The sequence below is a fragment of the Oncorhynchus mykiss genome, chromosome 9, assembly GCF_013265735.2.
Source record: "Oncorhynchus mykiss isolate Arlee chromosome 9, USDA_OmykA_1.1, whole genome shotgun sequence".
Taxonomy (NCBI): domain Eukaryota; kingdom Metazoa; phylum Chordata; class Actinopteri; order Salmoniformes; family Salmonidae; genus Oncorhynchus; species Oncorhynchus mykiss.
The window spans coordinates 1,382,016-1,667,273 of NC_048573.1; the positions used below are offsets into that span (position 1 = coordinate 1,382,016).

At 42.2% G+C, this 285,258-nt stretch overlaps 4 protein-coding genes and 1 long non-coding RNA gene across 12 annotated transcripts in view; 3 read left to right on the forward strand and 2 right to left on the reverse strand.

Moving 5' to 3' along the window:
* Positions 1-21,885: 21,885 nt before the first annotated feature.
* On the reverse strand, positions 21,886-100,847 carry LOC118966147 (Fc receptor-like protein 5). Its single transcript, XM_036989222.1, has 5 exons — positions 100,814-100,847; positions 29,483-29,527; positions 25,159-25,419; positions 24,767-25,009; positions 21,886-21,896 (listed from the first exon to the last, which is right to left on the reverse strand). Exons 1-5 carry the CDS (start codon positions 100,845-100,847, stop codon positions 21,886-21,888), a joined length of 594 nt encoding a protein of 197 aa, XP_036845117.1.
* Positions 100,848-103,064: 2,217 nt separating this feature from the next.
* LOC110535268 (low affinity immunoglobulin gamma Fc region receptor III-like) lies at positions 103,065-231,343 on the forward strand. The gene is made up of 8 exons (XM_036989223.1): positions 103,065-103,110; positions 111,366-111,515; positions 114,887-114,931; positions 121,377-121,637; positions 223,590-223,832; positions 226,086-226,226; positions 229,353-229,394; positions 230,732-231,343. Exons 1-8 carry the CDS (start codon positions 103,065-103,067, stop codon positions 230,752-230,754), a joined length of 951 nt encoding a protein of 316 aa, XP_036845118.1. The 3' UTR covers positions 230,755-231,343.
* LOC118965957 lies at positions 135,714-141,002 on the forward strand. Its single transcript, XR_005053081.1, has 3 exons — positions 135,714-135,844; positions 135,949-136,005; positions 140,982-141,002. It is a non-coding gene; the product is annotated as an uncharacterized LOC118965957 (long non-coding RNA).
* Positions 231,344-233,028: 1,685 nt separating the features above from the next.
* LOC110535266 (butyrophilin subfamily 1 member A1) lies at positions 233,029-242,956 on the forward strand. Of its 3 annotated transcripts, XM_021620163.2 has the most exons (7): positions 233,029-233,222; positions 237,190-237,537; positions 237,981-238,025; positions 240,207-240,485; positions 240,672-240,812; positions 241,021-241,050; positions 241,186-242,956. In XM_021620163.2, exons 1-7 carry the CDS (start codon positions 233,150-233,152, stop codon positions 241,221-241,223), a joined length of 954 nt encoding a protein of 317 aa, XP_021475838.2. In that variant the 5' UTR covers positions 233,029-233,149; the 3' UTR covers positions 241,224-242,956. The 3 variants fall into 3 exon arrangements, with proteins under 3 accessions (XP_021475838.2, XP_036842923.1, XP_021475839.2); XM_036987028.1 differs by lacking the exon at positions 241,021-241,050; XM_021620164.2 differs by lacking the exon at positions 237,981-238,025.
* A 17,162-nt stretch (positions 242,957-260,118) lies between these two features.
* LOC110515190 (butyrophilin subfamily 3 member A2) overlaps positions 260,119-285,258 on the reverse strand; it is a 95,405-nt gene continuing 70,265 nt past the window's right edge. For 2 of the 6 annotated variants that reach the window (XM_036987019.1, XM_036987020.1), the window contains 10 exons: positions 283,608-283,628; positions 281,791-281,811; positions 280,861-280,881; positions 280,012-280,032; positions 277,575-277,595; positions 274,603-274,623; positions 265,725-265,745; positions 265,563-265,583; positions 260,422-260,496; positions 260,121-260,315 (listed from right to left, as the gene is read on the reverse strand). In XM_036987019.1, the coding sequence (XP_036842914.1) occupies positions 260,242-260,315; positions 260,422-260,496; positions 265,563-265,583; positions 265,725-265,745; positions 274,603-274,623; positions 277,575-277,595; positions 280,012-280,032; positions 280,861-280,881; positions 281,791-281,811; positions 283,608-283,628 (317 nt within the window). In that variant the 3' untranslated portion in view covers positions 260,121-260,241. Of the gene's footprint in view, positions 260,316-260,421; positions 260,497-265,562; positions 265,584-265,724; positions 265,746-274,602; positions 274,624-277,574; positions 277,596-280,011; positions 280,033-280,860; positions 280,882-281,790; positions 281,812-283,607; positions 283,629-284,433; positions 284,455-285,258 lie in introns of all 6 variants that reach the window. The other 4 variants (XM_036987016.1, XM_036987017.1, XM_036987018.1 and 1 more) reach the window with 4 other exon arrangements.

Sequence of the window (285,258 nt, forward strand, 5' to 3'; positions counted from 1 at the left end):
TGTGCAGGCAGCGATCGGTTGAAGAGCATCCATTTAGTTTTACTTGTATTTAAGAGCAATTTTATTTTTTTATTTTTATTTCACCTTTATTTAACCAGGTAGGCTAGTTGAGAACAAGTTCTCATTTGCAACTGCGACCTGGCCAAGATAAGGCATAGCAGTGTGAACAGACAACACAGAGTTACACATGGAGTAAACAATTAACAAGTCAATAACACAGTAGAAAAAAGGGGAGTCTATATATACATTGTGTGCAAAAGGCATGAGAAGGTAGGCAAATAATTACAATTATGCAGATTAACACTGGAGTGATAAATGATCAGATGGTTATGTAAAGGTAGAGATATTGGTGTGCAAAAGAGCAGAAAAATAAACAAAAACAGTATGGGGATGAGGTAGGTGAAAATGGGTGGGCTATTTACCAATAGACTATGTACAGCTGCAGCGATCGGTTAGCTGCTCAGATAGCAGATGTTTGAAGTTGGTGAGGGAGATAAAAGTCTCCAACTTCAGCGATTTTTGCAATTCGTTCCAATCACAGGCAGCAGAGAACTGGAACGAAAGGCGGCCAAATGAGGTGTTGGCTTTAGGGATGATCAGTGAGATACACCTGCTGGAGCGCGTGCTACGGATGGGTGTTGCCATCGTAACCAGTGAACTGAGATAAGGCGGAGCTTTACCTAGCATGGACTTGTAGATGACCTGGAGCCAGTGGGTCTGGCGACGAATATGTAGCGAGGGCCAGCCGACTAGAGCATACAAGTCGCAGTGGTGGGTGGTATAAGGTGCTTTAGTGACAAAACGGATGGCACTGTGATAAACTGCATCCAGTTTGCTGAGTAGAGTGTTGGAAGCAATTTTGTAGATGACATCGCCGAAGTTGAGGATCGGTAGGATAGTCAGTTTTACTAGGGTAAGTTTGGCGGCGTGAGTGAAGGAGGCTTTGTTGCGGAATAGAAAGCCGACTCTTGACTTGATTTTCGATTGGAGATGTTTGATATGGGTCTGGAAGGAGAGTTTAGAGTCTAGCCAGACACCTAGGTACTTATAGATGTCCACATATTCAAGGTCGGAACCATCCAGGGTGGTGATGCTGGTCAGGCGTGCGAGTGCAGGCAGCGAACGGTTGAAAAGCATGCATTTGGTTTTACTAGCGTTTAAGAGCAGTTGGAGGCCACGGAAGGAGTGCTGTATGGCATTGAAGCTCGTTTGGAGGTTAGATAGCACAGTGTCCAAGGACGGGCCGGAAGTATATAGAATGGTGTCGTCTGCATAGAGGTGAATCAGGGAATCGCCCGCAGCATGAGAAACATCATTGATATATACAGAGAAAAGAGTCGGCCCGAGAATTGAACCCTGTGGCACCCCCATAGAGACTGCCAGAGGACCGGACAGCATGCCCTCCGATTTGACACACTGAACTCTGTCTGCAAAGTAATTGGTGAACCAGGCAAGGCAGTCATCCGAAAAACCGAGGCTACTGAGTCTGCCAATAAGAATACGGTGATTGACAGAGTCGAAAGCCTTGGCAAGGTCTATGAAGACGGCTGCACAGTACTGTCTTTTATCGATGGCGGTTATGATATCGTTTAGTACCTTGAGCGTGGCTGAGGTACACCCGTGACTGGCTCGGAAACCAGATTGCACAGCGGAGAAGGTACGGTGGGATTCAAGATGGTCAGTGATCTGTTTGTTGACTTGGCTTTCGAAGACCTTAGATAGGCAGGGCAGGATGGATATTGGTCTGTAACAGTTTGGGTCCAGGGTGTCGCCCCCTTTGAAGAGGGGGATGACTGCGGCAGCTTTCCAATCCTTGGGGATCTCAGACGATATGAAAGAGAGGTTGAACAGGCTGGTAATAGGGGTTGCGACAATGGCGGCGGATAGTTTCAGGAATAGAGGGTCCAGATTGTCAAGCCCAGCTGATTTGTACGGGTCCAGGTTTTGCAGCTCTTTCAGAACATCTGCTATCTGGATTTGAGTAAAGGAGAACCTGGAGAGGCTTGGGCGAGTAGCTGCGGGGGGGGGGGGGGGGGGGGGGAGCTGTTGGACGAGGTTGGAGTAGCCAGGCGGAAGGCATGGCCAGCCGTTGAGAAATGCTTGTTGAAGTTTTCGATAATCATGGATTTATCGGTGGTGACCGTGTTACCTAGCCTCAGTGCAGTGGGCAGCTGGGAGGAGGTGCTCTTGTTCTCCATGGACTTCAGTGTCCCAGAACTTTTTGGAGTTGGAGCTACAGGATGCAAACTTCTGCCTGAAGAAGTTGGCTTTAGCTTTCCTGACTGACTGTGTGTATTGGTTCCTGACTTCCCTGAACAGTTGCATATCGCGGGGACTGTTCGATGTTAGTGCAGTCCGCCACAGGATGTTTTTGTGCTGGTCGAGGGCAGTCAGGTCTGGAGTGAACCAGGGGCTATATCTGTTCTTAGTTCTGCATTTTTTGAACGGAGCATGCTTATCTAAAATGGTGAGGAAGTTACTTTTAAAGAAAGACCAGGCATCCTCAACTGACGGGATGAGGTCAATGTCCTTCCAGGATACCCGGGCCAGGTCGATTAGAAAGGCCTGCTCACAGAAGTGTTTTAGGGAGCGTTTGACAGTGATGAGGGGTGGTCGTTTGACTGCGGCTCCGTAGCGGATACAGGCAATGAGGCAGTGATCGCTGAGATCCTGGTTGAAGACAGCGGAGGTGTATTTGGAGGGCCAGTTGGTCAGGATGATGTCTATGAGGGTGCCCTTGTTTACAGAGTTAGGGTTGTACCTGGTGGGTTCCTTGATGATTTGAGTGAGATTGAGGGCATCTAGCTTAGATTGTAGGACTGCCGGGGTGTTAAGCATATCCCAGTTTAGGTCACCTAACAGAACAAACTCTGAAGCTAGATGGGGGGCGATCAATTCACAAATGGTGTCCAGGGCACAGCTGGGAGCTGAGGGGGGTCGGTAGCAGGCGGCAACAGTGAGAGACTTATTTCTGGAGAGAGTAATTTTCAAAATTAGTAGTTTGAACTGTTTGGGTATGGACCTGGAAAGTATGACATTACTTTGCAGGCTATCTCTGCAGTAGACTGCAACTCCTCCCCCTTTGGCAGTTCTATCTTGACGGAAGATGTTATAGTTGGGTATGGAAATCTCAGAATTTTTGGTGGCCTTCCTGAGCCAGGATTCAGACACGGCAAGGACATCAGGGTTAGCAGAGTGTGCTAGAGCAGTGAGTAAGACAAACTTAGGGAGGAGGCTTCTGATGTTGACATGCATGAAACCAAGGCTTTTTCGATCACAGAAGTCAACAAATGAGGGTGCCTGGGGACATGCAGGGCCTGGGTTTACCTCCACATCACCCGCGGAACAGAGAAGGAGTAGTATGAGGGTGCGGCTGAAGGCTATCAAAACTGGTCGCCTAGGGCGTTGGGGACAGAGAATAAGAGGAGCAGGTTTCTGGGCATGGTAGAATATATTCAGGGCATAATGCGCAAACAGGGGTATGGTGGGGTGCGGGTACAGTGGAGGTAAGCCCAGGCACTGGGTGATGATGAGAGAGGTTGTATCTCTGGACATGCTGGTTGTAATGGGTGAGGTCACCGCATGTGTGGGGGGTGGGACAAAGGAGGTAACAGGGGTATAAAGAGTGGAACTAGGGGCTCCATTGTAAACTAAAACAATGATAACTAACCTGCACAACAGTATACAAGGCATATTGACATTTGAGAGAGACATACAGCGAGGCATACAGTAATCACAGGTGTTGAATTGGGAGAGCTAGCTAAAACAGTAGGTGAGACAACAGCTAATCAGCTAGCACAACAACAGCAGGTAGAATGGCGATTGATTAGGCAGAGAGGGTCGGATTAACTACACACAGAGCCTAAGTGCGGCTGGGGCCGACAGATAAAACATAAACAAGCAGAATGGATTACCGTGATTAATGGACAGTCCAGCATGCATCAGCTATGTAGCCAAGTGATCAGTGTCCAAGGGGCAGTGGTGGATGGGGCAGGGAAGCTGGACTGGCGAGTGTTATCCAGGTTAGAAAACTAACAATGACCAAATAGCTTGTAGCCAGTTAGCTGGTTAGCTTCTGGAGGTTCTTGAGTGTGTTCTAAAAATGTAAAGATAATAGCGGTTCCGTATCACATTGGGTGAGGCAGGTTACCGGAAGGTATAAACAAATAAAAAATCGAAAAGGGATAGAAAGTAAATATGGGTTCAGTGAGTGTTTGGGACGCGGCGATTCAGACGGTTAGCAGGCCTGTGCTAACAAGCTAACAATTGGAGGCCACGGAAGGAGTTGTATGGCATTGAAGCTTGCCTGGAGGGTTGTTAACACAGTGTCCAAAAAAAGGGCCAGAAGTATACAGAATGGTGTCGTCTGCGTAGAGGTGGATCAGAGACTCACCAGCAGCAAGAGTGACATCATTGATGTATACAGAGAAGAGAGTGGGTCCAAGAATTGAACCCTGTGGCACCCCCATAGAGACTGCCAGAGGTGCGGACAACAGACCCTCCGATTCTACTTTTAAAAATCCACCTCTAAAAACAAGTCTCTCACCGTTGCCATAGACATCAAGTAAGCCAGTCATTTGATTATTGACAAGTTTTTCCAACACTTTTGATGAACAGGGTAAAGGAAATAGGCCTATAACAGTTAGGATCAGCTTGATGTCCCTCTTCAAATAAAGGTGGTTCCAAACTTCTTCCATTTAAGAATGATGGAGGCCACTGTGTTCTTGTGGACCTTCAATGCTGCAGACATTTTTTGGTACCTCTATTTGTAATCCTGTCTCAGAGCTCTACGGCTCGGTGTTTGATCTGACATGCATTGTCAACTGTGGGACCTTGTATACACAGGTGTGTGCCTTTCCAAATCATGTCCAATCAATTGAATTTACCACAGGTGTACTCCAATCAAGTAGTAGAAACTTCAAGGATGATCAATGGAAACAGGATGCACCTGAACAATTTCCAGTCTCGTAGCAAAGGGTCTGAAGACTTACAGTTGAAGTTGGACGTTTACATACACTTAGGCTGGAGTCATTAAAACCTCTTACTTCTACCCCCTCCTTTTTCGAACATTCTGTTAAAAATCGCGCAACTTTTCAGCGTCCTGCTACTCATGCCAGGAATATAGTATATGCATATGATTAGTATGTGTGGATAGAAAACTCTGAAGTTTCTAAAACTGGTTAAATCACGGCTGTGACTATAACAGATCGTGTGTTTCATTGAAAAACGCAAGAAAAACTGCTCTCTGAAAGCTAAAAATAATTTCCATAAGTCACAAACACGAGTTGTTAAAAGAGGACAAAATGTAATATCGACCTGCATGCAATTCATACAAATTCCACACGATGTCGCCATTGTCGTCATTTTCAATTGAATTAATTGTTGGAAAATCCATCTATCTGGCATCCGTTTCTTCCAGTCTTCACCCGGATGTTGTTAATGTAGACATTGGCAGCCATTGATTTGCAAACGAGGAGCTATTGAATATAGATCGCCCTGTAATCATTTTGATAGATTATAAACGTTTACTAATACCTAAAGTTGGATTACAAAAGGATTTCGAAGTGTTTTGTGAAAGTTTATCGTCAACTTTTTTAATTTTAAAAAATTACGCAGCGTTTAAAAACAATGTTTTTTTCTGAATGACACAGCTTCCATACAAAGCTATTTTGGGTATATATGGACCGATTTAAACGAAAAAAAGACCCAATAGTGATGTTTATGGGGCATATAGGAGTGCCAAGAAAGAAGCTTGTCAAAGGTAATGAATGTTTTATATTTTATTTCTGCGTTTTGTGCTGCGTCGGATAAGCAGAGTCTTTGTTTACGTCGCATTCAGGCATTTTCAGGTGGTGCATGCTATCAGATAATACCTTCTCATGCTTTCGCCGAAAAGCATTTTAAAAATCTGACTTGCTGGCTAGGTTCACAACGAGTGTAGCTTTAATTCAATACCCTGCTTGTGAATTTTGATCAAGGTTTGAGTTGTAACGAGTACATTTAGCATTTAGCGTAGCGCATTTGCATTTCCAGGTGTCTACTTGAGACATCTGCGTCTCAAGTATAGTCAAGAAGTTAAAACTCGTTTTTCAACCACTCCAAATTTCTTGTTAACAAACCATATTTTTGGTTAGTCGGGTATGACATCTACTTTGTGCATGACACAAGTAATTTTTCCAACAATTGTTTACAGAAAGAGTATTTCACTGTATCACAATTCTAGTGGGTCAGGAGTTTACATACACTAAGTTGACTGTGCCTTTAAACAGCTTGGAAAATTCCAGAAAATTATCTCACCATATTTAATCCATTTTAGAATAAGTAACGTAACAAAAATGTGGAAAAAGTGAAGGGAATGAATGTACTGTATACTCAAGTATGTACGGGAACCTGGAATGGAGCATATAGAAGATACATAAAGGGAAGTGAGTGAAATTAAAAACATAGTGGTTGTGATGTCATTCAGAACAGATTAATTAAACCTGTTGTGACTCGGGGGCGGTATTTTCATCTTTGGAAAAAAAAAGCGTTCCCGTTTCAAATGGGATATTTTGTCAGGACAAGATGCTAGAATATGCATATAATTGACAGCTTAGGATAGAAAACTCTAAAAATATTGTCTGTGAGTATAACAGAACTGATGTTGCAGGCGAAAGCCTGAGAAATCCAATCCGGAAGTGCCTTCTGTTTTGAAAGCGCTATGTTCCAATGAGTCCCTATACAGCAGTGAATGGGCTATCAACCAGAGTACTCTTTCTCCGTATTCCCCAAGGTGTCTACAGCATTGTGTAGTTTTATGCATTTATGTTGAAGAATACCCGTAGGCGGCTACATTGCGCAAGTGGTCACCTGATGCTTCCAGAGAGATTCTCCTGTAAAATACAGAGGTAGCCATTACTCCAATCGGTCCTACTGAAAAACGAATTGTCCCGGTGGATATACTATCGAATAGATATTTGAAAACCACCTTGAGGATTGATTCTAAACAACGTTTGCCATCTTTCTGTCGATATTATGGAGCTAATTTGGAATATTTTTTGCCGTTTTCGTGACTGCAATTTCCGGGCGATTTCTCAGCCAAACGTGAAGGACAAACGGCGCTATTTCGCCTACAAAAATAATATTTTTGTAAAAAAGGAACATTTGCTATCTAACTGGGAGTCTCGTGAGTGAAAACATCAGAAGCTCATCGAAGGTAAAATATTTCATTTGATTGCTTTTCTGATTTCCGTGACCAAGTTACCTGCTGCTAGCTGGACAAAATGCCATGCTAGGCTATCGATAAACGTACACAAATGCTTGTCTAGCTTTGGCTGTAAAGCATATTTTGAAAATCTGAAATGACAGGGTGATTAACAAAAGGCTAAGCTGTGTTCCAATATATTTCACTTGTGATTTTCGTGAATAGGAATATTTATGTCCGTTGCGTTATGCTAATTAGTGTCAGGCGATGATTACGCTCCCGCATGCGGGATGAGGAGTCCTTAGAGGTTTTAATAACAAGCTACATGATTGAGGAAAATAATGGATTTAATTCTATATGCTACAAAGACAAAAGCAATATCTTACCAGGATGATTCATAGAAAAATAATGGTTTTGCACAAAACACAATAAAACAAAAGGCCTACATTAGTTATGTTTAAACAAAATAACATAATGAGACCAAAATGGGAAAATATAGTAAATTATTGTAATAATTGAATTCTCCTCTCCTGTATGTTTTCTATCTCTGTAACATGTGACGGTATAACATTATACTGAACCTGTAACAATAATGCCTGAACCACAACACATATCAATGTATCTGTATAGACATGAAAAGTGAAGGCATTTACAATGTATCAACCATAATGCTATGCAGTATATGACCAGTATATGACTGATGTTGAAGGACAGCTGCTGAATGAATAATACAACACACATGATATTAAAACACATTCCAATCAGAATAATACATGTATCAGTTAACAGATCACATTTGATCAAATGCCACTATTGTTCCAGCAGGTGGAGCTACAATGTAACAACATACAGCATTGTGACTCACAGTTCTATATTAGAATTCCATGAGTTCCATTCTGATGGTTGTTATGGTGATCAGGTGATCTCAGCCTCTCTTTTCTTCAACACGATCACCTGTTCAACACAGAAGTAGTTCATCAGTGTGGCCATGTATTTCCTTATCCAATACAGAACCACTTAAACATTGAACATAATTTACTAGTCAATAATGTGCTACTTAGAATCCTATCAAATTACTTCCAATAGGGCTCCTGCTTATGTCCAGTTCTCCCTTATCAATACCAGGGCTATTTACTAATTATGTCCAGCTCTCCCAGGTTAGCCTAGTGGTTAGAGCGTTGGACTAGTAACCGAAAGGTTGCAAGTTTAATTCCCCGAGCTGACAATGTACAAATTTGTCATTCTGCCCCTGAACAAGGAAGTTAACCCACTGTTCCTAGACCGTCATTGGAAACAGGAATTTGTTCTTAACTGACTTCCCTCGTTAAATAAAGGTTAAATAAAAAATACAAAAAATAATTACTCCTTATTCCTTAGCTCTCCTAAATCAATACCAGGGCTATTGACTGCTTATCAATACCAGGGCAATTGACTGCTTATCAATACCAGGGCAATTGACTGCTTATCAATACCAGGGCAATTGACTGCTTATCAATACCAGGGCAATTGACTGCTTATCAATACCAGGGCAATTGACTGCTTATCAATACCAGGGCAATTGACTGCTTATCAATACCAGGGCAATTGACTGCTTATCAATACCAGGGCAATTGACTGCTTATCAATACCAGGGCAATTGACTGCTTATCAATACCAGGGCTATTTCCTCCTTATCAATAACAGGGCTATTTACTCATTATCAATACCAGGGCTATTTCCTCCTCACCAATACCTGGGCTATTTACTCCTTATGTCCAGCTCTCCCATATCAATACCTGGGCTATTTACTCCTTATGTCCAGCTCTCCCATATCAATACCAGGGCTATTTACTCCTCATCAATACCAGGGCTATTTACTCCTCATCAATACCAGGGCTATTTACTCCTCATCAATACCAGGGCTATTTACTCCTCATCAATACCAGGGCTATTTACTCCTCATCAATACCAGGGCTATTTACTCCTCATCAATACCAGGGCTATTTACTCCTCATCAATACCAGGGCTATTAACTACTTAATTCCAGCTCTCCCATATCAATACCAGGGATATTTACTCCTCATCAATACCAGGGCTAATTACTACTGATCAATACCTGGGCTATTTACTCCTGATCAATACATGGGCTGTTAACTACTTAATTCCAGCTCTCCCATATCAATACCAGGGCTATTTACTCATTATCAATACCAGGGCTATTTACTCAGATATCCAGCTCTCCAATATCAATACCTGGGCTACTTTCTTCTTATCAGTACATGGGCTATTTGCTTCTCATCAATACCTGGGCTATTTACTCCTCATCAATACCAGGGATTTATACTCCTTTTCAATACCAGGGCTATTTACTAATTATCAATACCAGGTCTATTTACTCGTTATGAATACCAGGGCTTTTTACCCGTTATCAATACCAGGGCTATTTACTCGTCATGTAAAGCACTCCCATTTCTTAACCAGGGCCATTTACTCCTTATGTCCAGCTCTCCCATATCAATACCAGGGCTATTAACTCCTGATGTCCAGCTCTCCCTTTTCAATACCAGGGCTATTTTTTCGTTATCAATACCATGTGTATTTACTCATTATCGATACAATGTCTATTTACTCGCTAGCAAAAACAGGGCTTTTTATTCGTTATCAATACCAGGGCTTTTTTACTCCACATCAATACCTGGGCTATTTACTCCACATCAATACCAGGGCTATTTACTCCACATCAATACCAGGGCTATTTACTCTCTATCAATGCCTGGGCTATTTACTCTCTATCAATGCCTGGGCTATTTACACTCTCTCAATGCCTGGGCTATTTACTCTCTCAATGCCTGGGCTATTTACTCTCTATCAATCCCCAGGATATTTATTCCTGATCAATACCCAGGATATTTACTCTTCATCAATACGCAGGATATTTACTCTTTTCAATACCCAGACTATTTACTCCTAAATGCATTTATTCATATCAGTGACATATTGTGGTAGTTGACTCTAATCCATCCTACTTTCTACTTCTACTAAGAGGTAACATAATATAGTACACACTGTGTTCAGAATACCATATTGTGGTAGTTGACTCTAATCCCTCCTACTTTCTTCTTCTACTAAGAGGTAATATAATATAGTACACACTGGACAGAATACCATATTGTGCCCCTGCAGCTGTTGTGTTGTAAGGTAGAAACTCACCTTAGTCTTGGTCTTGGTGGGTCTTCCTGGGTACCCTGGTTTCACCTAAACAGACAGTTATCAACACTTAAAACATGGTTTAATCAGAGCCACAGTTATCAACACTTAAAACATGGTTCAATCAGAGCCACAGTTATCAACACTTTAACTTCTCTAGGGTAGGGGGCAGCATTCGGAATTTGATGAAAAGCATGCCCAAATTAAACTGCCTGCTTCTTGGGCCCAGAATATATGATATGCATATAACTGGTATATTTGGATAGAACCCACTCTAACGTTTCCAAAACTGTTAAAATAGTGTCTGTGAGTATAACAGAACTGATTTGGCAGGCGAAAACCTGAGAAAAATCCATTCAGGAAGTAGTTTGTTTTGTTTTGTAGTTCTCTTCAATGCCATTACAGTATCCAGTGATTTAGGACTCAAATTGCAGTTCCTATGCCTTCCACTAGATGTCAACAGTCTTTAGAAATTGTTTCAGGCTTGTATTCTGAAAAATGAGGAAGTAAGAGCAGTCAATGAGTGGACCCTAAAGTGTCACAGAGCTTTTTCATGCGCGACCGAGAGTGCCTTTCTTGTTTACCTTTTATATTGATGACATTATTGTCCGGTTGAAATATTATCCATTATTTAGGCTAAAAACAACCTGAGGATTGAATATAAACATTGTTTGACATGTTTCTATGAAATGTATGGATATTTTTGATTTTTTTGTCTTCCTGTTTTGACTGCGTTTGAGCCTGTGGATTACTGAAGAAAGGTTTTTGGAAATAAAGAGACTTTATCGAACAAAATGAACATTTATTGAGTAAATTAATGTCTGCTGAGTGCAACCATATGAAGATCATCAAAGGTAAGGGATGATTTATCTCTATTTCTGACTTGTGTAACTCTTCTACTTGGCTGGTTACTGTTTGTAATGATTTGTCTGCTGGGCTATGTTCTAAAATAATCGTAAGGGATGCTTTTGCCATAAAGCATTTTTTAAATCTGACACCGTGGTTGGATTCACAAGAAGTTAATCTTTAAACCTATGTAAAATATGTTTTGTTTTCTGAATTTTTGTAATGAGTATTTCTGTATTTGAATTTGGCGCCCAGCAGCTTCACTGGCTGTTGAAGAGGTGGGACGCTAACGTCTCACGTACCCTAGAGAGGTTAGATATTAAACTATATAGATTTTAATCCACAGATATTAAACTATCTTGATAATAAACTATATAGATATTAAACGCGCTTTCAAACCTCAGTAGATTTTTTTTTACCCGAGAGGTTAAACATAGTTCAATCAGAACAGTTAACACTTTAAAACCTCTTAAGGATCTGATTTTTTCCCTTCAATTTTCAGACGCAGCAGAGGTTCAAACTCTAGAACCCAGTTACTATATTTGAATATAAAAATTGATTTTATGAAACAAAACTATGCTACATTTTATCTGAGACCCTCAGGATGACAAATCAGAGCCAGATTACTGAATGTAAGTACATTATTTACTGGATAATTGATAGGTACAGTAGTTAACTTGTGCAAATGTTTAAATCATTATAATACCACTACTAATAATAATAGTTATAGCACTGTTCCTTATCAGTCCAGTATGTACCTGGTTAAATAAAGGTGAAATAACATTTTTAAAAAGTTCCCTGGTGACAATTTAGCTTTTGCAACGAGACCATTAAATACATTTTAGACAATGGTAGAAGAGGGTGTAGTTCTGTTAGGTTTATCGCTAACCTTATCACAGGGACTTTGAAGCACTACAGCTGCATGCTGATCTTGGAATAAACAGAAGATAGCAAAGATGCCATCTTTGACGACGCCACATAAATGGAATAGGTACTAGCTAGCTTGATAGTCAATGTTTGCTTTAGTTTGCGCGCTAGCTCTGCAAATTCAGCTAGTGTGTGAACCCTGCCAACATAAAAAAAAAAAAACATTGATATGGCGCGACTGGATTAACCTCACGTCAGTTACGTGCATTGAGTGCCTTTCGGCACTTTAGATACGAACCCTCTACCTTTCCAGCTAAAGAACTGGCAGTGGATCAAACCATTGTGAGGCAAAGGGCGGGGGGGGGGGGGGGGGTTCGCAATCTATTGAAACTTAAAAACGAGCTATTAAGTTTAGTCTATAATCAGCACAAGTGCTTTCATTGCGTATTAAATCAAATCAAATGTTATTTGTCACATACACATGGTTAGCAGATGTTATTGGTCACATACACATGGTTAGCAGATGTTATTGGTCACATACACATGGTTAGCAGATGTTAATGCGAGTGTAGCGAAGTGCTTGTGCTTCTAGTTCCGACAATGCAGTAATAACCAACAAGTAATCTAACTAACAATTCCAAAACTACTGTCTTATACACAGTGTAAGGGGATAAAGAATATGTACATAAGGACATATGAATGAGTGATGGTACAGAGCAGCATAGGCAAGATACAGTAGATGGTATCGAGTACAGTATATACATATGAGATGAGTATGTAAACAAAGTGGCATAGTTAAAGTGGCTAGTGATACATGTATTACATAAGGATGCAGTCGATGATATAGAGTACAGTACAGTGCCTTGAGAAAGTATTCGGCCCCCTTGAACTTTGTGACCTTTTGCCACATTTCAGGCTTCAAACATAAAGATATACAACTGTATTTTTTTGTGAACAATCAACAACAAGTGGGACACAATCATGAAGTGGAACGACATTTATTGGATATTTCAAACTTTTTTAACAAATCAAAAACTGAAAAATTGGGCGTGCAAAATTATTCAGCCCCTTTACTTTCAGTGCAGCAAACTCTCTCCAGAAGTTCAGTGAGGATCTCTGAATGATCCAATGTTGACCTAAATGACTAATGATGATAAATACAATCCACCTGTGTGTAATCAAGTCTCCGTATAAATGCACCTGCACTGTGATAGTCTCAGAGGTCCGTTAAAACCGCAGAGAGCATCATGAAGAACAAGGAACACACCAGGCAGGTTTAAAGCCGGATTTGGATACAAAAAGATTTCCCAAGCTTTAAACATCCCAAGGAGCACTGTGCAAGCGATAATATTGAAATGGAAGGAGTATCAGACCACTGCAAATCTACCAAGACCTGGCCGTCCCTCTAAACTTTCAGCTCACACAAGGAGAAGACTGATCAGAGATGCAGCCAAGAGGCCCATGATCACTCTGGATGAACTGCAGAGATCTACAGCTGAGGTGGGAGACTCTGCCCATAGGACAACAATCAGTCGTATATTGCACAAATCTGGCCTTTATGGAAGAGTGGCAAGAAGAAAGCCATTTCTTAAAGATATCCATAAAAAGTGTTGTTTAAAGTTTGCCACAAGCCACCTGGGAGACACACCAAACATGTGGAAGAAGGTGCTCTGGTCAGATGAAACCAAAATTGAACTTTTTGGCAACAATGCAAAATGTTATGTTTGGCGTAAAAGCAACACAGCTGAACACACCATCCCCACTGTCAAACATGGTGGTGGCAGCATCATGGTTTGGGCCTGCTTTTCTTCAGCAGGGACAGGGAAGATGGTTAAAATTGATGGGAAGATGGATGGAGCCAAATACAGGACCATTCTGGAAGAAAACCTGATGGAGTCTGCAAAAGACCTGAGACTGGGACGGAGATTTGTCTTCCAACAAGACAATGATCCAAAACATAAAGCAAAATCTACAATGGAATGGTTCAAAAATCAACATTTCCAGGTGTTAGAATGGCCAAGTCAAAGTCCAGACCTGAATCCAATCGAGAATCTGTGGAAAGAACTGAAAACTGCTGTTCACAAATGCTCTCCATCCAACCTCACTGAGCTCGAGCTGTTTTGCAAGGAGGAATGGGAAAAAATGTCAGTCTCTCGATGTGCAAAACTGATAGACATGCCCCAAGCGACTTACAGCTGTAATCGCAGCAAAAGGTGGCGCTACAAAGTATTAACTTAAGGGGGCTGAATAATTTTGCACGCCCAATTTTTCAGTTTTTGTTTTGTTAAACAAGTTTGAAATATCCAATAAATGTCGTTCCACTTCATGATTGTGTCCCACTTGTTGTTGATTATTCACAAAAAAATACAGTTTTATATCTTTATGTTTGAAGCCTGAAATGTGGCAAAAGGTCGCAAAGTTCAAGGGGGCCGAATACTTTCGCAAGGCACTGTATATACATACGTATGCATATGACATGAATAATGTAGGGTAAGTAACATTATATAAGGTAGCATTGTTTAAAGTGGCTAGTGATATATTTACATAATTTCCCATCAATTCCCATTATTAAAGTGGCTGGAGTTGAGTCAGTGTCAGTGTCAGTGTGTTGGCAGCAGCCACTCAATGTTAGTGGTGGCTGTTTAACAGTCTGATGGCCTTGAGATAGAAGCTGTTTAACAGTCTCTCGGTCCCAGCTTTGATGCACCTGTACTGACCTCGCCTTCTGGATGATAGCGGGGTGAACAGGCAGTGGCTCGGGTGGTTGATGTCCTTGATGATCTTTATGGCCTCCCTGTGACATCGGGTGGTGTAGGTGTCCTGGAGGGCAGGTAGTTTGCCCCCGGTGATGCGTTGTGCAGACCTCACTACCCTCTGGAGAGCCTTATGGTTGAGGGCGGAGCAGTTGCCGTACCAGGCGGTGATACAGCCCGCCAGGATGCGCTCGATTGTGCATCTGTAGAAGTTTGTGAGTGCTTTTGGTGACAAGCCAAATTTCTTCAGCCTCCTGAGGTTTAAGAGGCGCTGCTGCGCCTTCCTCACGATGCTGTCTGTGTGAGTGGACCAATTCAGTCTGTCTGTGATGTGTATGCCGAGGAACTTAAAACTTGCTACCCTCTCCACTACTGTTCCATCAATGTGGATAGGGGGGTGTTCCCTCTGCTGTTTCCTGAAGTCCACAATCATCTCCTTAGTTAATGTTGACGTTGAGTGTGAGGTTATTTTCCTGACACCACACTCCGAGGGCCCTCACCTCCTTCCTGTAGGCCGTCTCGTCGTTGTTGGTAATCAAGCCTACCACTGTTGTGTTGTCCGCAAACTTGATGATTGAGTTGGAGGCGTGCGTGGCCACGCAGTCGTGGGTGAACAGGGAGTACAGGAGAGGGCTCAGAACGCACCCTTGTGGGGCTCCAGTGTTGAGGATCAGCGGGGAGGAGATGTTGCCTACCCTCACCACCTGGGGGCAGCCCGTCAGGAAGTCTAGTACCCAGTTGCACAGGGCGGGGTCGAGACCCAGGGTCTCGAGCTTGATGACGAGCTTGGAGGGTACTATGGTGTTGAATGCCGAGCTGTAGTCGATGAACAGCATTCTCACATAGGTATTCCTCTTGTCCAGATGGGTTAGGGCAGTGTGCAGTGTGGTTGAGATTGCATCGTCTGTGGACCTATTTGGGCGGTAAGCAAATTGGAGTGGGTCTAGGGTGTCAGGTAGGGTGGAGGTGATATGGTCCTTGACTAGTCTCTCAAAGCACTTCATGATGACGGAAGTGAGTGCTACGGGGCGGCAGTCGTTTAGCTCAGTTACCTTAGCTTTCTTGGGAACAGGAACAATGGTGGCCCTCTTGAAGCATGTGGGAACAGCAGACTGGTATAGGGATTGATTGAATATGTCCGTAAACACACCGGCCAGCTGGTCTGCGCATGCTCTGAGGGTGCGACTGGGGATGCCGTCTGGGCCTGCAGCCTTGCGAGGGTTAACACGTTTAAATGTCTTACTCACCTCGGCTGCAGTGAAGGAGAGACCGCATGTTTTCGTTGCAGGCCGTGTCAGTGGCACTGTATTGTCCTCAAAGCGGGCAAAAAAGTTATTTAGTCTGCCTGGGAGCAGGACATCCTGGTCTGTGACTGGGCTGGATTTCTTCCTGTAGTCCGTGATTGACTGTAGACCCTGCCACATGCCTCTTGTGTCTGAGCCGTTGAATTGAGATTCTACTTTGTCTCTGTACTGACGCTTAGCTTGTTTGATAGCCTTGCGGAGGGAATAGCTGCACTATTTGTATTCGGTCATGTTACCAGACACCTTGCCCTGATTAAAAGCAGTGGTTCGCGCTTTCAGTTTCACGCGAATGCTGCCATCAATCCACGGTTTCTGGTTAGGGAATGTTTTAATCGTTACTATGGGAACGACATCTTCAACGCACGTTCTAATGAACTCGCACACCGAATCAGCGTATTCGTCAATATTGTTATCTGACGCAATACGAAACATATCCCAGTCCACGTGATGGAAGCAGTCTTGGAGTGTGGAGTCAGCTTGGTCGGACCAGCGTTGGACAGACCTCAGCGTGGGAGCCTCTTGTTTTAGTTTCTGTCTGTAGGCAGGGATCAACAAAATGGAGTCGTGGTCAGCTTTTCCGAAAGGGGGGCGGGGCAGGGCCTTATATGCGTCGCGGAAGTTAGAGTAACAATGGTCCAAGGTCTTTCCACCCCTGGTTGCGCAATCGATATGCTGATAAAATTTAGGGAGTCTTGTTTTCAGATTAGCCTTGTTAAAATCCCCAGCTACAATGAATGCAGCCTCCGGATGAATGGTTTCCAGTTTGCAAAGAGTTAAATAAAGTTCGTTCAGAGCCATCGATGTGTCTGCTTGGGGGGGATATATACGGCTGTGATTATAATCGAAGAGAATTCTCTTGGTAGATAATGCGGTCTACATTCGATTGTGAGGAATTCTAAATCAGGTGAACAGAAGGATTTGAGTTCCTGTATGTTTCTTTCATCACACCATGTCTCGTTAGACATAAGGCATACGCCCCCGCCCCTCTTCTTACCAGAAAGATGTTTGTTTCTGTTGGCGCGATGCGTGGAGAAACCCGTTGGCTGCACCGCCTCGGATAGCGTCTCTCCAGTGAGCCACGTTTCCGTGAAGCAAAGAACGTTACAGTCTCTAATGTCCCTCTGGAATGCTACCCTTGCTCGGATTTCATCAACCTTGTTGTCAAGAGACTGGACATTGGCAAGAAGAATGCTAGGGAGTGGTGCACGGTGTGCCCATCTCTGGAGTCTGACCAGAAGACCGCCTCGTTTCCCTCTTTTTCAGAGTCGTTTTTTTGGGTCGCTGCATGGGATCCACTCCGTTGTCCTGTTTGTAAGGCAGAACACAGGATCCGCGTCGCAAAAAACATATTCTTGGTCGTACTGATGGTGAGTTGATGCTGATCTTATATTCAGTAGTTCTTCTCGACTGTATGTAATGAAACCTAAGATGACCTGGGGTACTAATGTAAGAAATAACACGTAAAAAAACAAAAAACTGCATAGTTTCCTAGGAACGCGAAGCGAGGCGGCCATCTCTGTCGGCGCCGGAAGTACTGAAAAGGATTCATATTACTGAAATTACATAGTTATGTTTACAGTGATATTGGGGGGCGACAAATCATATTTTTCCCAGGATGGGGGGTCCGTGTCCCCCCCGTCCCCTCTGGGATTTCCGCCCATGCTTACAACGTCATGCTAATCACATTAGCGCACGTTAGCTCAACCATCCCGGTGGAGGGACACAGATCCCGTAGAGGTTTTAAAACATGGTCCTTGTGATATAATTCTGATTTACAACAGGTATTCTGTTGGAATGAGGTGATCCTGTATAAACTCAGGTTCTCACCTTGAGTCCTGCTCCTGCAGCCTTTCACCAGCAGTATGATGGTCACCAGCAGGTAGGGAGACCCCACCAGTAGACTACACAGCAGCCTGGGTAGAGACATGGACAACACTGGGACTGCTGGAGATGGAATGGGAGTTGGACCTGCATCTGGAGAAAGAATGAGAACTGTATTATGAGCACATTTATGGGTAGGGAGACCCCACCACTAGATAGGGAGACCCCACCACTAGATAGGGAGACCCCACCACTAGATAGGGAGACCCCACCAAATGTGCAGTATATACTGGAGACTGAACAGATGTGTCATGGGTCCTCAGATCCTCAAAAGGTTCTACAGCTGCACCATCGAGAGCATCCTGACTGGTTGCATCATTGCCGTGTATGACAACTGCTCGTCCTCCGACCGCAAGGCACTACAGAGGGTAGTGCGTACGGCCCAGTACATTGCTGGGACCAAGCTTCCTGCCATCCAGGACCTCTGTACCAGGCGGTGTCTGAGGATGGCCCTAAATATTGTCAGACTCCAGCCACCCCTGTTCATAGACTGTTCTCTCTGCTACCGCACGGCAAGCAGTACCGGAGCGCCAAGTCTAGGTCCAAGAGGCTTCTAAACAGCTTCTACCCCCCAAGCCGTAAGATTCCTGAACATCTAATCAAATGGTGACCCAGACTATTTGCACCCCCCCCTCCACACACCACACTGTCTGTGTCATCTATGCACAGTCTCTTTAATAACTACCTACATGTACATATTTCCTCAACTAACCGGTGCCCATTGACTCTGTACCGGCACCCCCCTGTATATATTGTTATTTTTTACTTCTTCTCCTTAATTACTTGTTACTTTTATCTCTTTCTTATTCGTATTTTGTTGAAACTTCCCTGTTGGATAGGGACTCGTATGTACGCATTTCAAGTTCTACACCTGCTGTATTCGGCGCAAAAATCAGTAACCATCTAAGTAATAAGGAGGAGGAGGTGTTGTATATGGCAAATATACCACGGCTAAGGGCTTTTCTTGTGGTTTGTCAAATTCCCAGGGGGTGTGGTATATGGCCAATATACCACGGCTAAGGGCTTTTCTTATGGTTTGTCATATTCTCACCTGTCACTGTCATCCAGCTCTCTGGTGATTCTCCTTCAGAGTTGGTACACTTGTAGAGTCCTTCATCTGACTTGGATACTGCAGGGATGGTCATCTCTCCTGTAGTCTCAGCCCTGATGAGGGATCCATCTTTGTAGAAAACAGCTGTGAGGTCAGAGGGAGTTCCCTGATATCTGCAGCGCAGAGTCACGGAATCTCCCTCAGTCACAGGAAGGGCAGGGCTCTCCAGGATCACAGCGCCAACTGTATATAATATATAAACATCATATATAAAACAGGTCGCTCCAGGATCACAGCTCCAGCTGTATAAACAGTGGTGGAAAAAAGTATTTAGTCAGCCAACAATTGTGCAAGTTCTCCCACTTAAAAAGATGAGGCCTGTAATTTCCATCATAGGTACAATTCAACTATGACAGACAAAATGAGAAAAAATCCAGAAAAATCCAAAAATATGATTTTTAATGAATTTATGCAAGGTAGAGCTTTTAACCAGGGCAAGGTGACCGGAAACATGACCGAATACAAACAGTGTAGCTATTCCCTCCGCAAGGCAATCAAACAAGCTAAGCGTCAGTATAGAGACAAAGTAGAGTTAATTCAACGGCTCAGACACAAGAGGTATGTGGCAGGGTCTACAGTCAATCACGGATTACCAAAAGAAAACCAGCCCTGTCGCGGACCAGGTTGTCTTGCTCCCAGACAGACTAAATAACTTTTTTGCCTGCTTTGAGGACAATACTGTGCCACTGACACGACCCAATACCAAAACCTGCGGACTCTCCTTCACTGCAGCTGACGTAAGTAAAACATTTAAACCCTCACAAGGCTGCAGGCCCAGACGGCATCCCCAGCCGCTCCCTCAGAGCATGGACAGACCAGCTGGCTGGTGTGTTTACGGACATATTCAATCAATTCTTATCCCAGTCAGCAGCGCCTCTTCAACCTCAGGAGGCTGAAGAAATTTGGCTTGTCACCAAAAGCACACAAACTTCTACAGATGCACAATCGAGAGCATCCTGTCGGGCTGTATCACCGCCTGGTACGTCAACTGCTCTGCCCACAACCGTAAGGCTCTCCAGAGGGTAGTGAGGTCTGCACAACGCATCACCGAGGGCAAACTACCTGCCCTCCAGGACACCTACACCACCCGATGTCACAGGAAGGCCATAAAGATCATCAAGGACAACAACCACCCGAGCCACTGCCTGTTCACCCCGCTATCGTCCAGAAGGCGAGGTCAGTACAGGTGCATCAAAGCTGGGACCGAGAGACTGAAAAACAGCTTCTATCTCAAGGCCATCAGACTGTTAAACAGCCACCACTAACATTGAGTGGCTGCTGCCAACACACTGACTCAACAATAATGGAAGTTGATGGAAATTGATGTAAAAATGTGTCACTTGTCACTTGCCACTTTAAACAAAGCTACTTAATATAATGTTTACATATCCTACATTATTAATCTCATATGTATATACTGTACTCTATATCATCTACTGCATCTTTATGTAATAAATGTATCACTAGCCACTTTAAATGCCACTTTGTTTACATACTCATCTCATTGTTAACATGAAATTTGTGGAGTGGTTGAAAATTAGTTTTAATGACTCCAACCTAAGTGTATGTAAACTTCCCACTTCAACTGTATACTTTTTTTTCCCTTCACATTTTCACACCAAATAAAAATGTAATTCAGAATTAACATTTATATAAAAAAGTATAATTATTTATATATATACATATATATATATATATATATATAAATAATTTGATTTTTTCCACATTTTCAAATGTCAAACATTTATATTTTCCAACGATTACACTTCTTTTTCTCGCCCTTGTTTTACTGCCAAAAATAAAATGAAACCATTTTGACATTGTGTTGTTCAGCGAAACAACACAATGTCAAATAATTTACATCCAATCACATTAACCAATACTCTCTCGTCGGAATTCCACTAACGGTCCATATGTAGCCAAACATAGCTGCTGCTCATTCTGTTTGCTCGAAAATTGATAAATGGTTAAAAAAAGTAAGGCCCGCGTCCATAGAGACACATACCAGCTCTACTGGTAGTACTGCTACTAGTACTGCTACTACCAGCAGGACTACACCTGCACCTGTCCACGACACAAGTTGTTATGCTTCCACGAGCACATCCAATGCTAGCACAGTAATGCATCATGTTGTTAGCCCAGTTAGCATGGACACTGATAGTTGTGAATCTGACACAACCAAAGAGCTACTGCCCCCTTACCCGCGAAAGCACCGAACAGACAGGGAAGTTGGACCATCGAAGAGGCTCAAACATGATGAGAACTACATTGATTTGGGGTTCACTGATATTGGGAGTAGTGCCTTTCCTCAGCCACAGTGTTTTATATGTGCTAAAGTGCTATCTCACAACTCAATGAAACCTTCACTCTTGTGAAGACATTTAGAAACAAAACATGCCAATTTGAAAAATAAGCCACAGGATGTTACTATACTATTGTAGAGGAGTGGCTAGGACAGGCTAGCCCCATACTAATTGTGGAGGCGTGGCTAGGACAGACAAGCCCCATACTATTGTGGAGGAGTGGCTAGGACAGACAAGCCCCATACTATTGTGGAGGAGTGGCTAGGACAAGCAGGCCCCATACTATTGTGGAGGAGTGGCTAGGACAGACAAGCCCCATACTATTGTGGAGGAGTGGCTAGGACAGACAAGCCCCATACTATTGTGGAGGAGTGGCTAGGACAAGCAGGCCCCATACTATTGTGGAGGAGTGGCTAGGACAAGCAGGCCCCATACTATTGTGGAGGAGTGGCTAGGACAAGGCTGGGAAAAGGACAAAAAAAACTATGTAGACCTTCATCAAAAACTGTTTCATGACGTATCAGTGACACGGCAGGAGATGTTTTGAAACAATTACTGCGCATACAAGCCAGTGAATTCTATGCATTGCAGCTGGATCAGTCAACAGACGTGGCGAGCCTGGCACAGCTCCTGGTATATGTGCGTTACGTTTATGGGGGGGGGGGGGGGGGGGGGGGGGGTCAATTAAGGACGACATACTCTTTCTGCAAACCACTGGAAACCAGGACAACAGGAGAGGATATTTTTTACTCGACATCATTGTGACATCAAATGGACTTTTGTGGTCAAGATGTGTTGGTATCTGTACTGATGGCGCAAAAGCCATGACAGGGAGACATAGTGGCGTGGTAACGCGCGTGCAAGCAGTTGCTCCTGATGCCACTTGGGTACACTGCAGCATCTATCCTCTTGCTGCCAAGGGAATGCCTGAACTTGAAAGACTATGGACACTAGTGAAAATGATTAACTTTGTTAAAGCAAGGCCCCTGAACTCTTGTGTATGTTCTGCATTATGCAATGATATTGTCACGGATAGCTAGGAGTGGTGGGTGTGGAGTGAGGCGCAGAGAGAAATGCTTCCAATGCATACGTTTACTATGCCAACAAACAGTTAAAAAGACGAATAAACGTATGTCCTCAAACCAGGGAAAAATAACCGACAGCAAAATACATATCAGCAAAACAATTTCACCACTGACAGTGAGAACAAGCCCGCCCAAAAGCAGGCGGGCCCTGGATGTTTAAATAATTAACAACAAATAAGCAACAGGTGAAAACAATCAAGAAAAAAAAAAGTTTGTGAACCACATCCCCAGAGCACACAAAAAACTATACACACCTCGGCCTAAACATCAATGCCACAGGTAAGTTCCACAAAGCAGTTAACAATCTGAGAGACAATGCCATCAAAAGGAACATCAAATTTGACCTGTTAATTATCAAAATCCAGAAGAGCCATTCAATTCTACAACCACCTAAAAGGAAGCAATTCCCAAACCTTCCATAACAAAGCCACCAGAGAGAAATTAATCTGGAGAAGAGTCCCCTAAGCAATCTGGTCCTGGGGCTCTGTTCACAAAGAGACCCACAGGACAGCAAAACAATTAGACCCAAACAAATTATGAGCAAACAAAAAGATAATCACTTGATACATTGGAAAGAATTAAAAAACAGAGCAAACCAAAACGCTATTTGGCCCTAAACAGAGAGTACACAGTGGCAGAATACCTGACCACAGTGACTGACCCAAACTTAAGGAAAACTTTGACTGATGTCTTGATGTACAGACTGAGTGAGCATAGCCTTGTTATTAGGAAAGGCCGCCGTTGGCAGACCTGGCTCTCAAGAGAAGACAGGCTATGTGCACACTGCCCACAAAAATGAGGTGGAAACTGAGCTGCATTTCCTAACCTCCTGCCCAATGTATGACCATATTAGAGCGACACATTTCCCTCAGATTACACAGATCCACAAATAATTTTGAAAACAAACCCGATCTTGATAAACTCCCATATCTACTGGGTGAAATACCAGTGTTTAATCACAGCAGCAAGATTTGTGACCCGTTGCCACAAGAAAAGGCAATCAGTGAACAACAAACACTATTGTAAATACAACAGAGGGAGCGAGAGAATCTTTTAGCATAAACATTTTTGTTTTGTCACACCCGTGGTAGATGGTCTGATATACCACTGCTTCCAGCCAAGCAGCATTCAGGGCTGGAACCACCCAGTTTATAATGCAGGTTATAGTACAGCTTAATAACCTCTTGAGTGTAGGGGGCAGTATTTTGATGTTTGGATGAAAAACATACCCAAATTAAACTGCCTATTGCTCAGGCCCGAATCTAGAATATGCATATAATTGTCAGATTAGGATAGAAAACACTCAAGTTTCCAAAACTGTCAAAATATTGTCTGTGAGTATAACAGAACTGATATTGCAGGCAAAAACCTGAGGAAAATCCAACCCGGAAATGTTGTTTTTCCTGAAAGCTCTGTTCCATAGCCTGCCTTCGCTCCATTTAAAGGGATATCAACCATATTCCTTTTCCTATGGCTTCCCCATGGTGTGAGCAGTCTTTAGACATAGTTTCAGGCTTTTATTTTGAAAAAGAAAGATCACATCGCGGCATTGTATGGCTGGGTGTCAGCAGTGTTTTTCATGCGCAACAGCTTGGAGCAGACATTTCTCTCTCTCTCTCCCTCCTATTGAAGAAGCTAGTCCCGGTTGATATATTATTGATTATATATTGTAAAAACAACCTGAGGATTGATTATAAAAAACGTTTGACTTGTTTCTACGAACATTATGGATACTATTTGGAATTTGTCTGCGATGTCGTGACCACTCGAGCCTGTGGATTTCTGAACATAACGCGCCAACCAAATGGAGGTATTTTGGATATAAAATAATCTTTATGGAACAAAAGGAACATTTGTGTAATTGGGAGTCTCATGAGTGCAAACATCCGAAGATCAAAGGTAAGCGATTCATTTTATTGCTTTTCTGACGTTCGTGAAATTTTTTTTTTTTTTAAACTTGGTTGCTAGCTGAATGTAATATTTTCTCTACTGAGAGAGATGTCCTTACATAAACGCTTGGTATACTTTCACCGAAAAGCTTTATTGACATCTGCCAAGTGGATTAACAACAAGCTAAGCTGTGTTTTGCTATATTGCACTTGTGATTTCATGAACATTTTATATTTTTAGTAATTTAATTTGGTGCTCTGCAATTCAGTGGATGTTGACGAAAATGATCCCGGGTGCATCCATTAAGTGTAAAGAAGGACCAAATAATCTGCATGTGAAGGTTTGTCATATTCTCACCTGTCACAGTCATCCAGCTTTCTGGTGATTCTCCTTTCGAGCTGGAACACTTGTAGAGTCCTTCATCTGACTTGGATACTGCAGGGATGGTCATCTCTCCTGAAGACTCAGCTCTGATGAGGGATCCATCTTTGTAGAAAACAGCTGTGAGGTCAGAGGGAGTTCTCTTATATCTGCAGCGCAGAGTCACAGAATCTCCCTCAGTCACAGGAAGGGCAGGGCTCTCCAGGATCACAGCTCCAGCTGTATATAATATATAAACATCATATATAAACAGGGCTCTCCAGGATCACAGCTCCAGCTGTATATAATATATAAACATCATATATAAACAGGTCTCTCCTGGATCACAGCTCCATCTGTATATAATATATATATGTTTGTGGACATACCATGTACTGTGATGTTGACAGCATTGCTGTGTTCTCCAGACCCAGACTCACACCAGTACACTCCACTGGATGATGGTATTAGTGACACGATGCATGAAGGCCCTTGTTGTTTTCCCCAGTCAGTATTACACTCTGAAACATTCCCCCTCTCTGCGTTCCTCACCACTCTCCATCCAGTAGAGTTCCCCTGAACCTCACAGCCCAGAGAGACAGACTCAAATTCAAAGAACTGAGATCTGTCAGGACTGACACTCAGAGAGGCTGGAAGAAAGATATATTAGAAAAAGAGATAAAGAGAACGTCACAAAGATAAGCTCCTGAATCTTTCAGCTTTACTAAAAAAAAAGATAGATAAACATTTTGTTTTTACAAGGACATACAAGATACTACCCTCCGCAAAATAATATTCTGTAAGGCCCGACGCCAGACAGGAGAAGCAGGTACGGGGAATCAGACATTTATTAGGGAACAGACAAGGAACCAAGACAGGAACAGGTAACACGGACATGAGACAATTAATCCCAAAGCAGGGAACAGACAGATATAGGGAAGGTAATCACTCAAGTAATTGAGTCCACGTGAGTCCAATGATCGCTGTGTGACGGGGGGGAAGGCAGGTGTGTGGACTGATGATGGCTTGAGTGCTTAATGCTGGGGATCCTGGCTCCCTCGAGCGCCAGGGGGAAGAAGCGCAGGAGACAGTACCCCCCCCCCCAGGGGCACCAGAAACCCCAGTATTATGCACTCACCCAAGGAGTCTACCTCCCAAGGAGACTACCTCCCAAGGAGTCTACCTCCAAGGAGACTACCTCCCAAGGAGTCTACCTCCCAAGGATTGTGACTACCAATGATGTTTACTAACCTCTAAGGATCTGCCCTTTTAAAAATTCTCTCTTTGCCTAAAATGACCCACTAGGTTTTCTTCCGTCGAGAAAATGCAGCGGTTATTTCGATTCATCATAATAACGAACAAAACGTGAAAAAAAACCAAACCAGCCTTGTGCAAACAGAGACAGGAACAATCACTGACAAAACACTCCAAGAATATGGCTGCCTAAATATGGTTCCCAATCAGAGACATCGATAAACACCTGCCTCTGATTGAGAACCACTCCAGGCAACCATAGACTTTTCTAGACTACCCCGCTAACCACAATCCCATAACCTACAAAAAAAAACCCTAGACAAAACACACCACATAAATAACCCATGTCACACCCTGGCCTGACCAAAATAATAAAGAAAACACAAAATACTAAGACCAGGGTGTGACACGAATAATGTTGTTTAACAAATGTAGAACCTTGAAAAAGTTGGTGCTGTTTTATCAGATTAATAGTCAATACTTATTTCATTCTACTTTTATTACTAGACACTGTTCCACATAATTGAAACAGATTATAATCTGACAATACATTAACTTCATGCTCAAATTCCCTGGTGTTACAAAACCAAGCAACAATAATCAGAGAATGTTTCTCGTACCGCTACTTCAAATGTCCCACTACCTTCCTGCTTTCAACCACAGCAAAATTTTTGTAGGCACTCTACTCAGCATTTAACTTTGTATTGAAACCTCAGCTTTTCAAATTACAAAAATATTGTATCATTAGAGTGCTATAAAAAGAAACTAAAAATATATTAATAATATATTACCATATACCATATACCATATAGGATATATATCATGCCCGCCCGCCCGCCCGTCCAACATCACTACTCTGGACAGTTCTGACTTAGAATATGTGGACAACAACAAATACCTAGGTGTCTGGTTAGACTGTAAACTCTCCTTCCAGACTCACATCAAACATCTCCAATCCAAAGTTAAATCTAGAATTGGCTTCCTATTTCGCAACAAAGCATCCTTCACTCATGTTGCCAAACATACCCTCGTAAAACTGACCATCCTGCCAATCCTCGACCTCGGCGATGTCATTTACAAAATGCAGTGCAATCCGTTTTGCCACCAAAAGCCCCATATACTACCCACCACTGCGACCTGTACGCTCTCGTTGGCTGGCCCTCGCTTCATACTCGTCGCCAAACCCACTGGCTCCAGGTCATCTACAAGACCCTGCTAGGTAAAGTCCCCCTTATCTCAACTCGCTGGTCACCATAGCAGCACCCATCTGAAGCACGCACTCCAGCAGGTATATCTCTGGTCACCCCCAATACTTCCTTTGGCCGCCTCTCCTTCCAGTTCTCTGCTGCCAATGACTGGAACGAACTACAAAAATCTCTGAAACTGGAAACACTTATCTCCCTCACTAGCTTTAAGCACAAACTGTCAGAGCATCTCACAGATTAATGCACCTGAACATAGCCCATCAATAATTTAGCCCAAACAACTACCTCTTCCCCTACTGTATTTATGTTATTTATTTTGCTCCTTTGCACCCCATTATTTTTATTTCTACTTTGCACATTCTTCCACTGCAAATCTACCATTCCAGTGTTTTACTTGCTATATTGTATTTACTTCGCCACCATGGCCTTTTTTTTTGCCTTTACCTCCCTTATCTCACCTCATTTGCTCACATTGAATATAGACCTATTTTTCTACTGTATGTTTGTTTTACTCCATGTGTAACTCTGTGTTGTTGTATGTGTCAAACTGTGGTGCTTTATCTTGGGCAGGTCGCAATTGTAAATGAGAACTTGTTCTCAACTTGCCTACCTGGTTAAATAAAGGTGAAAGAAAAATAAAATAGAATGAATAGGGTAAAATAATGGATGAATACAGTGATATAACTGCTGAATACAGTAATATAACTGATGATGCCACTGGGTGAAAATAGAGCAGTAGTGATGAATGCAGTAATATAACTAATGGATACAGTAATATAACTGATAAATACAGTAATATAACTGATACCACTGAGTGAAAATAGAGCAGAAGTGATGAATACAGTAATATAACTGATGAACACAGTAATATAATTGATGTATACAGTATTATAACTGCTGAATGAAGTAATACAACTGATGATACCACTGGGTGAAAATAGAACAGTAGTGATGAATACAGTAATATAACTGATGAATACAGTAATATAACTGATGAATACAGTAATATAACTAATGAATACAGTAATATAACTGACGAATACAGTAATATAACTGATTAATACAGTATTATAACTGCTACCACTGGGTGAAAATATAGCAGTAGTGAGGAATACAGTAATATAACTGATGAATACAGTAATATAACTGATGAATACAGTAATATAACTAATGAATACAGTAATATAACTGACGAATACAGTAATATAACTGATTAATACAGTATTATAACTGCTACCACTGGGTGAAAATATAGCAGTAGTGAGGAATACAGTAATATAACTGATGAATACAATAATATAACTTATGAATACAGTAACATAACTGATACCACTGGGTGAAAATAGAGCAGAAGTGATGAATACAGTAATATAACTGATGAATACAATAATATAACTTATGAATACAGTAACATAACTGATACCACTGGGTGAAAATAGAGCAGAAGTGATGAATACAGTAATATAACTGATGAATACAGTAATATAACTGATACCACTGGGTGAAAATAGAGCAGTAGTGATGAATACAGTAATATAACTGATGAATACAGTAATATAATTGATGAATACAGTATTATAACTGCTGAATACAGTAATATAACTGATGATACCACTGGGTGAAAATAGAACAGTAGTGATGAATACAGTAATATAACTGATGAATACAGTAATATAATTGATGAATACAGTATTATAACTGCTGAATACAGTAATATAACTGATGATACCACTGGGTGAAAATAGAACAGTAGTGATGAATACAGTAACATAACTGATGAATACAGTAATAGAACTGATGATACCACTGGGTGGTAACAGATAAATGGAGCTAAACCACAAGCCACGGAAACACACAACACAGACACATACAGTAATATAACTGATGATACCACTGGGTGAAAATAGAACAGTAGTGATGAATACAGTAATATAACTGATGATACCACTGGGTGGTAACAGATAAATGGAGCTAAACCAGAAGCCACGGAAACACACAACACATAAAGTAATATAACTGATGATACCACTGGGTGGTAACAGATAAATGGAGCTAAACCAGAAGCCACGGAAACACACAACACATATTTATATTTACATTTGACGTTTTAGTCATCCAGAGCGACTTACAATGTATTATCACAGTCATATTAAGTACATTTTCCTCAATGTTGTAGCTATAAATAATTAATTTAGAAACAAAGAGAAATGTTAATATTATAGAACAGGTGAGGAATATAGAGAAATGTACTCACCTCCACCTTGTCCGAGGCTACAGTATACCAGAGTACTCAACAGCACTGAAACACACAGAGAGAACTATCACTACATCTCAATCCACAGCATCTGTCTTTTGTCGGCCTTCTGCATTTGCGGTGGAAAGTGTGTTTTGATCTACGGAAAGGGGAGACTACAACCCCACAAGTCTCAGACACTCATCTGAAGTCAGTACAGCTGATGTGCCAACTTCTGTCCGAACCGTTTGGGCTACAAACTAACATGACCCCACTATGGAAAGGGGAGACTCTCAGCTACAAACTAATATGACCCCACTATGGAAAGAGGAGACTCTCAGCTACAAACTAACATGACCCCACTATGGAAAGGGGAGACTCTCAGCTACAAACTAACATGACCCCACTATGGAAAGAGGAGACTCTCAGCTACAAACTAACATGACCCCACTATGGAAAGAGGAGACTCTCAGCTACAAACTAACATGACCCCACTATGGAAAGAGGAGACTCTCAGCTACAAACTAACATGACCCCACTATGGAAAGAGGAGACTCTCAGCTACAAACTAATATGACCCTGCTATGGAAAGAGGAGACTCTCAGCTACAAACTAACATGACCCCACTATGGAAAGAGGAGACTCTCAGCTACAAACTAATATGACCCTGCTATGGAGAGGGGAGACTCAGAAACACGATGGTGCTCTCTACGAACCCCACAAGTGTGATGGCACTTGGCTGAAGTTAACCCACACAAATGAATGGAAGTATGGAGGTAGTTTTGTGCCAACAAAAATAAGGGGTTGAATATGTGTCCAAAAAACAAAAAATATATATTTCCTGAGCTTTCTTATATCTCCTAAATATAGGACACTCTCCAAAACCTTATTCCTATTTTATCAATTATTTTTTAAGATGAAAATATAAGAAAATATAAAAGACAAAATGAAAAAATGAAATAGCTTAATCTAAAACAATTAGATATATGATACACTGGTTAACTACACTATATATTACACTGATTAACTACACTATATATTACACTGGTTAACTACACTATATATTACACTGATTAACTACACTATATATTACACTGGTTAACTACACTATATATTACACTGGTTAACTACACTATATATTACACTGGTTAACTACACTATATATTACACTGGTTAACTACACTATATATTACACTGGTTAACTACATTATATATTACACTGATTAACTACACTATATATTACACTGATTAACTACACTATATATTACACTGGTTAACTACACTATATATTACACTGGTTAACTACACTATATATTACACTGGTTAACTACACTATATATTACACTGGTTAACTACACTATATATTACACTGGTTAACTACACTATATATTACACTGGTTAACTACATTATATATTACACTGATTAACTACACTATATATTACACTGATTAACTACACTATATATTACACTGGTTAACTACACTATATATTACACTGGTTAACTACACTATATATTACACTGGTTAACTACACTATATATTACACTATATATTACACTGATTAACTACACTATATATTACACTGATTAACTACACTATATATTACACTGGTTAACTACACTATATATCACACTATATATTACACTGATTAACTACACTATATATTACACTATATATTACACTGTTTAACTACATTATATATTACACTGATTAACTACACTATATATTACACTGATTAACTACACTATATATTACACTGGTTAACTACACTATATATTACACTGATTAATTACACTATATATTACACTGATTAACTACACTATATATTACACTGATTAACTACACTATATATTACACTGATTAACTACACTATATATTACACTGATTAACTACACTATATATTACACTGGTTAACTACACTATATATTACACTGATTAACTACACTATATATTACACTGTTTAACTACACTATATATTACACTGATTAACTACACTATATATTACACTATATATTACACTGATTAACTACACTATATATTACACTATATTTTACACTGATTAACTACACTATATATTCAAAAGTGCAGTGGGGCAAAAAAAGAATTTAGTCAGCCACCAATTGTGCAAGTTCTCCCACTTAAAAAGATGAGAGAGGCCTGTAATTTTCATCTTAGGTAGTACACTTCAACTATGACAGACAAAAAAAATCCAGAATCAATAACACAAGTTTATCTCAATACTTTGTTATATACCCTTTGTTGGCAATGACAGAGGTCATACGTTTTCTATAAGTCTTCACAAGGTTTTCACACACTGTTGCTGGTATTTTGGCCCATTCCTCCATGCAGATCTCCTCTAGAGCAGTGATGTTTTGGGGCTGTTGCTGGGCAACACGGACTTTCAACTCCCTCCAAAGATTTTCTATGGGGTTGAGATCTGGAGACTGGCTAGGCCACTCCAGGACCTTGAGATGCTTCCTACGGAGCCACACCTTAGTTGCCCGGGCTGTGTGTTTCGGGTCGTTGTCATGCAAAATTACAGACCTCTACATGCTTTGTAAGAAGGAAAACCTATCAAATTGGCAGTGTATCAAATACTTGTTCTCCCCACTGTATATATTAAACCATATAGATATTAAACCATATAGATATTAAACCATATAGATATTAATCCATTCTGTCAAGGTCGTTGTAAGGAGGAGACCAATGCGCAGCAGACAAATGAACAAACTAACAAAAACAACAAAACGAACTGTGACGCTATATAAACGAGTGCTGACAGGCAACTACACATAGACAAGAACCCACAAATACCCTATGGAAAAATGGCTACCTAAATATGGTCCCCAATCAGAGACAACGATAAACAGCTGCCTCTGATTGGGAACAAATCCAGGCCATCAAAGACATACAATTACCTAGACTAACAAAAACCCCTAGACAATACAAAAACTAACATACCCAACCTCGTCACACCTAACCAAAATATCGATACATTTGAAACTGTATCGATATTAAATGATATAGATATGAATGTGTATATATATATGTATATATATATATACACATAAAACCATATTGATATTTAACCATATAGATATTAAACTATACAGATATTAAACTATATAGATATTAAACTATACAGATATTAAACTATATAGATATTAAACTATACAGATATTAAACTATATAGATATTAAACCATATAGATATTAAACTATACAGATATTAAACTATATAGATATTAAACTATATAGATATTAAACCATATAGATATTAAACCATATAGATATTAAACTATACAGATATTAAACTATATAGATATTAAACCATATAGATATTAAACCATATAGATATTAAACTATATAGATATTAAACTATACAGATATTAAACCATATAGATATTAAACTATATAGATATTAAACTATATAGATATTAAACCATATAGATATTAAACTATATAGATATTAAACTATACAGATATTAAACCATATAGATATTAAACTATACAGATATTAAACTATATAGATATTAAACCATATAGATATTAAACTATACAGATATTAAACCATATAGATATTAAACTATACAGATGTTAAACATTATAGATATTACACCATACAGATATAAAAATTATATCTAGACATTGAACCATATATATAATAAACCATTTAGATAATATTAAACTCACAGAGTAGAGGACAGGTGCGTTCCATCTCAGCGTGTCGATCACTAACTCTCTAAACTCTAGTGACTTGTAGCCTGTCTATCCCCTCACCCACCTCTCCTCTACACCCATCTATACTTCCTCTGTGCTGAGAAGGACTGAGGTGTGAAACATGCGTGTGACAGAAGCAGGGGGGCTGGAGAGAAGAGATGCAGAAATAGAGAGAAAGGGAGGTTCAGAGATATATATATATATAGAGAGAGCGAGAGAGATCTCTGTATAATCATTAACAGCAGACTCGTAGATCTCCTCAGTGAAAACAATGTTCTGAGCAACTGTCAAATTGGCTTCTTAACAAATTACTATATAACAGACCACATTTTCACCCTGCACACGCTAATTGACAAACAAACAATCCAAAACAAAGGCAAAGCCTTCTCATGCTTGTTGGTTTCAAAAAAGCTTTTGACTCAATTTAGAAATGTAGAGAAAGTGGTGTAGAGCGCATATACAACATTGTAAATGTACAGAAACAACAAGTGTGCGGTTAAAATTGGCAGTAAACACACACATTTCTTTCCACAGGGCCGTGGGGTGAGACGGGGATGCAGCTTAAGCTGTACTTAAGCCCAACCCTCTATCAGCACCCGGCCTCACCAAACTAGAATCTGAAGTCAAATGTCTACTGTTTGTTGATGATCTGGTGCTGCTGTCCCTAACCAAGGAGGGCCTACAGCAGCACCTAGATCTTCTGCACAGATTCTGTCAGACCTGGGCCCTGAGAGTAAATCTCAGCAAGACAAAAATAATGCTGTTCCAAAATACAAATTAAATCTAGACACCGTTGCCCTAGAGCACACAAAAAAAACGATACATACCTCGGCCTAAACATCAACGCCACAGGTAACTTCCGCAAAGCTGTGACCTAGCTGAAAGACAAGGCAAGAAGGGCCTTCTATGGCATCAAAAGAAACATACAATTCTACATACCAATTAGAATCTTGCTAAAAGTATTTGAATCAGTTATAGAACCCATTACCCTCTACGGTTGTGCTCACCAACCAATAATTCACTAAATGGGACAAACACCAAATTAAGACTGCATGGATAATTCTGCAAAAATATCCTCTGTGTACAACATAAAACACCAAATAATGCATGCAGAGCAGAATTAGGCCGACACCCTAATTTCATTAAAGATGTATAAAGACAACCACGCTGCATTTTGGTCCGCCTCTCTTTCACCAGAAGAAAACCGTTACAAACCTCCTGCCCAATGTATGACCATATTAGAGATACATATTTCCCTGACATTACACAGACCCACCAATACTTTGAAAACAACTGTTGATAAACTCCCATATCTACTGGGTGAAATTTCACAGTGTGTTATCACAGCATAATGATTTGTGATCTGTTGCCACAAGAAAAGGGCAATCAGTGAAGAACAAACACCATTGTAAATACAACCCATGTTAATGTTTATTTCTCTTCCCTTTTTCACTTATCTATTTACACATCGTTCCAACACTGTACAGTGGAAGTCAGAAGTTTACAGACACTCAAGTTGGAGTCATTAAAACTAGTTTACATACACTTAGGTTGGAGTCATTAAACCACAACCACTCCACAAATTTCTTGTTAACAAACTATAGTTTTGGCAAGTCGGTTAAGACATCTACTTTGAGCATGACACAAGTAATGTTTCCAACAATAGTTTACAGACAGATTGTTTAACTTATAATTCACTGTATCACAATTCCAGTGGGTCAGAAGTTAACATACACTAAGTTGACTGTGCCTTTAAACAGCTTGGAAAATTCTCTAAAATGATGTCATGGCTTTAGAAGCTTCTGATAGGCTAATTGACATAATTTGAGTCAACTGGAGGTGTACCTGTGGATATATTTCAAGGCCTACCTTCGAACTCAGTGCCTCTTTGCTTGACATCAGGGGAAAATCAAAAGAAGTCTGGTTCATCTTAGGGAGCAATTTCCAAACACCTGAAGGTACCACGTTCATCTGTACAAACAATAGTATGCAGGTATAAACACCAATGGACAACGCAGCCGTCATACCACTCAGGAAGGAGACGAGGTCTGTCTTCTAGACATGAACATACTTTGGTGTGAAAAGTGCAAATCAATTCCAGGACAACAGCAAAGGACCTTGTGAAGATGCTTGAGGAAACAGGTACAAAAGTATCTATATCCACAGTAAAACGAGTCCCATATCGACATTACCTGAAATGCCTCTCAGCAAGGAAGAAGCCACTGCTCCAAAACCTCCATAAAAAAAAGTCAGACTACGGTTTGCAACTGCACATGTGGACGAAGATTGTACTTTTTGGAGAAATGACCCACTAGGAATGTGATGAAAGAAATAAAAGCTGAAATAAATCATTGTCTCTACTATTATTCTGACATTTCACATTCTTAAACTAAAGTGGTGATCCTAACTGACCTAAGACAGGGAATTTTTACTAGGATTAAATGTCAGGAATTGTGAAAAACTGAGTTTAAATGTATTTGGCTCAGGTGTATGTAAACTGTCCTACTTCAACTGTATCTTCTAAATGCTCCATTCCAGGTTCCCCCTACAGCCCCCAGGCCTTGAGTATCTACTAAATGCTCCATTCCAGGTTCCCCCTACAGCCCCCAGGGCCTTGAGTATCTACTAAATCCTCCATTCCAGGTTCCCCCTACAGCCCCCAGGGCCTTGAGTATCTTCTAAATGCTCCATTCCAGGTTTCCCCTACAGCCCCCAGGGCCTTGAGTATCTTCTAAATGCTCCATTCCAGGTTTTCCCTACAGCCCCCAGGGCCTTGAGTATCTTGTATATGCTCCATTCAAGAGGCTGGCCAATGACTTAGTTAAACTTTAAAGGGAATACAATTCTCTCGCCATGACAGACAATGACAGATTTCATGGGAGAGAGAGAACTTTTCAACAGAGATCTCTGACGACACACTGAGCATAAATATATACTGATTGCAATCATTCCCGAATGAGTGAGCGTTCATGTGCAAAGGATTAGCATTTCAATCAATATAATTATCAACTGTGTAGTGACTCTTGTAATTCCCGCCCTTCTCAGTCCACACCCACTTCCCTTTGTCCACCAAGCTGTCATATCGGCTTAGACCACTAGGGAACCTCCCCTATCATTTCCTTGTAACCATATGTACTGTGTTGTTTGTTTATGTATTTCTGTGATTATTTAGTTAGTAAATAAATGATTAAGACAATTGATGTATGGATGATTCATAATGAAGGCTGGCTTCTTGCAGATAACCAACAATGTACGACGTTAGGAATGAGACTAACGTGAGGTAAAGAATAATTCATTAATTAGAAGAAAATCTGAAGATTTTCCTTGGTGCCCCGACTTCCTAGTTAATTACTATTAATTACATTTACATGTTTAGTTTAATCACGTAATAATAAGTACAGAGAATTGATTTGATAAACTACCAGTCTTCAATTACATGATGCCAAAGACACAACACATCTTTCTTTTAAAGAGTGTGCCAGTCATTGTAAACATGCCGGTGTCCTGTTACCCTGGTCTATTGTATTGTAATAACCTGTCTGTCCTGTTACCCTGGTCTATTGTATTGTAATAACCTGTCTGTCCTGTTACCCTGGTCTATTGTAATGTGTTAACCTGTCTGTCCTGTTACCCTGGTCTATTGTATTATGATAACCTGTCTGTCCTGTTACCCTGGTCTATTGTATTGTAATAACCTGTCTGTCCTGTTACCCTGGTCTATTGTATTGTAATAACCTGTCTGTCCTGTTACCCTGGTCTATTGTATTGTAATAACCTGTCTGTCCTGTTACCCTGGTCTATTGTATTGTAATAACCTGTCTGTCCTGTTACCCTGGTCTATTGTATTGTAATAACCTGTCTGTCCTGTTACCCTGGTCTATTGTATTATGATAACCTGTCTGTCCTGTTACCCTGGTCTATTGTATTGTAATAACCTGTCTGTCCTGTTACCCTGGTCTATTGTATTGTAATAACCTGTCTGTCCTGTTACCCTGGTCTATTGTATTGTAATAACCTGTCTGTCCTGTTACCCTGGTCTATTGTATTGTAATAACCTGTCTGTCCTGTTACCCTGGTCTATTGTATTGTAATAACCTGTCTGTCCTGTTACCCTGGTCTATTGTATTGTAATAACCTGTCTGTCCTGTTACCCTGGTCTATTGTATTGTAATAACCTGTCTGTCCTGTTACCCTGGTCTATTGTATTGTAATAACCTGTCTGTCCTGTTACCCTGGTCTATTGTATTGTAATAACCTGTCTGTCCTGTTACCCTGGTCTATTGTATTGTAATAACCTGTCTGTCCTGTTACCCTGGTCTATTGTATTGTAATAACCTGTCTGTCCTGTTACCCTGGTCTATTGTATTGTAATAACCTGTCTGTCCTGTTACCCTGGTCTATTGTATTGTAATAACCTGTCTGTCCTGTTACCCTGGTCTATTGTATTGTAATAACCTGTCTGTCCTGTTACCCTGGTCTATTGTATTGTAATAACCTGTCTGTCCTGTTACCCTGGTCTATTGTATTGTAATAACCTGTCTGTCCTGTTACCCTGGTCTATTGTATTGTAATAACCTGTCTGTCCTGTTACCCTGGTCTATTGTATTGTAATAACCTGTCTGTCCTGTTACCCTGGTCTATTGTAATGTGTTAACCTGCCTGTCCTGTTACCCTGGTCTATTGTATTGTAATAACCTGTCTGTCCTGTTACCCTGGTCTATTGTATTGTAATAACCTGTCTGTCCTGTTACCCTGGTCTATTGTATTGTAATAACCTGTCTGTCCTGTTACCCTGGTCTATTGTATTGTAATAACCTGTCTGTCCTGTTACCCTGGTCTATTGTATTGTAATAACCTGTCTGTCCTGTTACCCTGGTCTATTGTATTGTAATAACCTGTCTGTCCTGTTACCCTGGTCTATTGTATTGTAATAACCTGTCTGTCCTGTTACCCTGGCCTATTGTATTGTAATAACCTGTCTGTCCTGTTACCCTGGTCTATTGTATTGTAATAACCTGTCTGTCCTGTTACCCTGGTCTATTGTATTGTAATAACCTGTCTGTCCTGTTACCCTGGTCTATTGTATTATGATAACCTGTCTGTCCTGTTACCCTGGTCTATTGTATTGTAATAACCTGTCTGTCCTGTTACCCTGGTCTATTGTATTGTAATAACCTGTCTGTCCTGTTACCCTGGTCTATTGTATTGTAATAACCTGTCTGTCCTGTTACCCTGGTCTATTGTATTGTAATAACCTGTCTGTCCTGTTACCCTGGTCTATTGTATTATGATAACCTGCCTGTCCTGTTACCCTGGTCTATTGTATTGTGATAACCTGCCTGTCCTGTTACCCTGGTCTATTGTATTGTAATAACCTGTCTGTCCTGTTACCCTGGTCTATTGTATTGTAATAACCTGTCTGTCCTGTTACCCTGGTCTATTGTTTGTAATAACCTGTCTGTCCTGTTACCCTGGTCTATTGTATTGTAATAACCTGTCTGTCCTGTTACCCTGGTCTATTGTATTGTAATAACCTGTCTGTCCTGTTACCCTGGTCTATTGTATTGTAATAACCTGTCTGTCCTGTTACCCTGGTCTATTGTATTGTAATAACCTGTCTGTCCTGTTACCCTGGTCTATTGTATTGTAATAACCTGTCTGTCCTGTTACCCTGGTCTATTGTATTGTAATAACCTGTCTGTCCTGTTACCCTGGTCTATTGTATTGTAATAACCTGTCTGTCCTGTTACCCTGGCCTATTGTATTGTAATAACCTGTCTGTCCTGTTACCCTGGTCTATTGTATTGTAATAACCTGTCTGTCCTGTTACCCTGGTCTATTGTATTGTAATAACCTGTCTGTCCTGTTACCCTGGTCTATTGTATTGTAATAACCTGTCTGTCCTGTTACCCTGGTCTATTGTATTGTAATAACCTGTCTGTCCTGTTACCCTGGTCTATTGTATTGTAATAACCTGTCTGTCCTGTTACCCTGGTCTATTGTATTGTAATAACCTGTCTGTCCTGTTACCCTGGTCTATTGTATTGTAATAACCTGTCTGTCCTGTTACCCTGGTCTATTGTATTGTAATAACCTGTCTGTCCTGTTACCCTGGTCTATTGTATTGTAATAACCTGTCTGTCCTGTTACCCTGGTCTATTGTATTGTAATAACCTGTCTGTCCTGTTACCCTGGTCTATTGTATTGTAATAACCTGTCTGTCCTGTTACCCTGGTCTATTGTATTATGATAACCTGTCTGTCCTGTTACCCTGGCCTATTGTATTGTAATAACCTGTCTGTCCTGTTACCCTGGCCTATTGTATTATGATAACCTGCCTGTCCTGTTACCCTGGCCTATTGTATTGTAATAACCTGTCTGTCCTGTTACCCTGGTCTATTGTATTGTAATAACCTGTCTGTCCTGTTACCCTGGTCTATTGTATTGTAATAACCTGTCTGTCCTGTTACCCTGGCCTATTGTATTATGATAACCTGCCTGTCCTGTTACCCTGGCCTATTGTATTGTAATAACCTGTCTGTCCTGTTACCCTGGCCTATTGTATTATGATAACCTGTCTGTCCTGTTACCCTGGCCTATTGTATTATGATAACCTGCCTGTCCTGTTACCCTGGTCTATTGTATTGTAATAACCTGTCTGTCCTGTTACCCTGGCCTATTGTATTATGATAACCTGCCTGTCCTGTTACCCTGGTCTATTGTATTGTAATAACCTGTCTGTCCTGTTACCCTGGTCTATTGTATTGTAATAACCTGTCTGTCCTGTTACCCTGGTCTATTGTATTGTAATAACCTGTCTGTCCTGTTACCCTGGTCTATTGTATTGTAATAACCTGTCTGTCCTGTTACCCTGGTCTATTGTATTGTAATAACCTGTCTGTCCTGTTACCCTGGTCTATTGTATTGTAATAACCTGTCTGTCCTGTTACCCTGGTCTATTGTATTGTAATAACCTGTCTGTCCTGTTACCCTGGTCTATTGTATTGTAATAACCTGTCTGTCCTGTTACCCTGGTCTATTGTATTGTAATAACCTGTCTGTCCTGTTACCCTGGTCTATTGTATTGTAATAACCTGTCTGTCCTGTTACCCTGGTCTATTGTATTGTAATAACCTGTCTGTCCTGTTACCCTGGTCTATTGTATTGTAATAACCTGTCTGTCCTGTTACCCTGGTCTATTGTATTGTAATAACCTGTCTGTCCTGTTACCCTGGTCTATTGTATTATGATAACCTGCCTGTCCTGTTACCCTGGTCTATTGTATTGTAATAACCTGTCTGTCCTGTTACCCTGGTCTATTGTATTGTAATAACCTGTCTGTCCTGTTACCCTGGTCTATTGTAATGTGTTAACCTGCCTGTCCTGTTACCCTGGTCTATTGTATTGTAATAACCTGTCTGTCCTGTTACCCTGGTCTATTGTATTGTAATAACCTGTCTGTCCTGTTACCCTGGTCTATTGTATTGTAATAACCTGTCTGTCCTGTTACCCTGGTCTATTGTATTGTAATAACCTGTCTGTCCTGTTACCCTGGTCTATTGTATTGTAATAACCTGTCTGTCCTGTTACCCTGGTCTATTGTATTGTAATAACCTGTCTGTCCTGTTACCCTGGTCTATTGTATTGTAATAACCTGTCTGTCCTGTTACCCTGGTCTATTGTATTGTAATAACCTGTCTGTCCTGTTACCCTGGTCTATTGTATTGTAATAACCTGTCTGTCCTGTTACCCTGGTCTATTGTATTGTAATAACCTGTCTGTCCTGTTACCCTGGTCTATTGTATTGTAATAACCTGTCTGTCCTGTTACCCTGGTCTATTGTATTGTAATAACCTGTCTGTCCTGTTACCCTGGTCTATTGTATTGTAATAACCTGTCTGTCCTGTTACCCTGGTCTATTGTATTGTAATAACCTGTCTGTCCTGTTACCCTGGTCTATTGTATTGTAATAACCTGTCTGTCCTGTTACCCTGGTCTATTGTATTATGATAAAAAGTGTTAAAATTTTTCTATTTTAGATTCTTCAAAGTAGCCACCCTTTGCCTTGATGACAGCCTTGCACACACTTGGCATTCTCTCAACCAGCTTCATGAGGTAGTCACCTGGAATTCATTTCAATTAACAGGTGTGGCTTGTTAAACGTTAATTTGTGGAATTTCCTTCCTTAATGCGTTTGAGCCAATCAGTTGTATTCTGACAAGGTAGGGGTGGTGTACAGAAGATAACCCTATTTGGTTAAAGACCATGTTCATATTATGGTAAGAACAGCTCAAATATGCAAAGAGAAACGACAGTCCATCATTACTTTATGTGGGACACCTGTCGACAACATCCTGGGAAATTGGACGGCGCGCAATTCAAATAAATAATCATAATATTAAATATTTATGAACATACAAGTATCTTATCGGTTAAAAGCTTACATTTTTGTTAATCTGCATCTGCATCTGCATAAATCTGTCCGATTTACATTTTTAAAATGTATTTTATTTATTTCACCTTTATTTAACCAGGTAAGCTAGTTGAGAACAAGTTCTCATTTACAAATGTGAGCTGGCCAAGATAAAGCAGAGCAGTTCGACACATACAACAACACAGAGTTACACATGGAGTAAAACAAACACAGTCAATATTACAGTAGAAAAATAGTCTATATACAATGTGAGCAAGTGAGGTGAGATAAGGGAGGTAAAGGCAAAAAAAGGCCATGGTGGTGAAGTAAATACAATATAGCAAGTAAAACACCGGAATGGTTGATTTGCAGTGGAAGAATGTGCAAAGTAGAGATAGAAATAATGGGGTGCAAAGGAGCAAAATAAATAAATACAGCAGGGAAAGAGGTAGTTGTTTGGGCTAAATTATAGATGGGCTATGTACAGGTGCAGTAATCTGCTTTGACAGCTGGTGCTTAAAGCTAGTGAGGGAGATAAGTGTTTCCAGTTTCAAAGATGTTTGTAGTTCGTTCCAGTCATTGGCAGCAGAGAACTGGAAGGAGAGGCGGCCAAAGGAAGAATTGGGGGTGACCAGAGAGATATACCTGCTGGAACGCGTGCTACAGGTGGGTCCTGCTATGGTGACCAGCGAGCTGAGAAAAGGGGGGACTATACCTAGCAAGGTCTTGTAGATGACCTGGAGCCAGTGGGTTTGGCGACGAGTATGAAGCGAGGGCCAGCCAACGAGAGCGTACAGGTCGCAGTGGTGGGTAGTATATGGGGCTTTGGTGACAAAACGGATTGCACTGTGATAGACTGCATCCAATTTATTGAGTAGGGTACTGGAGGCTATTTTGTAAATGACATCGCCGAAGTCGAGGATTCGTAGGATGGTCAGTTTTACAAGGGTATGTTTGGCAGCATGAGTGAAGGAAGCTTTGTTGCGAAATAGGAAGCCAATTATAGATTTAACTTTACAATACATTTATGTTTTGTTCGATAATATGCATATTTATATCCACAAATCTCGGTTTACATTGACGCCATATTCAGAAATGCCTCCAAAATATCCAGAGGAATTACATAGAGCTTCGCCAGATAACAGAAATACTCATCATAAACTTTTACGAAAGTTACATGTTCTACATATAATTAAAGACACACTGGTTCTTAATGCAACCGCTGTGTCAGATTTTTTAAAAACGTTACGAAAAAAGCCTACCATGCAATAATCTGAGACGGCACTCAGACGTAAATATATTTCTCCGCCATGTTGGAGTCAACAGAAACACGAAATTATATCATAAATATTCCCTTACCTTTGATGATCTTTCATCAGAATGCAGTGCAAGGAGTCCTGGTTCCACATTAAATCGTTGTTTTGTTCCATAATGTCCAATTAGCTGAGCATACTTTTTCATCTGCAGCCAAATGGAACGATGGTGACATCCACAGACAAAGGCGCAAAGGGGAAATTGCATTCTGTCGGGACAGTGACTATTTGCCCTCTCATTCGGTCAACGTTCACACCAAAAGCTCCATTCCACTTTCTACTGAATGAGGACATCTAGTGGAAGGCGTAGGAAGTGCTAACAGATCCATATCTTATTTGGAAGTGAAGAGGCGATGACTTAAAATTAAACCCACATTCAGAATTTCACTTCCTGTTTGGAAGATTGTCTGCCCTATGAGTTCTGTTATACTCACAGATGTCATTCAAACAGTTTTAGAAACTTCAGAGTGTTTTCTATCCAATAGTAATAATAATATGCATATATTAGTAATCTAGGACAGAGTAGGATGCAGTTCACTATGGGCACGCAATTCATCCAAAGTGAAAATACTGCCCCCTATCCTCAATAGGTTTTAAGAGAGTGTCCAAAGAAGGGCCAGAAGTATACAGAATGGTGTCGTCTGCGTAGAGGTGGATCAGAGAGCAGCACCAGCAGCAAGAGCGACATCATTGATGTATACAGAGAAGAGAGTCGGTCCAAGAATTGAACCCTGTGGAACCCTGTGGCACCCACATAGAGACTGCCAGAGGCCCGGACAACAGACCCTCCGATTTGACACACTGAACCCTATCAGAGAAGTAGTTGGTGAACCAGGCGAGGCAATCATTTGAGAAACCAAGGCTGTCGAGTCTGCCGATGAGGATATGGTGATTGACAGAGTCGAAAGCCTTGGCCAGGTCAATGAATACGGCTGCACAGTATTGTTTCTTATCGATGGTGGTTAATTAATTGGTATAGGGGGCAGCATTTTTACTTTTGGATAAATAGCGTGCCCAACTTCAACTTCCTGCTACTCATGCCAGGAATATAAGATATGCATAGTATTAGTAGATGTGGATAGAAAACACTCTGAAGTTTCTAAAACTGTTTGAATCATGTCTGTGAGTATAACAGAACTTATGTAGCAAAACTAACGGACGAGTTCAGAAGAGTTCAGAATTTTTCTTCTTCTTCTTTTTTTGTTAATTCTAAATGTCTGTTTGATCCAGAAAAAAACGCAACGTCACTACAAAATATTTCAAAAGTTGCCTATAAAAAAATGTAAATATAAAGTTACCAATAAACTTTGCCAAAATATTTCAAACTACTTTTGTAATACTACTTTTGTAATACAACTTTAGGTATTTTTAAACGTTAAGATATCGTTTAGTACCTTGAGCGTGGCTGAGGTTCCCCCATGACCAGCTCTGAAACCAGATTGCATAGCGGAGAAGGTATGGTGGGATTCGAAATGGTCTGTTATCTTTTTGTTGACTTGGCTTTCGAAGACCTTAGAAAGGCAGTGTAGGATAGATATAGGTCTGTAGCAGTTTGGGTCAAGAGTGACCACCCCTTGAAGAGGGGGGTGACCGCAGCTGCTTTCCAATCTTTGGGAATCTCAGACGACACAAAAGAGAGGTTGAGCTAGTAATAAGGGTTGCAACAATTTCGGCAGATCATTTTAGAAAGAAAGGGTCCAGATTGTCTAGCCTGGCTGATTTGTAGGTGCCAGATTTTGCAGCTCTTTCAGAACATCAGCTGACTGGACTTGGGAGAAGGAGAAATGGGGAAGGCATGGGCGAGTTGCTGTGGGGGGTGTAGTGCTGTTGACCGGGGTAGGGGTAGCCAGGTGGAAAGCTTGGCCAGCCGTAGAGAAATACTTATTGAAATGTTCAATTATGGTGGATTTATCAGTGGTGACAGTGTTTCCTATCGTCAGTGCAGTGGGCATCTGGAAGGAGGTGTTCTTATTCTCCATGGAATTTACAGTGTCCCAGAACTTTTTTGAGTTTGTGTTGCAGGAAGAAAATTTCTGCTTGAAAAAGCTAGCCTTGGCTTTTCTAACTGCCTGTGTATATTGGTTTCTAGCTTCCCTGAAAAGTTGCATATCACGGGGGCTGTTCGATGCTAATGCAGAAAGCCATAGGATGTTTTTGTATTGGTTAAGGGCAGTCAGGTCTGGAGAGAACCAAGGGCTATATCTGTTCCTGGTTATACATTTCTTGAATGGGACATGCTTATTTAAGATGGTGAGGAAAAAAATAAAAATAACCAGGCATCCTCTACTGACTGATGATATAACGCTCATCATTGGGAGAGAGAGAGGAGGACCAAGGTGCAGCGTGGTAAGTATTCATTTTCTCTTTTAATGAACAAAAACAACAAAACACGAGAACAAAATGAAAACAGTCCTGAACGGTGAAATACAAACACAGAACAGAAAATAAACACCCACAAAACACAGGTGGAAAAAAGGCTACCTAAGTATGATTCTCAATCAGAGACAACTAACGACACCTGCCTCTGATTGAGAACCATACCAGGCCAAAACACAACATAGAGAAAAACGAACATAGACAACCCAACTCACGCCCTGACTAAAACAAAGACATAACAAAAAGAACTAAGGTCAGAACGTGACGAGATCAATATCCTTCGAGGATACCCCGGCCAGGTCGATTAGAAAGGCCTGCTCACTAACCAGTTATGCATTAGGGGGCGCTATTAAAATTTTGGGATGAAAAACGTTTCCGTTTTAAACAAGATATTTTGTCACGAAAAGATGTTCGACTATGCACATAATTGATTGCAAAAATCGCTGAAGTTGGAGACTTTTATCTCCCTCACCAACTTCGAACATCTACTATCTGAGCAGCTAACCGATCGCTGCAGCTGTACATAGTCTATCGGTAAATAGCCCATCCATGTTTACCTACCTCATCCCATACTGTTTTTATTTATTTACTTTTCTGCTCTTTTGCACACCAATATCTCTACCTGTACATAACCATCTGATCATTTATCACCTCCACATGCCTTTTGCACACAATGTATATAGACTCCCCTTTTTTTTCTACTGTGTTATTGACTTGTTAATTGTTTACTCCATGTGTAACTCTGTGTTGTCTGTTCACATTGCTATGCTTTCTCTTGGCCAGGTCGCAGTTGCAAATGAGAACTTATTCTCAACTAGCCTACCTGGTTAAATAAAGGTGAAAAAAAATTGCAAAAAAATAAACAAATTGACAGCTTTGGATAGAAAACACTCTTAATACAACATTTTGAACAGAAATGCCATGGTTCATTGGATCAGTCTACACTGCTGCCATCTGGTGGCCAAAATATAAATTGTGCCTGGGCTGGAATGATACATTATGGCCTTTCTCTTGCATTTCAAAGATGATGGTACAAATAAAAACGTGTTTTGTCCCCATCATCCTATCTGAATGTTTGTTTTATCTTGTTCATTTTAAATATGACGAAAAACATGTTTTTTTTGTTTGTATTATCTTTTACCAGATATAATGTGTTATATTCTCCAACATTAATTTCACATTTTCACAAACTTCAAAGTGTTTCCTTTCAAATGGTAAGAAGAATATGCATATCCTTGCTTCAGGTCCTGAGCTACAGGCAGTTAGATTTGATGAAAATGCAAAAAAGGGGCGGATCCTTTCAACACAAAATATAATCATAGAATCACTGTTATTCATTCTAACAAATAGTTTCTTTTTTTCATTTTTCTCAAATGATCTGAATAGTAGCTGGAAACAGTACCGTTAATACCTTAATTCATATTTGACTATTTTTCCAAGTTGACTACACACAATTACAATTTTGTAATTATGGCAACACCTAGAAAGACTTCAGTCTTCCAGTTATCCATATGATTGAAGACACATACAGAGATTGTGACATACTATAGTGAGGGTGAAACCACACAATTTAAGAGTTTAGAAAGTTGAGCACATACATCTGAAATTGCATTTTGTCCTATCTAATGAAATTAATTAATTAGGCCTAATTATTGTTCCACATGGGTAATTACTAAAAATTTATGTCAAGTTATCATTTTGCCCCAATGATCATGAAAGAAAGTGGAACTATAGCAGCTGGCTAATCAGGAAACACTTGAACGACTTCAAACACTGGCCATCTTCCTGATTGTTGTATTGAATGATGCTTGATGTTTGTCTCTCGTTAGCAGCTGGCTAATCAGGAAACATGATCTGATCTGCAGGCCTGCAGAGGTGTTGTCTACACTGCAGGGAACACCCTCACCTACCTTGACCGGGAGTGCTCTGAGTGTTCCCTCACCTGCTCCAAGCATTCTCATATCACCTGTTCTGAATGTTCTATTGTACCTTCAATGAGTGTTCTCATATACCTGCTCTGAGTGTTCTCATATCACATATGCATGTATAAATGATTAAGATATTTTAATTATAATGCACATATATGATTAAGATATTTTAAATAAAATACAGCCGTAGACAGGAGTCAAAGATCAACATACAACTTATGTCTCTCAAAGTTCTGCCCCGAACAAAAGAAAGACAGGATCTTATAGGATGTTATGTACCCAAGATTACACCTTATAATGTGAAGGTTTCTGAGAACCTGTCTCAGCGGTATGCAAATCTGCCCTTGTTTCAGAGAAAAACAGATGCTGTCTCTTTGTGTCTCGCTGTCACCCTCAGTCCCTTTTCTCACCTTTTCTCACAGACGCAGGGCTGCCAGTTTTGGCCGAGAGCTAGACACAGAGAGGCCTGAATATTCCGCTATACAGTGAGCATAAGTACAATGGCACGTAAGCAAATTAATAACAACATGATCAATGGTAGGGGTCTTTAGAAGACCCCAAAATCAACTTTAACCCTACACCTTCTTTGAATGTCCCTCACCTGCTCTGGGTGTTCTCATACCACCTTCTCTGAGTGTTCTCATATCACCTTCTCTGAGTGTTCTCATATCACCTTCTCTGAGTGTTCTCATATCACCTTCTCTGAGTGTTCTCATATCACCTTCTCTGAGTGTTCTCATATCACCTTCTTTGAGTGTCCCTCACCTGCTCTGGGTGTTCTCATATCACCTCTGAGTGTTCTCATATCACCTGCTCTTAGTGTTCTCAAATCACCTTCTCTGAGTGTTCTCATATCACCTTCTCTGAGTGTTCTCATATTACCTGCTCTTAGTGTTCTCAAATCACCTTCTCTGAGTGTTCTCATATCACCTTATCTTAGTTGTGAGTGGACCAAGTAATTGGGCGTCACTCTAAAGCGGGAAGGTTGAATAAACGAGTCAGGAGTAGGTTTTCTTGATTGAACACAGTTCTCTATTGAGGGCATTGGGTCAACACAAACACTCCAACATAATGAATGAAAATCTCCCAAGGAAAAACATACATCTTCTCCAGATGAAACAGGAACACAATAGGATTATCTTTAAACTACAACAAAAGTCACGGGATTGTCACCGTCTTAGTGGTTCTTCCTGGATAGCTCCTCTGTCTCGGTGGCCATCTTCCAGAGATAGTTCCCCCCCCCCCTCTCTGCTGGTTCCATACTCTCTCTTATAGGGGAAGGAGAATATGTCATTAGTACCGTCAGCTGTGCTTATTTGCCTCTGGTTACCTTGTCTCCCATGTCTTGTTGGGCTACTATCCGTGAGCCCAGCCTGCCCTCTGGTGGTCCATCCACATAGTGTTCTCATATCACCTGCTCTGAGTGTTCCCTCACCTGCTCCGAGTGTCCCTCACCTGCTCTGAGTGATCCCTAACCTGCCCCGAGTGGGAGTGTTCACAATTTTCTAACACCTTTACGTACCCCACTCAACAACAATTGACACGGCTTTTTCAGCCGTATGCAACCCGGTTCAATCCTCTAGGGACCAAAGCGAAGAGAAAGAGGAAGCATGAGATCTGGAGTCACACTTTTTTTGTTATTGCCTCAAGTCCTCTAGAGCTGCCCACCTCAGCGGAGAGGGCTCTCTTGGGCAGTGTTTGCCTGTGGAAGAAACGGGTCACTTTCGAGGACGGTGGACCTGTGATTTTTCAGGACACCCTTGAGTCCTATTTCCTTTCCCTAGCTCATAACGGAGGATTCAAAATCCCCTGGCCAGTGTCCAGAGCCCAGTCTCTGGCCCTTCTGCCTCTGCCTCCAACCAGGTTCACTGTAAGGTACATTACAGAGGATTGTGGCATTAACCAGGCCATTGCCTACATAAGGCCCATCCGGGCTGACCTTCCGGTTGTGATGACAGCCGTTTCCGAGGAGGTAAGGATAATTTCAATTCAAACTAAATAGACCTTAAATAACTGGGAACAACAGAAATAGTGCACATAGAACAGATTTACAGAATGACAGATCTATAACACATAGAACAGATTTACAGCTTCATAGACTTTCTTTCAATGAGAATGACAGATCTATAACACATAGAACAGATTTACAGCTTCATAGACTTTCTTTCAATGAGAATGACAGATCTATAACACATAGAACAGATTTACATCTTCATAGACTTTCTTTCAATGAGAATGACAGATCCTGCACATGATTTGTTGGCCTTTTGCATTTTGGAAGGCCATCATTGTAAATAAGAATTTGTTCTTAACTGACTTGCCTAGTTAAATCAAAGTTAAATAAAACAAAAATAGCTGTTTCTTTTCTTGCAATGACATTTTCAGGACAGGCTCCTTGAGAAATGCCAAACTTGTGGCCAAATGGTTCCTCTTCACACCCTCAAGGAACACCTGTCACTCTGTGGAAGGTACAGTGCGTTTGGAAAGTATTCAGACCCCTTGACTTTTTCATTTTTTTTTACTTTACAGCCTTATTCTAAAATGTATTAAATTACTTTTTTTTTTCCCTCATCAATCTACACACAACCCCATAATGACGAAGCAAAAACAGGTTTTTAGACATTTTGCATATTTATTTAAAAAAATCTAAACAGAAAAACCTTATGTATTCAGTATCCTTTGCTATGAGACTCTAAATTGAGCTCAGGTGCATCCTGTTTCCATTGATAATCCTTGAGATGTTTCTACAACTTGACTGGAGTCCACCTGTGGTAAATTCTATTGATTGGACATGATTTGGAAAGGCACACACCTGTCTATATAAGGTACCATAGTTGACAGTGCATGTCTGAGCAAAAAACAAATTGTCTGGATTGACTGACCTTCAATGGTGGACTGTCGTTTCTCTTTGCATATTTGAGCTGTTCTTGCCATAATATGGACATGGTCTTTTACCAAATAGGGCTATCTTCTGTATACCACCCCTACCTTGTCACAGCACAACTGATTGATTCCAGGTGACTACCTCATGAAGCTGGTTGAGAGAACGCCAAGAGTGTGCAAAGCTGTCATCAAGGTAAAGGGTGGCTACTTTGAAGAATCTCAAATATAAAATATATTTTGATTGGTTTATACATTTTTTTGACACATATTCAATGTGTTATTTCATAGTTTTGATGTCTTCACTATTATTCTACAATGTAGAAAATATTATATATAAAGATAAACCCTTGAATGAGTAGGTATGTCCAAATATATGTGTGGGTGTCGGTTTGAGAACAGTCCATGTATGAAAGAGTAACTGCTGAAATAAAACACATTTTATGAAACCCTTGACTGACTGAATCCCTAAGAGAATCCCTAAAAGTCCAAATAGTATGAGAAAATTTAGACCGATGTATTGCTTTGTGAGGTTCAACCAACCTTTTGTTGGTGTCTCCATATTCTCAGGAAGGGGGACATTGATGAGGCCTGACAAGATACTAACTCTACATCACAGTCATCGTTTGATACCCTACTCAACAGCCTCAATTCATCAGGGCATGAACTCGACAAGGTGTCGAAAGTGACACAGTTGTGTCAAGTTGGCTGGATGTCCGTTGGGTGGTGGACCATTCTTGATACACATGGGAAACTGTTGAGCGTGGAAAAACCCAGCGGAGTTGCAGTTCTTGACACAAACCAGTGCGTCTGGCACCTACTACCATACCCCGTTCAAAGGCACTTACATATTTTGTCTTGCCCATTCACCCTCTAAAAAGCGCATGTGACAAATACGATTTCATTTGATTTGCTATCAGTCACCTCACTCCTACTCTTGGGGAGGGCTGGAAGGAGGGCTGGATGGAGGGCTGGAAGGAGGGCTAGAAGGAGGGCTGGATGGAGGGCTGGAAGGAGGGATGGGAGGAGGGCTGGGAGGACAACTGGAAGGAGGGCTGGGAGGAGGGCTGGAGGGACAACTGGAAGGAGGGCTGAAAAATGCTGTTCTCCGTATTAATATAAAATAAAGGTTGGAGCAAAATATATAGCTCAGTATTGTATAATACATTTTATAGAGTAGATGATCACAAATATAATATACTGTCTAACCTCTGGGTTCAATCTATCAATATAATGTACTGACTAACCTCTGGGGTCAATTCATCAATATAATGTACTGACTAACCTCTGGGTTCATTGGACTCTATGTAAACTGGAAGCCACATATCTTGAGGCTTCATTTATTGTAAATGGGGATTTTAACGAGGCTAATCTGAAAACAAGGCTCCCTAAATTTCATCAGCATATCGAATGCGAGACTCCTTCTCTGTTCCGCGGGTGATGTGGAGGTAAACCCAGGCCCTGCATGTCCCCAGGCACCCTCATTTGTTGACTTCTGTGATCGAAAAAGCCTTGGTTTCATGCATGTCAACATCAGAAGCCTCCTCCCTAAGTTTGTCTTACTCACTGCTCTAGCACACTCTGCTAACCCTGATGTCCTTGCCGTGTCTGAATCCTGGCTCAGGAAGGCCACCAAAAATTCTGAGATTTCCATACCCAACTATAACATCTTCCGTCAAGATAGAACTGCCAAAGGGGGAGGAGTTGCAGAGATAGCCTGCAAAGTAATGTCATACTTTCCAGGTCCATACCCAAACAGTTCGAACTACTAATTTTGAAAATTACTCTCTCCAGAAATAAGTCTCTCACTGTTGCCGCCTGCTACCGACCCCCCTCAGCTCCCAGCTGTGCCCTGGACACCATTTGTGAATTGATCGCCCCCCATCTAGCTTCAGAGTTTGTTCTGTTAGGTGACCTAAACTGGGATATGCTTAACACCCCGGCAGTCCTACAATCTAAGCTAGATGCCCTCAATCTCACTCAAATCATCAAGGAACCCACCAGGTACAACCCTAACTCTGTAAACAAGGGCACCCTCATAGACGTCATCCTGACCAACTGGCCCTCCAAATACACCTCCGCTGTCTTCAACCAGGATCTCAGCGATCACTGCCTCATTGCCTGTATCCGCTACGGAGCCGCAGTCAAACGACCACCCCTCATCACTGTCAAACGCTCCCTAAAACACTTCTGTGAGCAGGCCTTTCTAATCGACCTGGCACGGGTATCCTGGAAGGACATTGACCTCATCCCGTCAGTTGAGGATGCCTGGTCTTTCTTTAAAAGTAACTTCCTCACCATTTTAGATAAGCATGCTCCGTTCAAAAAATGCAGAACTAAGAACAGATATAGCCCCTGGTTCACTCCAGACCTGACTGCCCTCGACCAGCACAAAAACATCCTGTGGCGGACTGCACTAACATCGAACAGTCCCCGCGATATGCAACTGTTCAGGGAAGTCAGGAACCAATACACACAGTCAGTCAGGAAAGCTAAAGCCAACTTCTTCAGGCAGAAGTTTGCATCCTGTAGCTCCAACTCCAAAAAGTTCTGGGACACTGTGAAGTCCATGGAGAACAAGAGCACCTCCTCCCAGCTGCCCACTGCACTGAGGCTAGGTAACACGGTCACCACCGAAAAATCCATGATTTTCGAAAACTTCAACAAGCATTTCTCAACGGCTGGCCATGCCTTCCGCCTGGCTACTCCAACCTCGGCCAACAGCCACCCCCCCCCCCCGCAGCTACTCGCCCAAGCCTCTCCAGGTTCTCCTTTACCCAAATCCAGATAGCAGATGTTCTGAAAGAGCTGCAAAACCTGGACCCATACAAATCAGCTGGGCTTGACAATCTGGACCCTCTATTCCTGAAACTAACCGCCGCCATTGTCGCAACCCCTATTACCAGCCTGTTCAACCTCTCTTTCATATCGTCTGAGATCCCCAAGGATTGGAAAGCTGCCGCAGTCATCCCCCTCTTCAAAGGGGGCGACACCCTGGGCCCAAACTGCTACAGACCTATATCCATCCTGCCCTGCCTATCTAAGGTCTTCGAAAGCCAAGTCAACAAACAGGTCACTGACCATCTCGAATCCCACCGTACCTTCTCCGCTGTGCAATCTGGTTTCTGAGCCGGTCACGGGTGTACCTCAGCCACGCTCAAGGTACTAAACGATATCATAACCGCCATCGATAAAAGACAGTACTGTGCAGCCGTCTTCATAGACCTTGCCAAGGCTTTCGACTCTGTCAATCACCGTATTCTTATCGGCAGACTCAGTAGCCTCGGTTTCTCGGATGACTGCCTTGCCTGGTTCACCAATTACTTTGCAGACAGAGTTCAGTGTGTCAAATCGGAGGGCATGCTGTCCGGTCCTCTGGCAGTCTCTATGGGGGTGCCACAGGGTTCAATTCTCGGGCCGACTCTTTTCTCTGTATATATCAATGATGTTTCTCATGCTGCGGGCGATTCCCTGATCCACCTCTATGCAGACGACACCATTCTATATACTTCCGGCCCGTCCTTGGACACTGTGCTATCTAACCTCCAAACGAGCTTCAATGCCATACAGCACTCCTTCCGTGGCCTCCAACTGCTCTTAAACGCTAGTAAAACCAAATGCATGCTTTTCAACCGTTCGCTGCCTGCACCCGCACGCCTGACCAGCATCACCACCCTGGATGGTTCCGACCTTGAATATGTGGACATCTATAAGTACCTAGGTGTCTGGCTAGACTCTAAACTCTCCTTCCAGACCCATATCAGACATCTCCAATCGAAAATCAAGTCAAGAGTCGGCTTTCTATTCCGCAACAAAGCCTCCTTCACTCACGCCGCCAAACTTACCCTAGTAAAACTGACTATCCTACCGATCCTCGACTTCGGCGATGTCATCTACAAAATTGCTTCCAACACTCTACTCAGCAAACTGGATGCAGTTTATCACAGTGCCATCCGTTTTGTCACTAAAGCACCTTATACCACCCACCACTGCGACTTGTATGCTCTAGTCGGCTGGCCCTCGCTACATATTCGTCGCCAGACCCACTGGCTCCAGGTCATCTACAAGTCCATGCTAGGTAAAGCTCCGCCTTATCTCAGTTCACTGGTTACGATGGCAACACCCATCCGTAGCACGCGCTCCAGCAGGTGTATCTCACTGATCATCCCTAAAGCCAACACCTAATTTGGCCGCCTTTCGTTCCAGTTCTCTGCTGCCTGTGACTGGAACGAATTGCAAAAATCGCTGAAGTTGGAGACTTTTATCTCCCTCTCCAACTTCAAACATCTGCTATCTGAGCAGCTAACCGATCGCTGCAGCTGTACATAGTCTATTGGTAAATAGCCCACCCATTTTCACCTACCTCATCCCCATACTGTTTTTATTTATTTATTTTTCTGCTCTTTTGCACACCAATATCTCTACCTGTACATAACCATCTGATAATTTATCACTCCAGTGTTAATCTGCATAATTGTAATTATTCGCCTACCTTCTCTCTTTTTTCTACTGTGTTATTGACTTGTTAATTGTTTACTCCATGTGTAACTCTGTGTTGTCTGTTCACACTGCTATGCCTTATCTTGGCCAGGTCGCAGTTGCAAATGAGAACTTGTTCTCAACTAGCCTACCTTGTTAAATAAAGGTGAAATAAAAAAAATAAAAAAATAAAACTCTGAATCGTTGATACTCTAACTTCCGGGACGCATACAAAGCCCTCCCTCCTTTCGGCAAATCTGACTGCGACTCAATTTTGTTGCTCCCAGCCTATAGACAGAAACTAAAACAGGAAACGCCCGTGCTCAGGTCTGTTCAACGCTGGTACGACCAATCTGATTCCACGCTTCAAGATTGCTTCGATCACGTGGACTGGGATATGTTCCGGATAGACTCAGACAACAACATTGATGTATACGCTGATTCGGTGAGCGAGTTTATTGGCAAGTGCATCAGTGATGTGGTACCCACGGTAAATATTAAAACCTTCCCCAACCAGAAACCGTGGATTGATGGCAGCATTCTCGCAAAACTGAAAGCGCGAACCATTGCTTTAATCATGGAAAGGTGACCGGAAACATGACCGAATACAAACAGTGTAGTTATTCCCTCCGCAAGGCAATCAAGTCAGTATAGAGACAAAATAGAGTCGTAATTCAACGGTTCAGAAACGAGACATATGTGGCAGGGTCAACAGTCAATCACGGACTACAAAAAGAAAACCAGCCCCATCGCGGACACCGATGTCTTGCTCCCAGACTAACTAAACAACTTCTTTGCTTGCTTTGAGGACAGTACAGCGCCACTGACACGGCCAGCTACATAAACCTGCGGGCTCTCCTTCACCACAGCCAACGTGAGTAAAACATTTAAGCGTGTTAACCCTCGCAAGGCTGCCGGCCCAGACGGCATCCCTAGCTGCGTCCTCAGAGCATGATGGGTCTCGACCCTGCCCTGTGCAACTGGGTCCTGGACTTTCTGACGGGCTGCCCCCAGGTGGTGAGGATAGGAAACAACATTTCCACCTCGCTGATCCTCAACACTGGGGCCCCATAAGGGTGCGTTCTCAGCCCTCTCCTTTACTCCCTGTTCACCCATGACTGCGTGGCCATGCAAGGCTCCAACTCAATCATCAAGTTTGCAGACGACACTACGGTGGTAGGCTTGATTGCCAACAACAACGAGACGGCCTACAGGGAGGAGGTGAGGGTCCTCGGAGTGTGGTGTCACAAAAATAACCTCACACTCAACGTCAACAAAACAAAGGAGATGATCGTGGACTTCAGGAAACAGGAAACAGCAGAGGGAGCAACATCCTATCCACATCGACTGTGCAGTAGTGGAGAAGGTGGAAAGTTTTCAGTTCCTCGGCGTACACATCACGGACAAACTGAAATGGTCCACCCACACAGACAGCGTGGTGAAGAAGGTGCAACAGCACCCATTTTCATATTTTCATATTTTTCTTAACGTGGGCTTGTTAGTAAGCATTTCTCTGCAAACGTCTGCATCTGTTGTATTCGGCGCATGTGACAAATAACATTTGATTTGACTGTGGACCAAAAGGCTCTTCAACAGCTTCTACCCCCATAAGACTCCTGATCAATTTTATAAATTGGCCACCCCCGGACTTTGTTTTTTGCACTGCTGCTACTTGCTGTTTATTATATATTTATTATAGTAGTAGTCATAGTCACTTTATTCCTACCTACATGTACAAATTACCTGGTCTAAACTGTATCCCCACATATTGACTTGGTACCGGCACCCCCTGTATTTAGCCTCGTTATTGTTATGTAATTTTATTGTGTTACTTTATGTTTAGTTTATTTAGTGAATATTTTCTTAACTCTATTTCTTGAACTACATTGTTGGTTAAGGGCTTGTCAGTAAGCATTTCACGGTAAGGGAAAGTGTATTCGCCGCATGTGACAAATACAATTTCATTTTATTTGATAGCATGGCGTCAGAATTGGAGGGTAATCTGATCCTAGATCTGTGGTTAGGGACAACTTCTATTTAAAAGATCATTCATGTCTGCAGTCAGGGAATGTAATACATGTATCACAGTGTACAGTATTACGCCATTACAACACATGGAGCACTGCCATCTAGTGGACAGATCAGGATACAACACATGGAGCACTGCCATCTAGTGGACAGATCAGGATACAACACATGGAACACTGTCATCTAGTGGACAAATCAGGATACAACACATGGACCACTGCCATCTAGTGGACAAATCAGGATACAACACATGGAAAACTGCCATCTAGTGGGCAAATCAGTATACAACACATGGAACACTGCCATCTAGTGGACAAATCAGGATACAACGTATAGAACCTCCAGGTCTTGGAAGCTTTATTTGGCAAGTTGGCACCCATAAATTAAGGGAGAGTAATCAGGGTGATGATGAGGTCTGAGGGCTAAATAAAAGGGAGAGTAATCAGGGTGATGATGAGGTCCGAGAGCTAAATAAAGATGAGGTCTGAGGGCTAAATAAAAGGAGAGTAATCAGGGTGAAGATGAGGTCTGAGGTCTGAGGGCTAAATAAAGGTAAGGTCTGAGGGCTAAATAAAGGTAAGGTCTGAGGGCTAAATAAAGATGATGTCTGAGGGCTAAATAAAGATGATGTCTGAAGGCTAAATAAAGGGAGACTTATCAGGGTGATGATGAGATCTGAGGGCTAAATAAAGGGAGAGTAATCAGGGTGAGGATGAGGTCTGAGGGCTAAATCAAGATGAGGTCTGAGTGCTAAATAAAGATGAGGTCTGAGGGCTAAATAAAGGGAGAGTAATCAGGGTGATGATGAGGTCTGAGGGCTAAATAAAGATGAGATCTGAGGGCTAAATAAAGATGATGTCTGAGGGCTAAATAAAGATGATGTCTGAGGGCTAAATAAAGGGAGAGTTATCAGGGTGATGATGAGGTCTGAGGGCTAAATAAAGGGAGAGTAATCAGGGTGAGGATGAGGTCTGAGGGCTAAATCAAGATGAGGTCTGAGTGCTAAATAAAGATGAGGTCTGAGGGCTAAATAAAGGGAGAGTAATCAGGGTGATGATGAGGTCTGAGGGCTAAATGAAGATGAGGTCTGAGGGCTAAAAAAAGGGAGAGTAATCAGGGTGATGATGAGGTCTGAGGGCTAAATAAAGGGAGAATAATCAGGGTGAAGATGAGGTCTGAGGGCTAAATAAAGGTGAGATCTGAGGGCTAAATAAAGATGAGGTCTGAGGGCTAAATAAAGGTGAGGTCTGAGGGCAAATAAAGATGAGGTCTGAGGGCTAAATAAAGGGAGAGTAATCAGGGTGATGATGAGGTCTGAGGGCTAAATTAAGATGAGGTCTGAGGGCTAAATAAAGGGAGAATAATCAGGGTGAAGATGAGGTCTGAGGGCTAAATAAAGATGAGATCTGAGGGCTAAATAAAGATGAGGTCTGAGGGCTAAATAAAGGTGAGGTCTGAGGGCAAATAAAGATGAGGTCTGAGGGCTAAATAAAGGGAGAGTAATCAGGGTGATGATGAGGTCTGAGGGCTAAATTAAGATGAGGTCCGAGGGCTAAATAAAGATGAGGTCTGAGGGCTAAATAAAGATGAGGTCTGAGGGCTAAATAAGGATGAGGTCTGAGGGCTAATTAAATATGATGTCTGAGGGCTAAAATAAAGATGAGGTCTGAGGGCTAAATAAAGATGAGGTCTGAGGGCTAAATAAAGGGAGAGGTCATCAGGAGCCCTTTGGTTAGTAGCCCGGCAACATCAAGTGCAGGAGAGAGGGAGTATGCGTGACATCATAATGTAGTTTAGTCACCTGATTTTTCAATTTGCAGAAGTTTTCCAATCAGTTGTGCTGCCAGACTTATTTGCCATTCCTTTTATTATCGAGATAAAACGATTGGGGAATATTCATATTAATTGCTATTAGTTAGTTCTGGGTTAAGGTTAAAAAAGACGATTCAATTAACCAATCTACACTGGACAAAAATATAGACACAACAGACTGCCTCGCTGCCTGATAGTCAGCAGCAGCAGGTCACAGTGAAATATATACTGAACAACAATATAAAGGCAACATGTAAACTGTTGGTCCCATGTTTCATGAGCTGAAATAAAATATCCCAGAAATGTTCCATATGCAGAAAAAGCTTATTTCTCTAATTTTGTTGTTGCAAAAATGTGTTTCCATCCCTGTTAGTGAGCATTTCTCCTTTGCCAAGATAACGCATCCACCTGACAGGTGTGACATACCAAGAATCTGACTAAACAGCATGATCATTACACAGGTGCACCTTGTGCCGGGACAATAAAAGGCCACTCTAAAATGGGAAGTTTTGTCACACAACACAATGCCACAGATGTCTCAATTTTTAAGGGTACGTACAGTTGACATGCGGACTGCAGGAATGTCCACCTGAGCTGTTGCCAGAGAATTGAATTGTCATTTCTCTACCATAAACCACCTCCAACATAATTTTTGAGAATTTGGCAGTACGTCTAACTGGCCTCATAACCCGCAGACCACAGCCCAGGGCCTCCACATCCGGCTTCTTCACCTGTGGGATCATCTGAGACCAGCCACCCGGACAGCTGATGAAACTCTGGGTTCGCACAACCGAATAACATGATGCTCTGGTAGCTGACATTTAAACAGAATAATTATAATTTCTGCACAAACTGTCTGTAACCGTCTCAGGGAAGCTCATCCACTCGTTGTCCTCACCAGGGTCTCTGACCTGACTTCAGTTCGGCATTGTAACCGACTTCAATGGGCAAATGCGTAAATTGAATTCCATTTTGGAATTTGATGCTTATCCCAGAGAACAGATGAGATGATTGAAAGTCTGGGAGATGCATGGTTTATTATTACACTTGTCCAAAGGCTATTGGCAAGTTCCTCTGACCCCTGTAGCTTGTGAGAAGACTGCATTCTGTTCCAATATGTGCGACAGCCCTTTGGACTTCATGGAGCCACCGCCATGTTTCAAAGGCTGATGGACAGCATTCTGCGCCCACACCTATGCTGCAACATACCTGGATGATTTGATAATCCACAGCTACACTTGGGAGGAGCATCTAATCCGATTAACAACGGGTAATTGAGGGTCTTTGGGCAAGCAGGACTTACCCAAGGAAATGGACGATGGGGGTAAGTGAAGCAGACTGGGCTATTCCATAGGGCGAGGGTTGATCAAACCACAAGAGAAGAAGGTCGCTGCGATCCAGAATTGGCCTTGACCAGTAAATAAGAAAAAAGGTATGTTTTCCTCCTCTTCGTCTGAAGAGGAGGTGTAGCAAGGATCGGACCAACGTGCAGGTAAGTGTCCATAATGTATTTAATGAAGACAAAATGAACACTAGAACAAAAACAATAAATGATGCTGTGAATTACAAAACCAAAACAGTACCGTGTGATGAAAAGCACAGACACGGAAACAACCACCCACAAACCCCAACACCAAACAGGCTACCTAAATATGGTTCCCAATCAGAGACAATGACTAACACCTGCCTCTGATTGAGAACCATATCAGGCCATGCATAGAAACGGACAAACTAGACAGACAACATAGACATAGAATGCCCACCCAGCTCACGTCGTGACCAACACTAAAAACAAGGAAAACACAAAAGAACTATGGTCAGAACGTGACAGTATGTGCTTTTCTGGGAATAACCGGTTATTACAGACATTTCATCCAGGAATATGCCATCATTTCAGGTGTGACCTGAACTGTCATGTATGTCTGTGTGTGTCTGTGCTGCTGTGTCTGTGTTTGTGTCTGTTTGTTTGTTTCTCTGTCTGTGTTTGTCTGTTTCCCATGTGGCTCAGTTGGTAGAGAATGGCCCTTGCAATGTAGGGTTGTGGGTTTGATTCCCACGGGGGACCAGTACAGGAAAAAGTTCAATAATGTATCAACTCACTACTGTAAGTTGCTCTGGACAAGAGTTAAATGACCAAAAATATATGTGAAATGTGTGACAGAGGAACAGAGGTGTTTAACAATGGGTGATGTTGTTCACATACAGCTACAACCTCAAACAGACCCACATTTACTGATCTGATAAGTATCTATATATATGTGTGTGGGGGGGCAGCCTCTATTTTTACTAATGCTTTCAGTTGTACGCCTACTTTCCTGAAACGGGTCACATATGTGTGTGACAAAGGGACATCGTTCACATAAAGTCTTTACTAATGCTCTCAGCTGTAAGGACATTGCATTTGGCGACGTTGGGTATTTTGAGCATCATGTTATACTGTTTAAATGTCAGGCACCAGAGCATCATGTTATACTGTTTAAATGTCAGCCACCAGACCAGAGCATCATGTTATTCTGTTTATATGTCAGCCACCAGACCAGAGCATCATGTTATACTGTTTAAATGTCAGCCACCAGACCAGAGCATCATGCTATACTGTTTAAATGTCAGGCACCAGAGCATCATGTTATACTGTTTAAATGTCAGCCACCAGACCAGAGCATCATGCTATACTGTTTAAATGTCAGGCACCAGAGCATCATGTTATACTGTTTAAATGTCAGACACCAGACCAGAGCATCATGTTATTCTGTTAAAATGTCAACCATCAGAGCATCATGTTATACTGTTTAAATGTCAGCCACCAGACCAGAGCATTATGTTATACTGTTTAAAACCTGTTAGGGATGCATCCCTGTACAGGGATCAACATCAGCGGAAATCAGCGGAAATTTCAGAGTGACAACTAATAGTACTCGATACAACTCAAACTTTCATTAAATCACACATGCAGGGTACTGAATTAAAAATTAAAGCTACACTCGTTGTGAATCATCAACATGTCAGATTTTTAAAATGCTTTTCGGCGAAAGCATGAGAAGCTATTATCTGATAACAATTCTACAACAACTACCTTATACACACAAGTGAAAAGGGATGAAGAATATGTCCATAAAGATACATGAATGAGTGATGGTACAGAACTGCATAGATGCAGTAGATGGTATAGAGCACAGTATATACATATGAGATGAGTAATGTAGTGTATGTAAACATTATATTAAGTGGCATTGTTTAAAGTGGCTAGTGATACATTTTTTACATCAATTACCAATATTAAAGTGGCTGGAGATGAGTCAGTATGTTGGCAGCTGCCACTCAATGTCAGTGGTGGCTGTTTAACAGTCTGATGGCCTTGAGATATAAGCTGTTTTCCAGTCTCTCAGTCCCTGCTTTGATGTACCTGTGCTGACCTCGCCTTCTGAAAGATAGCGGGGTGAACAGGCAGTGGCTCGGGTGGTTGTTGTCCTTGATGATCTTTATGGCCTTCCTGTGTCATCGGGGGGTGAAGGTGTCCTGGCGGGCAGGTAGTTTGCCCCCGGTGATGCGTTGTGCAGACCTCACTACCCTCTGGAGAGCCTTACGGTTGTGGTCGGAGCAGTTTCCGTACCAGGCGGTGATAAAGCCCGACAGGATGCTCTCGATTGTGCATCTATAGAAGTTTGTGAGTGCTTTTGGTGACAAGACAATTTTCTTCAGCCTCCTGAGGTTGAAGAGGCGCTGCTGCCTCTCCACTACTGTCCCGTCGATGTGGATAAGGGGGTGCTCCCTCTGCTGTTTCCTGAAGTCCACGATCATCTCCTTTGTTTTGTTGACATTGAGTGTGAGGTTACTTTCCTGACACCACACTCTGAGGGCCCTCACCTCCTCCCTGTAGGCTGTCTCGTTGTTGTTGGTAATCAAGCCTAACACTGTAGTGTCGTCCGCAAACGTGATGATTGAGTTGGAGACGTGCATGGCCATGCAGTCATGGGTGAACAGGGAGTACAGGAGAGGGCTCAGAACGCACCCTTGTTGGGCCCCAGTGTTGAGGATCAGCGAGGTGGAGATGTTGTTACCTACCCTGACCACCTGAGGGCGGCCCGTCAGGAAGTCCAGTACCCAGTTGCACAGGGCGGGGTCGAGGACCAGGGTCTCGAGCTTGAAGACAAGTTTGGAGGGTACTATGGTGTTAAATGCTGAGCTGTAGTCGATGAATAAAATACAATTTGATTTGATTTGATTTGAACAGCATACTCACATAGGTATTCCTCTTGTCCAGATGGGTTAGGGCAGTGTGCAGTGTGGTTGTGATTGCGTCGTCTGTGGACCTATTGGGGCGGTAAACAAATTGGAGTGTGTCTTGGGTGTCAGGTAGGGTGGCGGTGATATGGTCCTTGACTAGTCTCTCAAAGCACTTCATGATGACGGAAGTGAGTGCTACGGGGCGGTAGTCGTTTAGCTCAGTTACCTAAGCTTTCTTGGGAACAGGAACAATGGTGGCCCTCTTGAAGCATGTGGGAACAGAAGACTGGGATAAGGATTGACTGAATATGTCCGTAAACACACCAGCCAGCTGGTCTGCGCATGCTCTGAGAACGCAAATGGGGATGCCATCTGGGCCTGTAGCCTTGCGAGGGTTATACTCACGTCGGCTGCAATGAAGGAGAGTCTGCAGGTTTTGGTAACGGGCCGTGTCAGTGGCACTGTATTGTCCTCAAAGTGAGCAAATAAGTTATTTAGTTATTTAGGAGCAAGACATCCTGGTCCGCGACGGGGCTGGTTTTCTTTTTGTAATCCATGATTGACTGTAGACCCTGCCACATACCTCTTGTGTCTGAGCCGTTGAATTGCGACTCTACTTTGTCTCTATACTGGCGCTTAGCTTGTTTGATTGCCTTGCAGAGGGAATAGCTACACTGTTTTGTATTCGGTCATGTTTCCAGTCACCTTGTCCTGGTTAAAAGCAATGGTTCACGCTTTCAGTTTTGCGCGAATGCTGCCATCAAACCACGGTTTCTGTTGTGGGAATGTTTTAATAGTAGTTGTGGGTACGACATCGCCGAATGCTGCCATCAAACCACGGTTTCTGTTGTGGGAATGTTTTAATAGTAGTTGTGGGTACGACATCGCCGAATGCTGCCATCAATCCACGGTTTCTGGTTTGGGAATGTTTTAATCGTTGCTATGGGAACGACATATTCAATACACGTTCGAATGAACTCGCTCACCGAATCAGCGTATTCGTCAAAGTTGTTGTTGGACGCAATGCGGAACATATCCAAATCCATGTGATGGAAGCAGTCTGGAAGTGTGGAATCAGATTGGTCGGACCAGCGTTGAACAGACCTGAGCGCGGGAGCTTCCTGTTTTAATCTCTGTCTATAGGCTGGGAGCATCAAGATGGAGTCGTGGTCAGCTTTTCCGAAAGGAGGGCGGGGGAGGGCCTTATATGCGTCGTGGAAGTTAGAATAACAATGATCCATTGTTTTACCAGCCCTGGTAGCACAATCGATATTCTAATATAATTTAAGGAGTCTTGTTTTCTGATTAGCATTGTTAAATTCCCCAGCTACAATGAATACAGCCTCAGGATATGTGGTTTCCAGTTTACATAGAGTCTAACAAAGTTTGTTCAGGGCCATCGATGTGTCTGCTTGGGGGGGAAGTATATACGTCTGTGATTATAATCAAAGACAATTCTCTTGGTAGATAATGCGGTCGACACTTGATTGTAAGGAATTCTAAGTCAGGTGAACAGAAGGACTTGAGTTCCTGTATGTAATGAGACCTAAGATGACCTGGGGCACCAATGTAAGAAATAACACGTAGAAAAACAAAATACTGCATAAAGTGAGGTGGCCGGAAACACTCTTGACCTCTGAAGTTGATTTTACTGAACCTTCCTCTTGTGATGATTTTTAAGGTTTTTTTTGGATCAGCTTAATATTGTGGGAAAATTGTTGCTTCCATCAACATAATTGTCTGCATCATTTCCAATCCCCCATATTTTTTTATTTTGATAAATATATATATCCAAATACATACACATATAGTGTATTACTGCATACCTGTATGATACATATACTTATTTTTTTAGAATAGGCCTTTATTATTCCCCACCCTTCCACCAGTTGGAGTAAACTAATAAACAATAACACTTAGGCTTCTACCTTCAGTTTATACAACTTATACACATTTTACAGACACAATCTATTTTAAGTGTTAAGTAAGGAACTTGTCTATCGGCCCTGTATTAAAGAACATAAATGGTTAATAATGGACTCTTTTGATCTAAATTGCTTTGGTTTTATAGGTGACTATTGAACTGTATACATACTTTTTTTTAGAATAGACCTTTATTATTATCCTACCACCCTTCCACCAACTATAGTTTGTTAATGACACACCCTGACCATAGTTTGCTTTGTATGTTTCTATGTTTTGGTTGGTCAGGGTGTGATCTGAGTGGGCATTCTATGTTGGATGTCTTGTTTGTCTATTTCTATGTCTGTCCTGATATGGTTCTCAATCAGAGGCAGGTGTTAGTCATTGTCTCTGATTGGGAACCATATTTAGGTAGCCTGGGTTTCACTGTGTGTTTGTGGGTGATTGTCCTTATGTCCTTGTTCCTGTCTCTGTGTTTTGCACCAGATAGGGCTGTTTTTTGGTTTTCCACGTTTATTGTTTTTGTAGTGTTCGTGTTTATCTTTTGTTATTAAATATGAATCAAAGAAACCACGCTGCATTTTGGTCCGCTTCTCCTTCACCTAAAGAACTGTTACAAGTAAATCTAAATGATATGATCTATGATCTAAATTGCTTTGGTTTTATAGGTGACTATTGAACTGCATAGCCTCTAAAGGCACATTTAAAAGTGTCCTATACACTAAGGGGATCTGCTGTACTAATGTTATGTTTGAATAAGTCAGTTATAAATTCTTCTGTCCTATTTTCTAAACAATGTATCATCTAGTAGGCTTTGATTAAACCTCCAATATCAGTTGAAGTTGAAGTCGGAAGTTTACACTTAGGTTGGCGTCATTAAAACTCGTTAACCACTCCAAAATGTTCTTGTTAACAAACTATAGTTTTGCCAAGTCGGTTAGAACATCTACTTTGTGCATGACACAAGTCATTTTTCCAACAATTGTTTACAGACAGATTATTTCACTTATAATTCACAATCACAATTCCAGTGGGTCAGAAGTTTACATACAATAAATTGATTGTGCCTAAACCTGTTGTGACTAAGGGGAAGTATTTTCATTTTTGGAAAAATAACGTTCCCAAAGTTAACGGGATATTTTGACAGGACAAGATGCTAGAATATGCATATAATTGACAGCTTAGGATAGAAAACACTCTAAAGTTTCCAAAACTATAAAAATATTGTCTGTGAGTAAAACAGAACTGATATTGCAGGCGAAAGCCTGAGAAAAATCCAATCCGGAAGTGACTCATCTTTTGAAAGCTCTGCATTCCGATGCGTCCCTTTTGAGCAGTGAATGGGCTATCAACTAGATTCCTTTTTCTATGGGTTCCCTAATGTGTCTAGTGTCACAATACATAGTTTCAGGCTTTTATTTTGAAAAATGAGCAGGAACGACAACATTGCGTCAGTGGTCAGCTGAAGTCTCTGCGTAAAGGACAAATGCGGCCATTGTTTCCTACTAAGAAGCCACCAGTCCCGGGTGATATATTATCGAATAGATATTTGAAAAACACCTTGAGGATTGATTATAAACAACGTTTGCCATGTTTCTGTTATGTAGCTAATTTGGAATATTTTTTGGTGTTGTCGTGACCGGTCGATTTCTCAGCCAAACGTGAAGAACAGACGGACCTATTTCGCCTACAAAAATAATATTTTGGGAAAAAAGGAACATTGGCTATCTACCTGGGAGTCTCGTGAGTGAAAACATCCGAAGCTCATCAAAGGTAAACGTTTTAATTTGATTGCTTTTCTGATTTTCGTGACCAAGTCACCTGCTGCTAGATGGACATAATGCTATGCTAGGCTATCGATAAACTTACACAAAAGCTTGTCTTGCTTTGGCTGTAAAGCATATTTTGAAAATCTGAGATGACAGGTTGATTAACAAAAGGCTAAGCTGTGTCTCAATATATTTCACTTGTGATTTTCATGAATAGGAATATTTTCTTGTAATATTTATTTCCGTTGCGTTATGCTAATTAGTGTCAGTCGATGATTACGCTCCCGGACCCGGGATGGGGTGTCACTAGAGGTTTTAACCTCTCTGGGATATGTGGGATGGTAGCATCCCACCTGGCCAACATCCAGTGAAAATGCAGAGTGCAAAATTCAAATAAATTACTATAAAAATGTAACTTTCATGAAATCACACATTCAAATTAAATCTACACTTGTTGTGAATCCAGCCAACGTGTCAGTTTTCAAAAATGCTTTACGGCGAAAGCTAACAATGCTATTATCTGAGGATAGCAACCCAGCAAACAATCACAGACCATCATATTTCAACCCTCCGGGTGCGACACAAAACGCAGAAATAAAGATATAATTCATGCCTTACCTTTGACGAGCTTCTTCTGTTGGCGTCCCATAAACATCACAAATGGTCCTTTTGTTCGATTAATTCCGTCGATATATATCCATATATATCCAAAAGGTAAATTTATTTGGTGCGTTTGATCCAGAAAAACACAGGTTCCAACTTGCACAACATGACTACAAAATATCTCAAAGGTTACCTGTAAGCTTTGTCCAAACATTTCAAACTACTTTTATAATACAACTTTAGGTATTTTTTAATGTAAATAATTGATCAAATTGAAGACGTGATGATCTGTGTTCAATTCCGGAGGAAAACAATGTGTAGCATGCTTTCTGGTCACGCGCCTCTAACAAACAGTACACTTCACTGCAGCCTCATTTTGAAAATGGCTACTTCTTCAACCTCAACCAATTTCTAAAGACTGTTGACATCCAGTGGAAGCGATAGGAACTGCAGGAAGGTCCCTTAGAAATCTGGATTCCCAATGAAAAGCTCATTGAAAAAAGAGTGACCTCAACAACAACAAAAATCTGAATGGTTTGTCCTCTGCCAAATAAGTTCTGTTATAGTCACAGACATGATTCAAACAGAGTGTTTTCCATCCAATACTAATATACTTATATTATGTATTTATGTATTTGCATGTGGGACTGAGTAGGAGGCAGTTTACTCTGGGCACGCTTTTCATCCAAATGTGAAAATGCTGCCCCCTATCCTAGAGAAGTTAAACAGCTTGGAATATTCCAGAAAACTATGTCATGGCTTTAGAAGCTTCTGATAGGCTAATTGACATCATTTGAGTCAATTGAAGGTGTACCTGTGGATGTATTTCAAGGTCTGACTTGATACTCAGTGCCTCTTTGCTTGACATCATGGGAAAATCAAAAGAAATCAGCCAAGATCTCAGATAAAAAAGTTGCAGACCTCCACAAGTCTAGTTCATCCTTGGGAGCAATTTACAAACGCCTGAAGGTACCACGTTCATCTGTACAAATAATAGTACTTATGTACTTAAGTATAAACACCATGGGACCACGCGGCCGTCATACCGCTCAGGAAGGAGACGCGTTCTGTCTCCTAGAGATGAATGTACTTTGTTGTAAAAAGTGCAAATTAATCCCAGAACAACAGCAAATAGACCTTGAGAAGATACTGGAAGAAACGGATACAAAAGTTTCTATATCCACAGTAAAACGAGTCCTATATCGCCACAACCTGAAAGGCTGCTCAGCAAGGAAGAAGCCACTGCTCCAAAACCGCCATAAAAAAGTCAGACTATGGGTTGCAACTGCACATGGGGACAAAGATCGTACTTTTTGTCCTCTGGTCTGATGAAACAAAAATAGAACTGTTTGGCTATAATGACCATTGTTATGTTTGGAGGAAAAGGAGGAGGCTTGCAAACCGAAGAACACCATCCCGACCGTGAAGCACAGGGTTGGCAGCATCATGTTGTGGGGGTGCTTTACCGCAGGAGGGACTGGTGCACTTCACAAAATAGATGGCATCATGAGGTAGGAAAATTATGTGGATGTATTGAAGCAACATCTCAAGACATCAGTCAGGAAGTTAAAGCTTGGTCGCAAAATGGGTCTTCAAAATGGACAATAACCCCAAGCATACTTCCAAAGTTGTGGCAAATGGCTTAAGGACAACAAAGTCAAGGTATTGGAGTGGCCATCACAAAGCCCTGACCTCAATCCTGTTAAACCATATAGATAATAAACTATATAGATATTGGGTAGTTCCAAGGGGTTAAGACAACAAAGTCAAGGTATTGGAGAGGCCATCACAAAGCCCTGACCTCAATTCCTATAGAACATTTGTGGGCCAAAACTGAAAAAGCGTGTGCGAGCAAGGAGGCCTACAAACCTGACTCAGTTACACCAGCTCTGTCAGGAGGAATTTATTGTGGGAAGCTTGTGGAAGGCTACCTGAAACATTTGACCCAAGTTCAATAATTTAAAGGCAATGCTACCAAATACTTATTGAGTGTATGTAAACAGCTGACCCACTGGGAATATGATGAAAAAATAAAAGCTGAAATAAATAATTCTCTCTACTATTATTTTGACATTTTATTTTGACATTCTTAAAATAAAGTGGCTATCCTAACTGACCTAAGACGGATAATTTTTACTATGATTAAATGTCAGGAATTGTGAAACTGAGTTTGAATGTGTTTGGCTAATGTGTAAGTACCACCAGAGGGCAGGCTGGGCTCACGGATAGTAGCCCAACAAGGCATGTGAGACAAGCTAACCAGAGGCAATTAAGCACAGCTGATGGTACTAATGAGCTATTCTCTTTCCCCTATAAGAGAGAGGAGGGAACCAGCAGGGAAGATAACCTATCGCTGTAGAATGGCTACCAGGGGAGGGGAGTAATCCAAGAAGATCCATTAAGATTAACTATCTCTATAGAATGGCTACCAGGGGAGGGGAGTTATCCAAGAAGATCCATTAAGATAAACTATCTCTGTAGAATGTCTACCAGGGGAGAGGAGTAATCCAAGAAGATCCATTAAGATAACCTATCTCTGTAGAATGGCTACCAGGGGAGGGGAGTAATCCAAGAAGATCCATTAAGATAAACTATCTCTGTAGAATGGCTACCAGGGGAGGGGAGTAATCCAAGAAGATCCATTAAGATAAACTATCTCTGTAGAATGGCTACCAGGGGAGAGGAGTAATCCAAGAAGATCCATTAAGATAACCTATCTCTGTAGAATGGCTACCAGGGGAGGGGAGTAATCCAAGAAGATCCATTAAGATAAACTATCTCTGTAGAATGGCTACCAGGGGAGGGGAGTTATCCAAGAAGATCCATTAAGATAAACTATCTCTGTAGAATGGCTACCAGGGGAGGGGAGTTATCCAAGAAGATCCATTAAGATAAACTATCTCTGTAGAATGGCTACCAGGGGAGGGGAGTAATCCAAGAAGATCCATTAAGATAACCTATCTCTGTAGAATGGCTACCAGGGGAGGGGAGTTATCCAAGAAGATCCATTAAGATAAACTATCTCTGTAGAATGGCTACCAAGGGAGGGGAGTAATCCAAGAAGATCCATTAAGATAAACTATCTCTGTAGAATGGCTACCAGGGGAGGGGAGTAATCCAAGAAGATCCATTAAGATAAACTATCTCTGTAGAATGGCTACCAGGGGAGGGGAGTAATCCAAGAAGATCCATTAAGATAACCTATCTCTGTAGAATGGCTACCAGGGGAGGGGAGTAATCCAAGAAGATCCATTAAGATAAACTATCTCTGTAGAATGGCTACCAGGGGAGGGGAGTAATCCAAGAAGATCCATTAAGATAACCTATCTCTGTAGAATGGCTACCAGGGGAGGGGAGTAATCCAAGAAGATCCATTAAGATAACCTATCTCTGTAGAATGGCTACCAGGGGAGGGGAGTTATCCAAGAAGATCCATTTTATTGCTATATTTTTACAATCCATAACCGGGCTAGAATTGGTTCATTATTTTTCTCGTCTATAAGAACTTTGTCATTTTTTAATAAATAGCCATGGAGTAGTCTTTGTGTCTCTGAACAACTGGTTATCAATTTATAGTTTATCGACGATGAGAGCTACTCGTTTCCCTTTTAATCTATTGTCCTTAAATTGGATACAGAACTTTACGCCGTACTGCAATTTCCTTCGGGAACTGGTCATTCATGCCATTTTTAGTCGACGGGGCAATCTGTTTTCAATACAGGAAGTAAACAAACCATGCACCTCTTCACGTATTGCGCAACTCTCAACAGTGATACGTAGTTCCTAGATGTGCTTCTTCTTCGTTGCATAAATGAATAACCTCAACCAAATTCCAAAGACTGGTGACATAGAGTGGAAGCGGTAGGAACTGAAATCAGGTTCCTAAGAAATATCCCTAGGCAATGACAACTCAGGGAACAGACAGAGGCCAAAGAAAAAAAATCTGAACAGTTGGTCCTCTGGGTTTTGCCTGCTACGTAGGTTCTGTTATACTCACAGACATGATTCAAACAGTTTTAGAAACGTCAGTGTTTTCTATCCACATCTACTAAGAATATGCACATCTTATATTCCTGGCATGAGTAGCAGGAAGTTGAAATTGGGCACGCTATTTATCCAAAAGTTAAAGAATATGAACACTTACCACGCACATTGGTCCTCCTCTTCTTCCACCCACGACGAGCGTTACAGTCTGTTGAAGAGTCACATTTTTGTTTTGAAATCGGTTCCCCTATCTTACTCTCCGTCATGTTTGGGTGTTGCTTGTTTTCATAATATTTGTAGATACATTTCTCTAGTCTTATGATTTGTTTTGTGTTATTATCCAGATTGAAGGTTATTACCAGATTGTGTAGTGCTAATATTTAGTCTAATTTACTGATATTGAATATTACGTTTGTTTCTTGGTGCTCTACATAACTACATTCTTTCCGACATTACCTGTCGCAGTCCCGCCCTCCACATGAATGTTTCTTATAAAAATAAGAAGTGATGCAGTCAGTCTGATTACAGTGAAGAGCAAGACGTGCCGCTCTGTTCTGGGCCAGCGGAAGCTTAACTAGGTCTTTCCTTGCAGCACTGGACCATATGACTGGACAATAATCAAGATAAGATAACACTAGAGCCTGCAGGACTTATTTTGTGGAGTGTTGCAACCGAGGACAGATGATTTTTACACTCTATGCGTTTCAGAAGTCCACAGTCCTGTTCTGTGAGCTTGTGTGGCCTACCACATTGCGTCTGAGCCATTATTGCTTCTAGAAGCTTCCACTTCACAATAACAGCACTTACAGTTGACCAAGGCAACCTAGGGGCGGCAGCGAAGCCTAGTGGTTAGAGTGTTGGACTAGTAACCGAAAGGTTGCAAGTTCAAATCCCCGAGCTGACAAGGTACAAATCTGTCGTTCTGCCCCTGAACAGGCAGTTAACCCACTGTTCCTAGGCCGTCATTGAAAATAAGAATTTGTTCTTAACTGACTTGCCTAGTAAAATAAAGGTAAAAAAAAAAGAAAAAAAAAAAGGCAGCTTTAGCAGGGCACAAATGTGACAAACTGACTTCCTGGAAAGGTAGCATCCTAAGATGGTGCCAAGTTGAAAGTCACTGAGCTCTTCAGTACCTGCCTGTCAGCAACGGATGTGGCTGAAATAGACAAATTCACTAATTTGAAGGGGTGTCCACATACTTTTGGCCATGTAGTGTATATGCGGATGATACGATTGCTAATCTCCTACTCTGAAACACGGGATAGAATCACTGTTGGTATGGTTACCAACAGTCGGACGGGGTGTTAGGGTTCGTTCCTTTCGTCCTTGTCAAGTATTGGCTCATTGGTGAAATTAACATTATGACAATATCTTTAATTAAATCATTCAAAAACCTTTGTCAACTTCTGTCTGTAATTTCATTAATAATCCGGAACATAGCACACATGTTTCCGAGTAAATTCTGCATCAAAGGAAAAGTCCACATTGCTTTTATCATGCTTGTTGTCTGTGATGTCACTGCATACTTCATTACCTGCTACTCATCAGACCAAGCCCATGCATTCACAGCTACACTAACTTGCAAGAGATACAATAGTTCCAGTGTATTCTTAGGCCTCAGCAGTAAATGTCCCCTCCCCCAAGTTGATTTATTGTGAAACGTCTGACTCGTCTCTTATCTCTGACACTCCCCTGCAGAGTTCTGTCTCAGAGTTCTGTCTCAGAGTTCTGTCTCAGAGTTCTGTCTCAGAGTTCTGTCTCAGAGTTCTGTCTCAGAGTTCTGTCTCAGAGTTCTGTCTCAGAGTTCTGTCTCAGTCACACATTTCTAAGAGGGGTCTTTTATAAAAGGCAGAGAGAGAATTGTGGAATAATTCTAAACCTCTATAATGGATATATATATATATTGTTAATCTGTAGCCTATGACCTTATACATGTAAGGATGGGGGGGGGGGGGTCTTATAACCCCTCCCCTTCTATTAATACTACATAAGCATAATCAATCATTCTAATATATCAAACATTTTGGTACAACCCTTATCCTGACCCCTAGTTGAACCTGACAGGGGCCACAGTGTCTCCCGACCCCTCCTGTCTCAGCTTCCAGTATTTATGCTGCAGTAGTTTATGTGTCGGGGGGCTAGGGTCAGTCTGTTATATATGGAGTATTTCCGATGTCCTGTGTGAATTTAAGTATGCTCTCTCTAATTCTCTCGTTTTCTCTTTCTCTCGCTCTTTCTTTCTCTCTCTCTCTCTCTCGGAGGACCGGAGCCCTAGGACCATGCCTCAGAACTACCTGGACTGATGACTCCTTGCTGTCCCCAGTCCACCTGGCCGTGCTGCTGCTCCAGTTTCAACTGTTCTGCCTGCGGCTATGGAACCCTGACCTGTTCACCGGATGTGCTACCTGTCCCAGACCTGCTGTTTTCAACTCTCTAGAGACAGCAGGAGCGGTAGAGATACTCTTAATGATCGGCTATGAAAAGCCAACTGACATTTACTCCTAAGGTGCTGACCTGTTGCACCCATGACAATCACTGTGATTATTATTATTTGACCCTGCTGGTCATCTATGAACATTTGAACATCTTGGCCATGTTCTGTTATAATCTCTACCCGGCACAGCCAGAAGAGTACTGAACGCCCCTCATAGCCTGGTGTCTCTCTAGGTTTCTTCCTAGGTTCTGGCCTTTCTAGTGGGTTGTTCCTAGCCACTGTGCTTCTACACCTGCATTGCTTGCTGTTTGGGGTTTTAGGCTGGGTTTCTGTACAGCACTTTGTGACAGCTGATGTAAGAAGGGCTACATAAATACATTTGATTGATTGGTTACAGCAGCTAGATAATCCTTAGAATCTGGAAGGGTCACTCCTACTCTGAAACAGTGGATAGAATCACTGTTGGTATGGTTACAGCAGCCAGATAATCATTAGAATCTGGAAGGACCTCTCCTACTCTGAAACAATGGATAGAATCACTGTTGGTATGGTTACAGCAGCTAGAGTCATCCTTAGAATCTGGAAGGACTACTCCTATTCTCTAACAATGGATAGAATCACTGTTGGTATGGTTACAGCAGCTGTAGTAATCCTTAGAATCTGGAAGGGCCACTCCTACTCTGAAATAGTGGATAGAATCACTGTTGGTATGGTTACAGCAGCTAGATAATCCTTAGAATCTGTAAGGGTCACTCCTACTCTGAAACAGTGGATAGGACCACTGTTGGTATCATTACAGCAGCTAGATAATCCTTAGAATCTGGAAGGACCACTCCTACTCTGAAACAGTGGATAGAATCACTGTTGGTATGGTTACAGCAGCCAGATAATCATTAGAATCTGGAAGGACCACTCCTACTCTGAAACAGTGGATAGAATCACTGTTGGTATGGTTACAGCAGCCAGATAATCATTAGAATCTGGAAGGACCACTCCTACTCTGAAACAGTGGAAATAATCACTGTTTGAGGTAGCATCTTATGAACAAATGCTTGCTGGGATCACTGGTAGAAATAACAATTCTAGAAGCTGAACTCTTTGTATTTGTCATGTTGTTTCTAAGACTGGGAGGTGATGACTGTAGCTTGTGATCCCATTTAGTTCTGTATTGAAGCGTGTGAACCCATTTAGTTCTGTTCTCTAGCTTGTGATCCCATTTAGTTCTGTACTCTAGCTTGTGATCCCATTTAGTTCTGTACTCTAGCTTGTGATCCCATTTCGTTTTGTACTGCAGCTTGTGATCCCATTTAGTTCTGTACTCTAGCTTGTGATCCCATTTCGTTTTGTACTGTAGCTTGTGATCCCATTTAGTTCTGTATTGCAGCTTGTGATCCCATTTAGTTCCGTACTCCAGCTTGTGATCACATTTAGTTCTTTATTGTAGGTTGTGAACCCATTTAGTTCTGTATTGCAGCTTGTGATCCCATTTAGTTCTGTATTGCAGCTTGTGATCCCATTTAGCTCTGTATTGAAGCTTGTGATCCCATTTAGTTCTGTATTGTAGCTTGTGATACCATTTAGTTCTGTATTGTAGGTTGTGAACCCATTTAGTTCTGTATTGCAGCTTGTGATCCCATTTAGTTCTGTATTGCAGCTTGTGATCCCATTTGGTTCTGTATTGTAGCTTGTGAGCCCATTTAGTTCTGTATTGCAGCTTGTGATCCCATTTAGTTCTGTATTGCAGCTTGTGATCCCATTTAGCTCTGTATTGCAGCTTGTGATCACATTTAGTTCTGTATTGCAGCTTGTGATCCCATTTAGTTCTGTATTGCAGCTTGTGATACCATTTAGTTCTGTATTGCAGCTTGTGATCCCATTTAGTTCTGTATTGTAGCTTGTGATCCCATTTAGTTCTGTATTGCAGCTTGTGATCCCATTTAGTTCTGTATTGCAGCTTGTGATCCCATTTAGTTCTGTATTGCAGCTTGTGATCCCATTTAGTTCTGTATTGTAGCTTGTGATACCATTTAGTTCTGTATTGTAGCTTGTGATACCATTTAGTTCTGTATTGCAGCTTGTGATCCCATTTAGTTCTGTATTGTAGGTTGTGAACCCATTTAGTTCTGTATTGTAGCTTGTGATCCCATTTAGTTCTGTATTGTAGGTTGTGAACCCATTTAGTTCTGTATTGTAGCTTGTGATCCCATTTAGTTCTGTATTGTAGCTTGTGATCCCATTTAGTTCTGTATTGCAGCTTGTGATCCCATTTAGTTCTGTATTGCAGCTTGTGATCCCATTTAGTTCTGTATTGCAGCTTGTGATCCCATTTAGTTCTGTATTGCAGCTTGTGATCCCATTTAGTTCTGTATTGCAGCTTGTGATCACATTTAGTTCTGTATTGCAGCTTGTGATACCATTTAGTTCTGTATTGCAGCTTGTGATACCATTTAGTTCTGTATTGCAGCTTGTGATCCCATTTAGTTCTGTATTGTGGCTTGTGATCCCATTTAGTTCTGTATTGCGGCTTGTGATCCCATTTAGTTCTGTATTGTAGCTTGTGATCCCATTTAGTTCTGTATTGCAGCTTGTGATCCAATTTAGTTCTGTATTGTAGCTTGTGATCCCATTTAGTTCTGTATTGCAGCTTGTGATCCCATTTAGTTCTGTATTGTAGCTTGTGATACCATTTAGTTCTGTATTGTAGCTTGTGATCCCATTTAGTTCTGTATTGTAGGTTGTGAACCCATTTAGTTCTGTATTGTAGCTTGTGATCCCATTTAGTTCTGTATTGTAGCTTGTGATCCCATTTAGTTCTGTATTGCAGCTTGTGATCCCATTTAGTTCTGTATTGCAGCTTGTGATTCCATTTAGTTCTGCATTGTAGCTTGTAATACCATTTTGTTCTGTTTTGTAGCTTGTGATCCCATTTAGTTCTGTATTGTAGGTTGTGAACCCATTTAGTTCTGTATTGTAACTTGTGATCCCATTTAGTTCTGTATTGTAGCTTGTGATCCCATTTAGTTCTGTATTGCAGCTTGTGATCCCATTTAGTTCTGTATTGTAGCTTGTGATCCCATTTAGTTCTGTATTGCAGCTTGTGATCCCATTTAGTTCTGTATTGCAGCTTGTGATCCCATTTAGTTCTGTATTGCAGCTTGTGATCCCATTTAGTTCTGTATTGCAGCTTGTGATCCCATTTAGTTCTGTATTGCAGCTTGTGATCCCATTTAGCTATGTATTGCAGCTTGTGATCACATTTAGTTCTGTATTGCAGCTTGTGATCCCATTTAGTTCTGTATTGCAGCTTGTGATACCATTTAGTTCTGTATTGCAGCTTGTGATCCCATTTAGTTCTGTATTGTAGCTTGTGATCCCATTTAGTTCTGTATTGCAGCTTGTGATCCCATTTAGTTCTGTATTGCAGCTTGTGATCCCATTTAGTTCTGTATTGCAGCTTGTGATCCCATTTAGTTCTGTATTGTAGCTTGTGATACCATTTAGTTCTGTATTGTAGCTTGTGATACCATTTAGTTCTGTATTGTAGCTTGTGATCCCATTTAGTTCTTTATTGTAGGTTGTGAACCCATTTAGTTCTGTATTGTAACTTGTGATCCCATTTAGTTCTGTAATGTAGCTTGTGATCCCATTTAGTTCTGTATTGCAGCTTGTGATCCCATTTAGTTCTGTATTGTAGCTTGTGATCCCATTTAGTTCTGTATTGCAGCTTGTGATCCCATTTAGTTCTGTATTGCATCTTGTGATCCCATTTAGTTCTGTATTGCGCTTGTGATAACATTTAGTTCTGTATTGCAGCTTGTGAACCCATTTAGTTCTGTACTGCAGATTGTGATCCCATTTAGTTCTGTATTGTAGCTTGTGATCCCATTTAGTTCTGTATTGTAGCTTGTGATCCCATTTAGTTCTGTATTGTAGCTTGTGATCCCATTTAGTTCTGTATTGCAGCTTGTGATCCCATTTAGTTCTGTATTGCAGCTTGTGATCCCATTTAGTTCTGTATTGCAGCTTGTGATCCCATTTAGTTCTGTATTGCAGCTTGTGATCCCATTTAGTTCTGTATTGCAGCTTGTGATCACATTTAGTTCTGTATTGCAGCTTGTGATCCCATTTAGTTCTGTATTGCAGCTTGTGATACCATTTAGTTCTGTATTGCAGCTTGTGATCCCATTTAGTTCTGTATTGTGGCTTGTGATCCCATTTAGTTCTGTATTGCAGCTTGTGATCCCATTTAGTTCTGTATTGCAGCTTGTGATCCCATTTAGTTCTGTATTGCAGCTTGTGATTCCATTTAGTTCTGCATTGTAGCTTGTAATACCATTTAGTTCTGTATTGTAGCTTTTGATCCCATTTAGTTCTGTATTGTAGGTTGTGAACCCATTTAGTTCTGTATTGTAACTTGTGATCCCATTTAGTTCTGTATTGTAGCTTGTGATCCCATTTAGTTCTGTATTGCAGCTTGTGATCCCATTTAGTTCTGTATTGCAGCTTGTGATCCCATTTAGTTCTGTATTGCAGCTTGTGATTCCATTTAGTTCTGCATTGTAGCTTGTAATACCATTTAGTTCTGTATTGTAGCTTTTGATCCCATTTAGTTCTGTATTGTAGGTTGTGAACCCATTTAGTTCTGTATTGTAACTTGTGATCCCATTTAGTTCTGTATTGTAGCTTGTGATCCCATTTAGTTCTGTATTGCAGCTTGTGATCCCATTTAGTTCTGTATTGTAGCTTGTGATCCCATTTAGTTCTGTACTGTAGCTTGTGATCCCATTTAGTTCTGTATCGTAGCTTGTGATCCCATTTAGTTCTTTATTGCAGCTTGTGATCCCATTTAGTTCTGTATTGCAGCTTGTGATCCCATTTAGTTCTGTACTCCAGCTTGTGTTCACATTTAGTTCTGTATTGTAGGTTGTGAACCCATTTAGTTCTGTATTGCAGCTTGTGATCCCATTTAGTTCTGTATTGTAGCTTGTGATCCCATTTAGCTCTGTATTGAAGCTTGTGATCCCATTAAGTTCTGTATTGTAGCTTGTGATCCCATTTAGTTCTGTATTGTAGGTTGTGAACCCATTTAGTTCTGTATTGCAACTTGTGATCCCATTTAGTTCTGTATTGCAGCTTGTGATCCCATTTAGTTCGGTATTGCAGCTTGTGATCCCATTTAGTTCTGTATTGCAGCTTGTGATCCCATTTAGTTCTGTATTGTAGCTTGTGATCCCATATAGTTCTGTATTGTAGCTTGTGATCCCATTTAGTTCTGTATTGTAGTTTGTGATCCCATTTAGTTCTGTATTGTAGCTTGTGATCCCATTTAGTTCTGTATTGCAGCTTGTGATCCCATTTAGTTCTGTATTGCAGCTTGTGATCCCATTTAGTTCTGTATTGCGCTTGTGATTCCATTTAGTTCTGTATTGCAGCTTGTGAACCCATTTAGTTCTGTATTGCAGCTTGTGATACCATTTAGTTCTGTATTGTAGCTTGTGATCCCATTTAGTTCTGTATTGTAGCTTGTGATCCCATTTAGTTCTGTATTGTAGCTTGTGATCCCATTTAGTTCTGTATTGCAGCTTGTGATCCCATTTAGTTCTGTATTGCAGCTTGTGATCCCATTTAGTTCTGTATTGCGCTTGTGATTCGATTTAGTTCTGTATTGCAGCTTGTGAACCCATTTAGTTCTGTATTGCAGCTTGTGATACCATTTAGTTCTGTATTGTAGCTTGTGATCCCATTTAGTTCTGTATTGTAGCTTGTGATCCCATTTAGTTCTGTATTGTAGTTTGTGATCCCATTTAGTTCTGTAATGTAGCTTGTGATCCCATTTAGTTCTGTATTGTAGCTTGTGATCCCATTTAGTTCTGTATTGTAGCTTGTGATACCATTTAGTTTTGTATTACAGCTTGTGATCCCATTTAGTTCTGTATTGCAGCTTGTGATCCCATTTAGTTATGTACTCCAGCTTGTGATCACATTTAGTTCTGTATTGTAGGTTGTGAACCCATTTAGTTCTGTATTGCAGCTTGTGATCCCATTTAGTTCTGTATTGCAGCTTGTGATCCCATTTAGCTCTGTATTGAAGCTTGTGATCCCATTAAGTTCTGTATTGTAGCTTGTGATCCCATTTAGTTCTGTATTGTAGGTTGTGAACCCATTTAGTTCTGTATTGCAGCTTGTGATTCCATTTAGTTCTGTATTGCAGCTTGTGAACCCATTTAGTTCTGTATTGCAGCTTGTGATACCATTTAGTTCTGTATTGTAGCTTGTGATCCCATTTAGTTCTGTATTGTAGCTTGTGATCCCATTTAGTTCTGTATTGTAGTTTGTGATCCCATTTAGTTCTGTAATGTAGCTTGTGATCCCATTTAGTTCTGTATTGTAGCTTGTGATCCCATTTAGTTCTGTATTGTAGCTTGTGATACCATTTAGTTTTGTATTACAGCTTGTGATCCCATTTAGTTCTGTATTGAAGCTTGTGATCCCATTAAGTTCTGTATTGTAGCTTGTGATCCCATTTAGTTCTGTATTGTAGGTTGTGAACCCATTTAGTTCTGTATTGCAGCTTGTGATTCCATTTAGTTCTGTATTGCAGCTTGTGAACCCATTTAGTTCTGTATTGCAGCTTGTGATACCATTTAGTTCTGTATTGTAGCTTGTGATCCCATTTAGTTCTGTATTGTAGCTTGTGATCCCATTTAGTTCTGTATTGTAGTTTGTGATCCCATTTAGTTCTGTAATGTAGCTTGTGATCCCATTTAGTTCTGTATTGTAGCTTGTGATCCCATTTAGTTCTGTATTGTAGCTTGTGATACCATTTAGTTTTGTATTACAGCTTGTGATCCCATTTAGTTCTGTATTGCAGCTTGTGATCCCATTTAGTTATGTACTCCAGCTTGTGATCACATTTAGTTCTGTATTGTAGGTTGTGAACCCATTTAGTTCTGTATTGCAGCTTGTGATCCCATTTAGTTCTGTATTGCAGCTTGTGATCCCATTTAGCTCTGTATTGAAGCTTGTGATCCCATTAAGTTCTGTATTGTAGCTTGTGATCCCATTTAGTTCTGTTTTGTAGGTTGTGAACCCATTTAGTTCTGTATTGCAGCTTGTGATCCCATTTAGTTCTGTATTGCAGCTTGTGATCCCATTTAGTTCTGTATTGCAGCTTGTGATCCCATTTAGTTCTGTATTGCAGCTTGTGATCCATTTAGTTCTGTATTGCGCTTGTGATACCATTTAGTTCTGTATTGCAGCTTGTGAACCCATTTAGCTCTGTATTGCAGCTTGTGATCCCATTTAGTTCTGTATTGTAGCTTGTGAACCCATTTAGTTCTGTATTGTAGCTTGTGATCCCATTTAGTTCTGTATTGTAGCTTGTGATCCCATTTAGTTCTGTATTGTAGCTTGTGATCCCATTTAGTTCTGTATTGTAGCTTGTGATCCCATTTAGTTCTGTATTGTAGTTTGTGATCCCATTTAGTTCTGTATTGTAGCTTGTGATCCCATTTAGTTCTGTATTGCAGCTTGTGATCCCATTTAGTTCTGTATTGCAGCTTGTGATCCCATTTAGTTCTGTATTGCGCTTGTGATTCCATTTAGTTCTGTATTGCAGCTTGTGAACCCATTTAGTTCTGTATTGCAGCTTGTGATACCATTTAGTTCTGTATTGTAGCTTGTGATCCCATTTAGTTCTGTATTGTAGCTTGTGATCCCATTTAGTTCTGTATTGTAGTTTGTGATCCCATTTAGTTCTGTATTGTAGCTTGTGATCCCATTTAGTTCTGTATTGTAGCTTGTGATCCCATTTAGTTCTGTATTGTAGCTTGTGATACCATTTAGTTTTGTATTACAACTTGTGATCCCATTTAGTTCTGTATTGCAGCTTGTGATCCCATTTAGTTCTGTACTCCAGCTTGTGATCACATTTAGTTCTGTATTGTAGGTTGTGATCCCATTTAGTTCTGTATTGTAGCTTGTGATCCCATTTAGTTCTGTATTGTAGGTTGTGAACCCATTTAGTTCTGTATTGTAGGTTGTGATCCCATTTAGTTCTGTATTGTAGCTTGTGATCCCATTTAGTTCTGTATTGCAGCTTGTGATCCCATTTAGTTCTGTATTGTAGCTTGTGATCCCATTTAGTTCTGTATTGCAGCTTGTGATCCCATTTAGTTCTGTATTGCAGCTTGTGATCCCATTTAGTTCTGTATTGCGCTTGTGATACCATTTAGTTCTGTATTGCAGCTTGTGAACCCATTTAGTTCTGTATTGCAGCTTGTGATCCCATTTAGTTCAGTATTGTAGCTTGTGATACCATTTAGTTCTGTTATGTAGCTTGTGATCCCATTTAGTTCTGTACTGTAGCTTGTGATCCCATTTAGTTCTGTATTGTAGCTTGTGGTCCCATTTAGTTCTGTATTGCAGCAAGTGATCCCATTTAGTTCTGTATTGCAGCTTGTGATCCCATTTAGTTCTGTACTCCAGCTTGTGATCACATTTAGTTCTGTATTGTAGGTTGTGAACCCATTTAGTTCTGTATTGCAGCTTGTGATCCCATTTAGTTCTGTATTGCAGCTTGTGATCCCATTTAGCTCTGTATTGAAGCTTGTGATCCCATCAAGTTCTGTATTGTAGCTTGTGATCCCATTTAGTTCTGTATTGTAGGTTGTGAACCCATTTAGTTCTGTATTGCAGCTTGTGATCCCATTTAGTTCTGTATTGCAGCTTGTGATACCATTTAGTTCTGTATTGCAGCTTGTGATCCCATTTAGTTCTGTATTGCAGCTTGTGAACCCATTTAGTTCTGTATTGTAGCTTGTGATCCCATTTAGTTCTATATTGTAGCTTGTGATCCCATTTAGTTCTGTATTGTAGTTTGTGATCCCATTTAGTTCTGTATTGCAGCTTGTGATCCCATTTAGTTCTGTATTGTAGCTTGTGATCCCATTTAGTTCTGTATTGTAGCTTGTGATCCCATTTAGTTCTGTATTGTAGCTTGTGATACCATTTAGTTTTGTATTACAGCTTGTGATCCCATTTAGTTCTGTATTGCAGCTTGTGATCCCATTTAGTTCTGTACTCCAGCTTTTGATCACATTTAGTTCTGTATTGTAGGTTGTGATCCCATTTAGTTCTGTATTGTAGCTTATGATCCCATTTAGTTCTGTATTGTAGGTTGTGAACCCATTTAGTTCTGTATTGTAGGTTGTGATCCCATTTAGTTCTTTATTGTAGCTTGTGATCCCATTTAGTTCTGTATTGTAGCTTGTGATCCCATTTAGTTCTGTACTGTAGCTTGTGATCCCATTTAGTTCTGTATTGTAGCTTGTGATCCCATTTAGTTCTGTATTGCAGCTTTTGATCCCATTTAGTTCTGTATTGCAGCTTGTGATCCCATTTAGTTCTGTACTCCAGCCTATGATCACATTTAGTTCTGTATTGTAGGTTGTGAACCCATTTAGTTCTGTATTGCAGCTTGTGATCCCATTTAGTTCTGTATTGCAGCTTGTGATCCCATTTAGTTCTGCATTGCGCTTGTGATACCATTTAGTTCTGTATTGCAGCTTGTGAACCCATTTAGTTCTGTATTGCAGCTTGTGATCCCATTTAGTTCTGTATTGTAGCTTGTGATACCATTTAGTTCTGTATTGTAGCTTGTGATCCCATTTAGTTCTGTATTGTAGCTTGTGATCCCATTTAGTTCTGTATTGTAGCTTGTGATCCCATTTAGTTCTGTATTGTAGCTTGTGATCCCATTTAGTTCTGTATTGTAGTTTGTGATCCCATTTAGTTCTGTATTGTAGCTTGTGATCCCATTTAGTTCTGTATTGCAGCTTGTGATCCCATTTAGTTCTGTATTGCAGCTTGTGATCCCATTTAGTTCTGTATTGCGCTTGTGATACCATTTAGTTCTGTATTGCAGCTTGTGAACCCATTTAGTTCTGTATTGCAGCTTGTGATCCCATTTAGTTCTGTATTGTAGCTTGTGATACCATTTAGTTCTGTATTGTAGCTTGTGATCCCATTTAGTTCTGTATTGTAGCTTGTGATCCCATTTAGTTCTGTATTGTAGCTTGTGATCCCATTTAGTTCTGTATTGTAGCTTGTGATCCCATTTAGTTCTGTATTGTAGCTTGTGATACCATTTAGTTTTGTATTACAACTTGTGATCCCATTTAGTTCTGTATTGCAGCTTGTGATCCCATTCAGTTCTGTACTCCAGCTTGTGATCACATTTAGTTCTGTATTGTAGGTTGTGATCCCATTTAGTTCTGTATTGTAGCTTGTGATCCCATTTAGTTCTGTATTGTAGGTTGTGAACCCATTTAGTTCTGTATTGTAGGTTGTGATCCCATTTAGTTCTGTATTGTAGCTTGTGATCCCATTTAGTTCTGTATTGCAGCTTGTGATCCCATTTAGTTCTGTATTGTAGCTTGTGATCCCATTTAGTTCTGTATTGCAGCTTGTGATCCCATTTAGTTCTGTATTGCAGCTTGTGATCCCATTTAGTTCTGTATTGCGCTTGTGATACCATTTAGTTCTGTATTGCAGCTTGTGAACCCATTTAGTTCTGTATTGCAGCTTGTGATCCCATTTAGTTCAGTATTGTAGCTTGTGATACCATTTAGTTCTGTTTTGTAGCTTGTGATCCCATTTAGTTCTGTATTGTAGCTTGTGATCCCATTTAGTTCTATATTGTAGCTTGTGATCCCATTTAGTTCTGTATTGTAGTTTGTGATCCCATTTAGTTCTGTATTGTAGCTTGTTATCCCATTTAGTTCTGTATTGTAGCTTGTGATCCCATTTAGTTCTGTATTGTAGCTTGTGATCCCATTTAGTTCTGTATTGTAGCTTGTGATACCATTTAGTTTTGTATTACAGCTTGTGATCCCATTTAGTTCTGTATTGCAGCTTGTGATCCCATTTAGTTCTGTACTCCAGCTTTTGATCACATTTAGTTCTGTATTGTAGGTTGTGATCCCATTTAGTTCTGTATTGTAGCTTATGATCCCATTTAGTTCTGTATTGTAGGTTGTGAACCCATTTAGTTCTGTATTGTAGGTTGTGATCCCATTTAGTTCTTTATTGTAGCTTGTGATCCCATTTAGTTCTGTATTGTAGCTTGTGATCCCATTTAGTTCTGTACTGTAGCTTGTGATCCCATTTAGTTCTGTATTGTAGCTTGTGATCCCATTTAGTTCTGTATTGCAGCTTTTGATCCCATTTAGTTCTGTATTGCAGCTTGTGATCCCATTTAGTTCTGTACTCCAGCCTATGATCACATTTAGTTCTGTATTGTAGGTTGTGAACCCATTTAGTTCTGTATTGCAGCTTGTGATCCCATTTAGTTCTGTATTGCAGCTTGTGATCCCATTTAGTTCTGCATTGCGCTTGTGATACCATTTAGTTCTGTATTGCAGCTTGTGAACCCATTTAGTTCTGTATTGCAGCTTGTGATCCCATTTAGTTCTGTATTGTAGCTTGTGATACCATTTAGTTCTGTATTGTAGCTTGTGATCCCATTTAGTTCTGTATTGTAGCTTGTGATCCCATTTAGTTCTGTATTGTAGCTTGTGATCCCATTTAGTTCTGTATTGTAGCTTGTGATCCCATTTAGTTCTGTATTGTAGTTTGTGATCCCATTTAGTTCTGTATTGTAGCTTGTGATCCCATTTAGTTCTGTATTGCAGCTTGTGATCCCATTTAGTTCTGTATTGCAGCTTGTGATCCCATTTAGTTCTGTATTGCGCTTGTGATACCATTTAGTTCTGTATTGCAGCTTGTGAACCCATTTAGTTCTGTATTGCAGCTTGTGATCCCATTTAGTTCTGTATTGTAGCTTGTGATACCATTTAGTTCTGTATTGTAGCTTGTGATCCCATTTAGTTCTGTATTGTAGCTTGTGATCCCATTTAGTTCTGTATTGTAGCTTGTGATCCCATTTAGTTCTGTATTGTAGCTTGTGATCCCATTTAGTTCTGTATTGTAGTTTGTGATCCCATTTAGTTCTGTATTGTAGCTTGTGATCCCATTTAGTTCTGTATTGTAGCTTGTGATCCCATTTAGTTCTGTATTGTAGCTTGTGATACCATTTAGTTCTGTATTGCAGCTTGTGATCCCATTTAGTTCTGTATTGCAGCTTGTGATCCCATTTAGTTCTGTACTCCAGCTTGTGATCACATGTAGTTCTGTATTGTAGGTTGTGATCCCATTTAGTTCTGTATTGTAGCTTGTGATCCCATTTAGTTCTGTATTGCAGCTTGTGATCCCATTTAGTTCTGTATTGTAGCTTGTGATCCCATTTAGTTCTGTATTGCAGCTTGTGATCCCATTTAGTTCTGTATTGTAGGTTGTGAACCCATTTAGTTCTGTATTGTAGCTTGTGATCCCATTTAGTTCTGTATTGTAGCTTGTGATCCCATTTGGTTGTGTATTGTAGGTTGTGAACCCATTTAGTTCTTTATTGTAGCTTGTAATCCCAGTTAGTTCTGTATTGCAGCTTGTGATCCCATTTAGTTCTGTATTGTAGCTTGTGATACCATTTAGTTCTGTATTGTAGCTTGTGATCCCATTTGGTTGTGTATTGTAGGTTGTGAACCCATTTAGTTCTTTATTGTAGCTTGTGATCCCAGTTAGTTCTGTATTGTAGCTTGTGATCCCATTTAGTTCTGTATTGCAGCTTGTGATCCCATTTAGTTCTGTATTGCAGCTTGTGATCCCATTTAGTTCTGTATTGTAGCTTGTGATCCCAGTTAGTTCTGTATTGTAGCTTGTGATCCCATTTAGTTCTGTATTGCAGCTTGTGATCCCATTTAGTTCTGTATTGCAGCTTGTGATCCCATTTAGTTCTGTATTGCAGCTTGTGATCCCATTTAGTTCTGTATTGCAGCTTGTGATCCCATTTAGTTCTGTATTGCAGCTTGTGATCCCATTTAGTTCTGTATTGCGCTTGTGATACCATTTAGTTCTGTATTGCAGCTTGTGATCCCATTTAGTTCTGTATTGCGCTTGTGATACCATTTAGTTCTGTATTGCAGCTTGTGATCCCATTTAGTTCTGTATTGCAGCTTGTGAACCCATTTAGTTCTGTATTGCAGCTTGTGATCCCATTTAGTTCTGTATTGTAGCTTGTGATCCCATTTAGTTCTATATTGTAGCTTGTGATCCCATTTAGTTCTGTATTGTAGTTTGTGATCCCATTTAGTTCTGTATTGTAGCTTGTGATCCCATTTAGTTCTGTATTGTAGCTTGTGATCCCATTTAGTTCTGTATTGTAGCTTGTGATCCCATTTAGTTCTGTATTGCAGCTTGTGATCCCATTTAGTTCTGTATTGCAGCTTGTGATCCCATTTAGTTCTGTATTGCGCTTGTGATACCATTTAGTTCTGTATTGCAGCTTGTGATCCCATTTAGTTCTGTATTGCAGCTTGTGAACCCATTTAGTTCTGTATTGCAGCTTGTGATCCCATTTAGTTCTGTATTGTAGCTTGTGATCCCATTTAGTTCTATATTGTAGCTTGTGATCCCATTTAGTTCTGTATTGTAGCTTGTGATCCCATTTAGTTCTGTATTGTAGCTTGTGATCCCATTTAGTTCTGTATTGTAGTTTGTGATCCCATTTAGTTCTGTATTGTAGCTTGTGATCCCATTTAGTTCTGTATTGTAGCTTGTGATCCCATTTAGTTCTGTATTGTAGCTTGTGATACCATTTAGTTCTGTATTGCAGCTTGTGATCCCATTTAGTTCTGTATTGCAGCTTGTGATCCCATTTAGTTCTGTACTCCAGCTTGTGATCACATGTAGTTCTGTATTGTAGGTTGTGATCCCATTTAGTTCTGTATTGTAGCTTGTGATCCCATTTAGTTCTGTATTGCAGCTTGTGATCCCATTTAGTTCTGTATTGTAGCTTGTGATCCCATTTAGTTCTGTATTGCAGCTTGTGATCCCATTTAGTTCTGTATTGTAGGTTGTGAACCCATTTAGTTCTGTATTGTAGCTTGTGATCCCATTTAGTTCTGTATTGTAGCTTGTGATCCCATTTGGTTGTGTATTGTAGGTTGTGAACCCATTTAGTTCTTTATTGTAGCTTGCATTCCCAGTTAGTTCTGTATTGCAGCTTGTGATCCCATTTAGTTCTGTATTGTAGCTTGTGATACCATTTAGTTCTGTATTGTAGCTTGTGATCCCATTTGGTTGTGTATTGTAGGTTGTGAACCCATTTAGTTCTTTATTGTAGCTTGTGATCCCAGTTAGTTCTGTATTGTAGCTTGTGATCCCATTTAGTTCTGTATTGCAGCTTGTGATCCCATTTAGTTCTGTATTGTAGCTTGTGATCCCATTTAGTTCTGTATTGTAGCTTGTGATCCCAGTTAGTTCTGTATTGTAGCTTGTGATCCCATTTAGTTCTGTATTGCAGCTTGTGATCCCATTTAGTTCTGTATTGCAGCTTGTGATCCCATTTAGTTCTGTATTGCAGCTTGTGATCCCATTTAGTTCTGTATTGCGCTTGTGATACCATTTAGTTCTGTATTGCAGCTTGTGATCCCATTTAGTTCTGTATTGCAGCTTGTGAACCCATTTAGTTCTGTATTGCAGCTTGTGATCCCATTTAGTTCTGTATTGTAGCTTGTGATCCCATTTAGTTCTATATTGTAGCTTGTGATCCCATTTAGTTCTGTATTGTAGTTTGTGATCCCATTTAGTTCTGTATTGTAGCTTGTGATCCCATTTAGTTCTGTATTGTAGCTTGTGATCCCATTTAGTTCTGTATTGTAGCTTGTGATCCCATTTAGTTCTGTATTGCAGCTTGTGATCCCATTTAGTTCTGTATTGCAGCTTGTGATCCTATTTAGTTCTGTATTGCGCTTGTGATACCATTTAGTTCTGTATTGCAGCTTGTGATCCCATTTAGTTCTGTATTGCAGCTTGTGAACCCATTTAGTTCTGTATTGCAGCTTGTGATCCCATTTAGTTCTGTATTGTAGCTTGTGATCCCATTTAGTTCTATATTGTAGCTTGTGGTCCCATTTAGTTCTGTATTGTAGTTTGTGATCCCATTTAGTTCTGTATTGTAGCTTGTGATCCCATTTAGTTCTGTATTGTAGCTTGTGATCCCATTTAGTTCTGTATTGCAGCTTGTGAACCCATTTAGTTCTGTATTGCAGCTTGTGATCCCATTTAGTTCTATATTGTAGCTTGTGATCCCATTTAGTTCTGTATTGTAGTTTGTGATCCCATTTAGTTCTGTATTGTAGCTTGTGATCCCATTTAGTTCTGTATTGTAGCTTGTGATCCCATTTAGTTCTGTATTGTAGCTTGTGATCCCATTTAGTTCTGTATTGTAGCTTGTGATCCCATTTAGTTCTGTATTGTAGCTTGTGATCCCATTTAGTTCTGTATTGTAGCTTGTGATCCCATTTAGTTCTGTATTGTAGCTTGTGATCCCATTTAGTTCTGTATTGTAGCTTGTGATCCCATTTAGTTCTGTATTGTAGCTTGTGATCCCGTTTAGTTCTGTATTGTAGCTTGTGATCCCGTTTAGTTCTGTATTGTAGCTTGTGATCCCATTTAGTTCTGTATTGTAGCTTGTGATCCCATTTAGTTCTGTATTGCAGCTTGTGATCCCATTTAGTTCTGTATTGTAGCTTGTGATCCCATTTAGTTCTGTATTGCAGCTTGTGATCCCATTTAGTTCTGTATTGTAGCTTGTGATCCCATTTAGTTCTGTATTGCAGCTTGTGAACCCATTTAGTTCTGTATTGTAGCTTGTGATCCCATTTAGTTCTGTATTGCAGCTTGTGGTCCCATTTAGTTCTGTATTGTAGTTTGTGATCCCATTTAGTTCTGTATTGTAGCTTGTGATCCCATTTAGTTCTGTATTGTAGCTTGTGATCCCATTTAGTTCTGTATTGTAGCTTGTGATCCCATTTAGTTCTGTATTGCAGCTTGTGATCCCATTTAGTTCTGTATTGCAGCTTGTGATCCCATTTAGTTCTGTATTGCGCTTGTGATACCATTTAGTTCTGTATTGCAGCTTGTGATCCCATTTAGTTCTGTATTGCAGCTTGTGAACCCATTTAGTTCTGTATTGCAGCTTGTGATCCCATTTAGTTCTGTATTGTAGCTTGTGATCCCATTTAGTTCTATATTGTAGCTTGTGATCCCATTTAGTTCTGTTTTGTTGTTTGTGATCCCATTTAGTTCTGTATTGTAGCTTGTGATCCCATTTAGTTCTGTATTGTAGCTTGTGATCCCATTTAGTTCTGTATTGTAGCTTGTGATCCCATTTAGTTCTGTATTGTAGCTTGTGATCCCATTTAGTTCTGTATTGTAGCTTGTGATCCCATTTAGTTCTGTATTGTAGCTTGTGATCCCATTTAGTTCTGTATTGTAGCTTGTGATCCCATTTAGTTCTGTATTGTAGCTTGTGATCCCATTTAGTTCTGTATTGTAGCTTGTGATCCCATTTAGTTCTGTATTGTAGCTTGTGATCCCATTTAGTTCTGTATTGTAGCTTGTGATCCCATTTAGTTCTGTATTGCAGCTTGTGATCCCATTTAGTTCTGTATTGCAGCTTGTGATCCCATTTAGTTCTGTATTGCGCTTGTGATACCATTTAGTTCTGTATTGCAGCTTGTGATCCCATTTAGTTCTGTATTGCAGCTTGTGAACCCATTTAGTTCTGTATTGCAGCTTGTGATCCCATTTAGTTCTGTATTGTAGCTTGTGATCCCATTTAGTTCTATATTGTAGCTTGTGATCCCATTTAGTTCTGTTTTGTTGTTTGTGATCCCATTTAGTTCTGTATTGTAGCTTGTGATCCCATTTAGTTCTGTATTGTAGCTTGTGATCCCATTTAGTTCTGTATTGTAGCTTGTGATCCCATTTAGTTCTGTATTGTAGCTTGTGATCCCATTTAGTTCTGTATTGTAGCTTGTGATCCCATTTAGTTCTGTATTGTAGCTTGTGATCCCATTTAGTTCTGTATTGTAGCTTGTGATCCCATTTAGTTCTGTATTGTAGCTTGTGATCCCATTTAGTTCTGTATTGTAGCTTGTGATCCCATTTAGTTCTGTATTGTAGCTTGTGATCCCATTTAGTTCTGTATTGTAGCTTGTGATCCCATTTAGTTCTGTATTGTAGCTTGTGATCCCATTTAGTTCTGTATTGTAGCTTGTGATCCCATTTAGTTCTGTATTGTAGCTTGTGATCCCATTTAGTTCTGTATTGTAGCTTGTGAACCCATTTAGTTCTGTATTGTAGCTTGTGATCCCATTTAGTTCTGTATTGTAGCTTGTGATCCCATTTAGTTCTGTATTGTAGCTTGTGAACCCATTTAGTTCTGTATTGTAGCTTGTGATCCCATTTAGTTCTGTATTGTAGCTTGTGATCCCATTTAGTTCTGTATTGTAGCTTGTGATCCCATTTAGTTCTGTATTGTAGCTTGTGATCCCATTTAGTTCTGTATTGTAGCTTGTGATCCCATTTAGTTCTGTATTGTAGCTTGTGATCCCATTTAGTTCTATATTGTAGCTTGTGATCCCATTTAGTTCTGTATTGTAGCTTGTGATCCCATTTAGTTCTGTATTGTAGCTTGTGATCCCATTTAGTTCTGTATTGTAGCTTGTGATCCCATTTAGTTCTGTATTGTAGCTTGTGATCCCATTTAGTTCTGTATTGCAGCTTGTGATCCCATTTAGTTCTGTATTGCAGCTTGTGATCCCATTTAGTTCTGTATTGTAGCTTGTGATCCCATTTAGTTCTGTATTGCAGCTTGTGATCCCATTTAGTTCTGCATTGCAGCTTGTGATCCCATTTAGTTCTGTATTGCAGCTTGTGATCCCATTTAGTTCTGTATTGTAGCTTGTGATCCCATTTAGTTCTGTATTGTAGCTTGTGATCCCATTTAGTTCTGTATTGTAGCTTGTGATCCCATTTAGTTCTGTATTGTAGCTTGTGATCCCATTTAGTTCTGTATTGTAGCTTGTGATCCCATTTAGTTCTGTATTGTAGCTTGTGATCCCATTTAGTTCTGTATTGCAGCTTGTGATCCCATTTAGTTCTGTATTGTAGCTTGTGATCCCATTTAGTTCTATATTGTAGCTTGTGATCCCATTTAGTTCTGTATTGTAGTTTGTGATCCCATTTAGTTCTGTATTGTAGCTTGTGATCCCATTTAGTTCTGTATTGTAGCTTGTGATCCCATTTAGTTCTGTATTGTAGCTTGTGATCCCATTTAGTTCTGTATTGCAGCTTGTGATCCCATTTAGTTCTGTATTGCAGCTTGTGATCCTATTTAGTTCTGTATTGCGCTTGTGATACCATTTAGTTCTGTATTGCAGCTTGTGATCCCATTTAGTTCTGTATTGCAGCTTGTGAACCCATTTAGTTCTGTATTGCAGATTGTGATCCCATTTAGTTCTGTATTGTAGCTTGTGATCCCATTTAGTTCTATATTGTAGCTTGTGATCCCATTTAGTTCTGTATTGTAGTTTGTGATCCCATTTAGTTCTGTATTGTAGCTTGTGATCCCATTTAGTTCTGTATTGCAGCTTGTGATCCCATTTAGTTCTGTATTGTAGCTTGTGATCCCATTTAGTTCTGTATTGCAGCTTGTGATCCCATTTAGTTCTGTATTGTAGCTTGTGATCCCATTTAGTTCTGTATTGCAGCTTGTGAACCCATTTAGTTCTGTATTGTAGCTTGTGATCCCATTTAGTTCTGTATTGCAGCTTGTGATCCCATTTAGTTCTGTATTGTAGTTTGTGATCCCATTTAGTTCTGTATTGTAGCTTGTGATCCCATTTAGTTCTGTATTGTAGCTTGTGATCCCATTTAGTTCTGTATTGTAGCTTGTGATCCCATTTAGTTCTGTATTGCAGCTTGTGATCCCATTTAGTTCTGTATTGCAGCTTGTGATCCCATTTAGTTCTGTATTGCGCTTGTGATACCATTTAGTTCTGTATTGCAGCTTGTGATCCCATTTAGTTCTGTATTGCAGCTTGTGAACCCATTTAGTTCTGTATTGCAGCTTGTGATCCCATTTAGTTCTGTATTGTAGCTTGTGATCCCATTTAGTTCTATATTGTAGCTTGTGATCCCATTTAGTTCTGTTTTGTTGTTTGTGATCCCATTTAGTTCTGTATTGTAGCTTGTGATCCCATTTAGTTCTGTATTGTAGCTTGTGATCCCATTTAGTTCTGTATTGCAGCTTGTGAACCCATTTAGTTCTGTATTGCAGCTTGTGATCCCATTTAGTTCTGTATTGCAGCTTGTGATCCCATTTAGTTCTGTATTGTAGCTTGTGATCCCATTTAGTTCTGTATTGCAGCTTGTGATCCCATTTAGTTCTGTATTGTAGCTTGTGATCCCATTTAGTTCTGTATTGCAGCTTGTGAACCCATTTAGTTCTGTATTGTAGCTTGTGATCCCATTTAGTTCTGTATTGCAGCTTGTGATCCCATTTAGTTCTGTATTGTAGTTTGTGATCCCATTTAGTTCTGTATTGTAGCTTGTGATCCCATTTAGTTCTGTATTGTAGCTTGTGATCCCATTTAGTTCTGTATTGTAGCTTGTGATCCCATTTAGTTCTGTATTGCAGCTTGTGATCCCATTTAGTTCTGTATTGCAGCTTGTGATCCCATTTAGTTCTGTATTGCGCTTGTGATACCATTTAGTTCTGTATTGCAGCTTGTGATCCCATTTAGTTCTGTATTGCAGCTTGTGAACCCATTTAGTTCTGTATTGCAGCTTGTGATCCCATTTAGTTCTGTATTGTAGCTTGTGATCCCATTTAGTTCTATATTGTAGCTTGTGATCCCATTTAGTTCTGTATTGTAGCTTGTGATCCCATTTAGTTCTGTATTGTAGCTTGTGATCCCATTTAGTTCTGTATTGTAGCTTGTGATCCCATTTAGTTCTGTATTGTAGCTTGTGATCCCATTTAGTTCTGTATTGTAGCTTGTGATCCCATTTAGTTCTGTATTGTAGCTTGTGATCCCATTTAGTTCTGTATTGTAGCTTGTGATCCCATTTAGTTCTGTATTGTAGCTTGTGATACCATTTAGTTCTGTATTGTAGCTTGTGATCCCATTTAGTTCTGTATTGTAGCTTGTGATCCCATTTAGTTCTGTATTGTAGCTTGTGATCCCATTTAGTTCTGTATTGTAGCTTGTGATCCCATTTAGTTCTGTATTGTAGCTTGTGATCCCATTTAGTTCTGTATTGTAGCTTGTGATCCCATTTAGTTCTGTATTGTATCTTGTGATCCCATTTAGTTCTGTATTGTAGCTTGTGATCCCATTTAGTTCTGTATTGTAGCTTGTGATCCCATTTAGTTCTGTATTGTAGCTTGTGATCCCATTTAGTTCTGTATTGTAGCTTGTGATCCCATTTAGTTCTGTATTGTAGCTTGTGATCCCATTTAGTTCTGTATTGTAGCTTGTGATCCCATTTAGTTCTGTATTGCAGCTTGTGATCCCATTTAGTTCTGTATTGCAGCTTGTGATCCCATTTAGTTCTGTATTGCAGCTTGTGATCCCATTTAGTTCTGTATTGTAGCTTGTGATCCCATTTAGTTCTGTATTGTAGCTTGTGATCCCATTTAGTTCTGTATTGCAGCTTGTGATCCCATTTAGTTCTGTATTGCAGCTTGTGATCCCATTTAGTTCTGTATTGTAGCTTGTGATCCCATTTAGTTCTGTATTGCAGCTTGTGATCCCATTTAGTTCTGCATTGCAGCTTGTGATCCCATTTAGTTCTGTATTGTAGCTTGTGATCCCATTTAGTTCTGTATTGTAGCTTGTGATCCCATTTAGTTCTGTATTGTAGCTTGTGATCCCATTTAGTTCTGTATTGTAGCTTGTGATCCCATTTAGTTCTGTATTGTAGCTTGTGATCCCATTTAGTTCTGTATTGCAGCTTGTGATCCCATTTAGTTCTGTATTGCAGCTTGTGATCCCATTTAGTTCTGTATTGTAGCTTGTGATCCCATTTAGTTCTGTATTGCAGCTTGTGATCCCATTTAGTTCTGTATTGTAGCTTGTGATCCCATTTAGTTCTGTATTGTAGCTTGTGATCCCATTTAGTTCTGTATTGTAGCTTGTGATCCCATTTAGTTCTGTATTGTAGCTTGTGATCCCATTTAGTTCTGTATTGTAGCTTGTGATCCCATTTAGTTCTGTATTGTAGCTTGTGATCCCATTTAGTTCTGTATTGCAGCTTGTGATCCCATTTAGTTCTGTATTGCAGCTTGTGATCCCATTTAGTTCTGTATTGCGCTTGTGATACCATTTAGTTCTGTATTGCAGCTTTTGATCCCATTTAGTTCTGTATTGCAGCTTGTGAACCCATTTAGTTCTGTATTGCAGCTTGTGATCCCATTTAGTTCTGTATTGTAGCTTGTGATCCCATTTAGTTCTGTATTGTAGCTTGTGATCCCATTTAGTTCTGTATTGTAGCTTGTGATCCCATTTAGTTCTGTATTGTAGCTTGTGATCCCATTTAGTTCTGTATTGTAGCTTGTGATCCCATTTAGTTCTGTATTGTAGCTTGTGATCCCATTTAGTTCTGTATTGTAGCTTGTGATCCCATTTAGTTCTGTATTGTAGCTTGTGATCCCATTTAGTTCTGTATTGTAGCTTGTGATCCCATTTAGTTCTGTATTGTAGCTTGTGATCCCATTTAGTTCTGTATTGTAGCTTGTGATCCCATTTAGTTCTGTATTGTAGCTTGTGATCCCATTTAGTTCTGTATTGTAGCTTGTGATCCCATTTAGTTCTGTATTGTAGCTTGTGATCCCATTTAGTTCTGTATTGTAGCTTGTGATCCCATTTAGTTCTGTATTGTAGCTTGTGATCCCATTTAGTTCTGTATTGTAGCTTGTGATCCCATTTAGTTCTGTATTGTAGCTTGTGATCCCATTTAGTTCTGTATTGTAGCTTGTGATCCCATTTAGTTCTGTATTGTAGCTTGTGATCCCATTTAGTTCTGTATTGTAGCTTGTGATCCCATTTAGTTCTGTATTGTAGCTTGTGATCCCATTTAGTTCTGTATTGCAGCTTGTGATCCCATTTAGTTCTGTATTGCAGCTTGTGATCCCATTTAGTTCTGTATTGCAGCTTGTGATCCCATTTAGTTCTGTATTGTAGCTTGTGATCCCATTTAGTTCTGTATTGTAGCTTGTGATCCCATTTAGTTCTGTATTGCAGCTTGTGATCCCATTTAGTTCTGTATTGCAGCTTGTGATCCCATTTAGTTCTGTATTGTAGCTTGTGATCCCATTTAGTTCTGCATTGCAGCTTGTGATCCCATTTAGTTCTGCATTGCAGCTTGTGATCCCATTTAGTTCTGTATTGCAGCTTGTGATCCCATTTAGTTCTGTATTGTAGCTTGTGATCCCATTTAGTTCTGTATTGTAGCTTGTGATCCCATTTAGTTCTGTATTGTAGCTTGTGATCCCATTTAGTTCTGTATTGCAGCTTGTGATCCCATTTAGTTCTGTATTGCAGCTTGTGATCCCATTTAGTTCTGTATTGCAGCTTGTGATCCCATTTAGTTCTGTATTGTAGCTTGTGATCCCATTTAGTTCTGTATTGTAGCTTGTGATCCCATTTAGTTCTGTATTGCAGCTTGTGATCCCATTTAGTTCTGTATTGTAGCTTGTGATCCCATTTAGTTCTGTATTGTAGCTTGTGATCCCATTTAGTTCTGTATTGTAGCTTGTGATCCCATTTAGTTCTGTATTGTAGCTTGTGATCCCATTTAGTTCTGTATTGTAGCTTGTGATCCCATTTAGTTCTGTATTGCAGCTTGTGATCCCATTTAGTTCTGTATTGTAGCTTGTGATCCCATTTAGTTCTGTATTGTAGCTTGTGATCCCATTTAGTTCTGTATTGTAGCTTGTGATCCCATTTAGTTCTGTATTGTAGCTTGTGATCCCATTTAGTTCTGTATTGTAGCTTGTGATCCCATTTAGTTCTATATTGTAGCTTGTGATCCCATTTAGTTCTGTATTGTAGCTTGTGATCCCATTTAGTTCTGTATTGTAGCTTGTGATCCCATTTAGTTCTGTATTGTAGCTTGTGATCCCATTTAGTTCTGTATTGTAGCTTGTGATCCCATTTAGTTCTGTATTGTAGCTTGTGATCCCATTTAGTTCTGTATTGTAGCTTGTGATCCCATTTAGTTCTGTATTGTAGCTTGTGAACCCATTTAGTTCTGTATTGTAGCTTGTGATCCCATTTAGTTCTGTATTGTAGCTTGTGATCCCATTTAGTTCTGTATTGTAGCTTGTGAACCCATTTAGTTCTGTATTGTAGCTTGTGATCCCATTTAGTTCTGTATTGCAGCTTGTGATCCCATTTAGTTCTGTATTGTAGCTTGTGATCCCATTTAGTTCTGTATTGTAGCTTGTGATCCCATTTAGTTCTGTATTGTAGCTTGTGATCCCATTTAGTTCTGTATTGTAGCTTGTGATCCCATTTAGTTCTGTATTGTAGCTTGTGATCCCATTTAGTTCTGTATTGTAGCTTGTGATCCCATTTAGTTCTGTATTGTAGCTTGTGATCCCATTTAGTTCTGTATTGTAGCTTGTGATCCCATTTAGTTCTGTATTGTAGCTTGTGAACCCATTTAGTTCTGTATTGTAGCTTGTGATCCCATTTAGTTCTGTATTGTAGCTTGTGATCCCATTTAGTTCTGTATTGCAGCTTGTGATCCCATTTAGTTCTGTATTGTAGCTTGTGATCCCATTTAGTTCTGTATTGTAGCTTGTGATCCCATTTAGTTCTGTATTGTAGCTTGTGATCCCATTTAGTTCTGTATTGTAGCTTGTGATCCCATTTAGTTCTGTATTGTAGCTTGTGATCCCATTTAGTTCTATATTGTAGCTTGTGATCCCATTTAGTTCTGTATTGTAGCTTGTGATCCCATTTAGTTCTGTATTGTAGCTTGTGATCCCATTTAGTTCTGTATTGTAGCTTGTGATCCCATTTAGTTCTGTATTGTAGCTTGTGATCCCATTTAGTTCTGTATTGTAGCTTGTGATCCCATTTAGTTCTGTATTGTAGCTTGTGATCCCATTTAGTTCTGTATTGTAGCTTGTGATCCCATTTAGTTCTGTATTGTAGCTTGTGATCCCATTTAGTTCTGTATTGTAGCTTGTGATCCCATTTAGTTCTGTATTGTAGCTTGTGATCCCATTTAGTTCTGTATTGTAGCTTGTGATCCCATTTAGTTCTGTATTGTAGCTTGTGATCCCATTTAGTTCTGTATTGTAGCTTGTGATCCCATTTAGTTCTGTATTGTAGCTTGTGATCCCATTTAGTTCTGTATTGTAGCTTGTGATCCCATTTAGTTCTGTATTGTAGCTTGTGATCCCATTTAGTTCTGTATTGCAGCTTGTGATCCCATTTAGTTCTGTATTGCAGCTTGTGATCCCATTTAGTTCTGTATTGCAGCTTGTGATCCCATTTAGTTCTGTATTGTAGCTTGTGATCCCATTTAGTTCTGTATTGTAGCTTGTGATCCCATTTAGTTCTGTATTGCAGCTTGTGATCCCATTTAGTTCTGTATTGCAGCTTGTGATCCCATTTAGTTCTGTATTGTAGCTTGTGATCCCATTTAGTTCTGCATTGCAGCTTGTGATCCCATTTAGTTCTGCATTGCAGCTTGTGATCCCATTTAGTTCTGTATTGCAGCTTGTGATCCCATTTAGTTCTGTATTGTAGCTTGTGATCCCATTTAGTTCTGTATTGTAGCTTGTGATCCCATTTAGTTCTGTATTGTAGCTTGTGATCCCATTTAGTTCTGTATTGCAGCTTGTGATCCCATTTAGTTCTGTATTGCAGCTTGTGATCCCATTTAGTTCTGTATTGCAGCTTGTGATCCCATTTAGTTCTGTATTGTAGCTTGTGATCCCATTTAGTTCTGTATTGTAGCTTGTGATCCCATTTAGTTCTGTATTGCAGCTTGTGATCCCATTTAGTTCTGTATTGTAGCTTGTGATCCCATTTAGTTCTGTATTGTAGCTTGTGATCCCATTTAGTTCTGTATTGTAGCTTGTGATCCCATTTAGTTCTGTATTGTAGCTTGTGATCCCATTTAGTTCTGTATTGTAGCTTGTGATCCCATTTAGTTCTGTATTGCAGCTTGTGATCCCATTTAGTTCTGTATTGTAGCTTGTGATCCCATTTAGTTCTGTATTGTAGCTTGTGATCCCATTTAGTTCTGTATTGTAGCTTGTGATCCCATTTAGTTCTGTATTGTAGCTTGTGATCCCATTTAGTTCTGTATTGTAGCTTGTGATCCCATTTAGTTCTATATTGTAGCTTGTGATCCCATTTAGTTCTGTATTGTAGCTTGTGATCCCATTTAGTTCTGTATTGTAGCTTGTGATCCCATTTAGTTCTGTATTGTAGCTTGTGATCCCATTTAGTTCTGTATTGTAGCTTGTGATCCCATTTAGTTCTGTATTGTAGCTTGTGATCCCATTTAGTTCTGTATTGTAGCTTGTGATCCCATTTAGTTCTGTATTGTAGCTTGTGAACCCATTTAGTTCTGTATTGTAGCTTGTGATCCCATTTAGTTCTGTATTGTAGCTTGTGATCCCATTTAGTTCTGTATTGTAGCTTGTGAACCCATTTAGTTCTGTATTGTAGCTTGTGATCCCATTTAGTTCTGTATTGCAGCTTGTGATCCCATTTAGTTCTGTATTGTAGCTTGTGATCCCATTTAGTTCTGTATTGTAGCTTGTGATCCCATTTAGTTCTGTATTGTAGCTTGTGATCCCATTTAGTTCTGTATTGTAGCTTGTGATCCCATTTAGTTCTGTATTGTAGCTTGTGATCCCATTTAGTTCTGTATTGTAGCTTGTGATCCCATTTAGTTCTGTATTGTAGCTTGTGATCCCATTTAGTTCTGTATTGTAGCTTGTGATCCCATTTAGTTCTGTATTGTAGCTTGTGAACCCATTTAGTTCTGTATTGTAGCTTGTGATCCCATTTAGTTCTGTATTGTAGCTTGTGATCCCATTTAGTTCTGTATTGCAGCTTGTGATCCCATTTAGTTCTGTATTGTAGCTTGTGATCCCATTTAGTTCTGTATTGTAGCTTGTGATCCCATTTAGTTCTGTATTGTAGCTTGTGATCCCATTTAGTTCTGTATTGTAGCTTGTGATCCCATTTAGTTCTGTATTGTAGCTTGTGATCCCATTTAGTTCTATATTGTAGCTTGTGATCCCATTTAGTTCTGTATTGTAGCTTGTGATCCCATTTAGTTCTGTATTGTAGCTTGTGATCCCATTTAGTTCTGTATTGTAGCTTGTGATCCCATTTAGTTCTGTATTGTAGCTTGTGATCCCATTTAGTTCTGTATTGTAGCTTGTGATCCCATTTAGTTCTGTATTGTAGCTTGTGATCCCATTTAGTTCTGTATTGTAGCTTGTGATCCCATTTAGTTCTGTATTGTAGCTTGTGATCCCATTTAGTTCTGTATTGGAGGACACTTCTGGATGTCATGCTTAATGTTTTTATGCTCTACATATTAAACTATATAGATATTAACTATGTAGATATTAAACCATACATATATTAAACTATATAGATATTAAACCATACATATATTAAACTATATAGATATTAAACCATACAGATATTAAACCATATAGATATTAAACCATATAGATATTAACTATGTAGATATTAAACCATACATATATTAAACTATATAGATATTAAACCATACATATATTAAACTATATAGATATTAAATCATACAGATATTAAACTATACAGATATTAAACTATATAGATATTAACTATGTAGATATTAAACCATATAGATATTAACTATGTAGATATTAAACCATACATATATTAAACTATATAGATATTAAACCATACATATATTAAACTATATAGATATTAAACCATACAGATATTAAACCATATAGATATTAAACCATATAGATATTAACTATGTAGATATTAAACCATACATATATTAAACTATATAGATATTAAACCATACATATATTAAACTATATAGATATTAAACCATACAGATATTAAACCATATAGATATTAAACCATATAGATATTAACTATGTAGATATTAAACCATACATATATTAAACTATATAGATATTAAACCATACATATATTAAACTATATAGATATTAAACCATACAGATATTAAACCATATAGATATTAAACCATATAGATATTAACTATGTAGATATTAAACCATACATATATTAAACTATATAGATATTAAACCATACAGATATTAAACCATATAGATATTAAACCATATAGATATTAACTATGTAGATATTAAACCATACATATATTAAACTAAATTGATATTAAACCATACAGATATTAAACCATATAGATATTAAACCATATAGATATTAAACCATATTTAACCATGCACACACACACAGCAAGAGAAAGAGTACTTACAGAGCTGCCAGCAGAGTGGTGTCAGTTCTCTCATGTTTTGATGCTGAGTGAGACTCTGTGATCTACAGTTAAAGACTTATAGACCTCCTTCCTACTGGTGACGTGATGAAACGGAGGAAGAGGCTATACTTCCTCTACCACTGTATAGTTCTATAGGTCTGAGAGTATTGACTAGCTGATGAAACAGAGAGAGTAGATTATCTTTTCTATACTTCCTCTACCACTGTATAGTTCTATAGATCTGAGAGTATTGACTAGCTGATGAAACAGAGGAAGAGAGAATATATTATCATTTTATCTTGTCAATACTTGTCTATACCTCTACCACTGTATATTTTCTTCAAAGCCACCCCTCCCACCCCTGACCCTAGAGAGTAGAGGCTAGGGAGTAGGGGCTAGGGATTAGAGGCTAGGGAGTAGGGGCTAGGGATTAGAGGCTAGGGAGTAGGGGCTAGGGATTAGAGGCTAGGGAGTAGGGGCTAGGGATTAGAGGCTAGGGAGTAGGGGCTAGGGATTAGAGGCTAGGGAGTAGGGGCTAGAGAGTAGAGGCTAGGGAGTAGGGGTTAGTGAGTAGAGGCTAAGGAGTAGGGGCTAGGGAGTAGAGGCTAGATTCTAGGGATTCAGGGACTAGAGAGTAGGGTCTGGGGAGTAGGGGCTAGAGAGTAGGGGCTAGGGAGTAGGGTCTGGGGAGTAGGGGCTAGAGAGTAGCGGCTAGGGAGTAGGGTCTGGGTAGTAGGGTCTGGGGAGTAGGGGCTAGAGAGTAGGGGCTAGGGAGTAGGGTCTGGGGAGTAGGGGCTAGAGAGTAGGGGCCAGTGAGTAGGGTCTGGTCAGTAGGGGCTAGAGAGTAGGGGCTAGGGAGTAGGGAGTAGGGGCAAGGGAATAGGGGCTAGGGAGTAGGGGCTAGGGAGTAGGGAGTAGGAAATAAGGGTGGACCATGGTGCTTTTTTTCATCAGACCCAAATCTTCTAAATGGCTCCTTCTTCTGTTCAGCTTAGGCGGCTTTGCCTAGTTGACATCTTACTCGTCAGCATCCTGATCTGTAGCTGTAATACCATAGAGAACCAGAGAGGAACCAACACAATGTTGTTCACTACACTACCTTGTTCCTGTCCTCGGTAGCTGTAATACCACAGAGAACCACAGGGGTGTTGAAATCTCACCTGACATTAGCCAAATATATTTAAGCTCAGTTTTTCACAATTCCTGACATTTATTCCAAGTAAAAATTCCCTGTCAGTTAGGATCAACACTTTATTTTAACTTTGGAATTATGCTTGGGGTCATTGTCCATTTGGAAGACCCATTTGCAACCAAGCTTTAACTTCCTGACTGATGTCTTGAGATGTTGCTTCCATATATCCGCATCATTTTCATACTTCATGATGTCATCTATTTTCTGAAGTGTTCCAGACCCTCCTGCAGCAAGCACTCCCACAATATGCTGCTGACACCCCCGTGTTTCACAGTTGGGATGTTGTTCTTCGGCTTTCAAGCCTCACCCTTTTTCCTCCAAACATAATGATGGTCATTATGGCCAAATAGTTCAATTTTTGTTTCATCAGACCAGAGGACATTTCTCCAAAAAGTACGATCTTTGTCCCATGTGCAGTTTCAAACCGTAGTCTGGCTTTTTATAGCGGTTTTGGAGCAGTGGCTTCTTCCTTGCTTAGAGGCCTTTCAGGTTATGCCGATATAGGGCTTGTTTTACTGTGGATATAGATACTTTTGTACCTGTTTTCTCCAGCATCTTCACAAGGTCTTTTGCTGTTGTTCTGGGATTTGATTGCACTTTTCGCACCAAAGTACGTTCATCTCTAGGAGACAGAATGCGTCTCCTTCCTGAGCGGTATGATGGCTGGGTGGTCCCATGGTGTTTATGTAACAGATGTGAAATGGCTAGCTAGTTAGACAACAAATTTCCTTTTGTTCCATAAAAATATATTTTATTTCCAAAAACCTCTGTTAGTTTGGTGCGTAGGAATCCACCGGAAAGAGCGGTCACGACAACGCAGACAAAAATTCCAAGGCTTTTGTGGAGCGATGGGTAACGATGCTTCGAGGGTGACTGTTGACGTGTGCAGAGCATCCCTGGTTCGCGCCCAGGTCGGGGCGAGGGGACGGACGTAAAGTCTATCCTGTTACATTTATACTTGTATACTATTGTTTGTACAGATGAACTTGGTACCTTCAGGCATTTGGAAATTGCTCCCAAGGATGGACCAGACTTGTGTGAGGTTCCCCAGAGGTCACAATGTCCTTTGTAGAGCTTTTCTGTCCTGGAGTGTTCGATAGTATAGGTACTTCAAGTTCATGGTGGTGAGAGGGATTTCATCCCTCTCGTCTTTGTTCAAATGTCCTACAATGTTGTTCACTACACTACTTTGTTCCTGTCATCTGTAGCTGTAATACCACGGAGAACCAGAGAGGCACCAATGCAATGTGGTTGCTACACTAACCTGTTCATGTCCTCTGTAGCTGTAATACCACAGTAAACCACAGGGGGTGTTGATATCTCCCCTGACATTATTAGACTACCCCTTGATGTGGCTGTAATACCACAGTAAACCACAAGGGGTGTTGATATCTCCCCTGACATTATTAGACTACCACTTGATGTAGCTGTAATACCACAGTAAACCACAGGGGGTGTTGATATCTCCCCTGACATTATTAGACTACCCCTTGATGTAGCTATAATAACACAGTAAACCACAGGAGGGTGTTGATATCTCCCCTGACATTATTTCTTCGCATATCTTTTAAAACATTTTGCTGAACCTCAACATCTAAATACTCTCCTGCAACCCGCCTCACCCAATGTAGCGTGGATCTGCTTTTTTTTCTAAAGTATTTATATTTACTTCGGATCTGGAACCCCTCAACTGAAGCTAGCCAGCTAACTACCAGCTATCAGTCAGCAAACCATTGCTAGCAGTCATCAGCTAACCGGTCATCAGCTAACCTTTAGCTCGGGAAGCTCTCGCCAGGAAAGCTATCGTCAGTTCGAACAACGCGACTCTAACCAGAGCATAACGGACCTATTATTTTTATCCCCGGATTCCCACCGCAAACGGAAAATTTTTAGCTGGATCTTCACAACTAGCTAACTAGCTAACCGCAACCCCGGATGATTACTCCTGGCTAGCGTTTCCATCCACTTAGCTTGAAGCTAGCCCGGCCAGAGCTCCTGTGCTACCGCCGAAGCATACTCCTGGGCTACAATATCCGGACCCACGACCGGTCTATCGATGTCACCGCATGAAGAGGCATAAGCAGACTCACCCCATCGCGACGTCCCCAAAAGGCTAACTTTATAGCCCTTGCTATCTGCTTGCTTGCTAATTCGGCCTGCTAACTGCTAGCTTGTTTAGCCCCGGTCCGATAACTGCTAGCTTGTTTTGCCCCGGCCTACTACCTGCTAGCTTGTTAGCACAGGCCTGCTAACTGTCTGAATCGCCGCGTCCCAAACACTCACTGGACCCATATTTACTTTCAATCTCTTTTCAATTTTTAATTTGTTTACACCTTCCGGTAACCTACCTCACCCAATGTGATACGGAATCGCTATTATTTTAAATTTTTAGAACACATTCAAGAACCTCCAGAAGCTAACCAGCTAACTAGTTACAAGCTATTTAGTCATTGTTAGCCACTGCTAGCGGCTTTTACCTTCTGCACAGCCAGACTGTTTTTTTAACCTGGATAATACTCGCCAGTCTAGCTTCCCTGCCCCATCCACCGCTGCCCCTGGACACTGATCACTTGGCTACATAGCTGATGCATGCTGGACTGTCCATTAATCACGGTACTCCATTCTGCTTGTTTATGTTTTATCAGTCGGCCCCAGCCGCAATCAGGCTCTGTGTGTAGTTAATCCGACCCTCCCTGCCTAGTCAACGCCATTTTACCTGCTGTTGTTGTGCTAGCTGATTAGCTGTTGTCTCACCTACTGTTTTAGCTAGCTCTCCCAATTCAACACCTGTGATTACTGTATGTATCGCTGTATGTCTCTCTCAAATGTCAATATGCCTTGTATACTGTTGTTCAGGTTAGTTATCATTGTTTTAGTTTACAATGGAGCACCTAGTTCCACTCTTCATACCCCTGATACCTCCTTTGTCCCACCTCCCACACATGCGGTGACCTCACCCATTACAACCAGCATGTCCAGAGATACAACCTCTCTCATCATCACCCAGTGCCTGGGCTTACCTCCGCTGTACCCGCACCCCACCATACCCCTGTCTGCGCATTATGCCCTGAATATATTCTACCATGCCCAGAAATCTGCTCCTTTTATTCTCTGTCCCCAACGCTCTAGGTGACCAGTTTTGATAGCCTTTAGCCGCACCCTCATACTACTCCTCCTCTGTTCCGGTGATTGTTGGAGGAAATTATAGTTGAAATGATTAATTATGTATGCATTTAGCTTAGAACCATTTATTTTAATACTATTATGTTATGGTATGAAATGTATGGGTTCTTGGTTAAGCTGTTACTGAAAATGTAAGTAAAACAAATTAATTGTCTGTACCTTGGGTTTAAGGGAGATGGCATATCTCTTTAGACAGTTTGTTTTATGAGGGGAGTAGAATACAGACCTGAAGACACTGCGCTATTGTGTGGATCGGAGAGAGTGTGAGAAACTGATTTTTCATTTTCAGTTTATAACCTGTGGTAAAATGTGTATGTAACCAGTACTCTCTTGAATTAAACGCTATTACCTGACTTTTAAGACTGGTCTCGATCTATTTCATGCATAATTAATGAATTTACAACTCATTAATGAAATAGAGAGAGTGCGAATTTGGTTTTGGCTACAAAACATATAGGAATTTAGAATTCCTCTAACAGTGATGTGAGTGAGATACAACCTCTCTCATCATCACCCAGTGCCTGGGCTTACCTCCACTGTACCCGCACCCCACCATACCCCTGTTTGCGCATTATGCCCTGAATATATTCTACCATGCCCAGAAACCTGCTCCTCTTATTCTCTGTCCCCAACGCCCTAGGCGACCAGTTTTGATAGCCTTCAGCCGCACCCTCATACTACTCCTTCTCTGTTCCGCGGGTGATGTGGAGGTAAACCCAGGCCCTGCATGTCCCCAGGCACCCTCATTTGTTGACTTCTGTGATCGAAAAAGCCTTGGTTTCATGCATGTCAACATCAGAAGCCTCCTCCCTAAGTTTGTCTTACTCACTGCTCTAGCACACTCTGCTAACCCTGATGTCCTTGCCGTGTCTGAATCCTGGCTCAGGAAGGCCACCAAAAATTCTGAGATTTCCATACCCAACTATAACATCTTCCGTCAAGATAGAACTGCCAAAGGGGGAGGAGTTGCAGTCTACTGCAGAGATAGCCTGCAAAGTAATGTCATACTTTCCAGGTCCATACCCAAACAGTTCGAACTAATAATTTTGAAAATTACTCTCTCCAGAAATAAGTCTCTCACTGTTGCCGCCTGCTACCGACCCCCCTCAGCTCCCAGCTGTGCCCTGGACACCATTTGTGAATTGATCGCCCCCCATCTAGCTTCAGAGTTTGTTCTGTTAGGTGACCTAAACTGGGATATGCTTAACACCCCGGCAGTCCTACAATCTAAGCTAGATGCCCTCAATCTCACTCAAATCATCAAGGAACCCACCAGGTACAACCCTAACTCTGTAAACAAGGGCACCCTCATAGACGTCATCCTGACCAACTGGCCCTCCAAATACACCTCCGCTGTCTTCAACCAGGATCTCAGCGATCACTGCCTCATTGCCTGTATCCGCTACGGAGCCGCAGTCAAACGACCACCCCTCATCACTGTCAAACGCTCCCTAAAACACTTCTGTGAGCAGGCCTTTCTAATCGACCTGGCCCGGGTATCCTGGAAGGACATTGACCTCATCCCGTCAGTTGAGGATGCCTGGTCTTTCTTTAAAAGTAACTTCCTCACCATTTTAGATAAGCATGCTCCGTTCAAAAAATGCAGAACTAAGAACAGATATAGCCCCTGGTTCACTCCAGACCTGACTGCCCTCGACCAGCACAAAAACATCCTGTGGCGGACTGCAATAACATCGAATAGTCCCCGCGATATGCAACTGTTCAGGGAAGTCAGGAACCAATACACACAGTCAGTCAGGAAAGCTAAAGCCAACTTCTTCAGGCAGAAGTTTGCATCCTGTAGCTCCAACTCCAAAAAGTTCTGGGACACTGTGAAGTCCATGGAGAACAAGAGCACCTCCTCCCAGCTGCCCACTGCACTGAGGCTAGGTAACACGGTCACCACCAATAAATCCATGATTATCGAAAACTTCAACAAGCATTTCTCAACGGCTGGCCATGCCTTCCGCCTGGCTACTCCAACCTCGGCCAACAGCCCCCCCCCCCCCCCCGCAGCTACTCGCCCAAGCCTCTCCAGGTTCTCCTTTACCCAAATCCAGATAGCAGATGTTCTGAAAGAGCTGCAAAACCTGGACCCGTACAAATCAGCTGGGCTTGACAATCTGGACCCTCTATTCCTGAAACTATCCGCCGCCATTGTCGCAACCCCTATTACCAGCCTGTTCAACCTCTCTTTCATATCGTCTGAGATCCCCAAGGATTGGAAAGCTGCCGCAGTCATCACCCTCTTCAAAGGGGGCGACACCCTGGACCCAAACTGCTACAGACCTATATCCATCCTGCCCTGCCTATCTAAGGTCTTCGAAAGCCAAGTCAACGAACAGGTCACTGACCATCTCGAATCCCACCGTACCTTCTCCACTGTGCAATCTGGTTTCCGAGCCGGTCACGGGTGTACCTCAGCCACGCTCAAGGTACTAAACGATATCATAACCGCCATCGATAAAAGACAGTACTGTGCAGCCGTCTTCATAGACCTTGCCAAGGCTTTCGACTCTGTCAATCACCGTATTCTTATCGGCAGACTCAGTAGCCTCGGTTTCTCGGATGACTGCCTTGCCTGGTTCACCAATTACTTTGCAGACAGAGTTCAGTGTGTCAAATCGGAGGGCATGCTGTCCGGTCCTCTGGCAGTCTCTATGGGGGTGCCACAGGGTTCAATTCTCGGGCCGACTCTTTTCTCTGTATATATCAATGATGTTTCTCATGCTGCGGGCGATTCCCTGATCCACCTCTACGCAGACGACACCATTCTATATACTTCCGGCCCGTCCTTGAACACTGTGCTATCTAACCTCCAAACGAGCTTCAATGAAATACAGCACTCCTTCCGTGGCCTCCAACTGCTCTTAAACGCTAGTAAAACCAAATGCATGCTTTTCAACCGTTCGCTGCCTGCACCCGCACGCCTGACCAGCATCACCACCCTGGATGGTTCCGACCTTGAATATGTGGACATCTATAAGTACCTAGGTGTCTGGCTAGACTCTAAACTCTCCTTCCAGACCCATATCAAACATCTCCAATCGAAAATCAAATCAAGAGTCGGCTTTCTATTCCGCAACAAAGCCTCCTTCACTCACGCCGCCAAACTTACCCTAGTAAAACTGACTATCCTACCGATCCTCGAATCTTCGGCGAGGAATAGCTACAAAATAGCTACAAAATAGCTTCCAACACTCTACTCAGCAAACTGGATGCAGTTTATCACAGTGCCATCCGTTTTGTCACTAACGCACCTTATACCATCCACCACTGCGACCTGTATGCTCTAGTCGGCTGGCCTTCGCTACATATTCGTCGCCAGACCCACTGGCTCCAGGTCATCTACAAGTCCATGCTAGGTGAAGCTCCGCCTTATCTCAGTTCACTGGTCACGATGGCAACACTCACCCGTAGCACGCGCTCCAGCAGGTGTATCTCACTGATCATCCCTAAAGCCAACACCTCATTTGGCCGCCTTTCGTTCCAGTTCTCTGCTGCATGTGACTGGAACGAATTGCAAAAATCGCTGAAGTTGGAGACTTTTATCTCCCTCACCAATTTCAAACATCTGCTATCTGAGCAGCTAACCGGTCGCTTCCTTTTTTGGTTGTAGAATTGAACATCTTTTTTGGATTTTGATAATTAGCGGTTGTCGACCTAATTCTGCACTGCATGCATTAATTTGTGTTTTATGTTGTACACAGAGGATATTCTTGCAGAATTCTCCGTGCACAGTCTCAATTTGGTGCATGTTCCATTTAATCAATTCTTGGTTGGTGAACGGACTCCAAACCGTAGAGGGCAATGTGTTCTATAACTGATTAAAATATATTTTTTTGCCAGATCCTAATTGGTATGTTGAATTCTATGTTCCTTTTGATGGCATAGAAGGCCCTTCTTGCCTTGTCTCTCAGATCCTGTGGCTTTAAGGGTATGTACAGTTTTGTTGTGTGCTCTAGGGTAACAGTGTCTAGATGGAATTTGGAATTTGGAACACCATTTTTTTGTCTTACTAAGATTTACTCTCAGGGCCCAGGTCTGACAGAATCTTTGCAGAAGATCTATGTGCTGCTGTAGAACCTCCTTGGTTGGTGGCAGAAGCACCAGATCATCAGCAAACAGTACACATTTGACTTCAGATCCTAGTAAGGTGAGGCCGGATGCTGCAGACTGTTGTAGTGCCTTCGCCAATTCATTGCTATATATGTTGAAGAGAGTGGGGCTCAAGCTGCATCCCTGTGTCACGCCCTGGTCGAAATATATTATGTTTGTCTTCATTTATTTGGTCAGGCCAGGGTGTGGCATGGGTTTTGTATGTGGTGTGTTTTGTCTTGGGGTTTTTGTTAGGTATTGGGTTTGTATTATAGTAGGGGTATCTAGCATAGTCTATGGTTGTCTGGAATGGTTCTCAATCAGAGGCAGGTGTTTATCGTTGTCTCTGATTGGGAACCATATTTAGGCAGCCATATTCTTTGAGTGTTTCGTGGGTGATTGTTCCTGTCTTTGTGTTTGCACCAGATAGGGCTGTTTTCAGTTCTCACGTTTATTGTTTTCGTTAGTTTATTCATGTATAGTTTTTCTTCATTAAACAAACATGAATCATCATCACGCCACATTTTGGTCCGCCTCTCCTTCAACTAAAGAGAACCGTTACAGAATCACCCACCACAACAGGACCAAGCGGCTTGTCAACAGGCAGGAGCAGCAGGAGAAGCAACAGCAGCAGCAGGAGATACAAAAAGAGGAGTACTGGACATGGGAGGATGAATTGGATGGTAAAGGACCCTGGGCACAGCCTGGAGAATATCGCCGCACTAAAGAAGAACTGGAGGCGGCGAAAGCAGAGTGGCGCTGGTATGAGGAGGCAGCACGGCGACGCGGATGGAGGCCCGAGAGTCAGCCCCAAAAATTTATTGGGGGGGGGGCTCACAGGGAGTATGGCTACGCCAGGTAGGAGACCTGTGCAAACTCCCTGTGCTTACCGGGGGGCTAGAGAGACCGGACAGGCACCGTGTTATGCTGAAGTGCGCACGGTGTCCCCAGTGCGGGTGCATAGCCCGGTGCGGTATATTCCAGCACCGCGTATCGGCCGGGCTAGATTGAGCGTCGAGCCAAATGCCATGAAGCCGGCTCTACGCATCTGGTCCCCAGTGCGTCTCCTTGGGCCGGCTTACATGGCACCAGCCTTGCGCACGGTGTCCCCGGATCGCCTGCATAGCCCAGTGCGGGCTATTCCACCTCGCCGCACTGGCAGAGCGACCGGGAGTATTCAACCAGGTAAGGTTGGGCAGGCTCAGTGCTCAAGAGCTCCAGTGCGCCTGCACGGTCCGGTCTACCCGGTACCACCTCCACGCACCAGCCCTCCGGTGGCAGCTCCCCGCACCAGGCTTCCTGTGCGTGTCCTCGGCCCAGTACCACCAGTGCCAGCACCACGCATCAGGCCTACAGTGCGCCTCGCATCTCCAGCGCTGCCAGAGCCTTTCTCCTCTCCTGCGCTGCCGGAGTCTCCCGCCTGTTTAGCGCAGCCAGAGCCTTCCTCCTCTCCTTCGCTGCCGGAGCCTTCCTCCTCTCCTTCGCTGCCAGAGTCTCCCGCCTGTTCAGCGCAGCCAGAGCTGCCAGCCTGCATGGAGCAGCCTGAGCTGTCAGTCTGCATGGAGCAGCCAGAGCTGTTAGTCTGCATGGAGCAGCCTGAGATGTCAGTCTGCATGGAGCAGCCAGAGCTGTCAGTCTGCATGGAGCAGCCAGAGCTGTCAGTCTGCATGGAGCAGCCAGAGCTGTCAGTCTGCATGGAGCAGCCAGAGCTGTCAGTCTGCAAGGAGCTGTCAGTTTGCAAGGAGCCGCCAGAGCTGCCAGTCTGCAAGAAGCCGCCAGAGCTGTCAGTCTACATGGAGCAGCCAGAGCCGCCAGTCTGCCAGGATCCGCCAGTCAGCCAGACTCTTCCAGATCTGCCAGTCAGCCAGACTCTTCCAGATCTGCCAGTCAGCCAGACTCTTCCAGATCTGCCAGTCAGCCAGACTCTTCCAGATCCGCCAGTCAACCAGACTCTTCCAGATCCGCCAGTCAGCCTGGATCTGCCAGAACCGCCAGCCAGCCAGGATCTGCCGGATCCAACTACCTGCCTGAGCTTCCCCTCAGTGCTGAGCTTCCCCTCAGTGCTGAGCTTCCTCTCAGTGCTGGGCATCCTCTCAGTGCTGGGCATCCTCTCAGTGCTGGGCATCCTCTCAGTGCTGGGCATCCTCTCAGTGCTGAGCTTCCCTTCTGTGCTGAGCTTCCCTTCTGTGCTGAGCTTCCCTTCAGTGCTGAGCTTCCCCTCAGTGCCGAGTTTCCGCTCAGTGCCGAGCTGCCCCTCAGTGCCGAGCTGCCCCTCAGTCCCGAGCTGCCCCTCAGTCCCGAGCTGCCCCTCAGTCCCGAGCTGCCCCTCAGTCCAGTGGGGTTCTGGGTGAGGACTACTAGGCCATGGTCGGCGGCGAGGGTGGACTATCCAGGGACGCGAGGAGGAGGGACTAAGACATTGATAGAGTGGGGTCCACGTCCCGCGCCGGAGCCGCCACCATGGACAGACGCCCACCCGGACCCTCCCTATTGTTTTGATGTGCGCCCGGGAGTCCGCACCTTAGGGGGGGGGGGGGGTTCTGTCACGCCCTGGTTGAAATATATTATGTTGTCTTCATTTATTTGGTCAGGCCAGGGTGTGGCATGGGTTTTGTATGTGGTGTGTTTTGTCTTGGGGTTTTTGTTAGGTATTGGGTTTGTATTATAGTAGGGGTATCTAGCATAGTCTATGGCTGTCTGGAATGGTTCTCAATCAGAGGCAGGTGTTTATCGTTGTCTCTGATTGGGAACCATATTTAGGCAGCCATATTCTTTGAGTGTTTCGTGGGTGATTGTTCCTGTCTTTGTGTTTGCACCAGATAGGGCTGTTTTGAGTTCTCACGTTTATTGTTTTCGTTAGTTTATTCATGTATAGTTTTTCTTCATTAAACAAACATGAATCATCATCACGCCACATTTTGGTCCGCCTCTCCTTCAACTAAAGAGAACCGTTACACCCTGTCTCACCCCACGACCCTGTGGAAATAAATGTGTGTTTACTGCCAATTTTAACCGCACACCTGTTGTTTGTGTACATTAATTTTATAATGTTGTATGTATTTTCCCCAACACTACTTTCCATCAATTTGTGTAGCAGGCCCTCATGCCAAATTGAGTCAAACACTTTTTTTTTGCATGTGCAGGGTGAATACTTGATCTGTCGTATGATAATTTGGTAAATATCCAATTTGACATTTGCTCAGTATATTGTTTTCTGAGGAAATGTACAAGTCTGTTGTTAACGATATTACAGAGCCCTCTGTCTCTCCATCTCTCTCTCTGTCTCTCTCTCTATCTATCTCTCTCTGAACCTCCATGTCTCTCTCTCTGTCTCTCTCGCTCTACCTCTCTCTGAACCTCCCTGTCTTTCTCTCTCTGTCTCACTTCTCTGTGTCTCTCTTCTTTCTAGACCCTTTCTGTCACACATCTTTCACACCTCATTCTCAGCACAGAGGAAGTATAGATGGGTAGTGGAGAGGTGGGGTGGGGGATTGACAGGCTACAAGTCACGAGAGTTTAGAGAGAGTTACTGATCGACACGTTGAGATGGAATGCACCTGTCTTCTACTCTGTGAGTTTAATAATATCTATATGCTTTAATATATGTATGGTTTAATATCTATATAGTTTAATATCTATATAGTTTCATATCTGTATAGTTTAATATCTGTACAGTTTAATATCTATATAGTTTAATATCTATATAGTTTAATATCTATATGGTTTAATATCTATGTAGTTCAATATCTATATAGTTTAATATCTTTCTCATTTAATATCTATATAGTTCAATATCTTTCTAGTTTAATATCTATATAGTTTAATATCTATATAGTTTAATATCTATATAGTTTAATATCTATATAGTTTAATATCTGTATAGTTTAATAAAAATATGATTTAATATCTATATAGTTTACTGTCTATATAGTTTAATATCTATATAGTTTACTGTCTATATAGTTTAATATCTATATAGTTTACTGTCTATGTAGTTTAATATCTATATAGTTTAATATCTATATAGTTTAATATCTATATAGTTTACTGTCTATATAGTTTAATATCTATATAGTTTACTGTCTATATAGTTTAATATCTATATAGTTTAATATCTGTATGGTTTAATATAAATATGGTTTAATATCGGTATAGTTTAATATCTAAATAGTTTAATGTCTGTATAGTTTAATATTTGTATGGTTTGCATGGTTTAATATATGTTTGGCTTAATATCTTTATGGTTTAATATCTTTATGGTTTAATATCTTTATGGTTTAATATCTTTATGGTTTAATATCTGTACGGCTCAATATACAGTTGAAGTCGGAAGTTTACATTCACCTTAGCCAAATACATTTCAACTCAGTTTTTCACTATTCCAGTCATTTTATCGTAGTAAAAATCTCCAGTCTTAGGTCAGTTAGGATCCCCACTTTAATATAAGATTGTGAAATTTCGGAATAATAGTAGAGTGAATGATTTATTTCAGCTTTAGAAATTCAACTGAAAATTCTGAAATTAATATCTGTGGTACAGCCCAGTGTGTACATCATGTACCATAGTGATAGTTCTCTCTGTGTGTTTCAGTGTGTACATCATGTACCATAGTGATAGTTCTCTCTGTGTGTTTCAGTGTTTACATCATGTACCATAGTGATAGTTCTCTCAGTGTGTTTCAGTGTTTACATCATGTACCATAGTGATAGTTCTCTCTGTGTGTTTCAGTGTGTACATCATGTACCATAGTGATAGTTCTCTCTGTGTGTTTCAGTGTTTACATCATGTACCATAGTGATAGTTCTCTATGTGTGTTTCAGTGTTTACATCATGTACCATAGTGATAGTTCTCTCTGTGTGTTTCAGTGTTTACATCATGAACCATAGTGATAGTTCTCTCTGTGTGTTTCAGTGTTTCCATCATGAACCATAGTGATAGTTCTCTCTGTGTGTTTCAGTGTTTCCATCATGTACCATAGTGATAGTTCTCTCTGTGTGTTTCAGTGTTTACATCATGAACCATAGTGATAGTTCTCTCTGTGTGTTTCAGTGTTTCCATCATGTACCATAGTGATAGTTCTCTCTGTGTGTTTCAGTGTTTACATCATGTACCATAGTGATAGTTCTCTCTGTGTGTTTCAGTGTTTCCATCATGTACCATAGTGATAGTTATCTCTGTGTGTTTCAGTGTTTACATCATGTACCATAGTGATAGTTATCTCTGTGTGTTTCAGTGTTTACATCATGTACCATAGTGATAGTTCTCTCTGTGTGTTTCAGTGTTTACATCATGTACCATAGTGATAGTTCTCTCTGTGCGTTTCAGTGTTTACATCATGTACCATAGTGATAGTTCTCTCTGTGTGTTTCAGTGTTTACATCATGTACCATAGTGATAGTTCTCTCTGTGTGTATCAGTGTTTACATCATGTACCATAGTGATAGTTCTCTCTGTGTGTTTCAGTGTTTACATCATGTACCATAGTGATAGTTCTCTCTGTGTGTTTCAGTGTTTCCATCATGTACCATAGTGATAGTTCTCTCTGTGTTTCAGTGTTTACATCATGTACCATAGTGATAGTTCTCTCTGTGTGTTTCAGTGCTGTTGAGTACACTGGTATACTGTAGCCTCGGACAAGGTGGAGGTGAGTACATTTCTCTATATTCATCACCTGTTCTATAATCCCCTCCTCCTCTTCTCCTCCTCCTCTTCTCCTCCTCTGCACTTCTTCTCCTCTTCTCCTCATCTTCTCCTCTCCTCCTCTTACTCCTTTTCTCCTCTCTCCTCCTCCTCATCTCCTCCTCCTCCTCTTCTCCTTTTCTCATATTTTTCCTCCATCTTTCTCCTCTCATAGAAAATTCTAATTACATTGTGTTTGATCATGTTAGTACAGCCTGTATGTGTCAAACATCTCAGAGTGCTCATCTGGGATCTGGTCCCCCTGTCTGTCCATGTATGTTATTCATTGTACAGGCCCTGTATCTCAGAGTGCTGATCTGGGATCAGGTCCCCCTGTCTGCCCATGTATGTTATTCATTGTGATCTAAAACTCAAAATAACTGATGAATACAGTAATATAACTGATGAATACAGTAATATAACTGATGATACCACTGGGTGAAAATAGAACAGTAGTGTTGAATACAGTAATATAACTGTTGAATACAGTAATATAACTGATGATACCACTGGGTGTAAATAGAACAGTAGTGATGAATACAGTAATATAACTGATACCATTTGGTGAAAATAGAACAGTAGTGATAAATACAGTAATATAACTGATGAATACAGTAATATAACTGCTGAATACAGTAATATAACTGATGAATACAGTAATAAAACTGATACCATTGGGTGAACATAGAACAGTAGTGATGAATACAGTAATATAACTGATGATACCACTGGGTGTAAATAGAACAGTAGTGATGAATACAGTAATATAACTGATGAATACAGTAATATTACTGATGAATACAGTAATATAACTGATGATACCACTGGGTGAAAATAGTACAGTAGTGATGAATACAGTAATATAACTGATGAATACAGTAATGTAACTGATGAATACAGTAATATAACTGATGAATACAGTAATATAACTGACAATGCCACTGGGTGAAAATAGAACAGTATTGATGAATACAGTAATATAACTGATGAATACAGTAATATAACTGATGATACCACTGGGTGATAGTAGAGCAGTAGTGATGAATACAGTAATATAACTGATGAATACAGTAATATAACTGACAATGCCACTGGGTGAAAATAGAACAGTATTGATTAATACAGTAATATAACTGATGAAAACAGTAATATAACTGATGATACCACTGGGTGATAGTAGAGCAGTAGTGATGAATACAGTAATATAACTGATGAATACAGTAATATAACTGATGATACCACTGGGTGTAAATAGAACAGTAGTGATGAATACAATAATATAACTGATACCATTTGGTGAAAATAGAACAGTAGTGATAAATACAGTAATATAACTGCTGAATACAGTAATATAACTGCTGAATACAGTAATATAACTGATGAATACAGTAATAAAACTGATACCATTGGGTGAACATAGAACAGTAGTGATGAATACAGTAATATAACTGATGATACCACTGGGTGTAAATAGAACAGTAGTGATGAATACAGTAATATAACTGATAACATTGGGTGAAATAGAACAGTAGTGATGAATACAATAATATAACTGATGAATACAGTAATATTACTGATGAATACAGTAATATAACTGATGATACCACTGGGTGAAAATAGTACAGTAGTGATGAGTACAGTAATATAACTGATGAATACAGTAATGTAACTGATGAATACAGTAATATAACTGATGAATACAGTAATATTACTGACAATGCCACTGGGCGAAAATAGAACAGTATTGATGAATACAGTAATATAACTGATGAATACAGTAATATAACTGATGATACCACTGGGTGATAGTAGAGCAGTAGTGATGAATACAGTAATGCAACTGATGAATACAGTAATATAACTGATGAATACAGTAATATAACTGATGATACCACTGGGTGAAAACAGAGCAGTAGTGATGAATACAGTTATTTAAATGATGAATAGTGATATATCTGATGAAAACAGTAATATAACTGTTGAAAACAGTAATATAACTGATGAATACAGTAATATAACTGCTGAATACAGTAATATAACTGATGAATACAGTAATATAACTGATGATACCACTGGGTGAAAACAGAGCAGTAGTGATGAATACAGTAATATTCCCTTCATGAAACATTCGACCATAACAGAGTTTCAGTAGCTAGAGGCTGCAGGGTCACACAAAACCCCAAGCCAATGACACAAACAAGCAGCCAATACAGAAAGATAAATGAGGTCCAAGCAGCACCACCCCCTGTTATTCTGAGCCTGGCAGGGTTGGTCCTACAAAAGACAAAGCAGCACCACCCCCTGTTATTCTGAACCTGGCAGGGTTGGTCCTACAAAGACAAAGCACCACCACCCCCTGTTATTCTGATCCTGGCAGGGTTGGTCCTACAAAGACAAAGCACCACCACCCCCTGTTATTCTGATCCTGGCAGGGTTGGTCCTACAATGCCTTGCGAAAGTATTCGGCCCCCTTGAACTTTGCGACCTTTTGCCACATTTCAGGCTTCAAACATAAAGATATAAAACTGTATTTTTTTGTGAAGAATCAACAACAAGTGGGACACAATCATGAAGTGGAACGACATTTATTGGATATTTCAAACTTTTTTAACAAATCAAAAACTGAAAAATTGGGCGTGCAAAATTATTCAGCCCCCTTAAGTTAATACTTTGTAGCGCCAACCGGTTGAAAGAATATCTGGGTCTGTTGGTCCACATGGACAAGTCTTACTGTGTAACTGACCGTTCTATTGTTGATAACTTAAATATTTAACCTTGATTTAACCAGGTAAGCTAGTTGAGATCAAGTTCGATTTTACAACTGCGACCTGGCCAAGATAAAGCAAAGCAGTGCGACACAAACAACAACATAGGAATAAACAAACGTACAGTCATTAACACAATATAAAAGTCTATATACAGTGTGTGCAAATGAAGATTTGGGAGGTAAGACATTAAATAGGTCGTAGTGTCGAAATAATTACAATTTAGCAATTTAACACTGGAGTGATAGATGTGTAGAAGATGAATGTGCAAGTAGAGATACTGGGGTGCAAAGGAGCAAAAATAAATACAGTGCCTTGCGAAAGTATATTCAGTGATTTCTGAAATTCATTCCAGTCATTGGCAGCAGAGAACTGGAAGGAAAGGCGGCCAAAGGAGGAATGGGCTTTGGGGGTGACCAGTAAAATATACCTGCTGGAGCACGTGCTACGGGTGGGTGTTGCTATGGTGACCAGTGCTACGCGTTTCTAATAAGAGACGTTTTCGACATTTGTAAACTGTCTGATGTGAACCTTACTTTGGATCAGGAGAAAACAATGAAAGCCTTTGGGTTTGGGGATGATTTTTTTATATATTTTTTTTTATCTTGGATGAGTTTACTGTATGCTGGGGCCTCATGTATGGTGAAGGTGGGGGGTGGTTTGAGCTGCCCCATCCCTGTCCAAAGGGGCATCAGGCAGGGATGCCCAATTTCAGGACAGTTATATTGTCTGGCAATTGAACCAATGCTTTGTTTTTTAGGAGTGAGGCTTACTGGTTTCTCTGTGCCAGGAGTAATGAAGGGTCCCACGAAAACAAAGAATACTAAGGTCAGGGCGATAGCACTGTCTGCATATGCAGATGACATGACCGTTTTTATTACAGGGGATGTTAAGATTCCCTCAAATGCTTTAAAGAGTTAATTTGGAAAATAGTGATTCACTGTGGGCTGGGTCCACTCCATGGTTACCAGGGGGGCAGAGATGGGGCAGAGATGGGATGAAGACTTGGGTGTTTTTCTTCGCTCTGATGTCTTACAAAAAATAACTGGGTGGGTGTGGTGGAGAAAGTGTATGCCAGATTGTCTAGGTGGAAATGGGTGCTACCCCAGCTGTCTGATAGGGGAAGGGTGCTGGTAGCCAATCACCTAGCCTGATTTTACAGCCACTGGGGGCCCTGATACAAGAGCTTCATTGGACCGTTGTCAATTTCTTCTGGTCTGGACAACATTGTATTAAAGCTGGTTCCTGTACCTGCCACTGCACGAGGGTGGGCCTGGTGGACATTTCTTCTAGGATCATGGCTTTCCAGCTCTAAGCAGCCGAGAGACTGTTGTACAGTGACGGTTCTAGCTGGGTGGATACAGCCTACACATTGATGAGGAGTGACAAGCACCTTTTCCTCTTAAAGCAAGAGGGGGTGATTTATCTAGCCTGACTCCATTCTATGAGTCTGTTATGCAGACTTGGAGAGTTTGACATGTCCCGTAAGGCCGGCACGACACCAGGGAAGTGGCCTTTTGAAGAGTCTCTTTGTCATAACACTGTCATCCAGTCCTGTGCTATGGGTTCAGCCAGCCTACATTCATGCCTGTTAGGTGTGGGGTGTACCAAGCTGGGTCATCTGATGCGGAGCAGGAGCAGATTGTTGGAGGAGCTGGGAGAAAGAGCAGGGATCCGATCATCTCCCCTACTGAGGAAGGTCGTCGCTGAGGTCTTTGACTCCTTGACAGTACTTCATCGGCTACTCGGATACATTGGATACTTCCTATTGTGATCGATGGACGGAGGGTCTGGATTATGTGTTCCCTGCACTGATTGTTAGTGCTGCGATGGCTGCGATGGGGGCATTAGAGGAGGACGTGGGGATGCTGCTTTCCTTCCTTACCCCTGGAGCTGGGGGAGTTCAAGGCGGTGGGAAAGAAGGGCATGTACATAATGTGTAAAAGTGTCCCATGCTTCTTCCTTGGAAGGGGTAAAATCGAAGAGGTGGGCGGGTGTGTTTGGTCCAGCTGCCTCCCCAAAAGGCTTTTCGCGATCATTATACAAACCGCCTATTTAAAAGAGCTGACCTACAATGGAGGATAATACATGGAGCCATAGCCACTAATATGCATCTGGTACACCTGGATCCTACAGTTGGGGAAGGCTGTCCATTCTGCATCTGGTACACCTGGATCCTACTGTTGGGGAGGGGTGTCCATTCTGTGCTGAGTCTGAAACTCTGGCACATCTGTTTTTTACTGTGTCCCAGGTTGGTCGGGATGATTGACCTGATCACTTCTTGGTTCTCAGCGCTGGGAGAGGTTTTCTCTTCCCAACTGTATATATTTGAGCCAAAGTACAGGTTTAGTCAAAAGGGTGTAGTTGTGTTGCTTAATTTTGTGTTTGGGGCAGCACAATTAGCGATATGGAAGACCTGTAAGAACAGTATTCGGGGACAGGGATGTGGTGGGAATGCTGGAGGGAATGTTGGCAGCGAGACTGAGGGTTGAGTTTGCCTATTATAAACTTGTCAACAATATTGATCTGTTTTTGAGTATATGGGGTATTCAGAGGCTGTTGTGTTTAGTTACTGTGGAGGAGGATTTGGAGATGTGTTTTTAAATGTGTAACTATGGTTTTGTATGAGTATTTATTGTGTTGTGGTGACACGAATATTACCGAAGGTGGCTCCCCTTCTTGTTCGGGTGTCGGCGGTCGTCGTCGCCGGTCTACTAGCTGCCACCGATCCTTTTGATCCGTGTTCGTTTGGTTTTGTCTAATTGGTTTCACCTGTTCATTGTTTGGTTGTTAGGGTGGGGTTATTTAAGTTCGTTCAGCCCGCTTCTGTTTGTGCGGGCTTGTTTTTTCTGTATTTGTGAGAGGTGTTATTGTTTGTTCGGTTTTCTCGCTGTCCTGGTATTTTACCTAAGGGTACTATATTGTTTTTAAAGTTACGCCTGTTTGGGTATACCATGTGGGCTCCCAGACCTAAAGATTATATAAATCTCTCTCTCTCTCCCTCTCTCTCTCTCTCTCTCGAACTCGGGTCTCCGGTGTGAGAAACAGTCACTTAGTAAACTGAGCCACTAATAGTCAGCAGAACCCAGAAGATGAGGCAGACACAGCAGTACTAGAGAGGTGATTTAATAAAGAAAAAAGGAAAAGATCTTCAGGCAAAAATATAAATCCACAACATCAAAAGTAATTCCAAGAGAAAAATGTATATCCTCCAAGACACAAGGAAAATCCACAAAGTGGTAAGAACAGCAGGGAAAAAACAAACCTCAAAAGAATAATCAAAAATAAACAAGAACAAAACCAGAAAATCCAACTAGAGAAACTAAAGTTCACAGCAAGTTCACAGAGCAAAGAACTGAGGAACACTAAGGGTTTAAATACATTCAAGGGAAATGAGGCACAGGTGCAAATAATAACTGGAAACAAGGGAAAAACAAAAGGGTCAAAAAAAGAAGCACAATGGGGGCATCTAGTACCCAAAGCCTGAACAATCCTGGCCAAATCCTGACTCTCTCTCTCTCTCTCTCTCTCTCGCTCTCTCGCTCTCTCCTCCAGCCTCTCTCTCTCCTCCAGCTTCTCTCTCTCCTCCAGCCTCTCTCTCTTCTCCAGCCTCTCTCTCTCCTCCAGCCTCTCTCTCTCCTCCAGCCTCTCTGAGTGTCAGTCCTGACAGATCTCAGTTCTTTGAATTTGAGTCTGTCTCTCTGAGCTGTGAGGTTCAGGGGAACTCTACTGGATGGAGAGTGGTGAGGAACCCAGAGAGAGGGAATGTTTCAGAGTGTAATACTGACTGGGGAAAACAACAAGGGTCTTCATGCATCGTGTCACTAATAAAATCATCCAGTGGAGTGTACTGGTGTGAGTCTGGGTCTGGAGAACACAGCAATGCTGTCAACATCACAGTACATGGTATGTCCACAAACATCATCTACTAACATTAGAGTGTTTAGTTGTTAATCTGGTTTCAGATAGCTGATGTTAGGTTTATACAGTTGAAGTCAGAAGTTTACATACACCTTAGCCAAATACATTTAAACTCATTTTTTCACAATTCCTGCCATTTAGTCCTAGTAAATATTCCCTGTTTTAGGTCAGTTAGGATCACCACTTTATTTTAAGAATTTTAAGAATGTGAAATGTCAGAATAATAGTTGAGAGAATGATTTATTTCATATTATTATTAGTATTATTATTATATGCTATATATATGTTATTAGTAGTATTGGATAAAAAACACACTAAAGTTTCCAAAACTGTCAAAATATTGTCTGTGAGTATAACAGAACTGATATTGCAGGCAAAACCCTGAGGAAAATAAGAACAGGAAGTGGCTTCTATTTTGAAAACTCCATGTTCCATAGCCTCCCTTTGCTGGATTTGCCTTCCTTTTCCTATCGATTCCTCAAGGTGTCAACTGTCTTCAGACATAGTTTCAGGCTTTTATTTTGAAAAATGAGCCAGAACGATAACATTGCGTCAAGTGGTCACATGAGTTTTGCTCGCGCAACAGAGTTTGGATAGGTATTGCTTTTCCATCTCCTACTGTGAAAGACATTTGCGGTTGATATATTATCTGTTATGCACGTGAGTGAGGACCCAAAAGCGGTTTAACAAAAACAGAGTCCTTTAATGTCAAAACACAGGTAAGACATAGATCCTCTTCAAATGTATATGATGGCAAAATAAACAACCCGCAGAGAGGGCGACAAATGAAACATAAAGTCCTTCTGAATATCACAGAAGAGTTCCCCTTCTAGCAGCAGAGGAGAATAGCTGGGTTAGAGTCCCCTTCTAGCAGCAGAGGAGAATAGCTGGGTTGTAGAGGACAGAGGTACCTGATCACACGTAGCATCAGATGAACAGGCAGATTCCGACAGGACAGGACAAGGGTGAAGCAAACGAGACGATAGTTTGGTTCTGGCATGAGAAACTCAAACGAGAATCTGACAAAGACAGAAGCAGGAACAGAGAGAGAAATAGAGACCTAATCAGAGGGAAAAGAGGGAACAGGTGGGAAAAGGGTGAACGAGGTAGTTAGAGAAGATGAGGAGCAGCTGGGGGAAGGAGAGGAAGAGAAGGTAACCTAATACGACCAGCAGAGGGAGACGGAGTGAAGTGAAAGAACAGGAACAAGACATAATATGACAATACATGACAGTACCCCCCCACTCACCGAGCGCCTCCTGGCGCACTCGAGGAGGAAACCTGGTGGCAAAGGAGGAAATCATCGATCAGCGAACGGTCCAGCACGTCCCGAGAGGGAACCCAACTCCTTTCCTCAGGACCGTACCCCTCCCAATCCACTAGGTACTGATGACCACGGCCCCGAGGACGCATGTCCAAAATCTTACGGACCCTATAGATAGGTGCGCCCTCGACAAGGATGGGGGGGGGGGGGGGGGGGAGACGAGCGGGGGCGCGAAGAACGGGCTTAACACAGGAGACATGGAAGACCGGGTGGACGCGACGAAGATATCGCGGAAGAAGAAGTCGCACTGCGACAGGATTAATGATCTGAGAAATACGGAACGGACCAATGAACCGCGGGGTCAACTTGCGAGAAGCTGTCTTAAGGGGAAGGTTCTGAGTGGAGAGCCAAACTCTCTGACCGCGACAATATCTAGGACTCTTAGTTCTACGCTTATTAGCGGCTCTCACAGTCTGCACCCTATAACGGCAAAGTGCAGACCTGACCCTCTTCCAGGTGCGCTCGCAACGTTGGACAAAAGCCTGAGCGGAGGGGACGCTGGACTCGGTGAACTGAGACGAGAACAGCGGAGGCTGGTACCCGAGGCTACTCTGAAAAGGAGATAGCCCGGTCGCAGACGAAGGAAGCGAGTTGTGGGCGTATTCTGCCCAGGGGAGCTGTTCTGACCAAGACGCAGGGTTACGAAAAGAAAGACTGCGTAAGATGCGACCAATAGTCTGATTGGCCCGTTCTGCTTGACCGTTAGACTGGGGGTGAAAGCCGGAAGAGAGACTGACGGAAGCCCCAATCAAACGGCAAAACTCCCTCCAAAATTGAGACGTGAATTGCGGACCCCTGTCCGAAACGACGTCTGACGGAAGGTCATGAATTCTGAAAACATTCTCGATGATGATTTGTGCCGTTTCTTTAGCAGAAGGGAGCTTAGCGAGGGGAATAAAATGAGCCGCCTTAGAGAACCTATCGACAACCGTAAGAATAACAGTCTTCCCCGCTGACGAAGGCAGTCCGGTGATAAAATCTAAGGCGATGTGAGACCACGGTCGAGAGGGAATGGGAAGCGGTCTGAGACGGCCGGCAGGAGGGGAGTTACCGGACTTAGTCTGCGCGCAGACCGAACAAGCAGCCACGAAACGACGCGTGTCATGCTCCCGGGTGGGCCACCAAAAACGCTGGCGAATGGATGCAAGCGTACCCCGAACGCCGGGGTGGCCGGCTAACTTGGCAGAGTGAGCCCACTGAAGAACGGCCAGACGAGTAGGAACGGGAACGAAAAGAAGGTGCCTAGGACAAGCGCGCGGCGACGGAGTGTGAGTGAGTGCTTGCTTTACCTGCCTCTCAATTCCCCAGACAGTCAACCCGACAACACGCCCCTCAGGGAGAATCCCTTCGGGGTCAGTGGAGGCTACTGAAGAACTGAAGAGACGAGATAAAGCATCAGGCTTGGTGTTCTTAGAGCCCGGACGATAAGAAATCACGAACTCGAAACGAGCGAAAAACAGCGCCCAACGAGCCTGACGCGCATTAAGTCGTTTGGCAGAACGGATGTACTCAAGGTTCCTATGGTCAGTCCAAACGACAAAAGGAACGGTCGCCCCCTCCAACCACTGTCGCCATTCGCCTAGGGCTAAGCGGATGGCGAGCAGTTCGCGGTTTCCCACATCATAGTTACGTTCCGACGGCGACAGGCGATGAGAAAAATACGCGCAAGGGTGGACCTTGTCGTCAGAGAGGGAGCGCTGAGAAAGAATGGCTCCCACGCCCACCTCTGACGCGTCAACCTCGACAACGAACTGTCTAGAGACGTCAGGTGTAACAAGGATAGGTGCGGATGTAAAACGATTCTTGAGGAGATCAAAAGCTCCCTGGGCGGAAACGGACCACTTAAAGCACGTCTTGACAGAAGTAAGGGCTGTGAGAGGAGCTGCCACCTGACCGAAATTACGGATGAAACGACGATAGAAATTCGCGAAGCCGAGAAAGCGCTGCAGCTCGACGCGTGACTTAGGGACGGGCCAATCAATGACAGCTTGTACCTTAGCGGGATCCATCTTAATGCCTTCAGCGGAAATAACAGAACCGAGAAATGTGACGGAGGAGGCATGAAAAGTGCACTTCTCAGCCTTCACAAAAAGACAATTCTCTAAAAGGCGCTGGAGGACACGTCGAACGTGCTGAACATGAATCTGGAGTGACGGTGAAAAAATCAGGATATCGTCAAGGTAAACGAAAACAAAGATGTTCAGCATGTCTCTCAGGACGTCATTGACTAATGCCTGAAAGACAGCTGGAGCGTTAGCGAGGCCGAAAGGAAGAACCCGGTATTCAAAGTGCCCTAACGGAGTGTTAAACGCCGTCTTCCACTCGTCCCCCTCCCTGATGCGCACGAGATGGTAAGCGTTACGAAGGTCCAACTTAGTGAAAAACCTGGCTCCCTGCAGGATCTCGAAGGCTGAAGACATAAGAGGAAGCGGATAACGATTCTTCACTGTTATGTCATTCAGCCCTCGATAATCTATGCAGGGGCGCAGGGACCCGTCCTTCTTCTTAACAAAAAAAAACCCCGCTCCGGCGGGAGAGGAGGAGGGGACTATGGTACCGGCGTCAAGAGCTACAGACAAATAATCTTCGAGAGCCTTACGTTCGGGAGCCGACAGAGAGTATAGTCTACCCCGGGGGGGAGTGGTTCCCGGAAGGAGATCAATACTACAATTATACGACCGGTGTGGAGGAAGAGAGGTGGCCCTGGACCGACTGAACACCGTGCGCAGATCGTGATATTCCTCCGGCACCCCTGTCAAATCACCAGGCTCCTCCTGTGAAGAAGAGACAGAGGAAACAGGAGGGATAGCAGACATTAAACATTTCACATGACAAGAGACGTTCCAGGAGAGGATAGAATTACTAGACCAATTAATAGAAGGATTATGACAAACTAGCCAGGGATGGCCCAAAACAACAGGTGTAAAAGGTGAACAAAAAATTAAAAAAGAAAGGGTTTCGCTATGATTACCAGAGACAGTGAGGGTTAAAGGTAGCGTCTCACGCTGAATCCTGGGGAGAGGACTACCATCCAAAGCTAACAAGGCCGTGGGCACCCTTAACTGTCTGAGAGGAATGTCATGTTCCCGAGCCCAGGTCTCGTCCATAAAACAGCCCTCCGCCCCAGAGTCTATCAAGGCACTGCAGGAAGCTGACGAACCGGTCCAGCGTAGATGGACCGACAAGGTAGTGCAGGATCTTGAAGGAGAGACCAGAGTAGTAGCGCTCACCAGTAGCCCTCCGCTTACTGATGAGCTCTGGCTTTTACTGGACATGAAGTGACAAAATGACCAGCGGAACCGCAATAGAGACAGAGGCGGTTGGTGATTCTCCGTTCCCTCTCCTTAGTCGAGATGCGGATACCCCCCAGCTGCATAGGCTCAGCACCCGAGCCGGCGGAGGAAGATGGTAGTGATGCGGAGAGGGGGGCAACGGAGAACGCAAGCTCCTTTCCACGAGCTCGGTGACGAAGATCAACCCGTCGCTCTATGCGAATAGCGAGTTCAATCAAGGAATCCACGCTGGAAGGAACCTCCCGGGAGAGAATCTCATCCTTTACCTCCGCACGGAGACCCTCCAGAAAACGAGCGAGCAAAGCCGGCTCGTTCCAGTTATTGGAGGCAGCAAGAGTGCGAAACTCAATAGAGTAATCTGTTATGGATCGATTACCTTGACATAGGGAAGACAGGACCCTGGAAGCTTCCTCCCCAAAAACAGAACGATCAAAAACCCGCATCATCTCCTCCTTAAAGTCCTGATACTGGTTAGTACACTCAGCCCTCGCCTCCCAGATTGCCGTGCCCCACTCACGAGCCCGTCCAGTAAGGAGAGATATGACGTAGGCGATACGAGCTGTGCTCCTGGAGTAAGTGTTGGGCTGGAGAGAAAACACAATATCACACTGGGTGAGGAACGAGCGGCATTCAGTGGGCTCCCCAGAGTAACACGGCGGGTTATTGATTCTGGGCTCCGGAGATTCGAAAGCCCTGGAAGTGGCCGGTGGATCGAGGCGGAGATGGTGAATCTGTTCTGTGAGGTTGGAGACTTGGGCGGCCAGGGTCTCAACGGCATGTCGAGCAGCAGACAATTCCTGCTTGTGTCTGCCTAGCATCGCTCCCTGGATCTCGACGGCTGAGTGGAGAGGATCCGAAGTCGCTGGGTCCATTCTTGGTCAGATTCTTCTGTTATGCACGTGAGTGAGGACCCAAAAGCGGTTTAACAAAAACAGAGTCCTTTAATGTCAAAACACAGGTAAGACATAGATCCTCTTCATATGTATATGATGGCAAAATAAACAACCCGCAGAGAGGGCGACAAATGAAACATAAAGTCCTTCTGAATATCACAGAAGAGTTCCCCTTCTAGCAGCAGAGGAGAATAGCTGGGTTAGAGTCCCCTTCTAGCAGCAGAGGAGAATAGCTGGGTTGTAGAGGACAGAGGTACCTGATCACACGTAGCATCAGATGAACAGGCAGATTCCGACAGGACAGGACAAGGGTGAAGCAAACGAGACGATAGTTTGGTTCTGGCATGAGAAACTCAAACGAGAATCTGACAAAGACAGAAGCAGGAACAGAGAGAGAAATAGAGACCTAATCAGAGGGAAAAGAGGGAACAGGTGGGAAAAGGGTGAACGAAGTAGTTAGAGAAGATGAGGAGCAGCTGGGGGAAGGAGAGGAAGAGAAGGTAACCTAATACGACCAGCAGAGGGAGACGGAGTGAAGAGAAAGAACAGGAACAAGACATAATATGACAATACATGACATTATCAATTATATATTTTAAAAACAACCTGAGGATTGATTATAAAAAAATTTGACACGTTTCTGTGGACATTATGGAAACTATTTGGAATTTTCTTCTGCGTTGTCGTGACCTCTCTTTCCTGTGGATTTCTGAACATAACGCAACAAACAAACAGAGGTATTTTTGATATAAAAATCATCTTTATGGAACAAAAGGAACATTTGTTGTGTAACTGGGAGTCTCGTGAGTGAAAACATCCGAAGATCATCAAAGGAAAACTATTAATTTGATTGCTTTTCTGATTTTCGTGACCAAGCTTCCTGATGCTAAGTGTACTTAATGTTTTGTCGTGCGATCGATAAACTTACACAAACGCTTGGATTGCTTTGGCAGTAAAGCATAATTTCAAAATCTGGCAAGACAGGTGGATTAACAAAAGGCTAAGCTGTGTTTTCCTATATTGCACTTGTGATTTGATTAATATAAATATTTATAGTAATATTTATTGTATGTAGCGCTATGCTATGCAGCGGCTGTTGATGACACTTATTCCGTTAGTGGGATTGCAGCCATAACAAGTTAACTTCTTGATTCTACTTGAGACGCATATGTCTCAACTAGGCACCTGGAAATGCAAATGCGCTACGCTAAATGCTAAATGTACTCGTTAAAACTCAAACCTTGATCAAAATTCACAAGCAGGGTATTGAATTAAAGCTACACTCGTTGTGAACCTAGCCAACAAGTCAGATTTTTAAAATGCTTTTCGGCGAAAGCATGAGAAGCTATTATCTGATAGCATGCAACACCTCAAAATGCCTGAATGCGACGTAAACAAAGACTTTGCTTATCCGGCGCTGCACAAAACGCAGAAATAAAATATAAAACATTCATTACCTTTGACGAGCTTCTTTCTTGGCACTCCTATATGCCCCATAAACATCACTATAGGGTCTTTTTTTCGTTTAAATCGGTCCATATATACCCAAAATAGCTTTCTATGGAAGCTGTGTCATTCAGAAAAAAACATTGTTTTTAAACGCTGCGTCATTTTTTTAAATTAAAAAAGTCGACGATAAACTTTCACAAAACACTTCGAAATCCTTTTGTAATCCAACTTTAGGTATTAGTAAACGTTTATAATCTATCAAAAAGATTACAGGGCGATGTATATTCAATAGCTCCTCGTCTGCAAATCAATGGCTGCCAATGTCCACATTCAAACCATCCTGGTGGAGACCGGAAGAAACGGAATCCAGATAGTTGGATTTTCCAACAAAAAATTCAATTGAAAATGACGACAATGGCGACATCGTGTGGAATTTGTATGAATTGCATGCAGGTCGATATTAAATTTTGTCCCCTTTTAACATCTCATGAAAGTGACTTATGGAAATAATTTTTAGCTTTCAGAGAGCAGTTTTTCTTGCGTTTTTCAATGAAACACACAATCTGTTATAGTCACAGCCGTGATTTAACCAGTTTTAGAAACTTCAGAGTGTTTTCTATCCACACATACTAATCATATGCATATACTATATTCCTGGCATGAGTAGCAGGACGCTGAAAAGTTGCGCGATTTTTAACAGAATGTTCGAAAAAGGAGGGGGTAGAAGTAACCCATTTTGCCATTATTTCAGCTTTTATTTATTTCATCACATTCCCAGTGGGTCAGAAGTTGACATACACTCAATTAGTATTTGGTAGCATTGCCTTTAAATGTCTTAACTGGAGTCAAACGTTACGGGTAGCCTTCCACAATAAAAGGTTCTGCCCAGAAATGTTTTATAGGATTGAGGTCAGGGCTTTGTGATGGCCTCTCCAAAACATTGACTTTGTTGTCCTTAAGCCATTTTGCCACAACTTTGGAAGTACGCTTGGGGTCATTGTCCATTTGGAAGACCCATTTGAGACCAAGCTTTAACTTCCCGACTGATGTCTTGAGATGTTGCTTCAATATATCCACCTAATTTTCCTTCTCATGTTGCCATCTATTTTGTGAAGTGCACCAGTCCCTCCTGAAGCAAAGCACCCCCACAACATGATGCTGCCACCACCGTGCTTCACGGTTGGGATGGTGTCTTTGGCTTTCAAGCCTCACCCTTTTTCCTCCAGACATAATGATGGTCATTATGGCCAAACAGTTCTAACATTTCTATTTTTGTTTCATCAGACCAGAGGACAAAAAGTTAGATCTTTGTCCCCATGTGCAACTAAACATGGAATACAAAACATAGAAAGGATCTCTAAGGTCAGGGCGTGACAATGTGCAGTTGCAAACCGTAGTCTGGCTTTTTTTATGGCGGTTTTTGTGCAGCGGCTTCCTCCTTGCTGAGCGGCCTTTCAGGTTATGTCGATATAGGACTTGTTTTACTGTGGATATAGATACTTTTGTACCTGTTTCCTCCAGCATCTTCACAAGGTCCTTTGCTGTTGTTCTGGGATTGACTTTTCACACCAAAGTACATTTATTACTAGGAGACAGAACGCACCTCCTTCCTGTTCGGTATGACGGCTGCGTGGTCCCATGGTGTTCCCATGGTGTTTAAACATGGTCTTTAAACCTTCAGGCATTTAGACAAGGACAAACGAGACTTGCGGAGGTCTACAATTAGTTTTCTGAGGTCTTGGCTGATTTCTTTTGATTTTCCCATGATGTCAAGCAAAGAGGCCCTGAGTTTGAAGGAAGGCCTTGAAATACATACGCAGGTACACCTCCTATTGACTTAAATTATGTGATTCAGAAGCTTCTAAAGCCATGACATCATTTTCTGGAATTTTCCTAGCTGTTTAACCTCTTGCGACGAGCAATCCCGTATCTGGGAGCGTAATCATAGCCTCAAAAGCATAACACAACGGACATAAATACCCCTAGAAACTTTTCCTATTCATGAAAATCGCAAATGAAATGAAATAAATATATTCAAACACAAGCTTAGCCTTTTGTTAACAACACTGTCATCTCAGATTTTCTAAATATGCGTTACAGCCAACGCTAGACAAGCATTTGTGTAAGTTTATCATGGCATAATGCTATGCTAGGCTCTGCTGGCAGCAGGCAACATTTTCACGAAAATAAGAAAAGCAACCAAATTAAATAATTTACCTTTGAAGAACTTCAGATGCTTTCACTCAGGAGACTTCCAGTTAGATAGCAAATGTTCCTTTTTTCAAAAAATATTATTTTTGCAGGCGAAATAGCTCCCATTTCTTCATCATGCATGGCTGAGAAATCCTAAAAAAAAAAATTCAAAAATCCTAAAACCCTAAAATGCTACAACCATAACGCCAAACTTTGTCAAAATTAGCTCCATAATATTGACAGAAACATGGCAAACGTCATTTAGGATCCATCCTCAAGGTGTTTTTAACAAATATATTCAATAATATATCCGTCGAGGCAGTTGGTTTCTCATAAGAAGCGATTGGAAAAATGGCTACCTCAGTATTTTACGCAAGGTTTTCTGCGGGAGACACCATGTGACCACATGCCATATATGGTCCCTTACAGGCATTCTTCAATGGAAATGCCTAAAAAGACGTCACAATGCTGTAGACACATTGGGGAATACGTGGAAAATGTAAGCTCATTCGTAGCTCATTCACAGCCATATAAGGAGTCATTGGCATGAATGCGGCACTTCCTGGTTGGATTTTTATCTGGGTTTCGCCTGTAACATCAGTTCTGTGGCACTCACAGACAATATCTTTGCAGTTTTGGAAACGTCAGAGTGTCTTCTTTCCAAAGCTGTCAATTATATGCATAGTCGAGCATCTTTTTGTGACAAAATATCTTGTTTAAAACGGGAACGTTTTTCATCCAAAAATTTAAATATTATAATATAAATATTATACATAGAACTTTAGAAAAAAATCTCCTTAATGCAACCACTGTGTCAGATTTCAAAAAAGCTTTACGGAAAAAGCACAAAAATGCAATAATCTGAGTACAGCGCAAAGACACAAAAACAAGCCATACAGATACCCGCCATGTTGTGGAGTCAGCAAAAGTCAGAAATAGCATTATAAATATTCACTTATCTTTGATGATCTTCATCAGAATGCACTCCCAGGAATCCCTGTTCCACAATCATTGTTTGTTTTGTTCGATAAAGTCCATCATTTATGTCCAAATACCTCCTTTTGTTAGCGCATTTAGTTTACAGCTGGAGCTGTGATCCTGGAGAGACCTGTTTATATATTATGTTTATATATTATATACAGCTGGAGGTGTGATCCTGGAGAGACCTGTTCATATATGATGTTTATATATTATATACAGCTGGTGCTGTGATCCTGGAGAGCCCTGCCCTTCCTGTGACTAAGGGAGGTTCTGTGACTCTGCGCTGCAGATATCAGGTAACTCCCTCTGACCTCACAGCTGTTTTCTACAAAGATGGATCCCTCATAAGGGCTGAGTCTTCAGGAGAGATAACCATCCCTGCAGTATCCAAGTCAGATGAAGGACTCTACAAGTGTTCCAGCTCGAAAGGAGAATCACCAGAGAGCTGGATGACAGTAACAGGTCAGATGAGAAACCTTGACATTCAGATTATTTGGTTGTTCTTTACACTGTTAAATTGAGACGTTATATTCATAATCATTTGTGTTCTTGTATTCTCGCTTGGTCATTAGACGCAATACATACAGTATCATTCAAAAGTTTGAACATTCAAGGGTTTTTCTTTATTTTTAACTATTTTCTACATTGTAGAATAATAGTGAAGACATCAAAACTATGAAATAACACATATATGGAATCATGTAGTAACCAAACAAGTGTTAACCTGTTGCGTCGACCAAACCCGGATCCGGGATTCTATTTACAGACCTAAGCTCATTACCATTACGCAACGTTAACTATTCATGAAAATCGCAAATGAAATGAAATAAATATGCTAGCTCTCAAGCTTAGCCTTTTGTTAACAACACTGTCATCTCAGATTTTCAAAATATGCTTCTCAACCATAGGAAAACAATCATTTGTGTAAAAGTGGCTAGCTAGCGTAGCATTTAGCGTTAGCATTAGCATCCAGCACGCAAGATTTCAACAAAAACATAAAAGCCTTCAAATAAAATAATTTACCTTTGAAGAACTTCGGATGTTTTCAATGAGGAGACTCTCAGTTAGATAGCAGATGCTCAGTTTTTCCAAAAAAGATTATTTGTGTATTAGAAATAGCTCCGTTTTGTACATCACATTTGGCTACCAAAAAAAAAACGAAAATTCAGTCCTCAAAACGCGAACTTTTTTCCAAATTAACTCCATGATATCGACTGAAAACATGGCAAACGTTGTTTAGAATCAATCCTCAAGGTGTTTTTCACATATCTCTTCAATGATATATCGTTCGTGGAAGCATGGTTTCTCCCCTCAATCAAATGGAAAAGTACAAGCAGCTGGCGTTTGTGCACCGAATTCCACGCAGGACACCAGGCGGACACTTGGAAAATGTAGTCTCTTATGGTCAATCTTCCAATGATATGCCTACAAATACGTCACAATGCTGCAAACACCTTGGGGAAACGACAGAAAGTGTAGGCTCATTCCTTGCGCAATCACAGCCATATAAGGAGACAATGGAAAACAGAGCTTCAGAGATTCTGCTCATTTCCTGCTTGACGCATCATCTTGGTTTCGCCTGTAGAATGAGTTCTGGGGCACTTACAGACAATATCTTTGCAGATTCTGAAACTTCAGAGTGTTTTCTTTCCAAAACGGTCAATAATATGCATAGTCGAGCATCTTTTCGTGACAAAATATCGCGCTTAAAACGGGAACGTTTTTTATCCAAAAATGAAATAGCGCCCCTAGAGATCCAACAGGTTAAACAAATCAAAATATGCTTTATATTTGAGATTCTTCTCTTTGCCTTTATGATAGCTTTGCACACATTATTAAGGCCTGATTCATTCTGTCTGCTCGGGAACAGTTGATGTTGAGATGTGTCTGTTACATGACCTCTGTGAAGCATTTCTTTGGGATGCAATCTGAGGTGCATTTAATTGTCAATTTCTGAGGCTGGTAACTAATGAACTCATCCTCTGCAGCAGAGGAAACTCTGTGTCTTCCTTTCCTGTGACGGTCCTCATGAGAGCCAGTTTCATCATTGCGCTTGATGGTTTTTGCGACTCCACTTGAAGAAACTTTCAAAGATCTTGAAAAAATTCCAGTTTTGACTGACCTTCATGTCTTAAAGTAATAATGGACTGTCATTTCTCTTTGCTTATCCTGTTTGGGATAGGGGCAGCATTGGGAAGTTTGGATGAAAAGCGTGCCCAGAGTAAACTGCCTGTTACTCAGGCCCAGAAGCTATGATATGCATATTTAGAAAACTGTTAAAATAACGTCTGTGAGTATAACATAACTCATATAGCAGGCGAAAACCTGAGAAAAATCCAACCAGGAAGTGGGAAATTGTAGTTTTGTAGTTTTCATTTCAGCCTCTATCTATTATCCAGTGTCTGTGGGGTCAAATTGCACTTCCCAGGGCTTCCAGCAGATGTCAACAGTCTTTAGAAGTTAGAAGTTGTTTCCAGATTTATATTGAGAAAGGGAGTCGAATAAGACCAGTTTGATTCGGTGGCTCGCTAGAGGACAATCATGTTTACCTCTGGGGCACGCGGGCGTGCCGGTCGTTCCCTTTCCTCTGTAATGGAAACGCTATTGTCCGGTTGAAATATTATTACATGTTTATGATAAAAATACGGATTGATTTAAAACATCGTTTGACATGTTTTTACAAACTGTAATGGAGCTTTTTGACTTTTCGTCTAGATAATGGTAACGAGCTTGGTGCTTTTGAATTAGTGTACTAAACGCACAAACAAAACAGAGTTATTTGGACTTTATCAAACTAAACAAACATTTCTTGGGAGTCTTGCGAGTGCTTTCCAACAAGGATCAGCAAAGGTAAGAGAAGATTTATAACTTTTGTTGACTCCACAACTTGGCGGGTAACTGTATAGCTTTGATCGCTCAGAATTTTGAATATTGTGTTTTCGCCGGAAAGCCATTTTGAAATCTGACAAAGCGTTTGCATTAGAAATAAGTTAATCTTTAATTCTATGTAAAACAATTGTATCTTTCATCAACGTATATGATGAGTATTTCTGTAAATTGATGTGGCTCTGTGCAAATTACCCGGATGTTTTGGAGGCAAAGCCTTACTGTATATAACGCGCCAAATGTAAACTAAGATTTTTTAAAGGTTTTTGGATATAAATATGAACTTGATCATACAAAACATACATGTATTGTGTGACATGTTGTCCCGGGAGTGTCATCTGATGAAGAATATCAAAGGTTAGTGATTCATTTTATTTCTATTTCTGCTTTTTGTGACTCCTCTCTTTGGTTGGAAAATGGCTGCATGCTTTCTGTGACTAGCTGCTGAGGGGTTCGTTCCCAGACAGGTTATTTGAGCTGTTTTTGCTATAATATGGACTTGGTCTTTTACCAAATAGGGCTATCTTCTGTATACCACCCCTACCTTGTCACAACACAACTGATTGGCCCAAACGCACTATGAAGAGGAATTCCACAAATTAACTTTTAATAAGGCAAACTTGTTAATTGAAATGCATTCCAGGTGAAATGAAATGAAGCTGGTTAAGAGAATGCCACAAGTGTGAAAAAACTGTAATCAAGGCAAAGTGTGGGTTCTTTGAAGAATCTCAAATATAAATTACATTTGATTTGTTTAACACTTTTGTGGTTACTACATGATTCCATATGTTTTATTTCATAGTTTTTATTCTACAATGTAGAAATAGTACAAATAAATAAAAACCCTTGAATGAGTAGGTGTGTCCAAACTTTTGACTGGTACTGTATGTCTAAGATAATATTATTCTGATTGATTATAACTATTTACTGTTGTTTCCTCTGGTGTTTTTCAAGATTGGAGCTCAACCTCATCCCCCTCCCCCTCCTCTTTCCCCTCCCCCTCCTCTCTCCTCCTCCCTCTGTCTGTCTCTGGGTTGGTGGCTGCTCTCTCCATCTCTCTGATTCTACTGGTCCTGTTCTGCAAGAGGAACAAAGATGTAGCAGCTGAACCCAGAGATGTTACGTATGCTGACGTTAGAATCATACAGGAACCACAACCCAGGAGAAGGAGAGGTACAAACACACACACACACACACACACACACACACACACACACACACACACACACACAGTACAGTGTCTTTATATCTTCAACCCGTTGTCTCGTCTCCTCCAGAGAAGTCTCCAGGAGCTGATCCAGTCTACTCTGCAGTGAAGACCTCCAACACCACAGGTACTGTAGTACTGTATAACACTATAACACCACAGGTACTGTAATACTGTATAACACTATACCACCACAGGTACTGTAATACTGTATAACACCAAAGGTACTGTAATACTGTATAACACTATACCACCACAGGTACTGTAGTACTGTATAAAACTATACCACCACAGGTACTGTAGTACTGTATAACACCACAGGTACAGTAGTACTGTATAACACCACAGGTACAGTAGTACTGTATAACACTATACCACCACAGGTACTGTAATACTGTATAACACCACATGTACCATAATACTGTATAACACTATACCACCACAGGTACTGTAGTACTGTATAACACCACAGGTACTGTAGTACTGTATACCACTGTAACACCACAGGTACTGTAGTACTGTATAACACTATAACACCACAGGTACTGTAGTACTGTATAACACCACAGGTACTATAATACTGTATACTCTATAACACCACAGGTACTGTAGTACTGTATAACACTCTAACACCACAGGTACTGTGATACTGTGTAACACTATAACACCACAGGTATTGTAAAACTGTATGACACTATAACACCACAGGTACTGTAGTACTGTATAACACTATAACACCACAGGTACTGCAGTACTGTATAACACTATAACACCACAGGTACTGTACTACTGTATAACACTATACCACCACAGGTTCTGTAATACTGTATAACACCACAGGTACTGTAATACTGTATAACACTATAACACCACAGGTAATGTATTACTGTATAACACTATAACACCACAGGTACTGTAGTACTGTATAACACTAACACCACAGGTACTGTAATACTGTATAACACTATAACACCACAGGTAATGTAATACTGTATAACACCATAGGTACTGTAATACTGTATAACACTATAACACCACGGGTACTGTAATACTGTATAACGCTATAACACCACAGGTACTGTAGTATTGTATAACACTATACCACCACAGGAACTGTAGTACTGTATAACAATAACACCACAGGTACTGTAGTACTGTATAACACTATAACACCACAGGTATTGTAATACTTTATACCACTAACACCACAGGTACTGTAATACTGTATAACACTATAACACCACAGGTACTGTTATACTGTATAACACTATAACACCACAGGTACTGTAATACTGTATAACACTATAACACCACAGGAGCTGTAGTACTGTGTAACACCACAGGTACTGTAATACTGTATAACACTATAACACCACAGGTACTGTAATACTGTATAACACTATAACACCACAGGTACTGTAGTACTGAATAACACTATGACACCACAGGTACTGTAGTACTGTATAACACCACAGGTACTGTAATACTGTATAACACTATAACACCACAGGTACTGTAATACTGTATAACACTATAACACCACAGGTACTGGAATACTGTATAACACTATACCACCACAGGTACTGTAATAATGTGTAACACCACAGGTACTGTAATACTGTATAACACTATAACACCACAGGTACTGTAATACTGTAAAACACTATACCACCACAGGTACTGTAATACTGAATAACACCACAGGTACTGTAATGCTGTATAACACTATAACACCACAGGTACTGTAATACTGTAAATCACTATACCACCACAGGTACTATAATACTGTATAACACCACAGGTACTGTAATACTGTATAACACTATACCACCACAGGTAATGTAGTACTGAATAACACCACATGTACTGCAATACTGTATAACACTATAACACCACAGGTACTGTAATACTGTAAATCACTATAACACCACAGGTACTGTAATACTGTATAACACTATAACACCACAGGTACTGTAATACTGTATGCCACTATAACACCACAGGTACTGTAATACTGTATAACACCACAGGTACTGTAATACTGTATAACACTATACCAGCCAGCACAGGTACTGTATAACACCACGGGTACTGTAGTACTCTATAAAACTATACCACCACAGGTACTGTAGTACTGTATAACACCACAGGTACTGTAGTACTGTATAACACTATGCCACCACAGGTACAGTAGTACTGTTTAACACCACAGGTACTGTAGTACTGTATACCACTGTAACACCACAGGTACTGTAGTACTGTATAACACTATAGCACCACAGGTACTGTAATACTGTATAACACCACAGGTACTATAATACTGTATAACACTATACCACCACAGGTACTGTAGTACTGTATAAAACCACAGGTACTGTAGTACTGTATAACACTGTAACACCACAGGTACTGTAGTACTGTATAACACTATACCACCACAGGTACTGTAGTACTGTATAACACTATACCACTACAGGTACTGTAATACTGTATACTATAACACCACAAGTACTGTAATACTGTATAACACTATACCACCACAGGTACAGTTGTACTGTATAACACCACAGGTACTGTAGTACTGTATAACACTGTAACACCACAGGTACTGTAGTACTATATAACACTATACCACCACAGGTACTGTAGTACTGTATAACACTATACCACCACAGGCACTGTAATACTGTATAACACCACAGGTACTATAATACTGTATAACACTATACTACCACAGGTACTGTAGTACTGTATAACACCACAGGTACTGTAGTACTGTATAACACTATAACACCACAGGTACTGTAGTACTGTATAACACTATAACACCACAGGTACTGTAATACTGTATAACACTATACCACCACAGGTACTGTAATACTGTATAACTCTATAACACCACAGGTACTGTAGTACTGTATAACACTATAACACCACGGGTACTGTAATACTGTATAACACTATAACACCACAGGTACTGTAATACTGTATAACACTATACCGCCCCAGGTACTGTAATACTGTATAACACTATACCACCACAGGTACTGTAATACTGTATAACACTATAACACCACAGGTACTGTAGTACTGTATAACACTATAACACCACGGGTACTGTAATACTGTATAACACTATAACACCACAGGTACTGTAATACTGTATAACACTATAACACCACAGGTACTGCAATACTGTACAACACCATAGGTACTGTAATACCGTATAACACTATAAAACCACAGGTACTGTAATACTGTATAAAACTATAACACCACAGGTACTGTAGTACTGTATAACACTATACTGCCACAGGTACTGTAGTACTGTATAACACTAACACCACAGGTACTGTAGTACTGTATAACACTATAACACCACAGGTACTGTAACACTGTATAACACTAACACCACATGTACTGTAATACTGAATAACACTATAACACCACAGGTAATGTAATACTGTATAACACTATAACATCACAGGTACTTTAGTACTGTATAACACTATACCACCACAGGTAATGTAGTACTGTATAACACCACAGGTACTGTAATACTGTATATCACTATAACACCACAGGTACTGTAATACTGAATAACACTATAACACCACAGGTACTGTAGTACTGAATAACACTATAACACCACAGGTACTGGAATACTGTATAACACTACAACACCACAGGTACTGTAACACTGTAACACTATAACACCACAGGTACTGTAATACTGTAACACTATAACACCACAGGTACTGTAATACTGTAACACTATAACACCACAGGTACTGTAATACTGTATAACACCACAGGTACTGTAATACTGTATAACACTATAACACCACAGGTACTGTAATACTGTAACACTATAACACCACAGGTACTGTAATACTGTAACACTATAACACCACAGGTACTGTAATACTGTATAACACCACAGGTACTGTAATACTGTATAACACTATAACACCACAGGTACTGTAATACTGTATAACACCACAGGTACTGTAATACTGTATAACACTATAACACCACAGGTACTGTAATACTGTATAACACTATAACACCACAGGTACTGTAATACTGTATAACACCGCAGGTACTGTAATACTGTATAACACTATAACACCACAGGTACTGTAATACTGTAAAACACTATAAAACCACAGGTACTGTAATACTGTATAACACCACAGGTACTGTAATACTGTATAACACTATAACACCACAGGTACTCTAATACTGTATAACACTATACCACCACAGGTACTGTAGTACTGTATAACACTATAACACCACAGGTACTGTAATACTGTATAACACTATAACACCACATGTACTGTAATACTGTATAACACTATAACACCACAGGTACTGTAGTACTGTATAACACTATAACACCACAGGTACTGTAGTACTGTATAACACCACAGGTACTGTAATACTGTATAACACTATAACACCACAGGTACTGTAGTACTGAATAACACTATAACACCACAGGTACTGTAGTACTGTATAACACTATAACACCACAGGTACTGTAGTACTGTATAACACCAGACTGGTCCAGTCTGTGTTAATCTCCTCTCTCCTGTGTTTAGTTCCAGGTGGATCTGGTCCAGTCTGTGTTAATATCCTCTCTCTCTCTCCTGTGTTTAGTTCCAGCTGGTCCAGTCTGTGTTAATGTCCTCTCTCTCCTGTGTTTAGTTCCAGGTGGATCTGGTCCAGTCTGTGTTAACATCCTCTCTCTCTCCTGTGTTTAGTTCCAGGTGGATCTGGTCCAGTCTGTGTTAATATCCTCTCTCTCTCCTGTGTTTAGTTCCAGGTGGATCTTGTCCAGTCTGTGTTAATGTCCTCTCTCTCCTGTGTTTAGTTCCAGGTGGATCTGGTCCAGTCTGTGTTAACATCCTCTCTCTCTCCTGTGTTTAGTTCCAGGTGGATCTGGTCCAGTCTGTGTTAATATCCTCTCTCTCTCCTGTGTTTAGTTCCAGGTGGATCTTGTCCAGTCTGTGTTAATATCCTCTCTCTCTCCTGTGTTTAGTTCCAGGTGGATCTGGTCCAGTCTGTGTTAATGTCCTCTCTCTATCCTGTGTTTAGTTCCAGGTGGATCCGGTCCAGTCTGTGTTAATATCATCTCTCTCTCCTGTGTTTAGTTCCAGGTGGATCTGGTCCAGTCTGTGTTAATATCCTCTCTCTCTCCTGTGTTTAGTTCCAGGTGGATCTGGTCCAGTCTGTGTTAATATCCTCTCTCTCTCCTGTGTTTAGTTCCAGGTGGATCTGGTCCAGTCTGTGTTAATATCCTCTCTCTCTCCTGTGTTTAGTTCCAGGTGGATCTGGTCCAGGTGATGTGACCTATGCTGACATCAACCACACAGAGAAGAGACAACACAACAGGAGGAGAGGTAGGAAGAAGGGAGAGACCAACAACACTTCCCTCATCTTTCTGGAGTAACTAATATGTGTTTTAACATGTCACTAGATGTAACCTGCTTATGTGTTTCTTTCAGAGAACGTCGTTCCGGACCCTGTAACTCAGCAGTGAAGACAGACAGACAGAAATACAGGTCAGAAGGTCGTTCCAGACCCTGTCTACTCAGAGGTGAAGACAGACAGACAGACAGACAGACAGACAGACAGGCAGGCAGGCAGGCAGGCAGGTCAGGCTCAATGATGATGATGAAAAGTAGAGATCACGGCAGCCATTTTGTGCCAGAGGGCTCAGCAACACCCATTTAGTTTTGTGCATTATGTAGAGAGTCATTGTACCATCAAAACCAATGTGAAATATATTTTCTGGAACCAAAAATATGTACAGACTGAGGTAGGTCCAGATCACTGTATCACTAACCCTAATGTACAGACTGAGGTAGGTCCAGATCACTGTATCACTAACCCTAATGTACAGACTGAGGTAGGTCCAGATCACTGTATCACTAACCCTAATGTACAGACTGAGATAGGTCCAGATCACTGTATCACTAACCCTAATGTACAGACTGAGGTAGGTCCAGATCACTGTATCACTAACCCTAATGTACAGACTGAGGTAGGTCCAGATCACTGTATCACTAACCCTAATGTACAGACTGAGGTAGATCCAGATCACGGTATCACAAACCCTAATGTATTGACTGAGGTTGGTCCAGATCACTGTATCACTAACCCTAATGGACAGACTGAGGTAGGTCCAGATCACTGTATCACTAACCCTAATGTACAGACTGAGGTAGGTCCAGATCACAGCATAGCTAAACCTAACCCTAATTTACATACTGAGGTATGTCCAGAATACTGTATAACTAACCCTTATATACAGATTGAGGTAGGTCCAGATCACTGTATCACAAACCCTAATGTACAGACTGAGGTAGATCCAGATCACTGTATCACTAACCCCAATGTACAGACTGAGGTAGGTCCAGATCACTGTATCATTAACCCTAATGTACAGACTGAGGTAGGTCCAGATCACAGCATAGCTAACCCTAACCCTAATTTACAGACTGAGGTAGGTCCATATCACTGTATAACTAAACCTAATGTATAGACTGAGGTTGGTCCAGATCACTGTATCACTAACCCTAATGTACAGACTGAGGTAGATCCAGATCACTGTATCATTAACCCTAATGTACAGACTGAGGTAGGTCCAGATCACTGTATCATTAGAAATAATGTACAGACTGAGGTAGGTCCAGATCACAGCATAGCTAACCCTAACCCTAATTTACAGACTGAGGTAGGTCCAGATAACTGTATCAATAACCCTAATGTATAGACTGAGGTAGGTCCAGATCACTTTACCACTAACCCTAATATACAGACTGAGGTTGGTCCAGATCACTGTATCACTAACCCTAATGTACAGACTGAGGTAGGTCCAGATCACTGTATCACAAATCCTTATGTACAGACTGAGTTAGGTCCAGATCACTGTATCACTGACCCTAATGTACAGACTGAGGTAGGTCCAGATCACAGCATAGCTAACCCTAACCCTAATGTACAGACTGAGGTAGGTCCAGATCACTGTATCACTAACCCCGACCCTAATTTACAGAATGAGGTAGGTCCAGATCACAGTATCACTACCCCTAATGTATAGACTGAGGTAGGTCCAGATCACTGTGTCACTAACCCTAATGGACAGACTGAGGTAGGTCCAGATCACTGTATCACAAACACTAATGTACAGACTGAGCTAGGTCCAGATCACTGTGTCACTAACCCTAATGTACAGACTGAGGTAGGTCCAGATCTTTGTATCACTAACCCTAACCCTAATGTACAGACTGAGGTAGGTCCAGATCACTAACCCTAATGTACAGACTGAGGTAGATCCAGATCACTGTATCACTAACCCTAATGTACAGACTGAGGTAGGTCCAGATCACTGTATCACTAACCCTAATGTACAGACTGAGGTAGGTCCAGATCACTGTATCACTAACCCTAATGTACAGAATGAGGTAGGTCCAGATCACTGTATCACTAACCCTAATGTACAGACTGAGGTAGGTCCAGATCACTGTATCATTAGAAATAATGTACAGACTGAGGTAGGTCCAGATCACAGCATAGCTAACCCTAACCCTAATTTACAGACTGAGGTAGGTCCAGATAACTGTATCAATAACCCTAATGTATAGACTGAGGTAGGTCCAGATCACTTTACCACTAACCCTAATGTACAGACTGAGGTTGGTCCAGATCACTGTATCACTAACCCTAATGTACAGACTGAGGTAGGTCCAGATCACTGTATCACAAATCCTTATGTACAGACTGAGTTAGGTCCAGATCACTGTATCACTGACCCTAATGTACAGACTGAGGTAGGTCCAGATCACAGCATAGCTAACCCTAACCCTAATGTACAGACTGAGGTAGGTCCAGATCACTGTATCACTAACCCCGACCCTAATTTACAGAATGAGGTAGGTCCAGATCACAGTATCACTACCCCTAATGTATAGACTGAGGTAGGTCCAGATCACTGTGTCACTAACCCTAATGGACAGACTGAGGTAGGTCCAGATCACTGTATCACAAACACTAATGTACAGACTGAGCTAGGTCCAGATCACTGTGTCACTAACCCTAATGTACAGACTGAGGTAGGTCCAGATCTTTGTATCACTAACCCTAACCCTAATGTACAGACTGAGGTAGGTCCAGATCACTAACCCTAATGTACAGACTGAGGTAGATCCAGATCACTGTATCACTAACCCTAATGTACAGACTGAGGTAGGTCCAGATCACTGTATCACTAACCCTAATGTACAGACTGAGGTAGGTCCAGATCACTGTATCACTAACCCTAATGTACAGAATGAGGTAGGTCCAGATCACTGTATCACTAACCCTAATGTACAGACTGAGGTAGGTCCAGATCACTGTATCACTAACCATAATGTACAGACTGAGGTAGGTCCAGATCACTGTATCACTAACCCTAATGTACAGACTGAGGTAGGTCCAGATCACAGCATAGCTAACCCTAACCCTAATTTGCAGACTGAGGTAGGTCCAGATCACTGTGTCACTAACCCTAATGTACAGACTGAGTTAGGTCCAGATCACTGTATCACTAACCCTAACGTACAGACTGAGGTTGGTCCAGATCACTGTATCACTAACCCTAATGTACAGACTGAGGTAGGTCCAGATCACCGTGTCACTAACCCTAATGTACAGACTGAGGTAGGTACAGATCACAGCATAGCTAACCCTAACCCTAATGTACAGACTGAGGTAGATCCAGATCACTGTATCACTAACCCTAATGTACAGACTGAGGTAGGTCCAGATCTCTGTATCACTAACCCTAACCCTAATGTACAGACTGAGGTTGGTCCAGATCACGGTATCACTAACCCTAACCCTAATGTACAGACTGAGGTAGGTCCAGATCACTGTATCACTAACCTTAATGTACAGACTGAGGTAGGTCCAGATCACTGTGTCACTAACCCTAGTGTACAGACTGAGGTTCCTCCTTATCACTGTATCACTAACCCTAATGTACAGACTGAGGTAGGTCCAGATCACTGTATCACTAACCCTGATGTACAGACTGAGGTAGGTCCAGATCACAGCATAGCTAACGTTAACCCTAATTTACAGACTGAGGTAGGTCCAGATCACTGTATCACTAACCCTAATGTACAGACTGAGGTAGGTCCAGATCACTGTATCACTAACCCTAACGTACAGACTGAGGTTGGTCCAGATCACTGTATCACTAACCCTAATGTACAGACTGAGGAAGGTCCAGATCACTGTGTCACTAACCCTAATGTACAGACTGAGTTTGGTCCTTATCACTGTATCACTAACCCTAATGTACAGACTGAGGTAGATCCAGATCACTGCATCACTAACCCTAATGTACAGACTGAGGTAGGTCCAGATCACTGTATCACTAACCCTAATGTACAGACTGAGGTAGGTCCAGATCACTATATCACTAACCCTAATGTACACCCTGAGGTAGGTCCAGATCACTGTATCACTAACCCTAATGTACAGACTGAGGTAGGTCCAGATCACTGTATCACTAACCCTAATGTACAGACTGAGGTAGGTCCAGATCACAGCATAGCTAACCCTAACCCTAATGTACAGACTGAGGTAGATCCAGATCACTGTATCACTAACCCTAATGTACAGACTGAGGTAGGTCCAGATCTCTGTATCACTAACCCTAATGTACAGACTGAGGTAGGTCCAGATCTCTGTATCACTAACCTTAACCCTAATGTACAGACTGAGGTTGGTCCAGATCACGGTATCACTAACCCTAACCCTAATGTACAGACTGAGGTAGGTCCAGATCACTGTATCACTAACCCTAATGTACAGACTGAGGTAGGTCCAGATCACTGTGTCACTAACCCTAATGTACAGACTGAGGTTGGTCCTTATCACTGTATCACTAACCCTAATGTACAGACTGAGGTAGGTCCAGATCACTGTATCACTAACCCTAATGTACAGACTGAGGTAGGTCCAGATCACTGTATCACTAACCCTAATGTACAGACTGAGGTAGGTCTAGATCACTGTATCACTAACCCTAAAGTACATACTGAGGTAGGTCCAGATCACTGTATCACTATCCCTAATGTACAGACTGAGGTAGGTCCAGATCACTGTATCACTAACCCTAATGTACACACTAAGGTAGGTCCAGATCACCGTGTCACTAACCCTAATGTCAGACTGAGGTAGGTCCAGGTCACAGCATAGCTAACCCTAACCCTAATTTACAGAGTGAGGTAGGTCCAGATCAGTGTATCACTAACCCTAATGTACAGAGAGGAAGGTCCAGATCACTGTGTCACTAACCCTAATGTACAGCCTGAGGTAGGTCCAGATCTCTGTATCACTAACCCTAATGTACAGACTGAGGTAGGTCCAGATCACTGTATCACTAACCCTAATGTACAGACTGAGGTAGGTCCAGATCACAGCATAGCTTATCCTAACCCTAATGTACAGACTGAGGTAGATCCAGATCACTGTATCACTAACCCTAATGTACAGACTGAGGTAGGTCCAGATCTCTGTATCACTAACCCTAATGTACAGACTGAGGTTGGTCCTTATCACTGTATCACTAACCCTAATGTACAGACTGAGGTAGGTCCAGATTACTGTATCACTAACCCTAATGTACAGACTGAGGTAGGTGCAGATCACTGTATCACTAACCCTAATGTACAGACTGAGGTAGATCCAGATCACAGCATAGCTAACCCTAACCCTAATTTACAGACTGAGGTAGGTCCAGATCACCGTATCACTAACCCTAATGTACAGAGAGGAAGGTCCAGATCACTGTGTCACTTACCCTAATGTACAGACTGAGGTAGGTCCAGATCACTGTATCACTAACCCTAATGTCAGACTGAGGTAGGTCCAGGTCACAGCATAGCTAACCCTAACCCTAATTTACAGACTGAGGTAGGTCCAGATCAGTGTATCACTAACCCTAATGTACAGAGAGGAAGGTCCAGATCACTGTGTCACTAACCCTAATGTACAGCCTGAGGTAGGTCCAGATCTCTGTATCACTAACCCTAATGTACAGACTGAGGTAGGTCCAGATCACTGTATCACTAACCCTAATGTACAGACTGAGGTAGATCCAGATCACAGCATAGCTAATCCTAACCCTAATGTACAGACTGAGGTAGATCCAGATCACTGTATCACTAACCCTAATGTACAGACTGAGGTAGGTCCAGATGTCTGTATCACTAACCTTAACCCTAATGTACAGACTGAGGTTGGTCCAGATCACGGTATCACTAACCCTAACCCTAATGTACAGACTGAGGTAGGTCCAGATCACTGTATAACTAACCCTAATGTACAGACTGAGGTAGGTCCAGATCACTGTATCATTAGAAATAATGTAGAGACTGAGGTAGGTCCAGATCACAGCATAGCTAACCCTAACCCTAATTTACAGACTGAGGTAGGTCCAGATAACTGTATCAATAACCCTAATGTATAGACAGAGGTAGGTCCAGATCACTTTACCACTAACCCTAATGTACAGACTGAGGTTGGTCCAGATCACTGTATCACTAACCCTAATGTACAGACTGAGGTAGGTCCAGATCACTGTATCACAAATCCTTATGTACAGACTGAGTTAGGTCCAGATCACTGTATCACTGACCCTAATGTACAGACTGAGGTAGGTCCAGATCACAGCATAGCTAACCCTAACCCTAATGTACAGACTGAGGTAGGTCCAGATCACTGTATCACTAACCCCGACCCTAATTTACAGAATGAGGTAGGTCCAGATCACAGTATCACTACCCCTAATGTATAGACTGAGGTAGGTCCAGATCACTGTGTCACTAACCCTAATGGACAGACTGAGGTAGGTCCAGATCACTGTATCACAAACACTAATGTACAGACTGAGCTAGGTCCAGATCACTGTGTCACTAACCCTAATGTACAGACTGAGGTAGGTCCAGATCTTTGTATCACTAACCCTAACCCTAATGTACAGACTGAGGTAGGTCCAGATCACTAACCCTAATGTACAGACTGAGGTAGATCCAGATCACTGTATCACTAACCCTAATGTACAGACTGAGGTAGGTCCAGATCACTGTATCACTAACCCTAATGTACAGACTGAGGTAGGTCCAGATCACTGTATCACTAACCCTAATGTACAGAATGAGGTAGGTCCAGATCACTGTATCACTAACCCTAATGTACAGACTGAGGTAGGTCCAGATCACTGTATCACTAACCATAATGTACAGACTGAGGTAGGTCCAGATCACTGTATCACTAACCCTAATGTACAGACTGAGGTAGGTCCAGATCACAGCATAGCTAACCCTAACCCTAATTTGCAGACTGAGGTAGGTCCAGATCACTGTGTCACTACCCTAATGTACAGACTGAGTTAGGTCCAGATCACTGTATCACTAACCCTAACGTACAGACTGAGGTTGGTCCAGATCACTGTATCACTAACCCTAATGTACAGACTGAGGTAGGTCCAGATCACCGTGTCACTAACCCTAATGTACAGACTGAGGTAGGTACAGATCACAGCATAGCTAACCCTAACCCTAATGTACAGACTGAGGTAGATCCAGATCACTGTATCACTAACCCTAATGTACAGACTGAGGTTGGTCCAGATCACGGTATCACTAACCCTAACCCTAATGTACAGACTGAGGTAGGTCCAGATCACTGTATCACTAACCTTAATGTACAGACTGAGGTAGGTCCAGATCACTGTGTCACTAACCCTAGTGTACAGACTGAGGTTCCTCCTTATCACTGTATCACTAACCCTAATGTACAGACTGAGGTAGGTCCAGATCACTGTATCACTAACCCTGATGTACAGACTGAGGTAGGTCCAGATCACAGCATAGCTAACGTTAACCCTAATTTACAGACTGAGGTAGGTCCAGATCACTGTATCACTAACCCTAATGTACAGACTGAGGTAGGTCCAGATCACTGTATCACTAACCCTAACGTACAGACTGAGGTTGGTCCAGATCACTGTATCACTAACCCTAATGTACAGACTGAGGAAGGTCCAGATCACTGTGTCACTAACCCTAATGTACAGACTGAGTTTGGTCCTAATCACTGTATCACTAACCCTAATGTACAGACTGAGGTAGATCCAGATCACTGCATCACTAACCCTAATGTACAGACTGAGGTAGGTCCAGATCACTGTATCACTAACCCTAATGTACAGACTGAGGTAGGTCCAGATCACTATATCACTAACCCTAATGTACACCCTGAGGTAGGTCCAGATCACTGTATCACTAACCCTAATGTACAGACTGAGGTAGGTCCAGATCACTGTATCACTAACCCTAATGTACAGACTGAGGTAGGTCCAGATCACAGCATAGCTAACCCTAACCCTAATGTACAGACTGAGGTAGATCCAGATCACTGTATCACTAACCCTAATGTACAGACTGAGGTAGGTCCAGATCTCTGTATCACTAACCCTAATGTACAGACTGAGGTAGGTCCAGATCACAGCATAGCTTATCCTAACCCTAATGTACAGACTGAGGTAGATCCAGATCACTGTATCACTAACCCTAATGTACAGACTGAGGTAGGTCCAGATCACAGCATAGCTTATCCTAACCCTAATGTACAGACTGAGGTAGATCCAGATCACTGTATCACTAACCCTAATGTACAGACTGAGGTAGGTCCAGTTCTCTGTATCACTAACCTTAACAATAATGTACAGACTGAGGTTGGTCCAGATCACGGTATCACTAACCCTAATGTACAGACTGAGGTAGGTCCAGATCTCTGTATCACTAACCCTAACCCTAATGTACAGACTGAGGTTGGTCCAGATCACGGTATCACTAACCCTAACCCTAATGTACAGACTGAGGTAGGTCCAGATCACTGTATCACTAACCTTAATGTACAGACTGAGGTAGGTCCAGATCACTGTGTCACTAACCCTAATGTACAGACTGAGGTAGGTCCAGATCACTGTATCACTAACCCTGATGTACAGACTGAGGTAGGTCCAGATCACAGCATAGCTAACGTTAACCCTAATTTACAGACTGAGGTAGGTCCAGATCACTGTATCACTAACCCTAATGTACAGACTGAGGTAGGTCCAGATCACTGTATCACTAACCCTAACGTACAGACTGAGGTTGGTCCAGATCACTGTATCACTAACCCTAATGTACAGACTGAGGAAGGTCCAGATCACTGTGTCACTAACCCTAATGTACAGACTGAGTTTGGTCCTTATCACTGTATCACTAACCCTAATGTACAGACTGAGGTAGATCCAGATCACTGCATCACTAACCCTAATGTACAGACTGAGGTAGGTCCAGATCACTGTATCACTAACCCTAATGTACAGACTGAGGTAGGTCCAGATCACTATATCACTAACCCTAATGTACACCCTGAGGTAGGTCCAGATCACTGTATCACTAACCCTAATGTACAGACTGAGGTAGGTCCAGATCACTGTATCACTAACCCTAATGTACAGACTGAGGTAGGTCCAGATCACAGCATAGCTAACCCTAACCCTAATGTACAGACTGAGGTAGATCCAGATCACTGTATCACTAACCCTAATGTACAGACTGAGGTAGGTCCAGATCTCTGTATCACTAACCCTAATGTACAGACTGAGGTAGGTCCAGATCTCTGTATCACTAACCTTAACCCTAATGTACAGACTGAGGTTGGTCCAGATCACGGTATCACTAACCCTAACCCTAATGTACAGACTGAGGTAGGTCCAGATCACTGTATCACTAACCCTAATGTACAGACTGAGGTAGGTCCAGATCACTGTGTCACTAACCCTAATGTACAGACTGAGGTTGGTCCTTATCACTGTATCACTAACCCTAATGTACAGACTGAGGTAGGTCCAGATCACTGTATCACTAACCCTAATGTACAGACTGAGGTAGGTCCAGATCACTGTATCACTAACCCTAATGTACAGACTGAGGTAGGTCTAGATCACTGTATCACTAACCCTAAAGTACATACTGAGGTAGGTCCAGATCACTGTATCACTATCCCTAATTTACAGACTGAGGTAGGTCCAGATCACTGTATCACTAACCCTAATGTACACACTAAGGTAGGTCCAGATCACCGTGTCACTAACCCTAATGTCAGACTGAGGTAGGTCCAGGTCACAGCATAGCTAACCCTAACCCTAATTTACAGACTGAGGTAGGTCCAGATCAGTGTATCACTAACCCTAATGTACAGAGAGGAAGGTCCAGATCACTGTGTCACTAACCCTAATGTACAGCCTGAGGTAGGTCCAGATCTCTGTATCACTAACCCTAATGTACAGACTGAGTTAGGTCCAGATCACAGCATAGCTTATCCTAACCCTAATGTACAGACTGAGTTAGGTCCAGATCACTGTATCACTGACCCTAATGTACAGACTGAGGTAGGTCCAGATCACAGCATAGCTAACCCTAACCCTAATGTACAGACTGAGGTAGGTCCAGATCACTGTATCACTAACCCCGACCCTAATTTACAGAATGAGGTAGGTCCAGATCACAGTATCACTACCCCTAATGTATAGACTGAGGTAGGTCCAGATCACTGTGTCACTAACCCTAATGGACAGACTGAGGTAGGTCCAGATCACTGTATCACAAACACTAATGTACAGACTGAGCTAGGTCCAGATCACTGTGTCACTAACCCTAATGTACAGACTGAGGTAGGTCCAGATCTTTGTATCACTAACCCTAACCCTAATGTACAGACTGAGGTAGGTCCAGATCACTAACCCTAATGTACAGACTGAGGTAGATCCAGATCACTGTATCACTAACCCTAATGTACAGACTGAGGTAGGTCCAGATCACTGTATCACTAACCCTAATGTACAGACTGAGGTAGGTCCAGATCACTGTATCACTAACCCTAATGTACAGAATGAGGTAGGTCCAGATCACTGTATCACTAACCCTAATGTACAGACTGAGGTAGGTCCAGATCACTGTATCACTAACCATAATGTACAGACTGAGGTAGGTCCAGATCACTGTATCACTAACCCTAATGTACAGACTGAGGTAGGTCCAGATCACAGCATAGCTAACCCTAACCCTAATTTGCAGACTGAGGTAGGTAAAGATCACTGTGTCACTAACCCTAATGTACAGACTGAGTTAGGTCCAGATCACTGTATCACTAACCCTAACGTACAGACTGAGGTTGGTCCAGATCACTGTATCACTAACCCTAATGTACAGACTGAGGTAGGTCCAGATCACCGTGTCACTAACCCTAATGTACAGACTGAGGTAGGTACAGATCACAGCATAGCTAACCCTAACCCTAATGTACAGACTGAGGTAGATCCAGATCACTGTATCACTAACCCTAATGTACAGACTGAGGTAGGTCCAGATCTCTGTATCACTAACCCTAACCCTAATGTACAGACTGAGGTTGGTCCAGATCACGGTATCACTAACCCTAACCCTAATGTACAGACTGAGGTAGGTCCAGATCACTGTATCACTAACCTTAATGTACAGACTGAGGTAGGTCCAGATCACTGTGTCACTAACCCTAGTGTACAGACTGAGGTTCCTCCTTATCACTGTATCACTAACCCTAATGTACAGACTGAGGTAGGTCCAGATCACTGTATCACTAACCCTGATGTACAGACTGAGGTAGGTCCAGATCACAGCATAGCTAACGTTAACCCTAATTTACAGACTGAGGTAGGTCCAGATCACTGTATCACTAACCCTAATGTACAGACTGAGGTAGGTCCAGATCACTGTATCACTAACCCTAACGTACAGACTGAGGTTGGTCCAGATCACTGTATCACTAACCCTAATGTACAGACTGAGGAAGGTCCAGATCACTGTGTCACTAACCCTAATGTACAGACTGAGTTTGGTCCTTATCACTGTATCACTAACCCTAATGTACAGACTGAGGTAGATCCAGATCACTGCATCACTAACCCTAATGTACAGACTGAGGTAGGTCCAGATCACTGTATCACTAACCCTAATGTACAGACTGAGGTAGGTCCAGATCACTATATCACTAACCCTAATGTACACCCTGAGGTAGGTCCAGATCACTGTATCACTAACCCTAATGTACAGACTGAGGTAGGTCCAGATCACTGTATCACTAACCCTAATGTACAGACTGAGGTAGGTCCAGATCACAGCATAGCTAACCCTAACCCTAATGTACAGACTGAGGTAGATCCAGATCACTGTATCACTAACCCTAATGTACAGACTGAGGTAGGTCCAGATCTCTGTATCACTAACCCTAATGTACAGACTGAGGTAGGTCCAGATCTCTGTATCACTAACCTTAACCCTAATGTACAGACTGAGGTTGGTCCAGATCACGGTATCACTAACCCTAACCCTAATGTACAGACTGAGGTAGGTCCAGATCACTGTATCACTAACCCTAATGTACAGACTGAGGTAGGTCCAGATCACTGTGTCACTAACCCTAATGTACAGACTGAGGTTGGTCCTTATCACTGTATCACTAACCCTAATGTACAGACTGAGGTAGGTCCAGATCACTGTATCACTAACCCTAATGTACAGACTGAGGTAGGTCCAGATCAGTGTATCACTAACCCTAATGTACAGAGAGGAAGGTCCAGATCACTGTGTCACTAACCCTAATGTACAGACTGAGGTAGGTCCAGATCACAGCATAGCTTATCCTAACCCTAATGTACAGACTGAGGTAGATCCAGATCACTGTATCACTAACCCTAATGTACAGACTGAGGTAGGTCCAGATCTCTGTATCACTAACCTTAACAATAATGTACAGACTGAGGTTGGTCCAGATCACGGTATCACTAACCCTAACCCTAATGTACAGACTGAGGTAGGTCCAGATCACTGTATAACTAACCCTAATGTACAGACTGAGGTAGGTCCAGATCACAGTGTCACTAACCCTAATGTACAGACTGAGGTTGGTCCTTATCACTGTATCACTAACCCTAATGTACAGACTGAGGTAGGTCCAGATTACTGTATCACTAACCCTAATGTACAGACTGAGGTAGGTGCAGATCACTGTATCACTAACCCTAATGTACAGACTGAGGTAGATCCAGATCACAGCATAGCTAACCCTAACCCTAATTTACAGACTGAGGTAGGTCCAGATCACCGTATCACTAACCCTAATGTACAGAGAGGAAGGTCCAGATCACTGTGTCACTTACCCTAATGTACAGACTGAGGTAGGTCCAGATCACTGTATCACTAACCCTAATGTCAGACTGAGGTAGGTCCAGGTCACAGCATAGCTAACCCTAACCCTAATTTACAGACTGAGGTAGGTCCAGATCAGTGTATCACTAACCCTAATGTACAGAGAGGAAGGTCCAGATCACTGTGTCACTAACCCTAATGTACAGCCTGAGGTAGGTCCAGATCTCTGTATCACTAACCCTAATGTACAGACTGAGGTAGGTCCAGATCACTGTATCACTAACCCTAATGTACAGACTGAGGTAGATCCAGATCACAGCATAGCTAATCCTAACCCTAATGTACAGACTGAGGTAGATCCAGATCACTGTATCACTAACCCAAATGTACAGACTGAGGTAGGTCCAGATCTCTGTATCACTAACCTTAACCCTAATGTACAGACTGAGGTTGGTCCAGATCACGGTATCACTAACCCTAACCCTAATGTACAGACTGAGGTAGGTCAAGATCACTGTATAACTAACCCTAATGCACAGACTGAGGTAGGTCCAGATCACAGTGTCACTAACCCTAATGTACAGACTGAGGTAGATCCAGATCACAGCATAGCTAATCCTAACCCTAATGTACAGACTGAGGTAGATCCAGATCACTGTATCACTAACCCTAATGTACAGACTGAGGTAGGTCCAGATCTCTGTATCACTAACCTTAACCCTAATGTACAGACTGAGGTTGGTCCAGATCACGGTATCACTAACCCTAACCCTAATGTACAGACTGAGGTAGGTCCAGATCACTGTATAACTAACCCTAATGTACAGACTGAGGTAGGTCCAGATTACTGTATCACTAACCCTAATGTACAGACTGAGGTAGGTGCAGATCACTGTATCACTAACCCTAATGTACAGACTGAGGTAGATCCAGATCACAGCATAGCTAACCCTAACCCTAATTTACAGACTGACGTAGTTCCAGATCACCGTATCACTAACCCTAATGTACAGAGAGGAAGGTCCAGATCACTGTGTCACTTACCCTAATGTACAGACTGAAGTAGGTCCAGATCACTGTATCACTAACCCTAATGTCAGACTGAGGTAGGTCCAGGTCACAGCATAGCTAACCCTAACCCTAATTTACAGACTGAGGTAGGTCCAGATCAGTGTATCACTAACCCTAATGTACAGAGAGGAAGGTCCAGATCACTGTGTCACTAACCCTAATGTACAGCCTGAGGTAGGTCCAGATCTCTGTATCACTAACCCTAATGTACAGACTGAGGTAGGTCCAGATCACTGTATCACTAACCCTAATGTACAGACTGAGGTAGATCCAGATCACAGCATAGCTAATCCTAACCCTAATGTACAGACTGAGGTAGATCCAGATCACTGTATCACTAACCCTAATGTACAGACTGAGGTAGGTCCAGATCTCTGTATCACTAACCTTAACCCTAATGTACAGACTGAGGTTGGTCCAGATCACGGTATCACTAACCCTAACCCTAATGTACAGACTGAGGTAGGTCCAGATCACTGTATAACTAACCCTAATGTACAGACTGAGGTAGGTCCAGATCACAGTGTCACTAACCCTAATGTACAGACTGAGGTAGATCCAGATCACAGCATAGCTAATCCTAACCCTAATGTACAGACTGAGGTAGATCCAGATCACTGTATCACTAACCCTAATGTACAGACTGAGGTAGGTCCAGATCTCTGTATCACTAACCTTAACCCTAATGTACAGACTGAGGTTGGTCCAGATCACGGTATCACTAACCCTAACCCTAATGTACAGACTGAGGTAGGTCCAGATCACTGTATAACTAACCCTAATGTACAGACTGAGGTAGGTCCAGATCACAGCATAGCTAACCCTAACCCTAATTTGCAGACTGAGGTAGGTCCAGATCACTGTATAACTAACCCTAATGTACAGACTGAGGTAGGTCCAGATTACTGTATCACTAACCCTAATGTACAGACTGAGGTAGGTGCAGATCACTGTATCACTAACCCTAATGTACAGACTGAGGTAGATCCAGATCACAGCATAGCTAACCCTAACCCTAATTTACAGACTGAGGTAGTTCCAGATCACCGTATCACTAACCCTAATGTACAGAGAGGAAGGTCCAGATCACTGTGTCACTTACCCTAATGTACAGACTGAGGTAGGTCCAGATCACTGTATCACTAACCCTAATGTCAGACTGAGGTAGGTCCAGGTCACAGCATAGCTAACCCTAACCCTAATTTACAGACTGAGGTAGGTCCAGATCAGTGTATCACTAACCCTAATGTACAGAGAGGAAGGTCCAGATCACTGTGTCACTAACCCTAATGTACAGCCTGAGGTAGGTCCAGATCTCTGTATCACTAACCCTAATGTACAGACTGAGGTAGGTCCAGATCACTGTATCACTAACCCTAATGTACAGACTGAGGTAGATCCAGATCACAGCATAGCTAATCCTAACCCTAATGTACAGACTGAGGTAGATCCAGATCACTGTATCACTAACCCTAATGTACAGACTGAGGTAGGTCCAGATCTCTGTATCACTAACCTTAACCCTAATGTACAGACTGAGGTTGGTCCAGATCACGGTATCACTAACCCTAACCCTAATGTACAGACTGAGGTAGGTCCAGATCACTGTATAACTAACCCTAATGTACAGACTGAGGTAGGTCCAGATCACAGTGTCACTAACCCTAATGTACAGACTGAGGTAGATCCAGATCACAGCATAGCTAATCCTAACCCTAATGTACAGACTGAGGTAGATCCAGATCACTGTATCACTAACCCTAATGTACAGACTGAGGTAGGTCCAGATCTCTGTATCACTAACCTTAACCCTAATGTACAGACTGAGGTTGGTCCAGATCACGGTATCACTAACCCTAACCCTAATGTACAGACTGAGGTAGGTCCAGATCACTGTATAACTAACCCTAATGTACAGACTGAGGTAGGTCCAGATCACAGCATAGCTAACCCTAACCCTAATTTGCAGACTGAGGTAGGTCCAGATCACTGTGTTACTAACCCTAATGTACAGACTGAGTTAGGTCCAGATCACTTTATCACTAACCCTAACGTACAGACTGAGGTTGGTCCAGATCACTGTATCACTAACCCTAATGTACAGACTGAGGTAGGTCCAGATCACCGTGTCACTAGCCCTAATGTACAGACTGAGGTAGGTACAGATCACAGCATAGCTAACCCTAACCCTAATGTACAGACTGAGGTAGATCCAGATCACTGTATCACTGACCCTAATGTACAGACTGAGGTAGGTCCAGATCTCTGTATCACTAACCCTAACCCTAATGTACAGACTGAGGTTGGTCCAGATCACGGTATCACTAACCCTAACCCTAATGTACAGACTGAGGTAGGTCCAGATCACTGTATCACTAACCCTAATGTACAGACTGAGGTAGGTCCAGATCACTGTGTCACTAACCCTAGTGTACAGACTGAGGTTCCTCCTTATCACTGTATCACCAACCCTAATGTACAGACTGAGGTAGGTCCAGATCACTGTATCACTAACCCTGATGTACAGACTGAGGTAGGTCCAGATCACAGCATAGCTAACGTTAACCCTAATTTACAGACTGAGGTAGGTCCAGATCACTGTATCACTAACCCTAATGTACAGACTGAGGTTGGTCCAGATCACTGTATCACTAACCCTAATGTACAGACTGAGGTAGGTCCAGATCACCGTGTCACTAGCCCTAATGTACAGACTGAGGTAGGTACAGATCACAGCATAGCTAACCCTAACCCTAATGTACAGACTGAGGTAGATCCAGATCACTGTATCACTGACCCTAATGTACAGACTGAGGTAGGTCCAGATCTCTGTATCACTAACCCTAACCCTAATGTACAGACTGAGGTTGGTCCAGATCACGGTATCACTAACCCTAACCCTAATGTACAGACTGAGGTAGGTCCAGATCACTGTATCACTAACCCTAATGTACAGACTGAGGTAGGTCCAGATCACTGTGTCACTAACCCTAGTGTACAGACTGAGGTTCCTCCTTATCACTGTATCACCAACCCTAATGTACAGACTGAGGTAGGTCCAGATCACTGTATCACTAACCCTGATGTACAGACTGAGGTAGGTCCAGATCACAGCATAGCTAACGTTAACCCTAATTTACAGACTGAGGTAGGTCCAGATCACTGTATCACTAACCCTAATGTACAGACTGAGGTAGGTCCAGATCACTGTATCACTAACCCTAACGTACAGACTGAGGTTGGTCCAGATCACTGTATCACTAACCCTAATGTACAGACTGAGGAAGGTCCAGATCACTGTGTCACTAACCCTAATGTACAGACTGAGTTTGGTCCTTATCACTGTATCACTAACCCTAATCTACAGACTGAGGTAGATCCAGATCAATGCATCACTAACCCTAATGTACAGACTGAGGTAGGTCCAGATCACTGTATCACTAACCCCAATGTACAGACTGAGGTAGGTCCAGATCACTATATCACTAACCCTAATGTACACCCTGAGGTAGGTCCAGATCACTGTATCACTAACCCTAATGTACAGACTGAGGTAGGTCCAGATCACTGTATCACTAACCCTAATGTACAGACTGAGGTAGGTCCAGATCACAGCATAGCTAACCCTAACCCTAATGTACAGACTGAGGTTGGTCCAGATCACGGTATCACTAACCCTAACCCTAATGTACAGACTGAGGTAGGTCCAGATCACTGTATCACTAACCCTAATGTACAGACTGAGGTAGATCCAGATCACTGTATCACTAACCCTAATGTACAGACTGAGGTAGGTCCAGATCTCTGTATCACTAACCCTAACCCTAATGTACAGACTGAGGTTGGTCCAGATCACGGTATCACTAACCCTAACCCTAATGTACAGACTGAGGTAGGTCCAGATCACTGTATCACTAACCCTAATGTACAGACTGAGGTAGGTCCAGATCTCTGTATCACTAACCTTAACCCTAATGTACAGACTGAGGTTGGTCCAGATCACGGTATCACTAACCCTAACCCTAATGTACAGACTGAGGTAGGTCCAGATCACTGTATCACTAACCCTAATGTACAGACTGAGGTAGGTCCAGATCACTGTATCACTAACCCTAATGTCAGACTGAGGTAGGTCCAGGTCACAGCATAGCTAACCCTAACCCTAATTTACAGACTGAGGTAGGTCCAGATCAGTGTATCACTAACCCTAATGTACAGAGAGGAAGGTCCAGATCACTGTGTCACTAACCCTAATGTACAGCCTGAGGTAGGTCCAGATCTCTGTATCACTAACCCTAATGTACAGACTGAGGTAGGTCCAGATCACTGTATCACTAACCCTAATGTACAGACTGAGGTAGATCCAGATCACAGCATAGCTAATCCTAACCCTAATGTACAGACTGAGGTAGATCCAGATCACTGTATCACTAACCCTAATGTACAGACTGAGGTAGGTCCAGATCTCTGTATCACTAACCTTAACCCTAATGTACAGACTGCGGTTGGTCCAGATCACGGTATCACTAACCCTAACCCTAATGTACAGACTGAGGTAGGTCCAGATCACAGTGTCACTAACCCTAATGTACAGACTGAGGTAGATCCAGATCACAGCATAGCTAATCCTAACCCTAATGTACAGACTGAGGTAGATCCAGATCACTGTATCACTAACCCTAATGTACAGACTGAGGTAGGTCCAGATCTCTGTATCACTAACCTTAACCCTAATGTACAGACTGAGGTTGGTCCAGATCACGGTATCACTAACCCTAACCCTAATGTACAGACTGAGGTAGGTCCAGATCACTGTATAACTAACCCTAATGTACAGACTGAGGTAGGTCCAGATCACAGCATAGCTAACCCTAACCCTAATTTGCAGACTGAGGTAGGTCCAGATCACTGTGTCACTAACCCTAATGTACAGACTGAGTTAGGTCCAGATCACTGTATCACTAACCCTAACGTACAGACTGAGGTTGGTCCAGATCACTGTATCACTAACCCTAATGTACAGACTGAGGTAGGTCCAGATCACCGTGTCACTAACCCTAATGTACAGACTGAGGTAGGTACAGATCACAGCATAGCTAACCCTAACCCTAATGTACAGACTGAGGTAGATCCAGATCACTGTTTCACTGAACCTAATGTACAGACTGAGGTAGGTCCAGATCTCTGTATCACTAACCCTAACCCTAATGTACAGACTGAGGTTGGTCCAGATCACGGTATCACTAACCCTAACCCTAATGTACAGACTGAGGTAGGTCCAGATCACTGTATCACTAACCCTAATGTACAGACTGAGGTAGGTCCAGATCACTGTGTCACTAACCCTAGTGTACAGACTGAGGTTCCTCCTTATCACTGTATCACTAACCCTAATGTACAGACTGAGGTAGGTCCAGATCACTGTATCACTAACCCTGATGTACAGACTGAGGTAGGTCCAGATCACAGCATAGCTAACGTTAACCCTAATTTACAGACTGAGGTAGGTCCAGATCACTGTATCACTAACCCTAATGTACAGACTGAGGTAGGTCCAGATCACTGTATCACTAACCCTAACGTACAGACTGAGGTTGGTCCAGATCACTGTATCACTAACCCTAATGTACAGACTGAGGAAGGTCCAGATCACTGTGTCACTAACCCTAATGTACAGACTGAGTTTGGTCCTTATCACTGTATCACTAACCCTAATGTACACCCTGAGGTAGGTCCAGATCACTGTATCACTAACCCTAATGTACAGACTGAGGTAGGTCCAGATCACTGTATCACTAACCCTAATGTACAGACTGAGGTAGGTCCAGATCACAGCATAGCTAACCCTAACCCTAATGTACAGACTGAGGTAGATCCAGATCACTGTATCACTAACCCTAATGTACAGACTGAGGTAGGTCCAGATCTCTGTATCACTAACCCTAACCCTAATGTACAGACTGAGGTTGGTCCAGATCACGGTATCACTAACCCTAACCCTAATGTACAGACTGAGGTAGGTCCAGATCACTGTATCACTAACCCTAATGTACAGACTGAGGTAGGTCCAGATCTCTGTATCACTAACCTTAACCCTAATGTACAGACTGAGGTTGGTCCAGATCACGGTATCACTAACCCTAACCCTAATGTACAGACTGAGGTAGGTCCAGATCACTGTATCACTAACCCTAATGTACAGACTGAGTTTGGTCCTTATCACTGTATCACTAACCCTAATGTACAGACTGAGGTAGGTCCAGATCACTGTATCACTAACCCTAATGTACAGACTGAGGTAGGTCCAGATCACTGTATCACTAACCCTAATGTACAGACTGAGGTAGGTCTAGATCACTGTATCACTAACCCTAAAGTACATACTGAGGTAGGTCCAGATCACTGTATCACTATCCCTAATGTACAGACTGAGGTAGGTCCAGATCACTGTATCACTAACCCTAATGTACAGACTAAGGTAGGTCCAGATCACCGTGTCACTAACCCTAATGTCAGACTGAGGTAGGTCCAGGTCACAGCATAGCTAACCTTAACCCTAATTTACAGACTGAGGTAGGTCCAGATCAGTGTATCACTAACCCTAATGTACAGAGAGGAAGGTCCAGATCACTGTGTCACTAACCCTAATGTACAGCCTGAGGTAGGTCCAGATCTCTGTATCACTAACCCTAATGTACAGACTGAGGTAGGTCCAGATCACTGTATAACTAACCCTAATGTACAGACTGAGGTAGGTCCAGATCTCTGTATCACTAACCTTAACAATAATGTACAGACTGAGGTTGGTCCAGATCACGGTATCACTAACCCTAACCCTAATGTACAGACTGAGGTAGGTCCAGATCACTGTATAACTAACCCTAATGTACAGACTGAGGTAGGTCCAGATCACAGTGTCACTAACCCTAATGTACAGACTGAGGTAGGTCCAGATCACTGTATCACTAACCCTAATGTACAGACTGAGGTAGGTCCAGATCACTGTATCACTAACCCTAATGTCAGACTGAGGTAGGTCCAGGTCACAGCATAGCTAACCCTAACCCTAATTTACAGACTGAGGTAGGTCCAGATCAGTGTATCACTAACCCTAATGTACAGAGAGGAAGGTCCAGATCACTGTGTCACTAACCCTAATGTACAGCCTGAGGTAGGTCCAGATCTCTGTATCACTAACCCTAATGTACAGACTGAGGTAGGTCCAGATCACTGTATCACTAACCCTAATGTACAGACTGAGGTAGATCCAGATCACAGCATAGCTAATCCTAACCCTAATGTACAGACTGAGGTAGATCCAGATCACTGTATCACTAACCCTAATGTACAGACTGAGGTAGGTCCAGATCTCTGTATCACTAACCTTAACCCTAATGTACAGACTGAGGTTGGTCCAGATCACGGTATCACTAACCCTAACCCTAATGTACAGACTGAGGTAGGTCCAGATCACAGTGTCACTAACCCTAATGTACAGACTGAGGTAGATCCAGATCACAGCATAGCTAATCCTAACCCTAATGTACAGACTGAGGTAGATCCAGATCACTGTATCACTAACCCTAATGTACAGACTGAGGTAGGTCCAGATCTCTGTATCACTAACCTTAACCCTAATGTACAGACTGAGGTTGGTCCAGATCACGGTATCACTAACCCTAACCCTAATGTACAGACTGAGGTAGGTCCAGATCACTGTATAACTAACCCTAATGTACAGACTGAGGTAGGTCCAGATCACAGCATAGCTAACCCTAACCCTAATTTGCAGACTGAGGTAGGTCCAGATCACTGTGTCACTAACCCTAATGTACAGACTGAGTTAGGTCCAGATCACTGTATCACTAACCCTAACGTACAGACTGAGGTTGGTCCAGATCACTGTATCACTAACCCTAATGTACAGACTGAGGTAGGTCCAGATCACCGTGTCACTAACCCTAATGTACAGACTGAGGTAGGTACAGATCACAGCATAGCTAACCCTAACCCTAATGTACAGACTGAGGTAGATCCAGATCACTGTATCACTGACCCTAATGTACAGACTGAGGTAGGTCCAGATCTCTGTATCACTAACCCTAACCCTAATGTACAGACTGAGGTTGGTCCAGATCACGGTATCACTAACCCTAACCCTAATGTACAGATTGAGGTAGGTCCAGATCACTGTATCACTAACCCTAATGTACAGACTGAGGTAGGTCCAGATCACTGTGTCACTAACCCTAGTGTACAGACTGAGGTTCCTCCTTATCACTGTATCACTAACCCTAATGTACAGACTGAGGTAGGTCCAGATCACTGTATCACTAACCCTGATGTACAGACTGAGGTAGGTCCAGATCACAGCATAGCTAACGTTAACCCTAATTTACAGACTGAGGTAGGTCCAGATCACTGTATCACTAACCCTAATGTACAGACTGAGGTAGGTCCAGATCACTGTATCACTAACCCTAACGTACAGACTGAGGTTGGTCCAGATCACTGTATCACTAACCCTAATGTACAGACTGAGGAAGGTCCAGATCACTGTGTCACTAACCCTAATGTACAGACTGAGTTTGGTCCTTATCACTGTATCACTAACCCTAATGTACAGACTGAGGTAGATCCAGATCACTGCATCACTAACCCTAATGTACAGACTGAGGTAGGTCCAGATCACTGTATCACTAACCCCAATGTACAGACTGAGGTAGGTCCAGATCACTATATCACTAACCCTAATGTACACCCTGAGGTAGGTCCAGATCACTGTATCACTAACCCTAATGTACAGACTGAGGTAGGTCCAGATCACTGTATCACTAACCCTAATGTACAGACTGAGGTAGGTCCAGATCACAGCATAGCTAACCCTAACCCTAATGTACAGACTGAGGTAGATCCAGATCACTGTATCACTAACCCTAATGTACAGACTGAGGTAGGTCCAGATCTCTGTATCACTAACCCTAACCCTAATGTACAGACTGAGGTTGGTCCAGATCACGGTATCACTAACCCTAACCCTAATGTACAGACTGAGGTAGGTCCAGATCACTGTATCACTAACCCTAATGTACAGACTGAGGTAGGTCCAGATCTCTGTATCACTAACCTTAACCCTAATGTACAGACTGAGGTTGGTCCAGATCACGGTATCACTAACCCTAACCCTAATGTACAGACTGAGGTAGGTCCAGATCACTGTATCACTAACCCTAATGTACAGACTGAGTTTGGTCCTTATCACTGTATCACTAACCCTAATGTACAGACTGAGGTAGGTCCAGATCACTGTATCACTAACCCTAATGTACAGACTGAGGTAGGTCCAGATCACTGTATCACTAACCCTAATGTACAGACTGAGGTAGGTCTAGATCACTGTATCACTAACCCTAAAGTACATACTGAGGTAGGTCCAGATCACTGTATCACTATCCCTAATGTACAGACTGAGGTAGGTCCAGATCACTGTATCACTAACCCTAATGTACAGACTAAGGTAGGTCCAGATCACCGTGTCACTAACCCTAATGTCAGACTGAGGTAGGTCCAGGTCACAGCATAGCTAACCTTAACCCTAATTTACAGACTGAGGTAGGTCCAGATCAGTGTATCACTAACCCTAATGTACAGAGAGGAAGGTCCAGATCACTGTGTCACTAACCCTAATGTACAGCCTGAGGTAGGTCCAGATCTCTGTATCACTAACCCTAATGTACAGACTGAGGTAGGTCCAGATCACTGTATAACTAACCCTAATGTACAGACTGAGGTAGGTCCAGATCTCTGTATCACTAACCTTAACAATAATGTACAGACTGAGGTTGGTCCAGATCACGGTATCACTAACCCTAACCCTAATGTACAGACTGAGGTAGGTCCAGATCACTGTATAACTAACCCTAATGTACAGACTGAGGTAGGTCCAGATCACAGTGTCACTAACCCTAATGTACAGACTGAGGTTGGTCCTTATCACTGTATCACTAACCCTAATGAACAGACTGAGGTAGGTCCAGATCACTGTATCACTAACCCTAATGTACAGACTGAGGTAGGTGCAGATCACTGTATCACTAACCCTAATGTACAGACTGAGGTAGATCCAGATCACAGCATAGCTAACACTAACCCTAATTTACAGACTGAGGTAGGTCCAGATCACCGTATCACTAACCCTAATGTACAGAGAGGAAGGTCCAGATCACTGTGTCACTTACCCTAATGTACAGACTGAGGTAGGTCCAGATCACTGTATCACTAACCCTAATGTCAGACTGAGGTAGGTCCAGGTCACAGCATAGCTAACCCTAACCCTAATTTACAGACTGAGGTAGGTCCAGATCAGTGTATCACTAACCCTAATGTACAGAGAGGAAGGTGCAGATCACTGTATCACTAACCCTAATGTACAGCCTGAGGTAGGTCCAGATCTCTGTATCACTAACCCTAATGTACAGACTGAGGTAGGTCCAGATCACTGTATCACTAACCCTAATGTACAGACTGAGGTAGGTCCAGATCTCTGTATCACTAACCTTAACCCTAATGTACAGACTGAGGTAGATCCAGATCACAGCATAGCTAATCCTAACCCTAATGTACAGACTGAGGTAGATCCAGATCACTGTATCACTAACCCTAATGTACAGACTGAGGTAGGTCCAGATCTCTGTATCACTAACCTTAACCCTAATGTACAGACTGAGGTTGGTCCAGATCACGGTATCACTAACCCTAACCCTAATGTACAGACTGAGGTAGGTCCAGATCACAGTGTCACTAACCCTAATGTACAGACTGAGGTTGGTCCTTATCACTGTATCACTAACCCTAATGTACAGACAGAGGTAGGTCCAGATCACTGTATCACTAACCCTAATGTACAGACTGAGGTAGGTCCAGATCACAGCATAGCTAACCCTAACCCTAATTTACAGACTGAGGTAGGTCCAGATCACCGTATCACTAACCCTAATGTACAGAGAGGAAGGTCCAGATCACTGTGTCACTAACCCTAATGTACAGACTGAGGTAGGTCCAGATCACTGTATCACTAACCCTAATGTACAGACTGAGGTAGGTCTAGATCACTGTATCACTAACCCTAAAGTACAGACTGAGGTAGGTCCAGATCACTGTATCACTAACCCTAATGTACAGACTGAGGTAGGTCCAGATCACTGTATCACTAACCCTAATGTACAGACTAAGGTAGGTCCAGATCACCGTGTCACTAACACTAATGTACAGACTGAGGTAGGTCCAGTTCACAGCATATCTAACCCTAACCCTAATTTACAGACTGAGGTAGGTCCAGATCAGTGTATCACTAACCCTAATGTACAGAGAGGAAGGTCCAGATCACTGTGTCACTAACCCTAATGTACAGACTGAGGTAGGTCCAGATCACTGTATCACTAACACTAATGTACAGACTGAGGTAGGTCCAGATCACAGCATAGCTAACCCTAACCCTAATGTACAGACTGAGGTAGATCCAGATCACTGTATCACTAACCCTAATGTACAGACTGAGGTAGGTCCAGATCTCTGTATAACTAACCCTAATGTACAGACTGAGGTAGGTCCAGATCACTGTATCACTAACACTAATGTACAGACTGAGGTAGGTCCAGATCACAGCATAGCTAACCCTAACCCTAATGTACAGACTGATGTAGGTCCAGATCTCTGTATCACTAACCTTAACCCTAATGTACAGACTGAGGTTGGTCCAGATCACGGTATCACTAACCCTAACCCTAATGTACAGACTGAGGTAGGTCCAGATCACTGTATCACTAATCCTAATGTAGAGACTGAGGTAGGTCCAGATCACTGTAATGTACAGACTGAGGTTGGTCCTCATCACTGTATCACTAACCCTAATGTACAGACTGAGGTAGGTCCAGATCACTGTATCACTAACCCTAATGTACAGACTGAGGCAGGTCCAGATCACTGTATCACTAACCTTAACCCTAATGTACAGACTGAGATTGGTCCAGATCACGGTATCACTAACCCTAACCCTAATGTACAGACTGAGGTAGGTCCAGATCACTGTATCACTAACCCTAATGTACAGACTGAAGTAGGTCCAGATAACTGTGTCACTAACCCTAATGTACAGACTGAGGTTGGTCCTTATCACTGTATCACTAACCCTAATGTACATACTGAGGTAGGTCCAGATCACTGTATCACTAACCCTAATGTACAGACTGAGGTAGGTCCAGATCACTGTATCACTAACCCTAATGTACAGACTGAGGTACGTCCAGATCACTGTATCACTAACCCTAATGTACAGACTGAGGTAGGTCTAGATCACTGTATCACTAACCCTAATGTACAGAATGAGGTAGGTCCAGATCACAGTATAGCTAACCCTAACCCTAATTTACAGACTGAGGTAGGTCCAGATCACCGTATCACTAACCCTAATGTACAGAGAGGAAGGTCCAGATCACTGTGTCACTAACCCTAATGTACAGCCTGAGGTAGGTCCAGATCTCTGTATCACTAACCCTAATGTACAGACTGAGGTAGGTCCAGATCACTGTATCACTAACCCTAATGTACAGACTGAGGTAGGTCCAGATCACTGTGTCACTAACCCTAATGTACAGACTGAGGTAGGTCCAGATCACTGTATCACTAACCCTAATGTACAGACTGAGGTAGGTCCAGATCACTGTGTCACTAACCCTAATGTACAGACTGAGGTTGGTCCTTATCACTGTATCACAAACCCTAATGGACAGACTGAGGTAGGTCCAGATCACTGTATCACTAACCCTAATGTACAGACTGAGGTAGGTCCAGGTCACAGCATAGCTAACCCTAACCCTAATTTACAGACTGAGTTAGGTCCAGATCAGTGTATCACTAACCCTAATGTACAGAGAGGAAGGTCCAGATCACTGTGTCACTAACCCTAATGTACAGCCTGAGGTAGGTCCAGATCTCTGTATCACTAACCCTAATGTACAGACTGAGGTAGGTCCAGATCACTGTATCACTAACCCTAATGTACAGACTGAGGTAGGTCCAGATCTCTGTATCACTAACCTTAACCCTAATGTACAGACTGAGGTAGGTCCAGATCACTGTATCACTAACCCTAATGTACAGACTGAGGTAGGTCCAGATCTCTGTATCACTAACCCTAACCCTATTGTACAGACTGAGGTTGGTCCAGATCACAGTATCACTAACCCCAACCCTAATGTACAGACTGAGGTAGGTCCAGATCACTGTGTCACTAACCCTAATGTACAGACTGAGGTAGGTCCAGATCACAGCATAGCTAACGTTAACCCTAATTTACAGACTGAGGTAGGTCCATATCACTGTGTCACTAACACTAAATGTACAGACTGAGATAGGTCCAGATCACTGTATCACTAACCCTAATGTACAGACTGAGGTAGGTCCAGATCACTGTATCACTAACCCTAATGTACAGACTGAGGTAGGTGCAGATCACTGTATCACTAACACTAATGTTCAGACTGAGGTAGGTCCAGATCACTGTATCACTAACCCTAACCCTAATGTACAGACTGAGGTTGGTCCAGATCACAGTATCACTAACCCTAACCCTAATGTACAGACTGAGGTAGGTCCAGATCACTGTATCACTAACCCTAATGTACAGACTGAGGTAGGTCCAGATCACAGCATAGCTAACGTTAACCCTAATTTACAGACTGAGGTAGGTCCAGATCACTGTATCACTAACCCTAATGTACAGACTGAGGTAGGTCCAGATCACTGTGTCACTAACCCTAATGTACAGACTGAGGTTGGTCCTTATCACTGTATAACTAACCCTAATGGACAGACTGAGGTAGGTCCAGATCACAGCATAGCTAACCCTAACCCTAATTTACAGACTGAGGTAGGTCCAGATCACCATATCACTAACCCTAATGTACAGAGAGGAAGGTCCAGATCACTGTGTCACTAACCCTAATGTACAGCCTGAGGTAGGTCCAGATCACTGTATCACTAACCCTAATGTACAGACTGAGGTAGGTCCAGATCACTGTATCACTAACCCTAATGTACAGACTAAGGTAGGTCCAGATCACCGTGTCACTAACTCTAATGTACAGACTGAGGTAGGTCCAGGTCACAGCATAGCTAACCCTAACCCTAATTTACAGACTGAGGTAGGTCCAGATCAGTGTATCACTAACCCTAATGTACAGAGAGGAAGGTCCAGATCACTGTGTCACTAACCCTAATGTACAGCCTGAGGTAGGTCCAGATCTCTGTATCACTAACCCTAATGTACAGACTGAGGTAGGTCCAGATCACTGTATCACTAACCCTAATGTACAGACTGAGGTAGGTCCAGATCACAGCATAGCTAACCCTAACCCTAATGTACAGACTGAGGTAGATCCAGATCACTGTATCACTAACCCTAATGTACAGACTGAGGTAGGTCCAGATCTCTGTATCACTAACCTTAACCCTAATGTACAGACTGAGGTTGGTCCTTATCACTGTATCACTAACCCTAAGGGACAGCCTGAGGTAGGTCCAGATCACTGTATCACTAAACCTAATGTACAGACTGAGGTAGGTCCAGATCACAGCATAGCTAACCCTAACCCTAATTTACAGACTGAGGTAGGTCCAGATCACTGTGTCACTAACCCTAATGTACAGACTGAGGTAGGTCCAGATCACTGTATCACTAACCCTAACGTACAGACTGAGGTTGGTCCAGATCACTGTATCACTAACCCTAATGTACAGACTGAGGTAGGTCCAGATAACCGTGTCACTAACCCTAATGTACAGACTGAGGTAGGTCCAGGTCACAGCACAGCTAACCCTAACCCTAATTTACAGACTGAGGTAGGTCCAGATCAGTGTATCACTAACCCTAATGTACAGAGAGGAAGGTCCAGATCACTGTGTCACTTACCCTAATGTACAGCCTGAGGTAGGTCCAGATCTCTGTATAACTAACCCTAATGTACAGACTGAGGTAGGTCCATATCGCTGTATCACTAAACCTAATGTACAGACTGAGGTAGGTCCAGATCACAGCATAGCTAACCCTAACCCTAATGTACAGACTGAGGTAGGTCCAGATCACAACATAGCTAACGTTAACCCTAATTTACAGACTGAGGTATGTCCAGATCACTGTATTACTAACCCTAACGTACAGACTGAGGTTGGTCCAGATCACTGTATCACTAACCCTAATGTACAGACTGAGGTAGGTCCAGATCACTGTATCACTAACCCTAATGTACAGCCTGAGGAAGGTCCAGATCTCTGTATCACTAACCCTAATGTACAGACTGAGGTAGGTCCAGTTCACTGTATCACTAACCCTAATGTACAGACTGAGGTAGGTCCAGATCACAGCATAGCTAACCCTAACCCTAATGTACAGACTGAGGTAGGTCCAGATCTCTGTATCACTAACCCTAATGTACAGACTGAGGTAGGTCCAGATCGCTGTATCACTAACCCTAATGTACAGACTGAGGTAGGTCCAGATCACAGCATAGCTAACCCTAACCCTAATGTACAGACTGAGGTAGATCCAGATCACTGTATCACTAACCCTAATGTACAGACTGAGGTAGGTCCAGATCTCTGTATCACTAACCTTAACCCTAATATACAGACTGAGGTTGGTCCAGATCACCGTATCACTAACCCTAATGTACAGACTGAGGTAGGTCCAGATCACTGTATCACTAACCCTAATGTACAGACTGAGGTAGGTCCAGATCACAACATAGCTAACGTTAACCCTAATTTACAGACTGAGGTAGGTCCAGATCACTGTATCACTAACCCTAATATACAGACTGAGGTAGGTCCAGATCACTGTATTACTAACCCTAACGTACAGACTGAGGTTGGTCCAGATCACTGTATCACTAACCCTAATGTACAGACTGAGGTAGGTCCAGATCACTGTATCACTAACTCTAATGTACAGCCTGAGGAAGGTCCAGATCTCTGTATCACTAACCCTAATGTACAGACTGAGGTAGGTCCAGTTCACTGTATCACTAACCCTAATGTACAGACTGAGGTAGGTCCAGATCACAGCATAGCTAACCCTAATTTACAGACTGAGGTAGGTTCAGATCACCGTGTCACTAACCCTAAAGTACAGCCTGAGGTAGGTCAAGATCTCTGTATCACTAACCCTAATGTACAGACTGAGGTAGGTCCAGATCACTGTATCACTAACCCTAATGTACAGAATGAGGTAGGTCCAGATCACTGTATCACTAACCCTAATGTATAGACTGAGGTAGGTCCAGATCACTGTAGCACTAACCCTAATGTATAGACTGAGGTAGGTCCAGATCACTGTATCACTAACCCTAATGTACAGACTGAGGTAGGTCCAGGTCACAGCATAGCTAACCCTAACCTTAATTTACAGACTGAGGTAGGTCCAGATCAGTGTATCACTAACCCTAATGTACAGAGAGGAAGGTCCAGATCACTGTGTCACTAACCCTAATGTACAGCCTGAGGTAGGTCCAGATCTCTGTATCACTAACCCTAATGTACAGACTGAGGTAGGTCCAGATCACTGTATCACTAACCCTAAAGTACAGACTGAGGTAGGTCCAGATCTCTGTATCACTAACCCTAATGTACAGACTGAGGTAGGTCCAGATCACTGTATCACTAACCCTAATGTACAGACTAAGGTAGGTCCAGTTCACAGCATAGCTAACCCTAACCCTAATTTACAGACTGAGGTAGGTCCAGATCAGTGTATCACTAACCCTAATGTACAGAGAGGAAGGTCCAGATCACTGTGTCACTAACCCTAATGTACAGCCTGAGGTAGGTCCAGATCTCTGTATCACTAACCCTAATGTACAGACTGAGGTAGGTCCAGATCACTGTATCACTAACCCTAATGTACAGACTGAGGTAGGTCCAGATCACAGCATAGCTAACCCTAACCCTAATGTACAGACTGAGGTAGATCCAGATCACTGTATCACTAACCCTAATGTACAGACTGAGGTAGGTCCAGATCTCTGTATCACTAACCTTAACCCTAATGTACAGACTGAGGTTGGTCCAGATCACGGTATCACTAACCCTAACCCTAATGTACAGACTGAGGTAGGTCCAGATCACTGTATCACTAACCCTAATGTACAGACTGAGGTAGGTCCAGATCACAGCATAGCTAACCCTAACCCTAATTTACAGACTGAGGTAGGTTCAGATCACCGTGTCACTAACCCTAATGTACAGCCTGAGGTAGGTCAAGATCTCTGTATCACTAACCCTAATGTACAGACTGAGGTAGGTCCAGATCACTGTATCACTAACCCTAATGTACAGAATGAGGTAGGTCCAGATCACTGTATCACTAACCCTAATGTATAGACTGAGGTAGGTCCAAATCACTGTAGCACTAACCCTAATGTACAGACTGAGGTAGGTCCAGATCACTGTATCACTAACCCTAATGTACAGACTGAGGCAGGTCGAGATCACTGTATCACTAACCCTAATGTATAGACTGAGGTAGGTCCAGATCACTGTATCACTAACCCTAATGTACAGACTGAGGTAGGTCCAGGTCACAGCATAGCTAACCCTAACCTTAATTTACAGACTGAGGTAGGTCCAGATCAGTGTATCACTAACCCTAATGTACAGAGAGGAAGGTCCAGATCACTGTGTCACTAACCCTAATGTACAGCCTGAGGTAGGTCCAGATCTCTGTATCACTAACCCTAATGTACAGACTGAGGTAGGTCCAGATCACTGTATCACTAACCCTAAAGTACAGACTGAGGTAGGTCCAGATCTCTGTATCACTAACCCTAATGTACAGACTGAGGTAGGTCCAGATCACTGTATCACTAACCCTAATGTACAGACTAAGGTAGGTCCAGTTCACAGCATAGCTAACCCTAACCCTAATTTACAGACTGAGGTAGGTCCAGATCAGTGTATCACTAACCCTAATGTACAGAGAGGAAGGTCCAGATCACTGTGTCACTAACCCTAATGTACAGCCTGAGGTAGGTCCAGATCTCTGTATCACTAAACCTAATGTACAGACTAAGGTAGGTCCAGATCACCGTATCACTAACCCTAATGTACAGACTGAGGTAGGTCCAGATCACAGCATAGCTAACCCTAACCCTAATGTACAGACTGAGGTAGATCCAGATCACTGTATCACTAACCCTGATGTACAGACTGAGGTAGGTCCAGATCTCTGTATCACTAACCTTAACCCTAATGTACAGACTGAGGTTGGTCCAGATCACGGTATCACTAACCCTAACCCTAATGTACAGACTGAGGTAGGTCCAGATCACTGTATCACTAACCCTAATGTACAGACTGAGGTAGGTCCAGATCACTGTGTCACTAACCCTAATGTTCAGACTGAGGTTGGTCCTTATCACTGTATCACTAACCCTAATGTACAGACTGAGGTAGGTCCAGATCACTGTATCACTAACCCTAATGTACAGACTGAGGTAGGTCCAGATCACTGTATCACTAACCCTAATGTACAGACTGAGGCAGGTCCAGATCACTGTATCACTACCCTTAATGTATAGACTGAGGTAGGTCCAGATCACTGTATCACTAACCCTAATGTACAGACTGAGGTAGGTCTAGATCACTGTATCACTAACCCTAAAGTACATACTGAGGTAGGTCCAGATCACTGTGTCACTAACCCTAATGTCAGACTGAGGTAGGTCCAGGTCACAGCATAGCTAACCCTAACCCTAATTTACAGACTGAGGTAGGTCCAGATCAGTTTATCACTAACCCTAATGTACAGACTGAGGTAGGTCCAGATCACTGTATCACTAACCCTAAAGTACAGACTGCGGTAGGTCCAGATCTCTGTATCACTAACCCTAATGTACAGACTGAGGTAGGTCCAGATCACTGTATCACTAACCCTAATGTACAGACTAAGGTAGGTCCAGTTCACAGCATAGCTAACCCTAACCTTAATTTACAGACTGAGGTAGGTTCAGATCAGTGTATCACTAACCCTAATGTACAGAGAGGAAGGTCCAGATCACTGTGTCACTAACCCTAATGTACAGCCTGAGGTAGGTCCAGATCTCTGTATCACTAACCCTAATGTACAGACTGAGGTAGGTCCAGATCACTGTATCACTAACCCTAATGTACAGACTGAGGTAGGTCCAGATCACAGCATAGCTAACCCTAACCCTAATGTACAGACTGAGGTAGATCCAGATCACTGTATCACTAACCCTAATGTACAGACTGAGGTAGGTCCAGATCTCTGTATCACTAACCTTAACCCTAATGTACAGACTGAGGTTGGTCCAGATCACGGTATCACTAACCCTAACCCTAATGTACAGACTGAGGTAGGTCCAGATCACTGTATCACTAACCCTAATGTACAGACTGAGGTAGGTCCAGATCACAGCATAGCTAACCCTAACCCTAATTTACAGACTGAGGTAGGTCCAGATCAGTGTATCACTAACCCTAATGTACAGAGAGGAAGGTCCAGATCACTGTGTCACTAACCCTAATGTACAGCCTGAGGTAGGTCCAGATCTCTGTATCACTAACCCTAATGTACAGACTGAGGTAGGTCCAGATCACTGTATCACTAACCCTAATGTACAGACTGAGGTAGGTCCAGATCACAGCATAGCTAACCCTAACCCTAATGTACAGACTGAGGTAGATCCAGATCACTGTATCACTAACCCTAATGTACAGACTGAGGTAGGTCCAGATCTCTGTATCACTAACCTTAACCCTAATGTACAGACTGAGGTTGGTCCAGATCACGGTATCACTAACCCTAACCCTAATGTACAGACTGAGGTAGGTCCAGATCACTGTATCACTAACCCTAATGTACAGACTGAGGTAGGTCCAGATCACAGCATAGCTAACCCTAACCCTAATGTACAGACTGAGGTAGATCTAGATCACTGTATCACTAACCCTAATGTACAGACTGAGGTAGGTCCAGATCACTGTGTCACAAACCCTAATGTACAGACTGAGGTTGGTCCTTATCACTGTATCACTAACCCTAATGTACAGACTGAGGTAGGTCCAGATCACTGTATCACTAACCCTAATGTACAGACTGAGGTAGGTCCAGATCACTGTATCACTAACCCTAATGTACAGACTGAGGCAGGTCCAGATCACTGTATCACTACCCCTAATGTATAGACTGAGGTAGGTCCAGATCACTGTATCACTAACCCTAATGTACAGACTGAGGTAGGTCTAGATCACTGTATCACTAACCCTAAAGTACATACTGAGGTAGGTCCAGATCACTGTATCACTAACCCTAATGTACAGACTGAGGTAGGTCCAGATCACTGTATCACTAACCCTAATGTACAGACTAAGGTAGGTCCAGATCACCGTGTCACTAACCCTAATATCAGACTGAGGTAGGTCCAGGTCACAGCATAGCTAACCCTAACCCTAATTTACAGACTGAGGTAGGTCCAGATCAGTGTATCACTAACCCTAATGTACAGAGAGGAAGGTCCAGATCACTGTGTCACTAACCCTAATGTACAGCCTGAGGTAGGTCCAGATCTCTGTATCACTAACCCTAATGTACAGACTGAGGTAGGTCCAGATCACTGTATCACTAACCATAATGTACAGACTGAGGTAGGTCCAGATCACAGCATAGCTAACCCTAACCCTAATGTACAGACTGAGGTAGATCCAGATCACTGTATCACTAACCCTAATGTACAGACTGAGGTAGGTCCAGATCTCTGTATCACTAACCTTAACCCTAATGTACAGACTGAGGTTGGTCCAGATCACGGTATCACTAACCCTAACCCTAATGTACAGACTGAGGTAGGTCCAGATCACTGTATAACTAACCCTAATTTATACAGCCTGAGGTAGGTCCAGATCACTGTGTCACTAACCCTAATGTACAGACTGAGGTAGGTCCAGATCACTGTATCACTAACCCTAATGTACAGACTGAGGTAGGTCCAGATCATTGTATCACTAACCCTAATGTACAGACTGAGGTAGGTCCAGATCACAGCATAGCTAACCCTAACCCTAATTTACAGACTGAGGTAGGTCCAGATCACTGTATCACTAACCCTAATGTACAGACTGAGGTAGGTCCAGATCACTGTATCACTAACCCTAATGTACAGACTGAGGCATGTCCAGATCACTGTATCACTAACCCTAATGTACAGACTGAGGTAGGTCTAGATCACTGTATCACTAACCCTGAAGTACAGACTGAGGTAGGTCCAGATCACTGTATCACTAACCCTAATGTACAGACTGAGGTAGGTCCAGATCACTGTATCACTAACCCTAATGTACAGACTAAGGTAGGTCCAGATCACCGTGTCACTAACACTAATGTACAGACTGAGGTAGGTCCAGTTCACAGCATAGCTAACCCTAACCCTAATTTACAGACTGAGGTAGGTCCAGATCAGTGTATCACTAACCCTAATGTACAGAGAGGAAGGTCCAGATCACTGTGTCACTAACCCTAATGTACAGCCTGAGGTAGGTCCATATCTCTGTATCACTAACCCTAATGTACAGACTGAGGTAGGTCCAGATCACTGTATCACTAACCCTAATGTACAGACTGAGGTAGGTCCAGATCACAGCATAGCTAACCCTAACCCTAATGTACAGACTGAGGTAGGTCCAGATCTCTGTATCACTAACCTTAACCCTAATGTACAGACTGAGGTTGGTCCAGATCACGGTATCACTAACCCTAACCCTAATGTACAGACTGAGGTAGGTCCAGATCACTGTATCACTAACCCTAATGTAGAGACTGAGGTAGGTCCAGATCACTGTGTCACTAACCCTAATGTACAGACTGAGGTTGGTCCTTATCACTGTATCACTAACCCTAATGTACAGACTGAGGTAGGTCCAGATCACTGTATCACTAACCCTAATGTACAGACTGAGGTAGGTCCAGATCACTGTATCACTAACCCTAATGTACAGCCTGAGGTAGGTCCAGATCACTGTATCACTACCCCTAATGTATAGACTGAGGTAGGTTCAGATCACTGTATCACTAACCCTAATGTACATACTGAGGTAGGTCTAGATCACTGTATCACTAACCCTAAAGTACAGACTGAGGTAGGTCCAGATCACTGTATCACTAACCCTAATGTACAGACTGAGGCAGGTCCAGATCACTGTATCACTAACCCTAATGTACAGACTGAGGTAGGTCTAGATCACTGTATCACTAACCCTAATTTACAGAGTGAGGTAGGTCCAGATCACTGTATTACTAACCCTAATGTACAGACTAAGGTAGGTCCAGATCACCGTGTCACTAACACTAATGTACAGACTGAGGTAGGTCCAGTTCACAGCATAGCTAACCCTAACCCTAATTTACAGACTGAGGTAGGTCCAGATCAGTGTATCACTAACCCTAATGTACAGAGAGGAAGGTCCAGATCACTGTGTCACTAACCCTAATGTACAGCCTGAGGTAGGTCCATATCTCTGTATCACTAACCCTAATGTACAGACTGAGGTAGGTCCAGATCACTGTATCACTAACCCTAATGTACAGACTGAGGTAGGTCCAGATCACAGCATAGCTAACCCTAACCCTAATGTACAGACTGAGTTAGGTCCAGATCACTGTATCACTAACCCTAATGTACAGCCTGAGGTAGGTCCAGATCTCTGTATCACTAACCCTAATGTACAGACTGAGGTAGGTCCAGTTCACTGTATCACTAACCCTAATGTACAGACTGAGGTAGGTCCAGATCACAGCATAGCTAACCCTAACCCTAATTTACAGACTGAGGTAGGTTCAGATCACTGTGTCACTAACCCTAATGTACAGCCTGAGGTAGGTCCAGATCTCTGTATCACTAACCCTAATGTACAGACTGAGGTAGGTCCAGATCACTGTATCACTAACCCTAATGTACAGAATGAGGTAGGTCCAGATCACTGTATCACTAACCCTAATGTATAGACTGAGGTAGGTCCAGATCACTGTAGCACTAACCCTAATGTACAGACGGAGGTAGGTCCAGATCACTGTATCACTAACCCTAATGTACAGACTGAGGCAGGTCCAGATCACTGTATCACTACCCCTAATGTATAGACTGAGGTAGGTCCAGATCACTGTATCACTAACCCTAATGTACAGACTGAGGTAGGTCTAGATCACTGTATCACTAACCCTAAGTACAGACTGAGGTAGGTCCAGATCACTGTATCACTAACCCCAATGTACAGACTGAGGTAGGTCCAGATCACTGTATCACTAACCCTAATGTACAGACTAAGGTAGGTCCAGATCACCGTGTCACTAACTCTAATGTACAGACTGAGGTAGGTCCAGGTCACAGCATAGCTAACCCTAACCTTAATTTACAGACTGAGGTAGGTCCAGATCAGTATATCACTAACCCTAATGTACAGAGAGGAAGGTCCAGATCACTGTGTCACTAACCCTAATGTAGAGCCTGAGGTAGGTCCAGATCTCTGTATCACTAACCCTAAAGTACAGACTGAGGTAGGTCCAGATCAGTATATCACTAACCCTAATGTACAGACTGAGGTAGGTCCAGATCACTGTATCACTAACCCTAATGTACAGACTGAGGTAGGTCCAGATCACTGTATCACTAACCCTAATGTACAGACTGAGGTAGGTCCAGATCACAGCATAGCTAACCCTAACCCTAATGTACAGACTGAGGTAGATCCAGATCACTGTATCACTAACCCTAATGTACAGACTGAGGTAGGTCCAGATCTCTGTATCACTAACCTTAACCCTAATGTACAGACTGAGGTTGGTCCAGATCACGGTATCACTAACCCTAACCCTAATGTACAGACTGAGGTAGGTCCAGATCACTGTATCACTAACCCTAATGTACAGACTGAGGTAGGTCTAGATCACTGTATCACTAACCCTAAAGTACATACTGAGGTAGGTCCAGATCACTGTATCACTAACCCTAATGTACAGACTGAGGTAGGTCCAGATCACTGTATCACTAACCCTAATGTACAGACTAAGGTAGGTCCAGATCACCGTGTCACTAACCCTAATGTCAGACTGAGGTAGGTCCAGGTCACAGCATAGCTAAACCTAACCCTAATTTACAGACTGAGGTAGGTCCAGATCAGTGTATCACTAACCCTAATGTACAGAGAGGAAGGTCCAGATCACTGTGTCACTAACCCTAATGTACAGCCTGAGGTAGGTCCAGATCTCTGTATCACTAACCCTAATGTACAGACTGAGGTAGGTCCAGATCACTGTATCACTAACCCTAAAGTACAGACTGAGGTAGGTCCAGATCTCTGTATCACTAACCCTAATGTACAGACTGAGGTAGGTCCAGATCACTGTATCACTAACCCTAATGTACAGACTAAGGTAGGTCCAGTTCACAGCATAGCTAACCCTAACCCTAATTTACAGACTGAGGTAGGTCCAGATCAGTGTATCACTAACCCTAATGTACAGAGAGGAAGGTCCAGATCACTGTGTCACTAACCCTAATGTACAGCCTGAGGTAGGTCCAGATCTCTGTATCACTAACCCTAATGTACAGACTGAGGTAGGTCCAGATCACTGTATCACTAACCCTAATGTACAGACTGAGGTAGGTCCAGATCACAGCATAGCTAACCCTAACCCTAATGTACAGACTGAGGTAGATCTAGATCACTGTATCACTAACCCTAATGTACAGACTGAGGTAGGTCCAGATCTCTGTATCACTAACCTTAACCCTAATGTACAGACTGAGGTTGGTCCTTATCACTGTATCACTAACCCTAATGTACAGACTGAGGTAGGTCCAGATCACTGTATCACTAACCCTAATGTACAGACTGAGGTAGGTCCAGATCACTGTATCACTAACCCTAATGTACAGACTGAGGCAGGTCCAGATCACTGTATCACTACCCCTAATGTATAGACTGAGGTAGGTCCAGATCACTGTATCACTAACCCTAATGTACAGACAGAGGTAGGTCTAGATCACTGTATCACTAACCCTAAAGTACAGACTGAGGTAGGTCCAGATCACTGTATCACTAACCCTAATGTACAGACTGAGGTAGGTCCAGATCACTGTATCACTAACGCTAATGTACAGACTAAGGTAGGTCCAGATCACAGGATAGCTAACCCTAACCCTAATGTACAGACTGAGGTAGATCCAGATCACTGTATCACTAACCCTAATGTACAGACTGAGGCAGGTCCAGATCACTGTATCACTAACCCTAATGTACAGACTGAGGTAGGTCCAGATCACTGTATCACTAACCCTAATGTGCAGACTGAGGCAGGTCCAGATCACTGTATCACTAACCCTAATGTACAGACTGAGGTAGGTCCAGATCTCTGTATCACTAACCTTAACCCTAATGTACAGACTGAGGTTGGTCCAGATCACGGTATCACTAACCCTAACCCTAATGTACAGACTGAGGCAGGTCCAGATCACTGTGTCACTAACCCTAATGTACAGACTGAGGTAGGTCCAGATCTCTGTATCACTAACCTTAACCCTAATGTACAGACTGAGGTTGGTCCAGATCACGGTATCACTAACCCTAACCCTAATGTACAGACTGAGGTAGGTCCAGATCACTGTATAACTAACCCTAATGTACAGACTGAGGTAGGTCCAGATCACTGTGTCACTAACCCTAATGTACAGACTGAGGTTGGTCCTTATCACTGTATCACTAACCCTAATGTACAGACTGAGGTAGGTCCAGATCACTGTATCACTAACCCTAATGTACAGACTGAGGTAGGTCCAGATCACTGTATCACTAACCCTAATGTACAGACTGAGGTAGGTCCAGATCACTGTATCACTAACCCTAATGTACAGACTGAGGTAGGTCCAGATCACTGTATCACTAACCCTAATGTACAGACTGAGGTAGGTCCAGATCACAGCATAGCTAACCCTAACCCTAATTTACAGACTGAGGTAGGTCCAGATCACCGTATCACTAACCCAATGTACAGAGAGGAAGGTCCAGATCACTGTGTCACTAACCCTAATGTACAGACTGAGGTAGGTCCAGATCACTGTATCACTAACCCTAATGTACAGACTGAGGTAGGTCCAGATCACTGTATCACTAACCCTAATGTACAGACTGAGGCAGGTCCAGATCACTGTATCACTAACCCTAATGTACAGACTGAGGTAGGTCTAGATCACTGTATCACTAACCCTAAAGTACAGACTGAGGTAGGTCCAGATCACTGTATCACTAACCCTAATGTACAGACTAAGGTAGGTCCAGTTCACCGTGTCACTAACACTAATGTACAGACTGAGGTAGGTCCAGTTCACAGCATAGCTAACCCTAACCCTAATTTACAGACTGAGGTAGGTCCAGATCAGTGTATCACTAACCCTAATGTACAGACTGAGGTAGGTCCAGATCACAGCATAGCTAACCCTAACCCTAATGTACAGACTGAGGTAGATCCAGATCACTGTATCACTAACCCTAATGTACAGACTGAGGTAGGTCCAGATCTCTGTATCACTAACCTTAACCCTAATGTACAGACTGAGGTTGGTCCAGATTACGGTATCACTAACCCTAACCCTAATGTACAGACTGAGGTAGGTCCAGATCACTGTATCACTAACCCTAATGTAGAGACTGAGGTAGGTCCAGATCACTGTGTCACTAACCCTAATGTACAGACTGAGTTTGGTCCTTATCACTGTATCACTAACCCTAATGTACAGACTGAGGTAGGTCCAGATCACTGTATCACTAACCCTAATGTACAGACTGAGGTAGGTCCAGATCTCTGTATCACTAACCCTAATGTACAGACTGAGGTAGGTCTAGATCACTGTATCAGTAACCCTAATGTATAGACTGAGGTAGGTTCAGATCACTGTATCACTAACCCTAATGTACATACTGAGGTAGGTCTAGATCACTGTATCACTAACCCTAAAGTACAGACTGAGGTAGGTCCAGATCACTGTATCACTAACCCTAATGTACAGACTGAGGCAGGTCCAGATCACTGTATCACTAACCCTAATGTACAGACTGAGGTAGGTCTAGATCACTGTATCACTAACCCTAAAGTACAGACTGAGGTAGGTCCAGATCACTGTATCACTAACCCTAATGTACAGACTGAGGTAGGTCCAGATCAGTGTATCACTAACCCTAATGTACAGACTAAGGTAGGTCCAGATCACCGTGTCACTAACACTAATGTACAGACTGAGGTAGGTCCAGTTCACAGCATAGCTAACCCTAACCCTAATTTACAGACTGAGGTAGGTCCAGATCAGTGTATCACTAACCCTAATGTACAGAGAGGAAGGTCCAGATCACTGTGTCACTAACCCTAATGTACAGCCTGAGGTAGGTCCATATCTCTGTATCACTAACCCTAATGTACAGACTGAGGTAGGTCCAGATCACTGTATCACTAACCCTAATGTACAGACTGAGGTAGGTCCAGATCACAGCATAGCTAACCCTAACCCTAATGTACAGACTGAGGTAGATCCAGATCACTGTATCACTAACCCTAATGTACAGACTGAGGTAGGTCCAGATCTCTGTATCACTAACCTTAACCCTAATGTACAGACTGAGGTTGGTCCAGATCACGGTATCACTAACCCTAACCCTAATGTACAGCCTGAGGTAGGTCCATATCTCTGTATCACTAACCCTAATGTACAGACTGAGGTAGGTCCAGATCACTGTATCACTAACCCTAATGTACATACTGAGGTAGGTCCAGATCACTGTGTCACTAACCCTAATGTACAGACTGAGGTAGGTCCAGATCACTGTATCACTAACCCTAATGTACAGACTGAGGTAGGTCCAGATCACTGTGTCACTAACCCTAATGTACAGACTGAGGTTGGTCCTTATCACTGTATCACTAACCCTAATGGACAGACTGAGGTAGGTCCAGATCACTGTATCACTAACCCTAATGTACAGACTGAGGTAGGTCCAGATCACTGTGTCACTAACCCTAATGTACAGACTGAGGTTGGTCCTTATCACTGTATCACTAACCCTAATGTACAGACTGAGGTAGGTCCAGATCACTGTATCACTAACCCTAAAGTAGTGGAGAGGGTAGCAAGTTTTAAGTTCCTCGGCATACACATCACAGACAAACTGAATTGGTCCACTCACACAGACAGCATCGTGAAGAAGGCGCAGCAGCGCCTCTTCAACCTCAGGAGGCTGAAGAAATTTGGCTTGTCACCAAAAGCACTCACAAACTTCTACAGATGCACAATCGAGAGCATCCTGGCGGGCTGTATCACCGCCTGGTATGGCAACTGCACCGCCCTCAACCGTAAGGCTCTCCAGAGGGTAGTGAGGTCTGCACAACGCATCACCGGGGGCAAACTACCTGCCCTCCAGGACACCTACACCACCCGATGTCACAGGAAGGCCATAAAGATCATCAAGGACATCAACCACCCGAGCCACTGCCTGTTCACCCCGCTATCATCCAGAAGGCGAGGTCAGTACAGGTGCATCAAAGCTGGGACCGAGAGACTGAAAAACAGCTTCTATCTCAAGGCCATCAGACTGTTAAACAGCCACCACTAACACTGAGTGGCTGCTGCCAACACACTGACACTGACTCAACTCCAGCCACTTTAATAATGGGAATTGATGGGAAATGATGTAAATATATCACTAGCCACTTTAAACAATGCTACCTTATATAAATGTTACTTACCCTACATTATTCATCTCATATGCATACGTATATACTGTACTCTATCTCATCGACGGTATCCTTATGTAATACATGTATCACTAGCCACTTTATACTATACTATGCCACTTTGTTTACATACTCATCTCATTTGTACATACTGTACCCGATACCATCTACTGTATCTTGCCTATGCTGCTCTGTACCATCACTCATTCATATATCCTTATGTACATATTCTTTATCCCCTTACACTGTGTACAAGACAGTAGTTTTGGAATTGTTAGTTAGATTACTTGTTATTACTGCATTGTCGGAACTAGAAGCACAAGCATTTCGCTACACTCGCATTAACATCTGCTAACCATGTGTATGTGACAAATAAAATTTGATTTGATTTGATAATGTACAGACTGAGGTAGGTCCAGATCACTGTATCACTAACCCTAATGTACAGACTGAGGTAGGTCCAGATCACTGTATCACTAACCCTAATGTACAGACTGAGGTAGGTCCAGATCACTGTATCACTAACCCTAATGTACAGACTGAGGTAGGTCCAGATCACAGCATAGCTAACCCTAACCCTAATTTACAGACTGAGGTAGGTCCAGATCACCGTATCACTAACCCAATGTACAGAGAGGAAGGTCCAGATCACTGTGTCACTAACCCTAATGTACAGACTGAGGTAGGTCCAGATCACTGTATCACTAACCCTAATGTACAGACTGAGGTAGGTCCAGATCACTGTATCACTAACCCTAATGTACAGACTGAGGCAGGTCCAGATCACTGTATCACTAACCCTAATGTACAGACTGAGGTAGGTCTAGATCACTGTATCACTAACCCTAAAGTACAGACTGAGGTAGGTCCAGATCACTGTATCACTAACCCTAATGTACAGACTAAGGTAGGTCCAGATCACCGTGTCACTAACACTAATGTACAGACTGAGGTAGGTCCAGTTCACAGCATAGCTAACCCTAACCCTAATTTACAGACTGAGGTAGGTCCAGATCAGTGTATCACTAACCCTAATGTACAGACTGAGGTAGGTCCAGATCACAGCATAGCTAACCCTAACCCTAATGTACAGACTGAGGTAGATCCAGATCACTGTATCACTAACCCTAATGTACAGACTGAGGTAGGTCCAGATCTCTGTATCACTAACCTTAACCCTAATGTACAGACTGAGGTTGGTCCAGATTACGGTATCACTAACCCTAACCCTAATGTACAGACTGAGGTAGGTCCAGATCACTGTATCACTAACCCTAATGTAGAGACTGAGGTAGGTCCAGATCACTGTGTCACTAACCCTAATGTACAGACTGAGTTTGGTCCTTATCACTGTATCACTAACCCTAATGTACAGACTGAGGTAGGTCCAGATCACTGTATCACTAACCCTAATGTACAGACTGAGGTAGGTCCAGATCACTGTATCACTAACCCTAATGTACAGACTGAGGTAGGTCTAGATCACTGTATCACTAACCCTAATGTATAGACTGAGGTAGGTTCAGATCACTGTATCACTAACCCTAATGTACATACTGAGGTAGGTCTAGATCACTGTATCACTAACCCTAAAGTACAGACTGAGGTAGGTCCAGATCACTGTATCACTAACCCTAATGTACAGACTGAGGCAGGTCCAGATCACTGTATCACTAACCCTAATGTACAGACTGAGGTAGGTCTAGATCACTGTATCACTAACCCTAAAGTACAGACTGAGGTAGGTCCAGATCACTGTATCACTAACCCTAATGTACAGACTGAGGTAGGTCCAGATCACTGTATCACTAACCCTAATGTACAGACTAAGGTAGGTCCAGATCACCGTGTCACTAACACTAATGAACAGACTGAGGTAGGTCCAGTTCACAGCATAGCTAACCCTAACCCTAATTTACAGACTGAGGTAGGTCCAGATCAGTGTATCACTAACCCTAATGTACAGAGAGGAAGGTCCAGATCACTGTGTCACTAACCCTAATGTACAGCCTGAGGTAGGTCCATATCTCTGTATCACTAACCCTAATGTACAGACTGAGGTAGGTCCAGATCACTGTATCACTAACCCTAATGTACAGACTGAGGTAGGTCCAGATCACAGCATAGCTAACCCTAACCCTAATGTACAGACTGAGGTAGATCCAGATCACTGTATCACTAACCCTAATGTACAGACTGAGGTAGGTCCAGATCTCTGTATCACTAACCTTAACCCTAATGTACAGACTGAGGTTGGTCCAGATCACGGTATCACTAACCCTAACCCTAATGTACAGCCTGAGGTAGGTCCATATCTCTGTATCACTAACCCTAATGTACAGACTGAGGTAGGTCCAGATCACTGTATCACTAACCCTAATGTACATACTGAGGTAGGTCCAGATCACTGTATCACTAACCCTAATGTACAGACTGAGGTAGGTCCAGATCACTGTATCACTAACCCTAATGTACAGACTGAGGTAGGTCCAGATCACTGTGTCACTAACCCTAATGTACAGACTGAGGTTGGTCCTTATCACTGTATCACTAACCCTAATGGACAGACTGAGGTAGGTCCAGATCACTGTATCACTAACCCTAATGTACAGACTGAGGTAGGTCCAGATCACTGTATCACTAACCCTAATGTACAGACTGAGGTAGGTCCAGATCACTGTATCACTAACCCTAATGTACAGACTGAGGTAGGTCCAGATCACAGCATAGCTAACCCTAACCCTATTTTACAGACTGAGGTAGGGCCAGATCACCGTATCACTAACCCAATGTACAGAGAGGAAGGTCCAGATCACTGTGTCACTAACCCTAATGTACAGACTGAGGTAGGTCCAGATCACTGTATCACTAACCCTAATGTACAGACTGAGGTAGGTCCAGATCACTGTATCACTAACCCTAATGTACAGACTGAGGCAGGTCCAGATCACTGTATCACTAACCCTAATGTACAGACTGAGGTAGGTCTAGATCACTGTATCACTAACCCTAAAGTACAGACTGAGGTAGGTCCAGATCACTGTATCACTAACCCTAATGTACAGACTAAGGTAGGTCCAGATCACCGTGTCACTAACACTAATGTACAGACTGAGGTAGGTCCAGTTCACAGCATAGCTAACCCTAACCCTAATTTACAGACTGAGGTAGGTCCAGATCAGTGTATCACTAACCCTAATGTACAGACTGAGGTAGGTCCAGATCACAGCATAGCTAACCCTAACCCTAATGTACAGACTGAGGTAGATCCAGATCACTGTATCACTAACCCTAATGTACAGACTGAGGTAGGTCCAGATCTCTGTATCACTAACCTTAACCCTAATGTACAGACTGAGGTTGGTCCAGATTACGGTATCACTAACCCTGACCCTAATGTACAGACTGAGGTAGGTCCAGATCACAGCATAGCTAACCCTAACCCTAATGTACAGACTGAGGTAGATCCAGATCACTGTATCACTAACCCTAATGTATAGACTGAGGTAGGTTGAGATCACTGTATCACTAACCCTAATGTACATACTGAGGTAGGTCTAGATCACTGTATCACTAACCCTAAAGTACAGACTGAGGTAGGTCCAGATCACTGTATCACTAACACTAATGTACAGACTGAGGCAGGTCCAGATCACTGTATCACTAACCCTAATGTACAGACTGAGGTAGGTCTAGATCACTGTATCACTAACCCTAAAGTACAGACTGAGGTAGGTCCAGATCACTGTATCACTAACCCTAATGTACAGACTGAGGTAGGTCCAGATCACTGTATCACTAACCCTAATGTACAGACTACGGTAGGTCCAGATCGCCGTGTCACTAACACTAATGTACAGACTGAGGTAGGTCCAGTTCACAGCATAGCTAACCCTAACCCTAATTTACAGACTGAGGTAGGTCCAGATCAGTGTATCACTAACCCTAATGTACAGAGAGGAAGGTCCAGATCACTGTGTCACTAACCCTAATGTACAGCCTGAGGTAGGTCCATATCTCTGTATCACTAACCCTAATGTACAGACTGAGGTAGGTCCAGATCACTGTATCACTAACCCTAATGTACAGACTGAGGTAGGTCCAGATCACTGTATCACTAACCCTAATGTACAGACTGAGGCAGGTCCAGATCACTGTATCACTAACCCTAATGTACAGACTGAGGTAGGTCTAGATCACTGTATCACTAACCCTAAAGTACAGACTGAGGTAGGTCCAGATCACTGTATCACTAACCCTAATGTACAGACTGAGGTAGGTCCAGATCACTGTATCACTAACCCTAATGTACAGACTACGGTAGGTCCAGATCACCGTGTCACTAACACTAATGTACAGACTGAGGTAGGTCCAGTTCACAGCATAGCTAATCCTAACCCTAATTTACAGACTGAGGTAGGTCCAGATCAGTGTATCACTAACCCTAATGTACAGAGAGGAAGGTCCAGATCACTGTGTCACTAACCCTAATGTACAGCCTGAGGTAGGTCCATATCTCTGTATCACTAACCCTAATGTACAGACTGAGGTAGGTCCAGATCACTGTATCACTAACCCTAATGTACAGACTGAGGTAGGTCCAGATCTCTGTATCACTAACCTTAACCCTAATGTACAGACTGAGGTAGGTCCAGATCACAGCATAGCTAACCCTAACCCTAATGTACAGACTGAGGTAGATCCAGATCACTGTATCACTAACCCTAATGTACAGACTGAGGTAGGTCCAGATCTCTGTATCACTAACCTTAACCCTAATGTACAGACTGAGGTTGGTCCAGATCACGGTATCACTAACCCTAACCCTAATGTACAGCCTGAGGTAGGTCCATATCTCTGAATCACTAACCCTAATGTACAGACTGAGGTAGGTCCAGATCACTGTATCACTAACCCTAATGTACAGACTGAGGTAGGTCCAGATCACTGTGTCACTAACCCTAATGTACAGACTGAGGTAGGTCCAGATCACTGTATCACTAACCCTAATGTACAGACTGAGGTAGGTCCAGATCACTGTGTCACTAACCCTAATGTACAGACTGAGGTTGGTCCTTATCACTGTATCACTAACCCTAATGGACAGACTGAGGTAGGTCCAGATCACTGTATCACTAACCCTAATGTACAGACTGAGGTAGGTCCAGGTCACAGCATAGCTAACCCTAACCCTAATTTACAGACTGAGTTAGGTCCAGATCAGTGTATCACTAACCCTAATGTACAGAGAGGAAGGTCCAGATCACTGTGTCACTAACCCTAATGTACAGCCTGAGGTAGGTCCATATCTCTGTATCACTAACCCTAATGTACAGACTGAGGTAGGTCCAGATCACAGCATAGCTAACCCTAACCCTAATGTACAGACTGAGGTAGATCCAGATCACTGTATCACTAACCCTAATGTACAGACTGAGGTAGGTCCAGATCTCTGTATCACTAACCTTAACCCTAATGTACATACTGAGGTTGGTCCAGATCACGGTATCACTAACCCTAACCCTAATGTACAGACTGAGGTAGGTCCAGATCACTGTATCAGTAACCCTAATGTACAGACTGAGGTAGGTCCAGATCACTGTGTCACTAACCCTAATGTACAGACTGAGGTAGGTCCAGATCACTGTATCACTAACCCTAATGTACAGACTGAGGTAGGTCCAGATCACTGTGTCACTAACCCTAATGTACAGACTGAGGTTGGTCCTTATCACTGTATCACTAACCCTAATGTACAGACTGAGGTAGGTCCAGATCACTGTATCACTAACCCTAATGTACAGACTGAGGTAGGTCCAGATCACTGTATCACTAACCCTAATGTACAGACTGAGGTAGGTCCAGATCACTGTATCACTAACCCTAATGTACAGACTAAGGTAGGTCCAGATCACTGTGTCACTAACCCTAATGTCAGACTGAGGTAGGTCCAGGTCACAGCATAGCTAACCCTAACCCTAATTTACAGACTGAGGTAGGTCCAGATCAGTGTATCACTAACCCTAATGTACAGACTGAGGTAGGTCAAGATCACTGTATCACTAACCCTAATGTAAAGACTGAGGTAGGTCCAGATCACTGTATCACTAACCCTAATGTACAGACTGAGGTAGGTCCAGATCACTGTATAACTAACCCTAATGTACAGACTGAGGTAGGTCCAGATCACTGTATCACTAACCCTAATGTACAGACTGAGGTAGGTCCAGATCACTGTATCACTAACCCTAATGTAAAGACTGAGGTAGGTCCAGATCACTGTATCACTAACCCTAATGTACAGACTGAGGTAGGTCCAGATCACTGTATCACTAACCCTAATGTACAGACTGAGGTAGGTCCAGATCACTGTATCACTAACCCTAATGTACAGACTGAGGTCAAACAAATCAAATTATACAGTGCCTTGCGCAAGTATTCGTCCCCTGAACTTTGAAACCTTTTGCAAACATTTCAGATTTCAAACATAAAGAAATAAAACTGTATTTTTTTGTGAAGAATCAACAACAAGTGGGACACAATCATGAAGTGGAATGACATTTATTGGATATTTCAAACTTTTTTAACAAATCAAAAACTGAAAAATTGGGCGTTCAAAATTATTGGATGGCTGTGGTTATGGGTGGGCCCAGTAGAAAGCCCCTTGGTAATAACCAGGTCCAGAGTATGGCTGTGGTTATGGGTGGGCCCAGTTGAAAGCCCCTTGGTAATAACCAGGTCCAGAGTATGGCTGTGGTTATGGGTGGGCCCGGTAGAAAGCCCCTTGGTAATAACCAGGTCCAGAGTATGGCTGTGGTTATGGTTGGGCCCAGTAGAAAGCCCCTTGGTAATAACCAGGTCCAGAGTATGGCTGTGGTTATGGGTGGGCCCAGTAGAAAGCCCCTTGGTAATAACCAGGTCCAGAGTATGGCTGTGGTTATGGGTGGGCCCAGTAGAAAGCCCCTTAGTAATATAGTGTGGCTGTGGTTATGGATGGGCCCAGCAACATGTTGGATAAAGTCCATAGAGCTAAAATGATTCAGAAATTCATTGGCCTTGGAGTCAGTCTCTTTGTCAACATGAATGTTAAAATCACCCAACAACAATGATTATATAATAGATCTCAAGGACAGTAGACAATAGTTCAGAGAAATCAGTAAAGAAAGTGGGCTATACAGTGTTATGGCCAACACTGGTGGCTGACATTTGAACAGTATAACATGATGCTCTGGTCTGGTGTCTGACATTTAAACAGTATAACATGATGCTCTGGTCTGGTGTCTGACATTTAAACAGTATAATATGATGCTCTGGTCTGGTGGCTGACATTTAAACAGTATAACATGATGCTCTGGTCTGGTGTCTGACATTTAAACAGTATAACATGATGCTCTGGTCTGGTGTCTGACATTTAAACAGTATAATATGATGCTCTGGTCTGGTGGCTGACATTTAAACAGTATAACATGATGCTCTGGTCTGGTGTCTGACATTTAAACAGTATAATATGATGCTCTGGTCTGGTGGCTGACATTTAAACAGTATAACATGATGCTCAAAAGACTCAAAGTCATCAAGCCAAACGTTACAACTGACAGCATTAAAAATAGAGGTCTCCCCCGCCCACCACACTGATAGAGACTTATCAGAGCAGGAGATCTGTGGCTGTTTGAGGTTAGAGCTATATGTGAACAACATCACCCACACTTCTGTCCCTCACACATTTTACATGTATTTTTTTATATGTTTTGGTCATTTAGCGACTTACAGTAGACAATATTTTAGCAGACTCTCTAGTCTCACTACTGTGTAGTGAGCGGATACATTTTTGTACTTTTCCAAGCGCAATTCTCTACCAACTGAGCCACACACACTCAAACTGAGCCACAAACACTCAAACTGAGCCACACACACAGACACACATGCAGAGAAACAAAAACACACACAAACACACACACACAGCAACCCACACACACACACACACACACACACACACATACACAAACGCACAATCATGCACATCCCTCTTCTTCCCTTTGTTGACTGTTGCAGCTATTTTAGTCTGAATGGGAACGTTCAGTTGTTGTCGGAAGTTACACTTAGGTTGGAGTCATTAAAACTTGTTTTTCCACCACTCCACAAATTTCTTGTTAACAAGCTATAGTTTTGGCAAGTCCGTTAGGACATCTACTTTGTGCATGACAAGTAATTTCAACAAATGTTTACAGACAGATTATTTCACTTACAATTTCCTGTATCACAATTCCAGTGGGTCAGAAGTTTACTTACACTAAGTTGACTGTTCTATAAAACAGCTTGTTGAATTACAGAAAATTATGTTATGGCTTTAGAAGCTTCTGATAGGCTAATCGACATCATTTGAGTCAATTGGAGGTGTACCTGTGGATGTATTTCAAGGCCTACCTTCAAACTCAGTGCCTCTTTGCTTGACATTATGTGAAAATCAAAAGAAATCAGCCAAGACCTCATAAATAAACTAAATAAATCTAGTTCATCCTTTTTGCAATTTTCAAACACCTGAAGGTACCACGTTCATCTGTATAAACAATAGTACGCAAGTATAAACACCATGGGACCACCCAGCCGTCATACCGCTCAGGAAGGAGACATGTTCTGTCTCCTAGAGATGTACTTTGGTGCGAAAAGTGCAAATCAATCCCAGAACAACATCAAAGGACCTTGTGAAGTTGCTGGAGGAAACAGGTGCAAAAATATCTGTATCCACAGTAAAACGAGTCCTATATCGACATAACCTGAAAGGCCGCTCAGCAAGGAAGAAGCCACTGCTCCAAAACAGCCATAAAAATGCCAGACTACAGTTTGCAACTGCACATGAGGACAAAGATCGTACTTTGACAAATGTCCTCTGGTCTGATGAAACAAAAATAGAACTGTTTGGCCATAATGACCATCGTTATGTCTGGAGAAAAAATGGGGGGGAGGCTTGCAAGCCAAAGAACACCATCCCAACCTTGAAGCACGGGGGTGGCAGCATCATGTTGTGAGGGTGCTTTGCTGCAGGAGGGACTGGTGCACTTCACAAAATAGATGGCATCACGAGGATGGAAAATGATGTGGATATATTGAAGCAACATCTCAAGACATCAGTCAGGAAGTTAAAGCTTGGTCGCAAATGGGTCTTCCAAATGGACAATGACCCCAAGCATACGTCCAAAGTTGTGGCAAAATGGCTTAAGGACAACAAAGTCAAGGTATTGGAGTGGCCATCACAAAGCCCTGACCTCACTCCTACAGAAAATATGTGGGCAGAACTGAAAAAGTGTGTGCGAGCAAGGAGGCCTACAAACCTGACTCAGTTACACCAGCTCTGTCAGTAGGAATTCACTCAACTTATTGTGGAAGCTTGTGGAAGGCTACCTGAAACGTTTGACCCAAGTTAAACAATTTAAACAACCAAATACTAATTGAGTGTATGTGAACTTCTGACCCACTGTGTAACGGTTTTCTTGATGAGAAGGAGAGTCGGACCAAAATGCAGCGTGTAGATTTCGATCCATGTTTTAATAACCAAACGTAAAACACGAATCAATACAAACACTACAAAATAAAGGACGTAACGAAAACCTAAACAGCCTATCTGGTGAAAACACGTAGACAGGAACAATCACCCACCAACACACAGTGAAACCCAGGCTACCTAAATATGGTTCCCAATCAGAGACAATGACGAACACCTGCCTCTGATTGAGAACCATATCAGGCCGAACATAGAACTGGACAAACTAGACATGTAACATAGAATGCCCACTCAGATCACACCCTGACCAACCAAAACATAGAAACATACAAAGTAAACTATGGTCAGGGTGTGACACACTGGGAATGTGATGAATGAAATAACAGCTGAAATAAATCATTCTCTCAACTATTATTCTGACATTTCACATTCTTAAAATAAAGTGGTGATCCTAACTGACCTAAGAATTTTTCATTAAATGTCAGGAATGTGAAAAACTGAATTTAAATGTTTTTGGCGAAAGTGTATGTATACTTCCGACTTCAACTGTCTTTCTGCACCCCCCCCCCCCCCCCTCTCCCCTCCTCTTTGTTGTCTACAGGATCTATTTCAGTCTCCATGGGAACCAACGTATTCTGATTGATGTACATTCAGAGTTCTAAACACTTAAAACACCAGTCAAACACCTGTTTGAATCAGTCATTATAATTAGGCTGTATGTTGGTGTGTATAAATATATCTGACTACACATTAAACACTGAGACCTGTTGGGGTGTATAAATGTATCTGACTACACATTAAACACTGAGACCTGTTGGGGTGTATAAATGTATCTGACTACACATTAAACACTGAGACCTGTTGGGGTGTATAAATGTATCTAACTACACATTAAACACTGAGACCTGTTGGGGTGTATAAATGTATCTGACTACACATTAAACACTGAGACATGTTGGGGTGTATAAATATATCTAACTACACATTAAACACTGAGACCTGTTGGGGTGTATAAATGTATCTGACTACACATTAAACACTGAGACATGTTGGGGTCTATAACTGTATCTAACTACACATTAAACACTGAGACCTGTTGGGGTCTATAAATGTATCTAACTACACATTAAACACTGAGACCTGTTGGGGTGTATAAATGTATCTAACTACACATTAAACACTGAGACCTGTTGGGGTCTATAAATGTATCTAACTACACATTAAACACTGAGACCTGTTGGGGTGTATAATGTATCTAACTACACATTAAACACTGAGACCTGTTGGGGTGTATAATGTATCTAACTACACATTAAACACTGAGACCTGTTGGGGTGTATAAATGTATCTAACTACACATTAAACACTGAGACCTGTTGGGGTGTATAAATGTATCTAACTACACATTAAACACTGAGACCTGTTGGGGTGTATAAATGTATCTAACTACACATTAAACACTGAGACCTGTTGGGGTCTATAACTGTTCCTGTGGTGTTGGAGGTCTTCACTGCAGTAGACTGGATCAGCTCCTCTGTCCCTCACTCCTCTCTCTCTCCTCTCTCTTTACCTAGTGACCCTGTTCATCAGAACGTCATGGTGGATGGAAAAAGATGCTCTCTTCAGCAGCGGTGAATAACCACAACCCTGTCAGTCCATCTCTTTACTTCTCCTTTCTCTTATCTTCTCTCTCAAACCTTCCCTTTTCACACCAACGGACTTATCTTTAGACGCTGCAGCCTTGACCGCCATCAACAGCATCAGCAAGAGAGTGGTGTGAAGTTTCCACAACAGAATTAGGTTTTTGTTTATCATGCACTTCTCTTTAGAGTCAGTTTATCATGAGAACATACAGACATCACTGACTGGAACTATCAATAACAAGAGTTAGTTTATCATGAGAACATACAGACACCACTGACTGGAACCAGCTGACAGTATCAGTTGTGAAGGCTTCATTACTACTAACAGAAGGAAAGTTGTAGTGTTTTGTCCATGATGAATGATGTAAAGACTTCATTACTACTAACAGAAGGACAGTTGTAGTGTTTTGTCCATGATGAATGATGTAAAGACTTCATTACTACTAACAGAAGGAAAGTTGTAGTGTTTTGTCCATGATGATTGTTGTAAAGGCTTCAATGTGTTTTTATATTGAGCTGCTCTGTTATATTCTGTTTGTTCATGTGAAATTGGAAAGTGTATTTTTCAATAATGTCGTTGTGGGTGTTTATCTTGAGCAACACCATTGTATGGCTGCCAACTTGTCAAATAAAGCTTACTAAAATGTGTTAGAAAATGTGTCAGTTTGTCACTTTCATGAGTTTGGAGTAATAACATATTCCACTACTGAAGACATTGTCTCTAATCCAGGTTGTAGTAATAACATGTTCCACTACTGAAGTCATTGTCTCTAATCCAGGTTGTAGTAATAACATGTTCCACTACGGAAGACATTGTCTCTAATCTAGTGGAGTAATAACATGTTCCACTACTGAAGTCATTGTCTCTAATCCAGGTTGTAGTAATAACATGTTCCACTACGGAAGACATTGTCTCTAATCTAGTGGAGTAATAACATGTTCCACTACTGAAGACATTGTCTCTAATCTAGTGGAGTAATAACATGTTCCACTACTGAATACATTGTCTCTAATCTAGTGTAGTAATAACATGTTCTAATACTGAAGACATTGTCTCTAATCTAGTGTAGTAATAACATGTTCTACTACTTAAGACATTGTCTCTAATCTAATGGAGTAATAACATGTTCCACTACTGAAGACATTGTCTCTAATCTAGGTTGTAGTAATAACATGTTCCACTACTGAAGACATTGTCTCTAATCTAGTGGAGCAATAACATGTTCCACTACTGAAGACATTGTCTCTAATCTAGTGGAGTAATAACATGTTTCACTACTGAAGACATTGTCTCTAATCTAATGGAGTAATAACATGTTTCACTACTGAAGACATTGTCTCTAATCTAGTGGAGTAATAACATGTTTCACTACTGAAGACATTGTCTCTAATCTAGTAGAGTAATAACATGTTCCACTACTGAAGACATTGTCTCTAATCTAGGTTGGAGAAAATGTATTTGTAATTAAATCCAGTGCCTTCAGAAAGTATTCATACCCCTTGACTTAGTCCACATTTTCTTGTGTTCCAGCCTGAATTCAAAATGTATTAAATAGATGTTATTCCTCACCCACCCCACAGTGACATCATAATACCCCACAATGACATCATAATGATATCACAATACCCCACAATGACATCATAATGATATCACAATACCCCACAATAACATCACAATACCCCACAATGACATCACAATACCCCACAATGACATCACAATACCCCACAATGACCTCACAATAACCAATAATGACATCACAATACTCCACAATGACAAAGTGAAAACATGTTTTTATAAATCTAAAGTTCTTGAAAAGGAAATACATAAATATCTAATTCACACCCCTGATTCAATACATTAACTCTGTATATAGTCTCACTATTGTTATTTTACTGCTGCTCTTTACTTCTTATGGCTGCAGGGGCAGTATTGAGTAGCTTGGATGAAAGGTGCACAGAGGTTTCTAAAACTGTTTGAATTATGTCTGTGAGTATAGCAGAACTCATATAGCAGGCAAAAACCTGAGAAATTCCACTTCCTGTTATTTTTTCTGGAGGTGGCAGATTTTCAACCAAGCTCTCAATGAAATTACAGCGAGATACGGATGAGTTTTCACTACCTACGCCTTCCACTAGATGTCAACAGTCGATAGAACTTTGTCTGATGTGCAGGGGGGTCGAATGAGATAGGAAATAGTCACCACTGCAACGAGTGGACTATGCTTTCACCATGCACGTTCACAGGGGAAGGACCTGCGTTCCACCGGTCATCTGAAGTCATTCACTCTCCGGTTGGAACGTTATTCAAGATATATGTAAACAAAGATTGATTCAGTACATCGTTTGACATGTTTCTACTGACAGTTCCGTAACTTTTGGACATTTCGCCACGTTATAGTGGACGCGCTTTGTGACTTTGGAATTGTTTACCAAACGCGTTAACCAAAGTAGCTAACTGGACATGAATAAAGGACATTTTTTAACAAATCAAGCATTTATTGTGGACCTGGGATTCCTAGGACTGCATTCTGATGAAGTTCATCAAAGGTAAGGAAACATTTATCATGTATTTTCTGGTTTCTGTTGACTCCAACATGGCGGCTAATTTGGCTACTGTTCTGACCTCCGTCTCAGATTATTGCATGGGTTGCTTTTTCCGTAAATTAAAAAAAAAAATTGACACAGCGTTTGCATTAAGGAGAGGTACAGTGCCTTGCGAAAGTATTCGGCCCCCTTGAACTTTGCGACCTTTTGCCACATTTCAGGCTTCAAACATAAAGATATAAAACTGTATTTTTTTGTGAAGAATCAACAACAAGTGGGACACAATCATGAAGTGGAACGACATTTATTGGATATTTCAAACTTTTTTAACATATCAAAAACTGAAAAATTGGGCGTGCAAAATTATTCAGCCCCTTTACTTTCAGTGCAGCAAACTCTCTCCAGAAGTTCAGTGAGGATCTCTGAATGATCCAATGTTGACCTAAATGACTATTGATGATAAATACATATAATATATAAATACTGATATAAATACTGTATATCTATAATTCCATGTGTATAACTTGTATTATCATCTACATTTATGATGAGTATTTCTGTTGAAACGATGTGGCTATGCAAAATGACTGGATGTTTTTGGAACTAATGATGTAACGCGACTTTTTTATAAATATGAACTTTATCAAACAAAACATGCATGTATTGTGTAACATGAAGTCCTATGAGTATCATCTGATGAAGATGATTCAAGGTTTGTGATTAATTTAATCTTTATTTATGCTTTTTGTGAATGCTATATTTTGCTGGAAAATGGTTGTGCTTTAAAATGGTATGAGACACGTATGTTTTAGGAATTGTAATTATGAGATTTCTGTGGTTTGAATTTGGCGCCCTCTATTTTCACTGGTAGTTGTCATATCGATCCATAACAAGTTTGTTACTTTTTATTTCTTATTCTTATTCTGCATTGTTGGTTAAGGGCTTGTAATTTCATGGTATTGTTGAATTCGGCGCATGTGACAAATAATTAATATTTTACCATAACAATATGTGATTTGATGTTAGAATATAATTTTGCAGCGAATAGTGATTAAAGCTGTAAGGATTTCTGTCTCTAAGAGCTGTAAGCATTTCTGGGTAAGTCTCTAAGAGCTGTAAGTATTTCTGGGTAAGTCTCTAAGAGCTGTAAGTATTTCTGGGTAAGTCTCTAAGAGCTGTAAGTATTTCTGGGTAAGTCTCTAAGAGCTGTAAGTATTTCTGGTTAAGTCTCTAAGAGCTGTAAGTATTTCTGGGTAAGTCTCTAAGAGCTGTAAGCATTTCTGGGTAAGTCTCTAAGAGCTGTAAGTATTTCTGGGTAAGTCTCTAAGAGCTGTAAGTATTTCTGAGTAAGTCTCTAAGAGCTGCAATTATTTCTTGGTAAGTCTCTAAGAGCTGTAAGTATTTCTGGGTCAGTCCCTGAGAGCTGTAAGTATTTCTGAGTAAGTCTCTAAGAGCTGTAAGTATTTCTGGGTAAGTCTCTAAGAGCTGTAAGTATATCTGGGTAAGTCTCTAAGAGCTGTAAGTATTTATGGGTAAGTCTCTAAGAGCTTTAAGTATTTCTGGATAAGCCTCTAAGAGCTGTAAGTATTTCTGGGTAAGTCTCTAAGAGCTGTAAGTATTTCTGGGGAAGTCTCTAAGAGCTGTAAGTATTTCTGGGTAAGTCTCCACGAGCTGTAAGTATTTCTGGGTAAGTCTCTAAGAGCTGTAAGTATTTCTGGGTAAGTCTCTAAGAGCTGTAAGCATTTCTGGGTAAGTCTCTAAGAGCTGTAAGTATTTCTGGTTAAGTCTCTAAGAGCTGTAAGTATTTCTGGATAAGTCTCTAAGAGCTGTAAGTATTTCTGGGTAAGTCTCTAAGAGCTGTAAGCATTTCTGGGTAAGTCTCTAAGAGCTGTAAGTATTTCTGAGTAAGTCTCTAAGAGCTGCAATTATTTATTGGTAAGTCTCTAAGAGCTGTAAGTATTTCTGGGTAAGTCTCTAAGAGTTGTAAGCATTTCTGGGTAAGTCTCTAAGAGCTGTAAGTATTTCTGAGTAAGTCTCTAAGAGCTGCAATTATTTATTGGTAAGTCTCTAAGAGCTGTAAGTATTTCTGGGTCAGTCCCTGAGAGCTGTAAGTATTTCTGGGTAAGTCTCTAAGAGCTGTAAGTATTTCTGGGTAAGTCTCTAAGAGCTGTAAGTATATCTGGGTAAGTCTCTAAGAGCTGTAAGTATTTATGGGTAAGTCTCTAAGAGCTTTAAGTATTTCTGGATAAGCCTCTAAGAGCTGTAAGTATTTCTGGGTAAGTCTCTAAGAGCTGTAAGTATTTCTGGGCAAGTCTCTAAGAGCTGTAAGTATTTCTGGGTAAGTCTCCACGAGCTGTAAGTATTTCTGGGTAAGTCTCTAAGAGCTGTATTTCTGGGTAAGTCTCTAAGAGCTGCAAGTATTTCTGGGTAAGCCTCTAAGAGCTGTACGTATTTCTGGGTAAGTCTCTAAGAGCTGTAAGCATTTCTGGGTAAGTCTCTAAGAGCTGTAAGTATTTCTGGTTAAGTCTCTAAGAGCTGTAAGTATTTCTGGGTAAGTCTCTAAGAGCTGTAAGCATTTCTGGGTAAGTCTCTAAGAGCTGTAAGTATTTCTGGGTAAGTCTCTAAGAGCTGTAAGTATTTCTGGTTAAGTCTCTAAGAGCTGTAAGTATTTCTGGATAAGTCTAAGAGCTGTAAGTATTTCTGTCTCTAAGAGCTGTAAGTATTTCTGTCTCTAAGAGCTGTAAGTATTTCTTTCTCTAAGAGCTTTGCAAACCTGGATTTTACAATATTTGTACATTGGTCTTTTAAAAAATCTTCAATATCTGTCAAGTTGTTGATCATTGCCAGACAGCCATTGTCAAGTCTTGTCATAGATTTTCAAGCCGATTTCAGTCAAAACTGTAACTAGGCCACTCAGGGACATTCAATGTTGTCTTTGTGAGCAACTGACTGATTAAAGCAGGTATTTTCAACAAGTCCAGTATGTGTTAATATGTCTATCATCTCTCCGGTGGATCTGATCCAGTCTGTGTTAATATCCTCTCTCCTGTGTTTAGTTCCAGGTGGATCTGGTCCAGTCTGTGTTAATATCCTCTCTCCTGTGTTTAGTTCCAGGTGGATCTGGTCCAGTCTGTGTTGATATCCTCTCTCTCTCCTGTGTTTAGTTCCAGGTGGATCTGGTCCAGTCTGTATTAATATCCTCTCTCTCTCCTGTGTTTAGTTCCAGGTGGTTCCGGTCCAGTCTGTGTTAATATCCTCTCTCTCTCTCCTGTGTTTATTTCCAGGTGGATCTGGTCCAGTCTGTGTTAATATCCTCTCTCTCTCCTGTGTTAAGTTCCAGGTGGATCTGGTCCAGTCTGTGTTAGTATCCTCTCTCTCTCCTGTGTTTAGTTCCAGGTGGTTCCGGTCCAGTCTGTGTTAATATCCTCTCTCTCTCTCCTGTGTTTATTTCCAGGTGGTTCCGGTCCAGTCTGTGTTAATATCCTTTCTCTCTCTCCTGTGTTTAGTTCCAGGTGGATCTGGTCCAGTCTGTGTTAATATCCTCTCTCAGTGATGACAGACAGACAGAGATACAGGTCAGAAGGTCGTTCCAGACCCTGTCTACTCAGCAGTGACGACAGACAGACAGACAGACAGACAGAAAGACAGACAGACAGACAGACAGACAGACAGACAGGGCAGAAGGTTGTTCCAAACCCTGTCTACTCAGCAGTGAAGACAGACAGACAGACAGACAGACAGACAGGTCAGAAGGTTGTACCAGACCCTGTCTACTCAGCAGTGAAGACAGACAGACAGACAGACAGACAGACAGACAGACAGACAGACAGACAGACAGACAGACAGACAGACAGACATGTTCAGGATTCTTATGGCTTGGAGTCCTTGACAATTTTTAGGGCCTTCCTCTGACACCTCCTGGTATAGAGGTCCTGGATGTCAGGAAGCTTGGCCCCAGTGACGTACTAGGCTATGTGCACTACCCTCTGTAGTGCCTTGTGGTCGGAGGTCGAGCAGTTGCCATACCAGGCAGTGATGCAACCAGTTAGGATCAAATCAAATCAAATCAAATGTATTTATAAAGCCCTTCGTACATCAGCTGATATCTCAAAGTGCTGTACAGAAACCCAGCCTAAAACTCCAAACAGCAAGCAATGCAGGTGTAGAAGCACAGTGGCTAGGAAAAACTCCCTAGAAAGGCCAAAACCTAGGAAGAAACCTAGAGAGGAACCAGGCTATGTGGGGTGGCCAGTCCTCTTCTGGCTGTGCCAGTTGGAGATTATAACAGAACATGGCCAAGATGTGCAAATGTTCATAAATGACCAGCATGGTCGAATAATAATGAGGCAGAACAGTTGAAACTGGAGCAGCAGCACGGCCAGGTGGACTGGGGACAGCAAGGAGTCATCATGTCAGGTAGTCCTGAGGCATGGTCCTATGGCTCAGGTCCTCCGAGAGAGAGAAAGAAAGAGAGAATTAGAGATCGCACACTTAAATTCACAGGACACCGAATAGGACAGGAGAAGTACTCCAGATATAACAAACTGACCCTAGCCCCCCGACACATAAACTACTGCAGCATAAATACTGGAGGCTGAGACAGGAGGGGTCAGGAGACACTGTGGCCCCATCCGAGGACACCCCCGGACAGGGCCAAACAGGAAGGATATAACCCCACCCACTTTGCCAAAGCACAGCCCCCACACCACTAGAGGGATATCTTCAACCACCAACTTACCATCCTGAGACAAGGCTGAGTATAGCCCACAAAGATCTCCGCCACGGCACAACCCAAGGGGGGGGGTGCCAACCCAGACAGGATGATCACATCAGTGACTCAACCCACTCAGGTGACGCACCCCTCCCAGGGACGGTATGAGAGAGCCCCAGTAAGCCAGTGACTCAGCCCCTGTAATAGGGTTAGAGGCAGAGAATCCCAGTGGAAAGAGGGGAACCGGCCAGGCAGAGACAGCAAGGGAGGTTCGTTGCTCCAGAGCCTTTCCGTTCACCTTCCCACTCCTGGGCCAGACTACACTCAATCATATGACCCACTGAAGAGATGAGTCTTCAGTAAAGACTTAAAGGTTGAGACCAAGTTTGCGTCTCTGACATGGGTAGGCAGACCGTTCCATAAAAATGGAGCTCTATAGGAGAAAGCCCTGCCTCCAGCTGTTTGCTTAGAAATTCTAGGGACAATTAGGAGACCTGCGTCTTGTGACCATAGCGTACGTGTAGGTATGTACGGCAGGACCAAATCAGAGAGATAGGTAGGAGCAAGCCCATGTAATGCTTTGTAGGTTAGCAGTAAAACCTTTAAATCAGCCCTTGCTTTGACAGGAAGCCAGTGTAGAGAGGCTAGCACTGGAGTAATATGATCAAATGTTTTGCTTCTAGTCAGGATTCTAGCAGCCGTATTTAGCACTAACTGAAGTTTATTTAGTGCTTTATCTGGGTAGCCGGAAAGTAGAGCATTGCAGTAGTCTAACCTAGAAGTGACAAAAGCATGGATTAATTTTTCTGCATCATTTTTGGACAGAAAATTTCAGATTTTTGCAATGTTACGTAGATGGAAAAAAGCTGTCCTTGAAATGGTCTTGATATGTTCTTCAAAAGAGAGATCAGGGTCCAGAGTAACGCCGAGGTCCTTCACAGTTTTATTTGAGACGACTTTACAACCATTAAGATTATTGTCAGATTCAACAGAAGATCTCTTTGTTTCTTGGGACCTAGAACAAGCATCTCTGTTTTGTCCGAGTTTAAAAGTAGAAAGTTTGCAGCCATCCACTACCTTATGTCTGGAACACATGCTTCTAGCGAGGGAAATTTTGGGGCTTCACCATGTTTCATTGAAATTTACAGCTGTGTGTCATCCGCATAGCAGTGAAAGTTAACATTATGTTTTCGAATGACATCCCCAAGAGGTAAAATATATAGTGAAAACAATAGTGGTCCTAAAACGGAATCTTGAGGAACACCAAAATTTACAGTTGATTTGTCAGAGGACAAACCATTCACAGAGACAAACTGATATCTTTCCGACAGATAAGATCTAAACCAGGCCAGAACTTGTCCGTGTAGACCAATTTGGGTTTCCAATCTCTCCAAAAGAATGTGGTGATCGATGGTATCAAAAGCAGCTCTGGATTTTAGTTTTAGATTCCGTCTCTCACAGTTGAAGTGTACCTATGATAAAAATGACAGACCTCTACATGCTTTGTAAGTTGGAAAACCTGTCAAATAGGCAGGTTTGAATTTCCCGCGCTGCCATTTCAGAGGAATGTTGTGGGGGGGTTCCTCTAGCGTGAAAAGGTTAATCAACATACTGTATGCAGGTGGTGTCTATCTTCAATATGATTTAAAAGCTTTCTTATCACAATGTTTAAGGTGCGTGTGGGTGACCTCATGCAACCGCTAAATGTCAGATAAAGCATATACTGTACAGTATTTCTTCACCAACATCTTTACGCTTTCGTTAATAAAATAATGATAAAAATACTCTTTCAAAATGCAGAATTATTATTTTGCTCTTACTACTGTGGCCCAACCAGTCGCATTATACAGCGTCAGATTTTCTTAACGGAAACCCTGAGGGGTTCGTTTTAAAATTTTCTTGGAATAGAAACACCATAATATTAATCTAATTAATTAAGCTACATTTCTTAAAATCAATCCCATGTACTCTGTTCTTACAAAAAACGACAGGCAATTTTTTAAATAATCTACTGCATCTCAAAGATGCCCTCTGGTGGTCACACTAGCACTAACTAGCGTTAATGGTAACAATGGCTGACACTTAAATAACGTGCCATAGAATTCTGAGGCAGCCTGCAAGGTGTGCTGCAGTTCGACACAACGTTTACAGGAAGAACCACTGCAGCAAGCTTGGTAGCTGACCTAGCAAGCTTGGTAGCCTTAACTTAGCACTCCGTCCTTATAAGGTAAAATATATAATTTTGAATGTATTTTCTTCTTGGCTTTAATAGTTGCTTCAGACTAAACATGACTCACTCAGTTCCAGGTTGGACTTCAGACTAAACATCACTCACTCAGTTCCAGGTTGGACTTCAGACTAAACATGACTCACTCAATTCCAGGTTGGACTTCATACTAAACATGACTCACTCAGTTCCAGGTTGGACTTCAGACTAAACATGACTCACTCAGTTCCAGGTTGGACTTCAGACTAAACATGACTCACTCAGTTCCAGGTTGGACTTCAGACTAAACATGACTCACTCAGTTCCAGGTTGGACTTCAGACTAAACATGACTCACTCAGTTCCAGGTTGGACTTCAGACTAAACATGACTCACTCAGTTCCAGGTTGGACTTCAGACTAAACATGACTCACTCAGTTCCAGGTTGGACTTCAGACTAAACATGACTCACTCAGTTCCAGGTTGGACTTCATACTAAACATGACTCACTCAGTTCCAGGTTGGACTTCAGACTAAACATGACTCACTCAGTTCCACGTTACACTTCATACTAAACATGACTCACTCAGTTCCAGGATGGACTTCAGACTAAACATGACTCACTCAGATCCAGGTTGGACTTCAGACTAAACATGACTCACTCAGTTCCAGGTTGGACTTCAGACTAAACATGACTCACTCAGTTCCAGGTTGGACTTCAGACTAAACATGACTCACTCAGTTCCAGGTTGGACTTCAGACTAAACATGACTCACTCAGTTCTAGGTTGGACTTCAGACTAACCATGACTCACTCAATTCCAGGTTGGACTTCATACTAAACATGACTCACTCAGTTCCAGGTTGGACTTCAGACTAAACATGACTCGCTCAGTTCCAGGTTGGACTTCAGACTAAACATGACTCACTCAGTTCCAGGTTGGACTTCAGACTAAACATGACTCACTCAGTTCCAGGATGGACTTCAGACTAAACATGACTCACTCAGGTCCAGGTCAGACTTCACACTAAAGATGACTCACTCAGTTCCAGGTTGTATGGTGTTTCAGGTTTCTGTTGTTTGTTTGCCAGACCATTTGCCTTAAATCTTGTAAATATGAATATTTTGTAGTAGGAATCCTTCCAGGTAGTTTTGTTAAAAATCAGGTTGTAGGTTTGCAGTTTTGATTTGGAGTGAAGGTTATGTTGTGGAGGGTAGTATCCTGTCTCTCTCTCTCTGTATCTCTCTCTCTCTGTATCTCTCTCTCCCTGTATCTCTCTGTCCCTGTATCTCTCTCTCTCTCTCTCTCTCTCTCTCTCTCTGTCTCTCCCTCTCTCTCTCTCTCTCTCTCTCTGTATCTCTCTCTCTCTCTCTCTCTCTCTCTGTATCTCTCTCTCCCTGTATCTCTCTCTCTCTCTGTATGTCTCTCTCTCTGTATCTCTCTCTCTCTCTGTATCTCGCTCTCTCCTTGTATCTCTCTCTCTCTCTCTCTCTGTACCTCTCTCTCCCTCTCTCTCTCTCTCTCTGTATCTCTCTCTCTCTCTGTATCTCGCTCTCTCCTTGTATCTCTCTCTCTCTCTGTATCTCTCTTTCTCTCTCTCTCTCTCTCTCTCCTCTCTATGCCCCGTCGTTCTGTCACACACATCTTTCACATCTCTCAGTCCTTCTCAACAGGAAGTAAAGATGGGTAGAGAGGAGAGGTGGGTGGGGGGGGGGGGGGGGGGGGGGGGGGGGGGTGGACAGGCTACAAGTCACTAGAGTTTAGATTCAGTTAGTGATCGACTCGTTGAGATGGAACGCACTTGTCCTCTACTCTGTGAGTTGAATATTATCTAAATGGTATAATATTTATCTGGTTCAATGTCTAGATATCGATTTAATATCTGTTTGGTTTAATATCTATATGGTTTCCAATCTGTATAGTTTAATATCTATATGGTTTAGTATCTATATGGTTTAATAGTATCTGTATAGTTTAATATCTATATAGTTTAATATCTATATAGTTTAATATCTGTATAGTTTAGTATCTATATGGTTTAATATCTATATGGTTTAATATCTATATATTTTAATATTTATACAGTTTAATATCTGTATAGTTTAATATCTATATAGTTTAATATCTATATGGTTTAATATCTACATAGTTTAATATCTATATACTTTAATATCTATATGGTTTAATATCTATGTAGTTTAATATCTATATAGTGTGATATCTATGTAGTTTAATGCCTATATAGTTTAATATCTATATAGTTTAATATCTGTAATGTTTAATATCTATATAGTTTAATATCTATATAGTTTAATATCTATATAGTTTAATATCTATATAGTTTAATATCTATATAGTTTAATATCTATGTAGTTTAATATCTGTAATGTTTAATATCTATATAGTTTAATATCTATATAGTTTAATATCTATGTAGTTTAATATCTATATAGTGTAATATCTATGTAGTTTAATGCCTATATAGTTTAATATCTATATGGTTTAATATTTATATAGTTTCATATCTATATAGTTTCATATCTACAGTGGGGCAAAAAAGTATTTAGTCAGCCACCAATTGTGCAAGTTCTCCCACTTATATATATAGCAAAGTATATAACAAAGTATTGAGATAAACTTTTGTTACTGACCAAATACTTATTTTCCACCATAATTTGCAAATAAATTCATTAAAAATCCTACAATGTGATTTTCTGGATTGAATTTTTTTTGTCTGTCATAGTTGAAGTGTACCTATGATGAAAATTACAGGCCTCTCTCATGTTTTTAAGTGGGAGAACTTGCACAATTGGTGGCTGACTAAATACTTTTTTGATCCACTGTATATGGTTTAATATCTATATAGTTTAATAGCTATATAGTTTAATATCTGTATGATTTAATATCTATGTAGTTTAATATCTGTATTGTTTAATATCTGTATGATTTAATATATATATGGTTTAATATCTATATAGTTTAATATCTATGTAGTTTAATATCTATATAGTTTAATATCTATATGGTTTAATATCTATATAGTTTAATATCTGTATGGTTTAATATCTGTATGGTTTAATATCTGTATGGTTTAATATCTGTATGGTTTAATATCTGTATGGTTTAATATCTGTATGGTTTAATATCTGTATGGTTTAATATCTGTATGGTTTAATATCTGTATAGTCTATTATCAACATGAAAAGCTAAACAGAATCATATAAAAAATAAACATTGTTTTTTGTTATTAAAGTTTTATAATTTTTTTATTCCACAAACAAAAACAAGTAAAACATTGAGCCTCCAGACATAACCTCCAACATACACAGTCAAATAGTATCTGTAACGGTTTTCCGTATGAGAAGGAGAGTCGGACCAAAATGCGGCGTGTCTATTGCAATCCATGTTTAATGAAGTAACACACTAAACACAAACACTACCAAAACAATAAACTTAACGAAAACCGAAACAGCCTATACTTGTGTATCCTAACACAGAACAATGACATCAGGACACTAAGGACAATCACCCACGACAAACTCAAAGAATATGGCTGCCTAAATATGGTTCCCAATCAGAGACAACGATAAACACCTGCCTCTGATTGAGAACCACTTCAGACAGCCATAGACTTAGCTAGAACACCCCACTAGCTACAATCCCCATACATAACACCACATACACAAACCCATGCCACACCCTGGCCTGACCAAATAAATAAAGATAAACACAAAATACTTTGACCAGGGTGTGACAGAACCCCCCCCCCTAAGGTGCGGACTCCCGAACGCACCTCAAAACAATAGGGAGGGTCCGGGTGGGCGTCTGTCCATGGTGGCGGCTCCGGCGCGGGACGTGGACCCCACTCAATCAATGTCTTAGTCCCTTCTCCTCGCGTCCCTGGATAGTCCACCCTCGCCGCCGACCATGGCCTAGTAGTCCTCACCCAGAACCCCACTGGACTGAGGAGCAGATCGGGACTGAGGGGCAGCTCGGGACTGAGGCAGCTCAGGACTGAGGGGAAGCTCAGGAGTGAGAGGAAGCTCAGGAGTGAGAGGAAGCTCAGGAGTGAGAGGAAGCTCAGGAGTGAGAGGAAGCTCAGGAGTGAGAGGAAGCTCAGGCAGGTTGATGAATCTACCAGATCCTGGCTGGCTGGTGGTTTCGGCAGATCCTGGCTGACTGGCAGATCCTGGCTGACTGGCAGATCCTGGTCGACTGGCAGATCTGGAAGAGTCTGGTCGACTGGCAGATCTGGAAGAGTCTGGTCGACTGGCAGATCTGGAAGAGTCTGGTCGACTGGCAGATCTGGAAGAGTCTGGTCGACTGGCAGATCTGGAAGAGTCTGGTCGACTGGCAGATCTGGAAGAGTCTGGTCGACTGGCAGATCTGGAAGAATCTGGTCGACTGGCAGATCTGGAAGAGTCTGGTCGACTGGCAGATCTGGAAGAGTCTGGTCGACTGGCAGATCTGGAAGAGTCTGGTCGACTGGCAGATCTGGCTGCTCCATGCTGACTGGCAGCTCTGGCTGCTCCATGCTGACTGGCTGCTCCATGCTGACTGGCAGCTCTGGCTGCTCCATGCTGACTGGCTGCTCTGGCTGCTCCATGCTGACTGGCTGCTCCATGCTGACTGGCGGCCCTGGCTGCTCCATGCTGACTGGCGGCCCTGGCTGCTCCATGCTGACTGGCGGCCCTGGCTGCTCCATGCTGACTGGCGGCCCTGGCTGCTCCATGCTAACTGGCGGCTCTGGCGGCTCCTTGCAGACTGGCAGCTCTGGCGGCTCCTTGCAGACTGGCAGCTTTGGCGGCTCCTTGCAGACTGGCAGCTCCTTGCAGACTGGCAGCTCTATGCTAACTGGCAGCTCTATGCTAACTGGCAGTTCTATGCTAACTGGCAGTTCTGAACAGGCGGGAGACTCCGGCAGCGCTGTAGAGAAGGAAGGCTCTAACAGCGCAAAACAGGCGGGAGACTCCGACAGCGCTGGAGAGGAGGAGGGCTCCGACAGCGCTGGACAGGCGAGGCGCACTGTAGGCCTGATGCGTGGTGCTGGCACTGGTGGTACTGGGCCGAGGACACGCACAGGAAGCCTGGTGCGGGGAGCTGCTACCGGAGGGCTGGGGTGTGGAGGTGGCACAGGATGGGTTAGACCGTGAAGGCGTACTGGACATCTTGAGAGCGGTGCTGGCACAGGACGTGCAAGGCTAGGGAGGTGCACAGGAGGCCTGGTACGTGAGACTGGCACCATCTTCACCAGCCGACTAACACGCACCTCAGGACGAGTATGGAGCGCTGACCCAGGTGCCATCAAATCCCCGACACGCTCCGTCGGGCGAATTCCATGTTTAAAACACCAACACAGCAACTCCCTCATTTCTCTCTCCTCCAATTTCCCCATTAACTCCTTCACAGTCTCTGTTTCGCTCACCTCCAACACCGGCTCTGGTTCTGGTCTCCTCCTTGGCTCCTCACGATAAACAGGGAGAGTTGGCTCAGGTCTGGCTCCTGACTCTGCCACACTCTCCCTGAGCCCCCCCCCAAGAAATTTTTGGGGCTGACTATGGGGCCTCCGTCCGCGCCGCCTTGCTTGCTTCGCAAACTCCATTCTCCTATATCCTTCCGCGCACTGCTCCATCGAATCCCAGGCGGGCTCCGGCACTCTCCCTGGGTCGACCGCCCACCTGTCTATCTCCTCCCAAGAAGTATAGTCCATACTGTACTCCACTTTGGGCTGTTCCTGCCTGTTGACACGCTGCTTGGTCCCTTTGTGGTGGGTGATTCTGTAACGGTTTTCCGTATGAGAAGGAGAGTCGGACCAAAATGCGGCGTGTCTATTGCAATCCATGTTTAATGAAGTAACACACTAAACACAAACACTACCAAAACAATAAACTTAACGAAAACCGAAACAGCCTATACTTGTGTATCCTAACACAGAACAATGACATCAGGACACTAAGGACAATCACCCACGACAAACTCAAAGAATATGGCTGCCTAAATATGGTTCCCAATCAGAGACAACGATAAACACCTGCCTCTGATTGAGAACCACTTCAGACAGCCATAGACTTAGCTAGAACACCCCACTAGCTACAATCCCCATACATAACACCACATACACAAACCCATGCCACACCCTGGCCTGACCAAATAAATAAAGATAAACACAAAATACTTTGACCAGGGTGTGACAGAACCCCCCCCCCTAAGGTGCGGACTCCCGAACGCACCTCAAAACAATAGGGAGGGTCCGGGTGGGCGTCTGTCCATGGTGGCGGCTCCGGCGCGGGACGTGGACCCCACTCAATCAATGTCTTAGTCCCTTCTCCTCGCGTCCCTGGATAGTCCACCCTCGCCGCCGACCATGGCCTAGTAGTCCTCACCCAGAACCCCACTGGACTGAGGAGCAGATCGGGACTGAGGGGCAGCTCGGGACTGAGGCAGCTCAGGACTGAGGGGAAGCTCAGGAGTGAGAGGAAGCTCAGGAGTGAGAGGAAGCTCAGGAGTGAGAGGAAGCTCAGGAGTGAGAGGAAGCTCAGGAGTGAGAGGAAGCTCAGGCAGGTTGATGAATCTACCAGATCCTGGCTGGCTGGTGGTTTCGGCAGATCCTGGCTGACTGGCAGATCCTGGCTGACTGGCAGATCCTGGTCGACTGGCAGATCTGGAAGAGTCTGGTCGACTGGCAGATCTGGAAGAGTCTGGTTGACTGGCAGATCTGGAAGAGTCTGGTCGACTGGCAGATCTGGAAGAGTCTGGTCGACTGGCAGATCTGGAAGAGTCTGGTCGACTGGCAGATCTGGAAGAGTCTGGTCGACTGGCAGATCTGGAAGAATCTGGTCGACTGGCAGATCTGGAAGAGTCTGGTCGACTGGCAGATCTGGAAGAGTCTGGTCGACTGGCAGATCTGGAAGAGTCTGGTCGACTGGCAGATCTGGCTGCTCCATGCTGACTGGCAGCTCTGGCTGCTCCATGCTGACTGGCTGCTCCATGCTGACTGGCAGCTCTGGCTGCTCCATGCTGACTGGCTGCTCCATGCTGACTGGCAGCTCTGGCTGCTCCATGCTGACTGGCTGCTCTGGCTGCTCCATGCTGACTGGCTGCTCCATGCTGACTGGCGGCCCTGGCTGCTCCATGCTGACTGGCGGCCCTGGCTGCTCCATGCTGACTGGCGGCCCTGGCTGCTCCATGCTGACTGGCGGCCCTGGCTGCTCCATGCTAACTGGCGGCTCTGGCGGCTCCTTGCAGACTGGCAGCTCTGGCGGCTCCTTGCAGACTGGCAGCTTTGGCGGCTCCTTGCAGACTGGCAGCTCCTTGCAGACTGGCAGCTCTATGCAGACTGGCAGCTCCTTGCAGACTGGCAGCTCCTTGCAGACTGGCAGCTCCTTGCTAACTGGCAGCTCTATGCTAACTGGCAGCTCTATGCTAACTGGCAGCTCTATGCTAACTGGCAGTTCTGAACAGGCGGGAGACTCCGGCAGCGCTGTAGAGAAGGAAGGCTCTAACAGCGCAAAACAGGCGGGAGACTCCGACAGCGCTGGAGAGGAGGAGGGCTCCGACAGCGCTGGACAGGCGAGGCGCACTGTAGGCCTGATGCGTGGTGCTGGCACTGGTGGTACTGGGCCGAGGACACGCACAGGAAGCCTGGTGCGGGGAGCTGCTACCGGAGGGCTGGGGTGTGGAGGTGGCACAGGATGGGTTAGACCGTGAAGGCGTACTGGACATCTTGAGAGCGGTGCTGGCACAGGACGTGCAAGGCTAGGGAGGTGCACAGGAGGCCTGGTACGTGAGACTGGCACCATCTTCACCAGCCGACTAACACGCACCTCAGGACGAGTATGGAGCGCTGACCCAGGTGCCATCAAATCCCCGACACGCTCCGTCGGGCGAATTCCATGTTTAAAACACCAACACAGCAACTCCCTCATTTCTCTCTCCTCCAATTTCCCCATTAACTCCTTCACAGTCTCTGTTTCGCTCACCTCCAACACCGGCTCTGGTTCTGGTCTCCTCCTTGGCTCCTCACGATAAACAGGGAGAGTTGGCTCAGGTCTGGCTCCTGACTCTGCCACACTCTCCCTGAGCCCCCCCCCAAGAAATTTTTGGGGCTGACTATGGGGCCTCCGTCCGCGCCGCCTTGCTTGCTTCGCAAACTCCATTCTCCTATATCCTTCCGCGCACTGCTCCATCGAATCCCAGGCGGGCTCCGGCACTCTCCCTGGGTCGACCGCCCACCTGTCTATCTCCTCCCAAGAAGTATAGTCCATACTGTACTCCACTTTGGGCTGTTCCTGCCTGTTGACACGCTGCTTGGTCCCTTTGTGGTGGGTGATTCTGTAACGGTTTTCCGTATGAGAAGGAGAGTCGGACCAAAATGCGGCGTGTCTATTGCAATCCATGTTTAATGAAGTAACACACTAAACACAAACACTACCAAAACAATAAACTTAACGAAAACCGAAACAGCCTATACTTGTGTATCCTAACACAGAACAATGACATCAGGACACTAAGGACAATCACCCACGACAAACTCAAAGAATATGGCTGCCTAAATATGGTTCCCAATCAGAGACAACGATAAACACCTGCCTCTGATTGAGAACCACTTCAGACAGCCATAGACTTAGCTAGAACACCCCACTAGCTACAATCCCCATACATAACACCACATACACAAACCCATGCCACACCCTGGCCTGACCAAATAAATAAAGATAAACACAAAATACTTTGACCAGGGTGTGACAGTATCTCACAACCTACAATACAGAACTGAATGTGTTCACAGGCTACAGTACAGAACTAAATGTGTTCACAAGCTAGAATACAGAACTAAATGTGTTCACAAGCTACAATACAGAACTAAATGGGATCACAAGCTACAATACAGAACTAAATGGGATCACAAGCAACAATTTTAATTGTTTTATTTTACCTTTATTTAACTAGGCAAGTCAGTTAAGAACAGATTCTTATTTTCAATGACAGCCTAGGAACAGTGGGTTAACTGCCTGTTCAGGGGCAGAACGACATATTTGTACCTTGTCAGCTCGGGGGGTTTGAACTTGCAACCTTCCGGTTACTAGTCCGACGCTCTAATCATTAGGCTACCCTGCCGCCCCAATACAGAACTAAATGGGATCACAAGCTGCAATACAGAACTCTTTCTAAAACTATCAGCCGCCATTGTTGCAACCCCTATTGCCAGCCTGTTCAACCTCTTTTTCGTATCGTCCGAGATCCCCAAAGATTGGAAAGCTGCTGCGGTCATCCCCCTCTTCCTAGGGGGTGACACCCTAGACCCAAACTGCTACTGACCTATATCCATCCTGCCCTGCCTTTCTAAGGTCTTCGAATAAAAGACTGTACTGTGCAGCCGTCTTCATCGACCTGGCCAAGGCTTTCGACTCTGTCAATCATCGTATTCTTATCGGCAGACTCAATAGCCTCGGTTTTTCTAATGACTGCCTCGCCTGGTTCAGCAACTACTTTGCAGGCAGAGTTCAGTGTGTCAAATCGGAGGGCATGTTGTCCGGACCTCTGGCAGTCTCTATGGGGGTACCACAGGGTTCAATTCTCGGGCCGACTCTTTTCCCTATATATATCAATAATGTCGCTCTTGCTGCGGGCGATTCCCTGATCCACCTCTACACAGACAACACCATTCTGTATACTTCTGTCCCTTCCTTGGACACTGTGCTAACTAACCTCCAAACGTGCTTCAATGCCATACAACACTCCTTCCGTGGCCTCCAACTGCTCTTAAACGCTAGTAAAACCAAATGCATGCTTTTCAACCGTTCGCTGCCCGTACCCGCCCGCCTGACTAGCATCACCATCCTGGACGGTTCCGACCTAGAATATGTGGACAACTATGAATACCTAGGTGTCTGGTTAGACTGTAAACTCTCCTTCCAGACTCATATTAAACATCTCCAATCAAAAATCAAATCTAGAATCGGCTTTCTATTTCGCAACAAAGCCTCCTTCACTCATGCCGCCAAACTTACCCTAATAAAACTGACTATCCTACAGATCCTCGATTTCGGCGATGTCATCTACAAAATAGCTTCCAATACTCTACTCAGCAAACTGGATGCAGTCTATCACAGTGCCATCTGTTTTGTTACTAAAACACCTTATACCACCCACCGCTATGTCCTGTATGCGCTAGTCGGCTGGCCCTCGCTACATATTCGTCGCCAGACCCACTGGCTCCAGGTCATCTATAAGTCTATGCTAGGTAAAGCTACGCCTTATCTCAGTTCACTGGTCATGATAACAACACACAACCATAGCACATGTTCCAGCAGGTATATCTCAGTGATCATCCCTAAAGCCAACACCTCATTTGGCCGCTTTTCCTTCCAGTTCTCTGCTGCCTGTGACTGGAACAAATTGCAAAAATCACTGAAGCTGGAGTTGGAGACTTTTATTTCCCTCACCAACTTTAAACACTTCACGTTCTTTGTAAGTTTTGTGGTTTTGTTTCTAGTTTCACTTCGTATTAAAAAGATGTGGAACTCCAATCACGCTGCGCCTTGGTCCGTCTCTCATCACGTCCGTGACAGAATATCCCACCAAACCAGGACCAAGCAGCCCAAAAGGGAAAGGAGTTTTTTACAGGAGGATGTGATGGGTGGATGCGACACCTTTCCTTGGCGGCAGATGGAAGGTAATAATGGAGGACAGCGACGACGCCACAGCCACAGACACAAGGGTTGGCCAGTCGAGCCGAGGCAAGAGCCAGAGACGGTCAAGGAGTTTGATATGCTCAACATTCAACCAGAGGATCCGTTTAGCGAAACCTGTGCCGGCTCCACACATCTGGACTCCAGGGCGCCTCCCCAGTCCGGTACGTCCTGTGTCTCCTCCCCAGACTATCCCTGTAGTGCGTGTCACCATTCCGGTACCACCTGCGCGGGCTCCACGCACTAGGCCTCCAGTGCATCTCCCCAGTCCGGTATGTCCTGTGCCAGCTCCCCGTCCTTTCCCTGAAGTCCCTGTAGTGCGTGTCGCCAGTCCTGTACCACCTGTACTCCACTAGGCCTCCAGTGCACATTCATTAAAGCCCACTTTAAATCTTAGTTTCTTAACACGCTCAGGAGTAGTTTCTTAACTTCTCTGGGATATGTGGGATGGTAGCGTCCCACTTGGCCAAAAAACAGAAAAAATTTAGTCCACCAAATTCAAATATATTACTATAAAAATCAATCTTTCATGAAATCACACATGAAAGACACATGTTGTGAATACAGTCATGTCTGATTTCAAAAAAGAATTTACGACGAAAGCACACCAAACAATTATGTTAGCTCAGTACATAGCCATAGAAAAACAGCCATTTTCCCAGCCAAAGATAGTAATCACAAAAAGCAGAAATAGAGATAAATGAATCATTAACCTTTGATGATCTTCATCAAATGACACTCATAGGACATCATGTTACACAATACATATATGTTTTGTTTGTTTGATAATGTGCATATTTATATCCACAAATCTCAGTTTAAATTGGCACCATGTTCAGAAATGCCTTCAAAATATCCAGAGAAATTGCAGAGAGCCACGTCAAATAACAGAAATACTCATCATAAACTTTGATGAAATTATATGTTTTACATATAATTAAAGATACACTTGTTCTTAATACAACCGCTGTGTCAGATTTCAAAAAAACTTTACGTAAAAAGCACACCATCCAATGATCTGAGGCGGCGCTCAGATATAGCAACATTTCTCCGCCATGTTGGAGTCAAAAGAAATCCGAAATTACATCATAAATATTCCCTTACCTTTGATGATCTGCACCAGAATGCACTCCCAGGAATCCTAGTTCAACAATAAATCGTTGTTTTGTTCGATAATGTCTAAGTAGCTACTTTTTTTTAGTTTAGTGCACATGTCCAAACGGTCGCGACGGTTCGAACTCGGATGAAAACTTCAAAGTTATATAACAGGTCGAATAAACTGGTCAAACTAAGTAGAGAATCAATCTTCCGGATGTTATTATCATAACTATCCAATAACGTTCCAACCGGAGAATTCCTTTGTGACTCTAGAAGTTATGGAAAGAAAGACGATATCGTTTGGAATGCGCGTGACCAGGAACAAGCATTCTGCCAGACCAATAACTGAAACACCTCCCATCCGACTCAACAACACAGTAGACGCTTCATTCCATGTTCTACAGACTGTTGACATATAGTGGAAGGCGTAGGAAGTGCAAACAGATCCAAATCTTACAGTGAATTGAATAGGCGATGAGTTGAACATCGATCAGCCTCAGAATTCTCACTTCCTGTTTGGATTTTTTCTCAGGGTTTTGCCTGCCATATGAGTTCTGTTATACTCACAGACATCATTCAAACCGTTTTAGAAACGTCAGAGTGTTTTATATCCAATAGTAATAATAATATGCATATATTAGCATCTGGGACAGAGTAGGAGGCAGTTCACTATGGGCATGCTATTCATCCAAATGTGAAAATGCTGCCCCCTATCCCCCTATCCCTAAAAAGTTAATAAGCTCAGGAGTAGTTTCTCAACAAGCTCAGGAGTAGGTTCTCAACAAGCTCAGGAGTAGTTTCTCAACAAGCTCAGGAGTAGTTTCTCAACAAGCTCAGGAGTAGGTTCTCAACAAGCTCAGGAGTAGGTTCTCAACAAGCTCAGGAGTAGTTTCTCAACAAGCTCAGGAGTAGGTTCTCAACGTGCTCAGGAGTAGGTTCTCAACAAGCTCAGGAGTAGGTTCTCAACAAGCTCAGGAGTAGGTTCTCAACAAGCTCAGGAGTAGTTTCTCAATTTTTTGCATTGTTGTTTGCTGTTTTCTTCTGTCTTTTCCTTTTTTTCATTTTAGTTCATTATCTTGGTTGTTGGTGCTTGGATGGATACTTTGAAGAATCTAAAACATGAAATATATTTGGATTTGTTTAACACTTCTTTGGTTACTACATGATTCCATATGTGTGTTATTTCACAGTTTTGAAGAAAAACAGTTTTGAAGAAAAACCAGAGAATGTACAGGTGTGTCTAAACTTTTGCCTTGTACTGTACAAATTAATGTCTGTGGTACAGCTCAGTGTTTACATCATGTACCATAGTGATAGTTATCTCTGTGTGTTTCAGTGTTTACATCATGTACCATAGTGATAGTTATCTCTGTGTGTTTCAGTGTTTACATCATGTACCATAGTGATAGTTCTCTATGTGTGTTTCAGTGTTTACATCATGTACCATAGTGATAGTTAGCTCTGTGTGTTTCAGTGTTTACATCATGTACCATAGTGATAGTTCTCTCTGTGTGTTTCAGTGTTTACATCATGTACCATAGTGATAGTTCTCTCTGTGTGTTTCAGTGTTTACATCATGTACCATAGTGATAGTTCTCTCTGTGTGTTTCAGTGTTTACATCATGTACCATAGTGATAGTTCTCTCTGTGTGTTTCAGTGTTTACATCATGTACCATAGTGATAGTTCTCTCTGTGTGTTTCAGTGTTTACATCATGTACCATAGTGATAGTTATCTCTGTGTGTTTCAGTGTTTACATCATGTACCATAGTGATAGTTCTCTCTGTGTGTTTCAGTGTTTACATCATGTACCATAGTGATAGTTCTCTCTGTGTCTTTCAGTGTTTACACCATGTACCATAGTGATAGTTCTCTCTGTGTGTTTCAGTGTTTACATCATGTACCATAGTGATAGTTCTATCTGTGTGTTTCAGTGTTTACATCATGTACCATAGTGATAGTTCTCTCTGTGTGTTTCAGTGTTTACATCATGTACCATAGTGATAGTTCTCTCTGTGTGTTTCAGTGTTTACATCATGTACCATAGTGATAGTTCTCTCTGTGTGTTTCAGTGTTTACACCATGTACCATAGTGATAGTTCTCTCTGTGTGTTTCAGTGTTTACACCATGTACCATAGTGATAGTTCTCTCTGTGTGTTTCAGTGTTTACATCATGTACCATAGTGATAGTTCTCTCTGTGTGTTTCAGTGTTTACATCATGTACCATAGTGATAGTTCTCTCTGTGTGTTTCAGTGTTTACACCATGTACCATAGTGATAGTTCTCTCTGTGTGTTTCAGTGTTTACATAATGTACCATAGTGATAGTTCTCTCTGTGTGTTTCAGTGCTGTTGAGTTCACTGGTATACTGTAGCCTCGGACAAGCTGGAGGTGAGTACATTTCTCTATATTCATCACCTGTTCTATAATAGTAACATTTCTCTATATCCATCACCTGTTCTATAATAGTAACAATTCTCTATATTCCTCACCTATACCTAACAGCTAGATCTACTGTCTCTATTATATTATGATAGACCAGCTAGATCTACTGTCTCTATTATATTATGACAGACCAGATAGATCTACTGTCTCTAATATATTATGACAGACCAGCTAGATCTACTGTCTCTATTATATTATGACAGACCAGATAGATCTACTGTCTCTAATATATTATGACAGACCAGCTAGATCTACTGTCTCTATTATATTATGACATACCAGCTCGATCTACTGTCTCTATTATATTATGACAGACCAGCTAGATCTACTGTCTCTATTATATTATGACAGACCAGCTAGATCTACTGTCTCTATTATATTATGACAGACCAGCTAGATCTACTGTCTCTATTATATTATGACAGACCAGATAGATCTACTGTCTCTATTATATTCCTCTCCTCATCACTAAGTTAAACAGCTGGAGAATAGCCTATCTGCTGTGTTTCAGCATCTCTGTTAGAATATAAAGCCTTGTCTCCAGATCTCAGGATAGTATCCTCCCCTCATCACCAGGTTAAACAGCTAGAGAATAGCCTTGTCTCAGGATAGTATCCTCCCCTCATCCTCCCCTCATCACCAGGTTAAACACCTAGAGAATAGCCTCTCTGCTGTGTTTCAGCATCTCTGTTAGAATATAAAGCCTTGTCTCAGGATAGTATCCTTCCATCATCACTAGGTTAAACAGCTAGAGAATAGCCTCTCTGCTGTGTTTCAGCATCTCTGTTAGAATATAAAGCCTTGTCTCAGGATAGTATCTCCCCTCATCACTAGGTTAAACAGCTAGAGAATAGCCTCTCTGCTGTGTTTCAGCATCTCTGTTAGAATATAAAGCCTTGTCTCAGGATAGTATCCTTCCCTCATCACCAGGTTAAACAGCTAGAGAATAGCCTCTCTGCTGTGTTTCAGCATCTCTGTTCCAGCAACTGTTTCAGCAAATCTGTTCCAAACTCTGTTTGCTGCTCTTGCCTATATTTAATCATTTACTTTCTCTCTCTCTCTCTCTCTCTCTCTCTCTCTCTCTCTCTCTCTCTCTCTCTCTCTCTCTCTCTGTCATATCTTTCTCCTCCAGCCTCTCTGAGCATCAGTCCTGACAGATATCAGTTTTTTAAATTAGAGTCTGTCTCTCTGAGCTGTGAGGTTCAGGGGAACTCTGCTGGATGGAGAGTGATCAGGAAAACAGAGAAAGGAATCCTTTCAGAGTGTAAAACTGACTGGGGAGAACAACAAGGGTCTTCATGCATTGTGTCACTAATACCATCAGACAGTGGAGTGTACTGGTGTGAGTCTGGGTCTGGAGAACATCACAGTACATGGTATGTTCACAAACACCATCTACTAACATTATAGTGTTTAGTGGTTCATCTGGTTTCAAATAGCTGATGTTATGTTTATATATGATGTTTATATATTATAAACAGCTGGAGCTGTGATCCTGGAGAGACCTGTTTATATATGATGTTTATATATTATATACAGCTGGAGCTGTGATCCTGGAGAGACCTGTTTATATATTATATACAGATGGAGCTGTGATCCTGGAGAGACCTGTTTATATATGATGTTTATATATTATATACAGCTGGAGCTGTGATCCTGGAGAGACCTGTTTATATATTATATACAGCTGGAGCTGTGATCCTGGAGAGACCTGTTTATATATGATGTTTATACATTATATACAGCTGGTGCTGTGATCCTGGAGAGACCTGTTTATATATTATATACAGCTGGAGCTGTGATCCTGGAGAGACCTGTTTATATATTATATACAGCTGGAGCTGTGATCCTGGAGAGACCTGTTTTATATATGATGTTTATATATTATATACAGCTGGTGCTGTGATCCTGGAGAGACCTGTTTATATATTATATACAGATGGAGCTGTGATCCTGGAGAGACCTGTTTTATATATGATGTTTATATATTATATACAGCTGGAGCTGTGATCCTGGAGAGACCTGTTTATATATGATGTTTATATATTATATACAGATGGAGCTGTGATCCTGGAGAGACCTGTTTATATATGATGTTTATATATTATATACAGCTGGTGCTGTGATCCTGGAGAGACCTGTTTATATATTATATACAGCTGGTGCTGTGATCCTGGAGAGACCTGTTTAAATATGATGTTTATATATTATATACAGCTGGTGCTGTGATCCTGGAGAGACCTGTTTATATATTATATACAGCTGGAGCTGTGATCCTGGAGAGACCTGTTTATATATGATGTTTATACATTATATACAGCTGGTGCTGTGATCCTGGAGAGACCTGTTTATATATTATATACAGCTGGAGCTGTGATCCTGGAGAGACCTGTTTATATATTATATACAGCTGGAGCTGTGATCCTGGAGAGACCTGTTTTATATATGATGTTTATATATTATATACAGCTGGTGCTGTGATCCTGGAGAGACCTGTTTATATATTATATACAGATGGAGCTGTGATCCTGGAGAGACCTGTTTTATATATGATGTTTATATATTATATACAGCTGGAGCTGTGATCCTGGAGAGACCTGTTGATATATGATGTTTATATATTATATACAGATGGAGCTGTGATCCTGGAGAGACCTGTTTATATATGATGTTTATATATTATATACAGCTGGTGCTGTGATCCTGGAGAGACCTGTTTATATATTATATACAGCTGGTGCTGTGATCCTGGAGAGACCTGTTTATATATGATGTTTATATATTATATACAGCTGGTGCTGTGATCCTGGAGAGACCTGTTTATATATTATATACAGCTGGTGCTGTGATCCTGGAGAGTCCTGTTTATATATTATATACAGCTGGAGCTGTGATCCTGGAGAGACCTGTTTATATATTATATACAGCTGGAGCTGTGATCCTGGAGAGACCTGTTTATATATGATGTTTATACATTATATACAGCTGGTGCTGTGATCCTGGAGAGACCTGTTTATATATTATATACAGCTGGAGCTGTGATCCTGGAGAGACCTGTTTATATATTATATACAGCTGGAGCTGTGATCCTGGAGAGACCTGTTTTATATATGATGTTTATATATTATATACAGCTGGTGCTGTGATCCTGGAGAGACCTGTTTATATATTATATACAGATGGAGCTGTGATCCTGGAGAGACCTGTTTTATATATGATGTTTATATATTATATACAGCTGGAGCTGTGATCCTGGAGAGACCTGTTTATATATGATGTTTATATATTATATACAGATGGAGCTGTGATCCTGGAGAGACCTGTTTATATATGATGTTTATATATTATATACAGCTGGTGCTGTGATCCTGGAGAGACCTGTTTATATATTATATACAGCTGGTGCTGTGATCCTGGAGAGACCTGTTTATATATGATGTTTATATATTATATACAGCTGGTGCTGTGATCCTGGAGAGACCTGTTTATATATTATATACAGCTGGTGCTTTGATCCTGGAGAGTCCTGTTTATATATTATATACAGCTGGAGCTGTGATCCTGGAGAGTCCTGTTTATATATTATATACAGCTGGAGCTGTGATCCTGGAGAGACCTGTTTATATATTATATACAGCTGGAGCTGTGATCCTGGAGAGTCCTGATATATATGATGTTTATATATTATATACAGCTGGAGCTGTGATCCTGGAGAGACCTGTTTATATATTATATACAGCTGGAGTTGTGATCCTGGAGAGACCTGTTTATATATTATATACAGCTGGAGTTGTGATCCTGGAGAGACCGGTTTATCTTTGATGTTTATATATTGTATACAGCTGGAGCTGTGATCCTGGAGAGACCTGTTTATATATTATATACAGCTGGAGTTGTGATCCTGGAGAGACCTGTTTATATATTATATACAGCTGGAGTTGTGATCCTGGAGAGACCGGTTTATCTTTGATGTTTATATATTGTATACAGCTGGAGCTGTGATCCTGGAGAGACCTGTTTATATATTATATACAGCTGGAGTTGTGATCCTGGAGAGACCGGTTTATCTTTGATGTTTATATATTGTATACAGCTGGAGCTGTGATCCTGGAGAGACCTGTTTATATATTATATACAGCTGGAGTTGTGATCCTGGAGAGACCGGTTTATCTTTGATGTTTATATATTGTATACAGCTGGAGCTGTGATCCTGGAGAGACCTGTTTATATATTATATACAGCTTGAGTTGTGATCCTGGAGAGACCTGTTTATATATGATGTTTATATATTATATACAGCTGGTGCTGTGATCCTGGAGAGACCTGTTTATATATTATATACAGCTGGAGCTGTGATCCTGGAGAGTCCTGTTTATATATGATGTTTATATATTATATACAGCTGGAGCTGATATCCTGGAGAGACCTGTTTATACATGATGTTTATATATTATATACAGCTGGTGCTGTGATCCTGGAGAGACCTGTTTATATATTATATACAGCTGGAGCTGTGATCCTGGAGAGACCTGTTTATATATTATATACAGCTGGAGCTGTGATCCTGGAGAGACCTGTTTATATATTATATACAGCTGGAGCTGTGATCCTGGAGAGACCTGTTTATATGTGATGTTTATATATTATATACAGCTGGAGCTGTGATCCTGGAGAGCCCTGCCCTTCCTGTGACTGAGGGAGATTCTGTGACTCTGCGCTGCAGATATCAGGGAACTCCATCTAACCTCACAGCTGTTTTCTACAAAGATGGATCCCTCATCAGGACTGAGATTAAAGGAGAGATGACCATCCCTACAGTATCCAAGTCAGATGAAGGACTCTACAAGTGTACCAACTCTGAAGGAGAATCACCAGAGAGCTGGATGACAGTGACAGGTGAGAATATGAGAAACCTTGACATTCAGATGATCTGGTTCTTCTTTCCACTGTTAAGAGGTGCTGAAACCTGCATTATAAACTGGGTGGTTCTTCTTTACACTGTTAAGAGGTGCTGAAACCTGCATTATAAACTGGGTGGTTCTTCTTTACACTGTTAAGAGGTGCTGAAACCTGCATTATAAACTGGGTGGTTCTTCTTTACACTGTTAAGAGGTGCTGAAACCTGCATTATAAACTGGGTGGTTCTTCTTTACACTGTTAAGAGGTGCTGAAACCTGCATTATAAACTGGGTGGTTCTTCTTTACACTGTTAAGAGGTGCTGAAACCTGCATTATAAACTGAGTGGTTCTTCTTTACACTGTTAAGTGAAATGCTGAATACAACAGGTGTAGACCTCACAGTAAAATGCTGACTCACCAGCCCTTAACCAACAGGTGTAGACCTCACAGTGAAATGCTGACGGGTAGAAGCTGTTTAGAAGCCTCTTGGACCTAGACTTGTCATTCCGGTCAGATGCCGAGCAGTTGCCTTACCAGGCAGTGATGCAACCCTTCAAAGCACTTCATGGCTAAAGACGTGAGTGCTACAGGTCTGTAGTCATTTAGGCAGGTTACCTTAGTGATCTTGGGCACAGGGACTATGGTGGTCTGCTTGAAACATGTTGGTATTACAGACTCGGACAGGGAGAGTTTGAAAATGTCAGTGAAGATACTTGCCAGTTGGTCAGCGCATGCTCGCAGTACATGTCCTGGTAATCTGTCTGGCCCTGCGGCCTTGTGAATGTTGACCTGCTTGAAGGTCTTACTCACATTGGCTGCGGAGAGCGTGATCACACAGTCATCCGGAACAGCTGGTGCTCTCATGCATGTTTCAGTGTTATTTGCCTCGAAGTGAGCCTAGAAGTGATTTAGCTCGTCTGGTTGGCTCGTGTCACTGGTCAGCTCTCGGCTGTGCTTCCCTTTGTAGTCTGTAATGGTTTGCAAGCCCTGCCACATAAGACGAGCGTAGGAGATGGTGTAGTAGGATTCTACAGATTCGATCTTAGTCCTGTATTGACACTTTGACTGTTTGATGGTTCCTCGGAGGGCATAGCGGGGTTTCTTTTAAGCTTCCAGGTTAGAGTCTCGCTCCTTGAAAGCGGCAGCTCTAGCCTTTAGTTCAGTGCGGATGTTGTCTGTAATCCATGGCTTCTGGTTGGGGTGTGTACAAACGGTCACTGTGGGGACGACATCATTGATGCACTTATTGATGAAGCCAATGACTGATGTGGTGTACTCCTCAAAGCCATCGGAAGAGTCACGGAACATATTCCCGTCTGTGCAATTATAGTATTTATATTATAGGATTTATTACTTGTTTCTTATGGCAGCTCATTGAGTGTGGTCTTAGCGCCAGCATCGAACTGTGGTGGTAAATAGACAGCTACGAATAATATAGATGAAAACTCTCTTGGTAGATAGTGTGGTCTACAGCTTATCATGAGATACTCTACCTCAGGCGAGCAAAACCTAGAGACTTCCTGAGATATCGTACACCAGTTGTTGTTTACAAATATACATAGTCCGACCCCCCCGTCTTACCAGACTCTGCTGTTCTATCCTGCTGATACAGCGTATAACACATCCAGCTGCATGTTGGTAATGTCTTCATTCAGCCACAACTCAGTGAGGCATAAGATATTATAGTTTTTAATGTCCCATTGGTAGTTTAATCATCCTCGGAGGTCGTCAATATTTTTTTTCCAATGATTGCATGTTAGCTAGTAGAGCGGAAGGCACTGGGGGTTTATCCGATCTTCCTCCATCTGCTGTTCCAACTCCCATTCCATCTCCAGCAGTCCCAGTGTTGTCCATGTCCTCGCCCAGCACCATCTCCAGTGTTGTCCATGTCTCCTCCCAGCACCATCTCCAGTGTTGTCCATGTCTCTCTCCAGCACCATCCCAGTGTTGTCCATGTCTCTCTCCAGCACCATCTCCAGTGTTGTCCATGTCTCTCTCCAGCACCATCTCCGGTGTTGTCCATGTCTCTCTCCAGCACCATCTCTAGTGTTGTCCATGTCTCTCTCCAGCACCATCCCAGTGTTGTCCATTTCTCTCTCCAGCACCATCCCAGTGTTGTCCATGTCTCTCTCTCCAGCACCATCTCCAGTGTTGTCCATGTCTCTCTCCAGCACCATCTCCAGTGTTGTCCATGTCTCTACCCAGCACCATCTCCAGTGTTTTAAATTGTTTTTCTTTCTCCAACTGCAGTTCCAACTCCCATTCCATTACCAGCAGTCCCAGTGTTGTCCATGTCTCTACCCAGGCTGTTGTGTAGTCTACTGGTGGGGTCTCCCTACCTGCTGGTGACCATCATACTGCTGGTGAAAGGCTGCAGGAGCAGGGCTCAAGGTGAGATCCTGAGTTTATACAGGATCGCCTCATATCAGAATTATATTATTATGGCCATTGAAATGCTGGCTATTAAAATTAGATCCAACAAGAACATCAAGGGAAATCCAGGGGAAAAAAAACAAAAGTCTCAATGTATCTGGATCCCTGCACAGTCCCTGCACAGACTCAATGTATGTTGATGACTCTAGTCTGGATCCCTGCACAGACTCAATGTATGTTGATGACTCTAGTCTGGATCCCTGCACAGACTCAATGTATGTTGATGAGTCTAGTCTGGATCCCTGCACAGACTCAATGTATGTTGATGACTCTAGTCTGGATCCCTGCACAGACTCAATGTATGTTGATGAGTCTAGCCTGGATCCCTTCACAGACTCAATGTATGTTGATGAGTCTAGCCTGGATCCCTTCACAGACTCAATGTATGTTGATGAGTCTAGTCTGGATCCCTGCACAGAATCAATGTATGTTGATGAGTCTAGTCCCCAATCTGGATCCCTGCACAGTCTCATTGAAGATCTTGGTCACTTTTCTAGCCTCTCTGGACTAAAACCTAATTATGACAAGTATGTATTGTATTGTATGTATTGGATCATATTATGTATTGGATCATTAAAATACAGTGTTTACACCACCTTGTAGTTTACCAATAAAATGGGTGGATGGTGGAGTAGACATACTTGGCATTCACACCTACAAAAATATAAATGAACTGACCACAATTCATTTCAATCAATAGTTAACAAAAATAGATACAATTCTGCAACCATGGAGAGATAAATACTTGTCTATTTATGGAAAAAACACATTGACTAACTATTTGGTCCTATCACTGTTGACTAACTATTTGGTCCTATCACTGTTGACTGACTAATGGTCCTATCAATGTTAACTGACTAATGGTCCTATCAATGTTGACTGACTAATGGTCCTATCACAGTTAACTGACTCATGGTCCTATCAATGTTGACTGACTAATGGTCCAATAACAGTTAACTGACTAATGGTCCTATCAATGTTGACTGACTAATGGTCCTATCAATGTTGACTGACTAATGGCCCTATCAATGTTGACTGACTAATGGCCCTATCAATGTTGACTGACTAATGGTCCTATCACAGTTAACTGACTAATGGTCCTATCAATGTTGACTGACTAATGGTCCCATCAATGTTGACTGACTAATGGTCCTATCAATGTTGACTGACTAATGGTCCTATCACAGTTGACTGACTAATGGCCCTATCAATGTTGACTGACTAATGGCCCTATCAATGTTGACTGACTAATGGTCCTATCACAGTTGACTGACTTACTCATGGTCATATCAATGTTAACTGACTAATGGTCCTATCAATGTTGACTGACTAATGGTCCTATCAATGTTGACTGACTAATGGTCCTATCAATGTTGACTGACTAATGGTCCTATCAATGTTGACTTACTCATGGTCCTATCACAGCTGACTGACTCATGGTCCTATCAATGTTGACTGACTAATGGTCCTATCACAGTTAACTGGCTAATGGTCCTATCAATGTTGACTGACTAATGGTCCTATCAATGTTGACTGACTAATGGTCCTATCAATGTTGACTGACTAATGGTCCTATCAATGTTGACTGACTAATGGCCCTATCAATGTTGACTGACTAATGGTCCTATCAATGTTAACTGACTAATGGTCCTATCAATGTTGACTGACTAATGGTCCTATCAATGTTGACTGACTAATGATCCTATCAATGTTGACTGACTAATGGTCCTATCAATGTTGACTGACTAATGGTCCTATCACAGTTGACTTACTTACTCATGGTCCTATCACAGTTGACTGACTTACTAATGGCTCTGCCTACTCCAGATGACTCATTTTTCAAATCATATGAGCAAAAAATACATAATTTTATTTGGAATGCAAAGTCAGACAAAATTAAACGTGCCTATTTACATAATGAATATGAGTTTATACAGATTACAACGTCTCGTTTCCGACTAATTGAAAATTACATTTTGCTTAAGGTTCCTTCCTTAAACAAGCTGTACAAAGCTGGTTACAATTTCAGTTTTATCCTCCAGAAAATAACAAATATTACATCAAATGTTGTGGTTAAACTCAAATATATTGATGAATAAAAACCAATAAAAACCATTCTTTATGGGACAAATGAAGAAAAAAAATATTATATTTATTAATGATATTATGAGTTATGTCACATATGCAGTTATTGAAAATATATGGGAATATTGATAACTGTAGCTCTGATTGAACCATGTTGTAATGTGTTGATAACTGTATCTCTGATTGAACCATGTTGTAAAGTGTTGATAACTGTATCTCTGATTGAACCATGTTGTAAAGTGTTGATAACTGTATCTCTGATTGAACCATGTTGTAAAGTGTTGATAACTGTAGCTCTGATTGAACCATGTTGTAAAGTGTTGATAACTGTATCTCTGATTGAACCATGTTGTAAAGTGTTGATAACTGTAGCTCTGATTGAACCATGTTTAGTGTTGATAACTGTATCTCTGATTGAACCATGTTGTAAAGTGTTGATAACTGTAGCTCTGATTGAACCATGTTGTAAAGTGTTGATAACTGTAGCTCTGATTGAACCATGTTGTAAAGTGTTGATAACTGTATCTCTGATTGAACCATGTTGTAAAGTGTTGATAACTGTAGCTCTGATTGAACCATGTTGTAAAGTGTTGATAACTGTATCTCTGATTGAACCATGTTGTAAAGTGTTGATAACTGTATCTCTGATTGAACCATGTTGTAAAGTGTTGATAACTGTAGCTCTGATTGAACCATGTTGTAAAGTGTTGATAACTGTATCTCTGATTGAACCATGTTGTAAAGTGTTGATAACTGTATCTCTGATTGAACCATGTTGTAAAGTGTTGATAACTGTAGCTCTGATTGAACCATGTTGTAAAGTGTTGATAACTGTATCTCTGATTGAACCATGTTGTAAAGTGTTGATAACTGTATCTCTGATTGAACCATGTTGTAAAGTGTTGATAACTGTATCTCTGATTGAACCATGTTGTAAAGTGTTGATAACTGTAGCTCTGATTGAACCATGTTGTAAAGTGTTGATATCTGTCTGTTTAGGTGAAACCAGGATACCCAGGAAGACCCACCAAGACCAATTAGGTGAGTTTCTACCTTACAACACAACAGCTGCAGGGGCACAATATGGTATTCTGAACACAGTGTGTACTATATTATGTTACCTCTTAGTAGAAGTAGAAAGTAGGATGGATTAGAGTCAACTACCACAATATGGTATTCTGAACACAGTGTGTACTATATTATGTTACCTCTCAGTAGAAGTAGAAAGTAGGATGGATTAGAGTCCACTACCATCATATGTAATGGAACTGATATGAATTCATGCATTTAGGAGTAAATTGCCTGGGTATTCATGAGGAGTAAATATCCTGGGGATTGTCGTGGAAATCCCCAAAATAATGGGTGAGACAAGGTCAATCACCAATCAGCATATTACTTTATTCAAAACGTCTGGAATACATTATGGCCTTTCTCTTGCATTTCAAAGATGATGGTACTAAAATGTTTGTTTTTCTTTGTATTAGTATTTTACCAGATCTATTGTGTGTTATTCTCCTACATTCAAAATAACTTCTGTTTTTTTCATTGTACTATATTTTACCAGATCTAATGTGTTATATTCTCCTACATTCCTTTCTCATTTCCACAAACTTCAAAGTGTTTCCTTTCAAATGGTACCAATAATATGCATATCCTTGCTTCAGGGCCTGAGAAACAGGTTTTTAGGATAACATTTTTAAAAGGGTCCTTAAGAGGTTTTAATAAGGAAGCAAAAGTTTTTTTTTAAGCAGCTCTGCTGATATACGTACATATAAATTCACACACAGGTGAATAGAGCGCTCTGCAGTAATTAGGCTGGTCGACCCAAGTACACAAACACCAACCCATTCTATCGAATGCAGGCTCAGTCAGAACCCTATTCTATTGCATAAAACGACCATTCGCTGCATAAACAGTATTAAACATAATATAATGTAATGTATCTATCACAATATCGATAAGGAGTAAATAGCCAACGTATTGATAGGGAGTAAATAGCCCTGGTATTGATGAGGGAGAGCTGGATATAAGGAGTAAATAGCCCTGGTATTGATGAGGGAGAGCTGGATATAAGGAGTAAATAGCCCTGGTATTGATGAGGGAGAGCTGGATATAAGGAGTAAATAGCCCTGGTATTGATGAGGGAGAGCTGGATATAAGGAGTAAATAACCCTGTTATTGATAATTAGTAAATAGCCCTGGTATTGATGAGGGAGAACTGGACATAAGCAAGAGCCCCATTGGAAGTAATTTGATAGGATTCTAAGTAGCACAGTATTGACTCGTAAATCATCTGAAATTAATTACATTTCTAAGTGGTTCTGTATTGGATAAGTAAATACATGGCCACACTGATGAACTACTTCTGTGTTGAACAGGTGATCGTGTTGAAGAAGAGTGAGGCTGAGATCACCTGATCACCATAACAACCATCAGAATGGAACTCATGGAATTCTAATATAGAACTGTGAGTCACAATGCTGTATGTTGTTACATTGTAGCTCCACCTGCTGGAACAATAGTGGCATTTGATCAAATGTGATCTATTAACTGATACATGTATTATTCTGATTGGAATGTGTTTTAATATAATGTGTGTTGTATTATTCATTCAGCAGCTGTCCTTTAACATCAGTCATATACTGGTCATATACTGTATAGCATTATGGTTGATACATTGTAAATGTCTTCACTTCTCATGTCTATACAGATCAACTGATAGGTGTTGAGGTTCAGGCATTATTGTTACAGGTTCAGTATAATGTTATACCATGTTACAGAGTTAGAAAACATACAGGAGAGGAGAATTCACTTATTAAAATTATTTACTTTATTTTCACATTTTGGTCTCATGTTATTTTGTTTAAACATAACTAATGTAGGGCCTTTGTTTTATTGTGTTTTGTGCAAAACCATTATTTTTCTATGAATCATCAGGATATTGATTTCGTCTTTGTAGCAAATACAATTAAATAAATTATTTTCCTCAATCATGTAGCCTGTTTCTTAATCTGTTTCTTAATCTGTTCTGAATGAATCACAACCACTTTGCATTTAATTTCACTCACTTCTCTTTATGTATAGAAATCTGAATTGTTTCTTTCTCAAGAAAAGGGCACCAATGAAAGTATAACTGGGGAAGCAGTAGATATAAACGTTGACCAGCTGAGGGGAAAGATTCCCAGTGTGATGCTGGTCGTTTGATGCGACACACACAGGGTGGGGAAACAGAACAGTTTTGAAGTTGAGTTTTTGCCCGACAAAGAGAAGTTAGGATATATAAGTTATCCTGTACGAGCGTATGTGCCAAATACATTATGATGTTACAGGTGTCACGATTATGGGCATGTGGCAGCAGTGTGTAGGAGGGAGGGTCCAAGGTGGCAGCAGTGTGTAGGAGGGAGGATCCAAGGTGGCAGCAGTGTGTAGGAGGGAGGGTCCAAGGTGGCAACAGTGTGTAGGAGGGAGGATCCAAGGTGGCAGCAGTGTGTAGGAGGGAGGGTCCAAGGTGGCAACAGTGTGTAGGAGGGAGGGTCCAAGGTGGCAACAGTGTGTAGGAGGGAGGGTCAAAGGTGGCAGCAGTGTGTAGGAGGGAGGGTCCAAGGTGGCAACAGTGTGTAGGAGGGAGGGTCCAAGGTGGCAACAGTGTGTAGGAGGGAGGGTCCAAGGTGGCAACAGTGTGTAGGAGGGAGGGTCAAAGGTGGCAGCAGTGTGTAGGAGGGAGGGTCCAAGGTGGCAACAGTGTGTAGGAGGGAGGGTCCAAGGTGGCAGCAGTGTGTAGGAGGGAGGGTCCAAGGTGGCAGCAGTGTGTAGGAGGGAGGGTCCAAGGTGGCAGCAGTGTGTAGGAGGGAGGGTCCAAGGTGGCAGCAGTGTGTAGGAGGGAGGGTCCAAGGTGGCAACAGTGTGTAGGAGCGAGGGTCCAAGGTGTGAGAAATGTGCAGATGGGCATGAGACAAAGGAATGTGTAGTATTGGGGAAAGTAGTGTAAAGTAGGGATGCCCATGGAGCTGGTGGATCAGAAGTTGTCATATGCTGAGGCAGTGAAGAAAGTAGAGGAAGATGGGTTAAGGGGGATGAGTGGTGAGAGTAGTAGAGATATACCAGGACAGAGGGAGGAGTGGTGAGAGTAGTAGAGATATACCAGGACAGAGGGAGGAGTGGTGAGAGTAGTAGAGATATACCAGGACAGAGGGAGGAGTGGTGAGAGTAGTAGCGATATACCAGTACAGAGGGACAAACAGTGAAATAAGTTTCAGTAAGATTGGATTGTTAGTATTTATATCAACGGTTATCAACTGGACAGCAGGGATGGAACGTAAGTCTCAGGAAATAGAGGTTGTGGTAGCAGCAGCAGAGAGGTATTTGGGTGTGTGGGAGACTTGACAATAGAAAGAGTAACAGTGGTGATGTCCCATCCTTTCAGGGTGATGGCAATGAGGTAGGAATACATTCATTTAATTAGTGGAGTAGGGGGGGGGGGTGTTAATTTTATTTTATATCATTTTGAAATTAATGACAATAGTGTTAGATGGTAGGGTATTTATTCAGTACATTTTTTTTTAAAGGGAGTTTTTTTAAAGGGAGTACTCCAGGCTAGTAGGTGGTGGTAATGCAACAAATTGGATGCCAACCGCCGTTAAACCTCATAGAAGAAGAAGAAGAAGAAGACCAGTGCTGGGAACGTCATTTCAGGAGGAGGAAGTACACTGCTGGGAACGTCATTTCCGGAAGAAGAAGTACAGTGTGAAACTAACTTCACTAGTAATAACGGCATCAAACGTAACATTGCTTGTAAAATGTATATATTTTCTCGTTATGGTTTGCATTTCTGCTGGTTGTGCTTCTGCTGTCTTTCAACAACAACCGAAGGTGGGTTTCTCACAACAGCGCTTAGCTACCTAGCTAGCTGGTAAAACAATGGAAGCTGGCTAGCAAAGATACATCCTAAAGTGAAATAATGTTGTTATTCACAATACGATGTGAAGTTCTGTGGTGTTATTCTCAACTTGCTATCATCTTAGATCATCCAGATGCAGGTTTACGTAGCTAGTTAGCGTTAACGTTAGCAAATAATGTTGACATTATGGTCAATTGTAGCTCCCTAGTGGTGTAGAGGTCTGCATTTCATTACGTCGCTACAGACCCTGGTTCGATTCCAGGCCGTATCACAACCGGCTGTGATTGGGAGTCCCATAGGGTGGCGCACAATTGGCCCAGCGTCGCCTGGGTTTGGCCCGTGTAGGCTGTCCTTGTAAATAAGAATTTGTTCTTAACTGACTTGACCTCGTTAAATAAAGGTTTCAGTGACACAGTAGCCAGTTAGCTGTGCAGATCCTATTATCATTCTAGGACACCTGCTGTTAATTTCATGTTGTTCAGTGATCCCGTTTCATTGATCAAGGAACGTGAAGTACAATGTATCAAGTGTATGAGTGTGTCCTCATTGCACGTCTGTTATTTGCTGTCCCACCTCAAATTATGAGCTAGTGGACTGAGACAAGATGTGGGGGTGAAATGGGTGTTGTCAGAGGACTGAGACAAGATGGGGGGGGGGGGGGGGGGGTGTGACATAGGTGGTGACATGACAGTGTGTTGTCAGAGGACTGAGACAAGATGGTGAAGGAAATGGAAGTCACAGGGTACATCCCACATAGCAGCCTATACCCTATAAAGGACACTACTGTTGACCAGGAGCCTGATCAGCAGAGGTTCACTATGTAGTTGACAGGGTGCGATGTGGGACACAGCCACATGGTTCTCTCATGCCCTGTGTTCTCTCATGCCCAGTGTTCTCTCATGCCCTGTGTTCTCTCATGCCCTGTGTTCTCTCATGCCCTGTGTTCTCTCATGCCCTGTGTTCTCTCATGCCCTGTGTTCTCTCATGCCCTGTGTTCTCTCTTGCCCTGTGTTCTCTCATGCCCTGTGTTCTCTCATGCCCTGTGTTCTCTCATGCCCTGTGTTCTCTCATGCCCTGTGTTCTCTCATGCCCAGTGTTCTCTCATGCCCAGTGTTCTCTCATGCCCTGTGTTCTCTCATGCCCTGTGTTCTCTCATGCCCTGTGTTCTCTCATGCCCTGTGTTCTCTCATGACCTGTGTTCTCTCATGCCCAGTGTTCTCTCATGCCCTGTGTTCTCTCATGCCCTGTGTTCTCTCATGCCCTGTGTTCTCTCATGCCCTGTACACGGTAGTGTCTATACATTAGACCGCTGTATCTCTGATCAGCAGTATCAAATTGTATTTGTCACATGCTCCGTATACAACAGGTGTAGTAGACCACTGTCCCGGGCGGCAAAGACGTGGATGTTGATTTAAGGCAGCCCCCAGCACCTCTCTGATTCAGAGGAGTTAAATGTGGAAGACACATGTCAGTTGAATGCATTCAGTTGTACTACTGACTAGTATCCACCTTTCCCTTACGGTGAAATGCTTACTTACAAGTCCTTAACCAAAAATGCAGTTCAATAAATAGTTAAGAAAAAATGTACTAAATTAACTAAAGTACATTTCTTTATAAAGTAACACAATAACAAGGCTTTATACAGGGGGTGCAGAGTGAATATGTGGGAGTACAGGGTAATTGTAGGAATATGGTGAGTAGCAGTGGCCACACCAGGTGGTGATGTACTAGGTCGTAACACTGCCCTCTGTAGCACCTTACGGTCAGAGGCCAATCAGCTGCCATACCAGGGTGTTGAGGGTGTTGTAGGTGTCCTGGAGAGCAGGTAGTTTGCCCCCACACCACCCTCTGGAGAGCCCTTCGGTTGAGGGAGGTGCAGTAGCCTTACCAGGCTGTGATACAGCCCAACAGGGTCTGTCCCGACACTTGTGCTAGCGAACATGCAACATTGTATAACTATTCTGGGCCCTCAGTTTCCCGCGCCAGTGAGCTCGGGACAGCTATTTGTTATGGACTCCTCGTGTTATTGTCATCTTCAGTCTGCTACTTCCTGATGTGGCAGAATCTGAGAGAGCCAGTAGGGGGATTTTTTTTATTTTTATCTCAAGTAATTTGTCTTATTTCATCAAACAGCATAATACAAGCATATAGTTGGTTTTATTAAAACACACAGGGTTTGTCTATATATGGAAAACATTTTAGAGAACAGTTGACTTTCGGGTTTTATTTGACATTTATTTAACTAGAACACGTTCTTATTTACAATGACAGCCTAGGAACAGTGGGCTAACTGGTCTAGGAACAGTGGGTTAACTGGTCTAGGAACAGTGGGTTAACTGGTGACCTGCCGCCCCTCCAACCACTAGGCTACCTGCCTCCTCTACACTCTAACCACTAGGCTACCTGCCTCCTCTACACTCTAACCACTAGTCTACCTGCCTCCTCTACACTCTAACCACTAGTCTACCTGCCTCCTCTACACTCTAACCACTAGGCTACCTGCCTCCTCTACACTCTAACCACTAGGCTACCTGCCTCCTCTACACTCTAACCACTAGGCTACCTGCCTCCTCTACACTCTAACCACTAGACTACCTGCCTCCTCTACACTCTAACCACTAGGCTACCTGCCTCCTCTACACTCTAACCACTAGGCTACCCTGCCACCTCTACACTCTAACCACTAGACTACCTGCCTCCTCTACACTCTAACCACTAGACTACCTGCCTCCTCTACACTGTAACCACTAGACTACCTGCCTCCTCTACACTCTAACCACTAGACTACCTGCCTCCTCTACACTCTAACCACTAGGCTACCTGCCGTCCCTACACTCTAACCACTAGGCTACCTGCCTCCTCTACACTCTAACCACTAGACTACCTGCCTCCTCTACACTCTAACCACTAGGCTACCTGCCTCCTCTACACTCTAACCACTAGGCTACCTGCCTCCTCTACACTCTAACCACTAGACTACCTGCCTCCTCTACACTCTAACCACTAGGCTACCTGCCTCCTCTACACTCTAACCACTAGGCTACCTGCCTCCTCTACACTCTAACCACTAGGCTACCTGCCTCCTCTACACTCTAACCACTAGGCTACCTGCCTCCTCTACACTCTAACCACTAGGCTACCTGCCTCCTCTACACTCTAACCACTAGGCTACCTGCCTCCTCTACACTCTAACCACTAGGCTACCTGCCTCCTCTACACTCTAACCACTAGGCTACCTGCCTCCTCTACACTCTAACCACTAGGCTACCTGCCTCCTCTACACTCTAACCACTAGGCTACCTGCCTCCTCTACACTCTAACCACTAGGCTACCTGCCGTTAATGCCGTAACTAGTATGTTTTCAGTGGATTTCAAGCTTTAGCTGTCACCCTGATATTTCCTGTGTCCCGGCGTTGTGCTGCCGGCTTGCCGGTCATGCCCCATTTCCATTTGAGTATACTGCTGTATCAGGGTGAAATCCAGATGGTTACGAAAAAAAACGTTTATAAATATGTTTGGTAGAAAAACAGTTGGAAACGTTAACGCCGGCGACCATCTGGGAAGCAAACTCATATCGGCAATTGAATACAAAAGTGGTGCACATGATTTCACTTATTTTGTGTATTATTTTGAGTTCCCAATTGTCTTGAATGCAGCAGTAGGCCTATACGTGTCACTGACATCCAGATGGTGAATAATGTGGTTATTTCTCCCATCAATATAAACCACTTATTGTTTTTATAATTCACTATCGCCCAGCTGTTGAATCTGTTCTGATTTGGTGTTCATTCTCCTGTTGGGTAAAGTTACGTGAGTCTGTTCACGACAAATACAAAATATGCTACTAAGTACTAAACTCTACCCTGTTACTAAACTTATTTTTTGATTAGTTAACAACATTTAGTCTTAAAGATATTCACTCTGATTTTGTTTTTTCAGGCCAGGTTCAGGTTGTTGCTCCAATGTCCAGGGTTCATGCCGTAGCGGGTGGTGATGTCATCCTTCCCTGTTACCTGAACCCCACTATGAATGCTGCGAACCACACAGTGGAGTGGCTCAGACCAGACTTGAAGCCAAAAGAGGCACATTGTTACCGCGACCATCGTGACTCTGAAGAGGACCAGAATCCATCCTACAGGGGAAGGACGTCACTGTTCAAAGAAGAACTGAAGAACAGCAACGTCTCCTTAAAGCTGAACAGAGTTACTCTCTCTGATGCTGGAAGCTACACCTGCTTCATTCCAACAGTGAGCAGGACTCAGAGACCTGTCGTTCAACTCCTGGTCGGTGAGTCATGTAAATACTAGTGTAGTATATATACAGTGGGGCAAAAAAGTATTTAGTCATCCACCAATTGTGCAAGTTCTCCCACTTAAAAAGATGAGAGAGGCCTGTAATTTTCATCATAGGTACACTTTGTCTATGACAGACAAAATGAGGAAAAAAAATCCAGAAAATCACATTGTAGGATTTTTAATGAATTTATTTGCAAATTATGGTGGAAAATAAGTATGTATACTATATATACACACAACTCCTGGTCGGTGAGTCATGTAAATACTAGTGTAGTTTATATACACATCAGATGTTATTTTCTGTCAAGTACAATGTCTGATCCTTATTTATATAAATTATCAAAATGTTGCCTTTTCCTTTGTGCTTTGTGTTATTATGTCATCAGCACATTTTTCATTGAGATTATCACAATGTCATTCATCTATTTTTCATAGATGACAAAAAATATTCATCTCCCCCAAGACAACCATCACAATCAAGTGAGTTTCCAAAAAGCAACAATAATAACACCCAGTGGACCATTAATACCTCTAGCGTCTCAACTGGCCAATTGCCTGGGGAAATGCAGAGCGCCAGATTCAAATAAAATTCTAACTTTCATTAAATCACACATGTAAGATACTCAATTAAAGCTACACTCATTGTGAATCCAGCCAACATGTCAGAGTTTAAAAAATGCTTTTCGGCGAAAGCATAAGAAGCTATTATCTGATAGCATGCACTCATCTGAACCAGTAGTAAACAAAAGAGCTAGCGTAGCAGGCGCTACACAAAACGCTGAAATAAAATATAAAACATGCATTACCTTTGACGAGCTTCTTTGTTGGCACTCCAATATGTCCCATAAACATCACAATTGGTCCTTTTGTTCGATTAATTCCGTCCATGTATACCCAAAATGTCCATTTATAAAGCGCGTTTGATCCGGAAAAAAACAGCTTTCCAAAACACAACGTCACTACAAAACATTTCAAAAGTTGCCTATAAACTTTAACAAAATATTTCAAACTACTTTTGTAATACAACTTTAGGTATTTTTAAACGTTAATAATCGATCACATTGTAGACGGGGCAATCTGTATTCAATACAGCAAGTAAACAAAACATGCTCCTTTTTTCGTCTTGCATAACTCTCAACAGTGTAACCTTGTTCCAGGATGTGCTTCTTCTTCATTGCACAGATGATTAACTTCAACCAAATTCCAAAGACTGGAGACATCCAGTGGAAGTCGTAGGAACTGTAAAATGGTCGCTATCAAATATCCCTTGGCAAAGACACCTGAGGGAACGGTCAAAGGCACAAAAAAAAAAATCGGAACAGTTACTCCTCTGGGTTTTGCCTGCTACATAAGTTCTGTTATAGTCACAGACATGATTGAAACAGTTTTAGAAACTTCAGTGTTTTCTATCCACACCTGCTAATCATACGCATATAATATATTCCTGGCATGAGTAGCAGTAAGTTGAAATTGTGCACGCTATTTATCCAACAGTGAAAATGCTGCCCCCTATCCCTAACAGGTTTCATTCCAGTGTCTGATTTAAAAAATGCTTTACAGCAAAAGCTCCACAAACAATTATGTTAGGTCACCACCAACTCACAGAAAAACCCAGCCATTTTTCCAGCCAAAGAGAGGAGTCACAAAAAGCACAAATAGAGAGAATTGTTATCACTAACCTTTTGATGGTCTTCATCAGATTACACTCATAGGACTTCATGTTACACAATACATGTTTTGTTTGGTTAAGTTCATATTTATATCCAAAAATCTTATTTTACATTGGCGTGTTATGTTCAGTAGTTCCAAAACATGCAATGTTTTTGCAGAGAGCCATATCAATTTACAGAAATACTCATTTACAAATGTTGATGAAAATACATGTGTTATACATTAAATGTGGACCATTAAGAAACAGTGATATTAACTAACACCCAGTGGACCAATAAGAAACAGTAATATTAACACCCAGTGGACCATTAAGAAACAGTAATATTAACACCCAGTGGACCAATAAGAAACAGTAATATTAACTAACACCCAGTGGACCAATAAGAAACAGTAATATTAACTAACACCCAGTGGACCAATAAGAAACAGTAATATTAACTAACACCCAGTGGACCAATAAGAAACAGTAATATTAACTAACACCCTGTTTCTTATTGGTCCACTGGGTGTTAGTTAATATTACTGTTTCTTATTGGTCCACTGGGTGTTAGTTAATATTACTGTTTCTTCGTTTGGGAAACGGCAGAACGTGTAGGCTCGTTCAGGGCGCATTCACAGCCATATAAGGAGACAATGGAAAACAGCGCCTCAAAAATGTTGCTAATTTCCTGTTTGAAGTTTCATCTTGGTTTCGCCTGTAGCATCAGTTCTGTGGCACTCACAGATAATATCTTTGCAGTTTTGGAAACGTCAGAGTGTTTTCTTTCCAAAGCTGTCAATTATATGCGTAGTCGAGCATCTTTTCGTGCCAAAATATCTTGTTTAAAACGGGAACGTTTTTTCATCCAAAAATGAAATCCTGCCCCTAGTGTTCCAAGAGGTTAATGGTCCACTGGGTGTAATATTCTGAAGAGGGAAAATCCCATTTTAAGCAGTCCATTCATTTTCATAACAGGAATCTCACCCCTGTGTTAACTTTAATTTTTGCAGGCCCTGGATCTCAGCCAGTCCTCTCTATTGAAGGAACTAATGGTAGTGGGCTGGTCCTGAGGTGTGAGTCCGAAGGCTGGTACCCTGAACCTGAGCTGGAGTGGCTGGACAACAATGGAACCATCCTCCCTGCTGCTGGACCTACAGAGACCGAGACTGACACTGAAGGTTTCTTCACTGTGAGACGAAATGTCACCATACAGCAGACTGACAACAACTGGTTCACCTGTAGAGTTCAACAGCAGAACACCTTCAGAACGAAGCAGATTCGCATTCCTGGTGAGGGATCTGTTTTGAAAACATTTGAATTTACATTTGGAAGTTTTTTTTTAAATGTTTTATGAAATTATTATTTTGTTTGCACCACGCTGCCAATGTTCTTTCGTAGATTAGCAATCTGGAGGTCCAAACCAGTCAATTGGTATGATAGTACGTAATGGGTTCGACATGGCTTCTGTGTTTCAGATGACATCTTTCCCAAGCCGTGCCAGTCCTACTGGACAGTTGGGCTTTGTCTGGCAGTGGGAGCTGCAATGGGAGCTGCAGTAGTCGCACCAATGGGATATGTGGTCGGAAATCGACGTGCGAAACGTCAATGCGTGACAGGTGAGGCGTCTCTAACTGTCCTCTAGCTTTCGTTCAATCACTCCACCTTAATTACCTCTATTCTATTACAAACAGACTTGTAAAATCACTCCTCCCTGACTCCATAGCTTTTCATTGGTGGGACTGTCTACATTTAACTCAGGTGGGCTGTATATGTGTGTTTGCAAGGCTGAGGTCCCGGGTTCTTAATCTCTGTCTGTTCTTGTAGGTGAAACCGTCGATCTTGAAAATCTATCAGGTATGTGTGCGATGTGCCCAACATGTTGATAGTTCAAACATCAAAGTATTTAACATATTGATGTAGAAAGCTATGTACATTTTAAGTTTGCTCTAACTGGCCTTTTCTAAATCAACCTCTCATTCTAATATGCAGTGCCATTGAACGGGAACCCCTCAAGAGAGCTCAATTGAATGAGATGAGACTCGAGGCAGGAGAGACACTGATGCCAGCAGCTCTCCTGTTTCCGTCCCACTTCGCACCTTTTCCCAGGCGGACTTGAGATTCGAACCGGTGACCCGTCGAAGCACAGATCTGGGGGAGGGTACCATGAACAACAAGGTTCTCTGCTCTGATGAAACCAAGATTGAACTCTTTGGCCTGAATGCCAAGCGTCACGTCTGGAGGAAACCTGGCACCATCCCTACTGTGAAGCATGGTGGTGGCAGCATCATGCTGTGGAGATGATTTCAGCGGCAGGGACTGGGAGACTAGTCAGGATCAAGGGAAAGATGAACGGCGCAAAGTACAGAGGTCTTTGATAAAACCTGCTCCAGAGCGCTCAGGATCTCAGAACAACCATGTCGAAGTCATTACTAATTTGTGATGTCACTAAGTAGAACAACATAACTGTTTCTCTGAATGTGTATATTTCCCAGTGATTAGATTCACATCCAAATGTTGGAACGTATATCATTAAATAGGAAACTTATTTATGAGAGAATTGTTTTTCATATGAAGTCTGAACCAAGTCAGTGGCCCATGTGAGCACAGACGTTATGACGTTGGCCTGTTGGTGAGGTTTATGACCCCCATAAATACCCCCTTTTCTCTCTCTACTCTACAGAATGGACTCATGCAAAGCCCTTTGTTAACATAGGTTGGGGAACGGAACCATATTTCGGTAATCCAACCAGTTGAAAATATGCGTTGGTACTTAAAGAATATGATGTCAGATCAGTTGTTGTCTGAGATATTATTACTGATGACAGGACGACATAAACTGTGTCTTGGAAAGTCTACACATTCTAGTTATCAGATTCACATGGGATTGTTGTGCAATTTAAATGTTTAAATATGAAACTATTTGTGAAAAGATTAAATGTAATTTTAGATTACATTTATTTCTAAATGAGAGAATGGTTTCCATAGAGTAAAAACTCTGCTCACTCGGTGGCCCCGCCCAAGTGAACAGACATTGGTTGTAAACTATGAAACATGCCCCTCTCTCCCACAACTATATAAGCCCGTTGACAAAAATGTAACTTTGTGTTCCGAGGACGGGAGGACGACGGTTCCTGCGTTAAAAGGGCTAAGATAATAACCTAACGAAATTCGCATCGTGTTCAATGTGAAGGTGACGATCGACATGCCGAAAGGATGAATTTCGACTATACCAGCCAGAATATAGCATGAGCTTACAAGTATGGCAACTTGGTATGAACTTTGAACTCTTATTCACTCCAGAAGTGATACCTCCTAGCCGATGAGTTAGCAGCAGCCACTGTAAATGTGGGCTAGGAAAGGACAAACAACGTATCCAGTCTAACACACAACGACGATACTATAACGTGTCCAGTTTACCACCAGAGACATTCTTCAGAAGACAAGAGATCCCTGCTGGATCTCTTGCATTTATATTTCTTGCATTTTCCTTTTCCAAATTGGCGGTAATTTAGAATGCATAAGATTCTGTATTTACGATAGCTTTCCCATTTGTTCTTCAGTCTTCCCGCGCTTTCATTCAAGCCCAACCCCCTTTCTTTGTGTTACCAGCCATTGTATCTGTTCCGTCCCCTAAGGACGTTTTCCTTTATGACATAATTACTAATCAAAGTATGATCCATTCTGTGTATATGTAATTCTGTGTGATTTAAAAAAAAACATTTTTACATTTTATTTTTAGTAAATAAATAATTAAGCCAATTTGTATCTCGCTGATTCATCATTTATGCTAGGGTTCATGCAGATATACAAGAGTTTTGCGACATTCAGAATGAGACTGAAGGTAAATAAGAATGAATTAATTGACTGTGACTGATGTAGATATAAATGTCTTTAGAGTTTAGTCGGGTGATAACTTTTTAAATAACTTTTGTTCTTCCCTCTGAAGATGTTAGAAGGTATCAGAAGGCTCTACCCTGTGATGCTGCTACCTCTGAAGAACAACTTTCTGAATAACATGACCTCTCCTTTCACCACGACACACACCTCAACTTTCACGTACTGTGTGTGTGTCAGTTGTTTTGGTCTGCCCTACTCGTGTGTGTGTGTGTGTGTGTGTGTCAGTCAGTTGTTCTGGTCTGTCCTACTCAAAGTGTGTGTTGTGTGAAAGATATGTGTGTTCGCTGTTCTATGAAGTTGATGTGTTCCAGTGTTTCTTTTGGAAAATGTGTTAGTTGTTGGGGAAAAGTTAGTGAGGGTCCCCCCTTTTTTGCCGGGTTGCAGCCACCCCCCCTAAAAAAAGCTTGGTACTGAAAAGCTTGGTTATGGTGACTTTTTTAAAAGGAAAAAACTCAAACCTAAAATATAATTTCCACCCCCAGAAATGAGCTCAGTAACGTATTGGTAAAGTAACTATAGTTACAAGGTGTGCTGCAGAAAAACAGCAGAGTCCTTCTTTCTCAAATAAAAAATAAAAAATCTTGACAAAATGAACAGAGGAACACTAATTTATATTCATCACCAAAGAAAGCAGTTGGAAATCTATTTCTAGGTTCTGACAGTTTTTCGTTGGAGAGCCACATGCAGGCGGCAAGATGCTCTCACTGCAGTCTGTTCCTCAAGTCTGTTTTGACCTGCAATAACAGAGATAATAAGAAGAAAGGAAAGGGATAAAGAGGATCTACTTTCACATTTAAATGTTCTTACTCGTTTCATTGCAGAGAAGTCCCTCACAATTAACGGAAGACACTGGTATAGTCAGTGTGATTGCTGCCAGCTGGCTAAGGCAGGGGTAGACTGCCCCCACTCATCAAACTGCAAGGCCAGCTTTGTCATTGCCATCAGCTAGTCCAACCCCTGAGATGCATGAAAAACTACAAGATGTCCAACATTAAAGAGTCAACAGAGTGATACTTCAACATGAAAAACTACAAGATCTCCAACATTAAAGAGTCAACAGAGTGGTACTTCAACAGGAAAAAGGGCAACACTGGCCTAAAATGTCCTCTTCAAAAAAATCGTATTCATGCCGTACCTTGAATGCTCCAACTAACACATGTTGCTTGTAAGATGGTCACTCTTGGAGAAAAGCAGCCTCTGCGCTTGAAGAACTGCCTGGAGAGGGTCAGGTTGAAGGTGTTTATCCTCTCACTAGAGAACGCAGCCTGAGGTCCCAACACACTGAAGGCCTGAGGTCCCAACACACTGAAGGCCTGAGGTCCCAACACACTGAAGGCCCCCAGCATCTCCAGGTGTTTATCCTCTCACTAGAGAACGCAGCCTGAGGTCCCAACACACTGAAGGTCTGAGGTCCCAACACACTGAAGGCCCCCAGATTCTCCAGGTGTTTATCCTCTCACTAGAGAACGCAGCCTGAGGTCCCAACACACTGAAGGCCCCCAGCATCTCCAGGTGTTTATCCTCTCACTAGAAAACTCAGCCTGAGGTCCCAACACACTGAAGGCCTGAGGTCCCAACACACTGAAGGCCCCCAGAATCTCCAGGTGTTTATCCTCTCACTAGAGAACACAGCCTGAGGTCCCAACACACTGAAGGCCCCCAGAATCTCCCGGTGTTGGAACCTCCTGTCTAGGTTGTCCTGGAGGCCAGCAAGATATGGATCCATGAGCTAATTACAGCACAAAACAGAAAAAGTGATCAATAGCCGTTTGTTTTAGTTTATCCAACACACATGATGGAACATTGGTTTCATCACTGCATTTGAAAACACATGTTTTTACCTCCTCTTCTCCACCTGGCCTCTCCCTCTCCTCCTCCTCCTCCCTCTCTGAACCGAGCCCAGAACTGCTGCCTGGTTTTAGGCTTCTCCACCTGGCCTCTCCCTCTCCTCCTCCTCCTCCCTCTCTGAACCGAGCCCAGAACTGCTGCCTGGTCTTAGGCTTCTCCACCTGGCCTCTCCCTCTCCTCCTCCTCCTCCTTCCTCTCTGAACCGAGCCCAGAACTGCTGCCTGGTCTTAGGCTTCTCCACCTGGCCTCTCCCTCTCCTCCTCCTCCTCCTCGTCCTCCCTCTCCTCCTCCTCCCTCTCCTCTCATCCTCCTCGATGTTGAATGCTCCCAGACCCCTTGGGCAATCGAGGTCCTGGTGGAGTTGGCTCAGAAATAAACACATAACGCTGTAGACTAGGTATAGACTAAATATGCACAAACATGTTTAGCCTAATTAAAGGAAATTTGACTAACCATGTGGTGTATTATATAGCCACGGCTTCAGTCTGTCAATTTTAAGCCACTTTGGGCCCCATCCAGATTGCCGGTGGTGAGCACTTGGCCTTACTCCTCCTCCTCTCCTTTTATCTACTCTTCTTTCTTCTCCTTCTCTCAGCTCCCCTCTCTCCTCTGTTCCACTCTGCTCTCCTCTCCTCTGTTCCACTCCTCTCTCCTCTCCTCTGTTCTACTCTGCTCTCCTCTCCTCTGTTCCACTCTGCTCTCCTCTCTCCTCTCCTCTGTTCCACTCTGCTCTCCTCTCCTCTGTTCCACTCTGCTCTCCTCTCTCCTCTCCTCTGTTCCACTCCTCTGTTCCACTCTGCTCTCCTCTGTTCCACTCTGCTCTCCTCTCTCCTCTCCTCTGTTCCACTCTGCTCTCCTCTCTCCTCTCCTCTGTTCCACTCTCCTCTGTTCCACTCTGCTCGCCTCTCCTCTGTTCCACTCTGCTCTCCTCTATCCTCTCCTCTGTTCCACTCTGCTCTCCTCTCTCCTCTCCTCTGTTCCACTCTGTTCTCCTCTCCTCTGTTCCACGCTGCTCTCCTCTGTTCCACTCTGCTCTCCTCTCTCCTCTCCTCTGTTCCACTCTGCTCTCCTTTCCTCTGTTCCACTCTGCTCTCCTCTCCTCTCTTCCACGCTGCTCTCCTCTGTTCCACTCTGCTCTCCTCTCTCCTCTCCTCTGTTCCACTCTGCTCTCCTCTCCTCTGTTCCACTCTGCTCTCCTCTCTCCTTTCCTCTGTTCCACTCTGCTCTCCTCTCCTCTGTTCCACGCTGCTCTCCTCTCTCCTCTCCTCTGTTCCACTCTGCTCTCCTCTCCTCTGTTCCACTCTGCTCTCCTCTCTCCTCTCCTCTGTTCCACTCTGCTCTCCTCTCCTCTGTTCCACTCTGCTCTCCTCTCTCCTCTCCTCTATTCCACTCTGCTCTCCTCTCCTCTGTTCCACTCTGCTCTCCTCTCCTCTGTTCCACTCTGCTCTCCTCTCCTCTGTTCCACTCTGCTCTCCTCTCTCCTCTCCTCTATTCCACTCTGCTCTCCTCTCCTCTGTTCCACTCTGCTCTCCTCTCCTCTGTTCCACTCTGCTCTCCTCTCTCCTCTCCTCTGTTCCACTCTGCTCTCCTCTCCTCTGTTCCACTCTGCTCTCCTCTCCTCTGTTCCACTCTGCTCTCCTCTGTTCCAATCTGCTCTCCTCTCCTCTGTTCCACTCTGCTCTCCTCTCTCCTCTCCTCTGTTCCACTCTGCTCTCCTCTCTCCTCTCCTCTGTTCCACTCTCCTGTTCCACTCTGCTCTCCACTCCTCTGTTCCACTCTGCTCTCCTCTCCTCTGTTCCACTCTAATCTCCTCTCTCCTCTCCTCTCCTCTGTTCCACTCTGCTCTCCTCTGTTCCACGCTGCTCTCCTCTGTTCCACTCTGCTCTCCTCTCTCCTCTCCTCTGTTCCACTCTGCTCTCCTCTCCTCTGTTCCACTCTGCTCTCCTCTCCTCTGTTCCACTCTGCTCTCCTCTCTCCTCTCCTCTGTTCCACTCTGCTCTCCTCTCTCCTCTCCTCTGTTCCACTCTCCTCTGTTCCACTCTGCTCGCCTCTCCTCTGTTCCACTCTGCTCTCCTCTCCTCTGTTCCACTCTGCTCTCCTCTCTCCTCTCCTCTGTTCCACTCTGCTCTCCTCTCCTCTGTTCCACTCTGCTCTCCTCTCTCCTCTCCTCTATTCCACTCTGCTCTCCTCTCCTCTGTTCCACTCTGCTCTCCTCTCCTCTGTTCCACTCTGCTCTCCTCTCCTCTGTTCCACTCTGCTCTCCTCTCTCCTCTCCTCTATTCCACTCTGCTCTCCTCTCCTCTGTTCCACTCTGCTCTCCTCTCCTCTGTTCCACTCTGCTCTCCTCTCTCCTCTCCTCTGTTCCACTCTGCTCTCCTCTCCTCTGTTCCACTCTGCTCTCCTCTCCTCTGTTCCACTCTGCTCTCCTCTGTTCCAATCTGCTCTCCTCTCCTCTGTTCCACTCTGCTCTCCTCTCTCCTCTCCTCTGTTCCACTCTGCTCTCCTCTCTCCTCTCCTCTGTTCCACTCTCCTGTTCCACTCCTCTCTCCTCTCCTCTCCTCTGTTCCACTCTGCTCTCCTCTGTTCCACGCTGCTCTCCTCTGTTCCACTCTGCTCTCCTCTCTCCTCTCCTCTGTTCCACTCTGCTCTCCTCTCCTCTGTTCCACTCTGCTCTCCTCTCCTCTGTTCCACTCTGCTCTCCTCTCTCCTCTCCTCTGTTCAACTCTGCTCTCCTCTCTCCTCTCCTCTGTTCCACTCTCCTCTGTTCCACTCTGCTCGCCTCTCCTCTGTTCCACTCTGCTCTCCTCTATCCTCTCCTCTGTTCCACTCTGCTCTCCTCTCTCCTCTCCTCTGTTCCACTCTGTTCCACTCTGTTCTCCTCTCCTCTGTTCCACGCTGCTCTCCTCTGTTCCACTCTGCTCTCCTCTCTCCTCTCCTCTGTTCCACTCTGCTCTCCTTTCCTCTGTTCCACTCTGCTCTCCTCTCCTCTCTTCCACGCTGCTCTCCTCTGTTCCACTCTGCTCTCCTCTCTCCTCTCCTCTGTTCCACTCTGCTCTCCTCTCCTCTGTTCCACTCTGCTCTCCTCTCTCCTTTCCTCTGTTCCACTCTGCTCTCCTCTCCTCTGTTCCACGCTGCTCTCCTCTCTCCTCTCCTCTGTTCCACTCTGCTCTCCTCTCCTCTGTTCCACTCTGCTCTCCTCTCTCCTCTCCTCTGTTCCACTCTGCTCTCCTCTCCTCTGTTCCACTCTGCTCTCCTCTCTCCTCTCCTCTATTCCACTCTGCTCTCCTCTCCTCTGTTCCACTCTGCTCTCCTCTCCTCTGTTCCACTCTGCTCTCCTCTCCTCTGTTCCACTCTGCTCTCCTCTCCTCTGTTCCACTCTGCTCTCCTCTCTCCTCTCCTCTATTCCACTCTGCTCTCCTCTCCTCTGTTCCACTCTGCTCTCCTCTCCTCTGTTCCACTCTGCTCTCCTCTCTCCTCTCCTCTGTTCCACTCTGCTCTCCTCTCCTCTGTTCCACTCTGCTCTCCTCTCCTCTGTTCCACTCTGCTCTCCTCTGTTCCAATCTGCTCTCCTCTCCTCTGTTCCACTCTGCTCTCCTCTCTCCTCTCCTCTGTTCCACTCTGCTCTCCTCTCTCCTCTCCTCTGTTCCACTCTCCTGTTCCACTCTGCTCTCCACTCCTCTGTTCCACTCTGCTCTCCTCTCCTCTGTTCCACTCTAATCTCCTCTCTCCTCTCCTCTCCTCTGTTCCACTCTGCTCTCCTCTGTTCCACGCTGCTCTCCTCTGTTCCACTCTGCTCTCCTCTCTCCTCTCCTCTGTTCCACTCTGCTCTCCTCTCCTCTGTTCCACTCTGCTCTCCTCTCCTCTGTTCCACTCTGCTCTCCTCTCTCCTCTCCTCTGTTCCACTCTGCTCTCCTTTCCTCTGTTCCACTCTGCTCTCCTCTCTCCTCTCCTCTGTTCCACGCTGCTCTCCTCTGTTCCACTCTGCTCTCCTCTCTCCTCTCCTCTGTTCCACTCTGCTCTCCTCTCCTCTGTTCCACTCTGCTCTCCTCTGTCCTCTCCTCTGTTCCACTCTGCTCTCCTCTCCTCTGTTCCACTCTGCTCTCCTCTCTCCTCTCCTCTATTCCACTCTGCTCTCCTCTCCTCTGTTCCACTCTGCTCTCCTCTCCTCTGTTCCACTCTGCTCTCCTCTCCTCTGTTCCACTCTGCTCTCCTCTCCTCTGTTCCACTCTGCTCTCTGCTCTCCTCTCCTCTGTTCCACTCTGCTCTCCTCTCCTCTGTTCCACTCTGCTCTCCTCTCCTCTGTTCCACTCTGCTCTCCTCTCCTCTGTTCCACTCTGCTCTCCTCTCCTCTGTTCCACTCTGCTCTCCTCTCCTCTGTTCCACTCTGCTCTCCTCTCTCATTTTCTACTTCCGTCTCCCCTCATTGCTCTCTCCTCTCTTCTGCTCCTGTTCGATTAATTCCGTCAATATTTATCCAAAATGTCCATTTATTTGGCGCGTTTGATCCAGAAAAACACCGGTTCCAACTTGCTCAACGGGACTACAAAATATCTCAAATGTTACGTGTAAACTTTGCCAAATCATTTCAAACTTGTAATACAACTTGATGTATTTGTTTTACATAAAAAATAGATAAAATTGAAGACAGGATGATCTGTGTTCAATACAGGAAGAAAACAAACTGGAGCTAGCTTTCTGGTCACGCGCCTCTATCTAACAGTACACTTCAAGTGACCCTCGTTCAAGATGGCCGAACTTCTTCATTACACAAAGGAATAACCTCAACCAATTTCTAAAGACTGTTGCCATCCAGTGGAAGCGGTAGGAACTGCAAGAAGGTCCCTGTCCTGTCATGAGTGGCCTGGTAATGAAACATCAGTAACTCAATGCTTTACTTTAGTCCAAACTGTTGGCAGTGTGTAGACTCAGAAGTGCTAAAAAGTCACTGCCGTATTGCACACCCTTGTTGCCCTTTCTGCAACCGGTTAGGAAGGGCTTTGAGGTTCACACACACTGTCTGTGCTCAAATTAGTAAAACACAATCTGACATCACCTTCCATGATAACTCTTTTATTCTACTGGCGACCTCTCGGAAGAGTTACAGATCATGGAGTTGTTGCCCTAACCCTTCCTAGAATCCCACACTCCCAATCTGGTGAAATTTGTATCGAAACAAAAAATGAAATCATCAATACATATATCACAATTAATTTGAAGTAACTGTCATCCCTTATTAACATATATTTTCCCTTCTATATGCAGACTGAACAAGTACCTCTGTATATTTACTTAAAGACCAGAACCCCAGGGAACTGGTAAGTTACCCTTCTATATGCAGACTGAACAAGTACCTCTGTATATTTACTTAAAGACCAGAACCAGGGAACTGGTAAATTCTCTTTGTGATTAAAAAACAGCATGTTAAATCAAACATATTCCAATAACTAGTCAACTTAGATTACAACTCTTTATTATTTCCTAATGAAATAATAGAATGTCTAAGTAATGGCACGATTTGAATAGAGACTGGTGTTTTTCATTCATTTTATAATTTAATCCCACCTGTTCTGATCACTTTCCAATGAGATTGATCAGGTCTCATGGGAATGTCATCGACACCTAATAAAATATTTCCTCTCCCTCTTCTTTCCCTGACCTTCTGAAATCATTTAAATACCTTTCAAAAACATTTCCATCCTTCTGCATACCCAATTTGAAACTGAATTGTATTACTGGACACTGCTCCACATAATGGAAACAGATGATAATACCTTAACTTCCTGCTCAAATTCCCTGGTGTTACCTAACTATAAAACCAAGCAACAATCATCAAAAACTGTCAAAGAATGTTTCTCATACCTCCACTTCAAATGTCCCACTACCTGCTTGCTTTCAACCGCAGCTAATCTTTTTTTTTTACAATCTCAAGGTTCAATCCCTCTACTCATCCTTTAACCTTTTACGGATAGGGGAGACGCGAGCGTCTCAACTGGCCAATTGCTCGGGGAAATGCAGAGCGCCAGATTCAAATAAAATGCTATAAAATTCAAACTTTCATTAAATCACACATGTAAGATACCAAATTAAAGCTACACTCGTTGTGAATCCAGCCAACATGTCAGATTTTAAAAATCGGCGAAAGCATATGAAGCTATTATCTGATAGCCTGCGCCATCTGCACTAGCAGTGAAACTTTAGAGCTAGCATATTTCAACCCTGCAGGCGCTACACAAAACGCTAAAATAAAATATAAAACATGAATTACCTTTGACGAGCCTCTTTTGTTGGCACTCCAATATGTCCCATAAACATCACAATTGGTCCTTTTGTTCGATTAATTCCGTCCATATATATCCAAAATGTCCATTTATAAAGCGCGTTTGGTCCAGAAAAAAACAGCTTACAGAAACACAACGTCACTACAAACTATTACAAAAGTTGCCTATAAACTTTAACAAAATATTTCAAACTACTTTTGTAATACAACGTTCGGTATTTTTAAACGTTAATAATCTATCAAATTGTATACGGGGCAATCTGTATTCAATACAAGAAAGTAAACAAACCAGCGCTCCTTATCACGTCTTGCGTAATCCACACTAGTGTCCCCAGTTCCGAGTTGGCCTACTTCTTCATTGCACAAAGGAATAACCTCAACCAGATACCAAAGACTGGTGACATCCAGTGGAAGTGAAAACAAGTTCCTATGAAATTTCCCTTGGCAATAAGAAGTCAGGAAAAAATAGAGAGGCAAAAAAAAAGGTATTCTGAACAGTTAAGTCCTCGGGGGTTTGCCTGTTATACGCACAGACATGATTCCAACAGTTTTAGAAACTTCAGAGTGTTTTAATAATAATAATAATAATATGCATATCTTATATTCTTGGCATGAGTAGCAGGAAGTTGAAATTGGGCACGCTATTCATCCAAAAGTGAAAATTCTGCCCCCTAGCCTTAAGAGGTTTTAAGCATGCATGCAGTTATTGAATTCAAAATCTCCCATTATCACTTGGTTCATTCAGAAATTTGGAGAGACCGACGTGGTACTCCTATTGCCGAAACAAGCAATTCACACAAACAATCAACTATAGTAAGAACAAGCTTACCTGTAATAGTTGGGTGGCCAACCGTTTGTGAGACTGCCCGGAAGGACCGTTGTCAGCTACAAAAGCATCATCGTCCACTGGTCCCTGTAGTTCCTAGCTAAGCTTGCCATTTATGTTGTGGAAAATATTGAATCAAATACTTATCAGATACCGGAGCTTGTGAATTCAAAATACTTTATTACAGAGAGTAACAAAAGGTGAGCAATTCCATGGAAAAACTGCCTCTTCATTCTTAGTGCTTGGCTTTTATACAGTTTCACCCTTACCTAACATCGTCACTCCACTTTACGAATCATGTTGTCTTACTTAGTTTCCATTCTCTTATTGGCTCAGACATTGGGGCATAGATTCTATTAGTGGTTTCATGACGTGGCCCTCTTTGGGGATAGCGAGTACTGTCCCCGTCTCTCTCTCACCACCTCTCTCTCTTCCCCCTACACCCAGGCTCTGTTATGCAGGTCATAAATTCCTAGAGGAGTCTCTCTCCTCATGGCCAGACAGTATAGAGAGAGTGAGTTTCATAGCAGAACAAACAAACCTCTTCCACAGCACCGAACTCTAGAGAACTGGAACAATGTCCATGTTTTGGAGAATGTGTACACGGTCGGGGGAGAATCCAGTTACGACCGGTCCATTTCGTTTAATGTTTGTGAAACTCATGAGAGACAATACAGCCACATCACCATAACTCTGTTTATACAAGAGTCTCAGTTTGTGAGACTTGCATCGAATTGTTGTATAAAATGAATGAGTAAAGATTAAACTATTTGTGAAATTATGTAATGTGATTATAAACTGTTTAATGAAGGAAACTCCAATTCCATTCGGAGTTTAAAGAAGTCATAGGCCTGCCCCATGAGCACAGATATTGATCTGGCATCATGGAACAGCTTTTTTTTGTTTTTTTTTGTTCTGGATATAACCCCCACCTTGGGAATTTCCCTTTAGACCAGCTTACCTCGATTGCCACGAGAGGGCTAAGGTTTGAGTAGAGACCATAAACCTGAGTATAAGCTAAGGTTGTAATGGTTGTTAAAACTCTGAGACTATCAATACCGACAGAATAAGAGCAAATCTTTGATACAAATTACTAGTCTGCAGCGAGGAATTCTATACCATGGAATGCGAAGGCCGACAACCGCCAAAACATCTATTCTATAAGAACATTTCTGAATGTTACTCTGAAGTAGCCATTCAAACCAAAGACTCCAGAGACGCAGAGAGAGGGGCGGATGAACTTCCAACAGAAAGGGCGATTCCAACAGAGATCACGACGACACACTGAGTGTAGATATATACAGTGCCTTGCGAAAGTATTCGGCCCCCTTGAACTTTGCGATCTTTTGCCACATTTCAGGCTTCAAACATAAAGATATAAAACTGTATTTTTTTGTGAAGAATCAACAACAAGTGGGACACAATCATGAAGTGGAACGACATTTATTGGATATTTCAAACTTTTTTAACAAATCAAGAACTGAAAAATTGGGCGTGCAAAATTATTCAGCCCCTTTACTTTCAGTGCAGCAAACTCTCTCCAGAAGTTCAGTGAGGATCTCTGAATGATCCAATGTTGACCTAAATGACTAATGAGGATAAATACAATCCACCTGTGTGTAATCAAGTCTCCGTATAAATGCACCTGCACTGTGATAGTCTCAGAGGTCCGTTAAAAGCGCAGAGAGCATCATGAAGAACAAGGAACACACCAGGCAGGTCCGAGATACTGTTGTGAAGAAGTTTAAAGCCGGATTTGGATACAAAAAGATTTCACAAGCTTTAAACATCCCAAGGAGCACTGTGCAAGCGATAATATTGAAATGGAAGGAGTATCAGACCACTGCAAATCTACCAAGACCTGGCCGTCCCTCTAAACTTTCAGCTCATACAAGGAGAAGACTGATCAGAGATGCAGCCAAGAGGCCCATGATCACTCTGGATGAACTGCAGAGATCTACAGCTGAGGTGGGAGACTCTGTCCATAGGACAACAATCAGTCGTATATTGCACAAATCTGGCCTTTATGGAAGAGTGGCAAGAAGAAAGCCATTTCTTAAAGATATCCATAAAAAGTGTTGTTTAAAGTTTGCCACAAGCCACCTGGGAGACACACCAAACATGTGGAAGAAGGTGCTCTGGTCAGATGAAACCAAAATTGAACTTTTTGGCAACAATGCAAAACGTTATGTTTGGCGTAAAAGCAACACAGCTGAACACACCATCCCCACTGTCAAACATGGTGGTGGCAGCATCATGGTTTGGGCCTGCTTTTCTTCAGCAGGGACAGGGAAGATGGTTAAAATTGATGGGAAGATGGATGGAGCCAAATACAGGACCATTCTGGAAGAAAACCTGATGGAGTCTGCAAAAGACCTGAGACTGGGATGGAGATTTGTCTTCCAACAAGACAATGATCCAAAACATAAAGCAAAATCTACAATGGAATGGTTCAAAAATAAACATATCCAGGTGTTAGAATGGCCAAGTCAAAGTCCAGACCTGAATCCAATCGAGAATCTGTGGAAAGAACTGAAAACTGCTGTTCACAAATGCTCTCCATCCAACCTCACGGAGCTCGAGCTGTTTTGCAAGGAGGAATGGGAAAAAATGTCAGTCTCTCGACGTGCAAAACTGATAGAGACATACCCCAAGCGACTTACAGCTGTAATCACAGCAAAAGGTGGCGCTACAAAGTATTAACTTAAGGGGGCTGAATAATTTTGCACGCCCAATTTTTCAGTTTTTGATTTGTTAAAATTTTTTGAAATATCCAATAAATATCGTTCCACTTCATGATTGTGTCCCACTTGTTGTTGATTCTTCACAAAAAAATACAGTTTTATATCTTTATGTTTGAAGCCTGAAATGTGGCAAAAGGTCGCAAAGTTCAAGGGGGCCGAATACTTTCGCAAGGCACTGTATATTGATTGCAATTATTCCCGAATGAGTGGGCGTTCATGTGCAAAGGAGTAGCATTTCAATTGTTATAATTATCAACTTTGTAGTGTCTTTTATCTTTCGCGCCCTTCTCAGTCCCTTTGTCTACCAAGCCGCGATACCGGTTTAGCCCACTAGGGCACATCCCCATCATTTCCTTGTAACCATATGTTTGTTTGTTTATGCATTTCTGTGATTATTTAGTTAGTTAGTAAATAAATGATAAACTTCTTGTGACTCTCAAACCCGGGTCCGGGTGCGTACTCATCGCCTGACACTAATTAGCATAACGCAACGGACATAAATCTTTCTAGAAAATATTCCTATTCATGAAAAATCACAAGTGAAATATATTGGAACACAGCTTAGCCTTTTGTTAAAATCACCCCGTCATCTCAGATTTTCAAAATATGCTTTACAGCCAAAGCTAGACAAGCATTTGTGTAAGTTTATCGATAGCCTAGCATAGCATTATGCCTTGCTAGCAGCAGGCAACCTTGTCACGGAAATCAGAAAAGCAATCAAATTAAATCGTTTACCTTTGATGAACTTCGGATGTTTTCACTCACGAGACTCCCAGGTAGATAGCAAATGTTCATTTTGTTCCATAAAGATTATTTTTGTAGGCGAAATAGCTCCGTTTGTTTTTCACGTTTGGCTGAGAAACCGCCCGGAAATTGCGGTCACGACAACGCCGAAAAATGTTCAAAATTAGCTCCATAATATCAACAGAAACATGGCAAACGTTGTTTAGAATCAATCCTCAAGGTGTTTTTCAAATATCTATTCCATAATATATCAACCGGGACAATTGGTTTCTCAGTAGAAGCGATTGGAATAATGTCTACCTCTGTACTTTATGCGAGATTTTCTCCGGGAGCATCATGTGACCACTTGCGCAATGTAGCCCCCTAAGGGTATTCTTCAACATAAATGCGTAAAACTACGTCACAATGCTGTAGACACCTTGGGGAATACCTAGAAAGCGTAAGCTGGTTCATAGCACATTCACAGCTCAATAGGGACTAGATGGAACGCAGCGCTTTCAAAATATGGGACACTTCCGGATTGGATTTTTCTCAGGCTTTCGCCTGCAACATCAGTTCTGTTATACTCACAGACAATATCTTTACAGTTTTGGAAACGTTAGAGTGTTTTCTATCCAAAGCTGTCAATTATATCCATATTCTAGCATCGTTTCCAAAATATCCCGTTTTAAACAGAGTCGCAACAGGTTAATACAATGTATGGATGACTCATAGTGAAGACTGGGTTTGTGCAGATAACCAACAATTTACGACGTTTGGATTGAGACTAACGTGAGGTAAAGAATAATTCATTAATCAGAAGACTAATTGATCAGATATTAAAATAGCTGAAGAGTTATATTAGGAAAATTATAACTTTGTAATCTGAAGATTTTCCTTGGTGCCCCGACATCCTAGTTAATTACATTTACATGATTAGAGTAATCAAGTAATAATAATTACAGAGAATTGATTTGAAATAAATAAGTCTTCATTTTAATGATGACAAAGACATGACAGTTGCATAACATGCATAACCCTACTCGTGCCTATCACTGATTAGCTAATATTCCTGTCCAAAGGTATTCACAAGTTAAGATGTTATCTACAGTGCCTTGCGAAAGTATTCGGCCCCCTTGAACTTTGCGACCTTTTGCCACATTTCAGGCTTCAAACATAAAGATATAAAACTGTATTTTTTTGTGAAGAATCAACAACAAGTGGGACACAATCATGAAGTGGAACGACATTTATTGGATATTTCAAACTTTTTTAACAAATCAAAAACTGAAAAATTGGGCGTGCAAAATTATTCATCCCCCTTAAGTTAATACTTTGTAGCGCCACCTTTTGCTGCGATTACAGCTGTAAGTCGCTTGGGGTATGTCTCTATCAGTTTTGCACATCGAGAGACTGACATTTTTTCCCATTCCTCCTTGCAAAACAGCTCGAGCTCAGTGAGGTTGGATGGAGAGCATTTGTGAACAGCAGTTTTCAGTTCTTTCCACAGATTCTCGATTGGATTCAGGTCTGGACTTTGACTTGGCCATTCTAACACCTGGATATGTTTATTTTTGAACCATTCCATTGTAGATTTTGCTTTATGTTTTGGATCATTGTCTTGTTGGAAGACAAATCTCCGTCCCAGTCTCAGGTCTTTTGCAGACTCCATCAGGTTTTCTTCCAGAATGGTCCTGTATTTGGCTCCATCCATCTTCCCATCAATTTTAACCATCTACCCTGTCCCTGCTGAAGAAAAGCAGGCCCAAACCATGATGCTGCCACCACCATGTTTGACAGTGGGGATGGTGTGTTCAGGGTGATGAGCTGTGTTGCTTTTACGCCAAACATAACGTTTTGCATTGTTGCCAAAAAGTTCAATTTTGGTTTCATCTGACCAGAGCACCTTCTTCCACATGTTTGGTGTGTCTCCCAGGTGGCTTGTGGCAAACTTTAAATGACACTTTTTATGGATATCTTTAAGAAATGGCTTTCTTCTTGCCACTCTTCCATAAAGGCCAGATTTGTGCAATATACGACTGATTGTTGTCCTATGGACAGAGTCTCCCACCTCAGCTGTAGATCTCTGCAGTTCATCCAGAGTGATCATGGGCCTCTTGGCTGCATCTCTGATCAGTCTTCTCCTTGTATGAGCTGAAAGTTTTGAGGGACGGCCAGGTCTTGGTAGATTTGCAGTGGTCTGATACTCCTTCCATTTCAATATTATCGCTTGCACAGTGCTCCTTGGGATGTTTAAAGCTTGTGAAATATTTTTGTATCCAAATCCGGCTTTAAACTTCTTCACAACAGTATCTCGGACCTGCCTGGTGTGTTCCTTGTTCTTCATGATGCTCTCTGCGCTTTTAACGGACCTCTGAGACTATCACAGTGCAGGTGCATTTATACGGAGACTTGATTACACACAGGTGGATTGTATTTATCATCATTAGTCATTTAGGTCAACATTGGATCATTCAGTGATCCTCACTGAACTTCTGGAGAGAGTTTGCTGCACTGAAAGTAAAGGGGCTGAATAATTTTGCACGCCCAATTTTTCCGTTTTTGATTTGTTAAAAAAGTTTGAAATATTCAATAAATGTCGTTCCACTTCATGATTGTGTCCCACTTGTTGTTGATTCTTCACAAATAAAATACAGTTTTATATCTTTATGTTTGAAGCCTGAAATGTGGCAAAAGGTCGCAAAGTTCAAGGGGGCCGAATACTTTCGCACGGCACTGTATATATGATTAACCCATGTGCGTGTCCAGTAGCCTTCACAAGATCAGACATGGCCCAGACAAGTCTTGTTGGTTTACCTTGCCTAATCCACACAGATTCTGCTTAGGTTCTGTTCTTTATATGTCCAATGGTCAATTCCATGTTGATCCAGCTTTGTACACTCACATGGGCTTCAGCCTTCATTCTGCTTACACATGTCTAATATTTCAACTTATATAGATTGTTCTTTCTACTTCAAAGAGAACAGTATAGCTGCTGAGAATCATCAGACGACTGGAAAATCTCCAACAAACTCTGTGTTGTTTGTGTCACACTGCTGTGCTTTATCTTGGCCAGGTCGCAGTTGTAAATGAGAACTTGTTCTCAACTAGCCTACCTGGTTAAATAAAGGTGAAAAAAAATGAAAATAATTGTTTACATTACACATTAACTACATAGTTAGTATACATTACACATTAACTACATAGTTATTGTATACATTATATAGTGTATATTCATTACACATTAAATACATATTTATTGTATACATTCCACATTCAATACATAGTTATTGTATACATTAAGTTAAATACATAGTTATTGTATACATTAAGTTAAATACATATTTATTGTATACATTCCACATTAAATACATAGTTATTGTATACATTAAGTTAAATACATATTTATTGTATACATTCCACATTAAATACATATTTATTGTATACATTCCACATTAAATACATAGTTATTGTATACATTAAGTTAAATACATAGTTATTGTATACATTAAGTTAAATACATAGTTATTGTATACATTACACATTAAATACAGTATATAGAGTGATTGTATTTAATGTCTGTTCTGCCCACATGCTCATAGTTATTGTAAACATTACAAATTAAATACATAGTTATTGTAAACATTCCACATTAAATACATAGTTATTGTATACATTAAATACATAGTTATTGTATACATTAAGTTAAATACATAGTTATTGTAAACATTCCACATTAAATACATAGTTATTGTATACATTAAATACATAGTTATTGTATACATTAAGTTAAATACATAGTTATTGTAAACATTCCACATTAAATACATAGTTATTGTAAACATTACAAATTAAATACATAGTTATTGTAAACATTACAAATTAAATACATAGTTATTGTATACATTCCACATTAAATACATAGTTATTGTATGCATTATATATAGTGAGAGCCTGGGGGCAGAGCAGACAAAAAACACAAACATAAAGTAAAGTCCTTCTTTGTTCTTTGAGGTTCTTTGCCTTTTAAGGGATTTTAACCAACAGCTCCAGAAGTCTGCTCATTATAACGGCTGGAACCGAGCCAATGGAATGGCACCAAACACGGAAACCATGGAAACCACATATATACCTGATGATCTGGTACTGCTCTTTGAGGATCTCTGCCTTTTAACCAACAGCTCCAGAAGTCTGTGGATGATGTCATCGTAAATACTGTATAGAATCACCAGGAAATGGATATAAACCCATAACAGACATGGGTAGTAAAACTTCAACAAGTAAAGAAGTAACTACTGAAAGTGGATTATAGAGAACTGAACACCTTTATCAGATGACTTTGTCTTACCAAGATTCATATCACTCAGTTATATACTCAGAAACTCAGCTTTGTTAGGTGGGTTAGGTCTCTATAGAAAGTTATAGTCTCTCTACAGTAACTCAGCTCTATATTTATAGTCTCTCTATAGTAACTCAGCTCTATAGTTATAGTCTCTCTATAGTAACTCAGCTCTATAGTTATAGTCTCTCTATAGTTATAGTCTCTCTATAGTAACTCAGCTCTATAGTTATAGTCTCTCTATAGTAACTCAGCTCTATAGTTATAGTCTCTATAGTAACTCAGCTCTATAGTTGTAGTCTCTCTATAGTAACTCAGCTCTATAGTTATAGTCTCTCTATAGTTATAGTCTCTCTATAGTAACTCAACTTCCACCCACAACTTCTCCAGATCATCCTTCAGGTAAAGTCTCCATCTCAGGAGCAGGAAAAGACTCCATCTTCATCCCTTCAATCCCCTCAGACTCTATTAAAGATAGAAAGGATGATTTAGAATGAAGCAACAACATCAGAATAAACAGACAGACTGAACAGTAATTGTAGGAAACATTAGAATCATAAAGACTGATTACTTTGGGAGTCTGTTTCCTGTTGACCTCCTGGAGAGGTGGAGATTGGATTGGATTGGATGGTCTCTTCAGCTTTCGCTGAGGACAAGAACAGATAGTCAGAACACATATAACAGATAGATCAATTCGTGAATTCACCAAATCTACAAATTTAAAGAGTTGTCCACATACTTTTGTATATATAGTGTAGTTAACCAGTGTAATATATAGTGTAGTTAATCAGTGTAATATATAGTGTAGTTAATCAGTGTAATATATAGTGTAGTTAATCAGTGTAATATATAGTGTAGTTAGTCAGTGTAATATATAGTGTAGTTAATCAGTGTAATATATAGTGTAGTTAACCAGTGTAATATATAGTGTAGTTAAACAATGTAATATATAGTGTAATATATAGTGTAGTTAATCAGTGTAATATATAGTGTAGTTAATCAGTGTAATATATAGTGTAATATATAGTGTAGTTAATCAGTGTAATATATAGTGTAGTTAATCAGTGTAATATATAGTGTAGTTAATCAGTGTAATATATAGTGTAATATATAGTGTAGTTAATCAGTGTAATATATAGTGTAATATATAGTGTAGTTAATCAGTGTAATATATATTGTAGTTAACCAGTGTAATATATAGTGTAGTTAATCAGTGTAATATATAGTGTAGTTAATCAGTGTAATATATAGTGTAGTTAATCAGTTTAGTATATAGTGTAATATATAGTGTAGTTAACCAGTGTAATATATAGTGTAGTTAATCAGTGTAATATATAGTGTAGTTAATCAGTGTAATATATAGTGTAGTTAATCAGTGTAATATATAGTGTAGTTAATCAGTGTAATATATAGTGTAGTTAATCAGTGTAATATATAGTGTAGTTAATCAGTGTAATATATAGTGTAGTTAATCAGTGTAATATATAGTGTAGTTAACCAGTGTAATATATAGTGTAGTTAATCAGTGTAATATATAGTGTAGTTAACCAGTGTAATATATAGTGTAGTTAACCAGTGTAATATATAGTGTAGTTAACCAGTGTAATATATAGTGTAGTTAATCAGTGTAATATATAGTGTAGTTAACCAGTGTAATATATAGTGTGATATATAGTGTAGTTAATCAGTGTAATATATAGTGTAATATATAGTGTAGTTAATCAGTGTAATATATAGTGTAGTTAATCAGTGTAATATATAGTGTAATATATAGTGTAGTTAATCAGTGTAATATATAGTGTAATATATAGTGTAGTTAATCAGTGTAATATATAGTGTAGTTAATCAGTGTAATATATAGTGTAGTTAATCAGTGTAATATATAGTGTAGTTAATCAGTGTAATATATAGTGTAGTTAATCAGTGTAATATATAGTGTAGTTAATCAGTGTAATATATAGTGTAGTTAACCAGTGTAATATATAGTGTAGTTAATCAGTGTAATATATAGTGTAGTTAACCAGTGTAATATATAGTGTAGTTAACCAGTGTAATATATAGTGTAGTTAACCAGTGTAATATATAGTGTAGTTAATCAGTGTAATATATAGTGTAGTTAACCAGTGTAATATATAGTGTGATATATAGTGTAGTTAATCAGTGTAATATATAGTGTAATATATAGTGTAGTTAATCAGTGTAATATATAGTGTAGTTAATCAGTGTAATATATAGTGTAATATATAGTGTAGTTAATCAGTGTAATATATAGTGTAATATATAGTGTAGTTAATCAGTGTAATATATAGTGTAGTTAATCAGTGTAATATATAGTGTAGTTAATCAGTGTAATATATAGTGTAGTTAATCAGTGTAATATATAGTGTAGTTAACCAGTGTAATATATAGTGTAGTTAATCAGTGTAATATATAGTGTAGTTAATCAGTGTAATATATAGTGTGATATATAGTGTAGTTAATCAGTGTAATATATAGTGTAGTTAATCAGTGTAATATATAGTGTAGTTAATCAGTGTAATATATAGTGTAATATATAGTTTAGTTAATCAGTGTAATATATAGTGTAGTTAATCAGTGTAATATATAGTGTAGTTAATCAGTGTAATATATAGTGTAGTTAACCAGTGTAATATATAGTGTAGTTAACCAGTGTAATATATAGTGTGATATATAGTGTAGTTAATCAGTGTAATATATAGTGTAATATATAGTGTAGTTAATCAGTGTAATATATAGTGTAATATATAGTGTAGTTAATCAGTGTAATATATAGTGTAATATATAGTGTAGTTAATCAGTGTAATATATAGTCTAGTTAATCAGTGTAATATATAGTGTAGTTAATCAGTGTAATATATAGTGTAGTTAATCAGTGTAATATATAGTGTAGTTAACCAGTGTAATATATAGTGTAGTTAATCAGTGTAATATATAGTGTAGTTAATCAGTGTAATATATAGTGTAGTTAACCAGTGTAATATATAGTGTGATATATAGTGTAGTTAATCAGTGTAATATATAGTGTAGTTAATCAGTGTAATATATAGTGTGATATATAGTGTAGTTAATCAGTGTAATATATAGTGTAGTTAATCAGTGTAATATATAGTGTAGTTAATCAGTGTAATATATAGTGTAATATATAGTGTAGTTAATCAGTGTAATATATAGTGTAGTTAATCAGTGTAATATATAGTGTAGTTAATCAGTGTAATATATAGTGTAGTTAATCAGTGTAATATATAGTGTAGTTAATCAGTGTAATATATAGTGTAGTTAATCAGTGTAATATATAGTGTGATATATAGTGTAGTTAATCAGTGTAATATATAGTGTAGTTAATCAGTGTAATATATAGTGTAGTTAATCAGTGTAATATATAGTGTAATATATAGTGTAGTTAATCAGTGTAATATATAGTGTAGTTAATCAGTGTAATATATAGTGTAGTTAATCAGTGTAATATATAGTGTAATATATAGTGTAGTTAACCAGTGTAATATATAGTGTGATATATAGTGTAGTTAATCAGTGTAATATATAGTGTAATATATAGTGTAGTTAATCAGTGTAATATATAGTGTAGTTAATCAGTGTAATATATAGTGTAGTTAATCAATGTAATATATAGTGTAGTTAACCAGTGTAATATATAGTGTAGTTAACCAGTGTAATATATAGTGTAATATATAGTGTAGGTAACCAGTGTAATATATAGTGTAGTTAATCAGTGTAATATATAGTGTAATATATAGTGTAGTTAATCAGTGTAATATATAGTGTAGTTAATCAGTGTAATATATAGTGTAATTAATCGGTGTAATATATAGTGTAGTTAACCAGTGTAATATATAGTGTAGTTAACCAGTGTAATATATAGTGTAATATATAGTGTAGTTAACCAGTGTAATATATAGTGTAATATATAGTGTAGTTAACCAGTGTAATATATAGTGTAGTTAATCAGTGTAATATATAGTGTAGTTAATCAGTGTAATATATAGTGTAGTTAATCAGTGTAATATATAGTGTAGTTAATCAGTGTAATATATAGTGTATATACAGTATATCACATTTTTGTAAATATTTGAGTATATCTTTTCATGTTACAACACTGAAGAAAGGACACTTTACTACAATGTAAAGCATTGAGTGTACAGCTTGTATATAACAGTGTAAATTTGCTGTCCCCTCAAAATAACTCAACACACAGACATTAATGTCTAAATTGTCAATATTTTGTGTGCCCACCATCATTTTCCAGCACTGCCTTAACCCTCTTGGGCATGGAGCTCACCAGAGCTTCACAGGTTGCCACTGGAGTCCTCTTCCACTCCTCCATGACGACATCACGGAGCTGGTGGATGTTAGAGACCTTGCACTCCTCCACCTTCCGTTTGAGGATGCCCCACAGATGCGCAATACGGTTTAGGTCTGGAGACATGCTTGGCCAGTCCATCACCTTTACCCTCAGCTTCTTTAGCAAGGCAGTGGTTGTCTTGGAGGTGGGTTTGGGGTCGTTATCATGTTGGAATACTTCCCTGCGGCCCAGTCTCCGAAGGGAGGGGATCATGCTCTGCTTCAGTATGTCACAGTACATGTTGGCATTCATGGTTCCCTCAATGAACTGTAGCTCCCCAGTGCCGGCAGCACTCATGCAGCCCCAGACCATGACACTCCCATCACCATGCTTGACTGTAGGCAAGACACACTTGTCTTTGTACTCCTCACCTGGTTGCCGCCACACACGCTTGACACCATCTGAACCAAATAAGTTATTCTTGGACATGGTTCCAGTAATCCATGTCCTTAGTCTGCTTGTCTTCAGCAAACTGTTTGCGGGCTTTCTTGTGCATCATCTTTAGAAGAGGCTTCCTTCTGGAACGACAGCCATGCAGACCAATTTGATGCAGTGTACGACGTATGGTCTGAGCACTGACAGGCTGACCCCCCACCCCTTCAACCTCTGCAGCAATGCTGGCAGCACTCATACGTCTATTTCCCAAAGACAACCTCTGGATATGACGCTGAGCACGTGCACTCAGCATCTTTGGTCGACCATGGCGAGGCCTGTTCTGAGTGGATCCTGTCCAGTTAAACCGCTGTATGGTCTTGGCCACCGTGCTGCAGCTCAGTTTCAGGGTCTTGGCAATCTTCTTATAGCCCAGGCCATCTTTATGTAGAGCAACAATAATTTTTTTCAGATCCTCAGAGAGTTCTTTGCCATGAGGTGCCATGTTGAACTTCCAGTCAGTATGAGGGAGTGTGAGAGCGAAGACACCAAATTTAACACACCTGCTCCCCATTCACACCTGAGACCTTGTAACACTAACGAGTCACATGACACCGGGGAGGGAAAATGGCTATTTGGGCCCAATTTGGACATTTTCACTTAGGGGTGTTCTCACTTTTGTTGCCAGCGGTTTAGACATTAATGTCTGTGTGTTGAGTTATTTTGAGGGGACAGCAAATTTACACTGTTATACAAGCTGTACACTCACTACTTTACATTGTAGCAAAGTGTCATTTCTTCAGTGTTGTAACATGAAAAGATATACTCAAATATTTACAAAAATGTGAGGGGTGTACTCACGTTTGTGATATACTGTATATTTTAAGGCAAGTGTTTTCACTTAAATTCATGAAATACATACAGTTGTAGAAGCACACAGACTTTCACACACAACTTACTGTTCTCTTCTCTGAGCTTCTCTGTAGACAGAAGATAAAACATGATGTATTATGGGTACTAGAACATGAAGACAGGTACATACACAGACAGACAGGAACATAGACAAACAGACAGGAACACAGACAGACAGACAGACACACAGACAGGCACACACTACTTACTCAGCTCTCCGTGTAGTCCATCTGGTGTAAAAATTAAATAAAGATAGTGAGATAGTGATAATGAAATAATCATTGAATCAAGAGATATATACACTACATGACCAAAAGTATGTGGACACCTGCTATTATCTAACAGTAGGTAGATACACTACATGACCAAAAGTATGTGGACACCTGCTATTATCTAACAGAAGGTAGATACACTACATGACCAAAAGTATGTGGACACCTGCTCATTGAACATCTCATTCCAAAATCGTGGGCATTAATAGGGAGTTGGTCCCCCTTTGCTGCTATAACAGCCTCCACTATTCTGGGAAGGCTTTCCTGTTCACCGGACGTGCTACCTGTCCCAGACCTGCTGGTTTCAACTCTCTAGAGACAGCAGGAGAGGTTGAGATACTCTCAATGATCGGCTATGAAAAGCCAACTGACATTAACTCCTGAGGTGCTGACCTGTTGCACCCTCTACAACCACTGGGATTATTATTATTATTTGACCCTGCTGGTCATCTATGAACATTTGAACATCTTGGCCATGTTCTGTTATAATCTCCACCCGGCACAGCCTGAAGAGGACTGGCCACCCCTCAGAGCCTGGTTCCTCTCTACCCAGTACAGCCAGTAGAGGACTGGTCACCCCTCAGAGCCTGGTTCCTCTCTACCCAGCACAGCCTGAAGAGGACTGGCCACCCCTCAGAGCCTGGTTCCTCTGGTCTACCCAGTACAGCCAGTAGAAGACTGGTCACCCCTCAGAGCCTGGTTCCTCTGGTCTACCCAGTACAGCCAGTAGAGGACTGGTCAGCCCTCAGAGTCTGGTTCCTCTGTCCTACCAAGTACAGTCAGTAGAGGACTGGTCACCACTCAAAGCCTGGTTCCTCTGGTCTACCCAGTACAGCCAGTAGAGGACTGGTCACCACTCAGAGCCTGGTTCCTCTCTAACCAGTACAGCCAGTGGAGGACTGGTCACCCCTCAGAGCCTGGTTCCTCTCTACCCAGTACAGTCAGTAGAGGACTGGTCACCCCTCAGAGCCTGGTTCCTCTCTACCCAGTACAATCAGTCGCGGACTGGTCACCCCTCAGAGCCTGTTTCCTCTAGTCTACCAAGTACAGCCAGTAGAGGACTGGTCACCCCTCATAGCCTGTTTCCTCTGGTCTACCCAGTACAGCCAGTAGAGGACTGGTCACCCCTCATAGCCTGTTTCCTCTGGTCTACCCAGTACAGCCAGTAGAGGACTGGTCACCACTCAGAGCCTGGTTCCTCTCTACCCAGTACAGGCAGTGGAGGACTGGTCACCACTCAGAGCCTGGTTCCTCTGGTTTAGCCAGTACAGCCAGTAGAGGAGTGGTCAGCCCTCAGAGCCTGGTTCCTCTGGTCTACCCAGTACAGCCAGTGGCGGACTGGTCACCCCTCAGAGCCTGGTTCCTCTGGTTTACCCAGTACAGCCAGTAGAGGACTGGTCACCCCTCAGAGCCTGGTTCCTCTGGTTTACACAGTACAGCCAGAAGAGGACTGGTCACCCCTCATAGCCTGTTTCCTTTGGTCTACCCAGTGCAGCCAGTAGAGGACTGGTCACCCCTCATAGCCTGTTTCCTCTGGTCTACCCAGTACAGACAGTAGAGGACCGGTCACCTCTCATAGCCTGTTTCCTCTGGTTTACCCAGTACAGCCAGTAGAGGACTGGTCACCCCTCATAGCCTGTTTCCTCTGGTTTACACAGTACAGCCAGAAGAGGACTGGTCACCACTCAGAGCCTGGTTCCTCTCTACCCAGTACAGCCAGTAGAGGACTGGTCACCCCTCATAGCCTGTTTCCTCTGTTTTACCTAGTAAAGCCAGTAGAGGACTGGTCACCCCTCAAAGCCTGGTTCCTGTGGTCTACCCAGTACAGCCAGTAGAGGACTGGTCACCCCTCAGAGCCTGGTTCCACTGGTTTACACAGTACAGCCAGAAGAGGACGGGTCACCACTCAGAGCCTGGTTCCTCTCTACCCAGTACAGCCAGTGGAGGACTGGTAACCCCTCAGATCCTGGTTCTTCTCTACCCAGTATAATCAGTAGAGGACTGGTCACCCCTCAGAGCCTGGTTCCTCTGGTCTACCCAGTACAGCCAGTGGAGGACTGGTCACCCCTCAGAGCCTGGTTCCTCTGGTTTACACAGTACAGCCAGAAGAGTACTGGTCACCCCTCATAGCCTGTTTCCTCTGGTCTACCCAGTACAGCCAGTAGAGGACTGGTCACCCCTCATAGCCTGTTTCCTCTGGTCTACCCAGTACAGCCAGTAGAGGACTGGTCACCCCTCATAGCCTGTTTCCTCTGGTCTACCCAGTACAGCCAGTAGAGAACTGGAAACCACTCAAAGCCTGGTTCCTCTGGTCTACCCAGTACAGCCAGTAGAGGACTGGTCACCACTCAGAGCCTGGTTTCTCTCTACCCAGTACAGCCAGTGGAGGACTGGTCACCACTCAAAGCCTGGTTCCTCTGGTTTACCCAGTACAGCCAGTAGAGGACTGGTCACCCCTCAGAGCCTGGTTCCTCTGGTCTACCCAGTACAGCCAGTAGAGGACTGGTCACCACTCAGAGCCTGGTTCCTCTCTACCCAGTACAGCCAGTGGAGGACTGGTCACCACTCAGAGCCTGGTTCCTCTGGTTTAGCCAGTACAGCCAGTAGAGGACTGGTCAGCCCTCAGAGCCTGGTTCCTCTGGTCTACCCAGTACAGCCAGTGGCAGACTGGTCACCCCTCAGAGCCTGGTTCCTCTGGTTTACCCAGTACAGCCAGTAGAGGACTGGTCACCCCTCAGAGCCTGGTTCCTCTGGTTTACACAGTACAGCCAGAAGAGAACTGGTCACCCCTCATAGCCTGTTTCCTCTGGTTTACCCAGTACAGCCAGTAGAGGACTGGTCACCCCTCAGAGCCTGGTTCCTCTGTCCTACCAAGTACAGTCAGTAGAGGACTGGTCACCCCTCAGAGCCTGGTTCCTCTGGTCTACCCAGTACAGCCAGTAGAGAACTGGTCACCACTCAGAGCCTGGTTCCTCTGGTCTACCCAGTACAGCCAGTAGAGGACTGGTCACCCCTCAGAGCCTGGTTCCTCTGGTCTACCCAGTACAGCCAGTAGAGGACTGGTCACCCCTCAGAGCCTGGTTCCTCTGGTTTACCCAGTACAGCCAGTAGAGGACTGGTCACCCCTCAGAGCCTGGTTCCTCTGTCCTACCAAGCACAGTCAGTAGAGGACTGGTCACCACTCAGAGCCTGGTTCCTCTGGTTTACACAGTACAGCCAGAAGAGGACTGGTCACCCCTCAGAGCCTGGTTCCTCTCTAGGCATCTTCCTAGGTTCCTGCATTTCTAGGGAGTTTTTCCTAGCCACCGAGCTTCTACAGCTGCATTGCTTGCTGTTAGGGGTTTTAGGCTGGGTTTCTTTACAGCGCTTTGTGACATCGGCTGATGTAAAAAGGGCTTCATAAATACATTTGATTGATCGATTGATGCTGGGCGATTAGGCCTGGCTCGTAGTCGGCATTCCAATTCTTCCCAAAGGTGTTCGATGGGGTTGAGGTCAGGGCTCTGTGCAGGCCAGTCAAGTTCTTCCACATTGAACTCAAGAAATCATTTTAGTATGGACCTCGCTTTGTGCACAGGGACATTGCCATACTAAGTGTTATTTCTTACATTGGTACCCCAGGTAATCTTAGGTTTTATTACATACAGTCGGGAGGAACTACTGGATATAAGAGCTACTCACCATCATTACGACTACAGAGCAACGTCAATTCACCATCATTACGACCAGGAATACGACTTTCCTGAAGCGGATCCTCTGTTTTGCCCACCACCCAGGACAACGGATCGGATCCCAGCCGGCGAACCAAAACAACGATGCCGTAAAAGGGGCAGACAAAGCGGTCTTCTGGTCAGGCTCCGGAGACGGGCACATCACTCCCTAGCATACTACTCACCAATGTCCAGTCTCTTGACAACAAGGTTGATGAAATCCGAGCAAGGGTAGCATTCCAGAGAGACATAAGAGACTGTAACGTTCTTTGCTTCACGGAAACATGGCTCACTCGAGACACGCTATCGGAGTCGGTACAGCCAGCTGGTCTATTCACGCATCGCGCCGACAGAAACAAGTATCTTTCTGGCAAGAAGAGGGGTGGGGGGGTATGCCTTATGATTAACGAGACGTGGTGTGATCATAACAACATACAGGAACTCAAGTCCTTTTGTTCACCTGACTTAGAATTCCTCACAATCAAATGCAGACCGCATTATCTACCAAGAGACTTCTCTTTGATTATAATCACAGCCGCATATATTCCCCCCAAAGCAGACACATCGATGGCTCTGAACGAACTTCATTTGACTCTATGTAAACTGGTTAACCACATATCCTGAGGCTACATTCATTGTAGCTGGGGATTTTAACAAGGCTAATCTGAAAACAAGACTCCCTAAATTCTATCAGCATATCGATTGTGCAACCAGGGCTAGCAAAACCATGGATAATTGTTATTCTAACTTCCGCGATGCATATAAGGCCCTCCCCCGCCTTCCTTTCGGAAAAGCTGACCACGACTCCATTTTGTTGCTCCCTGCCTATAGACAGAGACTAAAACAATAAGTTCCCACGCTCAGGTCTGTTCAAAGCTGCTCCGACCAATCTGATTCCACGCTTCCAGATTGCTTCCATCACGTGGATTGGGATATATTCCGCATTGAGTCAAACAACAATATTGACGAATACGCTGATTCGGTGAGCGAGTTTATTAGCAAGTACATCGGCGATGTCGTACCCACAGCAACTATTAAAACATTCCCAAACCAGAAACCGTGGATTGATGGCAGCATTCACTCGAAACTGAACGTGCGAACCACTGCTTTTAACTAGGGCAAGGTGACTGGAAACAAGACCGAATTCAAACAGTGAAGCTATTCCCTCCGCAAGGCAATCAAACAAGCTAAGCGTCAGTATTGACAAAGTAGAGTCGCAATTCAACGGCTCAGACACAAGAGGTATGTGGCAGGGTCTACAGTCAATCATGGATTACAAAAAGAAAACCAGCCCAGTCGCGGACCAGGATGTCTTGCTCCCAGACAGACTAAACAACTTCTTTGCTCCCTTAGAGGACATTACAGTACCACTGACACGGCCCAGTACCAAAACCTGCGGTCTCTCCTTCACTGCAGCCGAAGTGAGTAAAACATTTAAATGTGATAACCCTAGCAAGGCTGCATGCCTAGATGGTACCCCCAGCCGCATCCTCAGAGCATTCGCAGACCAGCTGGCTGCTGTGTTTACGGACATATTCAATCAATCCCTATACCAGTCTGCTGTTCCCACATGCTTCAAGAGGAACACCATTGTTCCTGTTCCCAAGAAAGCTAAGGTAACTGAGCTAAACGATTACCACCCCGTAGCACTCACTTCCGTCATCATGAAGTGCTTTGAGAGACTAGTCAAGGACCATATCACCTCCACCCTACCTGACACCTACCTACCTGACCACCAAAAATTCTGAAATTTTAATTCCAAACTACATTTTCAGACAAGATAGGACAGCCAAAGGGGGCGGTGTTGCAATCTACTGCAAAGATAGCCTGCAGAGTTCTGTCCTACTACTATCCAGGTCTGTACCCAAACAAATTGAACTTCTACTTTTAAAAATCCACCTCTCTAAAAACAAGTCTCTCACCGTTGACTCCTGCTTTAGACCACCCTCTGCACCCAGCTGTGCTCTGGACAACTGATTGCCCCCCATCTATCTGCAGAGCTCGTGCTGCTAGGCGACCTAAACTGGAACATGCTTAACACCTCAGCCATCCTACAATCTAAACTTGATGCCCTCAATCTCAAACAAATTATCAATGAACCAACCAGGTACCTCCCCAAAGCCTTAAACACGGGCACCCTCATAGATAACATCCTATCCAACTTGCCCTCTAAATACACCTCTGCTGTCTTCATCCAAGATCTCAGCAATCACTGCCTCATTGCCTGCATCCGTAATGGGTCAGCGGTCAAACAACGTCCACTCATCACTGTAAAACGCTCCCTGAAACACTTCAGCGAGCAGACCTTTCTAATCGACCTGGCCGGGGTATCCTGGAAGCATATTGATCTCATCCCGTCAGTAGAGGATGCCTGGATATTTAAAAAAAATGCCTTCCTAACCATCTTAAAAAAACATGCCCATTCAAGAAATTTAGAACCAGGAACAGATATAGCCCTTGGTTCTCCCCAGACCTGACTGCCCTTAACCAACACAAAAACATCCTATGGCGTTCTGCATTAGCATCGAACAGCCCCCGTGATGTGCAGCTGTTCAGGGAAGCTAGAAACCATTATACACAGGCAGTTAGAAAAGCCAAGGCTAGCTTTTTCAAGCAGAAACTCAACACTAACTCAAAAAAGTTCTGGGACACTGTAAAGTCCATGGAGAATAAGAACACCTCCTCCCAGCTGCCCACTGCACTGAAGATAGGAAACACTGTCACCACTGATAAATCCACCATAATTGACAATTTCAATAAGCATTTTTCTACGGCTGGCCATGCTTTCCACCTGGCTACTCCTACCCCGGTCAACAGCACTGCACACCCCACAGCAACTCGCCCAAGCCTTCCCCATTTCTCCTTCTCCCAAATCCGTTCAGCTGATGTTCTGAAAGAGCTGCAAAATCTGGACCCCTACAAATCAGTCGGGCTAGACAATCTGGACCCTTTCTTTCTAAAATTATCTGCCGAAATTGTTGACACCCCTATTACTAGCCTGTTCAACCTCTCTTTCGTGTCGTCTGAGATTCCCAAAGATTGGAAAGCAGCTGCGGTCATCAAAGGGACTCTTCAAAGGGGGGGAAACTCTTGACCCAAACTGCTACAGACCTATATCTATCCTACCATGCCTTTCTAAGGTCTTCGAAAGCCAAGTCAACAAACAGATTACCAACCATTTCGAATCTCACCATACCTTCTCTGCTATGCAATCTGGTTTCAGAGCTGGTCATGGGTGCACCTCAGCCACGCTCAAGGTCCTAAATGATATCTTAATCGCCATCGATAAGAAACATTACTGTGCAGCCGTATTCATTGATCTGGCCAAGGCTTTCGACTCTGTCAATCACCACATCCTCATCGGCAGACTCGACAGCCTTGGTTTCTCAAATGATTGCCTCGCCTGGTTCACCAACTACTTCTCTGACAGAGTTCAGTGTGTCAAAACGGAGGGTCTGCTGTCCGGACCTCTGGCAGTCTCTATGGGGGTGCCACAGGGTTAAATTCTTGGACCGACTCTCTTCTCTGTATACATCAATGAGGTCGCTCTTGCTGCTGGTGAGTCTCTGATCCACCTCTACGCAGACGACACCATTCTGTATACTTCTGGCCCTTCTTTGGACACTGTGTTAACAACCCTCCAGGCAAGCTTCAATGCCATACAACTCTCCTTCCGTGGCCTCCAATTGCTCTTAAATAAAAGTAAAACTAAATGCATGCTCTTCAACCGATCGCTACCTGCACCTACCCGCCTGTCCAACATCACTACTCTAGACGGCTCTGACTTAGAATACGTGGACAACTACAAATACTTAGGTGTCTGGTTAGACTGTAAACTCTCCTTCCAGACCCATATCAAACATCTCCAATCCAAAGTTAAATCTAGAATTGGCTTCACTTTAAACAATGCAACTTAAAATAATGTTTGCATACCCTACATTACTCATCTCATATGTATATACTGTCCTCGATACCATCTACTGCATCTTGCCTATGCCGTTCTGTACCATCACTCATTAAATATCTTTATGTACATGTTTTTCATCCCTTTACACTTGTATGTATACGGTAGTTGTTGTGAAATTGTTAGGTTAGATTACTCGTTAGTTATTACTGAATTGTCGGAACTAGAAGCACAAGCATTTCGCTACACACGCATTAACATTGGCTAACCATGTGTATGTGACAAATAACATTTGATTTGATTTGACAAAAACAGCGAAGGGCCTTCCCCAAACTGTTGCCACAAATTTGGAAGCACAATATGGTCTACCCAACCATGAAAAACAGCCACAGATTATTCCTCCCCCACCAAACATTACAGTTGGCACTATGCATTGGGACAGGTAGTGTTCTCCTGGAATTCGCCTGCAAATCCTGGATTCGCCTGCCTGGAAATCTGTCAGACTTCCAGATGGTGAAGCGTGATTCATCACTCCTGAGAATGTATTTCCACTAGTCCAGAGTCCAATGGCGGCGAGCTTCACACCACTCCACCCGACGCTTGGCATTGAGCAGGACTTGATGGAAAGGTGGCATCCTAAGATAGTGTCACGTTGAAAGTCACTGAGTTCTTCAGTAAGGCAATTCTACTGACAATGTTTGTCTGTGGGGATTGCACGGCTGTGTGCTTAATATATAGTGTAATATTTAGTGTACCTGGCATGATAACTCCTTGCTGTCCCCAGTCCACCTGGCCGTGCTGCTGCTCCAGTTTCTACTGTTCTGCCTGTGATTATTATTATTTGACCCTGCTGGTCATCTATGAACATTTGAACATCTTGGCCATGTTCTGTTAAAATCTCCACCCGGCACAGCCAGAAGAGGACTGGCCACCCCTCATAGCCTGGATCCTCTCTAGGTTTCTTCCTAGGTTTTGGCCATTCTACAGAGTTTTTCCTAGCCACTGTGCTTCTTCACTTTTAGGCTGGGTTTCTGTGCAGCACTTTGAGATATCAGCTGATGTACGAAGGGCTATATAAATACATTTGATTTGATTTGATTTCACTTAAATAATCATTGAATCATGAGATTCATACAGTATATATTTTTAAGGAAAGTGTTTTCACTTAAATCAATGAAATACATGCAGTTGTTCAACTCACCCCTCTCTATTTTGAGCTTGTCTGTAGAAAGAGAAGATAAAACATGATGTATTATGAGTACTAGAACATGAAGACAGGTACATAGACAGACAGACAGACGTTCAAGAACACAGACAGACAGACAGACAGACAGACAGACAGACAGACAGACAGACAGACAGACAGACAGACAGACAGACAGACAGGAACATAGACAGACACGTAGATAGACAGACAGGTACATGGAGAGAACATTAAGCCAGTAGAGGACTGGTCACCCCTCAGAGCCTGGTTCCTCTGGTCTACCCAGTACATCCAGGAGACGACTGGTCACCCCTCAGAGCCTGGTTCCTCTCTAGGTTTCTTCCTAGGTTCCTGCCTTTCTAGGGAGTATTTCCTAGGCACCGTGCTTCTACATCTGCATTGCTTGGTGTTTGGGGTTTTAGGCTGGGTTTCTGTACAGCACTTTGTGACATCGGCTGATGTAAAAAGGGATTCATAAATACATTTGATTGATCGATTGATGCTGGGCGATTAGGCCTGGCTCGCAGTCGGCGTTCCAATTCATCCCTAAGGTGTTCGATTGGGCTGAGGTCAGGGCTCTGTGCAGGCCAGTCAAGTTCTTCCACACCGATCTCAACAAACCATTTCTGTATGGACGTCGCTTTGTGCACAGGGAGATTGTCATACCGAAACAGGAAAGGGCATTCCCCAAACTGTTGCCACAAAGTTGGAAGCACAGAATCGTATAGAATGTCATTGCATGCTGTAGCGTTAAGCATACCATTCACTGGAACTAAGGGGCCTAGCCGAAAACATGAAAAACAGCCCCAGACCATTATTCCTCCTCCACCAATCTTTACGGATGACACTATGCATTGGGGCAGGTAGTGTTCTCCTGGCATCCGCCAAACCCAGATTTATCTGTCAGACTGCCAGATGGTGAAGCGTGATTCATCACTCCTGAGAACGTACACTCCTCAAAAAAATAAAGGGAACACTTAAACAACACAATGTAACTCCAAGTCAATCACACTTCTGTGAAATCAAACTGTCCACTTAGGAAGCAACACTGATTGACAATAAATTTCACATGCTGTTGTGCAAATGGAATAGACAACAGGTGGAAATTATAGGCAATTAGCAAGACACCCCCAATAAAGGAGTGGTTCTGCACGTGGGGACCACAGACCACTTCTCAGTTCCTATGCTTCCTGGCTGATGTTTTGGTCACTTTTGAATGCTGGCGGTGCTTTCACTCTAGTGGTAGCATGAGACGGAGTCTACAACCCACACAAGTGGCTCAGGTAGTACAGCTCATCCAGGATGGCATATCAATGTGAGCTGTGGCAAGAAGGTTTGCTGTGTCTGTCAGCGTAGTGTCCAGAGCATGGAGGCGCTATCAGGAGACAGGCCAGTACATCAGGAGATGTGAAGGAGGCCGTAGGAGGGCAACAACCCAGCAGCAGGACCACTACCTCCGCCTTTGTGCAATGAGGAGCAGGAGGAGCACTGCCAGAGCCCTGCAAAATGACCTCCAGCAGGCCACAAATGTGCATTTGTCTGCTCAAACGGTCAGAAACAGACTCCATGAGGGTGGTATGAGGGCCCGACGTCCACAGGTGGCGGTTGTGCTTACAGCATAACACCGTGCAGGACGTTTGGCATTTACCAGAGAACACCAAGATTGGCAAATTCGCCACTGGTGCCCTGTGCTCTTCACAGATGAAAGCAGGTTCACACTGAGCACGTGACAGACGTGACAGAGTCTGGAGACGCCGTGGAGAACGTTCTGCTGCCTGCAACATCCTCCAGCATGACCGGTTTGGCGGTGGGTCAGTCATGGTGTGGGGTGGGGTGGCATTTCTTTGGGGGGCCGCACAGCCCTCCATGTGCTCGCCAGAGGTAGTCTGACTGCCATTAGGTACGCTGGTGCGGTTGGCCCTGGGTTCCTCCTAATGCAAGACAATGCTAGACCTCATGTGGCTGGAGTGTGTCAGCAGTTCCTGCAAGAGGAAGGCATTGATGCTATGGACTGGCCCGCCCATTCCCCAGACCTGAATCCAATTGAGCACATCTGGGACATCATGTCTCGCTCCATCCACCAACGCCACGTTGCACCACAGACTGTCCAGGTGTTGGCGGATGCTTTAGTCCAGGTCTGGGAGGAGATCCCTCAGGAGACCATCCGCCACCTCATCAGGAGCATGCCCACAGGCACGTGGAGGCCACACACACTACTGAGCCTCATTTTGACTTGTTTTAAGGACATTACATCAAAGTTGGATCAGCCTGTAGTGTGGTTTTCCACTTTAATTTTGAGTGTGACTCCAAATCCAGACCTCCATGGGTTGATAAATTTGATTTCCATTGATAATTTTTGTGTGATTTTGTTGTCAGCACTTTCAACTATGTAAAGAAAAAAGTATTTAATAAGAATATTTAATTCATTCAGATCTAGGATGTGTTGTTTTAGTCTTCCCTTTATTTTTTGGAGCAGTGTATTTCCACTAGTCCAGAGTTCAATGGCGGTGAGCTTTACACCACTCCACCCGACGCTTGGCATTAAGCATGGTGATCTTAGGCTTGTGTGCGGCTGCTCGGCCATGGAAACCCATTTCATGAAGCTCCAGACAAACAGACAAACAGGAACACAGACAGACAGACAGACAGACAGACAGACAGACAGACAGACAGACAGACAGACAGACAGACAGACAGACAGACAGACAGACAGACAGACAGGATTTCAGACAGACAGATATAGAGGAACATAGACAGACAGGAACACAGACAGACAGATATACAGGAACATAGACAGACAGACAGGAACATAGACAGACAGATATATAGGAACATAGACAGACAGACAGACAGACATGAACATAGACAGATAGACAGACATGAACATAGACAGACAGGAACACATACACACACACACAGGAAAACAGACAGACAGATATATAGGAAAGACATGCAGTTGTTCAACTCACCCCTCTCAATTTTGACGTTGTCTGTGGACAGAAGATAAAACATGATGTATTATGGGTAATAGAACGAAGACAGGTACATAGACAGACAGACAGACAGGAACATAGACAGACAGGAACACAGAGAGACGGAAAAGAACACAGACAGACAGACAGACAGACAGACAGACAGACAGACAGACAGACAGACAGACAGACAGACAGACAGACAGACAGACAGACAGGAACACAGACAGACAGACAGGAACACAGACAGACAGATATACAGGAGCATAGACAGACAGGAACAGAGACAGACAGACAGGAACACAGACAGACAGATATAGAGGAACATAGACAGACAAACAGGAACACAGACAGACAGACATACAGGAACACAGACAGACAGACGGGACCATAGACAGACAGATATATAGGAAAATAGACAGACAGACAGACAGACAGACAGACAGACAGACAGACAGACAGACAGACAGATAGACAGACAGATAGACAGACAGAAATGAACATAGACAGACAGGAACACATACACACACACAAGAAAACAGACACACAGATATATAGAAACATAGACAGACAGACAGACAGGAACATATACAGACAGACAGACACAGACAGATACACAGGAACATAGACAGACAGGAACGTAGACAGATAGACAGACATGAACATAGACAGATAGACAGACAGAGAGACGGACAAGAACACACACACAGACAGACAGACAGACAGACAGACAGACAGACAGACAGACAGACATGAACGTAGACAGATAGACAGACATGAACATAGACAGATAGACAGACAGAGAGACATACAGGAACACACACAGACAGACAGACAGACAGACAGACAGACAGACAGACAGACAGACAGACAGACAGACAGACAGACAGACAGACAGACAGACAGACAGACAGACAGACAGACAGACAGACAGATAGACAGATAGACAGACATGAACATAGACAGACAGGAACACATACACACACACAGGAAAACAGACAGACAGATATATAGGAACATAGACAGACAACATTCTCTCTATTCTGACCTTCTCAGTAGACAGTAGATAAAACATGATGTATTATGGGTACTAGAACATGAAGACAGACTACATCCTCTCTATTCTGACCTCCTCTGTAGACAGTAGATAAAACATTATGTATTATGGGTACTAGAACATAAAGACAGACTACATCCTCTCTATTCTGACCTCCTCTGTAGACAGTAGATAAAACATGATGTATTATGGGTACTAGAACATGAAGACAGACTACATCCTCTCTATTCTGACCTTTTCACTTAAATAATCATTGAATCATGAGATTCATACAGTATATATTTTTAAGGAAAGTCTTTTCACTTAAATCAATGAAATACATGCAGTTGTTCAACTCACCCCTCTCTCTTGTGACATTGTCTGTAGACAGAGCAGATAAAATATGATGTATTATGGGTAATAGAACATGAAGACAGGTACAAAGACAGACAGACAGACAGACAGACAGACAGACAGACAGACAGACAGACAGACAGACAGACAGACAGGAACATAGACAGACAGATTGACACAGACAGATACACAGGAACATATAAATAAATGAACACAGACAGACAGACATACAGGAACACAGACAGACAGACAGACAGACAGACAGACAGACAGACAGACAGACAGACAGACAGACAGACAGACAGACAGACAGACAGACAGACAGACAGACAGGAACATAGACAGACAGGAACATAGACAGACAGACAGACAGACAGGAACTTAGACAGACAGACAGACAGACAGACAGACAGACAGACAGACAGACAGACAGGAACATAGACAGACAGACAGACAGACACAGACAGATACACAGGAACATATAAATAAATGAACACAGACAGACAGACATACAGGAACACAGACAGACAGACAGACAGACAGACAGACAGACAGGAACACAGACAGACAGATATACAGGAACACAGACAGACACACAGACAGGAACACAGACAGACAGATATATAGGAACATAGACAGACAGACAGACAGACAGACAGACAGACAGACAGGAACACAGACAGACAGATATACAGGAACACAGACAGACACACAGACAGGAACACAGACAGACAGATATAGAGGAACATAGACAGACTACATTCTCTCTATTCTGACCTTCTCAGTAGACAGTAGATAAAACATGATGTATTATGGGTACTAGAACATGAAGACAGACTACATCCTCTCTATTCTGACCTCCTCTGTAGACAGTAGATAAAACATGATGTATTATGGGTACTAGAACATGAAGACAGACTACATCCTCTCTATTCTGACCTTTTCACTTAAATAATCATTGAATCATGAGATTCATACAGTATATATTTTTAAGGAAAGTGTTTTCACTTAAATCAATGAAATACATGCAGTTGTTCAACTCACCCCTCTCTCTTGTGACATTGTCTGTAGACAGAGCAGATAAAATATGATGTATTATGGGTAATAGAACATGAAGACAGGTACAAAGACAGACAGACAGACAGGAACACAGACAGACAGACAGACAGACAGACAGACAGACAGACAGACAGGAACATAGATAGACAGACAGACAGACAGGAACATAGACAGACAGACAGACAGACAGACAGACAGACAGACAGACAGACAGACAGACAGACAGACAGACAGGAACATAGACAGACAGACAGACACAGACAGATACACAGGAACATAGAACGAAATGAACACAGACAGACAGACATACAGGAACACAGACAGACAGACAGACAGACAGACAGACAGACAGACAGACAGACAGACAGACAGACAGACAGGAACACAGACAGACAGATATACAGGAACACAGACAGACACACAGACAAGAACACAGACAGACAGATATAGAGGAACATAGACAGACTACATTCTCTCTATTCTGACCTTCTCAGTAGACAGTAGATAAAAAATGATGTATTATGGGTACTAGAACATGAAGACAGACTACATCCTCTCTATTCTGACCTCCTCTGTAGACAGTAGATAAAACATGATGTATTATGGGTACTAGAACATAAAGACAGACTACATCCTCTCTATTCTGACCTTCTCTGTAGACAGTAGATAAAACATGATGTATTATGGGTACTAGAACATGAAGACAGACTACATCCTCTCTATTCTGACCTTTTCACTTAAATAATCATTGAATCGTGAGATTCATACAGTATATATTTTTAAGGAAAGTCTTTTCACTTAAATCAATGAAATACATGCAGTTGTTCAACTCACCCCTCTCTATTTTGAGCTTGTCTGTAGAAAGAGCAGATAAAATATGATGTATTATGGGTAATAGAACATGAAGACAGGTACAAAGACAGACAGACAGACAGACAGGAACATAGATAGACAGACAGACAGACAGACAGACAGACAGACAGACAGACAGAAAGACAGGAACATAGACAGACAGACAGACAGACAGGAACATAGACAGACAGGAACACAGCGAGACGGACAAGAACACAGACAGACAGACATACAGGAACACAGACAGACAGACAGACAGACAGACAGACAGACAGACAGACAGACAGACAGACAGACAGACAGACAGACAGACAGGAACACAGACAGACAGATATACAGGAGACAGACATACAGATATACAGGAACATAGACAGACAGGAACACAGACAGACAGACAGGAAAACAGACAGACAGATATAGAGGAACATAGACAGACAGGAACACAGACAGACAGACAGGAACACAGACACACAGACAGGAACACAGACAGACAGATATAGAGGAACACAGACAGACAGACAGACAGACACACAGACAGACAGACAGACAGACAGACACACAGACAGACAGACAGACAGACAGACAGACAGACAGACAGACAGACAGACAGACATGACCATAGACAGATAGACAGACATTAACATAGACAGACAGGAACACATACACACACACACAGGAAAACAGAAAGACAGATATATAGGAACATAGACAGACAGACAGACAGACAGGAACATAGACAGACAGACAGACACAGACGGATACACAGGAACATAGACAGACAGGAACACAGAGAGACGGACAAGAACACAGACAGACAGACATACAGGAACACAGACAGACAGACAGACAGACAGACAGACAGGAACACAGACAGACAGATATACAGGAAATACATGCAGTTGTTCAACTCACCCCTCTCAATTTTGACGTTGTCTGTAGACAGAAGATAAAACATGATGTATTATGGGTAATAGAACGTGAAGACAGGTACATAGACAGACAGACAGACAGGAACATAGACAGACAGACAGACAGGAACATAGACAGACAGACAGAAAGACAGGAACATAGACAGACAGACAGACAGACAGACAGACAGACAGACAGACAGACAGGAACATAGACAGACAGGAACACAGACAGACAGACAGACAGACAGACAGACAGACAGACAGACAGACAAAAAGACAGACAGACAGACAGACAGACAGACAGACAGACAGATAGACAGACAGACAGACAGACAGGAACACAGACAGACAGATATACAGGAACATAGATAGACAGGAACAGAGACAGACAGGAACACAGACAGACAGATATAGAGGAACACAGACAGACAAACAGGAACATAGAAATACAGACATACAGGAACACAGACAGACAGACGGGAACATAGACAGACAGATATATAGGAACATAGACAGACAGACAGACAGACAGACAGACAGACAGACAGACAGGAACACAGACAGACAGATATACAGGAACACAGAGAGACACACAGACAGGAACACAGACAGACAGATATAGAGGAACATAGACAGACTACATTCTCTCTATTCTGACCTTCTCAGTAGACAGTAGATAAAACATGATGTATTATGGGTACTAGAACATGAAGACAGACTACATCCTCTCTATTCTGACCTCCTCTGTAGACAGTAGATAAAACATGATGTATTATGGGTACTAGAACATGAAGACAGACTACATCCTCTCTATTCTGACCTTTTCACTTAAATAATCATTGAATCATGAGATTCATACAGTATATATTTTTAAGGAAAGTGTTTTCACTTAAATCAATGAAATACATGCAGTTGTTCAACTCACCCCTCTCTCTTGTGACATTGTCTGTAGACAGAGCAGATAAAATATGATGTATTATGGGTAATAGAACATGAAGACAGGTACAAAGACAGACAGACAGACAGGAACACAGACAGACAGACAGACAGACAGACAGACAGACAGACAGACAGACAGACAGACAGACAGACAGACAGACAGACAGGAACATAGATAGACAGACAGACAGACAGGAACATAGACAGACAGACAGACAGACAGACAGACAGACAGACAGACAGACAGACAGACAGACAGGAACATAGACAGACAGACAGACACAGACAGATACACAGGAACATAGAACGAAATGAACACAGACAGACAGACATACAGGAACACAGACAGACAGACAGACAGACAGACAGACAGACAGACAGACAGACAGACAGACAGACAGACAGACAGACAGACAGACAGACAGGAACACAGACAGACAGATATACAGGAACACAGACAGACACACAGACAAGAACACAGACAGACAGATATAGAGGAACATAGACAGACTACATTCTCTCTATTCTGACCTTCTCAGTAGACAGTAGATAAAAAATGATGTATTATGGGTACTAGAACATGAAGACAGACTACATCCTCTCTATTCTGACCTCCTCTGTAGACAGTAGATAAAACATGATGTATTATGGGTACTAGAACATAAAGACAGACTACATCCTCTCTATTCTGACCTTCTCTGTAGACAGTAGATAAAACATGATGTATTATGGGTACTAGAACATGAAGACAGACTACATCCTCTCTATTCTGACCTTTTCACTTAAATAATCATTGAATCGTGAGATTCATACAGTATATATTTTTAAGGAAAGTCTTTTCACTTAAATCAATGAAATACATGCAGTTGTTCAACTCACCCCTCTCTATTTTGAGCTTGTCTGTAGAAAGAGCAGATAAAATATGATGTATTATGGGTAATAGAACATGAAGACAGGTACAAAGACAGACAGACAGACAGACAGGAACATAGATAGACAGACAGACAGACAGACAGACAGACAGACAGACAGAAAGACAGGAACATAGACAGACAGACAGACAGACAGGAACATAGACAGACAGGAACACAGCGAGACGGACAAGAACACAGACAGACAGACATACAGGAACACAGACAGACAGACAGACAGACAGACAGACAGACAGACAGACAGACAGACAGACAGACAGACAGACAGACAGACAGGAACACAGACAGACAGATATACAGGAGACAGACATACAGATATACAGGAACATAGACAGACAGGAACACAGACAGACAGATATAGAGGAACACAGACAGACAGACAGACAGACACACAGACAGACAGACAGACAGACAGACAGACAGACAGACACACAGACAGACAGACAGACAGACAGACAGACAGACAGACATGACCATAGACAGATAGACAGACATTAACATAGACAGACAGGAACACATACACACACACACAGGAAAACAGAAAGACAGATATATAGGAACATAGACAGACAGACAGACAGACAGGAACATAGACAGACAGACAGACACAGACGGATACACAGGAACATAGACAGACAGGAACACAGAGAGACGGACAAGAACACAGACAGACAGACATACAGGAACACAGACAGACAGACAGACAGACAGACAGACAGACAGGAACACAGACAGACAGATATACAGGAAATACATGCAGTTGTTCAACTCACCCCTCTCAATTTTGACGTTGTCTGTAGACAGAAGATAAAACATGATGTATTATGGGTAATAGAACGTGAAGACAGGTACATAGACAGACAGACAGACAGGAACATAGACAGACAGACAGACAGGAACATAGACAGACAGACAGAAAGACAGGAACATAGACAGACAGACAGACAGACAGACAGACAGACAGACAGACAGACAGACAGGAACATAGACAGACAGGAACACAGACAGACAGACAGACAGACAGACAGACAGACAGACAGACAGACAGACAAAAAGACAGACAGACAGACAGACAGACAGACAGACAGACAGACAGGAACACAGACAGACAGATATACAGGAACATAGATAGACAGGAACAGAGACAGACAGGAACACAGACAGACAGATATAGAGGAACACAGACAGACAAACAGGAACATAGAAATACAGACATACAGGAACACAGACAGACAGACGGGAACATAGACAGACAGATATATAGGAACATAGACAGACAGACAGACAGACAGACAGACAGACAGACAGACAGACAGGAACATAGACAGACAGGAACATAGACAGACAGACAGACAGACAGGAACTTAGACAGACAGACAGACAGACAGACAGACAGACAGACAGACAGACAGACAGACAGGAACATAGACAGACAGATTGACACAGACAGATAAACAGGAACATATAAATAAATGAACACAGACAGACAGACATACAGGAACACAGACAGACAGACAGACAGACAGACAGACAGACAGACAGACAGACAGACAGACAGACAGGAACATAGACAGACAGGAACATAGACAGACAGACAG

Excerpts from the sequence above, each read along its gene's own strand:
- LOC118966147 (XM_036989222.1), bottom strand. The coding sequence starts at position 100,847 with ATGAGAGAACTGACACCACTCTGCTGGCAGCTCT. Across the intron at positions 25,420-29,482 it reads TAGCCTCGGACAAGGTGGAG|CCTCTCTGAGTGTCAGTCCT; the intron begins GTGAGTACATTT and ends TCTTTCTTCCAG. Across the intron at positions 25,010-25,158 it reads TGTCAACATCACAGTACATG|CTGGAGCTGTGATCCTGGAG; the intron begins GTATGTCCACAA and ends TATTATATACAG.
- LOC110535268 (XM_036989223.1), top strand. The coding sequence starts at position 103,065 with ATGTCCTTTGTAGAGCTTTTCTGTCCTGGAGTGTTCGATAGTATAG. Across the intron at positions 103,111-111,365 it reads TGGAGTGTTCGATAGTATAG|TGCTGGGCATCCTCTCAGTG; the intron begins GTACTTCAAGTT and ends GCTTCCTCTCAG. Across the intron at positions 226,227-229,352 it reads CTGCAGGAGCAGGGCTCAAG|GTGAAACCAGGATACCCAGG; the intron begins GTGAGATCCTGA and ends CTGTCTGTTTAG.
- LOC110535266 (XM_021620163.2), top strand. The coding sequence starts at position 233,150 with ATGTATATATTTTCTCGTTATGGTTTGCATTTCTGCTGGTTGTGCTTC. Across the intron at positions 238,026-240,206 it reads AAGACAACCATCACAATCAA|GCCCTGGATCTCAGCCAGTC; the intron begins GTGAGTTTCCAA and ends TAATTTTTGCAG. Across the intron at positions 240,486-240,671 it reads GAAGCAGATTCGCATTCCTG|ATGACATCTTTCCCAAGCCG; the intron begins GTGAGGGATCTG and ends TCTGTGTTTCAG.